The sequence below is a fragment of the Manis pentadactyla genome, chromosome X, assembly GCF_030020395.1.
Source record: "Manis pentadactyla isolate mManPen7 chromosome X, mManPen7.hap1, whole genome shotgun sequence".
NCBI classification, from domain to species: Eukaryota; Metazoa; Chordata; class Mammalia; order Pholidota; family Manidae; genus Manis; species Manis pentadactyla.
In genome coordinates, this window is record NC_080038.1 from 102,990,037 (window position 1) to 103,239,058 (window position 249,022).

Below are 249,022 nucleotides of genomic sequence, written 5' to 3' on the forward strand. Positions count from 1 at the left end.
ATGGCAAAAACTGCAGAGAGATATGATAAGGCCTGAGTAGTGCCCATCGGGTGGCAATGAGTAAGTAACTGGTGATTTTAGTGAGAGTCTTTAGTAGAGTGGCAGGGGAGGTACAGAAGCCAGGCTTCAGTTGGTTGAGAAGTGAATGTAAAGTAAGAATGTGGAAATAGTAAGTGTAGAATACTCTGAGAAAAGTAGCTGAGAAGGAGAGGTAAAAAGACAGAACAGTAGCTATAGGGGACCAAGGACTAAAAAATGTTTGGGGTTTGTTTTTTGTTTTGTTTTGTTTGTATAAGAGAAGCTTGAATGTTTAGGCTGAGAGGAAGAACACAGTTGAGAGGGAGATAAAGAGGTTAAGGGAGAGAGGGGTCATCTGACAGGGAGAGGTCCTGGAGCATGCAGGAGAAGTAGGTCCAAGGCCTAACTAAAGGTGTTGGCCTTAAACCAGAAGAGGGCACCTACCTCATCCTCGGAGACTGGAAGAGAAGAGAGGAAGGATGGGTGTGGGTGAAGAAGAGATAGTTGTCGGTAGGGGTTGGAAACGGGAAAGATCCATGCTCATGGCCTCAATTTTCTCACTGAGGTAGGAAGCAGTTTTCCACCAAGAGTGAGGCAAGCAGGGTTGATAGTAAAGGGCTTGAGGAGTGTCTCGCCTGAGAGTTTCAGCCCCAGGCAAGTTCACTATGGATTTGGTGAGACCAAGAAATGACAATAGAATGTTATTGGGGTAAAAGGGTTTATACCTGGCTTTATTCTCACAGCAGTAGGTCATGTCTGCATCCAGCAGTCTGCAAGTCTGTAACCCACCTCTGCCTCTGCCCAGAGCTCTGTATATAGTGACTCAGTCAATAATGGCTTATTGTCTACAAGTGTGGAAGCAGCAGCCCAGTAGTTGGCCAATTACATCACCAAGTAGTTTAGAGTCAGGTGAGGATCCTGGCCATAGGGACTTCCATTTTCCCCACAAGAGGGTAGTGAAAAGTTAGGAAAAGTCATAGAGAGGAGTGTAAGAGGCATTAGACCAAAGACGAGTGAGAGGGCTGATGAGCGGGGCTGTGGGTCTAGCTGAAGAGATTGGAAATTTGTAGGTGCAATAGTCTCCACTGTTATGGGATTTACCTCTAGTGGTGATTAGTTGTCAAATTGTAGGAGCAGAAAAGGTAGTGTTGTGCTGTTCAAAATGCTTATTCATATTGTATCCCAAATGTTCTGTTTTGTGTGCTGAACTTTCACCAGTGGCAACAAGCCATTGGAGAAGTTAGGTGCTGTGGGGAAGTTGGGGTTCCTATGGCCAGGATCCTCACTGAACTTAACCCACCTGATGATGTAACTGGCCTGTTGCTAGGCTACCACTTCCACACCTTCAGGCAATAAGCTATTATTGTGCTATATAGGGAGCTCCACCCAGTGCTCTGGGCGGAGGCAGGGATGCTAGTGCTCGACCTACCGCAGGGAGAACAAGCCAGGTAATAAACCCTTTCACCCCAAAGAACGTTTTGCTGTCAATTTCTTTGGTCACACTGAATCCATAGTGAACTTGCCCGGGGCTGAAACCCATTGGCAAGACAGGTGCAAATCAAGTTCAACCAGCCACAGGTCCCATTTGAAATGACTGGTCAGAACAAATAAATTATGAGTTAAAGTGGAAAGGGAGTTCTTCCTAATTAGGAAATAGGGCTTTATATATCCTCTTCATCAATGCGTTTTTGTCTTCCTTTTTATATTCTGTCTAGTTGTTATTTGGTTGGATGGGTGTAAGAGAATGACAGAGGTGCCAGCAAAAGGAAGGTAATGTTGAGGGAGGGTTGAGGTGCTCAGCCATGGGGTCTTGCTTGATATGGATCCATGAGACTGAAGGGCTCTGTGAGGTGGTAGAGCAAGTGTTAGAAGGCTGCGACGTGGGAACCAGCCCAGCATGTCCTAGGAACTGTTCAGAGTCCTGTTGGCTGGATCATGGGAAATAGTGGAGACCTGAGGAAATGGGAGGCCTGAGGAGTAAGCAGGACTTGGCAGAGGGAGGCCTCCTGTGTCACTATTTAAGTTAGTTATTGCAGAAGAGGCAGAAGCAGTCAAGCTTACAGAAGTGGGTTTACAACGTGAATTATGGAGAAATAGACCTCTGGAGAAAGCACGTAGTGGATCTGTAGCATCGTGCTGCACTGATGGACAGTGACTGCATTGGGGTATGGGTGGGGACTTGATAATATGGGTAAATATAGTAACCACATTGTTTTTTCATGTGAAACCTTCATAAGAGTGTATATCAAGCATACCTTAATAAAAAAAAGAATTAAATGGATCCATAAAATGTCAGGCATCAGTTAAAAAAAAAAACTTCATGACCATGGATTAGTCAATGGTGTCTTAAAACATGACACCAAAAGCACAAATGATGAAAGAAAAAATAGATAAATTGACCTTCATCAAAATTAAAACCTTTGTGCATTGAAAGACACTATCAAGATAATGAAAAGGCAACCATAGAATGGCAGAAAATATTGCAAACCATATATTTGATCAGGGTCAAGTATCCAGATTTCCTAAGGAACTCTTACAACTAAACAGAAAAATTAACAATCTGGTTTTTTTAAATGGGAATTGTGGTGATGAAAAGTTGGAGAAAGGCAAAACTATGTAGACCAGCAGTTGCCAGGGACTTGGGTGGAGTGGGAGGGGGCAGGGCAAGATGTACAGGCGGAGCAGAGGAATTTTAGGACAGTGAAAATACCATGTGATGGATGATGTGGATTGTGATGGATACATGCCACTATATTACATCTGTCTGAACCTATAGAATAGTACCACATCAAGAGTAACCCTAATGTAAACTATGAACTTTGGATGTTATGATGTGTCAATGGAGGTTCATCAATTACCACAAATGTCCCCTCTGGACAGGGATGTTGATAATGAGGGAGGCTGTGCACGTGTGGGGGCAGGGGATGTATGAGAAATCTCTGTACTTCCCTCTCAAGTTTGTTGTGAACCTAAAACTGCTTTCAAAAAAATACTCTATTTTCAGAAAATTCTGGAAATGGATAGTGGTGATGGTTGCACAACCCTGTGAATATACTTAATACCACTGACCTGTACATTTAAAAATGGTTAAAATGGTAAATTTTATGTTACATATATTTTGCCACCAAAAAGTAAAATGTAGTTAAATTAAAAAAATAAGATAAAATAAAGAAATAGACCTCTGGAGTCCTGCTGGGTCTTACTCTGAATTCTTGCACTCTCTTCTGATAATTTCTAACATTACTTTCTGATTCTAAACTCTGTGGTACAGATCATCCCCTCCTTCTCCCTACAGAAAATCTGGGTGGCAGGAAAGTTAGATTGATTCTGTCCTGCCAATGGGTTTCAGCCCCGGGGAAGTTCACTATGGCTTCAGTGAGACGGAGGAATGATAATGGAACATTCTTGGGGTGAAAGTGTTTATTACCTGGCTTGTTCTCCTGAAGATAGATTGAACACTAGAATTATGTCTGCATCCAACAGTCTGCAGGTCTGTAATCCTCCTTCATCTTTGCATCTTCCCAGAGCACTGGGCCGAGCTCTCTATATAGCACAATAATAGCTAATTGCCTATGGGAGTGAAAGCAGTAGTCCAGCAGCAGGCCAGTTACACGATCAAGTAGTTTAGGTCCAGGTGAGGATCCTGGCCATAGGAATCTTCACTTTATCCACAATTCTTAACCCAAGGAGAGCCAGTCTATTGAAAGAGCCCTGAGTTTGGAGTCTGGAACCCTGAATACTGGTCCCAGCTTTTGCCACCAACTGGCTATCAGTATGCAGCTCCTTTCTCATTACCTATAATGAGAGAGAAACAGAACCTGCCCTATTTGCTGAGGTTGTTGTAAGCATGAATTGAAGTGGTAGATGGCAATCTGCTCTGCAAAGTAAAAAGTGGATGGTGAACACAATGGATGGTTATGACTAGAATCTGGCCAGGTTTGCTTTGTCTTTCCCTTTGATACCAGGATCTAACTCCTGCTTCTTTCCCTCATTCGCAGTCCTCACATGCCTGCAAGATCTCCCAGAGGTCAGGCTGGTGGGAGCCAAAGAAACAGTCTCAGCAGCTCTGCCTGGAATGATGAACCAAGAAATCAAAGGCTCTGTCTTTGCCAAGGAAAGGGTTTTCTTTGCTTTTTCCTCATCTCCAATAAATCTGTCTGACTCTGCCGTTCCACGACAAGGCTGATTGGCCTTGCCCTTGGGACGTGCCAGCTCAGCATGGGAGAGGGAGATGCTGCAAGATTTGATGCCTCCCTTTTTGATACATGTTTAATTCATTGCTTCAAAGACTTGGATAAGTAAAAACACTCAGCTCCCTCCAACTGGGCTACCTGGAGAGAGGGATTCCAACAGCTTTTAAAGGAAATGTCAACCTGTTAAGAGTTCAGACTTCAAGCAGCTTAATGCTTTATAATGTTTTGGAGTGAATGTCTCATGGATTCTTAATGCCTTGGTTATTTAGAATTGAAAATAACTGATCAGTTAGTCAATCTGATAAACAAGGCACCAACTGTATGCTCAGCTCTGTGCAGGGTATGACCATGAAGGTCATACCAAAACAAACACCCCATTTATATATTGAACCCCTAACCCCTAATACCTCAGAATGCAACTAGTAGGGCCTTTAAATAAGTAATTAAGGTAAAAATGGGATCATTAGGGTGAACCCTAATCCAATATGACTGGTGTCCTTACAAGAAGAGATTAGACAGACACCAAACACATGCATGCACAGAGAGATGGCCATGTGAACACAGTAGGAAAGTAGCTATTTGTAAGCCAAGGAGAAATGCCTCAGAAAAAAACAATCCTGAAGACACCTTGATCTTAGACTTCTTGTCTCTAGAACTGTGAGAAAATCCTTTTCTACTATTTAAGCCATCCAGTCTGTGGCATTTTGTTATAGCAGCCTTAGCTGACTAATACATATACTGTTGTGGAGCTTGTAGGAAGATGATAAAAACATGTGTAACTCTTTATTATGCCTCCTCTAACATCTGGGATGGTGTGTAGATACAGTTGTTACCCAGAAAAACTTTTCTATCACCAATCACAATTAAAATATGGAACTCAAAGGATGGCATAAAAAATTTGTTGACTTTTCCAAAGCTTTGGTCCTGTACCAGGCCACACACAGGGCATCTGGAAGAAAAATCTGGGATCCCTTCTCTTTATAGTTTATCTTCCTCATCTTCTCTTTCACAGACCCCTGGGTCTTTTTCTAGCCTGCTTCTCAGCATCAGGTTCCTGGATCAGAGGGATCTTTTAGGTCCTATGGGTTACGTAAAGAGACCTCATGTCAGTAATTCTCAGCGGTGACAAATGAAAATGCAAATTCAAGGACCTCACCATTAGTGATTCTGTTTCAGTAGATCTGAGCAGGGCCTAGAAATATACACTTACATCTTTTCACTTTCAGATATTCACACAAAAGAATATATAGGATACATATATATAATTTAAAGAATCACAATGAAATGAAGACCCATGAACCAACCACTAAGCTTTAAAAATAGAACATTTTTATGTCTACCTGTTTCCAATTGCATTCCTCTCATCCTCCAAGAAGCAAGCACTTCACTGAATTTTATGTTAATTATTTCTTTTCTTTTATTATTGTTTTCCACATATGATTATACCTTTGAACAAGAAAAACCTGTTTGCCTTGCTTGTTTGGGGACTTTATACACTAATGTCATACTATTTATTTTCTTCAGTGACTTGTTTTTATCATTTAACATTGTTTTTGAGATTCGTTCATGTTGATGCACTTAGCTATAGGTTAGTCGTGTTCACTGCTGTGCAATATGCCATTGTATGAATATAGCACAATTTATCTATTTTTCCTGTTCATGGTTATTTGGGTTGTTTCCAGTTTTTATTTTTGTTTTGCTATGACAAATACCACTGCCATAAACATTCTTAGGCATGTCTCTTGACTCACAGAAACCATCATTTTTTAACAAGTCCTCTAGTTTGAGTCTGACATACGTGATCTGAGAAACACTTTCTTTGGTCCTTCATGTTCTTTAGGGTGATACATGTACTACATACACCTCTCTTGGTAGTACTGACTTCATCCTGAAGCATGACTCCAATGGTTCATTTTGGAAGGGGAGAAAACACTGAATTTTACTTATATTGCAAAAAGCCCACTCTTAGTAAGAGGGTAATGTACAAGGAAAGAAGGGGGAGAGTGGAAAGAAACTTCCATGTATCAAGTGTATTTCATTGGAGAAGACCATATGTAACAAGGGTTCAACTATGGGATATATATTATAAGTGCATGGATACTTATGTATGGATATTCAGATACAGCAATCAACTCTAGTCATACACTAGGTGTCAATTTACTCATTCCCTAATTTAAAAATCAAGGTAAATTGGAATAGTTAGAAAGGCCTTCCTGGAGGAAATGGGACAGAACTGGGCTTTGAAGGATGGGCAGGCTGGAAATTGGGATAATAAATGGAGAGGTATCAATTGATGGCTAGAGTTTGCTTAGGAGAGAGAAAGCTAGAGGGACTACAAGGCAAATCAGAGATATAAATGGCCCGACTATGGTGGGGTGAGGTGTGGTGGGGTGTGAAAAACTGCAAATCCAGTCCAAAAAGGGCATGGCAAACCTAATTCAGCTTTAAGAAAGCATTGAAATCTCAGGGGAATCCTAGCTGTAGAACTAAGGAAGAGGGTACGGCTTTGGAAACACATTGTTACACCATCATTTCTTCCCTTTTTGAGGACTTTTGCCTCTCTGTTACACAGTCCTTAAGAACTTGGGTTAGCACTTATTATCCCAAAAATAATTTGGAGAAATAAGAATATCAGAATCAGAGTACTCTGTAGAAAATAAAGCATGAAATAATTATCATAGGGTCAAGAATCCAGGAGAACAGGGATGGTAGAAATGAGGGAAATAAAGCTCTAGTACAGTGTTCCTCAAAGATGTCAAAGCCTTCTCCTTTTCTTCAAGATATTAAGAGTCAACATGATACCATCTCCATTCTCAGCTGAAGACCTCATCTCCCACCTTTTTGAGAAAAGAGAATGAATTAAATGGGAACTTCCTTACCTTCCCACGACATCTACCCCCCTGCCTCCATCTTTATCTTTGCTTTCTGGTAATGTTGGATGAATTTTCTCCTGTTAAAGGCCTTTCCTTCCATTTGTGTACTGAATACTATCCGAATCAGTTAGGAGTAGGTTTATCTGAGGGTGACAGGGGTCCAAAATAATAGCAGCTTAAACAAAAGAGTTTATTTCTATCACAGATAAAAGAATGGAGGGAAGCAGTCCCGAGTTGATATTGTGACTCTGCTCCACAAAATCTTCAGAAACTCAGGCTCCTCTCAACTCACTACATCCCTTGAGTATGACCCCTGTCCTCAAGGTCCAGAATGGTAGCTTGTGTTCTGGCCATCACATCCAAATTTCAGGCAAATTTCAGAAGAAGGGACAAAAAAAATGGGACAAAGGTCATGTGTCAGCTGTCTTTCAAAGAAGGTTCCCAAGAGCTGTCACATGACACTTGTGGTTACATCTTTTTGGCTAGAGATAGTTACATGGCCACGTCTCATAGCAAGGAAGACTGGAAAGTATAATCTTTATTCTAGGAGGTCATACGGCTAGTTATGAATTGGGGATGTTTTTTATTGTGGAAAAAGATGAGACAGATCGGAGGATATTCAGAAGTCATTGCCACACCATCATTTCTTCCCTTTTTAAGGACTTTTGACCTCTCTATTAAATAGTTCTTAAGAACTTGGATGAGCATTTACTATCACAAAAATAAACTCTTCCTTGCCTATTCCTCCAGCTGCTTCCCTGTAATTCTGTATCCATTAACAGTAAGCATTCTTGAAAGAATTATCTACATATGCGATCTCTTCTTTCTTGCCTCCTCCTACTTATTCTTCAGTTCACTCCAGTCTAGCTTCCATACCCATCAATCCATGGAAACCACTCTTGTCAAGATCTCCAGAGACCTCTATGTTGCCAAATCCAATGATCACATTTTTGTCCTGATTTTATTAGCCCTCTCATTAGCATTTGAAATAGATGATCACTCCCTGTTTCTTTGAAACATTTCCTCTTTTGGCTTTGTTAATACCATATTCTTACTAATCTTTATTTCTCAGTGCCCTCTACCTGACCTCTACGTTTTGGAGTTACCCATACTTTGTATTGAGCCCTCCCTTCTCTCCTGAAAATCTCCTTCCAAAACTCCTTCAATGGTTTTATCAGTTCCCATAGCTCTAAAAAAAGCTTTATACTGATGACCCTAAAAAGACTCTAAAGTTCAAATTCATATGTACACCTGCCCATGTAAAACCACTGCTTAGACATCTATTAGACATCTCTAATATGACACATGTAAAATAGAACCCTTGTCTTCACACCTTCCTTCCACCTAGTCTGTTCTTTTCCCATGTTTTCCATCTTAAAAAATGACATTAATGTATGTCAGTAACTAGGGAGTCATCACTGGTTCCTCTTTCTCTCTCACTCCCCAAGTTCAATCTATAAGCAAATCCTGACCATTCTACATGCAATATGAATTTCTAATTCATCCACTTCTCCTGCCTCTACTGTTACTATCCCAGGTCTAAGGGAAACTCATCTCTTGCCCATACTGTAAGGAAGGGTAATATTTTAAAAATGGAAATTAAATCATATCACTCTCTGATCAAAACCCTCTAATGGCTTCCCATCACACTTAAAGTAAAACTCAAATTCCTACTTACTATTGCTCCATGGCTGGGATAACTCTAGGTCCATTTTTATTTCCCCTACTCCTCCCCTCAATTTGGTATGCTCCATCTGTATTGGCCTTCTGATTTGGATTATGCATCAAGCTCTTTCCAGCCCTTTCTTTGTTTCCTCTGCCTAAAATGATTTCCACCGGACTCTTCACACGTCTGGCTCCTTTTCAAGTACTGAGTCAGATTTCACTTCCTCATAGAAGTGTTCCCTGACTACCCTCTCTAAAGTAGTTCCTTCTTACTATTTTCTATCAGGTTTTCTTCAATCATATTATCACAATGTGCATTCCATGAGATCAAAGATCTTGTCTTTCTTATTTACCACTGTATCCCAGCACCTAGCAGAGTTTCTGGCACTGTGCCTCTTGCCAGGCTCAATACTCAGCAACTATTAGTTGAAATAATGAATTAATGAAGTGGAGTTGTCTGAATCCCCTCTTAGAGATTGAGAGGGGAGAAGGAAAGCAATGGGAAAGCAATGAAGTTGGATGGGGCCACCAGGGCTGCCAGTCCAATACTAGAGCCAAAGTTGGGGTCCTGAAAGGACAGCTAGAGAAAATGCTGTGCATACAACATTTGAGCCAAGCGCTTAAGGAAGATTAGAAACCCTAGATGGCAAGCAAGGAGCCAAGATGGTAGCATGAGTAGGGCAGTGAAAATCTCCTCCCAAAACCATATATATTTTTGAAAATACAACAAATACAACTATTCTTAAAAGACAGACCAGTGGATACAGCACAACAGCCAGGCTACATCTACATCAGTGAGAACTCAGCACCTCACGAAGGGGGTAAGATACAAGCCGCAGCCCGGTGGGACCCGAGCGCTCCCCCAACCCCAGCTCCCCAGCAGGAAGAGAGGAATTGGAGAGGGGAGGGAATGGAAGCAGAGGACTGCTAAATAACCAGCCCTAGTAATCTGCACTGAGAGAGCAGACACACATTGCACGGTGTGCTAGATATTAGAGAAACAGAAAAGCAAAATCTGCCAGCAGGTCCCCGCAACCGGCTCCCCAGGGACAAAAGAAAAGTGAGTGCTTTTTGAAAGTCTTAAAGGGACAGAGGCTTAACAGCTGGATGGAAGTGTCCCGGCACACTCAGCCCAGCAGCTGGGAATCCCAGGGAACTCCAGGCGCCCTAACTCCCTGGGCGGCAGCAAAGCTCTGAAGCCCCTCACAGAGATAAGCAGCCTGCCAGTCGTTCCCCTGGCCAGTGCAGCCGCCAACATAGCGGCTGAGCAGCCGGGGAGTGGCCGTGCACGCCCACGGTGGTGGTGGTGCAGCCCAGGAGCAGCTGCGCCCCCAGCAGCTTCCCCGAATCTCCTCCCGGTGTGCAGCTGCCCGGGCCAGACCCAAAGGCCACCGCCGGCACGCAGCTGCCAGGCGCAGGCAGAAGAAACCGGGACGAGGTGCAAAGGAGCGCCGCTCTCTCAGGAGAGAGCAACCAGTGCACCTGCCACTCCCCGCAGGGCTCTGGGCTACCCTGATGGCGACCCTGCCCAAGGCATCTTAGGGGATTAATCCGGAGGCTGCTCCAGGACTGTGGGTAACTGACACAGGCAACGGAGAAGGGCAAGGAGACCAGCAAACAGGAAAGGACTTTGTTCTCCCAGCTGACACACATGCTACCTGCCTACAGCTACCTCTATTGCCATGAAAAGGCAGAAGAATTTGGTCCAGTCCAGAATTACCCAGACAACCCCCAAGAGAGGGCCTGGGGAGATAGATTTAACCAATCTTTATGAAAAATAATTCAAAATAAAGGTCAAAACCATGCTGATGGACCTGCAGATAAATATGCAAGAGCTAAAGGACCAAGTAGGGAGGGAGAATACAGAAATAAAACAATCTCTGGAAGGACTTAAGAGCAGATTGGATGAGGTACAAGAGGCCGTTAATGGAATAAAAATCAGAGAACAGGAATACAGAGAAACTGAGGCAGAGAGAGATAAAAGGATCTCCAGGAATGAAAGAATATTAAGAGAAATGTGTGACCAAGCCAAATGGAACAATATTCGCATTATAGGAGTACGAGAAGAAGAAGAGACAGAAAAAGGGATAGAAAGTGTCTTTGAAAAAATAATTGCTGAAAACTTCCCCAAATTGGGGGAGGAAATAGTCTCTCAGACCATGGAGGCCCACAGAACTCCCAACACAAGGGATCCAAGGAGGACAACACCAAGACATATAATAATTAAAATGGCAAAGATCAAAGACAAGGACAGAGGATTAAAGGCAGCCAGAGAGAGAAAAATGATCAACTACAAAGGAAAACCCATCAGGCTATCATCAGACTTCTCAACAGAAACCTTACAGGCCAGAAGAGAATGGCATGACATATTTAATGCAATGAAAGAGAAGGTCCTTGAACCAAGAATACTGTATCCAGCACGATTATCATTTAAGTATGAAGGAAGGATTAAACAATTCCCAGATAATCAAAAGTTGAAGGAATTTACCTCCCACAAACCACCTCTACAGGACATTTTAAAGGGAATACTCTAGATAGAAGCACTCCTAAGGCTAAATAGATGTCACCAGAGAAAATAAAATCACAGCAAAGATAGCAGACCAACTAAACACTAACTAAAGGCAAAAAATAAAATCAATTACTCACAAAAGCAGTCAAAGGAAACACAAAAGAATACAGAATAAAACACCTAAAATATAAAGAATGGAGGAGGAGGAATAACAAGGGAGAGAAAGAATCATCAGACTGTGTTTATAATACCTTAAAAGGAGAGTTAAGTTAGACAGCTAGATAGTAAAGAAGCTACCCTTGAACCTTTGGTAACCACGAATCTAAAGCCTGCAATGGCAATACGTACATATCTTTCAATTATCACCCTAAATGTAAATGGACTGAATGCACCAATCAAAAGATACAGACTAACAGAATGGATAAAAAAGCAAGACCCATCTATATGCTGCTTACAAGAGACTCACCTCAAACTCAAAGACATACACAGATTAAAAGTCAAGGGATGGAAAAAGATATTTCATGCAAACAATAGGGAGAAAAAAAGCAGGTGTTGCAGTAGTATCAGACAAAATCGACTTCAAAACAAAGAAAGTCACAAGAGATAAAAAAGGACATTGCATAGTGATAAAGGAGTCAGTCCAACAAGAGGATATAACCATTAGAAATATATATGCACCCAATACAGGAGTACAAACATACGTGAAAGAAATACTAACGGAATTAAAGAAGGAAATAAAATGCAATGCATTCGTTCTAGGAGACTTCAACACACGACTCAATCCATAGGTCAGATCCACCAGACAGAAAATAAATAAGGACACAGAGGCACTGAACAACACACTAGAACAGATGGACTTGACAGACATGAACAGAACTCTACACCCAAAAGCAGCAGGATGCACACTCTTCTCAAGTGCACATGGAACATTTTCCAGAATAGACTACATACTAGGCCACAAAAAGAGCCTCAGTAAATTCAAAAACAATGAACTTCTACCAACCAACTTCTCAGACCACAAAGGCATAAAACTAGAAATAAATTGTGCAAAGAAAATGGAAGAGCTCACAAGCACATGGAGGCTTAACAGCATGCTCCTAAATAATCAACAGATCAATGACCAAATTAAAACAGAGATCAATGGAGACAAATGACAATGACAGCATAAAGCCCCAACTTCTGTGGGATGCAGCAAAGGCAGTTCTAAGAGGAAAGTATATAGCAATCCAGGCCTATTTAAAGAAGGAAGAACAATCCCAAATGAATAGTCTAAAGTCACAATTATTGAAACTGGAAAAAGAAGAACAAATGAGGCCCAAAGTCAACAGAAGGAGGGACATAATAGAGATCAGAGAAGAAATAAATAAAATTGAGGAGAATAAAACAATAGAAAAAAATCAATGAAACCAAGAGCTGGTTCTTTGAAAAAATAAACAAAATAGATAAGCCCCTAGCTAGACTTATTAAGAGAAAAAGAGAATCTACACTCATCAACAGAATCAGAAACGAGAAAGGAAAAATTATGACGGACCCCACAGAAATACAAAAAATTGTTAGAGAATACTATGAAAATCTATATGCTAACAAGCTGGAAAACCTAGAAGAAATGGACAACTTCCTAGAAAAATACAACTTTCCAAGACTGACCAAGGAAGAAACAGAAAATGTAAACAGACCAATTACTAGCAAAGAAATTGAATTGGTAATCAAAAAACAACCCAAGAACAAAACCCCTGACCCAGATGGATTCACCGCTGAATTTTATCAGACATATAGAGAAGACATAATACCCATTCTCCTTAAGGTTTTCCAAAAAATAGAAGAGGAGGGAATACTTCCAAACTCATTCTATGAAGCCAGCATCACTCTAATACCAAAACCAGGCAAAGACCCCACCAAAAAAGAAAATTACAGACCAATATCCCTTATGAACATAGATGCAAAAATACTCAACAAAATATTAGCAAACAGAATTCAAAAATACATCAAGAGGATCATTCACCATGATCAAATGGGATTCATTTCAGGTATGCAAGGATTGTACAACATTCGAAAATCCATCAACATCATCCACCACATCAACAAAAAGAAGGACAAAAACCACATGATCATTTCCATAGATGCTGATAAAGCATTTGACAAAATTCAGCATCCATTCATGATAAAAACTCTCAACAAAATGGGTATAGAGGGCAAGTACTTCAACATAATAAAGGCCATATACAACAAACCCACAGCCAACATCATACTTAACAGCGAGAAGCTGAAAGCTTTTCCTCTAAGATCAGGAACAAGACAGGGATGCCCACTCTTCCCACTGTTATTCAACACAGTACTGGAGGTTCTAGCCATGGCAATCAGGCAAAACAAAGAAATACAAGGCATCCAGATTGGTAAAGAAGAAGTCAGACTGTCACTATTTGCAGATGACATGATATTGTACATAAAAAACCCTAAAGACTCCATTCCAAAACTACTAGAACTAATATCGGAATTCAGCAAAGTTGCAGGGTAGAAAATTAATACACAGAAATCTGCGGTTTTCCTATACACTAATGATGAACTAACAGAAAGAGAAATAAGGAAAACAATTCCATTCATAATTGCATCAAAAAGAATAAAATCCCTAGGAATAAACCTAACCAAGGAAGTGAAAAACCTATACCCTGAAAACTACAAGACACTCTTAAGAGAAATTAAAGAGGACACTATCAAATGAAAACTCATCCCATGCTCTTGGCTAGGAAGAATTAATATTGTCAAAATGATCATCCTTCCTAAAGCAGTCTACAGATTCAGTAAAATGCCTATCAAAATACCAACAGCATTCTTCAACAACCTGAAACAAATAGTTTTAAAATTCATATGGAACAACAAAAGACCCTGAATAGCCAAAGCAATCCTGAGAAGGAAGAATAAAGCAGGGGGCATCTCGCTTCCCAACTTCAGGCTCTACTACAAAGCCACAGTAATCAAGCCAATTTTGTACTGGCATAAGAACAGACCCACAGATCAGTGGAACAGAATAGAGAGTCCAGATATTAACCCAACCATATACAGTCAATTAATGTATGATAAAGGAGCCATGCACATACAATGGGGAAATGACAGCCTCTTCAACAGCTGGTGTTGGCAAAACTGTACAGCTACATGTAAGAGGATGAAACTGGATCATTGTCTAATCCCATACACAAAAGTAAATTCAAAATGGATCAAAGACCTGAATGTAAGCCATGAAACCATAAAACTCTTAGAAAAAAACATAGGCAAAAATCTCTTGGACATAAATATGAGTGACTTCTTCATGAACATATCTTCCTGAGCAAGGGAAACAAAAGCAAAAATGAACAACTGTGACTACATCAAACTGAAAAGCTTTTGTACAGCAAAGGACACCACCAACAGAACAAAAAGGCATCCTACAGTATGGGAGAATATATTCATAAATGACAGATCCTATAAAGGGTCAACATCCAAAATATATAAAGAACTCATGCACCTCAACAAACAAAAAACAAATAATCCAATCAAAAAATGGTCAGAGGAACTGAACACACAGTTCTCTAAAGAAGAAATTCAGATGGCCAACAGACACATGAAAAGATGCTCCACGTCACTAGTCATCAGAGAAATGCAAATTAAAACCACAATGAGATATCACCTCACACCAGTAAGGATCGCCACCATCCAAAAGACAAACAACAATAAATGTTGGCGAGGATGTGGAGAAAGGGGAATCCTCCTACATTGCTGGTGGGAATGTAAATTAGTTCAACCATTGTGGAAAGCAGTATGGAGATTCCTCAAAAAACTCAAAATAGAAATACCATTTGACCCAGGAATTCCACTTCTAGGAATTTACCCTAAGAATGCAGCAGCCCAGTTTGAAAAAGACAGATGCACCCCTATGTTTATCACAGCACTATTTACAATAGCCAAGAAATAGAAGCAACCTAAGTGTACATCAGTAGATAAATGGATAAAGAAGATGTGGTACATATACACAATGTAATATTATTCAGCTGTAAGAAGAAAACAAATCCTAACATTTGCAACAACATGGATGGAGCTATAGAGGGTATTATGCTTAGTGAAACAAACCAGGTGGAGAAAGACAAGTATCAAATGACTTCACTCTTCCGTGGAGTATAAGAACAAAGAAAAAACTGAAGGAGCTAGAGGGTATTATGCTTAGTGAAATAAGCCAGGCAGAGAAAGACAAGTATCAGATGATTTCACTCTTCTGTGGAGTATAAGAACAAAGAAAAAACTGAAGGAGCAAAACAGCAGCAGACTCACAGAACCCAAGAATGGACTAACAGTTATGAAAGGGAAAGGGACTGAGGAGAATGGGTGGAAAGGGAGGGATAAGGGGGGGGAATAAAGAAAGGGGGCATTACGATTAGCATGGATAATGTGGGGGAGGCATGGGGAAGGCTGTACAGCATGGAGAGGACAGGTAGTGATTCTACAGCATCTTATTACGCTGATGGACAGTGAATGCAATGGAGTATGTGGGGGGAACTTGGTGATGGGGGGAGTCTAGTAAACATAATGTTCCTCATGTAGTTGTAGATTAATGATACCAAAATAATAATTAAAAAAAGGAACCCTAGATGGCAAAAGGAAGATTGTGAAAGAGGACAGAGCCAAGAGTCAGAGGCAAAAATGGAAATCCAAATGGGAAAGGAGTGAGTGGGCAGAGGCTTATGAGAAGGGCCCTAAATAGCTGTCAAGAACATTACTGTAGAGAAAGAAGTTGCTGCCCAATGATTAGCAAAGGGATTAACTAAAAGCTGAGAGTTCACGTGAGGCCAAAGACCATGTCAAGAATCTGCAAGCTTGCGTGAGCTTCTCCAGCAGTCTTCAGGAGCAGAAAAAGTAGATTACAGGATTGGCTTTGGGGATACAGGAGGCTTATAGGGTAGGTGCAGCAAGGCCCAAGAACTATATTGAAGTAGTAAGAGAGCTGGCAAAGTGGGACCTTATGGTCTAAGCATGGAGTTGGATTTTAGAGTTTCAGAGATAGAGCAGCTCTGGGTGATGATGAGGTCCACAGTGTAGCTCAGGCAATGGCTGAAATAGATTGGAGCTGAAGAAAGCCTAAGGTAGGGGAGTCAAAAAGCCATGAGTTTGGATGGATTCCATATGGGGCCCTCAGGCTAATGACAGAATTTGGGGTAGAGGAGTGTACCAGAATCTTCCATGGGTCTGGGGTAGTAATCAGGGTGCCAATCAATGATAAGTGAGCAGGCATAGAGGGTAAATGGTGTGAGGACCAAAGAAGAAAGGAATGTGGCAGGCAAGAGAGTAAAAGAAGGGCACGAAGAAAATGCTGGTGGTGGCTCTTGCTCTCAGGCTTTGGAAGAAAGAAAAATTTTCACAGGAGAGGGCTCCAGGCAAAATGTTTTAGTTTCGATTGTCCCCAAATCAGACTGTGAGATAGGGATTCCTGCAGAAGTAGTTTGTTTGGAGGTGATAACAGGAATTACACAGGAAGGAGTGGAGAATGAGATAAGGGAGGGAAGGGGAAAAGCCAGAAAAGGGGCATGTTATAAAACAAATCATGCTGGGGATTTGTAGATGTGGTATAAACATGCATCACAGAGTTACTCTGCCTGAGGAATAATCTACTCCTGTCAGTCATTAATTCAGAGCTGTCCTGGGGAGGCTGTTCATCCGCTGGCACTTCTGGCTTCCTCTCTGTGCAGGCAAAGAGGACTCTGGGGGCCAGAGAAAAACCTCCAAGCAAATAGACACAAGGGCTGGCAGTTGGAAGTGAGGCTGGCCAGACAGAAATGGTAAGGGCCCAGGGGATATGGGTGGGGCACCTACTAAATCTGCAACAGGAAGCAGTGTGCAAGGAGAGAGCCAGGACTCAGTCAGGCCAAAGAAGGGTGATAAGAAAAACACTCTGAGATGCCCTAAAATTAAGTCACATAAGGGCCGGAGAATGAGGGGGAGACAAGGGAAGTTAATCAGTCAATAGCCTCAGGCTGTAGCTAACCAGCAGCGCCACATTCCTGAATGAAGTCATTTCAGCAATGATCTAGAAGGCCCCCAGAGGCACTGCATCCCTCTTACACGTGAACAATTCCTGATGATCATCCAACAACCAATCCACAAGCTCCTCTCTGGACTGACCACTATCCCTGGACTTTCCCAGCTTCAAGTTAGTCCACCTTCCTTATCTATAGCTAATGTAAAATTTGAAAACATACATTCCTTGAGACCCCTTATAAATGTTCCTTGTTTCTTGAGTCTGACAGAGCTGTTTCTGTTAACTGGCCTTGCCACTGATGAAGCAGAAACTTCCTGTCCCAGGACTCAGTTCTTTTTCTGGTGAACATCTGTAATGTCTCCATAAACCCTTTTATTTCAGAGATCCCTTTTGAGTTTTGGCTTTCTCAAATGGAGAGACCATTTTGTAAAGAGGGTGAGTAAAAGACTTAATTTACTTTAGAATGGACATTTTAAAAACAATTGTATTTATTCTTTACTTTAGTGTGCAAATTCTTTAACACCTTAAAATGCTCACACAGAGAAGGCACATAGTGGATCTGTGGCATCTTATACACTGATGGACAGTGACTGCATTGTGGGGTGGGGACTTGATAATATGGGTAAATGTAGTAACCACATTGTTTTTTCATGTGAAACCTTCGTAAGAGTGTATACCAATCATACCTTAATTTAAAAAATGCTCAAACCATTTTCAAATCTCCTCCAGTTATTCCAGGAATATCTTTTACAGATTATTTGTCCAAGTCAGGATTTGGTCCAAAATCATACACTCATCTTATAATGTCCCTTACCCTTAAATCTCCTCAACCCAAAACACTTTTTTATTTTATGTTGTATTGACTTATCAAATAGATCAGGCTGGTTGTTCTGAAGGATGTCCTGCTTTTTGAAGTTGTCTGGGTGCTTATTTGTTGTGTTATTTAACTTGTTCCTCAATCCCCTGTATTTTCTGTAAACTGGACATTAGGTCTAAAAGTTTGCTCACATTCAAGTTAAATATCTTTGGCTAGAACACATCGATGTGGCATTGCATCACATGCTGCAGTCCATCAGGAGAGACATGTCTGGTAGTAATGCTATGACTGACCACTGCATCAGCATGCTGGCAGCCACACGGCAGCCATTGTAGAGTTAAATTTGCCACCTGATGCCCAAGAAATAGTCTGTGGACTGTTAGTTTGGTACCATCCAAATGTCCAGCACCCTGTCAAGTAGTCACATAATAGTTTTAATCCCACATGACAATTCTTGTCTGGATCAGTGAATTCATGACAGGATTAAAAAGAATCTTCTAATTCTATCCCTCCATCTATATTTACTAGCTGGCATTCTTCAGGAAAATAGAACTTCGCTTGTTCAAACAGGGCACCCAGAGCAACAGGTAGGAGTATGGACTCTAAAGTCACACTGTCTGGATTCAGATCCCGATCCTACCACTTGCTAGCTGTGTGACTAAATCACTAAACCTCAATTTCCTTATCTGTAAAATGTGGTTGCTGTGAGGTTAATACTAGCAAAGCAATCAGAGTAAGGTCTGGCACATGGTAAGTGCCACGTAAGTGTTAAATAAATAAAAACTAAAACTATGGCTACTTAATTATACTGAAATACAGTTCCTACTGGAAAGACAGGATAAATGCTTAATTCCTTCCCTTTAATTACCAAGTCTCGAAGTAAGGATTTGGTTTAATAGCTGCCACAAGGGGTGACAAATAAGTGGATGAACATTAAAGAGCTCAGGGACAGATTTGGGAGGGAGGGGAGCTGGGAGAAGAGCCCCAAATGAGGACATGTAGAGCAGCATGGAGCTAGGGGGGAAAAAGCCTTGGAAATAGCCTTCCCCACCTTTTTTCTCTATTCTACAGGCCTCAGTCAAAATCACACAGGGCTGGGGCAACTGAAGGAAAGAGGACACTGAGTTCCTGTTTAAAGGACATGTACTTGGCCACTCATGCACATCTGCAAAATACATTCATACTTTCTCTGCATTTGTTGTTATAATATTATTGTATTAATATTATAATTATATAAAATAATAGAAAATTTGAAATTCATAAAACAAAATTTGTAATAAAGCAACACAAAATTTATTCTACCCCTAGTGTCCTGATTTGTTAAATAAAATAATGAACCCACATCTCAGGATCCGCTCAAGAATGTTCCTAGGCAGAGCTGGCTTCCTGGGTGTGGGACCTGTGCAGTCACACGGGGCCCCACAATCAATAGGGCCGTGGACTTGGTTTAATGCTCTGCTGTTACCATCCTGAAATTCTTAACAATTTTTTAACAAAGGACCCCACATTTTCATTCTGCACTGAGCCTTGCTGATTATGTAGCCAGTCCTCTTCCCAGGGTCTTTCTGGGCTCCTGACCTTGACTCCAGGGCAGCGCCCAGCCTGCACCCAGCAGAACAGCTTAGGTAGGCATTTGCATTCCTGAACTCTTTTTTTTAACTCTCGGGCTGCTCTCAGCCTTGCGCTTCCTGCCAGCAGCTTTATTTTGGTTGCCTGCATGGCGTGTTCCAGTCTCCATCTCCCAGGGTTCTTTTTCCCTCTTCAGAACCATTGATGAAATGCTGCTTTCTGTCGGTGGTTCTCTTTCCCTCTCCCAGGAACGTGCTTTCCCCAGAGGCGTGAGGATTGTCTTGTCCTCTTCTCCCTCAGTTTGAGCGTTCTCTGGATTGCTTGTTTGTTGCTAAAATAAGACACATGGCCAAGAAAAGAAACCATCCAGGCTCTACCAGGCAAGCGGACTAGCTCAGCTCTGAGGCTCCAGGACAGTTGAATACAGGTGGAGGCTGGGTTGGAAGCAAAGGGAAGCAAAAAGAAGCAGCTCTGAAAAGGGTAAGATTGTTCAGTTCTTTTCAGTCTCCCCCTAGGAACTAGATCAGGGGCTAATTCTTCAGGAGCTCCAGGGAAGGCCACATCCTGGGGTTTTTAATTGTAAAAGACTTCAGATACTCTGCTGTTGGGGAGGAAATGTTTTTCCTCTACCCTTCAAGGTTCTTCTAGCTGGTTAATCAAATTGACATGAGACAGATTAACCAGAGAAAATCAAACAGAAGTTTAACAAAATGTATACCTACTGTATACATGGGAGAGACTGAAGAAAACTGAGTAATTCCCCGAAATAGCCCAAGCCACCACCTTATACAACCTGGTGATTGTGTTCCATTGTCTCCATTTTACAGACAAGGAAACTGAGGCTTAGAAGTCAAGGGAGCTGTCCAAAGTAGTTACCTTTAAATCACAGAACTGAGATGCTAATGCCATTCTGTTGACACTAATGCTTGGTCACCACACTGCCTTTGTCTCCTCTCTGTTTAGAAGAGAAGCACCATAGCATCCTCTTATGTTTTAACAAGGCTCCATTAGCTGGGTAGCCATAGCACTTCCACTCCTTATTTACACGCACACAACATGTGCTGGGGTGCTCCCTCCCAGCCATGCATACCCTTCTTTTTATCATGTTATATATTAGCTTTCACTAGCTGCTTGTTATGTAAGATGTTCCACATGACATCTCTGCTTTGCCCTCTTTCTTACATTCCCTGAAGCCTCTTAAAGATCTTCTGAATGTCCTCATCCCCTCATCCATCAATTTCTATTTTATGGGACTAGCCCTCCTTTGGTATTTCTCAGTACATCACTTTCCTGGCAATCCCTTTTAGGTCTTCATCCTTCCTGTTTCCTACTACCTCTCCTTTGCCACCCCCTTTCCGCAGGTCACCCTTTCCCAAGACCGTGTATCCTGCGGTCAGGGACATGGGCTCCTCCTCTACCCTTTTCAGTGCTGGCAGAAGGAATGTGTAGCCTGCCCCTGAGTTGTCCTCTTCTGGAATTTTACTTTGAAACACAAAAGCATTAAATTGTAAATCAATTCTGCATTGATAAAGTCTGGCTCCTGTCCCCACTGCCTGGCTGCGACCTCTGAATACTGAAACTCCAGTTTTCTTCTGTGCTTGCTCTATTGTTGCACAAGACCAAGAAAAGGTCCTCATCAACGCACCTGCGCACCCTGTTGGCAGACGTCAGGCAGAAAAGCTGGCAGCCAAAACTTGCTCAGTTCCACCTTTCTTTTCTAATGGTAACTTTAACCTCTCTAATTGCCTTCCTTTTCTTATTTCCCCGCTCCTATTGCATCTTATTCCTCTCCCGAGTGCAGTCAGAGAATTCTTATGCCTCGTATTTACATTTTTTCCCCTTTGCTCTTGTTCTGCTCACTTGTCCCTTTGATCTGACTCTCATCTCAGTGTAGTAGGATTATTCTTTTAATAGGTTTAAATAATTCAACAAGCACTAATTGAGTGCCTACTCTGTGCCAGCTACTAAAGTCAGTGCTGGGTCCTGACCTTGGGGCGTTCAGAAGCTGACCCTTGAACCACATGTGTTGGAACTGCACAGGTCCACTAATATACAGATTTCTTTTCAATAAATACAGTACAGTACTTTAAATGTATTTCCCTTATGATTTTCTTAATAACATTCTTTTCTCTTGCTTCCTTTACTGTAAGAATATAGTATATAATACATGCAACATACAATATATATGTAAATGTGTTGTTTAGGTTATCAGTAAGGCTTCTGGTCAACAGTAGGCTATTAGTAGTTAAGTTTTGGGGGAATCAAAAGTTATACATGAAGATCAGTGTCCTTAATCCCTGCCGTGTTGAAGGGTCAGCTGTTATGTCAATGTTAAAACTTGTGTAACTCCCGGGTGGAAGGGAGAGAGTGATGGAAACAGTCTGTTTGTTGGTCACCCATATACACCGAGATCAGAAGAATGTACATGGCCTTTGCTCCCAGTTTAAACCACATATTCTAACCCATATGAATCAATAGGGCTTGTTGATTTGTGAGTGGCCCCTTCCTTACCCACTCATTCTCAGCTCCTCAGCGGGCACAAGACCTTTGTTCTAGACTCTTTGGAGTACTCCTTCCTCTTGGAGTTGATGGGGAAATCTGCCCTGCTTTTTCTTCCCTTCCCCCATAAACTCTGAGAACTTCCTTTTCTGGTGTGGGTGTCTAGACTGGGCCGTCAGTCATTGTCATGTCCACTGATTTTGGAAATAAAAGTGAGAGAAGCTTAAGCTACAAAAAAGAAAGCTTTATTCAGTGTCTAGGGGATGTCAATCTGGGAGCAGAGATCCAGATACAGGCTGCAAGCATGCTCTGGAGAACAAAGGGGACAGGGGGTGTTACAAGGGCTGAAACTGCCAAGTCTGCACATTCATCTTCTTGAAGAGTAATTGGTTTATTTTTTTGCCTTTGCCAACCCAGAAGGTAGCTACGACAGGTGGTTGCCAGGGATTGAAACCATGATTTTGCAAAATACCAGGCATTCTGTTCAGATGAGGTCATTTGGAGGGCCCAACCTCTAGAGGGAGGCGTAATAAGTAGGATATGTGGCAGAGTCAAAAGTTCAGGCTCTGAGGCTATGCCTATCTGGCCATGACTTCCCTCCCTGGCCTCAAGTAAAATTTCGCTTCCCTCGGCTTCAGGGACTCCATCTTGTCTTGGTGTTTTTTATCTGTCAGGTCACTCCTGGGTTGATATCCATCCACAGTCAGTCATTCTGCTCCACCGAGCTCCAAAGCTGAATGACGATCAGGCAGTCCCTCCAGTCCTGTAGGTGGAGGGAATGGGAGAGAAAAGACCAAAGACTGGTCTCAGGGTGAAGTATCTTTGAGAAACATGAACATTCCACACTGCCAATACTGACCTTCTCTTAGCATGTCTTTGGTGGAGAATTCTAGAAGAGTCTCTGTCCCTTTAGCTACCTTGATTTACAGTAACAAAACCTTTTTCTATCAATATAGGTTGAATTTTTGCCAGCCCTGGTTGGGAGGACAATGAGGAAAGAGAAAATAAATATATTTGGTTTCCTTGAGTTAGTAATTGGTAGTGCGGTGTGCTCTGCATGAGTGTGCTTGGGACTGTCCTTGATTCTCAGGAACCCCCCCTTTCCATTTTAACACTTTGTACCCCTTTGGTTAGCATATATTTTCTTTCTCTGGACTTCATATCTCCAATCAGATGTCTAATAGGCATCTCAAATTTAACAGGTCCCAAAATAAACATGTGATTTCCCTGATCTCCAAATCTGTGCTTCTCCTGTTCTTCCCCATCTCAATAAATGTCATCATGATTCACCTAGTTGCTCACGCCAAAACACTTGAAGTCATGCTTGACCTTCGGTGACACTCCACACCCAACCTATCACCAAATTCTATTAGCATTAAATGGTTTTACCTTTAAAATGCTGAGTCTACCTACCTTTCAATGCCTCCACTGCTGCCACCCCAGTTGATACTGCCATCATCTTTCACTTGGACTAATGCAGTAGTCTGTCTGGTCTCCCTGCTTCCACTCTCACCCCCTCCTCCACTATTCATACCACAGCCAGGGGAATGCATGTAAAAGGTCAGTCTAGTACTGTCACTCCCCAGATCAAAAGACTTTAATTAATGGCTTCCCATAACAGTCAGGAAAAAATACAAGCTCTTACCCCAACCTTCAAGGCCTCTGCAGTTTGGTCCTTGGCTACCTCTTGCCTAATTCCCTACCACTCTTTCTTAAACTTACCTTACCTCATTGGCTCCATTTGCTGTTCTCGAACATGTCAAGCACCTCCAGGCCTTTGTACTTTCTGTCCCGCTAGCCTAAAATACTTTTCTCCCAAATAGCCATATGACTTATATCCTCACTTCATTCAGGACTGTTCATTCTTCGGAGGGCCTCCCCAGACCATACTGCCTAAAATAGCTCCATACCCCCATCACTTCCTCTGTTAATAACCTGCTCCATTTTTCTTCATTATGCTGTTGAGATTATATCATGCATGTGATCATTTGTTTGTCATCTATTTCTCACCAGAATGCAAGGCTCATGAGGGCACATATGTTGTCTGTTTATTCACGTCTATATTGTCAGCTCATAAAACAGTGTTTGGCTCATAGTAAAAGCTCAATAAGTGTTCATTAAATGAGTGAATGGTTATGTGGAAGAGGTGTAACTTGGCAGCCTAAACTGGATTCACCTTAGGATTCACATCTCAATTTTGTCTGGAGTATCTAGGAGGTGGGTCCACTGGGGGACTATTTGTTTAGAAGCCAAGGAACTTCTCAAGAAAGAGCTCATTTGAATGGAAGAAAAAAATGAACACAGAAGGTTCCCCCTGGACCTCAGAGGTAAAAGGGAGGGAACATTTTGAGTGTTACTCTCAGGCTGTAATTAAGTAGGACATTTTAAAATAAGAAATAAAAGAAACCTAACTCAACCCACCTTAAGCAGAATAAAAAGACTATATTGGTTCAAAAGGCTAGGAAGGAGAGTGGGATGCCCAAAGGAACCACGGTTAGGACCTCAACATCGTCAGAACTCTCTATCTATATTTTATGTCTGCTTATTTCTGCTTCACTTTCTCCACCTGCCTCATTCTCTCCTATTGCACACTGGCCTTCTCTGTATTGTAGGAAATGGGGCTGCCAGTGGCCAGCCACAGCCTAGCAAAGAGGACCTATATCTCCCAGATATCAGGGATCTGACCCAGGGAACATTTCTGATTGGCCTTTTTTGATCATGTGCCCATGATGTGGTCCAATCCCTGTTGCCAAGAGAGTGCATATTCTGTGATTGGTCAGGTCTAGTTTACACACTTACCCCTAAGGCCCTGAGTAAAGCTATAACCGGCTGAAGAGGGGCAGGAAAGCTTGCTGGGAAGACCAAAATCCAAAAAACAACAAAACAATACCTACCAGAGACCACTGCCCTGGTCACCTTCTGATCCAGTCCCAGGATGCATACTTGAGTCCTAAGTAGAGAGGGCTTTGTAAGAGTAAGTACCAATTTAAAGGACTGTTTCACTGAAATCTCTGTGGGGCATTGAGTGCACACACCACATTAGAAGCACTGGCTTTAGTAGTTTCAGTTGGATGGGAGGCAGCTTTGTGACAGTGGAGGCAGCAAAAGCAGCCACCTCAGTGCCTCAGTGCCTTTGTTATGGACATCAGAAGCCTTGGCAGCAGATTATCACTGCAGGGAGCTAGAGAAGCAAAGGAAGAAATGATAGAAGCCACTGGGAAGGTGAGAAGATTCTGTTAATGAACCTATGACAGACCTCTGGGAGCCTCACAGAAACAGCTGGGTTGCTGAAAGGCTTTGAAGAGGGGCAAATACAAGCAGGGAGGGGGCAGACGCAGAGAACTTTCATTTTCTGATGATATTATGAACTTGATTTTACTTCCAGCCTGTTTCTCAAGTCAGAAGGATGTCTACTGACAGCAGGAAAAGGGGCAGTAGGTCGCCCAGTGATGCCCCATCCCTCAGAGGCCCTAGCAATATGCTGAAGTCACAAGAATGCGTGAAACTCCACCTCTCCCTGGGAAGCTTCCCAACAGTTCCAGGTTCCCCGGGCACACCCTGGCTGAGCTATAGTGTGGACCCATCTGGCTGTTCTGATTCGGGAGATGCATTTCCCACTCTGATTTTATCTCCACCTATTTATTTCCCTCTTCTTGGCTTGAAGCCCAGCCACAGGCCAACACCATCATTAGACCAGGATTCTCCTGACACTGCCTTCTTTCAAGCTTGGACCTTTGCAGGTTCACTCCTGCCTATCTGTTCAAACTCAGGATTTTGTCTGCATCCTCCAGTTTGGCTTTACACTCTGGATGCAGACCTTGGCTTCACGCTCCTAGGTGTCAGTAACTACCTCCCTGATCACTTGTTCTAGCTTCCCTACCCACCTGCTGGCCCAGCCTTCTGGGAGTCCTGTTTTGCACTGTTTGGCAGCCACCCATGACCTACCATTGATAGTGTTCTTCTGCCTTACTCGTTTGATCACTTCAGTTGCTTTCTCTACCCACCCTTTGACGATAAAGATGCTGCTCACTTTGATACATAATGTCTTCATATTTCAGCAGCTTGTCTGGCTGAAGGAACCTTCATAACCTTCTCTGGCAATCCATTCCACTGTCTAATCACACTGATAGTCAAAAGTCCTTCCTTCTGTCATACCATTTAGTAGAAGCGTAAGTGCTGCTGAACAATAATCATTCTAAATGTCATCCACCTGGGAGAGATGAGCACAGTGATCCTCAGGGTATGCACTATTTGGAACGTGCCCAGAATGTAGAAACACCTGTTTGCAATGGAAACACCAGTCACCTGAACATATGTCATTAATAGGTACAGGGAACTATAATAGTCATTCCCACAGTTTATTATGATAAAATGAGGAACCAATGGGGTGACTTTGTGTCTCTGGGACAATGGAGGTGCTTGAGGAAGAAATCCTCAAGTGGGAGGTGGAGGAAGGTACCCTTTTGTAGCTGGATGGAGGCAGAGAGATTGTCCAACTAATGCAGTTGTAATGTCCAGCCCAGCACCTGGCAAGATAGATCCCCATTCATTCTTTTTTTACTTCTCTCCATTTCAACTGTCACTGTGCAGCCTGCTCAAGTCCAGTCACCCAATTCCTTCTGCTTGGACAGCTGCAGTAGCTCCTATCTGGTTTCTCTGCCATCACTCTTGCTCCCTTCCATTCTATTTTCCTCACAGCAGTGACGAAAGATCACAGAGTGATCTTTTAAAAATGTAAATCAGATCACATCACTCTCCTGCTTAAAACCCTTAAAAATGTTCTCATTTTCCTTAAAATAAAATCCAAAATCTTTCCCATAGCTGCTAAGGTCCTCCAGGATCACACCACTGGCCACCTCTCAGACTTCTGAGGCTATTGTCTCCCTTGCTCATTATGCCCTAGACACGTTGAATTTATTTCATTTTTCCCTATGTGCTGAGCTCTTTCTTCTCTTGAGAGTCTTTACACATGTCGTTCCCTTTGTCTGGAATGCTCCTTCCTAGGCTTTTAAAGCTGGATCTTTCTCAGTTTTTAGTTCTTAGCTAAAATGTCACCTCCTTAGAAGTTCTCGCCCCTGCTGTTAATTTCCTTCTTTAGCACTTGTCAAAATTGCATTTGTTTTATGTGTCCATTTATTCATTTAAACTTGATCTTCCTCTCTAGAATGTGAGCTCCAAGAAGACAACATAATGCAGTCCCCAGCCTGAGCAACATATCTGGCACATAATAGGCATTCAATAAATATATGCTGAACTCATATTTTAATAAGTACTCAATACATAATTTTTTAATGCATGAATGGGTAAAAAGTAGAGGGCATCCCATGTATATTAACAGGAAAACAAAGGAATGCTATCAACAGCTCTATCCCCACCAGTATGATAACTTAAGAATGGAGCAATTCCTTGAAAGATTCAGCTACCAAAACTCACACAAGGAGAAATAGATAATCTGAGAAGGCCTATATCAATTAAATAAATTGGATCAATAAGTAACAACTTTCCAAAAGAGAATACAATAGACCCAGATGGTTTCATTAGGGAATTCTACCAAACACTTAAGGAAGAAACGATATGAATTCTCTATAATGTTTCAGAAAATAGAAGCAGAGGAAACCCTTCCTAACTTGTACTATAAGGCCAAGATTAATATTAAATCCAAAGACATTATAAGAAAAGAAAACCACAGAACAGTATCTCTCATGAACATAGATGCAAAGATCCCAATCTGATCTATAGATTCAACTGAATCCCAATCAAAATCCCAGATAGTTACTTTGTGGATATTGAGAAACTGATTCTAAAGTTTATATGGAAAAGCATAAGATCCAGCATAACCAACACAACATTGAAGAAGAAGAAGAGAAAGAGGTGGCAGAGGAGGAGTAGGAGAAAGAAGAAGAAGGAGAAGAAGAAGAACAACGACAGCAACAAGGTGAGGAGGAAGGCAGCAATGGGGGAAGAAAAGGAGAAGAGAACCAGAAGTCTGACACTATCTAATTTTGAGACTAACAATAATCAAGACACTGTGGTATTGGCAAGACAATAGACAAATAGGTCAGTATATCACAATAGAGCACCCAGGAATAGACTCACACAAATATACTGAAATGATCTTTGACAGAAGATAAAGGCAATTCAATGGAGAAAGGACAGTCTTTTCAACAAATTGTGCTGGAACAACTGAACATCAACAACAACAAAAAAGTGAACCTAGACACTGACCTTATGCTTTTCACAAAAATTAACTAAAAATGGATCTTAGACCTAGTTGTAAAATGTGAAGTAAATCAAACTTCCAGAAGATAACATAAGAGAAAACCTAGGTGACCTTGGGCTTGGTGATGACTTTTTAGATACAACACCCAAAGCATGGTTTATGAAAGAAAAAAATAGTTGGATTTCATTAAAATTTGAAACATCTTTGCTACGAAAGCCACTGGTAAGAGAATGAAAAAACAATCCACAGACAGGGAGAAAGTATTTGCAAATCACATATTAGGTAAAGGACGGTTATCCAAATATAAAAGAACTTTTTGAACTCAACAATAGGATAATAACCCAATTAAAGAATGGATGAAAGATCTGAAAAGACACCTCACCAAAGGAGATATACAGATGGCAAATTAGCATATAAAAAGATGCTCAACATCATATGTCATGAGGGAATTGCAAACTAAAACAACAATGAGCTACCACTCACTATACACCTATTACAATGGCTAAAATCCAAAGCATTAACACCAAATGCTGGCAAGGACAATGCAGAGCAACAGGAACTCTCATTCATTGCTGGTGGGAAGTTGAAATGGTACAGTCACTTCGGAAGACAATTTGGCAGTTTTTCACAAAGCTAAACATTATTCTGACCGTACAGCCCATCAACTACACTCATTTTCCAATTGAGTTGAAAACTCATTCCACACAAACACTTGTACACAATGTTTATTCCTGCTTTACTCATAATTGCCAAAACTTAGAAACCAAGATATCTTTCAATAGGTAAATAGATAAACAAACTGTGGTACATACAGACAGTGGAATATTGTTCAGCAATGAAAAGAAATGAGCACTTAAACCACAAAAAGACATGGATATCACTTAAATGCTTATCTCTAAGTGAAAGAAGCCTAAAAACTGAACTAAAAACTGAACCTAGTCTGAAAAGGATACACACTGCAAAATTTCAACTATATAACATTCTAGAAAAGGCAAAACCATAGAAAGTAGAAATATTAGTGGTCGTCAGGGGCTGGAGGAGTTGGGGTGGGGAGGCTTGAATAGGTGGAACACAGCAGATTTTTAGGACAGTGAAGCTATTCTGTATGATACCATAATGGTGGTGCTGTGTCATGGTACATTTGTCAAAACCCATAGAACTGTACATTCAGAGTGAACCCTGATGTAAACTGTGGACATTAATTAATAATAATGTAACATCAGTTCATCAGTTATAACTAATGTACCACACTAATTCAAGATGTTAATAATAGAGGCAACTGTGTGAGCAGAGACAGGGGGTATTATGGGAACTCTCTGTGCTCTCTGCTCCATTTTTTTGTAAACCTGAAACTGCTCTAAATATAATCTCTTAATTTTAAAAAGTGGAGGGAATGTGTCAGAAACAGTTCTGAAAGGTGCAAGCGAGGAGACAGATGCTCCTGCCATTGCACAGGAGATGGAGGTTGATGGTAAAAGGGACAGTTGGGCTCTAAAAGTGCTACAGAAGCCCTCCCCCCACTAAAACCTGCAGTGTGTGCTGGCTCTACCACTGGCCTTGACCCCACTCGGATTTCAGGCCCCACACAGCAGCTAAATCCCATTGAGACAGTCTTAGACAGGCACAGGAACCCCTCTGCCCCTCATAATTGCTCCTCTTTCTCCCACCAAAGTCCCACTAAACTATTATCTAACAGTTAATTTGGTCTATTGAAGGATTTTCTTCTGTAATAACCTGCCTCTTTAGCTCTCCCCAAAGGAAGAAAGGGAGGTAGGGAAGGAGGGAAGGACGGAGGGAGGGAGGAAGGGAGGAAGGGAGGGAAGAAATTCCGCCTGTCCATGCTCCTCACATTTTACAGCTGCCTTTGGTGGAGTACATTTGTTCCATTAAAGTGTGGGATATGCGCATGTGTCTTGATTCATACGCCGTTCCTTCTCATTGGATAAAGATACGGCGAACACTTTCCCACTGCAGTTTGAGGGACTGGTACTAAGTGTTCTCCCTATCAGAGCTATTTGTAATTACCTAGGGATTCTTGGACTCACACGTTAGGGAGAAATTAGACTGCTGGGAGAATTCCAGGCACTTGTGAGTGGTGGGGCCATGGGGGAATTTTCCCCTACGCTTCTTGCCTAGGGGATAGTCTCATCTTGTGAGCCATAGGAAATTGGGAAGAGGGAGCATCAACAGGCTCAATTTCAAGAGTTTCTGTTCTTGAATTTAATTGGTCATAATTTTAACATGGTTTAGGACAGAGAGAAGTCGCATAGGTCAGATAGGAGAGGATGAGGCCTAGTTCTGGTCCCACAGCCCTCAGAAAACTCTAGGGGGAGGAGGCTGGCTGCTCTTGGCTGTGGAGGCCCCACCAGAATTGAGGAGGTAACTGGAATTGCAAAGCTGGAAGGCTCTGCTAGGAGAAAGGCAGCTGAATGAGCTGTTTATTCAACAGGCACTAAAAATGAAGTTAGGCACCTCGTTTGAGAACTTCCAGCAGCGTGAAGGAAGCTGATTCATTTTTTTCAAATAAACCTTAATCATTGTACTGTTTATTTAATAGTGAGATAATAATATCTTATGTTTATGAACTGTCTTATAGCCTGAGGGAGTCCACACCGCTTTACAGACTTCAAAATCTGTGAGAAACTAGACAGGGACTGTCTTCCTCCACTGAAATCCCCCCTGGGGCTGGGGACAAGGGTGAGGAGGGATGGGTGCAGGCAGTGGCAGCGGCTTTACAGTAAGAGGTGCTTCCTAGATGAGCTTCCACTCTCTTCAGCCCAGGACTCATGTCCCTCACGGGCAGGGTTACCACGTAGGGTTGGGTGTGTTGTTCAATGCCTGACAAGCAGCTGAGGAAGCAATGGGAGCTGAAGCCTGACCCCAGGTGGTCTTACCAAGCGAGCACCCTGTGAGGGTCTGCATCTGCCTTTGGGAAGGGATACACCTTTTTGCATTCACAGAAAGAAGTCTTTATAATTTGGATTAATGAAATTTATGTTAATGTGTGTTGGCTAACTGTGGCCCTGATGAGCGGGTGTCTCAGCCTGTGCTGTTGAGAGCACAGGGTGCCTTTGATAGCCTAAACTCCGCGGCAAGATACTGTGGTAGGGGCCAAGTAGAGAGTCACTGTGACAGGAAATAGCTGTGTGACCCAAGAAGTCCATTCACCCATATCTGCAGGCCTCCATTTCCTCACCTGGAAATGGGGGAGTCACAGCAACTGACTCTTTTGAGGAGGGCTGCTGAGGCGTACAACTCCAGGGGCACCATTCACATTGTCTCTGAAGAACCTTGAGCTCTGAACTGACTCTGTAGACCTGACTGGATGATGGTAGGCTAACCATTCCCCTGTTAGTGTGTTTGAGCCAAATGCCGCCTCTTCCCTCAGATTCTCTCACTTCCGGAGGTGAGTTTGCCCTGCTTCCTGCTTTCTTTGTACACAGCACTCATCCCTTCTATATCCCACCTCTACCATCTATCCTGCTGTGCTGTACATAAACTCATAATAGCTCCTCACTTATGTATGTCCCTTATTAGACTTTGATACCCCCAAGGGCAAGGCAGGCTCTTTCTCTTACTCATCTTTGCATGTTCTCCTTCTGCCCACCCCTCCAGCCCCCCACACAAAGAGTGTATGTGGCTCTTCTAGCTAAGTAGAGACTGTTAAGCCGTTTGGTCCCTTTCTCACTCTCTGAAAACTTCACTTTGATAAAAACGATTGGTGGTGGGGTGGGGGTTAGCTGGGAGACTATTAGGAATCACCCATTTCCCATCTAGTCCCCTCTTTGGCTCCAGGAGGCCCCCTTCTGATGTCCCCTCATTGCACAGGTTGGGGAGGAGGCTGGGGAGATAGAGATGAGCTGATCTCTAAAGTCTCTTCTGTTTCCAGCTTCCGATGAAAACATTCTAGTTGCCCTTAGTAACCAGCTATGCATAAATTTATGAATGTATCTAACCTTTTGAATAGGTATTTATACATACTTTTAGCTTACATTAACTGTTGAGGATAACGAATTCCATACATTTGTTTCATGTTGCATAAAATCACATTAATTTGTGTTTTTCTAAACGCACCTCTCTCACAGCCTCAAGTGGGATCTGATAGAGCCTCCTACATTTTGTGACATCTGCATTCACTATCTCTGTGGGCCTCCCCCAGCTCTGCTGTGTCTCCCTGCATACAGAATTCAGAGGCAGGCGTTCCCTGTGCAAGGCGAGGAACAGGCCTTTCCTGAACAGCCCAGTATTTGATGGCCTGCCTTGACCACAGTGGAAAGTGGCTGTGTGGCTTTTTAAAAAAATTCTCTGTGACACAGTTCTTTTCTCAGCCTTTTCCAGTCATCCTCCTCAACTTCTTCCCTCTCAGCCAGTGTTGAAGTGACTTTTGAAAAGGGGGAAACACACCCCAAGCAGACTAGACAAATCTTATGGTCCTAGAAGGATTTGGGGCTGCATTCCAAGAGCTCCTAACTTTTGGGGAGGTGGTGTTTTTCTCCTGCGATCCCTGAGATGCATGGGACCTGGTGGGTAAAAAGAAGATCATCCACTGTCCACAAAAGATTCCACATTAGAATATGTACAGTTGGCAAAGCTGCTACAAAGCAAAGAGAGTGCTTGAAGGAAAAAGAACCAGGCTGGTGCTCAGAGGGCTTGCGCCTGGTGCTGGCAGTACTGTTGGATTGCTGGGTAACTACTACCTCAGTTTTTCCATCTGTCTTATGGGAAAGTATGAGGATAAATGATACAGCCAAAAAAGAAATAGCTATTTAGAAGCCCAAACTCCTTTTAAAGAGGGTGGCTACAAGTACTTGGCAGAAAGGTCCTTAATTCTGTTGAGGCCTTGATGGATTGACCTGCTAGCTGCTCTGTCTAATAGAGGGGGAAGAAATTGCATGAAAGGTAGGAACACAATCTCCTTAGGAGGAAGGAGGGTAAAAATAGCAGAGAAAGGAGGAGAAGAATGTGAGGGAGCTGGCAGGAAGCTCGGTGCTGTGACCGCTCCCTGGGACCTCCACCGAAATGAGCCAAGTCTACCCAGACTCGCTGATAACTGGAGAGGAGTAGCTTTCTTTTGGAAATCAGAGAAGGGACTGAGGTTGTGCCTGGTGTCCCAAAGGAAACAAAACAGCATATACAAATGCAAAAGCCAGAAGCAGACGGAAGAGCAGGAGAGAAACCCTCCAGAATGGCTGACTCCCCTTCATCTCACCGAGTGCCCCTTTGAAGTCTGCCATCTTCTTTAGCCAGGGCACTGTGGTTAGACGTATCTTCTAGGTCAGATTTCCCTTTCCTGAAGTCTCTGGGAAGGGATCTTGGGGTCCCATCCCCTTTCCTACCAGCAGGCTTCTGCTGCCCCAGACACACTCCTGGAACTCTGCTCAAAGGAGGGGCCTGGAGAGGCATCTGGCAAAAGATCCTGTAACACCCTTTCTCTTGCTCAAAGGTACACACAGACCTTAATTTATTTAACTAAGGGAAACTATTCCAGGGATTTTTTTTTTTTTTTTGCAAAACGAAATCAAAATAAGATAAATGAGAATCTACGAATGGAGGTGACATGGAGATTTGGCTCCAAAAATTTTAAGTTGCCGTTTCACAAGCCCCCAAACCTCTCAAAGAAACCCTCACAGCTTTCCGATTTTGAGGCACTCTTGCTGAGATCCACTTTTTTATTTACAGACTCAGTTCTGGAGGGAGGGATGGGCAGAGGATAGACGGATCAGTATTCATGACAAGACCCCTCTCCTGCTCCCTCGAACAAACAGGCCCCTGAGCAACAGCCCGGATCTGCCGCTGTACCGGGCTTAAAATCTGGCCCAGTGGTCCTGCTAGACTCTCTTTTCTCGGGGGCTGTGAATCAGGTGCACTGGTGCCATTTCTTCCTGCGAATTCTGAAAGCTGCCAGTGATGTAGTGTGGCCATTCCTGTGACAGACATCAAAGGGAAGGACAGCCTCAAGCAGGATGGATGAAGCCACAGCCTCGGAGGCCTGCCCTCCTCCTCCTGCCTTCCATTCTCTATCTGCCTATCCTCCACCTCCACAGGCTTTCTCCAGAATCCTGGACTGAGACGGTGGCTGCCAGCCCTACACCTGGCCTCAGACAACCCAGTGTTTCCCTATCTAGGCTGGCCAGTTGTGGACAAATCCCTCAGTTCTGCAGAGATAAGGTTGGAATTACAAATCAAATGCAAGCACATAGAAACGAAGGGGTTGACAGCATAGGCCTATTCAAGCAAAGCTACAAAAATCTATTCAAAGCGAATAGGCCACCTGGCCCCATTTCCTTCTCACTAAAACATTACTTTGCACAAAGGGTGAATGCTAGGCCCAGGCACTCAGACTTCCAGCCCAAACAATTTCTGAGTTGGTGCAGCAGTCATCACATGGGCAAAAGAGGTCCACAGGGAAAAGAGGTAAGGACACACATATATGACCCCTAGCAAACGAATCAACCACCACCATAAATGAGTCATTGTATCTTGTGATCTTAATGCCATTAGTTGAACTGAAAAATATTTTTCATTCTGACAGTTCAGGGCCCAGTTGACGCAAATGGTTTGACTCTGCCCCCCCATCCTCTGTGCTGTCTCATTCACCCTTTGATTGGCTGACGGAGGAGCATCATCAGAGCTTGCTGGCCAGTTTTGAGTTTTGAGCTTTACCTCTGTGGCAGAAGGTTTAATCTGCTTAGAGAGAGTTTGGTTTTGGCTTTTGAAACAACCATACTCTTCTCCTTTGAGAATTATGGGTTATTTCAAAAATTGGAGCATCAAAGAAAGCTCTCATTGGATCTGGACTTAGGCCACTTCTGGAACTGTTCATCTGGCCCATCACTCTGCTTGCTGCCACCTACACAAACAGGAAACATCAGCTAGAGCTGAAATGTATAGGCCCTTGCCCATCATCCAAAGTGCTAGATCCTATCTTCTGGAAGCTGATGTCTACTGATAATTATAATATTGAGGTACACATAAATGCTAGTTGGCCTAATGAAAATACCAGCCCAGGGCTCTGGGCTGATATGAGCCTGAAGAAGGAATTGGTTGTAACCTGCCTAAACCAAGGAAACCCAACACAGAGCCATGGCTCCAAAAGGAGCCATGCAGAGCTAAAAGCTGTCACCAGATTTTCAGTATATAAACAACCCATGATCATTGAAGAAGAGGGAAACCAAACTAAGTCTTTTTAGTGTGTTTCCTAGGAAACTACCATACAGATGTGTCTCCTGAAATCTCCTTTCTGCCCTTCATGTGAATCAGGCAATGGCATAAATGACCAGCAGGGAGAGAAGCTTAGGCCTGCTATGAGGTTGCTTGGGTCCAAAATCCTCCTAAAGGACTTATCAAGGTTTCTTTTGGAAAGTAAAGAAGGAAGTAAGGTTGTGTCTCTCTCACTTACTTGACTTACTAAAATTATTTGCATCTCTATCTTCTCATTCTTAAAATGGGCATAGTAATGGTACCTGTGGGAAATTTCAAAAAAGAATATTCCTGTAAATATTTAGTATAGTTCCTGGAACACTGTGTGAGTTCAATAAACACTACTTGTTATTGTTTATGGGGTTTAGGGAACCCATGAATCTATAGCAGATTGTGACCCCTGCTTCTCATTTGAAAGGTCTCTTTAGCCCTCCAGAAACCTAATATAAACTAACATCTCCTGCCATGGAAATACAGTGCCCAGTCACTGGGGGATCAGATTTTGAAATCAGATCTGGGAATGTGTTAGTTAGGGTTCTCCAGAGAAACCGAACCAATAGGATATAGATGATACAGATATAAGTATAGATAATTTAGTATAAGGAATTGGCTTGTGCAGTTATGGAAGCTGAGACATCCTGAGGTCTACAGTTGGCAGGCTGGAGGCCCAGGACAGCGGATGGTGTAGTTCCAGTCTGAGTCCAAAGACCTGAAAACTAAGGGAACTAATGATATAAGTTCTAGTCCAAAATACAGCAGGCTTGACACCCAAGAAAAGTCAATGTTTCAGTTTGACTCCAAAGACAGGGAAAGATGAATGTCCTAGTTCAACAGTCAGGAAGTAGGTGTTCCCTCTTACTTAACTTTTTTGTTCTATTTAGGCCCTCAATTGATTGGTTGATGCCCACCCATAGTAGGGAGGGCAATATGCTTTACTCAGTCTAGTAACTCAAATGTTAATCTTGTCCAGAAACAGCTCCACAGACACATCCAGAATAATGTTTGACCAAATGTCTTGGGAACTGGTAGCCCAGTCCTAAAATTAACCATCAGAGGGGACAAATGCTAAAGTCTCACTAGACAAAGTGTAGTCTGTAGACCAACAGCACTGCTACCCTCATGAAGCCTGTTAGAAATGCAGAACCTCAGGTCCCACCCTGGAACTGCTGATCAGATCTGCCTTTTAACAAGACCTTCAGGTGATTCATAAAAGTTTAGAAATACTAAGATAAAGCATGAAAAGCTGTGGTTCTCAAAACAAGGTCCTTGAAGAATGACTAGTGTTGGTATTACCTGTGAGCTTTTCAGAAAGACAGCTTCCTGGGCAGTATTTCAACTTAACTAAATAAAAATCTATGGGATTGAGACCTAAGAAACTGACTTTTAACAATCAAGTTAAAGTTTGAGGACCACTGAGGCACAAGTGGGCTCCCTTATCTATAAAGGTCAAATGTCCTGAGGCCTAAACAATAGGACATTCTTTAAGGCCAATGACTTGTGTCTTGCCAATGGGTTTCAGCCCCAGGCAAGTTCACTATGGATTCAGTGTGACCAAAGAAATTGACAGCAAAATGTTCTTTGGGGTGAAAGGGTTTATTACCTGGCTTGTTCTCCTGTGGTAGGTCGGGCACTAGCATCTCTGCCTCCGCCCAGAGCACTGGGCCGAGCTCTCTATATAGCGCAATAATAGCTTATTGCCTAAAGGTGTGGAAGTGGCAGCCCAGCAACAGGCCAGTTACATCATCAGGTGGTTTAAGTTCAGTGAGGATCCTGGCCATAGGAACCCCAACTTCCCCATACTCCACCCCTCCAGGATTCTTGCCTTACAATCTACACTCTCTCAATCTTCCGCAATGGTCCCTGTGCAAGAAAGCTGGAGCACTGTAACCAGATTCCACAACAGCAACAGAGGATAACAACAACTTAGAGATAATAAAAATTAAGATACAGCAAGATTTTGATACAAAAATTATAATAATCCTCAAGCCAGAGGAGGTTCCAGTCCACAAAGACTTTAGGGGCTGTAAGACACATGTTTTAATGTCACCAACATAGGCAAATCTTGTCCATCAGGTAGGATGCATGCAAGAGAGTGGTCCTGTGACAGGACTGCAGCAGGAAGGGGTTCCCTTCCAGGTCTAGTATACCTTACTTTTACTCCTTTCCCTGTGGGGGTTGCTGAAAGGTCTATATATAGTGCTACTGGAGGTGCATGCACTGGCCACAATGATAAAACAAAACTTCCCAGTAAGATGCTCTTACCTTCTGGCCGTTCAGGATATACTACAGTGACCTTTGGCGGCCACTCTGCTGTTATTCCAGGAATACACAGGAGGCCAGCTTCCAGGCCTTGTCCCCAAGGTGCCAGGAGAGCCAGCCATCATTGGTCCATGTGTCGAAAGGTCCAAGGCCACATCCACTCAATGGAGTCTCCGGGGTTCAGTGCAGTTGGTGCTGGCAGCAAGATGTTATTCTGGTGGCCGAACCTCGGCTTCAGTGATTCTTCCTTGGTTTGTACTTGCAGCTGTATAGGGGAGGCAGCCATATGTGTTAATATGTCTATGGGGCTTAGGGCTCCCTTTTGGGGTCTCTCATTCAAACGCCATAGCACGGTCCATAAGCAGACTGACCATCCCTTCAGACTATTGGTATCTGACTTTAGTCTGGATTTTAACAAGCCATTGTGCCTCTCTATCATGCCTGCTGAGGTAGGATTGTGTGGCACATGAAACTTCCACTTGATTCCCAGCTGTCGTACCCATTCTTGCAGTGTATGTCCAGTAAAGTGGGTGCCCTGATCACTCTCAATCATCTGGGGTCAGCCATAGGCAGCAAAGAGATGCTCCAGGCCTCTTTTGGTCCCCTGCTGGTCTGCACAATGGGTAGGAAAAGCAACCAGAAGTCCAGTAGCTGTGTTCACACAAGTCATCACATACCGATATCCTTCTGACATGGGTAGAGGCCCAATATAGTCTATCTGCCACCTGACGAGGGGTATAGGCCCCTTAGCTACTGTTCCATGTTGCTGTGGAACTCGCTGTAAGTCCCTTTTGGAGCATGACACACTCCTGCCGGGCTCTACTAACTTCTTCAAAGGTCAAAGGCAAGCCCCACTGATGGGCTACAGCCCACATTGTCTTTTGCCCTGCATGCAACAAACACTGATGTAGCCATTGGGCTACATCAGAGGCAGGCTTTCCTTCTAACCAATGTATCTGGGCCAATTAATTTGCCTCATCATTTCCTGGAGATGCCAGTGGCAAATGGACCTGTCACATGGTATACTGTAATTATTTTAGCCTGACCACAGGCCCATAAGTCTTGCCATATTCTTGCCCCCAAAGGGGTCAGTGACCAACCAACCAGTTGGCATGGTACCAGGTTGGTAGCCACAGGGTCAAGCCCCAATGGACAGCCCAGCTGTCAGTGCAGACAACTATAGGGGAGGGCTCCTGGCTGATCACAAGCCACAAGGCCCACAACTCTGCCCATTGGCTGCTCTTCCCCTCACCATCTTCCATCCATATTGTCTCAGTCTTAGGATGGAAAGCTATGGCCCTCCATTTTGGGGGCTGCCTACGGTTGGAGCCATCTGTGTACCATGCATCTTCAGGTATAGGGGTTCTTCCCTCCCGTCAGGGACTCTCTGCTACTAATGGTTTAAAAGCAAGTTCTTCCTGCTTTTCACTAGTATATGTCACCACCCCCAACAAGTGTTGGAGTTCTTCACTCAGGGGGCTACTAGAGAGGGCACTACGCTGCTATAGGTAAGCACCCCACTTGGCTAGTGTGGGTGTTTGTGCCACACCACTCCTTGGCTTTTGGGTCCAGTCTTGTACCCACCCCAAGATGGGATAGGTGGTCATTACCTTTATCAGGGCCATTCCAATGATGGGTTCTGTAGCCAGCAAGGCATGACACACGGCAGCCAGCTGTTTTTCTATCAAAGTGTATCGTACCTCTGCCCCTTTCCAGAGTTGTGACCAGAATCCAACGGGTTGGCGAGTTTGTTCAAGCCACTGCCAGAGACCCCGCCATAACAGTCTTCAGTGACATGAACGTCCAGCTCACAGGGCCCTGATGGGTCTATCATACTCAAGGCCTCTATGGTCTTGACTGCCTGTTTTGCTGCAGTAAAGGCAGATGCACATGCCTCATCCCAGTCCCACCTGACGCCCTTTCGTACCAACCGGTATAAGGGCTTCAGAATTTGTGCCAAGTGTGGTATAAACACTCTCCAGTAGCCTAGAGGACCCAGAAACTCCTGTAGCAATGCTACAGTTGTGGGGGTAGGAAAGGCCTGCACTTTGTCTATAACTGCTTCTGGTATAACCTTGGTCTTACCTGACCAGATGACTCCCAAGAATTTAACAGACAAACCAGGTCCCTGAACCTTGGTGCTGTTCACAGTCCATCCTTTCTCCTGTAAATGTTGCAGCAGTCTAGGTGCTGCACCTTCTAGATCTGAAAGACAATCGGATGTGAGCAAGACATCATCAATATAATGGTACAGCCGCACCATTGGCAGTTTCTCCCATGTGGCCAAGTCCTGGGCTACAAGTCCATGACAGATGGTGGGGCTGTGGAGGTATCCCTGTGGGAGGATGGTGAAAGTCCATTGCCATCCTTCCCACGTGAAGGCAAACTGTTCCTGACTTTCCTGCTCAATGTCAATGGAAAAGAAGGCATTAGCAAGATCTACCACATAATGATATGTTCCTAGTTCATGGCTGAGGGTATCCATCAAGCCTGCAATAGAGGGGACAGCAGCTTGCATAGGGGGTATGACTTTATTCAGTTCTCTGTAATCCAGTCATATGCCAGGAGCCATCTGCCTTTTTTACAGGCCACACTGGGGAATTGAAAGGACTATAGGTGGGCTTTATAATACTCACTTTTTCCAGCTCCTGGAGAGTTTCTCCTATCTCTTTATGCCCTCCAGGCAGTTTGTATTTGGTATTAGTCACCCGCCGAGGCACAGGCAAAGCTATGGGCGGGTGCCTAGCGTGTCCCCTCAGAACTGCCTTCAACACACATACTCTCAGTCTGAACTCACCTGCAGTGGTCTGCAACCATAGACCCTGCAGGATATCAATCCCCCAAATATACTCAGGGATAGGAGATATATACACAGTATACTCTTTTGGGGGTAGATGCCCTAAAAAAAGATTTGGGCTTTTTTTACTCGATAGCCTTCCCCCCATATCCATCTATGATAGTGGGAGTCTCAGGGAACTGCTCAGGGTTACCATGAACCAGTGAACATTCAGCCCCTGTGTCCACCAGAGCCAGGACATGTTGCATGTTCACTGGGGACTAATGGATAGCTATTTCAACATGTGGCCTCCGGTCCCCCCTGGTCCCTCAGGGCAGATACCTTGACCTTTCCCTCAGTCAAACCATGTTCCCCAATCACCTTCCTGTGTGGGGTCAAGTGAGGTTGGCTTGTTCTCCAGCAGGAAGTCTTGCAGACACACAGGCCGGACTTGTGGCTCTGTCTCTGACCTCTGCCTCTTTGGTCTTAGTGGCTGGAACTGCTGCTCTGGTTTCAGCTGTTGGCATAGCTCCAGTAAGATCCTATTGGACTTTCCATTCAATTTCCTTCCATCTGCTCCTGCCCATATTAAATCAACCCACATCTGGGTCTTTGTAACCTTCAGAGGGCCCTGTAAATTCTTCTTGTGAGTAACAGGTCTTATTTCTTTCCAGATTCTTGTTGCTTCTGCCTCTCCTAAGTCTGCTACTGTATGTGTCACCTCAGTTATGGGATGCCCTAAGTGAGGGGAAAGAATGGCCACTAGAGACCCAAAGAGGGATGTAGGAGCCATTTGAAGTACAATCTGGCCAAGAAAGGGTATTAGAAGAAAAGTGTCTGTGTGGGGAAGTTGGGGTTCCTATGGCCAGGATCCTCACTGAACTTAAACCACCTGATGATATAACTGGCCTGTTGCTGGGCTGCCACTTCCACACCTTTAGGCAATAAGCTATTATTGTGCTATATAGGGAGCTCCGCCCAGTGCTCTGGGCAGAGGCAGAGGCACTAGTGCTCAACCTACCACCAGAGAACAAGCCAGGTAATAAACCCTTTCACCCCAAAGAACATTTTGCTGTCAATTTCTTTGGTCACACTGAATCCATAGTGAACTTGCCCGGGGCTGCAACCCATTGGCAAGACAGTCTGGTATGGACATTGGATGGGGGCTGAGAAGATTCTAAAACCCTGTCACCCCACAACTCAAGATAAATGATGTCTCCCCACCCAAACACACACACACACACACACACACACACACACACACGCACACACAGTTATCTGTCCTCTGAATAAAACCAAATGGGTCAGGAGGGTGGGTCGGGAGGGAGGGAGAAGGGGACTGAGGGGTATTATGTTTAGTAGGTGTGGGGGGTCACAGGGAAAACAGTGAACAGTGTAGCACAGAGAAGGCAAACAGTGAATCTGTGGCATCTTACTACACTGATGGACAGTGATGGCATTGGGGTATGGGTGGGGACTTGATAATATGGGTAAATGTAGTAACCACATTGTTTTTTCATGTGAAACCTTCATAAGAGTGTATATCAATAATACCTTAATGAAAATTTTTAAAAAAACGAATGGGTCAATTGTGACCCCAGCCCTTCCCACACATGTCAAGATGTAATTACATTGGCAGATTTCATCCTCTATCCTGCCTCTTTGGAGAATAAGAGACCAATTTCAGTGACCTAAAAATGCCTGGATCTGGGACTACCTCTTTATTCCCCCATAAAAGATACAAGACTTGGCAAGACTGAGAATTTTTCAAGGACTTTATTGTTTTAAGTATATAAAACATTGCTACTGTTTGTGGGGAGTTGCCTAGAAATTGCTCTGGTATATTTTTATTAGCTGGTATATGTAAATGTGTGCATATGTATTTACATGTATATGTTTCTTTAAGAATATTCACAATTTACATTATAAGTTTGTTTTTCCTGTTATGTACTTACTCTCTTTTGATCCTGGCAAATGTGAAAATTGAGTAGTAATCTTATAGACACTGCTAGGCCTATTGGGGTCAATAAATAAAGGGAGGGAGAAAGTGAAGGTGGTAGGTCCCCAAAGTTTGAAATGGATGTACCAGTTTACTGTGGGAAGTTCTCAGTAGCTCCAAGAAGCTGACTAATCCCTTTGCCTATAGGTTTTGACCTGTACTAAAATTCAAATACTCCTGGGATTTTACTCTTTAGTTATTAGTCATTCATATTTTAGAATGAATATATAAATCCATTCATCAACACATATTTTTTGAGCTATGTGCCAGGCACAAGGTTAAAGGGAAGCTGGATGTTCAAGAGGGAGAAGGACTAAGAAAGAATCCCAAAGAGGAACTGGGATAAGAAAAAAGGAGGGCTGATTTCCTAGGCTTTTTCTTGCCTGGAAATCTCATATATTCATTCATTCAACAAATGCTTTTTGAGTACTTACTGTTTGTGAGACATTAGACACCAAGCACTAAGGATAAAGAGATGAGTATGAATGAACCAGGCAAAACTGCCTGCCCTCATGAATCTCACATGATAGTAGAGAGAGGCAAATCAGTAAGGCAAATATACAGCAAATTAGATTGTTATAAACACAATGGAAAAAAATAAAACAGGGAAAGGAAGTAAAGATGGCATGAGTTACAATTTTAAATGGACAGGTCTGGGGCAGAGGACACCCCACTGACAATATGGCATTTGACCTAAGATTTAATGACAGTGAATGAAATCTTGCCATTTGTGACAACACACATGGACCTAAAGGGTATTATGCTAAATGAAATAAGTCAGAGAAAGACAAATATCATGATTTCATTTATATGTGGAACTTAAGAGATAAAACGAATGAGCAAACCAAACAGAAGTGGACTCATAAACACAGAGAGCACACTGGTTGTTGTCACTGGGGCGGGGGCAGAGGCGGGTGGGTGACGTGGGTGAAGGGGATAAAGAGGTACAAACTTACAAGTATAAAATAAATTAGTCATAGGGTTTCAAGTACACCATAGGGAATATAGTCAACGATATAATAACTTTGTAGGGTGACAGATGGTAACTATACTTACGGTGGTGAGCATTTTGTAATGTACGTAATTGTGAAATCACTATGTTCTTCCCCTGAAACTGATATATCATTGTAGTGTATATCAACTATACTTCAATTAAAAACGAGACTTAAAGACAGTAGTAAGGGAGTGAGCCATGTGAATCACTTCAAAGGCAGAGGAAGAAAGCAAGGGCAAATGATCTGAGGCAGGACTCTGACTGGCAGATCTGTGGAACAGCCTAGAAGCCACTGTGACTGGAGCAGAGTGAGCAAAACAGAGCGTGGCAGGAGATGAGGTAGGACAGGTAATGGCAGAGCAAGAGGTCAGATCATGAGGACCTTGTGGGCCATTGGAAGGACTTAGGCTTTTACTCAGAGTGAGGTGGGAAGCTCTTGCAGCGTTGTGAACAGTGATAGAATCTGAGTTTACTGATTATGTCTTTTAAAAAAGGTTATATATATATACACAATGAAAAAAATCAAACAGTACATAAAAGTGCAAAATGAAAAGCAAAACCGTTCCTTCCATCTTCTCATCATTCCCCACCAGACCATTCTCCAAAGAGAAGCACTATTTTCAGTATCTTGAATAACCTTTAAAAAAACAAATATATATATATATATATATATTTGGGAGGGAGAGAGAGAGAGAGATGTGTGTGCAGAGAGAGAGAGGCATATTTCCTTTTTTATTTACACAAATAGAATCCTACATTTTATACAGTTCATGGCTTAGATATTTATCCATATTGGTCCTTATAGATGTATTTCATCTCATTCTTTTTAATGGCTGCATAGCACTACACTGTATATCATAATTCATTAAACCAGTGCCTTATCTGATGGACATTCAGGTTGGTTCTAGGGTGAGGCTTTTTTTGCTATTGTAAACAATACTTTCATATACTAGTGAGTGCATCTTTAGGCACAACAGTAATAATAACAGCAGCTAACATTTATTGAGTGCCTACTGTGTGCTAGGTACTGTGTTATGCACTTTACATGCCTTACCTCATTTTATCTTTACCACACTGTGGGGTAAATATTTGCTACAGATTGAACATTTGTGCCCCCCCTACCCAAATTCATATGTTGAAAACCTATTGCCCTTATGTCCTAAAGACCTAAATCTTAACGTAATGGTATATAGATGTGGGGCCTTTGGGAGACAATCAGGTCATGAGGGCAGAGCCCTCACAAATGGGATTCATACCCTTCTAAAAGAGACCCAAAAGATATCCTTGTGCCTTCTACCATTGAGGACACAGGAAGAAGGTAGGTGGCTGTTTGCAGTCCAGAAGATGGCCCTCACCAGAACACGACCATGCTGGCATCTTGATCTTGGACTTCCCAGCCTCCATAGCAGTGAGAAATAAATTTCTGTTGTTTACAAACTACCTAGTTTGTGGTGTTTTATTATAGCAGCCCAAATAGACTAAGACAGTACTATTATTGTCCCCATTTTGCAAATGAAGAAACTCAGGTTTAAAAAGGTTGAGGAATTTTCCCAAGGTAGCAAAGCTAAATTGTAGAGCTAGACCTTGAACTCAGGCAGTCTGACTTCAGGGTGTGTGTTCTTAGTCACTATGCTGTATAAGTGGAATTGCTAAGTCAGAAGACAGGTACATTAAAAATTACAGTAGCTAAACTGCCTGCTCCCCTATGCCCTCATCAACAGTGGGTATTATCAATATTTTTAAATATTTTCCTGTATGGTACTTTAAAAAAAGACATCTTGCTGTTTTATTTTGCATTCTTTTGTTTAGGACGAAGGTTGAGCATCTCCCTCTGTGTATTTGACATTTGTAATTATTTTTCTCTGAACTGCCTTTTCAAATCATTTGCTCGCTTGTCTTTGGGTTGTTGGTGTTTTTCTTGTTGGTTTGCTTGAACTCTTGAGAAATTAAGGAAACTAGTCCTTTGTCATAAGTGTTTCAAATGTCTTGTGGCAGTTTGTCTTTTGACTTTATGTATTTTTTTGGTGTGCAGAAATTTTTAGTTTTAGTGTAGTCACATTTATCAATTTATTAGTGATTTCTGAATTTGTGTCCTACTTAGAAAGGCCTTCCCCCTTTCCAGGATTGTATGTATTTAAATTCTCCCATACCTTCTTTTGGTACTTTCAAGTTTTCATTTTTCACAGTAAAATCTTTGATTCATCTATAATTAATTTTGATGCAAAGAGTAAGTTAGAGAATTCAGCTAGCCCATTATGAAAATATGATTTTTGAATAATCCATCTTTCCCCCCCATTGATTTGACATGCCATCTTTAAAACGTATTAATTTCCCACATGTACTGAGGATTGTTAATGGGCATTGATTTTTTTTCTAAAGAACCCAACTGTTTTAGTGTGCATCAAAACATGTTTTAATTTCTGATAGGCCTTATTCCTCTCCAGAGGCTCTTCCCTCAGAATTTTCCTGATTTTGTATGTATCCTTTGCCCCTTGAGTTTCAGTTGGTCCTTTTACCATCTCTCCCCTAACAAACTTATCCAGACCATCCGGGTATTGTTAATTCACTCAACAAATAATTACTGAGAATTGCCTATTGACAGACACTGTGTTAGGTACTAGAGATATAACAATAAATAAGGACATGGTCTTGGCCCTCATGAAGTTCACAGTCTACTGGGAGACATAGATAAGTCAATAAGTAATTAGAAGGCAATGTGGCCAGTCCATTTCTGAGATGCATAAGTATTGGGGGTCCCTGGCAGAAAAGCAACCAATCTGGCCTGGGGAGGAGGGAAAAGGTCAGGAAAGACCTGGAGTATGTGACACACAAGCTGACCTTTGAAAGACTAATAGGATTAAAGTAGGTGAAGGGGAAAGAAATGGGAGGGAGTTCCAGGGAGAGCAAGACTCTTGTGCAAAAAACCAGAAACATGATGAGTTCAACAAATCACATGGAGCAGTTAGTTGTGGCTAGGGCATGGGATGTGTGGGAAGCATTGGGTTGGGTGAAAGATGTGACGTATAGCTGGAGATGTAGGAGCTGGGGTCCTGTACAGAAGGTCTTGAAAGCTGTGTTCAGCAGACTGGACTCCACCCAGTGAGCAACAGGAACTCCACTGAACTGTTTTCATCAGAGGAGTGACATGATCACATTCTCATTTGAGAATGGCCACTCTGGCTGCAGGTTGGAGAATGGGTGGGTAAAGGGCAAGAACGGGAGTAGGGAGATGAATTAGGAGGTTTCATGCAGTAAAATCGCTCTGACAAGAAATGCTGGTCATCAGGACTAAGGCAGTGACTATGGAGCTGAAGAGCAGTAGATGGCTTTGAAAGATGTTTAAAGTAAAAATTCACATGAATTAATAATTAGTTGGACTTGAGTGGTCAGAGGGAGGTATCAAGAATGCCTTCCAGGTTTACTGAGTTGGAACATAGAAAAGGGAATAGTTTGGGGAAGAATGTGGAAAGATGGGAGGTTACTGAAGAAGGCCTGTGTTAGGAAACTAGTCCTTCCCCTTCCTGCATCAAAATTGATCTCTCCTTTGTCCTGGTCCCTCAAGAGCTCTGTCCTCCCTTTCTAATTTATGCTAGAGACTCACAAGCTAGTTTTTTTACCATGCATGGGGAACTTTTCATTTGGTGGCTACTTTTAAGGCTTTCATCTATAAAAATGATTCTAATAATGGGAGTTTCAGGCAGGCCAATTGGGGAAGAGATTTCTGGCAGAAAGCTTTCAAATTATACCATAGTCTGCATCCTGCTCCCCAAAGCAGGTCCTGGTCCTGTGTTACCTTAAAGGTGAGTCTGGCTTTACCCCACAGTGTGAACTAGTGTAAGGTAGAGGGAGGAGTGGACCTTTGACTGGTCAGACTGGCCCAAACTGAAATAGGTCATATGCCTAACTGGAACATTCTGTCTGCCCTGGACTAGTCTCCCACATGACAGGCTCCCTCGTCCCCAAAAAGAATGTGACTAAAAGGGTCCAGAACAAACAGTCCTGGGAGATGGGGCATTATTAGGTGAGCCCTCCATTGAGCCCTTGAAACCAAGCACAGAATTTACTACAGAAAGAAAACTGGCATTCTGGATTCCGAAGGAGGGGGCAGGGCATCCTGACATCAGAAGAGAGGGATTCATGTTGTCATGGCAACCATAAGAGTTATACTGTATTGTTTGCACCCAGAATTTAAGAGATTATCCTTGGGCTAAAAAAAAAAGAAAGTGACACCTCTTCCATCTCAACATGACCATCTCAGGACATCCGCCACCTTCCTGTGAGGAATTTTATTTGTTCATTCGTTATATGTCACTTGGGTATTTATTGATTTACTAATCTGCCTTCCTCCATTTTTTTCTCCTTTTCTTCCTTCCCTGCATCTGACCAGCACAGCCAGAAGGGGCCATTTGTCTTCTTGCAGATGGTGCCAGTAAATCAAACTTCTGGCTGGTGGAAAATCGGGCCCTGGAAAACCTCCCAAGTTGGGCGGTGTTCTTCCCACGCCTGAGGGCTGTGTCTACTGTGCCCTCGGAGAGAGCCGTGGGAAGGGAAGGCCTCTCAGAATTGGCTTTTGGTCCAAAAAGTGATAGAATATCAGGTATTTATGGAACTCCACAGAGGTCCTTTCCCCAGCCCAAGTTTGTATGGGTTACTGGGTAACCTTGGCATCTTCCCTCCCGAGATGGCTCAGTCCTGTCTGTACCACTAGGCAGGAAGCCCACTTGGGTTACAGCCTTAAAAGACGCAAGAGCAGAATTGGGGACTTGGTCAACGGTGAGAGACCTTTTTTTGAAACTTAGCCAAGCAAGTAGGCATTTCCTCATCACTATGTGTTTCTTCCCATGTCACAGAAGAGTAAACTGAGACAGTCAAAGTATACCTAGCCAGGGTTTTTACAAAGCGAATCAAAGAAAGCTGTGGAAATGGCACAGTGCTTATTAATTCCCTGACTCCAGTTAACCTCTCCTCCCATCGATAACACTGACATCACCTAGCTTTTTAATCCCAAGGCCTAATTGGCATCCCATTTATTAAGTTGTAAAAATCCTTTTCTTTCTTTACCCTTTCTGGCTCAGTAACTCTCACTTTGGAAATCTCTGGAGATTTTAATTTCCCAAAGAGCCTCCTGTCATCTCTTACAGTAAGTCTTTTCATTTCACCTCGTTTAAGTATATTGGCTGGTTTAAAGGCTTAATAGCGATGAAGGAGATTAAGTCCGAATTTAATAAGCATTAAGAGTAGAACAACATCCTTTATTTCCTCTGGCTTCAATAATCATTGCATTTGGGTTTTTGTTTGTAGTGGAAAAGTTCACATTACCCAAACTGGGGGAAGGAGGTGGGCTAGAGAGAGGGGCATGAAAACGTTTAGCTTTCTCTAAAATCTGTGGTTGTTGCAGCTGCGATGGCAGCAGACAAATAGTTGGAGGGTTCTGGGTCTGGAAGTGAACCGGCAAGAATGCAAGATGAAGCAGGAATCGAGGGAGGAAGGCGTGCCTCCAAGCTCTTCCCTAGTTTTCAAATGGGCTCTTTATTTCACCAGCAAGATTGGCTTCCAGAACACTCTGGGTTCTCCAAGTCTCTTGGCATGGGTGTAGACAAATCTCTTTTCCTGTTAGTACAGCTAAGACCAGATTAGCATTTTTCAAAAAAAAAAAAAACTTGACTAGGATATGAAAGGAAACACAAAACTAAAAAAAGAAATGTAAATGCATAGAAATGAGCACAGAGTCTAAGATAAAGTCTATCCCCAGATTGGCTCAACTGGCATAGACTACCACGCACCCATGTGCACACACTCGCAAATGCACACACACACACCTGGTCCTTTCTTCTCCTCAGTGTTATTTGTGGAACCCTGCTTCAAAAGGCCCCTTTTCAGGCCTTGAGTGTTTCTTTTACGCATTGCAGTCTTGGCTCTCTCCTTTATTATATCCTTTATCCCTCTGTTGTCTGATGCTCTCAATACATATTTGTCTCTTTCTAGTGGACTGTAAAGCTCTACAAAGACGAGGACTAATCATAATCATCTTTGTACCCACAGTGTCTGGCATGTGAAACCATCCATAAATGACTATGGAGCTGAAGTGCACCCGATCACATCCTGGCAACCTAGAATCATGTCTGTGCTTGAAAAGTAGAGCCTTTAAAAGTTAGATTCTTATAGTGGACACTGTTTTATACTCTAAGCCTAAATCTGTTAAACACATTTTGGGCAATTTACAAAAATAGTACCGCCTTATAATTATACAGGATTCTGCTTCTCAAAACATGCTTTGCACAATATCTCATTTGCTTCTCCTAACTACCTCATAAAGAACTAAGGCTTTGAGAGGTTATATAGCTATCCCAAAGTCATGGAGCTGTATAACAGTAGAGTTAAAAATAGATCCAGGGCTTCCGATGCCTAATCCAGTAGTCCTCCCAGTCTGGTATGCTATTTCCTCAAAGAGACCTTTTTTGTGTCAGGTAATCAGCAAACTCAGAGAACAATTCTAAGTCTAGCCTCCCAACATCCTCTCTATCTTCTTCTCCCCCACCAATAAAGACCAATGATCATTTGGGGGTAAGCAAATAGCAGAGCCTTGCTAAATCAGAACTGAATGCTATGAGACACAGCAATGCTATTTATAAGAATAAATCCTAACAAATCATCTAAATTCAAAATAACTTTTTTATTTTAAAAAAGTATGATGTCCAAACACAAAAGATAAGCAGAAATCAGGCAGTGGGTTGGCAATTTGCTACCTCTGAAGTAAGTGGACAAGTGTGTAAAGATGTATGCATAAGGGTGTTGGTGACAGCTATGGGAAAACACTGGAAACTACCTAATGTCTAGCAATAGGGGAAAGGGTAAAAAAAGTAAGGCACAGCCATACCACAGACTGTCATGAAGTCAATAAACCAGTGATGTGATATACATCTGTAGTTACTGACACAGAAGTATATCCATGACACTGTGAAGCTTTTTAGAAAGCAGGACACAAAATCAGCATTATAATATACCACCTTTGTAAAATACTATAGTCAGAAAACATCCTGGAAGGATATTTGTTAAATGTTAAAAGCAGTGGAATGTATGATCTTGAGCTTGGAAGATGGAATGATAGGTGATACTCATTTTTGCTCACACTTTTTTGATATGAACATATATTACTTTTGCCTTTATATGTGTGTGTATATATAATATGCATATATACACACACATATATATAAAACAGTGCTTTTCAAAGAAACATCTGAATGCAAACCTAAAGACTTGTGGTCTCCAAAAAATAGAAGAGGAGGGAACACTTCCAAAGTCATTCTATGAAGCCAGCATCACTCTAATACCAAAACCAGGCAAAGACCCCACCAAAAAAGAAAATTACAGACCAATATCCCTGATGAGCATAGATGCAAAAATACTCAAAAAAATATTAGAAAACTGAATTCAAAAATACATCAAGAGGATCATACACCATGATCAAGTGGGATTCATCCCAGGGATGCAAGGATGATACAACATTCAAAAATCCATCAACATCATCCACCACATTAACAAAAAGAAGGACAAAAACCACATGATCATCTCCATAGATGCTGAAAAAGCGTTCAACAAAATTCAACACCCATTCATGATGAAAACTCTCAACAACATAGGTATACAGGGCAAGAACCTCAACATAATAAAGGCTATATATGACAAACCCAGAACCAACATCATACTTAACAGTGAGAAGCTGAAATCTTTTCCTCTAAGATTGGAACAAGACAGGGATGCCCACTCTCCCTGCTTTTATTCAACATTGTACTGGAGGTCCTAGCCATGGTAATCAGACGACACAAAGAAATAAAAGGCATCCAGACTGGTAAGGAAGAAGTCAAACTGTCACTGTTTGCAGATGACATGGTATTGTACATAAAAAAACCCTAAAGACTCCACTCCAAAACTACTAGAACTAATATCTGAATTCAGCAAAGTTGAAGGATGCAAAATTAATACACAGAAACCTGATGCATTCCTATACACTAACGATGAACTAGCAGAAAGAGAAATCAGGAGGACAATTCCATTCACAATTACATCATAAAGAATAAAATACCTAGGAATAAACCTAACCAAGGAAGTGAAAGAACTACACTCTGAAAATTACAAGACACTCCTAAGAGAAATTAAAGAGGGCACTAATACATGAAAATTCATCCCATGCTCTTGGGTAGGAAGAATTAATATTGTCAAAATGGCCATCCTGCCTAAAGCAATCTACAGATTCAATGTAATCCCTATCAGAATACCGACAGCATTCTTCAATGAATGGGAACAAATAATTCTAAAATTCATATGGAACCACAAAAGACCCAAATAGCCAAAGCAATCCTGAGAATGAAGAACAGAGTGGGAGGAATCTCGCCCCCCAACTTCAAGCTCTACTACAAAGCCACAGTAATCAAGACAATTCGGTACTGGCACAAGAACAGACCCATAGACCAGTAGAACAGAATAGAGAATCCAGATATTAACCCAAGCATATATGGTCAATTAACATATAATAAAGGAGCGATGGATATACAATGGGGAAATGACAGCCTCTTCAACAGCTGGTGTTGGCAAAACTGGACAGCTACATGTAAGAGAATGAAACTGGATCATTGTCTAATCCCATACACAAAAGTAAATTCGAAATGGATCAAAGACCTGAATGTAAGTCATGAAATCATAAAACTCTTAGGGAAAAACATAGGCAAAAATCTCTTGGACATAAACACGAGCAATGTCTTCATGAACATATCTCCCCGGGCAAGGGAAACAAAAGCAAAAATGAACAAGTGGAACTATATCAAACTAAATAGCTTCTGTACAGCAAAGGATACCATCGGTAGAACAAAAATTCATCCTACAGTATGGGAGAATATATTCAGAAATGACATATCCGATAAGGAGTTGACACCCAAAATATTCAAAGAGCTCACACACCTCAACAAACAAAGAGCAAATAATCCAATTAAAAAATGGGCAGAGGAGCTGAACAGACACTTCTCCAAAGAAGAAATTCAGATGGCCAACAGGCACATGAAAAGATGCTCCACATCGCTAATCATCAGAGAAATGCAAATTAAAACCACAATGACATATCACCTCACACCAGTTAGGATGGCAAACATCCAAAAGACAAAAGAACAACAAATGTTGCCAAGGATGTGGAGAAAGGGGAACTCTCCTACACTGCTGGTGGGTATATAAATTAGTTCAACCATTGTGGAAAGCAGTATGGAGGTTCCTCAAAAAACTAAAAATAGAAATACCATTTGACCCAGGAATTCAACTCCTAGGAATTTACTGTAAGAATGCAAAATCCCAGATTCAAAAAGACATATGCACCCTATGTTTATTGCAGCACTATTTACAATAGCAAAGATATGGAAGCAACCTAAGTGTCCATCAGTGGATGAATGGGTAAAGAAGAGGTGGTACATATACACAAAGGAATACTACTCAGCCATAAGAAGAAAACAAATCCTACCATTTGCAACAACATGGATGGAGCTAGAGGGTATTATGCTCAGTGAAATAAGCCAGGCAGAGAAAGACAAGTATCAAATGGTTTCACTCATCTGTGGATATAAGAACAAAGCAAAAACTGAAGGAACAAACAGCAACACCCTCACAGAACCCAAGAATGGACTAACAGTTACCAAAGGGAAAGGGACTGGGGAGGATGTGTGGGAAGGGAGGGATAAGGGGAATAAGGGGCATTATGATTAGCACACATAATGTAGAAGGTGGGCATGGGGAAGGCAGTATAGCACAGAGAAGACAAGTAGTGATTCGATAGCATCTTACTATGATGATGGACAGTGACTGTAATGGGGTATGTGGTGGGGACTTGATAATGGGGGGAATCTAGTAACCACAGTGTTGCTCATGTAAGTGTATGTTAACGATACCAAAAAAAAGACTTATGGTCAATTAATTTTCAGCAAGGGTATCAACACATTTCAGGTTCAAGAGCAGTCTTTTTAACAAATGGTGCTAGAACAAGTGGATATTCACATGCAAAAGAAATGAATTTGGACCCCTACCTCTCACAATAAACAAAAATTAACTCAAAATGAATCTGAATAATCTCAGGGAATTATATAAATAAGTTTTTTAGGCCCTTGTCTGTGGTAAGTAATACTTCATGTGTCTGTGTGTGCATGTCTAGTGGTGATAGAGGTAGACAGAATGAGTGAGCCTCCCCCATCAGCCTTTTCATACTGTGGCCAAGAACAAAGTGACATTTTCTGGGCTTGGTGCTCCAGGAGTTTATTTTCATAAGGAAACAGAAGTGAGGTGTAGCCTAGACTAAATGCAAAAGAAGGGACACAGCTGAAATCTGGTGCTGAGCAGAGGTGAAATCTTTCTTAGATGTTTATTGAAAAGCACAACCGTCCCAGTTCATTCCATGAAATATAGGCATATTGGCTTCCTTGTGGATAGACTTGTTTCATCTCCTCCTCCCACCTTAAGACAAATACTTGTGTCTTTGTATTAAATTGGAGTGTTGCCTCCTCCTGCTTCATGCTTCCAGGTAGGCACATTTTTAGCTTGGTATTAGGTCAAGTTTCCTGGAAACAAACTCTGGTGCGGAGATTTGCACACAGGAAGTACACTTACACTAGGGAGTACACTTGGGACCGAGGCCTGTGTGGGAATAAGGAGAGAACAGGATTGGCAGGAGGTTGAGGTTGAACTGGAAAGCCACAGCTATTCCCACCAGGAGCTCTGAAGCTGGGATGGCCTTTCAGAGTTGTCTAAAACTGAGGCAAGCGGTGTGAACCTTTGTTCCCTCATTGAATACATGTTGCTTACCACACCCTTTTCTGCCTGGAAGGGCATAACCGTGGGTAAAGCCACCTTTGGCTGAGAGCAATACCAAGAAAGGGACACAACTGTGAGCTATCAGCAACCAATACTTCTAGTAGCTGGAGGGGGAGGGATCTAGGTTTTATACCAAAACATCTACTGGAGTTATTTACCTGGCACAGACCTCAGAGAAAGCTCCAGAACAGGTTGTTATGAATGTTTTCACCTTCATCCATCTTCCCATAATCTCTCATGACTAGAATTGACAATTAGGAGAAGAGATATAAGACTCCCAGATTCTGAGTGTGAGTATCTGGGGAATACGAAAAATTTCCATGGTTTGAGCAAATGGATGGATGCTGATATAGTTTATTGAGATGGATAAGGAAAAGGCTTGGGGCAGGGAGAAATTAAGATTTTAGTCTTAGACAAGTGAAATCTGAGATGTTTGTGAAACATTCAAATGGCGATGTAAATTAGGTAACTGAATATATGAGTATGAACTTAGAGAAGTCTGGTATACTTCTGTAACCTGGGAGTTAGGGTATAAAGTGTGTTGAAATTCATGGAAGTAAATGAGATCACTTAAGGGTAGGGTGTAGAAAGAGTAGAGAAAGCCTAGAGCTGAGCCTTCGGGAAACCTTGAACATTTAGTGTCCGGATAGAGGACGATGAGGAGACAGAGATGGAGTAGTCAGAGAGGTAGGAAGAATACTGTGAGATCATTGTGTCACAAAATCCATGGGAAGAGGATGTTTCAAAAAATGAGGAAATGGTCACTAGTGTTAAATACTGCTGGGAAGTGAAGCAAGTTGAAGACAGAAAATTTTCCATTGGATTTAACATGGGAGGCCATTGTGATCTTTGTGAAAGCTGTTTTAGGAGAGTTGTGAGAACAGAAGGCCAAATTGGAGTGGGTTGAGGAATGAGTAGAAAGTGAGGAAATAGAGGCAGTAAGTAGAGAAAACTCCAGAAGTTGGCTGTGATAGAAGGAAAAAAGAGATATAGGGCAGTTAGCTGAAAGGGTATGTAAGTCTGAGGGATTTTGTTTGTTTATTTGTCTTGGATATTTTAATGGGAATATAACATACATACAGAAAAGGACAAATCAGTTACACAGCTTGATGAATTTCCACAATCTGAACACACCCATGTAAGTAGCATCCACATCCAAAAAGAGAAAACTTAAAGGCTATATACTATATAATTTCAATTCTATGACATTCTGGAAAAGGCAAAACTATGGACACAGAACATCAGTGGTTGACAGGGATTAGTGGGGAGGTAGGGATGATGAATAGATGAAGCACAGAGAGGAATTTTAGGACACTGAAATAATTCTGTATGATACTATAATGATGTATACATATCATTACATATTTGTCTAAACCAGTAGAATTTACAGTGCCAAAAGAGAACCCTAACATAAACTATGGAATCTGGATGATTATGACCTTTCAGTGTAAGCTCCTCGATTGTAACAAATGTACCACTCTGGTGGGGAATGTTGATAATGGGAGAGGCTGTGTGTGGGTGGGAGCAGGGGGCATATGGGCTATCTCTGTACCTTCTGCTCAGTACTGCTGTGAACCTAAAACTGCTCTAAAAATGAATTACATTTTTATAAAAGGGAGAGAGAGAACACCCTAGAAGTCCCCTTGTGATCTATTTCAGTAACTAGCCCCTGCAAAGGTAACCATTCTACCAGCTTGTAACACCATGGGGTAATTTTCCTTATTTTTGAACTCTAATGGAATCATCCAGTATGTACTCTTTCATGTCTGGCTTTTATCACTCCACATTGCTCATGAGAAAATTCCATAATGTTGTATGTAGCAGCAGCACATTCAGTCTCATCGTGGTGTATTACCTCATTGTGTTAATGTATCCATTCTATTGTTAAAGGGCATTTAGGGTAATTTCCAGTTTAGGGCTATTACAAATAGTACATTCTTGTGTGTGTTTTTTTAATACTCAAATAATGTTTAATGTGTTTCAAACAAATTGCTTTTCAAAATGCACTCAAACATTTTAAAACATGACTTTGTGAAAAAAATACACATTCTTAAAAAAGCTTTATAAAAGACTATCCTATGTGTTTTGTTGCCCTTGTCTAGCTTGGATTAATACTTAGTCTATAGGCACAGACCTGATCATCTACATTTGCCCTCTTACAGCACTAAATTATGTTTTCTACCTTTATCTTGCATCTACCTACCACTTCAGCATTTTATTAAAATAATAATAATAATAATAAGGGAGAAATGTGGGATTCACATATAAATCAAGTATAAAAATCAAACGAATAATCATATCTGACTTGATCACTTATAGTTTATGATGCATGATCAAAACCAAAAGTTTCTGTGATATGACTGCCCTTGCACTGTTCACCATGTAACTTATTCACTATGTAAGAACTTGTTCACCATGTAAGAACTTGTTCGTTATGCTTCAGAAGATTGGAGACTGTTGAGAAATAGGCTTGGGGTTGATTAATGACTGTGCATTGAGTCCCCTATACAGAATTTTATTGTTGTTAACAACCATTTGATCAATAAATATGAGAGATGCCCTCTCAAAAAAAAAAAAAGACTATCCTATGGACTGATCGTACAAAGTCAACTTCATGAGTTTCTGAGTGATTTCCTAAGATTCTAAATATTAATAAAAACGTTTCTAGTTATATGCCCATAAATTTAATGAAGTTACTGAAAAACTAATGCCCTCTGTCAATCTCCAAATCATTTTCTTACTTTGGATAATCCATGAGCCCATTTATGGCCACATCCCTTAAATGTTTGCTATAAAATAAGCCAGCAGTTAAGTACTATACCGAAACTTTTATTTCCAGGACATATGTAGATAGGAAGCAAGTCAAATTCAAGCATTCTATTTTTTTATTTTATTATGGTGAAATTCACATAACATAAAATTAACCATTTTAAAATGAATAATTCAATGACATTTAGCACAACCACGACTTTGTGCAACAGCCACCTCTATTTTGTTCCAAAACATTTTCATCACCCCAAATGGAATTCCTGTGCTCATTAAGCAGATGCTCCCCATTCCTCCTTCCCTTTCCCTCTGCCCCTAAAAACCACCAAACTGCCTTCAGCCTTTATGGATGTATTCTGGATATTTCTGGATATTTCATGTAAATAAATGGAATCATACAATACGTGACCTTTTGTGTCTGGCTTCTTGTCATTTAGCATAGTGTTATTGAGGCTCATCCACCTGTTGTAGAATGTATCAGTACTTCATTCCTTTTTATGGCTAATATTCCATTGTATGTGTATGCCACAGTTTGTTTATCCATTCATCCACTGATGGACCTTTTGGCTGTTTCTACCTTTTGGCTATTATGAATAGTACTACTACTATGAACATGAGTGTGTACATATTTGCTTGAGAACCTGTTTTCAACTCTTTTGCACATACACTTAGGAGTGAAATTTCTGGGTCATATGATAATTCTATGTTTCATTTTTGGAGAAACCACCAAACTGTTTTGTGCAGTGGCTGAACCATTTTACATTCTCACTAGCAACGTATGAGACTTCCGATTTCTCCACATACTCATCAACATTCATTCTTTTCTTTTCTTTTTCTTTCTTTTTTTTTGTGTGTGTGTAATAGCACCCTGTGAATGTAAAGTGGTTTCTCATTGTGGCTTTGATTTGCATTTCCCTAATGAATGATAATGCTGAGCATCTTCTCATGTGCTTGTTTTCTTTGCATATCTTCTTTGGATAAATGTCTACTCAAATCCTTTGCCCATTTTTGAGTTGTAAGAGTTCTTTATATATTTTGGATACCACACCCTTATTAGGTATATGATGTGCAAATATTTTCTCCCATTCTGTAGGTTGTCTTTGCACTTTCTTAGTAATGTCCTTTGATGCAATTGAGTTGATCATGTGGGTGTTATTTCTTATATTAATGTAGTGTTTTATGTTGATTGGCTTTTTTGTGTTGACCACTCTTGCATTCCTAGGATAAATCCCAGTTGGTCATGGTTATCCTATTAACATGCTGTTGGATTCAGTTGGCAGGATTTTGTTGAGATTTTTGCATATATTCATAAGTGATATTGATCTATAACAATCATTCTATTTTAGGGAGAAAAAGAAGAAAATGTACCAAAACACTTTAGTCAAGAAACAAAATAGGGAAAAGACAAAAATCACACCACAGCAGTTACAACCTTGAACAGTATTTTGTTACATTGAAAAATATAATTGGCCATACATCTTGGGAAGAAATTTTGCTCAAAAATTTTCCTGTTTAATCTATCCAATATAGTAAAAAAAAATAACTAAATCTTAAGCTCATCAAGTCATCTTAGAGATGAGGAGACAGTATCACAGAAGTTAAATGATTTATGTGTGGTTACATTTATGGCAAGCAGGAATCGTCACTTTTATTTTGTAATAAAAAATAAAACCACACTCTATTCTTTACTACCAATTTCTAAGATTTCAGCTTTCTTACCAGGAAACTCATACCACAAAATTTTCCCTTGCTTCTAACTAAGAAAAATGTGCTGCAATTTTAGCCAATTTCTCCCCTGTATTTTCTGTAGACTAGAAAAAAGCCAATCTGTATTTTACTATAAAAACCTTTCACATACTTGAAATACAATGAACCAGGTAGCCAAGTTCTTTAATGTTTTCTTTGTTAGTGTTATTTCCCAAGCCTTTTGGGTTGCTCTAGCCTGGACTGGTACAGGTTCTCTACATCTTTCAAGGCATTGTTTCCAGGCAACTGCATCTGGGGTGATCTCTCTCTCTGCACACCAGGTGAAACCTCTGCCTGGACAGGGGAGAGGGGTCTTGACTCTGAATGAGAAGGAATTCTGGAGCAGGTCGGACAAGTGTAGGTAAGGAAGGAATTCATTAAAGCAAGAGGAGCTGGGAATGGCAGCTGCCTTGCAGGCAGCAGAGAACAAGGAAACTAAAGTAGGACAGAGAGAGTGAAGACCTGTGGTAAAGTCTAGAAAACAGAATGAAATAATTAATGAAGTAACAAAGATGCTTACCAATGGAAGAGCACAGAGACAAAACACAGTAAGTTGTGCAGTGAGAATTTTTTCTTTAAGGCAAAAAGTACACATTCAAGGAAAGAGGAATGTAGGCAACCTCAGAGGGAGGCACACTTAAGGGCTTAAGATTCTGTCTTTTAAGGCTTTCAAGAATGGGGCAAAAGGTGGAGGGATGGGTTGTTGAGAATAGGCTTGACTTGTGGCCTCATGATGTCTCCCTCCAGTGAGGGACACTATACCCTCATCCACAGTCAGTCTTCTAGATAATTCTGTAAGATAAACTTAACACAAGGAATTTATTGTCCTGTTCCTCTCCAAGATAGTGGTTATCCTCAAGCACTGGGAACATATTAGTTAAGACTGTTTGCCCTGCCTTAAGATAGGTTCATGGCTTATTACTAAAGAATGTGTTAGGAATCTTACATCCTACCTCCCTGGTTTTTAAAATGGAATCTTAGTGTTCAGATGGGGTCCCTCCTATTCTTACTATACTGTTTATATCTTGGCATTTTTCACCATAGGCAGGAAAAGTTAATCATGATGCTTGTCCCATGTCGCTGCCCTACCTCACTATGCAGCCCAAAGAAAAATGATATGCTGTCCTAACAGAGGGGAATTCACAGAATAAAGCAACTGTTGATTATGTCAGTGGATGTGATATTTTAAAGTTTGAAAAAGTGACATGGAAATATCAAACCTGTTTGAAATGTTCAGGCTGAAATGCTTAAATTAAGAGTGATGTTGAGATATGAGAGAGTAAAAATTTCAACAATAATGGTTTAATTCCCATGCATGAGTCAACCATATTTAGTAAGTGGGAGGACCTAGAAGTGGGTGGAAATAGGAAGGTAAAAACAATGGAGAAAAATCATCAATAAAAAAGTAAAGGTCAACTCAAAGTTCAGATGAACCGTAGGTGAATCAATTTGGATTCCTGCAAAACAATTTACACACTGATCTGCCATATATCAAGCTTAATATGACATGCTGCTTCTGGTATCCTCATGAGAGGTGCTGAAGGGTCCAACATTTCAGTATTTTTCAGCGGTAATTTCAAGCGCTGTAGCTCCAGCTCTTTGACAGTAGCCCTAGTTCTATTGTATTTTGTCCTTTTGAACTTTTCCCACTTTTCCCTGCTTTTGGTGGTTCTTTCTCCTTCTTGTTTTTATACCCCGTGGCTGGTATGGGCTGCTGCCTCCTCCTGCATTCCCCACTTGACAACCACAATGCCCCCACCCTGGAAAATGTGCCTCCCCAGTGGCAGAGACCACTATTGCTACCACTGTCCAAAGACAGTTGATAGCTCCCACTCCCTTCCCTTTTGCAGGCTGTCAGGATCTGTGGTAGTAGTGGCAGTTACATATATTTTGATGAACATATTTGCACTTCTGTTGGGTATTCCTGACAAATAATTTACACAATGGGCATGAATTGCTGGGTAATAGAATATGGATATATATTTAGCTTTAGAAAATACTGCCAAAGAGTTTGCCAAATGTTATACCAATTTATACTCCCACCAGCTATGAAAGACAATTCAAGTTTTTCTTCATCCATACCAACAGTTGATATTGTCTTTTTTTTCCATTTTAGCTATTTTTTTCCTTTTTTTTTTTTTCCATTTTAGCTATTCTGGTGGATATGTGGTGGTATCTTATTGTGGGTTATTGTTGTTTGTGTCTTTCTTTGAATTATTTTGAAGCAATTTTAGACTTATGAAAAAGTTATTAAAAATAGCAGATTTCCGTATACCTCTCAGCCAGCTTCCCCTAATGTTAACATATTATATATCCATAGTGCCGCTATGGAAACCAAGAAATTAACATTGATACATTATTAACTAATTTATAGACCTTATTTGAATTTTGCCAGATGTTCCACTAATGCCCTTTTTCTGTTCCTGGATACAGTTGCGTTTCATTATCATATCTCCTTAGTCTCCTCTAATCCATGTCAGTCCCTCAGCTTTTGTCTTTCATGACTGTGGTAGGTTGAATTTGTAATAGCCCCCAAAAATGTCCATGTTCTAATCTCTGGAACCCTTGAATATTAACCTATATGTCAAAAAGCATTTTGCAGGTGTGATTAAGTTAAGGGTCTTGAGATGGGGTGATCACCCTGCATTATCCAGCCCAATGTAAACAGAGGTTGTTATAAGGAGGAGGCAGGTAGGAGATTAGAGTCAGAAGCAGGGAGTGTGGCAATGAAAGCAAGATGATGGAATAATGCAAGGAAGTGGTCCAGAACCAAGAAATGCAGGTGGTGTCTAGAAACAAAAGACAAAGAAACAGATTCTCCCCTTACAGCGTACAGAAGGAATGCAGCTCAGCTGACATCTTGACTTTAGACTTCTGATCTCCAGAACTATAAGAGAATAAGTGTTTTGTTGTACACTAAATTTGTGGTAATTTGTTACAGCAGCAATAGGAAACTGATACAATGACCTTGCCACTTTTGAAGAGTAGCTTTGTAGATGTTCCTAATTTGAGTTTGTGTGATGTTTTCTTATTATTAGATTGAGGTTATGCCTTTCTTCTTCTTTGTAATAACACCACAGAGGTGATGCTATGTCCTTCTCAGTGCATATCATGTTGGGGGTACATGATATCGATGTGCTCTATTACTGATAAGTTGCCTTGATCACCTGGTTAACGTGGTGTCTGTTAGGTTTCTCCACTGTAAAGTTTTGTTTCTTCCTTTCTAATTAGTAAATATTTGAAGGGAGATATTTTGAAACTGTAGTAATATCCTGTTTCTCCTTAAACTTTTGTCCACTGATTTTTAGCATCCATCAGTATTTCTCGCTTGCAATAAATATTACTGAGGTTTTTGCCTAATGAGGATTGTTTATTTGCATTATTCTTTCTACATTTATCAATTGGGATTCTTCTGTAAGAAAGTTCCCTCCCTCCCTTTGTTTATTCAGTTATTTACTTACATCAGTATGGACCCATGTATATTTATTTTATTGTATAGATTTTTATCCATTGCTATCATTATTTACTTTGCTGTTTAACTTGCCCTGATTTAGCCACTGAGAGCTCCTTCAAGTTGACTACCTTATGAAGATACTCTCCTAAGTTTTTGTCTGAAAGCTTTATTGTTTTATCTTTCACACTTATCTCTGAAATTCATATGGAATTCATTTCTGCATATGATATAAAGAAGGGATAAATATACATTTTCTCCTGTATGGATGACCAAGTGACCCAGAACCATTCTAAAAAGACTGTCCTTTCCCCCACTGAACTGCCATGTCTTCTTTGACATAAATCTGGTGACTATAAGTGTGGATTCGTTTTTAGGTCCTCTGTATCATTCCATTGGTCTATTTATATATCCTTGTGTCAATACCACATTATCTTCATAACTGTAGCTAGCTATAGCTTGGTTTCTGGTATTATGTCTTGTTCTGTTCTCCTTCAATATTGCCTTGGTTATTCTTATTTTTGTATTTCCATATACATTTTTAAATTGGCTTGTCACATTCCACAAATAAAAAAACCTCCTAGGATTTGATTGGGATTATCTTGAATCTGTAGATCAAAAACAGCAAGAATCGACATTTTTATAATATTGAGATTTACAATCTATTTGCAATCTACCCATTTATTTAGGTCTTATTTACTTTCCCTCAAACATGTTTTAAAACTTTCTGTTTAGAGGTCTTGAACAATTTCCCTAGTTTCACTCTTAGGTACTGAATGTTTTTCAGTGTTGTTATAAATGGTTTAGGGCTTTTTGTTTTTGTTTTGTAGCCAGCTTTTAGCTTTTAATACAGATTTTTGAGAATACAGATTTTTTAAAGAAATTTATTCCCACAATGGCAAATAGAAGAAAGTTGACAAAGGAAAGTGTTTCATAATTATTAGATGAATCATAATGTGAATATAAAGAGGAAGATAACAGCATTCCAGACTCTAATGATGACTGTGAAACTGATTGTCTAAGTGAAATTTAAGACTATGAGTCTTCAGATGAAGATATATAGTAGACAAATTTTCTCAAATTCAAGAATTGATAAGTGAATAATATATTTCTAAAGACAAAGAGAAATGACCTAAAAAAGCCCCCCAAACACAAAACTAAAAAAAAGACAGGTAAAAGGGATTGACAGTCATATAACAGAAAGTACTTTATTATGTAGTATTTTGTGTACATAGACCTGAACCATCTAAGAGACCATGTGACCACATTCTTTATTGTCCATCATGTTTTTGTGCAAAATTTACTTGATACAAAATTATGTTATATTAAAATCCCTCTAAATAATTTTATGAAGTTATTTTTCACTATGTCTTTATTGTTACTTCTGTAAATTATTTGTAAGATGACTTAAAAAATACAAAGATTGGGAGGGGGCGGAAGATGGCGGCGTGAGTAGAGCAGCGGAAATCTCCTCCCAAAACAACATATATCAATGAAAATATAACAAAGACAACCCTTCCTAGAATAAAGACCAGAGGACACAGGGCAATATCCAGACCACATCCGCACCTGAGAGAACCCAGCGCCTCGCGAACGGGGTAAGATACAAGCCCTGGCCCGGCGGGAGCCGAGCGCCCCTCCCCCCAGCTCCCGGCGGGAGAAGAGCAGGCAGAGCGGGAGGGAGACGGAGCCCAGGACTGCGGAACACCCAGCCCCAGCCATCCGGGCCAGAGTGCAGGGCGCTCGATACTAGGAAAACAGGGCAGCAAGAACAGTGAGCAGGCACTGGAGGCTGGGCGCCAGAGGACATAAGAAAAGCCGCAACCATTTTTTTTTTTTTGCTTTTTTGCTGTTTTGTTTTGGCGAGGGCTTTTTGGAAGTCTTAAAGGGATAGGGACCCCAATACTAGGGAAACAGGGCAGAAAGACCGGTGAGCAGAGGCCTGAGGCTGGCACCGGAGAATAAAGAAAAACGAACGACCACCTTTTTTTTTTTTTTAATTAAAAAAAATTTTTTTTTTTTTAATTAAAAACTTTTTTTTTTCTTTTTTTCTTTTTTTTTTTGGTGGTCGTTGTTTTGTTTTGGCGGGTGCTTTTTGGAAGTCTTAAAGGGGCAGGGCGGGTCACTTAATCCAGAGGTAGGGAATCCGGGATCTCTGGGCACCCTAACCCCTGGGCTGCAGGGAGCATGGAGGCCTCTTACAGGAGATAAATAGCCTCCCAGCAGCTCCTGCTCCAACGCGACTCCACCATTTTGGAGTAGCTGCCCGAGCCAGGCCACGCCCACAGCAACAGCGGAGATTAACTCCATAGCAGCTGGGCAGGAAGCAGAAGCCCTGTCTGCGCGCAGCTGCGCAGCACAAGCCACTAGAGGTCGCTGTTCTCCCAGGAGAGGAGGGCCACAAACCAACAAGAAAGGAAGTCCTTCCAGCCGTCACTCATCCCAGTTCTGCAGACTATTCCTATCACCATGAAAAGGCAAAGCTACAGGCAGACAAAGATCACAGAGACAACACCAGAGAAGGAGACAGACCTAACCAGTCTTCCTGAAAAAGAATTCAAAATAAGAATCATAAACATGCTGACAGAGATGCAGAGAAATACGCAAGAGAAATGGGATGAAGTCCGGAAGGAGATGACAGATGCCAGAAAGGAGATTGCAGAAATGAAACAAACTCTGGAAGGGTTTATAAGCAGAATGGATAGAATGCAAGAGGCCATTGATGGAATTGAAATCAGAGAACAGGAACGCATAGAAGCTGACATAGAGAGAGACAAAAGGATCTCCAGGAATGAAACAATATTAAGAGAACTGTGTGACCAATCCAAAAGGAACAATATCCGTATTATAGGGGTCCCAGAAGAAGAAGAGAGAGGAAAAGAGATGGAAAGTATCTTAGAAGAAATAATTGCTGAAAACTTCCCCACACTGGGGGAGGAAGTAATCGAACAGACCACGGAAATACACAGAACCCCCAACAGAAAGGATCCAAGGAGGACAACACCAAGACACATAATAATTAAAATGGCAAAGATCAAGGACAAGGAAAGAGTGTTAAAGGCAGCTAGAGAGAAAAAGGTCACCTATAAAGGGAAACCCATCAGGCTAACGTCAGATTTCTCAACAGAAACCCTATAGGCCAGAAGAGAATGGCATGATATATTTAATACAATGAAACAGAAGGGCCTTGAATCAAGGATACTGTATCCAACACGACTATCATTCAAATATGACGGTGGGATTAAACAATTCCCAGACAAACAAAAGCTGAGGGAATTTGCTTTCCACAAACCACCTCTACAGAACATCTTACAGGGACTGCTCTAGATGGGAGCACTCCTAGAAAGAGCACAGCACAAAACACCCAACATATGAAGAATCGAGGAGGAGGAACAAGAAGGGAGAGAAGAAAAGAATCTCCAGACAGTGTATATAACAGCTCAATAAGCGAGCTAAGTTAGGCAGTAAGATACTAAAGAGGCTAACCTTGAACCTTTGGTAACCACGAATTTAAAGCCTGCAATGGCAATAAGTACATATCTTTCAATAGTCACCCTAAATGTTAATGGGTTGAATGCACCAATCAAAAGACACAGAGTAATAGAATGGATAAAAAAGCAAGACCCATCTATATGCTGCTTACAAGAAACTCACCTCAAACCCAAAGACATGTACAGACTAAAAGTCAAGGGATGGAAAAACATATTTCAAGCAAACAACAGTGAGAAGAAAGCAGGGGTTGCAGTACTAGTATCAGACAAAATAGACTGCAAAACAAAGAAAGTAACAAGAGATAAAGAAGGACACTACATAATGATAAAGGGCTCAGTCAAACAAGAGGATATAACCATTCTAAATATATATGCACCCAACACAGGAGCACCAGCATATGTGAAACAAATACTAACAGAACTAAAGGGGGATATAGACTGCAATGCATTCATTCTAGGAGACTTCAACACACCACTCACCCCAAAGGATAGATCCACTGGGCAGAAAATAAGTAAGGACACGGAAGCACTGAACAACACAGTAGAGTAGATGGACCTAATAGACATCTATAGAACTCTACATCCAAAAGCAGCGGGATATACATTCTTCTCAAGTGCACGTGGAACATTCTCCAGAATAGACCACATACTAGGCCACAAAAAGAGCCTCAGAAAATTCCAAAAGATTGAAATCCTACCAACCAACTTTTCAGACCACAAAGGCATAAAACTAGAAATAAACTGTACAAAGAAAGCAAAGAGGCTCACAAACACATGGAGGCTTAACAACACGCTCCTAAATAATCAATGGATCAATGACCAAATCAAAATGGAGATCCAGCAATATATGGAAACAAATGACAACAACAACACTAAGCACCAACTTCTGTGGGACACAGCAAAAGCAGTCTTAAGAGGAAAGTATATAGCAATCCAAGCATATTTTAAAAAGGAAGAGCAATCCCAAATGAATGGTCTAATGTCACAATTATTGAAATTGGAAAAAGAAGAACAGATGAGGCCTAAGGTCAGCAGAAGGAGGGACATAATAAAGATCAGAGAAGAAATAAATAAAATTGAGAAGAATAAAACAATAGCAAAAATCAATGAAACCAAGAGCTGGTTCTTCGAGAAAATAAACAAAATAGATAAGCCCCTAGCCAGACTTATTAAGAAGAAAAGAGAGTCAACACAAATCAACAGTATCAGAAACGAGAAAGGAAAAATCACTACGGACCCCACGGAAATGCAAAGAATTATTGGAGAATACTATGAAAACCTATATGCTAACAAGCTGGGAAACCTAGGAGAAATGGACAACTTCCTAGAAAAATACAACCTTCCAAGATTGACCCAGGAAGAAACAGAAAATCTAAACAGACCAATTACCAGCAACGAAATTGAAGCGGTAATCCAAAAACTACCAAAGAACAAAACCCCCGGGCCAGATGGATTTACCTCGGAATTTTATCAGACATACAGGGAAGACATAATACCCATTCTCCTTAAAGTTTTCCAAAAAATAGAGGAGGAGGGGATACTCCCAAACTCATTCTATGAAGCTAACATCACCCTAATACCAAAACCAGGCAAAGACCCCACCAAAATAGAAAACTACAGACCAATATCCCTGATGAACGTAGATGCAAAAATACTCAACAAAATATTAGCAAACCGAATTCAAAAATACATCAAAAGGATCATACACCATGACCAAGTGGGATTCATTCCAGGGATGCAAGGATGGTACAACATTCGAAAGTCCATCAACATCATCCACCACATCAACAAAAAGAAAGACAAAAACCACATGATCATCTCCATAGATGCTGAAAAAGCATTTGACAAAGTTCAACATCCATTCATGTTAAAAACTCTCAGCAAAATGGGAATAGAGGGCAAGTACCTCAACATAATAAAGGCCATCTATGATAAACCCACAGCCAACATTATATTGAACAGCGAGAACCTGAAAGCATTTCCTCTGAGATCGGGAACTAGACAGGGATGCCCACTCTCTCCACTGTTATTTAACATAGTACTGGAGGTCCTAGCCACGGCAATCAGACAAAATAAAGAAATACAAGGAATCCAGATTGGTAAAGAAGAAGTTAAACTGTCACTATTTGCAGATGACATGATACTGTACATAAAAAACCCTAAAGACTCCACCCCAAAACTACTAGAACTGATATCGGAATACAGCAAAGTTGCAGGATACAAAATCAACACACAGAAATCTGTGGCTTTCCTATATACTAACAATGAACCAACAGAAAGAGAAATCAGGAAAACAACTCCATTCACAATTGCATCAAAAAAAATAAAATACCTAGGAATAAACCTAACCAAAGAAGTGAAAGACTTATACTCTGAAAACTACAAGTCACTCTTAAGAGAAATTAAAGGGGACACTAACAGATGGAAACTTATCCCATGCTCGTGGCTAGGAAGAATTAATATCGTCAAAATGGCCATCCTGCCCAAAGCAATATACAGATTTGATGCAATCCCTATGAAACTACCAGCAACATTCTTCAATGAACTGGAACAAATAATTCAAAAATTCATATGGAAACACCAAAGACCCCGAATAGCCAAAGCAATCCTGAGAAAGAAGAATAAAGTAGGGGGGATCTCACTCCCCAACTTCAAGCTCTACTATAAAGCCATAGTAATCAAGACAATTTGGTACTGGCACAAGAGCAGAGCCACAGACCAATGGAACAGACTAGAGAATCCAGACATTAACCCAGACATATATGGTCAATTAATATTTGATAAAGGAGCCATGGACATACAATGGCGAAATGACAGTCTCTTCAACAGGTGGTGCTGGCAAAACTGGACAGCTACATGTAGGAGAATGAAACTGGACCATTGTCTAACCCCATATACAAAAGTAAACTCAAAATGGGTCAAAGACCTGAATATAAGCCATGAAACCATTAAACTCTTGGAAGAAAACATAGGCGAAAACCTCTTAGACATAAACATGAGTGACCTCTTCTTGAACATATCTCCCCGGGCAAGGAAAACAACAGCAAAAATGAGTAAGTGGGACTATATTAAGCTGAAAAGCTTCTGTACAGCAAAAGACACCATCAATAGAACAAGAAAGATCCCTACAGTATGGGAGAATATATTTGAAAATGACACATCCGATAAAGGCTTGACGTCCAGAATATATAGAGCTCACACGCCTCAACAAACAAAAAACAAATAACCCAATTAAAAAATGGGCAGAGGAACTGAACAGACAGTTCTCCAAAAAAGAAATACAGATGGCCAACAGACACATGAAAAGATGCTCCACATCGCTAATTATCAGAGAAATGCAAATTAAAACTACAATGAGGTATCACCTCACACCAGTAAGGATGGCTGCCATCCAAAAGACAAACAACAACAAATGTTGGTGAGGCTGTGGAGAAAGGGGAACCCTCCTACACTGCTGGTGGGAATGTAAGTTAGTTCAACCATTGTGGAAAGCAGTATGGAGGTACATCAAAATGCTCAAAACAGACTTACCATTTGACCCAGGAATTCCACTCCTAGGAATTTACCCTAAGAACGCAGCAATCAAGTTTGAGAAAGACAGATGCACCCCTATGTTTATTGCAGCACTATTTACAATAGCCAAGAGTTGGAAGCAACCTAAATGTCCATCAATAGATGAATGGATAAAGAAGATGTGGTACATATACACAATGGAATACTACTCAGCCATAAGAAAAGGGCAAATCCAATCATTTGCAGCAACATGGATGGAGCTGGAGGGTATTATGCTCAGTGAAACAAGCCAAGAGGAGAAAGAGAAATACCAAATGATTTCACTCATCTGTGGAATATAAGAACAAAGGAAAAACTGAAGGAACAAAACAGCACCAGAATCACAGAACTCAAGAATGGACTAACAGGTACCAAAGGGAAAGGGACTGGGGAGGATGGGTGGGCAGGGAGGGATAAGGGGGGAAGAAGTAGGGGGGTATTAAGATTAACATGCATGGGGGGGTAGGAGAAAAGGGAGGGCTGTACAACACAGAGAAGGCAAGTAGTGATTCTACAACATTTTGCTATGCTGATGGACAGTGACTGTAAAGGGGTTTATAGGGGAGACCTGGTATAGGGGAGAGCCTAGTAAACATAATATTCATCATGTAAGTGTAGATTAGTGATACCAAAAACAAAGCAAAAAAAAAAAAAGGGCAGTTCCTGTGTGGTAACCTCCAATGAGTTCTACACAAGGGTATAAAGGGCATATACAAGTGTAGGCAAAGGGTCTGTTTGCGTCTATACAGAAGATCAAAGCCTAATTTGGCTATCCCGAAAATGAACTAAGATATGATATGAAAGAGAACTTCCCACATCAGCACTCTCGGGAAGACTGATGCCAGAAGATGATCATCAAAAAACCCCAACAAAGATCCACGCACTGCTACAGCTGTAGATGCACTCATCCCACCAGTTCCTGGACTTGCCATGGGAATGAGGAAGGAGATATCTAAGCTGGCCTGTGCATACAGTAAAACAACAAATTTGACTGGATCTATACTGTTGGAACTCAACCAAGAATTAGGAGAAGTGCAAATTGTAGCCCTCCAAAATCTTACAACTACAGACTATTTACTGTTAAAAGAACATAAGGGATGTGAACATTCCCCAGGAATGGGTTGTTTTAATTTGTCTGATTTCTCTCAGACTGTTCAAGTTCAGTTGGACAATATCCACCATATCATAGATAAGTTTTCACAAATGCCTAAGGTGCCTAACTGGTTTTCTTGGTTTCACTGGAGATGGCTGGTAATTACAGATATGCTTTGGTTATGTAACTATACTCCCATTATGTTAATGTGTGTGCGCAATTTAAGTAGTAGCTTAAAACCTATGTATGCTGAAGTTACTCTACAAGAAGGTATGTCAAAGAAATAATCAATCTTCCCATGTTTTCTTCCGCCTGCTACTTCTATAGCTTTTCTTCTTCCTTCCTAATTACAACCCTTAAATAGAATTCATGCCTCATATCAAATTTACCGAGTATCATAATTCTTCCAAGTAGTAAAGATACCTCAAGACAAATGCTGGGCATAGAAGACACAGGGCATAAATATGCAAAGAAGTAAAAAGCTAACCTTTTCAAACAATAAGGCTTCCCTCTCACTTACCAACTTCACATTTCCCTGTATGGCCCCGGAAGATGACTGGTTAGCCAGAGACGGGTAAGATTCCTCAAGGGAGGAACAACCTAAGACAGGCACAGTCGCAGGGGGGCCATCAGGTGAGAAATTGGGGATCAACAGAGGTGAGGCTTAGAACCTCACCCCCCCTGTTCTGAGAGAAATCTTCTGCATACGTGGATGTTTTATTGCCCTGGTCTAGCTTGGATTAACACATAGTCTACAGGCACACACTTGATCATCTACATTTGCTCTCTTACAACACTAAACTATGCTTTCTACCTTTATCTTGTATCTACCTACCACTTCAGCATTTTATTAAAAATAATAATAATAAAGAGAGAAATGTGGTATCCACATATAAATCAAGTATAAAAACCAAATGAGTATTCATATTTGAACTGACTGTTTATAGTTCATAATGCATGAGCAAAACCGAAAGTTTCTGTGATGACTGCCCTTGTACTGTTCACTATGTAACTTATTCATTATGTAAGAATTTGTTCTCCATGTAAGAACTTGTTTGTTATGCCTCAGAAGATTGGAGACTGATGAAAATTAGGCTTGGGGTGGATTAATGATTGTGCACTGAGCATTGACCCCCCTATACAGAATTTTATTGTCGTTAACAACCATTTGATCAATAAATATGAGAGATGCCCTCACAAAAAAAAAAAAAAAAAGGACAGACTTCCAATGGTAAAATAAATAAGTAACCGGGATGTAATGTATAGCATAAGGAATATAGTCAAGATATTGTAACAGCTTGGTAGGGTGATAGCTGGAACCTAGAATTATGTATATAAATGTTCTACCACTGTGTTGTACACTTGAAACTAATGTAATGTAATACTGTGCGTCAACTACCCTTCAATAAAAAATAATTATTTAAAAAAAAAATACAAAGATTGAAAAGGGCAGGCACATTGGATCCAGACAGTAAACAGGATGAATATTTTTGCTGAGGGTTAAGTTGTGTTTTTGTTTATTTATTCATAATCATTATTCTTCTTACAGTATATCCCACTGGAGATATCCAATAAAAATTTTTTACGTTTTTTGAATAATTCTATTACTAGATAGATATTTAAGTCAGTTTATTTTATTTTTTATTTTTAATAATTATTTTAAATACACTTTTTATTTTGGACTAAATTTAGATTTCTTGAAAGTTGCAAAGATAGTACAATTTGCTCTACTCTTTGCATCTTATATTTCCATGGTTCTTTTGTCAAAACTGAGAAACTGGCATTGGTACATTACTATTAACTAAACTCCAGACTTTATTTGAATTTCACCAGCTTCTATATTCCTGTCCTTTTTCTGTTCCAAGATCCAATCCAGAGTAATGGTATAGTTTTTAAAATTCTATTTTCAAATTGTTTGTTCTGTATATAGAGGTACAATTGATTTTTGTATATTGACCTCATTGACAATTACCTTGCTAAATTCACGTATTAATTTTCAGAGTTTACCTGTAAATTATTTTTAATTTTCTGGATAACCAACAATATTAGCCACAAATAATGATGGTTTTCATTTTTAATCAACATTATTGAACCATAATTTACATATAATAAAATGCAACCACTTGGAATGAACAGTTGATGAGTTTTGACAAATTAATCCATCTATGCCCTTTCTCAATCTCCACTGCACTTCCTGGGCCCAGACAATCACTACAGATCAGATTTGTCATTTCTGGAGTTTCATATAAATGGAATTACATAATAAGTACTATTTTGTGTCTAGCTTCTTTCGCTTGGTATAATGATTTTGAGATTCATACATGTTTAGTGTATCAGTAGTTGGTTTCTTTTTTTAAAATATTTTTAAACTTTCTTGAGGTGTAATTGAAGTACACTAAAGTACACATATGTAAGGTATACCATTCATTCAGTTTTGACATACGCACACACCTGTGAAACCATTGCCACAATTAAGATAACAACTGTTTCCATTTTCCCCACAAAATTTCTTTGTGCCCCTTTATAATCTGTTGCCCCCTCCATCCTCATCCCCAACCATCTTCTGGTCTGCTTTCTGTCACAACATATTAGTTAGCCTTTTCTACAATTTTATATTAATGGACTCATGCAGTATGTACTTTTTTTGGCCTGGATTCTTTCGCTCAGCATAATGATTTTGAGATTCATTTGTGCTGATGAATATACCAATAATTTATTCCTTTTAATTGATAAGTAGTATTCTGTTATATGAATCTAGGACAATTTGTTTTTCCATTCATCAAATGATGAACATTTGGGTAAGTTCCAGGTTGGGGCTATTACAAATAAGCTGCTATGAACATTTGTGTCCAAGTTTTTGTAAGGACATAGGCTTCTATTTCTCTAAAGTAAATACCTAAAAGTGGAATAGCTAGGTTGTATAGGAGGTGTAAGTTTACCTGTTTAAGTCATTTTCAAACTGTTTTCCAAATTGGTTGTATTATTTTACATTCCCATTAGCACTGTGTGAGAGTCCCAGCTTTTCCATATCCTCATGAATACTTGATATTGTCAATATTTTCAATTTTAGCAATTCTGCTGGAAAATATTGGTTTTAATTTACAATTCCTTGCTGACTAATGATATTAAGTATCTTTTAATGTATTTATTTACCATTTACATATCTTTTTTTGTGAAGCATCTGTTCAGATCCTTTGCCCATTTTTAAAATGGGGTCATCTTCTTATTGTTGAGTCGTAAGTGTTCTTTGTATATTCTGTATACAAGTGCTTTATCTGAGTTACGTATTGTGAATATTTCCTCCCAGTGTGTCACTTGCCTTTTCATTTTCTTAATGATGTTCTTTGAAAAACAAAATTGTAAAAAATTGATGAAGATCAATGTATTAATTTTTCTTTTATGGTTTGTGGGTTTATGTCTTAAGAAGCTTTTGCTTACTCCAAGATCATAAAGACTTTCTTCTATTATTTTTCTTCTAAGGTTTTATAATTTTAGGTTTTATGTTTAGATACATGAACCATTACAACTAAATTTTTATTTCTAGGGTGAGGTAATAGTAGAGGTTCAGTTTCTGCATTAGGATAGCTAGTTGTTCCAGCACTATTTGTTAAAAAGAGTAGATTTTCCCTATTGAATTACTTTGTATCTTTGCCAAAAATAAGTTATATATACAATTTATATATATTGAATTTATGTACATTATATTTTATATGTATTGAATATATATGTGTGTGTGTGTATACTATTCTGTTCCACTGATCTGCATATCTAGTCTTACATGTATACCACACTGTCTAGATTAGTATAGTTTAATAGTAAGACTTGAAATCGGGTAGTGTAAATACTCCAACTTTGTTCTTTTTCAAAAAAGTTTTTTACATTCTAGGCCCTTCAAATTTTCATATGAATTTTAGAATCATCATGTCAGTTCCTGCCAAAAATCTGCTGGAATATCAATTGAGATTACATTGAATCTATAGATCAATTTGAAGAGAATAGACATCTTATAAGAATGCAGTTGATTTTTATGTACTGATGTTGGGCCCTGCAACCTTACCAAACTCACTTGTTTTCAGAGGAAGTAGCTTTTTTTGTAGAGGAAATGGAAGGAGCGAATATAAACTACTCTGTCAAGACATGTGGCCATGATAAGGAGCAGGAGAAAGATAGAGGGCAGTTAGCTGAAGGGCTGTGTGAGTTTGAGTGGTCCTTTTATTGTTTTAGGCTATACGATTTTCTTTTTTTGTTTGTTTTATTTTATTAAAAGGAGAGTTTTAAACATGCTAAAGTGCTGAAAGGCCCAATAGAGAGGGAACATTTTAATACAGAGAAGAAAAAATCATCAATAATTTAAAGAGGGGCTAGAAGTTGCTCTTTAAAACACCACACATATACACACACACTCACAAAAGTCTCTATCCTCCATCCTTCCAGTAGTTACATCACAATTATTGTTAAAACTAATACTCATAATTTACATTACGACTATGTCCATATCTTTCATTGCTGAGCCACGTAGTATACTATAATTATATTTCCTTTCTTCTACATCTCTTTTTCTCCATTGAGTGATTTTTGTCCTTTTTAAAAAATTTTGTTGATTTTCCATTTGTCTATCATCAATATTCTTTTAATTCTGTTTTTCCTAGAATATTGTTTTTTACCTTGTCAAAGACATTTGAGATTCTGTCAACTTTATCTTTTTTTAAATGAAGACATTTGTAACTACAGATCTTCATTCATCATCTTGTTCCAATTTGAACTGATTGCCCTCTAGGCCTGCTGCACAGCTCCCAACTTCGTGCTCCTCTCATTCACCTCCTATGACGAATCTCCTGTTTCCTGGGTCCCCGATGTTCCCATCTCCTGGAGTGCTCCCTCTAGTCCTTTCCTGAGAAAGGGTGCACAGGAGTTAAGTTTTTAAGACCTTGCATGTCTGAAAATTTATTTGTTCTACCCCAAATCTTGATTAATAGATTTACTTATTTAAATTCTTATTTTAAGTTAATATTCTTTTATAATTTTGAAAACATTTTCCCATTATTTTCTAGCTACTTGTGTGGCTGTTGAAAAGTCTGATGCCATCTGATTCTCCGGTCCTTTGTATGTAAACTGTTTTTCCTTTCTGCAAGCTTCTGCTATATTGTACTTATTCCCAGTGTTCTCATGATGGCTTTGTCATAGTCTAGGTCCTTTGCAGTAATTGGCCTGAGCATTTGTTCGACCCCTGCAATCTGGATCCTCACATCCTTCATCCTGGGAAACTTACACTGTTTCTTTTAAACTTTCTTCCTCTCTGTTTTTTGTCTCTTTCCTCTTCCTAGAACTCCAGTGATTAAATTTTGGCTGTCTGTGCCCTTGTACTGTTCACTATGTAACTTATTCATTATGTAAGAATTTGTTCTCCATGTAAGAACTTGTTTGTTATGCCTCAGAAGATTGGAGACTGATGAAAATTAGGCTTGGGGTGGATTAATGATTGTGCATTGAGCATTGACTCCCCTATACAGAATTTTATTGTCGTTAACAACCATTTGATCAATAAATATGAGAGATGCCCTCACAAAAAAAAAAAAAAAAAAAAGGACAGACTTCCAATGGTAAAATAAATAAGTAACCGGGATGTAATGTATAGCATAAGGAATATAGTCAAGATATTGTAACAGCTTGGTAGGGTGATAGCTGGAACCTAGAATTATGTATATAAATGTTCTACCACTGTGTTGTACACTTGAAACTAATGTAATGTAATACTGTGCGTCAACTACCCTTCAATAAAAAATAATTATTTAAAAAAAACAAAACAAAAAAAAATTTTGGCTGTCTGGATTGATTCCCTAATGTTTCTTATCTTTTTTTCTCTGATTTCCCATGACTTTTTCTTTTTGCTTTACTTTCTGGGTATCAGTCTTTATCTTAATCCTTCCAGTGATTTTTTAAAAATACAGTTATACTGTTTTAAATTCCTAATAGCTCTTTCTCATTCTTTATTCCTTTTTCTTTTTAAGGATTCTATTTCTGTTTATTGTATGAACTCTTATCTCTCTATGGATATTAATTATTGGTTTTTAAAAGTGTCTTGCTCTATATATTGTCTCCGCTTCCCTTGTGTCTCTTCTCTCTCTCTCTCTCTCTCTCGCTCTCTTTCTGTGTGTGTGTGTGTGTGTGTGTGCGCATGTGTGTGTGTGTGTGTGTGTTCTTTCTTTCGTGTTAAAGGCTTTCCTCAAATGACTGGTGGTCTTCTGCTGTCTATTTATATTTTAAAATGGAAGTTCTCCTAAGGCTTACTAACAGTAAGCTTCCTTGTAAAAGGTTGGGCAGGAAGCCAGATATTTCACTGGAGGAGTGACAATAGTCAATATAAGCAATCCTCATCTTGCATGATTTCTGTATGAACAAATTTCAGTTACCACCAGTCCCCCAATAGCACAGTTCAAATTTCAATAACAACAGTATATTAAATGTGAGTTCCTGCATAAAGTGCAAATTGTGCTGCTTGCTCTTCAGCCCACAGATCACTATGTAAGCAACAGATGTGCATCCAGACCATGTCACTTCTTTCAAAGTCTATTGGTGATTGGTCACTATGAGTCTGTTATTCAGCTCATGCACAGATGACAAAACAGGTACTGTAGTTGTGTTGCCTCTTTGTCTCCCAGTGATAAACCTACATGACATTTTACAAAAATGGATGATAGAAAGAGGGAGTTGGCTAACAAAGATGAAAGTACAGTAAGGAAGTGAAAAAGTGAAAATGCTGGAAATGAAATTGGGTGTGATTTGAAAATGGCAACAGCAAATAAAAGATAGGATGAGACCTAGGCCTTCCTGAAGCTATGGTATGAAAAACATTGGACGAGTTCGATTAATATTTTCAAAAAGGTAAAGTTTCATAAGCGTCTTTTAGTCTAAAATGCACTAGGAACAGAAAGCTGATGATGATTAAAATGGAGTGCTTACTCCTACTTTGGATTAAAGACTGTAATAAAAAAAAAACCCGATCAACTGGGGAGTGTTCAGGCCAAAGCATTAAAGTTATTGCCAGTAAAGGCTGCTTTAATCATTTCAGAAGTTGGCGTGAATTGATTAATGTTACTCTATTTGGTGAAGCTACTAACACAGATGAAGATTCTGTTATAAAATTTGCACCCAGACTCCAAATATTAGTTACGTCAAGTGCTTATGGTGATCATCAACCATTTAATGATATGAGACAGGGCTTTTCTGAAAGGCAACCCCATGGATAATCTATATGACAAAAGATGGAGGATCATTAAGTGGCAGTAAAGGAGAGATTCTAGATATGCAGGCAGACGAACTTAGCGAAGTTGGTTTTATCAATATAAACAAGGAAAGAAGCTGTGACAAAAAGGATGAAGGTGTCCCAGAGGAAGTGACGTTTGCAATAAACTTCACATTAAAGGAACTATCAGAGATGTTTCACAAGATTGAAAGTGCAAATGATAAAATGCTGGATGCTGATCCAAATTTAGAAAAGAGTATGACAATTTCCATGCCAAGGCATAGAAAAGATGCTTGATTCATATTATAAATTACTACAAGAAGAAGGCAAGCACTGTTCAAACTACTTCTTGGTAAATTTTACCCAGAAAAAAAAACTGTAATTCTCAATGTTCCTAGAGTTTTAAATTGAGGTGTACTAAATAAATATCAATTTTACTATTTCATCATTTCCTTGCAGATTTATGCCTGAGAGTAAGAGAATTTTTAATGTTTTGACAAAAAATTTGAAAGGTCATGGAATAATTGTAATTTTTCCCATTGATTATTAAGATCACTTTGTATGGTTCCAGCTTGCCTGATCACTTGTATGGTCTAACCCTACTGTGAAAACAAGGAGTGCCTGTATCTGTAGATCTCTTCTGTGCAGAACAATCCCCCAATCCCTTGCCTGGTGACTAGATATGTAGCTGCTAATATGCACAACAGGTATGAGGGTCTCACCATTGAGTATGTAGACTTTTGCTTAATCTCGCCATTTTCAAATGGTACCATGCTCTGTGCAAGATATCCCACAAATCAAAATCTCTGCTTCAGTTTCTCCTTGGAATAAATCTCTCTCTTATGAGGATGGGGGAAGTGATTCAAGGGTGTGATTCTTTCTTATACAGGTTTTCAATCAAAGTACTTCTTTTTTTTTCTTTTGGTATCATTAATGTACAATTACGTGAGCAATATTATGGTTACTAGACTACCCCCATCATCAAGCCCCCACCCCATATCCCATTACAGTCACTGTCCATCAATGTAGTAAGATGCTATAGTCACTACTTGTCTTCTCTGTGTTATACTGCCAAGCAAACTCCTTCTTTATAGCTCTACTGATTCTCATTTCCCTCTGCCACTTTACTCATTAACTAGCACCTCAATTCCTGAGCCTCTGGGATTCTGGAGGTGAGTTGGCTTGCTTCTCATCAGCCTCATCCTTTCCATGGACTTGGTATCCACCCTTTTTAGCTCTGCTAACCCCTCTACCTGCCTTCCATCTTCCAAAAATGTGTTCACATCTTTTATCCTCTGTGCTCTCCTTTTCTGCTCCTTGTTCTCATAGGTTCATACTTTAAAAATTGCTTTTCTTTACTTCCATTTTGATGGGGTTTAGTGAAGGAATAGGTGCTCAATGTGCTATGTTTTACTGGAATAATCTCTTTATAAATGTACAGTGATCCAAGTCTGCCTTATTGTGTAACTTCTTTGGCAGTGCTTGGGTTAAAGAATCCAGAAAGTAGATAACAGGGTTCATCCAAAATTAAGGTTTTACCAGGTACCTGCAGCAAAAAGTCAGAGGAACAAGAGAATTTGAGGCAGTGGGAAAATATTGAAATGATGAATCATGTAATATATGCTGAAGAAAAAAGGATGAAAAGAGAGAGTTGATGGATGAGGGGAAAATTAAGGGGTCAATATAATGGAGGTGCTGGTTAGGTCAAAAGATGTTCATAATGCGAATAAATAAATAATCAAGGAGAGGAAGCTGTGGCTATAGAGTGAGATATTTGAGTTACTGACTTCAGAGATCGAACAGTCATGGGTGGCTGAGGTGGAAGAGAAGACAAGGTTCTTGGAATGGGGTACCAAAGAACTGAGAGGCCAATTGAACGAATCATCCACATGGATGCTGAAGTCATACAGGATACTGAGCAGAGGTTATTGTAGTTGAAGTCTCTCAGCAAGTGGACCTTGTGGAGAACCATAACCACCACCAAACAGAAGCAGGACAGGATACAGGGCAGGGAGAGGAAGAAAAGGAAGAGTAGGAGGAGAAAATTCTGTTTCAGTTAGGATTAGGTTCAAGTTCTGCTGACAAAAAACCCCAAAACAACCATGACTTAAACAATATAGTTTATTTCTCCCTCCTCATTGTGACTCTGTCCCATGATGTCTTCAGGGATCTGAGTTACTTCCAGCTTAATGTTCTGCCATCCCTATAGTATTGCCCTTGTCCTCCTAGTCCAAGGTGATGGTCTCGAGCTCCAATCCCCACATTTGCATTCTAGACAGTAGGATGAAGGAAGGTTCAAAGAGGCAAAAGACATGGGCAGCTTTCTTACAGAGGATCCCTAGAAGCTGACACATACCACTTAAGTTTACATCCCACTGGTCTGAAGGTTGCATACCCCTGGCTTATACCCCATGACCACTTCTAGCTAGAAGGGAAGCTAAGAAATAGAATTTTTTTTCTGGGGAGCCGTGTACCCAGCTAAATTTCTATTACTGTGGAAGAAAACGAGAATGGGTATGAGGGAGCAACCAGCCGGCACTGCTACAGACATGGAAATCAAGTTGAGGGGAGAACTGGAATAAAGATTTGTTAACTGAAGAGGAATATTCCCATCATTAAGTGATGAGGAGGACTCCTCCCATCATTACGTGATGTTCAAAAAGAATCTTAAATTTTTTACGCTTCAATGTCGCCTCACCTTCCTTAAAAATATTTGAGTAAGTCGTTGGTATTCCTTAACAGAAAAGTCAGCAGGAACTCAGAGATACATTGAATTAAATAATCAACCCTTTAGAGTTACCAAGGGGTTTGTGAGCTTGTACTCTCTTAAATAATAATCAAGTCTCCTGTGATGGGTTAAAAATGGTCCTCCCTAAAAGATATCCATCTCTCAATCCCTGGAACTTGTGAATGCCAACTTACAGGGCAAAAAAGGGGGGTGGGGTCTTTGCAGATTGATTAAGCACATTGAGATGGGGAGATGTCTTGCCCCCTCCTCTTTACCCTACTGGTGAGAAAGGGAGTCCTCCTCTTGGGTTCTGGAGATTGTCAAATACAGGGCACCCGACACGTGTCAGATGAGATGGGCAGCAGTTTATTAGTCACACCCAGAGCCCTGGAGAGGAAGATGCCACATGCTCTGAAGGGCTGCAGAGAGGTCCCACTAGGGCACAGAGCAAATCAGAAGGGTCTGTGGGAGGCAGGCTGTGTAATAACAGAGGGGTGCAGTAGCCCTCAGTCCCCAGGGGAGGATGTGACTGGCTTATTTGTATAATTTCACAGGCGGTTGGGAGGTAAAACCCTTTAGGTTGAGGACTGGGCTGGGTGGGGTGCAGGTGATCCAGCTGATGGGAGACTAGCCAGGGTGGAGCCTTTCTGGCTGGATGGGAGACATATTTGGCAAAAGCAGGGGAAAGCACAGTTAGGACTTTGAGGTCCTGTGAGACTCAAAGATGTCAAGGCAGCCCATGCAATTTGAGGCCTTACCCTACAAGCACTTACTCCAGATGATCTATGTAAACTCTAAACGCCATCCTGTATAAGCCTATAAGAGGGCTACAGAGGGAAGTAAAACACACAAGAGAAGAAGGTGATGTGATCACAGAGGCAGAGACTGGAGTGAGGCAGCCACAAGAATAGGATGCTGGCAGTTACTAGAAGCTGGAAGAGGCAATAAATAGATTCTCGTCTAGAGCCCCAGAGCAAGGCCCTGCTGACATCTTGATTTCAGCCCAGTGCAACTGATTTTGGACCTCTGGCCTCCAGAGCTATGAGAGAATAAATCTCTGTTGTTTTAAGCCACCAAATTTGTGGTATTTATTACAGCAGTGTTATGGTCTGAATGTTTGTGCCCTCTCAAAGTTCATATGTTGAAATCTTAATGCCAATGTCATGGTTAAGAGGTGGGGCTCCGGGGAGGTGCTTAGGTCATTAGGGTGCTGCCCTCATGATTTTATAAAAAGAAGACTCCACAGAGCTCCCTTGTCCCTTGTTAGGTCATGTTAAGACAAAACCAGAAGGAACCATCTATGAACCAGAGAGTAGGCTTTCACCAGAGCACAACCATGCTGGCACTTTGATCTTGGACTTCCAGCCTCCAGAATGTGAGAAATGATTTTTAGTCATTTATAAGCTAGTCTATAGTGTTTTGATATAGCAGCCACAGGAAATTAATACAGCTACCAACCTCTGACTGTTTACTATGTGCCAGCTACTATGCTAAATCTTTCATGTGCATTATCTCATTTAATCTTTAAAACAGCCCAAAGAGGTAGATATTACTGTTAATCCCATTTTACAGATGGATAAACTGAGGTTTAGAAACAATATAACTTGCTCAATGTCATACACCAGTCAGTGGTTGATTGAGGGTGGTACCCCAAATCTACATGGCCGTAGAGGCCATGCTCTTAATCACTACCCAATGTTCTAATTAGAATATCCAGTTTGGGGACCTTGAGAAATGCCGCTTGAGAGAATGGGAAACAAGATAAGGAAGTTTGGGTGGTAAAAGGGGAAGCCAAAAGGCATAGCAAATACCAGAGAGTAGGTAAGAAGCTCTCTGGGCACACAGACTAACAAAGCAGCTATTGGTTTATTCATTCATCCATCCATTCTACAGGTATTCACTGAGTGTTAGGTACTTGGCACTCTGCTAGATGTGGGGATAGAGGTGATCAATGACTGATCTTCTCTTTTTTGAACCTCTCTTACTTCTGCACCCAGAGTGAAACACAGGCAGCTTTCACTGTCCAGAGACATTGGAGCTTACTCATTCCAAAACCCAGCCATCCAGCCCTTAAATCACTCAAGACTCCCAGTCAAAGAAGGTCAGGATCAAGAACAAACCTCTCTGATCTCTCTGGCATTTCCCTAATGTAGCAATAGTCGTAGGCCTTCCTTAAGCCTCCCTTCCACCTACTGGTCTCAGAGTCCTCCCACTGTAGGGCTCTTCCAGCTTTGGAAGGGGGTTTTCTGAACAGAGTTTGCTTGGAAACTCTAATATCCCAGAAAGACATAGGAACCATTAAGAGGTAAATGCTGTTCTTCATTGCTGGCCCTGCAGCACTGCTTTCTGAACACCTGTACTTCCCCCTTACTGCCTTTGCCCACGTATTCATTAGTTTCTGTTGATGAAACCAGTCACGTTGGAATAGATGACTACAGCCATGTGTATGCATGAGCTTGGTCCATTTCCCAGTATGTAGACTGTCTTATGATAAAGCTTCCATGAATTCATTGCATCACAAAATCAGGAACTGCATACAAATTGACCTTTTATCATTTTAAGAGATCTTCCCTGAGGACTTTCTAAGCATAAATGCAATGGAAGAAGTCACAAAGGAAAAATATAGATAGATTTGACAAAGTCAGAATCAAAAACTTATCTGCATTTAAGAAAAAAACATAGACACTCCTGGTGGGTAAGTAAATAGGTACAACTTTCATGGAGGGCACTCTGGTACATGTGTTACAAGCCTTTCAAATGCACCTATTATGTCACCCAGGAATCCCACTGTCAAGAACAGACCTGAAGAAAATAAACATGTGTGGGCACAAAGATTTTGCTATGAGGATATTTGTTTATTTTATTTTTATCTTTTTATTAAGGTATCATTGATATACATACAATCTTATGAAGGTTTCACATGAGCAACACTGCAGTTACTACATTCACCCAAATTATCAAGTCCACCCACACACCCCATTGCAGTCACTGCCCATCAACATAGTAAGATGCTATAGTCACTATTTGTCTTCTCCGTGCTATACTGCCTTCCCCGTGACACCCCTACATTATGTGTATTCATCATAATGCCCCTTAATCCCCTTCTCTCTCCCTCCCCATTCACCCTCCAACCCCCTTCCCTTTGGCAACCACTAGTCTCTTGGAAGCAACACAGTGTGTTCAATATATAGAGGGCTGAGAAATTGATATGATGGAATACAGTGCAGACATTAAAGATCATATATTTTAAAAATATTTAATGTCATAAGAAGTAGTCAGGTTATAATTAGGCAAAGAAAACAGGATATAAAACTGTACACACAGAATTGTATTTTTTAATTAAAACAAGTAAATGTACTCATTAATTCAACAAACATTTACTGAGGATCTACTATGTGCTGGGTACAGTGGCAGATTCTGGGGATACAGCAGTAGGCCAAACACACACAGTCTTTGCCTTCTTGGAGGAAAAGGGACTCAAAGGAAATACACCGAAACCAAATCCTCAAAGGCACGTACCTCTGGGAGGGATTAAAGATGATTTTAATGTTTTTCTCAATATCTCTCTATATTTTCTATAATTCGATAATGCTTTCATAATCAGAAAATAAGGTATTTTTGAAATTCCTTTAAATTGAGACCAGCAACTATGCCCTTTTGAATTCTAATACATAAAAACATCTTATGTTGAATGAACTCGATCATTTGGACCACTTCCATGGATTCACTGCATTTGACCCTCACAACAAGCTTGTGGGAACAGGTAGGGCAGGGATTACCACACCCATTGTGTGGATAAAGAAACTGAGGCAGAGAAAGCAAGTGATTGCTCTGGAGAATAGAGTGAGTTTGGGCTAGAATCATAGCCCTAACGTCAGGTTCTTGGGTTCTCTTAGCTCTATCGTGTTTCCCTAAAAATGTTTTGAAGGAAAGGGGCTTCCCAGGGCTCTGCCCCAAATTCTTTTCCCAACATTCCACCAGCTCCTTAGGTCTTGTTGTCTTTCTCTTTTTCCCAATTGTCTGGATCCTATGGCATTCCCAAATAAGCAAGAGGATTTGCCACATCGTTTCACCTTCTAGCCTCTCAAAAATTTAGAGTCACGGAAGAGAAGGGATCTTGGGAAGCATTCCAACCTCCCATTCAAGTTGAGAAGATTGCCTAGAGGGTGCCCCTTCTCCTGATCTGCCTTTCCATCTCTCTCTGCTAGCTAAGGTACTTCTTTCCCTCCCCTCCCATCTCTTTTGGGAAGCCTGCTAAGTGGCTGTTTGATTGAGCAAGTGAATTGGACCTAATGTCTTGAATATCAGACTTCCCACGATGTTTGCTTCTCTACTAGGAACTCCAAAGACACCAAACCCAAAGGAACTCTGGGATTTCAAGCATAGCAGGCTAGCAGGGGCAATGTCTTTGGTCAGCACCGTGTTTTGGCACCTCTGCTAAAGATTTTACAAAACCTCGGCAAGCTCCCTCCTCCTACTGCGTGTAAGATCAGCCCCATCCTCAGGGAGCCGGCTGAAGATTCAGCCTACAGCAGCAAGTCCTCAGGCCTCCGTCAGGGGTTAGCGCATGCAGCCAGGCACAGTGCCCACATTCACTCAGGAGGAGGCAAGGGAGCCTGGTAATAGGAAAAGGAATGAGTTGTTCCAATCCTCTGGAGAGAAAAACAACCCACTTCCTATTCGTTTGCCTCCTGGTTCCAGCTTCCATCCCTGCTGGCTTCCCTGGGTCAGTGGCAAATCTGAGCCCTTTGTTGTCAGCGTCTTTGCCTGCTCTGGTTTCTCTGTGAGCTTGCTGCTGCTCTCACCCACCGCCGCCACCAAGGACCAGCCTCCATCCATCAGCACAGCTGGCCCCCAGTTTGCTGCAAGGGAAAATTGAGATTGTATCACTCTAGTTCTGCTTCGATGCTTCCATTTCAGGGCTTGCCCCTGAGGCATGCAGCAATTCCTTCCACTACCCCTCTACCCCACGGCTTCTCCCCAAACCTAAAGCTGTTTCCCAAAGCTTGGTTTTTGGAACTGAAAGCACTGAAACTTGGACTTAGACCAGGCCTGACTCAGTGTTGGCTGCAGTGGTCACCTGCACCTGTGGTTTTCAATGGCATCAGAAAAACATTCCCTGTCCAGAACTCTATTCCCCAATTGCTTGTCTAGGCAATAATAACAATAATAACTAATATTTATAAATAATCAAATATGTGCTGGGCACTGTGCTAAGCAATTCATATGCATAAATCCTTTAATCCTCAAAAAGCCTATGTAATAGGCACCATTATTATCCCCATTGTACATTTCTTAGTTCAAGACGGTAGGCTGAGAACAAACATTTAAGTCATCTTTCTCCAGAGACTTAATTAAAATAATAGTACAGAAATTTTAAAATGCATAAACCCACCACAATAAAGAGAACAGGAGGGGAGCCATCAGTGAATGAGAAATTTAAATAAATTTCTGAAGTCAGAAAGCATCTGGAGGAGTGCTAACCGATAAAGCAGAATGGAGCAAACAATCAGTTTCAACCATGTGCGCAAGTGTTGCAGCTAAAGACGCAGCCCACTGACCTTACAAACCTTAGCAAGGTCTGGCCTCAGAGATGACAAGTATGACAGAGTAAGAGTGAGGAGTGAGACTGACAACAAGGCCTCACAACTGGAGGTCTGGACACAGGAGACTTGACCCCCAGGCCCTACATGGAGACAGCCTGAAAGCCAAGTATTTACTTGCCAGCCTAAAATCAAAGGGTTTCCTCTTGATGGAAACTGAAGAAATTACCAAGAAAGAATTAAGGCAGCTAGTCTGGGTGTTAGTGCCTCACAGTTAAGCCTTCTGTAGTCTGATATTTGGACCCTGCTTCCCCTCCCCCATGGCCCCACAAAAGATTCATAACCAGCTCCCTTCCCATTGTCCTTAAGAAAAATCTGCCCATTGACAAGGTCTAGTCATACATCCAGCTCCCAGTCAGACCCCCTATTGTCTCATTTTAAAAGATGTACAAGAAAGAAAGTAGCAGTGTACCTATGAGGAAAAGCTGGAATGCTAAACAGAAATCACAAGATAAATGGAATAAGCAGAGCTAGTTCAGGGAACTAAAAGCAGCTTTAAATAAAACTCCAGTAGTAGCCATAGAGAAATCTGAGAATATACTACATCTGTAAAACAAGAAGAGAAAGGTATAAAAAATAAGAACTTGGAATATAACTGAGCTCTTTGCAAAACTTTTCAATGGAAACCTTTGTATACTGCTTTGATTTTTGAACCACTGGAGGGTATTACTTGAATCAATAAAATTTTTTGATTTTTTAAAATGATGGGCTCTTGCAAATAAAAAATATGATTCACAAAATAAAAAGTCGTAGAAGGTGCCTTAGTTTTCTATTGCTACATAACAAATTACCACAAGCTTAGAGCTGAAAACAACACATATTTATTATCTCACAGTTTCTGTATGGCAGAAGTCCAGGCATAGCACAGCAGGGTTTCCCACTCAGGATCTCACTAGGCTGTAGTCAAGGTGTCCCCAAGAAGGGTTCTCATCTAGATCTCAGTGTCCTTTTTCCAAGCTCATTCAGGTTGTGGGCAGAATTCAATTCCTTAAAGTTGTAAGGAGACCCTTAGCTTTTGGAAGCCATCCCTCTCCTTTGACAGTTCACAACATGGTTGTTTTCTTCTTGAAGGACAGCAGAAGACTCTCTCTGACTTCTGTCTCTGACTCCTGAACACCCTTTAAAGAGCACACCTGATTAAACCAGGCCCACCCAGGATAATCTCCTTTTTGATTAACTAAAGAAACTGATTTGGGAGCCTGGAGTGGAGGCAGTGCCTAAAGCAGAGGCTGGAGCAGAGGCAGAGGCAGAGATGGAGATGGATGGGATTCTAGTGCTTGACCTGCCACTATGAGAATAAAGCTTGGTATAAACCCTTTAAAAAAAAAAAAAGAAACTGATTTGGGACTTGAACTACAACTGCAAAACCCCTTCACCTTTGCCATATAACCTAATTATGTTAGTGACATCTCATCATATTCATAGGTCCTATCCACAGTTAAGGGAAGGGATGATACAGGGGGCAGAAATCTTGGAGGCCATCTTAGAATTCTACCTACTACAGATGATTGCAAGGTAAAGATAAGAATATCTCCCACATAGATAACTTTTGAATTACTATGTTGTACATCTGAAATCAATATAATATTGTACATCAACTGTATTTCAATAAAATGAAGCCAGACACAGACCCACACACATACACAAAAGAACGTTGTCCACAATGAAGAAAAAAAGATGAGAATTAAAGAAGGAAGGAAAAACAGTAAAGAAGAAAAAGTTAAGAGGTTTGATGTCTAACATCCAGCTATTAGAAATTCCAAAAAGAAGGAAAATAGGAAATTATCAAAGGAGTGCTATATATTTCCCAAAGTTGATGGAAGACATGAGTTTTCTAAATGAAACAGCCAACTGAATGTCATGCAGAATTAATTATTTGAAAGCCACAGCTCCCAGCCATCTGCAGGGTTTGTATGCTGAATACTATAAAATGCTGATCAAAGAAATCACACCTAAGTAAATGGGGAGACGTACTGTGTTCATGGACTGGAAGACTAAACATGGTTAAAATGTCAATTCTCCCAAATTGATCAATAGCTTTAAGGTAATATCTATCAAAATCCTAGTAGGTTTCTTGTAGATATAGACAAGTTTATTCTAAAATTTATATGGAAAGGTAAAGGAATTGGAGAAGCCAAGATAATATCTGAAAAAAAAATAGATTTAGAGGAATCACATTGAATTATTTTAAGATTTATGTAAAGCTAGGTAATAAGGACAATGTGGTATATAGATCAGTTTGGCAGAAGAGAAAGTCCAAACAGAGACTTACTAAAAAGACAAAGGTGCAAAGCAATTCAATGGAGAAAATAGTATTTTCAACAAATAATGCTGAAACAATTGGATATCTGTGTATCAAAGAAAAACCAGAACATTGATCTAAATCTCATACCTTCTATAAAAATGAGTTAAAATGGATATTGAATCTAAATGTAAAACCTTAAACTTTAAAACTTTTAGAAGGCAAAGGAGAAAAACTTTATGACCTTGGGTTAGGAAAGAGTTCTTAGACATGGCTCCAAAAGCTTGATCCATAAAAGAAAATAATTGCTAAAGTGGATGTCATCAAATTGAAAACTTTTGCTCTGTGAAAAGAGTGAAAAGACAACGTACAGAGAGAGAATATTTGCAAATTGCATACCTGACAAAGGACTTGTAGCCAGAATATATACAGAACTCTTATGATGCAATAATAAGACTTACTGAAATAAACTGATTTTTCAAAATGAGCAAAATATTTGAAGTGTCACTTTACAAAAGAAGACATAAAAATGGTTCATAAACACACTGAAATGGTCATTCAGGAAATGAGAATTAAAACTGCAAGCACTAAGGTACCTCTACACAGCCACCAGAAATTACAATAAATAAGTATCAATACCAAGTTTTGGCAAGGATTTAGAGCAACTGGGACTCTGATGGATGGTTGGTGGGATTTTAAAATGATCCAAGCATTTTGGAAAACACTTTGGTGATGTGTTATAAAGTTAGACATGAACCTACAATAGGATCTAGCCATTAGACTCCTAGAGAGAAAGGAATACATATGGCCACACAAAAACTTGTACACAAATGTTCTTAGAAGATTTATTCACAGTTGTCAAAAGCTGGAAATTATTCAAATGTCCCATAAAACTGAAAGAACAAATTGTGGTATATTACACCATGGAGTGCTTCTCAGCAATAAAAAAAGAAATTGACCATCGATTCACACACAACATGGATGAATCTCACAAATATGATATGTGAAAAAAAGTCATATACAAAACTATACATATTGCATGATTCCAGTTATACAAAATTCTAATCTACAGTGACAGAAAGCAAGCCAGTAATTGCCTGCCGATGGGGGACTGAATTGTAAAGGAGCTCAAGGAAACTTGCGGGGAGTTGGTTATGTTCAATATCTTGATTGTGGTGATAGTTTCACAGATATGTGTGTGTGTGTGTGTGTGTGTGTCAAACTTATAGAATTGCGCACTTCCAACGTGTGCAATTAACTGTAGGTCACCTATTCTTCAATAAAGTTGTTTTAAAAGATTATAAAAAGCACAGTAACTTAATTTAAAAAGCCACACATGAAAAGATACACATGTATTATTCCATTATATGAAGTTCAAGACCATTAAAATGTTTTGTTTATTTTAAAACCAGAAATAAAATAGAACTTGTAGGTCAAGAAAATGCTTTAATATATAATAGTAATACATTTTTCTTTACACTAATACAGCCATAAAGTATCTTTTTTATCTTTTTTTTTTTAATGAAGGAAAGGCCCACCAAAGCAAAAGTGCCTAGGGCCAATGAAAGTCATAATATATCCCTGTCTACCATGAATTATATTTGCAAAGTCACAATAATATGAACATTATTTATTGGCTGTCAGCTTCTATAATCAACCTATAAACCAAGCATGAGAGATGTAATCATAGTTATAGAAGAGAAAGTCAATGTTATCAACCTTGACAATGTAAAAGTAATTATACATTTGACAGAAACTGGAGGTAGAAGGAGGTAAAACAGGAGGTAGAGGGCAGGGTGCAGTCTTGAATAGTTCTGCATTTTAAAACTGGGGACTCAAGACATGCTGTGTACAGTGGATGGAACAATATATAAGGGTTTATGTATATTATTTAATGTTACAAAGGTAATTAGTAATAGAACTACAATATTCTATACCAATATTGGGAAGCATGGAGAAATGGAAGTGGGTGTGTTGTTGAGCATTGCACTCCCATCTATCACAGTAGAAATCCAATAGATGAATGGCTCAAATTGATCAAGAAAAAGAGGACAGAAGCATATTATTTAGAGAAATAGAGGTTTAACATCAGAAGAATTAAGAGAAAGGTTAAAAGAGGCAGCTTTGTGGGACTAAAGGTGGGGAGACTGGAGCAAAGAAGTCTGCTTTTTTATTATGTTTTTCAGTACTGTTCGATTTTTTTAACCAGGTGGACATGTTAAAATTGAAGTCAACTTCTGTTACCCCTGTCGTTGTCTACTTGAGCACCATTTGTACCCTTCACTGCACTTATCCCAACTTGTAACTACTTTAGTTGTGTGTGTGATGGTTCAGGTAATGTCTTTCTTCCCACTAGACGGTAAGCTCCACGAGGACAAGAACAGTCTGTCTATTTCACCACCTGTCCCCAGTGCCTGGCACAGATTGTGGTCCAGGAATCAGGGTGGTACCACACAAAACACCTGGGAACTCCCATTTAAAGGCTTCTCCAAACCTCCCTTGCAGAACCAACTGGCAGTTGAGGTGGAAAACATCCTGTGGTGGAAAGGCAGTGTCCGCCCAACAAGTAAAAGCAGGGCTGGGCATTAGTGGAGAAAAGATCTGGTACCCCAGAAAGGGCTCTAAACCACCCTAGTCGTCAGTGGGTGAGGGGGTGAGGTGGGGCAAATTGGGTATGTGCTTATCCCTCTAGTACTGAAATCCTCTTCTTCGAGAGAACATCAAAGAGCGCCTTGAAGGAGAAAAGAAATTCTAAATGGGCCTCCTGCTGGGAGTGTAAGGGAGAAGAGCAGAGGCACCTCTTAGCTTAGGTGATATCAGCCTCCAGCATTCTGACACCTGCTGGGGAGATGGCCTCCTCTCAGCAGCCTGGGACTGTGCCTGCCAACAAGCAGAGACATGTCCAGTTGGATGCAGCTGACATCCAGACAGCCCTGAAGAGGAGCCTGGAAACTGCTTGGTGGCTGAGCTGTAGATTTTCTTGGGGTCAGAACAAGAGAGCCTGGGACAGGGAGCAGGGGAGGCGGCTGTCATAATCTTATGAGCCACCTGTTCCAAAGCCTGGAGTGTGCTGAGGGGAATGCTTTGTGCAGACCTGTTTACTTCCTGATTAGAAGAGGAAAGGTGACAGGTGAGGCCCCTCCCTCCTGACCTTAGCCCCACACCTGGCCCCTGGAAAGCCATAGGTAGAGAGATTTTGAGAGTCAGACAACCCACGGCACCCACCTAGGTTGTCTGGCCTTTCCTGGAGAAAAAGCTCCTCTAATGAGGGGAATCCAAAAGAATGGAGAATGGGAAAGAGCCAGTGACAAATTATGGGTGCTGCTGCTGGAAGAGGTGGGCAGGAAGCAAGATGGCTCACAGGGAGAAGGTCTCTGCTTAGCAAGCCTAGAAACCCAGCATCTGAAATTGTTCCTCCCCCTTTCCAGGGAGGCAACACATGGTTTCAGGGGTTCAGCTTTGTCTCTGGGGTGCCTGGAACCTCCCTCTGGCCAGATTCCCTGGTCCATTTCTCATAAGTGGGAAGGGCCTGGAGTGGGAAGCATGAGAAATGCCCCTCCTGCTCTGGACCTAGGGCAAAGGTAGGACATAATGTTTCTGCTCTCACAGTGATGGAAAAAGCCAGTGGCAGCACACAGCTTGCTGCTGGACTGGTAGCTTGTCCTCACTACTGCCCCCAATGGCTCTGGGACAGGGGAGTCTCAGCCCTTAGAAAGCAGCTCCCCTGAATTCCTCAGTCTCACACATTCGGACATCAGCCATGGTTACTTCCTCTGGACTGCGAACCGTCTTCAAGCTGACAGGCTTCGTCTATGCAAGCAATTCAGAGCCAAACTTTGGTTTCTTCTTAATGTCTAACTGGTTTCATCCCAGCTCCTGCACTTGACCTGGCTTCCTTTTTCCCGACCTGGTCACCGAATACCCAAATGGACCTCCACATTCATTATAAGCTTCCGGTCTGGTCTCTGGAGGCAGTAGAGAAGTTGAACCAGACTACCAGTGGGGCAGCCCAGCTCTGCCACTTGCCAGATATGCAGCCATGCACCATTTATTTACCTTTTTTTATGCCAGTTTTTCACCTTTATGCCAGTTTATACATTTGACAGAAACTGGAGGTAGAAGGAGGTAAAACAGGAGGTAGAGGGCAGGGTGCAGTCTTGAATAGTTCTGCATTATAAAACTGGGGACTCAAGATATGCTGTGTACAGTGATGATGGCACTTAACTTGTGGAGTTTTGAAGATTAAATGAGACAGGTAACGGGCCTGGCATCTAGGTTGGGTTCACTGTTGTTAGCTATTATTATTTGGAATGCAAATTCCCTTTTTTCCTTTCGCACTTCCCTACTCCTCTCATTCCGGATACCACCTCTTCCCTCTCCCCAACTAATTTCCCCATTCTTCTCCAGACATTGCACCCCTTTTAGTGCTACATTTCCTGAAAGAGATTCCCTTTGATCCTTTCCATCTCCTATAGACCCCAGCCCCAGATAACTGTGGACTACCAGAATTGAAAAGCCCTTTTATAAATCATCTGGTTTAATTTGTTCCTTTTGCAGATGTCAAAAGTCAGAGCCAGAAAGATAAAGTGACTTAATAAAAATCACACTGAACTAGAACACCAATCTAGCCCTATGGATATTAGTAACATCAGATGTCAAGACCTACCACATTTAATTGTAGTAGATTTGACATATACCTGGTAAGGACCTACTGTGTGTGTGTGTGTGTGCATGTGTGTGTGTGTGTGACAGTAGACCAAATGCTAAGAGGATTACAAAAATGGTTTCAAGTCACTTGTCCTGCTGCTAAGTTGACTCACTGGAGGTTCTGAGTCACTGTATGTCTTGGGAAGTGGGGAGGCTCTCCATTCTTTTGTTTTATATATAGACATTGATTTATAAATAGATCCAGACTTAGGTATATATTACTTTATATACAGTTTTGCACATGTATTATACATGTGAGTGAATATTCATATATATAATATACACGTATGTATCACTGAAATTAATTTCAGCTGAAGAATTTAGTGAGGCCCTCCCCAACCTTTCTAAATGCCATCCTTCTGCCTTAGCACAATGGGCATATCAGTGCTAAGTGATGGGGTTGTATACCCTCAAAAATGGAGCTACAGCATCATTGGTCTTGGGGACAGGTCTCTCTGGCCCTGAATGTAACCAGCAGCTCCCCCCCTTGAAAGCAGATGAAAGACAGGTCCCACTATTCTTGGTGGGAGCTAAGTAAAGGACAATTAAAGGAAGAAAAAAAAACCAGTGTAGTCTCTGTGAGGCTTGGAAGGTAGAGGAGACCTATTGACTCCTCAAGGAAGAAGGTTCAGCAGGGACCAGAGGTAGAAGATGCTCCTAGAAAAAAAGAAGGCTTTTCTGAGAGCTGGATGGTGACCAGGAATACACTGGAGTGAACTAATAGTCCTGAATCAGGGAATCTCTGACAAGACAAAACTGGACTCTGGGTGTTCACTGTAAAAAATGATGTATAGAGTGTATTTGTACCCCTGGAAAGTCTTCATGTGTTGAGAAAGGCGTGGTGGTAGTTGTTAATGGCTTCCTGTGAAGAGGTATCCAGCAGATTCAAAGATTCCATGTTCCTGAGTCTGTGTGCTCAGGAAGGCAGGAAGGAAGCCCAAACTACTGACTTTGGTGCCAATTTCCATACCTTCTGCAAGTTGGCCATCCCCCAAGGCCGCCTTGTCCCACTGGGAGCCTTCTTCAAGTCAAGCATGACTGAATTCTGTCCTGCACCCTGAGACTGACTCTGAAACCCCTTAAACAGGATACAGGGAGATTCCAGGTCTGAATCCTTCAGACAGTTTCTCTAGATTCTGGTACCTTCGTGTACTGCAGCACATTCAAATGGAGGAAGGAGGTGAGGTGGAAAGGAAGGAAGGGGAGGGAGCGAAGCACAGTGCATTACACAAGTCTGGCTTGCACACAGTAGGAAACTAGCCTTCCTTCTCTTCAACACCTAACAAGGTGGTTACTTCTCTTTCCCAATGTACCAGCCCTCTCAGCAGCACTGGACACAGTCAGCCGAGACACTGTTCTTTCTAGGCTCTCGTGATGTCACACCTTCCTGACTTGCCTCCTACTTTCCACTCTGTCTGCTCAGCTGACCCTTTTCTTCCACTCTACCTCTAAATGTTCGAGATTGTCCAGGGCTCAACCCTAAACCACTTTTTCACTTTCTTCCAAGATCACATCATTTGGTCCCATGGCCCTAGATAGCATTAATAAGATGACACCCCATCCTTCTGTGTCTAGTCCTCACCTCCTAGTTGAGCTCCAGGTATAATGACACAAGGTCTGGAGTCAGACAACCTGAGTTCGAATCCTAGCTCTACCACTTCCTATGTGACCTTGAGCAAGTTGTTTAGCCTTTTTTTGCCTCCATTTCCTCTTCTATAAAGTGCAATGATAATCGTGCCTGACCTTACAGGGCTGTTGTGACCATTAAATGATCAGTTATGTGTAAAGGAGCTGAGACAGTACTTGGCACATAGTAAGCATAAATAAATGTTACTTGTCATTATTATTATTATTATTACTCTTATTACTATTTCTGACAGCCAACTTGGCACCTCCTCTTGGGTGTCTTGTAGGCATCTCAGACTTAACACAGCCCAAATAGAACTCTTGATTTCTACCCCCAAAATCACTGCTCCCCAGTGTTTCCTTATTGTTAGTACATGACACTACCAATCATCCAGTTGCTCAGGAAAAATCCAATCATCCTTTTTGTCATCCTTTAACCTCATCTCTTGCACCCAATCCTTCAATAGAGCTTTTCAAGCTCCCACATATATCCAGAATCTGCCCACTTCTCTCTATCTCCACTGCTGTCATCTTAGCCCAAGCCAGCATAATCTCTGACCTGGATCCATCCTCCACACAGATGCCAATAATCTATTTAAGGCAGTTACTCAGATCATGTGCCTCTCCTGCTTAAAACTGTTTAAAGGTTTTCTATTGAATTTATACTAGAATCCAAACCCTAAGCATGGCCTGTAAGGCCCTCCAGGATCTGGCTTCTGCCATTCTCTCCAAACTCATCTTCACATTCATGGTCTTTAGTTTCACACTAAGCTAGTTCAAGCCTCAGGGCCTTTGCACTAGCTGTATCTTCTACCTAAAATGTTCTTCCTCCAGATCCTCATATGCCTGGCTCCTTCTATCGTTCAGAATTCAGGTTAAATGTTGCAATCTCACTTCCTCAGGGAAGCATTTCTGGACTACTTAATCTAAAGTAGATTCCCACATCACTATTTCATTTTCTTCATAGCACTTAATCACTATCGGAGAATCTTTTTCATCCATTTGTTGACTGGAATTTGTCTTTTTTTTCCCTCTAGAATGTAAATATCACTGGGGCAGGAATCTTGTCTGTCCTGTTCATGCTTGCCTCCTCAGCACCTAAGAGCATCAAAGGGTTAAGGAATTTATTTATTTATTTTTAATCATGGTGATTTTTTGGCATCATTAATATACACTTACATGAGCAACATTGTGGTTACTAGATTCCCCCCATTATAAAGTCCCCACCACATACCCCATTACAGTCACTGTCCATCAGCACAGTAAGATGCTATAGAATCACTACTTACCTTCTCTGTGTTGTACTGACTTCCCCATGCACCCCCCCTACATTATGTGTGCTGATCGTAATGCCCCTTATTTCCCTTGTCCCTCCCTTCCCACCCATCCTCCCCAGTCCCTTTCCCTTTGGTAACTGTTAGTCCATTCTTGGGTTCTGTGAGTCTGCTGCTGTTTTGTTCCTTCAGCTTTTGCTTTGTTCTTATACTCCACGCATGAGTGAAATCATTTGGTACTTGTCTTTCTCTGCCTGGCTTATTTCACTGAGCATAATACCCTCTAGCTCTATCCATGTTGTTGCAAATGGTAGGATTTGTTTTCTTCTCATGGCTGAATAATATTCCATTCTGCATATGTACCACATTTCTTTATCCATTCATCTACTGATGGACACTTAGGTTGCTTCCATTTCTTGGCTATTGTAAATAGTGCTGTGATAAACATAGGAGTGCTTATGTCTTTTTCAAACTGGGCTGCTGCATTCTTAGGGTAAATTCCTAGGAGTGGAATTCCTGGGTCAAATGGTATTTCTATGTTTAATTTTTTGAGGAACCTCCATACTGCTTTCCACAATGGTTGAACTAATGTACATACCCACCAGCAGTGTAGGAGGGTTCCCCTTTCTCCACATCCTCACCAACATTTGTTGTTGTTTGTCTTTTGGATGGCAGCCATCTTAACTGGTGTGATGTGATATCTCATTGTGGTTTTAATTTGCATTTCTCTGATGATTAGCGATGTGGAGCATCTTTTCATGTGTCTGTTGACCACCTGAATTTCTTCTTTGGAGAAGTGTCTGTTCAGCTCCTCTGCCCATTTTTTAATTGGATTATTTGCTTTTTGTTTGTTGATGTGTGTGAGCTCTTTGTATATTTTGGATGTCATCCCCTTATCGGATATGTCATTTCTGAATATATTCTCCCATACTGTAGGATGACTTTTTGTTCTACTGATGGTGTCCTTTGCTGTACAGAAGCTTTTTAGTTTGATATAGTCCCACTTGTTCATTTTTGCTTTTGTTTCCCTTGCCTGGGGAGATATGTTCATGATGAAGTTGTTCATGTTTATTTTCAAGAGAGTTTTGCCTATGTTTTCTTCTAAGAGTTTTATGGTTTCATGACTTACATTCAGGTCTTTGATCAATTTTGAGTTTACTTTTGTGTATGGAGTTAGACAGGAATCCAATTTCATTCTCTTACATGTAGCTGTCCAGTTTTGCCAACACCAGCTGTTAAAGAGGCTGTCATTTCCCCATTGTATATCCATGGCTCCTTTATCGTATATTAATTGACCATATATGCTTAGGTTAATATCTGGATTCTCTATTCTGTTCCACTGGTCTATAGGTCTGTTCTTGTGACAGTACCAAAATTATCTTGATTAGTGTGGCTTTGTAGTAGAGCTTGAAGTTGGGAAGCGAGATCCCCCCCTGCTTTAGTCTTCCTTCTCAGGATTGCTTTGGCTATTCAGGGTCTTTTGTGGTTCCATGTGAATTGTAGAACTATTTGTTCCAGTTTGGTGAAGAATCCTGTTGGTATTTTGATAGGGATTGCATTGAATCTGTAGATTGCTTTAGGCAGGATGGCCATTTTGACAATATTAATTCTTCCTAGCAAGAGCATGGGATGAGTTTCCATTTGTTAGTGTCCTCTTTAATTTCACTCATGAGTGTCTTGTAGTTTTCAGGGTATAGGTCTTTCATGTCCTTGGTTAGGTTTATTCCTAGGTATTTTATTATTTTGGATGCAATTGTGAATGGAATTGTTTTCCTGATTTCTCTTTCTGCTAGTTCATCATTAGTGTATAGGAATGCAACAGATTTCTGTGTATTAATTTTGTATCCCACAACTTTGCTGAATTCAGATATTAGTTCTAGTAGTTTTGGAGTGGATTCTTTAGGAGTTTTTCTGTACAGTATCATGTCTTCTGCAAACAGTGACAGTTTGACTTCTTCCTTACTGATCTGGATGCCTTTTATTTCTTTGTGCTGTCTGATTGTTGTGGCTAGGACTTCCAGTACTATATTGAATAAAAGCAGGGAGAGTGAGCATCCTTGTCTTGTTCCTGAGGGAATTTATTTTAAAATGGATTGCTTTTTAAAATGGTGGTACAATATATATAACATAAAATTTACTATTTAAGTCATTTTTAGGTTTACAGTTCAGTGGCATTAAGTATATTCACATTGTTCTGCAGCCATGACTGCCATTCACCTCTGGAGCTTTTTTGATCTTCCAAGTCTGAAACTCTGTACCCAAAAAAGAATAACTTTCCATTCTCTCTTTTCCTCAGTCCCTGAAAACCACCATTCTACTTTCTGTCTCTATGAACTCAACTACTCTAGGTACCTCATATAAGTGAAATCATATATTTGTCTTTTTGTGCCTGGCTTTTTTCAGTTAGCATAATATCTTCAAGGTTCATCCATGTTGCAGTATATGTCACAATTACCTTCCTTTTTAAGGCTGAATAATATTCCTTCATATGTATATACCACATTTGTTTATGCTTTCGTTTGTTGATAGACATTTGGGTTTTTTCCACCTCTTGGCTACTGTGAATAACACTTCTATGAACATGTGTGTGCAAATATGTGTTTGAGTCCCTGTTTTCAATTGTTTGGGGTATATATGCAGAAATGGAATTGCTACATCATATGGTAATTCTATGTTTAATTTTTTGAGGAATGACCATACCATTTTCAACAGCAGCTGCACCATTATACCTTTTTACCAGCAGTACATATGAAGGTTCCAATTTCCCATACCCTAGCCAACACTTGGTATTTTCTGTTGTTGTTTATAATAGCCACTTTAATGTATTTGAAGTGGTATCTCATTATTGCTTTGATTCGCATTTCTCTAATGACTTGTGATCTTGAGCGTCTTTTCATATACTCATTGGCCATTTGTATATCTTCTCTGGAGATATGTCTGTTCAAGTCCTTTGCCCATTTTTAAATGAGGCTGTTTGATTTTTTGTCTTTGAGTAATAGGAGCTCTTTATATATTCTGGATACTGATCCCTTACCAGATGTAAGATTTACAAATATTTCCTCCCACTATGTGGGTTGTCTTTTCACTCTGTTAATAGTATCCTTTTATGCACAAAAATTTTAATTTTGATGTAGATAAGATTGCTTTCTAAGGTCTAACAATTAGGGGAGAGACTGGGACTCAACATGAGGTTTTGGGTGGGAAGGCTAATGTTCAGAGCTGCTCAGTACACCAGCAGGTCTGAAAGGGTGCCATGGAGGGGAATCCTTGGTAATCTGAGGATGGCATAAAGTCCCTGGAAACCCTGGGTAGGTAGGGGCAAAAGGGGGAGGTAATGACAGATAGCATTTGCTGTGAATTTTCCATGCAACAGCACTGTGCTGAGCACCATACATCCATTACCTCATTCCATTCCCCAGCAATTCTGTGAGGTAAGTATTATGTTAGCTCTAATTTATAGATGAGGAAAAGGAGGCACAGAGAAATTAAGCAACTTACCCAAATTCCTGCAGCTAAAAAGTGACAAAGCTTGGATTTGAACCCAGGCAGTGTGGCTCCAGAGCCTGTGCTCTCACGTGCTGGCCTCCTGTTTGAGACAGAGGAGATAGAGGCAAGGTATGGAGCACACTGTGGCTCTTAAGACTATGATGAAAAAGAAGTCACAGGTGGCAGCTCAAAAGCATGCCTTGAGGAGTATAGAGAAAGTTGTCAAGGGTGGCCCTTTTTTATACTTTGGCTCCACAAAAGCAGCTGTTATTGTCAGAGCTGAATAGAGTGGTGGTGAACTTCACAGGCTTTGGCATCAGAGACCTGGGCTTGAGTCCAACCCAGTGCTTGCACTAATTAGCTAATGGCCTTAGATGAATTGAGTTGTTTCTCTGTGCCTCAGTTTCCTCATCTATAATCAAGGATAAGAGCACTTACCTCATAGAGTCATGAGGATTTAACAAGATTATTGATGTAACCTGCATGGCACCATGCATGGCATCTGGTAAAGGCTCAGTAAATATAGACTCTTGCTCCTCAACCAATCAGTGCTGTGGGCCACTCCCCCAGTTAGTCCACTCCTATATTCTGATTAAATAAATTTCTCAGGCCAGGTGGAAGTAGTTGTACTCAAATGAGCTATCAAGGCCCATGAGCAGTTAGATAGCCAGCTAAAAATGATCCCTCCCAGAACAGAGAAAGGTTCTTCTTTCCCTTAGGACACATTCCCATTGCCCTTCTTTGAGCCCAGGAAATGCATTTCTGACCACCTTAGAACAACCACTTTGTCCCAGCTTACAGCTACAGGGATCAGGAATTCAGACAGTCTTGCTAGGCAATCAAGATTTTTTTTATTATTATGGAAAGGACACTTACATGCCTTTTTCAGTAGAGTTTGTTCTCAGGGAAGAAGAAGTAAAAACAAGGGCTGTCTGGCTCAACTGGCAGACACTGAACAGCCAAAGGAGGAAGAATCATATGAAAAACAAATTTCCCCAATTTCCCATTTTTTTCTTGGCTGCCTCCGGATTGATTAATTTCAGAGAAACTGAAGAGGGTCTGAGGAAGAACCATCAACATTATTCATAAAAGGAAGAAGCTACTGAATGGTGCTAGGAGCTTCCGGTGAAGGATGAAAGGCGATAGGAAGGGGAGGACCTGAAGGTTGCAAGCAAAAGAGCCAGCAGAGACTGCAGAGCTGCAGGGAGTGATGGGACAAAAGGGCAGGCAGGCAACCTGCGCCCAGAGACCTCTATGACCCAGCATCAGGCCAGACACTCTGGACGATCAAGAGGAGTAGAAGGCTTGGCCTATGCCCACAAAGATAGGGAGACAGAGCTAAGTCCACAAAAGGACAAATTACAGTCCAAGCCAAGAATATAAGCACTGAGAAAAGGTGTTCAGTCTCTGATAATGTGCCAAATGACTGGTGCAGTTAAGAGTGCTCAGCATTCCTGGGAAGAGGGGGCCTTCTCTGGTGTTGGGATGGGGGCCTTGTGGGAGGAACAGAATGTGGCTAGGCAGAGAGGAAAGCAATACAGGCCCTGGGAACTGCAAGAGCAGAATGCAGGAGGCAGGACAGGGGCAAGGAAGAGTCAGGAGCCATACCTGGCAGAGTGAGCAGGTCTCAGAATGGACTAGTGGGAAATGGACACTAGGAGTTTGGATTTTATGCTACAGGCACAGCGCAGCCACTGAGAGTGTCCGAGCAGGAGAGTGTCATGGAGCCAGCCATGCTTTGGGTTAAATGGAGAGGCCAAACCCAAGAGTAGCCCTTCACAAACTTCCTATGGCTGTAGCCACTGAAAATGTGCTGAAGCACTGGCTGGAAGCAGGCCTCAGTTGACAAAGCCAGCTGTAGCCCAAGCATCTCTCCAAAAGATGCAGTCTGGACTCCATGGCCTGAGACCCCAGCCTCAGTTCCCTCAGGCCCAGCAAGGCCATGGAGTTGGTCACCATTGAAAACACATCTCAGCAAGCTTAGGCCCGAACCAAGGACAGGTTTCCGGGTAGATGATATCTCTATTATAAATGGAGAATTTGACTCCAGGTAGGAAATCCAATTTGTGGGAGCAGATGAAATTTTCTGAAATCGAGATCTGATTTCCAGAGCAAATGTCCTTTGGTCTTAATGAATAAGAGGAGATAAGGAAAAGAAGAAGCTATAATTAGGCCTTACCCCTAAATAGGAGACTTCTTAGATTATGAGGGAACTGCCTGCAGTACCTTAACAAATGCCTCCCATTTCTGAGCCATGGCTTTTGAGGCAGAGAGTGCCATTAGGCATTAGTGCATCATTTAGGAATGGTAGCACAGTGCTCTTCAGTTCTTGTTTTTCATTAGCTCTCTCCGTCTCCTGCCCCTCCACTCCCCCTCCTTCCCTGAGGCACACCCCACCATGAGCCCTGAGAGGTTTATGCAAGTTGAAAAGGTGAGAACTCACAGATGAAAGGTTAATCAATTGAGTCCAGGTCAAACACAGCAAGTTACTGCCAGTCCAGCAGTAAGAATGTTCTAGTCCGACCTTTCTGGAGGTTATTGCTTTAGCCACCAAGACATATAAAGCAATACCTGCTTTTCCTTGTAAAGCTAATTTTTTTTTCTTCCCTGTCTGGTGAACAGCAGCCAGAAGAACAGAAAATAGGGTACAGAAAAGACAGAGTGAAGAAAAGAGAAATTAGTGACAGACAGAGAAAGTGAACAAAAGAAATGGCTGATCCAGGCCTGGTATTCCTGAGCCCTGTGCTCTGCTCAGGTGGAGTCAGCCTGAGAAAGGGTGAAGAATCAATTGCTTCCCAACTGTGTGGCCCTGGAAGGTGATTCAGTCAATCTGACCTCAATTTCCTCATCTATAAAATGGGGATTATAGCAGCCATGCATATCTCACAGTGTCATTGTGAAGATCAAGTAAAAGACAACTGTGAAGCCTAGTGCACACGTAAGAGATTTCCTGAGGGTGAAACAGGAAAGGTCCCCCATACCCTCAAACTTCCCAGCCACCTGCCTCTATGTCAAATATTCCCACTACTGATCACATCTTTGAAGAAAGGCATTGAAAGTTTATGTCTGGTCAAAATGCACACTGTTGGGAGGGGAACTCATGGGCCCACTGGCACTCCCTCGCACATTAGCAAGAATTCATTTATCGGATTAGCAGTTGCCCCCCAAAGCCTTGGGGTGGAGTGGATTTAAACACCTTTTCTTCCCTAGAGTCATTCAAGCAATATTTGTCTTTGTGTGGTGTTTTCCTTCTAAAAAGCTCCAGGTGATTCCTTCATAAATCTGCACCCTGTGAAAAGCATCGGGCAGGTGTTGGATTCTCCTTTGGGGTTTTTTTTCCAGGGGGACATTAGGCACAGAGAGGTTAAATAAAGTATCCATGACCACACAGCGGCCTAACCAGGATAGAGAGCCTATCTGAGGCACCCCATAGTCTGCTCACCAGCCTAGAGACATTTTCTGTTGCCCATCCAGTTTCTGCTTTCCAAATTTCATCCCACCACACCCCCATCCAGAAAGAGGGAAGTAGGGGGAAGGTCTGCTAGCTCCTGGGAGCAGTGTCCCAAGCACATGTCTGGTCTGCCTCATGGGGAATAGCTGTACTGGTGGCAACAGCGGCAGCACTTGGCATCTGACAGGCTCCGTCAGCATCAATTTAAATTGGTGTTTTGCTTCCTAACTCCAGGAAAGCAAACATGCCTAAGACGCCAGCAGGGGGGAGAGAAAGAAGGCAACACAAGGAGCATGGGCGGTTCCCCAGGGTTTGTCAATTCAGCTCCCACTCCTAGGCCTTCCAGAGCCACTGGCCCTCTCCCTGTAGGGATCCTCTGCATGAGGGAGGTGAGCAAGGAGGAGGCAGCAAAGCAGAAGCTCTCTCTCTAGAGACAGACAAAAAAAGCAAGAGAGGGAAGAATGAAAAAAGGAAGCTACAGAGGAGGGCCAGGGAAATGCAAAGCTGGTGAGGAGGTCTTTTCAGCCCTGGCCTACCATGCTGCTCCTCTGGCCTTGGCCCCCCAACCTCCAACCCCCTCACAAGCAGAAGTCCTTTCCCAGGGCCTGCTTTGGCTGTGCTTGGCTTACAGGCTTGACCCAGGGCACTTGTTAAATAGGGGTCCAGGTGGGGCTACCTGCATGATTCTGAGACAACAGGGTCAGATGTGCTAGAGCTCCCCCACCCCACAGAAAGTTTCCTGGTCACTGTCTCATCCCTTCACAGCTCTGCCCTCTGAGAGGTGACAGGCAATCTGATAGATTTATTCAGGCAACTGCATTAATGGACGCTAATGACTTAATGTGCTGTCCATTCCAGATAACATGTGCAATTTACTGGGACCTTCTGGAGACTGGGCCTTAACCCAAAGGAGAATTTCCGGCACTTGCAGCTTGGGGGCCGGTGAATTGGAGTAAGGGGAAGACTTGCATCACACCAAGTAGGAGGCTGCCAGCAGCACCCTCTGGGACCTAAGGGTGTGGCTGGTTCTGCCGCAGGTCCTGTGGGGGAAACTCAGCTTTACACAAAAACAGGCTCCCCCTGTACACCGCTGTACCACTACACTCCAGACTGTTCCAGTTACCCTTTCTGCTCACCACCATCTTCAATAGGGATAGTGCATCAAAAGCAAGCGGGTTTGGGGTGGAATAATGTGTCCATTCAGCGCTTCCTGAGTGGGGGGTCTCTATTCTTCCCACAGTGTCCACAGAGGCACAAGATGAACAAAGTGTGTCTTTTTGGAGCTTCGGTTTGTGCGAGGGCTTTAGAGCTATGTGATATTTCCGTGGTAAATCAAACACCAGTATACCATGGAGTACATGTAAAAATTCACATTTTTGAAATAAAGCGTAAAACTTTGAAGACATTTGACACTTCGGGCCACTTTGGCCTTCTCCTCCACAGTCTCCCTTTATTCTATGGTTAGGGATTCTGTGTGTGGGTGCTTTGAGAAGCAGTGCCAGTTAAGATCTGTGTTTACCTAAGTACAGAGGAGTTTATTGGATAACCTAGGACTAGGACAAGGAATGGATACATTTTGATGGGGGTCAGAAATTGCATTCAGGAAACACCCAGAGCCTGAGCAACTGTCTGGTGGAGGGCACTCATAGAGGACCTAGGAAGAGAGGGGAGGTACGGACAGGTTGGATACTGAAAGGAAATCTTATTAAGCCAATAATTGTAAGGTATGTGAGGTGAGCAGGAGGGAAGGCTAAGGAACCAGCCACACCAGAGGCCTGGGCTATATTGATGCAAAGAGCATGCCTCTGACCCCAAGCCTCAGAGAAGAGGCAAGAACTGAGTGACCCCATTCCAGTCACAGGACACCACTGTAGAATGAACCCCTGTTCTGACCCGGGGATCCCCCTGCCATGACTGGGCATGTCTCCCAGCGAGTTCTGTAGGGGAGGGGCATGAATATACACAGGGAAGCTGGGAGCCCGGTGGGACCCAAGGAACTAGCAGGCAGGGGGCCTTCCTCAGCATCTATGTTTGAGGGGAGAAGGCACCAGCCAGCCAAGGCTGGGGAAAAGGCTGGCTGGCGGGCAGTTTGTAGCTCATGGGCCTGCAGTTGTTCACTTCAGGTCTCCCAGCCCACACTGGGTGGGCAAGCTCAGCTACCACACAAAGGGCCACTGAAAAAACCTCATAGCATAATGGCCCAGCCTTTTGTCCTCCCTCCTCCTAGTGACAAATCCTTCAGATGGCCCTTTCCTTCTCCATCTTTCTCTTGTGCTCTCTCTGTTACCCAGCTTCCCTGCTAGCTCTAAGTTTCTCCAGTAACTCAGGAGGTCCAGAGTTTCTTCTCCTTTTTGTACCCACCCTGTCCCAAACCAGAGCCCTGGTTGGCCCCAGATGCTTTAGGATGCATGGGTGTCTTGCTGAAAGGCAAGATGGAGAATAAAGGGCTGGAGATTGAAATTTGTAAAGTGGCTTTCCTCCTTGCACTTTCTGATCATGCCATCCCTCCTTCTACCATCCCGGAGTCTGCCTTGCCACCCAGGGATTCCTCTTGCTGCCTTAGGCAGCTGCACTTCATCAGTGATGCCCTGTTCTTTGCTTATTCATCTTTTCCTGGGTGCTAGTAGATGGCTGGGTTGCCGCAACAGAGGCAGGCAGTTTAGAATGTCTCTGGAAAAGGCTAGCAACCTGTCTCAGCTGTGTAACCCCAGTTGTAGGCCTGCAGTCACAGTCTTTTTTGGAGACACTCAAACTATTGCAATCAAATTGGCATGGGTTCAAATTCTGGATCAGGCCCCCTAGCTATGTGACCTTGTGGAGATTACTTAACTTTTCAGAGCCTTTGTTTTCCTTTAAAATCGTCATGATCACAGTACTTACCCTCTCCCATTTATTGTGAAGATTAAATGTGACAGGGCATACAAAATGCTAGCACAGTGTCTGGCCCAAAATAAGTGCTCAATAAACATTAGCAATCATAATTATTATTACTATTCATTATCATTACATAGTTAGAAATCCAGGTTCTGTTACTTACTGCTACATGAATCTTGGCTTCCTCCTCTCTAAAATAAAGACAATGATGTGCCCTAAGTAAGGTTATGGTGATCATGAAATGAGTTAATGCATGTAAAGCTCTCAGGGCTGGCTAGAGGTCCTACCAAGGGAGTAGAACTAATTGTATCCCTTGGGATGAAAAACTAACCTCCTTTTCCTAGGATCATTAGCTGAGTGCCCAGCTTGCAGTGAGCGATGGGTCGATAAATGGTAATCAGTATTACTATTACTACAGGAGGCCAAGAGAGTCTCTGTCCACTTATCCCTGGATTCTCAGTTAATGGTGAGTTGGGTGCTTGGTTGTTAATTGCTGATTACAGCCCAAGGTGCCAATGAGGCTGAGCTGCCTTCATCTACTCTTGGTGTACAGGGGAGAAAAATAGTGTCACTTATTAGCTTCATCTCAATGTATTGATTTCGATAGGAAATGGGCTTCTGGCTGGAAGATCATTCATCATCCAATTGTTACAAGATTTGAAGAGACTGAGCTCTTATCCCGAGGGGATCCACCTCACCAACTTTCAATGAAACTGGATCAAGGGGCCTGGTTTTACACTCAAGCTTTCATTTTGCTGCATTTTTGGCATGGGGTTAAGAATGATGAAGAGCCCTCTCTGTACCTTGCTTCCTGCCTTCCCTCCTCCCTCATGTCTGTTGCGCAGAGGGAGTACAGTACACACAGTGGTCAAACAACAGAAACAAAAAAACAAAAAAATCCGACCTATATGATTCTCTGAGGGGCAGGAGCAGGGGCAGGGAAAGGGGGCTGGGGGCGTTCTCCCTTTGGAAGTGAAATCAACCAAAGTGTACACAAGCTTGAGAACTCACTTTGACCAAGAGCAAGAAACAATGCAAATGCCACATCACTTCAGACAGAAGTTAGGTGAATAAGAACAAAATAGGGAGCGTTTTAGTAGATGACTAGGAGGCAGATTGGTCTTGAGAAAGACTGACAAGAGACCATTTGCTGAGATCTTTCACATCCATTATTTCATTTACTACTCCCAGAAACTCTTTGAGGTAAGTTCTGTCATCATCTCCATTGCACAGGTAAGGCTCAGAGAGGGTAAGTGACCTACCAAAGGTCACACCTCTAATAAGAAGCAGACTCCAAAAACTGTGCATATAATTACTATTCCAAACCGGACAGTACCCCACTGGTCACCCAGGAGCCCTCACTTTCACATTTGTCCAGTGACACAGTCCTTCCCAATACTCTCTCCTCTGTCACCGCACAACAGATTGTTTACAGCTCAGCAGATTGACTGGAGCCCAAGCATATGCTTCCAGTGAGCCCAGTGAGCAGCAGAAGACGGCTAATCAGAATTGTAAAATGCACTTGTTTTCCTTATTAACCCATTGAGTTTTATTGTAAGAACTGATACAGACCAACTTGTTGGTATCTGTGTTACTAATATAAATGTTAATAAGGAACAAACTGGGTAAGGATCAGGGGACTCCGGAGGGGATTCTTCTCCCCCCACCTCACCCCCAGACACCACCCCAAGGAAACCAGCCAGGGACTGTCTGGATGCAAATAGCATTATTCATACTGGACAGCTGGTTCCCGGCTCCCTCCAATCCCTGGAGACCGGAGGCCAACTCTTCCCTGCTTGTCTTCACCTCTCTCTTCCAGAAGGATTAGAAATCAAGTCTGAGTCACTTCTCTGGCTAGACTTTTTCTTTTTTTTTGGACTAGCTCAGTATGTCTGTGTTCCCATGTGTAACTGCATGTGTGTCCCTGTGTGTGTGTTGTGTTCCTCAGAGCAGCTTCTTCTGTGTGGGTCTGCTTGCGCGTTTATCAGGAATGTTGCATGTTTTTTCCCTGTGTGTCTTTACTTTCACTCACCATTCGTTTTTAATAATTCCATCAACTTGTTTTCCCAGCCTAGGCTACTACCCCCATCCAGATGCAGGGAATTTCCATCCTTTTTTTTCAAGGGAGGAAGTGCCAGGAAGGAAGCAAAAAGTGTGTTCAGTGGACGAATGACCAAATCTGCTAGTCAGCTACACCACTGCTGATCCTAGCTACAGGGACCCAGGAAGCCCCACACCCAGAGCTCTTCTCCGTATCATGGAAATGCCACACAGCTTACAAGACCATCCCCTTGCCCATGATTGCCCCTCAGTAGCCCTCCAGTCTCTTCTGAGGTTCTACCGAGATGTTTAAATAGAACTGGAGGTGAGGTAGGGAGTCCAGCTGGACTGGGTCCTTCTTTACCAAAAGGCTCCCTTCCAAAGTCCAAGCACACAAGAGAGATTGAGGAGAGCTCACTGTTCACCTCAGAACTGCTGAGGCCCACATGTGCCAGTGTTAGCTGTCTCTCCGAGGAGCCTCTGACACTTGGAAATTCACCGTGATTTGGCATCACCAGAGGCTCTTCAACTCAATCACTTCCTTCTGCTTTTCTCCTCCCTAGCCTCAATTTCACCCCTCTGTCACCCTGTCTAGCTTCCCAGTCCCTCTGAGTACCCAGTGAGGCTGCCCTTTGGGGAAGACGGAGAGTGGCCTTTCTTCTTGGTCCTCAAAACTCCTCTAAATGGTTCCACAGCCAGCTAGGAGACCAAGAGCCTTTCTTGAATCTCGCCTGCTACTTGCTTAGTATTCACAGCGTGTCTCTCAAAAATGTCCTGAGATCATTCATCAGGCACTGTGCTGTGTGCTACTCTCCTTTGAGGAGGGGGGTGCGCGGGCAGGACCCTCCCACTCCCTGCTGGTTAACACAATCGCACACACACCTTAACCTCCTTCCCTTCTCATCAAGCCTACCGCATGCTCTAAGCGGACCTCTGCCAGCTGGCAGATCGCTCCCTTCCTGAGGTGGGCTCCCGGGCTGGGCCTGGACTCAGAACAGCTAGCACTCCAGTGCTGGGGAGAGGCGCTGCGAGCAGGAGCCGGAGCCGAAACTCAAGGTGCTTATGGATGTTGGTTGTGGCGACCAAGAGGGGAGCTGCAGGGAGGGCGACCCCAGCTGAAGGCAAGCAAACAGGGGGCGAGGGGGAGCTCGGGGAAACAAGGTCAGCGGCCAGCGACTGGAGTCCCGAAGCGAGTGTTCCAGCTGCCCTTTCTCCTCAATTACTCCCCCACCCCGCACCCCCACCCCACTTTCCCGGGTTCACTTTGGAAATCGGCTTGCCCTCTTAGCTGCCGGCAGTTCCCGGCAGAGCCCAGCCGAACCTTCAGGTTCACGTAGTGAGGCAACGCGGGGCTGGGTGGCTGGGTTTCTGGGTTGTATCTTGGGAGAGTCTCCCCAATTGCCAATTTTGTGTTTATTTTTAGTTGCGACCCGAGTCGGGAGCTGTGCCTTTAAGCCGCGTTCCGATTCGGGGAAACTGACGCCAGCACTCGAGGGTCGCGAGGCGCCGGAGAGGCCCCTCATTCTGCACTCCCCTCTTTCCTTCCCCTCCCCTCCCCCACTCCTCCCCTTCCCCCCGCCCCTTCTCCCCTCCCCTCCTCGGCTGTCCGGCCGCCTCGCCGCCATCCGTCACCTCGCCGCCTGCCGCACTCCTGGAGCGAGAGAGCGGCGAGCGAGCCAGGGCGATGGTGCCGCCCGCGGCGCAGCCATGGAGCCCGCCCGAGGAGCCCGCGCGCGCCGCTGCCAGCCTGCCCGCAGCCCGCCGCCTGCGCGCCAGCTCCCCGCGACCCGGGCCGGCTGCTGCCGCCCCGCCAGCCTCTGTCCGCCCCGCCGCTCGGCGCCACTGAGCCCCACGCCCGTGCCGGGCTCGGGGACGCGGGCGCCCTAGTCCCGCCGCCGTCGCCGCCGCTGCTGCTCCTCCACCGGAGCTGCCGCGCCGCCGAAGAGGGGGAAGAGAAGGCGGAGGAGGAAGGTAAGAGTCGCGCTGCCTTCGGGGGGGGCGCGCCCGCAGTCTTCAGCCCGGCCCGGGGTGGGTCGCGGCGGGAGCGTGCCGCCCCGGGCCGGCTCGGAGGCGACGGGCGCTTGGGCACCCTCCAGGAGCCGCGGCCAGGGCGGGGTGCCGAGCGTCGGGTCGGCAGGAGTTTGGGCGGGCGGGGGGAACGGCCGGTTGCGTGCCTACTGCCCCGGTGAGTCGCCGGCTTGGCGGGCTTGCGTAGCCGCCGGGGTGCAGGGTGAGAAGCCGAGCGCAGGGGAGAGCGCGCGTTCATTATGGAGGCTTTGTGTGTGCGCCGGGGCCGTGGGCACAGTTGGGAGACCTGGGGAGACAAGGGGCCCGGCTGCTGGGAGGTGGCCCCTTAGCCGGGGTGCCCAGAGAAGCCCGAGACCCAGGGCTGCCAAAAACAGCTGTTTGAAGCATGTGCGTGGTTCCCGGGGCCATGTTCACACGCGGACACGGACGCGCACACACAGCCGCACCATAAACCCAGCACTCAGCTACACAGTCACCGCCATCCAAAGAGGACACACACACACACACACGCACGCGCGCGCGCACACACACATACACACACACACACACAGAGCTACATTTGCCCCCTGCCACCAGGTTGCTAATCAGGCACTCACCCAAACACATACTTACAAGCACCCGCTCCCCGGCACCGCTAAAACGTGTGGGCGCACGCGCGCGCGCGCGCGCGCGCGCACACACACACACACACTCACATTCACACTGTTTCTACTTCTTGGAGAGTGTGTATGTGAGTGTGTGTGTGTTGTCTCAGTGTCCCTGAGAAACTACCGCAGATCCAGTACCTGCTGCCCCCCAGTGCTAAACACACAGCCAACCCCCAGGCCAAGCTACTGTAGACACCTCCACCAGGGCCCTTAAGAACTCCATTCTGGAAAAAAACGTTCCCAACTGTGGTAGTCGTGCCCATCCACACCTGAGTTCCTGGGCCTCCAGCGCACACACACTCAAACCAGTGCAGGGGCAAATGCTTGACACCTTTCCCCAGAAACAGGTGGCACCCATGTAGCTGCCACCAAAATCTCTTGAAATCACAGTGTACTCTGAATTCTGCCAGAATTGCCCCCTCCTCTTGGCATCTTAGTCCAGCTGCAGAACCCTGGAGTCCACCTGGTGGTCTCAGCATCCTGCAGCTCTTGCAGAGGGCGAGGCAGTCTCTGGACTCCTGTCCATTGGAGAAATTGCTATGAGACCAAGACTCCCTTGGGGGCACCCTTCTCAGGTGGAGGGTGGCGGATCTATGCTGACTCAGAGAGAAGCCCCAAGTGAGTTTTCCCCACTGGAGTGAAGGCTGGGGTAAAGGATGCACACATTGACCTGAAAGGCCCGAGAGTGTGGTATTTCAGCCACCAGGGCTCTCAGCTGGGGGACCCTTGCCTCTCTGTACCCTTCCCTGCCTGTCAAACTCACTGCAGGAGAATCAGGGGAACCCAGTTTCCAACTTCCCAGGAAGCCTTTGCTGTTGTCACTGTGCAAAAGCTCTCAGCTCTCCCGAGGGAGACCTCAACAAGACTTGCCATGTCCAGGCAGACATGCCAGCTTCTACCCAATTTCGTGGCTTCTTTTTCTCATGTGAGAAAAGCAATTCAGCCTCAGCAACTTGGCATGAGGGTACCCCTGAAGTGAAATAAGACTGTGTGTGTGTGTGTGTGTGTGTGTGTGTGTGTGTGTGTGTGTGTGTGTGTGTGTGTGTGTGTGTGTGTAGGAAAGGCAAGACTGGGTGCAAGGAGGATTAGTGGGTTTGACGGGTTTAAGTAGAGACACCGAGTCAGACTGGAGCCCTAGGTAAAGTTGTGACAGAGATGGCTTCAACATCAGAGCACCCCTCGCAGTGGCTGCTCCTGGTTCCTCTGTGTCCCCTCCCCCACCCCTTAAACCCTTGAGGCAAATCTGATGACAGACTCCCTGCCTGGCCAGGGTGTTAGGAGCTGATTGTGGTTTACTGCCTTCAGGTCTCAGGTAACATTTGCATTTTGACAGGAGGCAGAGGAGGGCTCCCTTGCTCAGTCACCTGTGGCAGGACCGGGCTGGAGCATTTGTGGACGGTGACGGCTCCTGTCTGTGCCTGGCCTGGAGTTGTGCATTATGCGTGTGTGGGAGTGGGGTTGTGGGAAGGTGGGACGTAATTATGGAGGGCTTTGAGGCTCACAGGCAGAAGGTTTAAATTGACATGAGAGGCAATTGGGAGCCACTGCAGGTTTCTGAGAAGGCAAGAGAGATGCTCCAAGCAGGAGAGAAACAGTCGTTCCTGCTGTGTGTGGAGAGATCTTCCCCTCTGCCCCACCAACGCCCACTACCACAACTGTCTTGCAAATGTGGGCTGATAGCCATCAGGGAAGGGCTGATAGCCATCAGGGAGGAGGCCAGTTTAGTACTTTCGAATTTTTGTTTTATTATTCCCTTAGGGTACTTTTTCTATAGTGCCAGTTAAAATTTCTATCTGGGTACGGTTGGGTGGTAGGAGCCCTAGGCTGCTGGCTCTGAGCATCTTCGAGACCTGAGGCGTCCTGCAGAAGGGTGGGGCTAGCTGCCCCCACCAGCAAATATCTCCGGAAACACAGGCTGGTGATGCTCTTGGTTGTGTGGCTTCAGACAGGGCCATGGAGCCTCTGCCTCCCTGGGTAAGGTGTCTGTGGACTCCTGGAGGCTGCGGGGGAGTCAGCCAACCTCTCCCTCTGGGGAGTGCTGTAGTCCCAGGGTCTTGGGAAGTGACTCATGGCTCCATTGGCAGATTTTGCCACCAACAAGATCCTTTGGGAGCAATAGTAGGTTGAAAAAGTGCAACAGGAAAGCCCCGGGATTGCTGGCAAGAGCAACCTGCAGGGCTAGGCATGGGGGTTGGGAGGCGGAGTGAGGCAGCTGCAGTCCTGGGGTGTGGGGGTAAGTTCAGGGGGGCATGGATGGAAGAGAGGCATTGGTCTGGCACTGCCCCACTGCAGTAGTGCCCCTGTCAGCCCTTTGAGGGAGCACAGGTAGATGCAGGACGGAAGTCCCCTGACACCCACCCACCCCCACTCTGCAGAAATGACTGGGCTCCAGGGCCAGCACCAGACAAGCCACCCTGACAAGGTGGCACCAAAGCAATAAAAGAAGGATCCCAGTTCTTTTGGAGCCTCTAGCCTAGCTGCAGCCATAAAAGACACATGCTAATCACACACACATACACCTATATATGCTTATTCACACACACCTAGAGCCAATGTGGGAAGTTAAGACTCTTGCAGGTAAGCTTGGCTTCTGGGGGTTCATGCCTTCACAGAGGCCCTAGCAATGCTTCTAGGGGACTGGGACCATCCCCATTGATTCTGGATGAAGACCCTGTGCTTGGTTGGGCCCCTGGGAGGAAGCCACACCCATTAGCTTCAGCTTCGGGCCAGCCTTCAGGCTATTAGCATTCGCAGCAGAAAATTCTGTTCTGGCTCTTCTCTCAAGGACTTGTTTTTCTTCTTACCATAAATTCAAAAAGAAAAACATTCTCTTGTGTTATCAGCAGCCAAAATGAAAGATTGTCAAAATGGGCTGGACCTTACATCTTTGTTGAGAAATCTGAGGGCTAGAGGCAGAGGGGGAGGGGAGGGAACAAGGGGAGGGGCCTGCTATCTTCCATCCTTTCCAGCTGAGCTAGGAGAGTAAGGAGAGGGCAGGGACTTGGGGTACTGTACTCTTTCCCACCCACGATAGGCAGCATCTCCTTTTCTGAGGGCACCATCCTTACAGGCACCATCCTTACAGTGGAATATTAGAGGCCCAGGGGCATGCTAGCACCTACTCCCCTGAGCAATCAGAAAGTGAGCTTAGAAATCAGAGTGTGTGTGTGTGCGTGTGTGTGCGTGTGTGCGTGCGTGTGTGTGTGTGCGTGCGTGCGTGTGTGTGTGTGCGTGTGTGTGTGTGTGTGTGTGTGTGTGTGTGATGGCAGCAGGGGAAAGAGAGTGAGAGAAAGAGAGAGAGTTGAAGGGGGGTCTGCCTGTTATATGTAGGAGCCAGTGTGCCTGCTCGGAAGTGTGATGAACATGAGATGAGCAGGTTTCTCTGTATGCATGATAGCTAGTGACCTTTTCTGAGCCTCAGCTTCACTTTGGCATTAGCCACGCTGCGAGCCATTCCTATCTTTTTGAAGAGCTCTCTGCCTGGTTGTACTGTCTGGGTCTACTTCCACCCCAGTGACTCTTCCTTATTTCTGTTTTGCTAGCTTCTCCTCCTACCCCTCAAATCTGAGTGTTCTCTGGCTCCTCTTGCCTTTCACTTCCTCTGTAGGCAAGAACATGTGGCCATGTCAGGGCTTCCCCTCTCACCCCTCTCCTGGCTATTGCCACTTCTCCAGCCCAAACTTAACCCCTTTCTAATATTTCAGTCCTGTAATTCCAGCTACTTGCTGAACATTTCCCCTTGGATGGTCGGCCATCACATCAGACTCAACATTCGCAGACTCATCTCATTATCTCTCAAAGATGGCTTGTGTTACACAGGCTTTCTAGTCTCCCAGACGAGAAACCTCAGAACCATCTCTGACTCTACCCTGGTCCACCGCACCCCCTGCCACCAACTCATGTCTACACTGCACTAGTCTCTTTCCTTTCCAGTTCATAATACATACACCTGCCAGATTAATATTCCTAAATATCCTTTATTCATGACATTTCTGATCAACATCTTTGAGGGGTGACACCTGATGGCCTATAAGTTTCAGCTTCCTTAGTTTGGAATTCATGGCTGTCTTTGAGTGGGCCTAACATTATGCCGTGTATTCTTCCAACTTAATTTCCCACTCTGCTCACATCACGGATTTGCAAATTTTAGTGTATCTCAAAATCACTTCAGGGAACTTGTGAAAATGTAGATTCCTGGGTACCACCACCTTAGCTTCTGCTTCTGGGAGCTGGAGTCTAGGAATATGCATTTTAACTAGCTCCCTCAAGTGACACTGATATACTTGGTCTACTTGAGAAACACAGCCTATGTGGACCCTATATCCCAGCCACATTTCTTTTCACAGGGTTTCCTAAACATGTCTCTCGTACATTTTGTACATTTTTTGTATCTCACCAGGAATGCCCTCTCCTCTCTGCTTGTACTCCTGACCTGTCCAGTACCACTATACCTGTCCTTCAACTATGCATTCAAATTCAACTCCTCTGTGAAGTCTTCTCTGATCATTCTAGACTGAAGTGAACTCTCTCCCTCCTCCAAATTTCTCCTGCATTTACTGTCTCTAAAATACATTTGGCAATTACATCACTGATACACCCCATTATCATCACTGGAATCATGAATTCATATATTCTTCCCATACAGATAGAACTTCTCATATGTGTATGTCTTAGCTACATTATAAGTTCAATGAAGAGTCTGGTGCTTTTCATCTCTTTTTTTTTTATCCCCATAGCACACAATGCCTTACGCATGGTAGGTGTTCAATAAGCATTTGTTGCGTTGGATCGAATCCTTGTTGGTTCATATTAGACAGGGATTTTACCACACCACCCCCTGCATAGCAGTCGATAAACTTTTATTGAGCACTTACTATGTGCAGGGTGCCATGCTAGTTGCTGGGAATGGAATTGAGATGAAGGAGGCCCCTTGTCTTCCTCTCTCTCAGTCCTCTTTGCATTTGCAGCATCTGGTGCATATAAGAGGTCCTTAAGAGATACTTGTTGAATAAACAACTGAATTAATGAGTGAATGAAGGAATGAAGTTCAGACAAGAATCACTTGAGCAAGGACATGGGGCAGCTGTGCCATAGAGAGTTGTGGAAGGAGTGGAAGATAAAGCTAGGAAGGTAGACTGGGGCATAGTGGGTGACTATTGTTTTTGTTCTTTATTATGAACTTTTCTAAAAAAAAAAGAGAGAAAATAGTACAATAACCCTATATACCCATTATCCACATTAAGTAATTATCAGGACTTTGCTATATTTGCTTAATTTATCTTTTTTTCTTTGCTAAAATATTTTAAAATAAATTTTAAACATTGATCATGTCATTTCACCCCCTAATACTTCTTATATGTCTCTAAAAAAATGGACATTTCCTCATATAACCACAGTACCATTAACACATCTAACAAAAGTAACATTAATACTTTTGTATTATCCATTACCCAGTCCATAATCTCGTGTCTTCAGTCATCTCAAAACACTTTTTACAGTTGACTTGTTGGACTCAAGATCCTAAAAAGCTCCACACATGACATTTGGTCATTATTTCTCTTAAGTCCTTTCAATAGTCCTCTCTGTTTGACTTGTTAGAGAAGTCAGGTTAGTTGTTCTGTACACTGTCCCACATTAGGGTCTGTCTTGCTTCCTCTTGTTGTCATTTACCTTGTTCTACTATCCCCAGTATCTCTCATAAGCAGATGGTAACTCTAGCCTTGATTAGATTCAAACTCATTTTTCTTTTTTCTTTTCTTTTTTTCCTCTTTGGCAGATTGATTAAAAGGGAGCCATCCTGGAGGTATGAAGACCAGTTAGGAGGCTGTTAGAATATAGAATAGCTGGATGGGAATAGAAAGGAGATAGATGGATGGACAGATATTGGAAGTAGAAGAAACCTGATTTACCTACCAATTTGATGAGTTGGATGAGGAAGGAAAAGAGTCAAAGATGATTGTACGGCTTTGAGCCTAATAATAGGGAGAGTAATAATATATGTGAAGGATGGGTTTTCAGTGAGAAAAACAGGAATCAATAGATTAACGGAGGAACTTTCTCACAATAATACACCATCTGCTCTGTTTTTTCCAGATAACATTGTCTTTCCCAGAAAAATTTTGATTAGTGGTATAGCTGGAAATTTGGGCCAATGAGAAAAAGTTTAGAAAGGACCTCCTTATTTGTTGTTAAATGCCAAATAATTAAATCTTTAGCCCCAGAGCCTCAGAAGGAAGTTTAGTGTGGATACCAATGGACAGAGAGAAGGTAATGCTGATATCATCCTTGCAGATTGGCTACCTGTCCCATATCATCACGGATATCAGTCACCGGCTTGGGTGGAGAACTGAGGGATGCCAGAGTTTGGGATTTCTATGGATTCAGCCAATGAGCACAGCTTAAGGCCCAAGCCTTTTCTTAGGGGCCCCTGGAGTCTCCATCCCACACCCATTTCTTCATCCAATATGGAGCCTGCAGCCCCTTAGGTCCTCAGTGGACCATTGCAATAGTGATCCTGCCAAGGTCAAAGAGTGCCCAGCAGCCCTGGGATATTTACCAGGCTCTGAAAAAGACTATGTAGTTGCCTCAGGAAGTACTTACTTCAGTTGTTGAATCAGATCAGTAAAGAGCTACCCTGCTCCATATCATATCCTCGTTCATAAAACCTCCCTCTACCTTGCCGCAGCTCATCTTCCTTCCTGCTTTTTCTTCTGCCCCTCCCTCCCTGCTCTGTCTCTAGCATACATTTATTCTCTCCAGTTAATCAAAGGCTGGCCCCTGCAGCCCATTGTGTCTCAGATTGATCACTTAAGCAGTGTTATTGATCACTAGGAAAGCCTTAGGAGGTGGGACTGCACTGAAACTAGATATCCAACGGCTGATTGGCTGGCTAGGCCTCTCTGGGTAGCCTCAGCTCCTCAAATGCCTGGAACATCTTTTGAGAAAGGGGAGGGAACAGACAAAGATCCTCAGAGGGCCTTCATTCATCTCATCCTTTCTTCATTTTGGAGTTAAGGCAAGGGAACAGGTGTCTTGAGAGCTCCTGGGTCTAGCCCAATGCCAATGTTACAGTGTGAAGGGGAGAGCAAAGGGCCTGATCCTTAGAAATTTCATAATTTAACAGAAAAATCATGCTTATTCATATGAAACAACTAAGAATAATACAAGTTGGGGGAAAAATTACATACCACATTATGTGCTCTAAATAGTAAGCACCATAAGGGTTCAGGGTACAGAGATAGCAAGCAGCATGGGCTAGAATGGAGGGAGAAGGCTCCCCAGAAGAGGTTGAACGTGAGTTAGTTTTTGAATAATGTATGAGCTTGAGATTGTTAACTAGAAATGGAGCAGGCCTCCAAGGGGGAGGCGGAGGTAGGGAAAAGGCCAGAGGTGGAGATGGTCACGATATGATCAAGGAAGACTGAGAGGTCTCCTCTGACTGAGAGGAGAGGATGTGTGGAGGCACAGTTGTGGGGGACATGGCTTGCAAGGTATGGGGGTACCTGTGTTTGGAGGACCTGTGATGTCAGCTAGAGGAGTTTGGGCTTGAGGAGAGCCTGAAGGGCTGTTGGACAGTTAGCATGAAGTGTGTTAGGATGGTTAGCTGTGTGATTGAAAGCTGACTTGATTGGAATAAGGAGGGATTGAGATCAGTTTGTAAAATACTACAGCAATCCATGTGGGAGGTAAGTAAGGGTGGTGGCAGCACGCATAAAGAGGAGGGTCAGATCCAAAAGGCACTTATGGCATCAGTGGGGCTGGTGAACCACAAAATAGAGTTTCGGGATTCATTTTTGTCTCAGCCATTTCCTGCTCTTAGCCTCAGTACTCACACTTTCTTTGCCCCATGCCTGCAGGGCCTTGATGGGGCAGAATTTCACTGGAGCTAAGACCACAATGAGTTAATCAGTTAACCATACCAAGTAAAGTAGATTTGCACCTTCTGTGCCAAGATCTGAAGGAGGGAGCAATGGGGAATCTAGCTGCAGCATGGGGTTGGGATGACAGCCGAGCTGGGGTGCTGAGTACTGTACCCCCAACAGGAATGCTGGAGGTAGGGACTGTCTGCTTCAAGCTCCCAAGAGCCTTGAGAGCTGCCGAGAGCAAGGAGAGAATCTTTCCAGTTCTCTGGCAGAATCAGTTTGAAAACACCTCTCAGCACTTGGGATCATCCCAGTGGAGGTCACAGCTGTGCCAGGACACTGCGAGAGCTACCACAGCACTTCAGTGCCAGCTGGAGCCCTGTTGTTACAGCTGGTATGAGAGAAATAAGCAAGGACTCCACAGGTGGATGGATGGGAGGGTGATGGCAGAGGCCTCAGCCTGCTCATTTGCTTCCCCTACCAGCTCTACCCTCCCTGCCCAGCCCACTGAATTTCAACCCTGGGCAGGGGTTGGGCATGAGACCCCCATCCTTGGGTTGGAAGCTAATCGAGTACTGCAGCTATGCGGAAAGGATATCTGTGAGATGTTAGCTCTCTCCTTCTTCTAGGTTCTTGTGGGAGGGAATGATGCCTCCTAAAGCTGAATGAGTGGAGAGTAAGTCTGCCCAGGCTCTGGGCTCTTAACTGCCAAGGGAGCTCAGTTCTGGGGGCAGGACCACCCAAACAGGCCTTCCTTTGCTCTGATCCAAACCCACTGGGAAAACAGGAACAGATGGCTAGACTGGTGGATGAACACTCGCACGCACACGTGCACACCAGCGTGCATGTGCGCGCGCACACACGCACACTGCATAGTCGACCCGCGGTCTCCAGCATTTCCCTGCTGAAGATTTTTGTTGTGATTTCTGATCAGTCTTCTGGATGCTGGTTTGCGGTGGCGTGATGATTGGAAGGAGGGTGGCTGAGATGTGGGCAGGTGTCCTGTGTGGAAGATGCTTATGGAGGTGGGGAATTGAGAAGAGAGAATGCAAGTCCATGAGTAGGGCAGTTGCCCTATTTATGATCTTTCACATGGAAAGAAGAGGGCATGGTGGTGACAAATGGCTTAGGAGTCAACCAGGTAAGTGTCAAGACCTCTCAGGTTGGAAATTCTGCTACAATCTGCATTCACTGTTTCTCTCCCAAGTTTTGTCTTTCATCTCTACGTTTTTCCCTTTGGTAACTGTTCCCTCTCTCTTCCCACTTCTAACCCAGACCCAGGCAGGTCAGTTACAGATGCTTTTCCAGTTGACACAGGAGGAAACTGAGATACCAGATAAATTTTTAACAGAGCTTGTCTCCAATCCTGTATCAGGATGGCTGGAAGTCTGGATCTTGCGTCTGTAGGCTGGGACTCTGAAAACCAGCCCACTCATAGGGCTGGTGAAGGCGCTGTGTGTCGCACTGGCTCTGTTGCCATCATCAGTAAAATCACAGAGAATGCAGATATGATTAATAAAGCAAGTGTTGTTCCATATTCATCTCGTCACCTACGGTCGAGCTGTAATCTTTCTAATATGTAGGGAAATCGTTCACTGACAGAGAAAAAGGAGGGGGATTTTTAAACAGACCCATCAGCCTGCTGTTAACACAGAGTCTGTCACCTGCAAAATTCAAATCAGAATTGGCTGTTGGGTCTGCTTTTTCACTCACCACCATCGCCGTCCATCCCCCGCCCTTTCTAGAGGTTTCTACACTCAGTATAAATACAGCTTGTCCTGCTTTGGAATTCTGGGTGATTGCTGGAAATGATAAAGTCTGGCTTTTAACCTGAGTTCCAGTTCCATTTCATTTTTACCTATAAGGACATTTTCTCTTTGGAGTTTACCATCACTTTAAATTCGCCACAGCTAAAACCAAACTCAGGATCTCCCCTGCAACCTTACCCTCCACGCAGCTCCCCAGCCCTGAGCCCTTCCCTGGATCTCTGTCTGTATGAGTGACACCATCACTCAGCAGCCCAGGGGCTGGGCCTTGGAATCAGTCACATCCTCCCCGCTCCCATCAATCACCACTGTGTCTTGGCTGTTCATCTCTCACAAATGCCTGATGAATCCATGCCTTCTTGACCATTCCCGCTGCTGCCATCATAGCTGGCACTCCTTACCTCACAGCCAGATCACTGCAGCAGCCTCCTGACTGGAAGTACTCCTGCCTGCTGCCTCCCCCTCCCCGCCAACTGATCCTTCAGTGCTGCTGCCAAAGGAATTCCTTAAAACATCTTTCATCATGTCACTTCCCTGCTCAAGAGCCTATAATAGCTCCCTTTTGCTTACGATATCAAATAGAAACTCTTCTCCCTGGTATCAGAGACCTGCTGTCCCCAGCAGCTGAGCTTCACCAGATATACAGCCCTCTGACCTGATTCTTCCCCACCCCCAAGCTCCACCAGTCTCCTTATTCTCCCTGCCCCACTGTTCCCCACTCAGAGCTTATTCCTCTCTCTGTGCTCATCCTGCTGTTACCCCAGTCTGCGGTGGCCCCTTTTCACCACTTCTGCAGATCCTCCCTTTGCATTATCTAACTAACAAGCTCATCAGGCCTCTGCTGTGAAACTTTTCCTGATCATTCTAACCTTCATTGGCTGCCCTCCTTTTTTAAAAATTCAATTTTCCCTGATTATGAAGGTAATGCCTATACATAGTGGAAAACTTTGAGAATACAGAAAAATGTAAAAACAAATAGTCACCCACACTTCTTTCTGCTCTGTTTTGGAATCCAGATCATTTTCCTACCACAATTTAGCACTCGATAGCACCATCGCACATTGCCTTGACTTCCTGTGTGTTCACCTTTCTCCTCAGGCAGTGAGCTCTTCAGAGAGTGGCCTCTTGGATCCATGTGGCATGCAGGGCTGTGATGAACACCTTGAGCACATCATAGCGACTCAACAAACCCTTGTTAGTGGACAGGAGGGAGATATTACATCATCCAGGCTGTATCCCTACCCTCTGCCGTTACCAAGGGGAGAAGGGTGCATGAATAGCGGCCATGACTCTGCTACTTTCTCTTCCAGGTGGGGAATGCACCCAGAAAGAGGGGACTGCATATCAAGGGAGAGCTGAGAGTTCAGGGTTCTTAATACCCTGGAACTCTGTTGCCTTTGATGACATGACCCTCTTGAGCAGCACTTGTTTTTAACCCCCGCCTCCCTGGAAACCTCTAGCTGTGAGGTGAGAGCTCTCATTCATCCTGGTGGCCAGAATGCGCTTCTCCTAATATGTTGGCATTAACTTGTGAGAATCAGTAATTGCCCCTTTACCTATCATATCAAATCAAAATCTCTCATCCTGGCCTTTGAAGACCATCTGCCAGTTCACTTTCCTTCCCTTTCCCATCTCATCAAGCAATCTCATGTTTCCCTAGTGAACCCCTTCACTTGAGCCAAGCCCACCAGTGTGCCATACCCTCTAACTTCCCTGCTGTAAGGGTGCCTGACAGTGCCTACCACCCCCCCACCTCAGCCCCAGGCCCTGTGCAGCCTAGTTCCTCTACTACCTGGAATCCTATCCCTGTTTTCTCTCCACCACTGAGGTTCGTGACCCCATTGACATTTGCTGTGCAACCTTATCAGTCCTGGTGTAATTATTTTGTATTAAAATATTAATATGTGCTTGCTCTAATATTATCGCATCAGAGAGCATTCCCCAGCCAGTTCCCACCTGGGTTCCGTGCACAGCATTAGGCGGAGCGTGTACTCGAGCTGGCTTTGCCACTTCCTGTATTTCATGGTTCCGAAGATACAATTTTAATATTTCTGAAACTGAAATGCTTCTTACAATCTATGGGGCACTGTAGTTCGGTTGGCAGCCCCTTTTTCAAGAAAATGTTGCCTCTGACATCTAGAGTCACTGAGATACGGTACTAAGTTACTTAACCCCTCTGAGGCCCAGCTCCTTTATCTGCAAAATACTTATTACATCAGAAGCTGGTGGTTGTGGGGATTCAAAGGTAATATGTCTGTAGCACTTAGCACAGGGCCCCACACTTTGGTGGGGGCTCAATAAAGGTCAGCCATTGTAATCCCCCAACCTTACAAAATATAAACTCCTCAAGGGCAGAGACATGTTTTTTCATCTTCTAGCACACGGTATGATATGAAGGGTGGAAAAAGATTCCCTTTCCAAAAATATCTCCTTTACTACACTGCCCAACAGCCGAAATTTCAACATTAATCGCTCCTTTGAGTTAAGGCATTATCTCCTGAAGACCTCTGTTAAAATGCAAATATGTCACTTGGGAAGGGAACACATTAATTCATTAGCATTCATGATCCCATTAGTGCAGATGAGGTTATCAGATTAACTAGCTGGTGCCCTGCAAACCCTGAGAGCCCTAGTAAGGGGGCTAGTAAGATACAGTTATGAAGGTGGGCGGGGCAGAGGGAGGGGACAGGCAGTTGGGAGCTTGAGGCCACCTCCATCTGCTCTGGCCTCTTGGGGGTTGTTTGTTGGCAAGATTGTGACTCTGGTCTGAGATAAACTAGGAAGGATCTTAGTGACAGACAGAAATACATGGGTGCGAAGAAATGTGAGGTTCAGCCTTCAAATTTTTAACTCTCACTGTCTCCTAAGGGAGCCCATGCCATTGTCTGATTAGAAACTTCTCTGAAACAGAGCCGAAAGCAATCTTTCAGTAACTTTTTTCCTTCCTCTTCCTCTTGGCAACCACTTTAAGATATCTGAAAATAGCTACCACATTTCTTCAAGGTGATCTGTCTTTGACTTTGATTTTCTTTTACGTTTTTGGCTAAATCCACCCAATTTGCTCACATTCCTTTTGTGGTGTGATTCCACAATTGAGCTTCTTAATCTAGGGTGTGTGTGTGGGCAGTCCGTGAACTTCCTGGAATTGTATGTAAAATGTTAAGTGTACCTACATGTCTTTCCCCTGGGTGTACAGTTTTCACAGTGGTCCAGGACCTAGAAAAGGCCTTAGCCTAGTGACTGTCCAGCATCTCAGTCACTTTCCTTTGGTAACACTCTGATTTGTGAGAAGGCCTCCTAGGGGTCCTGTCCAGAACTGAATACAGGGGTGCTCTAACCAGCACAGAGTACAGGGGACACTACACTTTCATGAACAGCTTGGTATTACACAGTTCTTACCTTTGAAGCATTTGGATTAATGAATGAGAACATCTTACTCTCAAAAAACTGGCTCTCACCAGGCCTAAATCAAAAGAACAGCTTGCTGCCCACCCTTCCTCACTACACTAAGGAGAATCCCAGTTCTTGTGACATGAGGTGGTGGAGGTCGCTGGTGGGGCCTGTCTGGTCAGGCCACTTAGTGGTCTAGCAGAGGAGCAGTGTGGCAAGGCACAGCCCTCCAGTTCTCCCCAGTGCCCCATCTTCACAGTTCTGTACACTGTAAAGAAGTGCTTGGTTCATCCACGCATATGAGAAAGCCCAGAGACAGGACTGGGGCTCACAGCAAGCTCTTCTTGAGGCTGCAGGTCCAGGGGCCTTCAGAGGATAGAGTTTGGGGGACTGGTGGTTTCAGTGGAGAACAAGGTCACAAGTGTCAAATGCTTCAGGAAGGACCACCTCTTAAACATGAGTGTGTCAGCATGAGAAATAGACATGTCCCTCCATACTAGTCACCCAGACACAGCACAAAAAAGCAAAATATTAAAAGTACTTGGGACTGTCTGGGTAAGAGCAGACCAACAGCCTTACCTCCAGGGCCGTCTGGTCAAAAATATCACCCTTATAGCCTGGTGGTCAATCTAGTGTAACCATGGCTGCCTCCACTAACTATAAGAGTACCTAGGTTCTCGCCATCACAGTCGCTATTTTAGGTGTAGGTAGTTAAGCCAGTTGTGAAAATGCACAAGTTATCTGAGAGGGGAAATACATCAAATGAAACACTAGTCCTGTAACACTGCTCTACAAAAATAAGAGAAAAAGATTCTGTGACCAAACATGTTTGAAAAATGCTATATCCCCCTCTTTGATTTTATCGATGCACATTAGCATATTAAAGGTTCTGAGAAGTCCTGCGGGAGAGAAATCTGCTAATATTGTGTACAGTTTCCAGGATGTATTCCATCACAGATCACCATCCTTCTCTTTTCCTACTCGAATACAATCTATTTACAGCCACACACAGCTTTGGAGAATTTAGCCTTATGGCCACGGCCCACCATTTCTCACCTGGATGCACAAGTGAGTCTGGGAAAGGAGACCTCAAAATGAGGAGGAAAACTAGTCAGGGGATGCTAGAGACCAGCTCCCACCACCTCACAGTTTTGCCACTGGCCAGCCCTGAAAGATGCCATGCTCTCGGCTTGGAGCCAACAGTGAGCAGAGCAGGGCAGCTTTGGCCAGGCCGGCCCCTGAAGGGCCATTTGTGGTCATTGGCTTCTCAGCTGGGGCCCTTCCCCTTTCATTCCCTGCCTGCTGCTCTCCATTTCCTCCCTGGGCCACTGGCGCAGTTTCAAGTTCTCAGTCTACTAGTTGATCCATTTCATGTGGGTCTTATTCTTTCCTCTGCCCTTCAGCAGAACTGAGGAGGCTCTTGAGTTTTCTGCTGCCAAAGGGAAGAACAGGAGAATGTGGTGGGGGGAAAGGCAAGGGAAAAAACTGGCCTCTTCTACAGGACCTGGGGCAAGTCTGTATTTTCCTTGCACTCTCAGGGCAGGAACGGGCACTTCTATAGCCATCGCTGGGCCTTGGGGAGGTACTAAACATACCTCTGGAAGCAGAGAAAGTGCCTACCTTTCGTCAAGAGAAGCTAGGAGGAGGGGGGGTCGGACAGGTAAGAGGTGCCCTCTGGGAACCAGAGAGACATAAGGATGAAGGAGTCCAGCTGCTATCTGTTGAAACTGGCTCTGGTTAGAGGAGAGAGGAAATGTGTGTAAAGAAAATACACAGACTACATGTGTATACGTGCACATGCCTGTGTGCGTGAAGGTAAATTTGCAAGGTTGTTGAATCTGTCCTGACTCAGGAGGCTTGGAACATTTAGACACTTGTTGGCAGTGGCACATAAGGATTATAGAAGTGACTGGTCAGTAGGGAGGGATAAAATCCTGTAGTGCAATAGCCCTTTCATCATCAATGAGACAGACAAGATGGATCAGGGTCACTTCCATCTATTCAGGGTGCAAGAGTGTGAGTACGTATGTGTGAGGGCACAGAAGTGTGGTTGCCTCTGAGGACTGGCCCTGCAAAAGGTCTCTGTGGATCCATTGCACTCCTGCCACTTCCCTACTGCCTGCAGCCAGGAAGGGTTTGCTGGTACCAATAACCCCCCCACTAGGATCTGATCTCGCCTAGTTTGAGTGCCTTTAATGCCTGTGAGTCAACCTCCTTGCCAGACAGTTTATTCCACTGCCTAACTGCATTAAGGTTAGGAAATGGGCTTTTTCCCTCTCACTCGATTCTATTTTTAGATGTGAAGACCCCAGGCTTTCTCTCTCTCTCTCTCCTTTTCCTCTCCCACACCAGCTCGCTGAGGCCTGAAATAATAGTCCCCACTCCTACTCACACAGAGACCCCTAGACTTTGCTTTGAAGCCTCAAAATGTCCTAACTACCCTGCAGTTTGGATACCGAATGCCCCTTCCTGCTCCAGGACCAAGATTTCCTTTCCCCTGACAGATGTAGGCTTCAGCATTTGCCTGTCAGGATAGCCCCTTCCATCTTTCCTTTTGACTTCATTGTACTTGCTCCCCTGCAATGACTCCCTCCACTACCCAGACATGCAGAAAACCTGCCAAACTCCCTACTCCCACCTCACTCCCGACTCCCACCCCCCACCAGATCACCCCTTTGGAACATTCAAGGCTAGAACACCATGCAGTAAAAACGCCCATGCCATAGCCCAGACTATGACAAAGGCTTTGTCCTTAGGACACTTTTTCTCTACCCAGGGAAAAATCACACAAAGGAACTGCCAGGTGAAACATCTTTTCCATTCAGCCAACAAATATCCAATGAGCACCTCCTGTATGCCCAGCCCCGTTATAGCTGTTGGGGGCACAATGGTGAACAAAACAGACAAAATCTCAGGCCTTGTAGAGCATACATCTCAATGGGAACGCAGATTTAAAAAGCAAATAAATATATCATCACCACTTATATTGGTAAGTGCCAAGCAGGAAAGAAAGAAGGGGCTGGGATGGAGGGTTATAGGGAAGTGCTTCAGCCAGGGCAGTCAGGAAAGGCTTCTCTGCAGAGGTAACTCTGAGGTGAGAATTGAATGCCTGTGGACAGTTTACCCTGTGTGCCTCAGACAGAGAAATCACCTGGGCAGAAGGAAACGGGCAAGGCTTTCAGTAGGAGATAGGGTTTGGCTGGGTAAAGTGCACTGCACAGAGCTTTGACCGCTGCCTTTGTGGCATTGGTCTTACTATTGCAAAACTGAGAGATGCACTTCCACTTGGCTAGAGAATTCATAGTCTCCTCCTTGGAGTCCAAGATGACCTCTGTAAGCAGAAGGGTCTTCAGGATTTCTCCAGATGACCTCACTATAAAATCCTTTCTATGTCATTCCTAGTATTTTCTAAGTAGAAGCATTGAGGCTTTTTAGGTAGGACAAAATCAGGAAGAGAGTTTATGGGTGGGTGAAATCAGGGGATTATTGTAGTTAGAAGTAGAAGTTACTTGGTGGAGAATAGAGAATGACTTGTTAAGGGTTTTGGCAAGAACAAGTTAAGGTAAGGTTTATGAAAAGGACTTTGGACTTGATCCCATAGGCAGTGGGAAGCTGCTGTCAGTTTTTGAGCAAGGAATGAAGGAAGACAGAAGAAAGGAAAGGTCCTGACAACTTTTGGTAACCAGAATCCCTCCATCTGCCCAGTACACGTAGGCTCCCGTAAAGGAACATGGTTAAGATCATGGGCTCAAATCCAGCTCTGCTACTTGTTGACTCTGAATTTGGACAAGTTACTTAACTCCTCTGTGTCTCAGTTTTCTCCTCTGTAGAATGGGGTTATGGTGAGGATTAAATGAGTTAAGCATTGTAAAGTGCTTAGAATAGTGTCTTCTATTTAGTTAGTACTCAATAAACTTGAGCTATAATTATCTAAGGAGGAAACTGGTATGAGAGGGTATAGTCAGGATTCCATCATAACCCTTGAGTTATTTTGGTCACAATTTAATCAGCTGGAGGTTCTAAGAAACTGTGAGCATTGCCTGGGCTCAGGGCCCAATGTATTCAAAGTAAGTGTGGGCCCTCTGCCTAAATGATCTTTTCTATCAGCTTTCTACCAGCATCTAAAATCCCTACTGTCCTTTAGTGGCAATCAAAGACTCAAGCATTTCTAACTGAATTAAGGTATCCTCTTATCTGGCTGCTAAAAGACATTTGAACATTAGGCCATTCACCATTATTACCTGGGATAGAGTAGAGCTTTGGGGAAATGGGCCACAGGATGGTATATTAGTTACCTATTGCTGTATAACAAATGATCCCAAAACACAGACAATTTAAACAACAAACACTTATCACCTTCTGATTTCTGTGGGTCAGGAGTCTGGGTGCACCCTGGCTGGGTGGTTCTGACCCAAGGCCACTCAAGAGGTTGTGGTCAAGCTGTGGGTCAGGACTGTAGTATCTGAGGACTCAACTGGGGCCATCAGATCTGCCCCCAGACTCACTCATGTTGTTGGCAGGCTTTGAGAGTTTCCATTCCTTGCCATGCCATGTGGACCTCTCCACTAGGCTATCACAACACAGTAGCTTGCTTCTTCCAGTATGGCTGACCAGAGAGAGAGAGAGACAGCATGTGACCAAGGGCAGGCCAGCCCAAGGCAGAAGCTGTAATCTTTATAACCTTATCTCAGAAGTTATATCCCATCACTTCTGCCATATTCTGTTCATTAGAAATGAGCCATTAGGTTCTAGCTCAAGCCAGTGGGAGGGGATACACAAGGGTATGAGTATCAGGAGGTGGAGATTATTGGGCCCATTTTAGAGGCTGCCTACCACAGATGGATACAGATTGATGGTAGTGGCAAAAATGCCCTAGTGACGTGGAAACTTGGAAGACTCTGGCTAACTGGGGGTCAGCCTAAATAGTTACTGCACTTAGTGGTAGCCAAAGATATTGGGTACCAAAGGGGCAAAGAGAAGAACCAGAGGTAGGGTGGATGGTAACGGGGAGATGTTTGACCCACATTTGGGGTTACCAAATGTCCTGGCCTGCTCCTCTAATGCAGGTCCACATTTGCGCAGAGGTGTTAGCCTCCTCTGCCCTGGGCCCCCAAGGAGCAGCCCTACGAGCCTGGCGAGGGAGAGAGAAGGGAGCCCAGGGAGCCCAGTGGCAGCAGAAGTGGGAGAGGGGAATGCAGGTTCAGCAACTGCATTTGTTTGCAGTTGGGAAAGTTGTTAATTTTAGCTTCCCACGAGGGGCTGAAGCAGAAGGGTTTGCCATTTCTGCTGAACTAGCCTTGGCTGCCTCCCACAGGCCACTGCCGCCGTGTCAGCTCCGTGCCGCCATTCGCAGGGTGCTGAGCTCAGTCAGCTAAGGGTAAAGGAAGGCTGTGGGCTCTGAGCAGCCTGGTGGGTCTGAGGCCTTGGGTAGGGGGCCCAGCCAGCCCTGAGCAAAACAGTGCTGTGGGCTCGTAGCTATCTGTTGGCACCTCCTCTTCCCTTTGCTTATTCCTGGGTTCCCATCCTGGCTCTACCACTTGCTGATTTTGTGACCCAGGGCAAAATCTCTTTATTTATAAGCATCTCCACTTTTCTCCTCTGGAAAATGGAGATAAACAGTCCCTAGCTTACAGGGTTGTTGTGAGGAATCGTGAGCTCATGTAGGTGAAGCACCAACACATGGTAGCTGCTATTACTTGTATATGAAGCTCTGACTCAGGGCACCCAGCCCAAATGAGACAGGTCTCTTCTCACGCAGGACCCACTTCCCAACCAATCAGAAAACCTCTCTGAGTGTGTCTTATTTTGCCTAGGGCTTTTCGTGGATTTATGTGGGTTGGGCACCCTAATGATCTCCAGTTTACTAAGAAGAAACAAGCCCAGAGAGGTGAAGTGACTTGCACAGGATCACACAACTACTAATAAGTGGCAAAGTTGAGACCATAACCCACATCTGTCCCATTCCCAGATCTGCCCTTTTTCTCTCCTACCAACTGTCTGCCAGTTGGCCCTGAGAATGATTTCAGGATGTGATGGGGGTAGACAGTGCAGTCAGAGGTTGGCTACAAAGGTAGAAGGCTCTGGGTACAGATTAGACAACCTTTTGGAGCCCCACAAACTTGACTTTGTGGTGCAGTTTCTGCTCCATCTTCACCACCTGGCTTAGCCAGAGTAAACATTCTATTCTGTGTAACAACATTCCCACCCTCACCCCCGACACACACACAAACACACACATGCACTTTTCTGCCAAATGGCCAGTTTCCTTGCAAACATATTTCTGAGATCAAGTAATAGGGAAGCAGGTACGGGTGTGAAATGTTTGAAAACCTGCTCAAAATGTGAAGCTCCAAGGTGTAGATACCCTCTCCTCATTACCAAGGGAAACTTCGGGCCTTGCAGTTGGGAGGTGGGTACCTGGGCTGGCCACCGCTTGCTCTGGCCTTGCAGCTTAGGGTACACTCACCCTCTCCTTGATCTACAATAGCTGCAGAGAGGGGAGAGGTTGAAACCCTTGGAGCTTGAGGCAAGGAATTCGGAATGGAGAAGATGACAGACTTCAGGCGTGGTCCGGAGAGAGGTGACTGAGGAATATGCAGATCCAAGAAGTCAAAAGAGGATAAAGAGAAAGTACAAGAATTGAGAGGAAGGGAGGGGAAATTAAGGAAGAGAAGAATTTGAGAGGTATGAAGGAAGGGATGAAAGATAAGGAGGGCAAACTCAGATTGCAAAATGCAGAGAAATACTAAAAGAATGGCCTCCAGAATTGTCATGCAGGAAGAACGGTGGGGCAACAGTCTCCCTGATAGAGGGCTGTCTTGCCAATGGGTTTCAGCCCCAGGCAAGTTCACTAGGATTCAGTGTGACCAAAGAAATGACAGTAGAATGTTCTTGGGGTGAAAGAGTTATACCCAACTTTATTTCCATGGTGGCAGGTCAATCACTAAAATTCCATCCACTCAGAGCGAGTCTGCATGCAGCAAGCCCACCTCTGCTTCTAGGCCTCTGTCCTCGGTGCTGCCACCCTCCAGCCTCTGCTCTTCTGCAGCCTTGCAGCCGTGCCACCCTGTCACCCAGAGCACTGGGCGGAGCTCTTTATATAGAGTCAGTAGCAGCGTATTGCCCACACGTGTGTACTGAGCTAGCCATCCAGGCCCAGGTAAGAATCCTGGCCACAGGAACTTTAATTTTATTCACAAGGGCTTAGGAGACTTGTCTGTAAACTGCCTTTGCACATGGCCTTTACTTAGGCTGCACATTTCTTGGCGGTAGCTTGCATGGGGCAGGTGTTTATTAGCCATTAATGGGGAAGGGTGGTTCCTCGCCCAGCCACTCCTTTGTACCTGTGCCACTAATGAGCAACATTTATAAAGCATGCGTACTGTGTGCCAGAGAAGATGAGAGTGAGGAAAATCAAACAGCAGGAAGCAAAGAAAAGGAGAAAAGCAAAAAGAAGGCTCCCACAGGTTAGACTGCCCTAAGGGGGTAGGAGGACAGAGGGGCTGAGACTTTCTGCTCAGCAGCCCAATTAGGGCAAATCAACTAATGAAGGCCTGGAATGGGAGACTCCCAAAAGAGAATGGGTGTATATTCTAGAATCTTATTTTAGACAACTATGAGGCCCACCTCCACCACCAGCAGGACTAGCTCTGAATTTAGAGTAAGGACACCAAATGCGTCTGAATATATGTATGTATTTCTGCGTGTGTGTTTCCAGAGAGGAACATTTTCTCTCCTGGTACACAGATGCACTGCACACCCATGGAGAGCACACAGAATGTGCGTGAGAGGAATTATGCTGTCTGCTGTCCAGGTGTCAGTGGGTCTTTCTTGGCATGTGAAGCCCTTCCCTCCCTGAGTTCCCTTCAAGGGTCTGCTCTATGGAAGAGGGGCCCTGGCTGGGAATATGTTTTTGTTTTCTGTGCTTCCTTTTTCCTCTGCCCCAACCTTAGCCAGAGCTGCTATTTCCTCAACAACATCCAAAGGGGGAAGCAATCATTGGTTTGAGAAGAATCTCTGAGCCAATGAAATGTCAGCTCAGCTATTGTTTCCAGATGCCTTAAAGAGAATTATCCATAGATGGAGCAAAACCTCTGTTGACCAGAGTATTTGGGAATGGGCAAATAATAATACAGTTTTCTGGCAGATTGAAGGTTTTCATTTTGATTCACTGTTGAAATTCTGTATAAAGTCAGAGGCCTCTTTCTCGCCTTAGGATGTAAAGTGCAGTGAAATGGATTCTGTGTTCAATGACTAAGGACCTTGCTTTCTGAATAACAGCCCTGATATTTAGAATCACAGGAAGATGGTATGGTTTAACAGTCAGAACACTGAACTCTAGAAGTCAGAAAATGTGGGGTCTACTTTAGCATTGCCACATACTAGCAGTGTGATTTGGGGCAGTGGCTTATCCTCTTTGAACCTGGATTTCCTCATCTGTAAAATGGAGTTGTTATTTTTATAGGATAGAGGAAGTATAGGTGAAAATGTGTACTGAACCCAGACCATCCCCTGGAAATTTCTTACTTGAATTATTCTCTCATACATGCTTATTTCATTATCCTTCGCTGCTTTCTCCTAACAGCTTAGTGAAGAAAACATGTGATCAATTGATGGATTGGCAGATAGGCTGAATTTCACCATTTGTCCGGTTCATCAGAATGTTAACACCTGAGGACACATGCTGTGTACCTCAGAGCATTCAAACCCCTTAGCACTAGTTTAGTTGCAATCACCTCACCTGTGCTTAGTCATGTCCAGCAGTGGTGACAGTGTCATGCCTCCATTGCTCCACTGTTGGGCCAGACTGCAGGTTCAGACAGGATCCCCTTTTTCAGACCTCTGAACACCTAGGGCCTGGTGTTCCACGAGTGCTTAATACATGGTGTCATCCTGGTATCATCATTCTCTGGGGGGCTACCTAGAAACTGGGGAAGACGGGTGGAATGCACACAGGGTTTCCAATTCCACTGTGACTGCTGGAGTCATTTGCACAATCACAGCAAGGGGAATCTCAGAGCTGGAAAAGACCTTATCGATGAGGAAGCAAAGGTCAGAGGCTCTTAATCGGGTAGTACACCAGACACAAGTCTAATCACTCTCTCTTTGGAGCAAATAGGGCAAAGGGAGGGAGGAGAGCAAAAGAAGTTTGTGATCTGGGCTCAACCCCCACCCCAGCCCTTTCCCACCTGCCCCTTAAGTGGGATTACTTCACCTGGTTAGGTGGAGGGTTTGGGATAGAAGAGGGACTGGCCTCTGGGGTAGGAGTCCAGGCCAAGGTGACTTGGAGGAACTTGGGCTCTTGCGAGAGAAGAGCAGGGATGAGTGGGGCACCATGCTGGAGGGATAGCCAGAGGGCATGTAGCTGGGGACTGGGGCAGCGGGTGGTAGCAGTGTCTTACATGTCTCTCCTTAAAGACATCCAACCTACTCCCCAGTTTTGCCCAAGTATACTAGAGGTATAGGGTGCTGGCCTTGCCCCAGGGAATCCCTTTGGGGCCCCAGGAAAGAGGAAGAGCCAGCCAGCTGACTGCCCCAGGGTAGTTGGCACCCTGGCTCGTTGATTCTGAAGATGGAACTGAGCTTATGGTGATGGTGAGGAGAGAGGCCAGGCAAGCAGCTCACCCAGACCAGGACTGTCATATAGAAATATTCCCATCTGGATAGTTCTAGAGAAGCAAGTCTGGGTAATGATAAACTATGAATTTTATGCATGAGCTGAACATTGAAAGACTTCAGCCCCAAGCTCCCAGCTAGCATCTGAGCCAAATCCCACTCGCATAGCATTTAATCAGCTTCCTGACAGACCCCAGTAAAAGGGAGATGAATTTGCGAGATTGATTAGTTAATACCCAAGTGTTATGCTTACTCCATGATACAAGAGCACCAGACTGGGGCCTCTAGACTTTCTGCTGCTCAGATCCTGCAGCTGCTGCAATGGCAGGTGGGCCTGGGAGCTGCCCCCTGGGGAGCAGACTAAGCTGAGCTGTTCAGGTTCTCACGCTCCCTCACCAGCTAGGGATGCCCCCCTGCTCCAACCTGGGATGCATCTGGGGCTTGGGAAAGTGTTAGTCTCTTTGCCCTCCACCCCCTATTAGGGCCTCAGCTGTTTATTGTCCATCTCCACCTCTACCAATCCAAAGTATGCTAATCCTTCAAGACTTGCCTGGAGTCTCACCTCCTCTAGAAAGCCTTCCCTGACCATCAGTGCCCTCAGGGAGCTTTCCCTTCAAAGGCTCAGTATTGTCTGAACCACAGATAATCACGGGCCATGGTTAGAGCTAAATCAGAATTTAGCTTGTTCCATCCATCCTCACTTGTAAATGCTAGATTTATTTAACTACAGCAGTAATACATGCTCATTATAACAAGTCAAAAAAATAGAGAGGCTTAAAGAAAAAAAAATTATCTCCCTTTCAAGCCCTTCTGATCCTGTCCCATCCGAAAACCAGTATTACCAGTCTCTCCAGTCTGTCTCTGTGCTCAGACAGACCTATACACACAGCCCCTCCACTGAATCTGTAAGAAGGCTGAGACCCAGAGAGGTGAGTGACTTTTCCAAGATCACAAAGCTCACTAGTGGTTGAGCTGGGAGTAAGAACCCAGGGGTCTAGGCTCCCAGTTCCCAGGCCAGTGCTGTTGTGGTTTAGTTGCTTCATAAGAGAGTCTTATCTCCCCAAGTGAATTGTAAACTCAACTGAGGGGGAAAAAAAGATATGTTCTCTCTTGCATTTCCCACAACACCTCGCACAGTTTTGAGCATCTGGTCCAGGGTGTTTACTAAATGTTTGTCTCCTCGTTTTAAATCCTTTCTGAAACAAGAAACAGTATAAATAAAGAAAAAGAAAATGTTTGACTCAGTGCCTGGTGTGCTAGACTGCAAAGCCGAGCCATGCAATCATACAGAAATTGATTGTTAAGATGGCTGGGGAAAAAAAGCAGCCGAAAACTCAAGTGATTGGTGACTGTGTGCAGCTATCTGAAGGCAGAGACGAATTTGGAGAGCAAGGAGCTCAAATGTTTGAGGGCCATGCTCTCTTGAGCTGAGCTAATGAAGCTGAGAACCTGGTTTGAGGGTGAGTGGGAGCTGTGCTGGAGATGGGAAGTGAGGCCCCTCAACGCCTGACTTCCACTGGCACCTGTTGCTCCCCATACCCATGGCCATGTTGGCTGCTGCCAACCTCTGAATGCTGACGAAGGCCCCCTTGGCTGTGGCCAGGTATGTAAAGCTCCTTTCATGTTTCAAGGCTCATGAGCCAACCTACATGTGACCTCTTTTCTCCTTTGTGTGTCAGTATTGGGATTTGTGCCGACTTATTTGATATACTTGTTTATTGCTGATGGGGTGTGAGCATAGGAAAAGCCAGGTCCCCTACCCATAGGAGTATCTCCTTGCCTTGAGGAGCTGGGGAGATGTTGAGAGCAGCCTCTGGCACATCACCTGATCGGAGAACTTTGGAAAATCATAAGCACTAATTGAATTTTAGAGCTGAACCAAAATTTCAAGATCATCTAATAAGGTTTTTAATGCCTCACATTTATATAGCACTTCATAGTTTATGAAATGACTAGATGTGACTCATGCTTCTCATTTTATATGTAGAAACCTTTGTTTATTTAAGGAGACCCTGACAATGGGGTGATGGGGTGTTGTCCATTGTCTTCGGTGTGAGAATATGGCATTGTGATTATGTGGGAATGTTCTGATTTTTAGGAGAGGAGTAATGAAGTATTTAGGGGCCAAGTGTCATGATGTTTGAAACTGTAAAATGGGACAGCATTTAAGAAGATACAGCTAGGGGTTGGGGAAGGTGAGGAGTTGTTGTTTAGTGGCTACAGAGCTTCAGTTTGGGATGAGAGAGTTATGTAGATGGATGGTGGTGATGAATGCACAGCAGTGTGCAGATACTTAATGCCACTGAACTGTACCCTGAAAAAATCATTCAAAAGGTAACTTTCACATTGTGATGCTTTTCCACAATAAAAAATATGTAAATAGGTACACTGAGATAGATAAAGCAAGAATGGCAAAAATATTAATAAATGTTGATTCTAAGTAATGAATAGAAAGGTGATTATTGTTTTTAAGGCTACTTTAGTAGCTCTGTGTATTTGAGACTATGCGGAACATATGGGAACATAAGGAACATACGGAATAAAAGAAACTCCTAATGTGAGCAGGCCTATGGAGAAATGAACACATGGCTTTCTTTATCAGCCAAAGATTGTACCAGATATGAGTCATGGGCGCCAAAGGCATGTAGAAGATTGAGACACATGATGGAGAGCAGACAACAGATATGGGTTGCTGTGTGCTTGGTTATTATTGGTCAGTTGACAGGTAAGATGGCAAAGCTGTACCAATTGTCTACTCCAAGTGGTAGGAAAATTGTCACATTGGAAGGTCCTTAGGTTGCAACATAAGACAGCTCATAGTTAAGGGTATCACAAGAGCTCTGAGTGACTCAGAGGCTGATGGTCCGTTTTCTGCCTTACACCTCCTCCAGGCCATGGCCATGCTCATGATTGAATGAAATAGATATAGAAGTTGCTGAAACTCTCATCAGTTCAATTTGGTTGGCTTTGTGCCATGCAGCCCCACTCTTGAAATCTCATCAAACTGTATATCTTCTAGGTGGGGGTCAGAACGGTCCTCTGAAAGGTGACCCCTAATGGCTTGGTTGTCCAAGGTTTGGTGAAAGTAGAACTCAAAAGGCAGGACCTGTGATCTAGTCACTCAGCCCTACCTGTCCTGTGCTCTGTTGGTCATTTGAGCCTTTCCTGGTGAGAGGAAAGAGGAGGCTCTGGCCCAGTGCTGGGGCCCTCCAAATGTTCTTGACTGGAGTATGAAGGTGCCATCCATCTCACTGCTGGCAGGGCTGGAGTTAAGTTCAGAACTCAGCAAGCAGAGCCATTAATGTGGGGTCTGCCCCCCACACCACCACCACATGATGAGCTGTAATTTGCCAGGATCACTTTGTCCCCACTGTTGCTTTGCTAGACCTTCCCAGCTTCAGCCCCTCCAGGCTCTCATCCCTCCTTAGCAGACAGAAGGGCTGACTGACCCTCCCAGTGCACAAGGGAAAGGGACAGGGATTCAATTTGCATGTTCCTTTGGCGAGCATTTGCCTGGTGTCTACATTAATCACCATAAAGAATAAATGCCACCAAGAGAATGGAGCAAGCCAGAGAGAGAGAGAATGTGTGTGCCTGAGCCAGCAGTGGGGCCTAATGGGAGGAGAGCAAGCCGGTCCAGAAAAAAAGCTGACAAGAATGAATTCTTGGTGAGCCCTCACTCATCTCCTGAGTCTCTGGGACTTCAGTCTCTTGAAAATTGGATCTTCTTTCAAGCTCTGCTTGATAGCCATATTCCAAAATAATGGAGTCTGGGGCTAAGAGAAACCAGGCTTTGAGAAGGCCTGATGCAATGTCATCATAACAAATGAGTGCCGGTGAGAGATTGGACAGACTAGGAGAGGATAGAATGTTAGAAATTATTTACTAGTTCCATTTCCTTCCTAATTTTATACAGAAGGAAACTGAGATTGGCAAGGGGAAGGGGCGTAATCAAGGCCACCCAGAGAATTAGTCCAGGGAGAGCCCCTGAATCCTAGTCTGATCCCTTTTTGTAACTCGTAACACATTGTGCTGGCAAACAAAAACCCCATGAGCCGAAAATTCTTTTTCTCTCAAGCATCTTCACAAGGTGGTGCTGACAGAAACCCAGTCTCAGAAGAGGCTTGCCCCTCCTCCCTCCCTGTCTTACCTAGCAAGGTGGTCATGCTCTAGAGTCAGGCCAAGCTCCAGTAGGTCCTCACTCTGCCTCCAGCCTGCCTCCCCTCCCTCTCCTTTGTCAGCAGAGGCTTACTGGAAAAGCCATTCTCAAATGAAGATAATGTCAGGGAAGTGCTTGTTAGTAGGTAGCCGCTAGCTGACTACAGGCTCGGCCATCTCCCTTGGTCCCAGTCCGAGGCCCTGGATCTTTGCTGCACCTGGCCCAACTCATCTTACCTTCTACTCTGAGCATAGGGGTGGCCAGATTCTACCCTAGGGCCTATGTTTTCCCTCACTGCAGCTTCCAGGGCCATATGACCCTCTGTTGGGTTGCTGGGGAGGTGGAATCAGGGAGAAAACCTTGGGGCAGGAGTAGTACAGGCTTTTCAGGGTTATAGAACCTCAGAACAGGAAAGGACCTTGATATGCTCCCAATGTGTAGATAGGAAAACTGAGAATTACTGTCACAATAATATAGCCTAGTCCTCGCTTTAGAGCAGAGCATGAGGAAACAGGGTCCCCACAGAGTGTGCTCCATAGGGGTACCAACACTATTGGGCAAAGCAGTTGAATAGGTGGTTGAGTGCAGGCTCTTGGGGAAAGGAGTGGGGAGGGCCTGGGGGTTACAAAAGACACGAGAATTGCTTTCTTGACAGACTCAAACACAGTAAAAACAAAAAGTTGCAATGTTCTGGATGGGCAGAAGGACCTGGAGAATAACTCCCTCTGAAAGAAAAAGGCATCTCCATCTGGACTCACAATACAGCTCCCACAGGTCTGGTGCCCCAGCCTGGTTCACCCTTGTCCCTGTCCAGAGACCCAGCCCTTCCCTTGCTTGTAAACCAGTGAAGATGGGATGCTGGCAAGGCTTTCAGCAGCTCTGTTTCCTTGTGCCTCGTTATGGAGAAGGAGGGGAGTGATTTGCTGCAGTTAGGGCTACCATGTACGGTTGTGCAGGTTGTGAACTGAATAAAGGTACTTAGCCTAGCCAAGGAGGTAAGTAGGGGTGGAAATCTAGTCCATGGTTTGCTGACTTTTTGCAGAGCATTTGCCCTTTTGCAGGACTGAATCCACCTGGGTGAAGGGGTACGTGTTTCATCTGACAGAGCCATAACCGTTCATGGGGCTGCATTCACCCAGATGAGTAGCTTTTTTTATGCTTTTTACACAAAGGCCCTGAAGAGATGACTTCTGGCTTTGGCTGCCATCAGCCATGGGCTCCATGCTCCCATGGTGACCCATCCTTAGGCTCCTAAGTTCCCCACCAAATTCTCCTCTCCGTACCTCCCCGTGTACCTCATCACCCCAGGCTTTTTGTTCTTGCCAACCACATTCAGAGCATGAGAGCAGGAAATCCAGTGAAGCAGGTCTCCTGGACCCTGGGGCCCACCTCATGACGACTCCCAGATTTCTGAGCTCTCTCAGCCCTGCATTTTCTGCCCCTGTGCTCTGCCCACCTGCTTGGCTCAGCCACCACATCTTGGATGCCTGTTCCTATCTTGGTAGTCTGGTGCCAACTGTTTGTCTGAATCGTGACTCTGACTCTTGTGCCCCCTGTTTTCTGTGCCCTGCCCTCCCAGCTGCCCCTCTGTAGTCTGCTATTGCAGCCAGAATGCATGCCCTGGGCCCGTAGGGCCCTGATGTGGGAGCAGGGTGGGGGCGCTCTCCTGGAGCACATCAGTTTGCTCTTGTGCCCTGCCTGTGATCTGGATGGAGGCCTCCTGTTGGTGCTTTTCACTGCGACAGAATGGACCTTGCTGAGTGGGGAGGGGGTGGTGACAGTGGCCAGAGGTTCTTGGCTGGAGTACTTTGTTGTGTCTCTGTAGTATTTAGTCAAGACCCCACCAGGTACTCAGCCTGTCCTCCCTGGGCTGCCAGGGAGGAGCTGTGGCAGGACCAGGATCTGGCTGTGGTATGAAGGGGAGGAGGACAGGTTGGTCCTTGGGATTAGAGTAGCTCCTTCTGGCCATGCTTAAAGCACCCCTTCCCCCACTTCCTGACAGCAGAGGCCCATGTCTTCCAAATGAGCTCACGGGGCCTCCCAGAGGCCAGTGGATTATGATGCCAGATGGGCCTGAAGCAAACCACCCAGCTGAGTGCTGCTGCAGAAGAAAGGAGCCTCAGGTCAGGACCAGCACTGGGCCATCCAGAGGAGAGGCGACCGGGAGGGAGCCGGGTTCCTTAAACCTCTCCCCTCTGACAGGTAGGCCAGCATTCTCAGTTGAGCCCCTTCAAGTGAGGACTAGCAAAAGCCCTTGGATCAAGAAGAATGTGAAGGGAACAGCTGAGCATTTTCCCTCCCTGCCTTTTCCCTCCTCTCCAAATCCCAGAGCTGGAAGGAGCCCAGGAGTGGGAGAATGGGCGGGGAAAGAAAGCAGAGGGCCTGCCATCAGTCTCCTGCCCTGACAAGCTGGTCATCGCTGGCTCCAGCTGGCTCCCCTGGGATGGGGGGGAGCTGGGAGTGGGTCCTGGTCAGTGGGAGCAGGGGATTGAGATGGGATGCAGTCACAGTTGGGAACTGCATCTTAGACCCAGGACAAGGCCAGGGCAGAAGGCTGGGGTGCCCATTGAGGGGTACAGAAAGGCCCAGCGGGCCAAGGTCCTTTAGGGAGTGTTAGGGAGTGTACAGACCAGAGTTAAGTCCAACTCCAAATGGATACTGGAAAAGGAGCCAAGCTTCATAGAGTCCAACAACAATAGCCCCTCTGCTGCCTCTCAGGTAATAGAAGCTTCTGGTTTCCCCGGGTGCCTGCTTCACCACCACCCTCTACCTCCAGGATCTCTCACAGCTCAGTCCCCTCACCAGAGGTGGCTGCAAATCCTGAAGGATATGGTTAGCTAATTCGGAAGGCCAAGAATCTGGTCATGCCAAGATATGAGGATTAAAAAGGGGAGTAAACCCCAGATCAGTTTGCTTTCAGTCAGAAATATCTGTTCCCGGTTCTTTGAACTCTCTTGGAAAGAACCACACACCCTGGAAGAATGTTCCAGTTTAGTCACGCCAGTGGGCTAAGCCAACCAAGTAAGTCGGTGAGGGGGAAGGAAAGGGGAAGGCGCCCTGGGATGGAAGAGTTTGTTGCGCCATGGAACTTGGGTTCCTCTGCTGGGGAGGCAGTTCTTCGGGAAGCTGGCTGATCTTTGCAGGGGCCCCACTGCAGGAATTTGTCAGTTGGGGTTTTGGAGGTGGTGGGGGGAGGAGGGAAGATGGGGGAAGGCAGGGGAAAAGGTTGAGGCAGAGGAGAGAGTTCCCCAGCAAGCATCTCTGAGCTTTGGAGAAGGATCCCAGGACAAATTAAATGTGTAGATGTTGTGGCTCAGATGTCGTGGCTGTTTTTTTGTTCAATAACATTAGAAAATAGGCAGCTTCTTTCCTAGGTTTAATTGGTTCGCTAGGTTTTAAAAAGCACCCAAGTTCTATGTTCAATGAGAAAGAAATCTGAGTTCTGTGAGGGAAGGGGTTCAGCGAATGAACAGGTTTCATTCAGATTTAGAGTTTGCAGTCTGCTCAGTTCAAGCTCCTGCCCCTGAGTAAGTTATCCAGTGAAATGGGAGCTGTGACCATGGCCCACTGGTAGCCTCTGGGCCCTCAGGCTCTTGGAGGGCAGGAACAAGGGGCGGAGGAGTACAGGGGAAAGAGAACTGTTCCTCCTTGGTTCCATCCTGCCTAATGGTTTTCCCACTGAAGAGCACTCATTTGTCACATTTAGCTTCAGGAGGTATGACAGGATGATCCATCCCTCAGGCCGGGGCCTATAAAAACCAGGAAATTGGCACCTGCAATCTGCCATTCTCTGCTTTTGCCTTCTCTGGCTGCAGCTAAACTGCTGCTAAAATGCTGACTCCTGCCTTGCTGTGATGGAGAGAGCTTTTAACAGGGTAGCTTGGCCTGTGAAGCTTCTTTGATTCAGAGCCACATAAAATGCTGGAGGGGTGAAGAGCTTAGAAGGGCCAGTAGATGACTGGGGAAGAAGACCCTGGTGGCAGGATGTGAGGAGAGCTCCATGAGGCTGGGGTGTGCCTGGACCTTCCCTGGGTGCTACCTCCAGTCACACCCAAAGAATTGGCCCAGCTGTTCCAGACATTTCTCAGACATGAATCTCCAGTAACTGGCTTCATGGGCAGCCATCTCCGCCCATGGTGTGCTTTGAGAACCTCCGCAGGTCCATTCCTACCACAAAATATGCTCTCTGTGCTTTTGCCACCCCTGAAAATTATTGCTGTGGGGTAAGGCATTGTCCTTTGAAGACCCTTGTTAAAATGTGCATTTTTTTTTTGTCTGAGATAAGTCTCATATATCAGATGTGTGGGCTTTTACCTGTTAAAAGCAGGTACACAAAGAAATGGGATCTAGGGCAAGTGATGCTCAATGGGGGAGAGAGGATATGTTTGCAGCGAGGTGAAGCATAATGGGCTAGCTGAGTTGGGAGTCATAACTCCCTGGGCAGAGAAGGAGGACTGGACAGACAAAGGGGATTCAGACAACTGGCATCAGTTGTCCCTATAATCCTGGTGTCCATGTGTGCTCCCCTACCCTGCAGATGGAGATAAGATTCCTTCAAAATCAATGCCCCCCACCAGATTGCTGCATGCCCAGGGATGACCCTCCCTTCCTGGTCCCCGACCCCAGGCTACAGGCACCTGGTTCTCCTGAAAGAGTTCATCTACACCAGTGGTGTGAAACCTTGGCTGCTTCTTCAGAATCACTTGGGGAGCTTTTAGAAACATTAATACCAGACCCCACCCCAGACTAATTACATTAGAATCTCTGAGGGGATTCTAATCCCCTGGGGGCACCTCAGCGTTTAAAAGCTCCCTCAGGTGATCCTAATATGCAGAGACATCAAGAAGCGCCCAAGGGCTGATTTAGACATTCTGCATGTTGCAACTTTTCGTGTCAATCCAAATGTGGAGCTTGGCCCTCTTCATTAATTCCAACCAAATAACCAGTCTCCCAAGGAATTGTGTGTAGGAGGCTTTGGGGCGAAAGAAGAATTTAGCACTCAGCAACACAAACAACTTAAAATGGAAAGTTAGGAATCCTGAGTCATTTCCCCAGTCTGGCTCTGGCCTCCCATGGTGTTCCCCAGTTCCTCTCTGGCCTCCATCTACTGCCCTCTCTGTGTTCCCCAACAACTCCAAAGTTCTGTTTGTTTTCACCACCCAGCCTTATGCGCTTTCCTCCATTGCCGTGGCTTCTGCCTACCCATGCTGTCAAGGCAAGCATCTTATCAAAATCTTTTCCCAAAGACAGACCTAGTTCTCTCCTTAAAAGGGATTCTGGTGCCAGTCGGTAAGATGATTGAAACTTCACCCCAGATCCATATGGTTTTGACAAGGACCCTGGATGGCCTCGTTGTCATATCTCCATTGGCTCTGAGAACCATCACAGACGCAGGCCCTGCTATTTCCATCCAAAGAAGTAGGGCCGACATCTTGCAGGGGAGGCCCAAAGCTGGCAAAGCATTTGAAGACTGACTGTCTGTGTATCCACTTGAGGGAGTCTTTGTGTACTTGTGGGTGTATAGCCCTTATGGCTAATATGCAAATTTGGCCTGTTTGCAGACTGACAGGACTTTCCCAAGTGCAGAAAAAAATGTCCTTGATTCATGACCTAAAATAATACAGACTGTTGCTACAAAACCGCTTTGAGATGAAAACATGACATTTTATTCGCTGGGTGTTTATTGGGGATGTTAGATGCCAGCCACTGGGCTATGTGCTTTGGATTTGATGGTGACCCAACCTGCATGCCGGCTACTTACAGCCTAGTGGGTTTTAGTAAGCTCCTTTTGGAGCTCCTCTTCTTGAACTAAAAAGCACTATTTTTATTTAAAAAAAAAACACTAAGCTCTGAGTCAGGAATTCCTGTGCACTGGAAATTCTCTTAAGCACACAGGTGGGTTTCTATATATGGGCCTGAACACATGATTTCCTTTTTTATGTGTATGAAGTGGCAATGTTTAAAAGGCATGCGGTGTATGTGTAAGCCTTTTATTGGCCTGTCTGTGATTCTGTTGGGGGAGCGTTGTGTATTTTCCTCGGTCCTTGTCTTGCCACAACAAAGAATTGAAGGGCAGAGACACAGTAGTGAAGCCGAGTAAAAGTTTTATTATTTAAAGTGATTTAAAGAGAGAAAAAGTAAAGACCACCTCAGTGAGGTGAGGAGAGGTGCCCTGAAAAGTTGGAGAGAGAAAGTTTAAGATTAAAAGGTTACGCACTGAAGGGTTGGGAAAAGTTAAAGTTTCCCACTCAGAAAGTGCAGGTGTCCTCAGAGAGAGGAGTGCCCCGAAAGGTTGGAGGTTCCCCCTTTTAAGGATTCTTCAGAAATGTGATTAAGGCCTGGGGGTACAGACCTGTTAAGTGGTCTTTGAATACTTAGAATTAACTTAACACAGGAACTTCCTGCTCTGATTTCTCAGGAGTGTTGGTTCCGCAGCATATCAAACATGGCTGCCTGCCTAGCCCCCAAGTGGAATTATCATCCGCATTTTACAACTGGGACAACTGCTCACCTGCTATTTGGTAGCAGAGCCGGCCGGATTCAACCCCAGGGCTGTCTGACTCCGGAGCCTTTCAAAGCTCACCACCTCCTGATGCCAGATGCCAAAGCAGGGCTGAGGGAAAGCAAGCTCCTTCATCATCAGTAACATCATCATCACTGTCGTCACGTGGTCGTTGTCATCCTCTTATCATATCAGCAGTCATTTGTCAGCCACTTTCTTTGTGCCAAGCACAGCATTAAAATGCTTTTAATAATAATAAAGAGAATAATACTAATAAGTTAACAGTTATTGCATTCTTATGTGTCAGGCACTCCCCTAACCATCTCACAAGGATCACCCTGATCATTCCGTACCATGTTGCTATGAGATAGATCCTATTCTTAGCCTTGCTTTAGAGAAGAGAAGATGAAAGTTTAGGCAGGCTAATTTACCCACCATGACCTCACAGCTAGCACGTAGTAGAGCTGGGGTGTGGCCTCCAACAGCCTCCAGACTGCTGCCTCCCAGGTCAGGGGTTCCCATCTCTCCCTCTTTTCCAGTTTGGGAGCACTGTCTGCCACTGGCTTCTGGTGACTGGAGAGCTCTCTTGGGCCCATCTGCTAACTGTGCTAGTTGCTGGAGTGGCAGGCCACTGTGGCCGTGAGCAGATGCCCTCCTACGTGAACTGGCAACCCCTTTCCATATTGCAGCCAATGCCATGAGAATGAGAAATCTGCCCAGAGGGCCTCCTGGCTAAACAATTTGTATAGCAGAACTTAGGGAAATATATAGCCGAGACCTGTATAGGCAGATCCCAGGTAAATAAGATGACTCTTCTCTTCATGTTTTCTTCCTTCTCTTTCTTTAGGGTCAGATTTAGAGTCTATATTTACTCCTCATTGTACTTTCAGGACACCTTGCCCACTAATATCTCTTGCTGATGCCTCCTTTTTCCTCCTCAACCCATGAGTCTCTTACCTCCTGCCTACTTTCAGTGTGATTTGCTCATCATTTTGTTTCAATCCTCTTTCAAAAATGCCTGCTCATCTCTGCTCCAAATCATCCGTTTTCCCTGCTTTCATTTCAGCTCAAGCCACACTAAAGTTGTAAAGCACTTCAGAAAGTAGTGACTGTGGCAGGATGGTAAATAGAGTTTTATGGTATTTTGCTGTCATTGAGCTTGGAATCTGAAAACCAATGGCAATTCATAGTCCTGTCGTACCTTTGTCTCTGCAGAGCTATTAACTAGCCCTCAATGAGGTCTGTGGCCATGACCCAAAACATATACTTCTCAGATAGTGCAAAGTCACTCCAGGTAGTGTAGTGTTAGTTTGAGCAGCACTTCCCAAATTGGCTTCCATGTACCCTGAGTGTGAGGGATTAATAGGTACCATGGGGGAGAAAAAGGTTTCTGGGTGTAAATGAGTCTGACAAATGCTGGGGTAAATAAGCTAAACTTTACTACAGGGTTTTGCAGCGCCCTTAACATACTAATAAGAATCATGAATCTCCAAGAGGACATTTAGAGCCTTTCCACTTGCCACCTGAAGTGTGGTCTGAGGATTGGCAGCATAGGCATGACCCGGGAGCTTGCTGAAAATGCAGAATCTCAGGCCTTCACCCCAGACTTTCCAAGTCCAAGTTGGCATTATAACAAATATCTTTAGGTGATTTGTATGCACATTAAATTTTGAGAAGTGCTGATTTAGGGTACCCAGCATTTCTCAGACTTTTTTGTCCATAGAACCTCTTTATGGGGCCTCTTCTGGAACTAGTTTTCCCTACAACGTATCAGTAAATACTAAGGCTAGAAAGCGCTTTACAGGAACTTTTCATTGTCCAGAAACTCCATAGAAAGACATCAGCCAAAACAACATTTAGAAATTGGGGGGGCTGATTCATTATATCAGTACCCAAAGACTTTGGGAAAGTAGGCAGGAGGTAAGAGACTCATGGTACCCAAAGACTCACTTTACCGAAGTTACAAGTCTTCTGAGTCTTGTGTTACCATCAAGTCTTCCCCATGCCTCCAATGATCTCATTTCCTGGGGCATTTTCAGCAGTGCCGCAGCTGTGCTGCTTTGTCTGTTTTCTGGCCCAGATCAACCTGTTCATGTCTTAAACCCAGCAGCTTCCCCAGAGTACTAGAGCTCAGGATCTGAGTCTCTAAGGAGTATGGCATGGTCTCCTGCTGTAGGAACATTAGAAAGACAATTTTTTTTAGAAGCTGGGCAACTTTTCAGTCCGGTGTGTTCTGTTCAGTTAAGCTGTCGTTGTTTTTCTTTTAATCCTTTAAGCTACTGTGCCAAACATCAAAATAACACTAGCTATTTTGTATTCAGATCTTGAAACTCATTTGGGGGCATTGTTAATATTTATAAGAAAATTGTCATTTTTTCCATTCACATCTGTGATTTTCATGTGTGTTGCTACACTGCATTCATAAACATTTTTATTAAGTCTCAGGGTCCTATTTTTTTCTCTTCGGAGAGACACATCTCCAATTTTTTGTTAAAAGTTAAGTGGAAAATAGGCTTTGATATGTGAAAATTTGATTTGCAAGAAACTTGTTCAGGATGCAACCATTGTATACATGAAGGTGCTGCCACGCTCAAGCTCTGGTTAGGACCTGGGCAAAGCTCTCACAACGTTTCTTGGACGCTGTCACCAAGCACCTTCTCAGTGGCCACTTCTGTGGCTGGCAAATACGGTCTGCTCAGAGTTCAGGAAAAGAAGGTGATATGAGCAGTGGGATGATACCTAGAGATGTGTGAAAGTGGAGACAACATATACCATTAGGTGCCTCAGCCTGGAGGGCCTGCCAGCCCCAGAGGTTGCCTGCTCTGGGTTTGGAACCATGATTCTGACCTCTCCCACACTCCCATCGGAGCAGAAGCAACCAAGGAAAGAGGGAAATGGACTGTGGAAATACCTCCTCACACTGGATTAGAAGATGCAAGGCTTCATTTGAATTTCCCACCTGCTCAATGATGCTGTGAACACTACTGTTCAGACCCCCATCAGTTTAAAGCTAAATACAAACCCACCTGGAAAAGGTAACCATTGATGCCAGTGGTTCCTAACCTTTCTAAGCATCAATACCCATATGTAATGTTAAAAATTTAGGATACTACCCAAGATAGTGATTCTACTTAAATATTTTTTTTCTCTCTACTGTCAATCTACAAGTAGTATATTCAAGAATTTTCCTTGCAAGAAATCCACAGGCCTTTCAGGAGACCTGAGGCATACGGGATGTTCCCTATAGTTTATACCTGGGTATAAGTAAACAATAGCAGCTACCATTTCTTGAGCCTTTACTATGTGCCAGGTACTGAGCTCAGTATTTTATATGCTTTATTTCATTGAATCCTCACAATACCTTACTGTCTCCATTTTAAAAATAAGGAAATGGAGGCTCAGAGAAGTAGGTAACTCACCCAAAGAAATTACACAGCTGGTAAGAGGTGGAACTGAGGCAAGCCCAGATCTGTGGGACTCCCAAGTTGTGCTCTGTGTTCCCCTATCTGGGGACTGGCTTTGATGGCAGAGAACACTGAAGAAGCTCTGCATTCTGAGGGGGCAGGTGGGCTCCTGAGGAAGCAAAGGAAGGACTAGGAGGTTGAGGAGGGGCAGACATGTGTTTTTACCTCATAATTTTGCCTAGAGGTAGCCCTGCAAGCCAGCCAAGGTTAAGGTGGCCACCACAGACCACTTGGAGATCTAATGACAGAGCCCACTCTTGAGTTCACCTCTACTCACACAACTGTTAATATACATGCTTATAGGCAAACTGTTCGAGCAACACTGGCCTCCTTCACAGTCCTTGGTCACTCCAGGCATACTTCTTCCATGGGCCTTTGCATGTGCTATTCTTTGTGCCCAGCAGGCTCTTCCCCCAGATGGCTATAGGGCTCACTCCCTCCCCTCCTTCAGGACTTTGCTCAGTTGTCTCCTTCTCACTAAGGCCTTCCCTGACCATGCTACTTAAAAGTTGCAAGCAAACCTGGATCGCCTTCCTTGCTTCATTTTTCTCCAAAGCACTTATCATTCTCTAAAATATCACATAATTTTACCTATTTATTTGTTTATTGTCCCTATAATGCAAGCTCCATGAGGTTAAATTTTAATCTGCTTTGTTCACGGCAGTATCCCCAGTGTCTAGAACAGTGTCTGGCACATAGTAGGGTCTCAATAAATATTCGTTGAATGAATGATTGAATATGCAGTTACCTTTAGACATGGCTTCCCACCCTTGTCATACCTACAGAGACACATAGATCCTTTGAGATAAAACAGAAGATGAACAGATAATGGAATGAGTGCCTTTTGTGGGTGAGAAGACATGGGGTTGGGAGTGCTCTGTGCACAAATGCCCATATTTCTCAATCTGGCTAAAGCCCAGGACCCATCTTCTGGACCCCTCTTGATTTCAGTTTTACTCTAGTATCCATTGACTGAGAAGCAATGGCCGCAAACTAATATGAATGTGTGACATTTTAAAATGAATCTTATTAATCATGACATCTGCCTAACATCTGGAAAGTAGTGGTACGTACATGTTTGAGATGTTTCAGTATAGCACTTAAATGCCTACTCTGGCATCTGTCAGCCAGAGTTTGATTTCTCGCATTGCCTCTTATTGCCTGTGTGATCTTGAGCAAGTTGCTTAAACCTTTGCCTCAGTGTCCTTGCAAAACTGGGCTATTGATACTACCAAGCTCACAAGATTGTTATGAATATTCAGTGAGATACTGCATGTCAAGTTCATGTAAAGTGTCTGGCATGTAGCAAATGCTCCCCAAATGGGAGCTATTCTCATTCATCATTATCATGGGTAACTAACTGCCTGATATAGCCACAGGCAATGCTTCACAGTGCACAGATGTGCATCCCTCTTGCAGTTCTCTGCAGCCCTCAGGGTCCTGAGCCCACAGTTCTGGGGGCCAGTACGGTGTGCACTAAGTGTTGGTGGCAGTCAAAGAAGAGGGGTTGGTAGCTGTGTGAAAAGGGGCATGAGCATGGTGAGAGTGGGAAGGTAGACAAGAGGGAGAGGAGCCACAGGCATCATCTTGGAATGGTGGCTGCATGCACACATGCACAGAGGAAGCCAGCAACTACACAGGCCTGTCAGCACTTCTGAAATCCTGACTTAGGTAAAAGTTGCCCAGGAAGACAGATAAAGATAGTTATTACTGAATGGCCCTGGTAGAAGTTTAAAGTGTTTTATCACTTCTGAGTGTTAGCTCTTTGAGAGTAGTGAGACTGCTCTGATCAAGTTGTTTGGCCTTATATTGGAGAATTCTGAATTCCAGATGGTAGCGCATTAGTGGCAGGTTGGGTCTGAGTGACCTGGACAGTTTCTCTGTAGTATTTCCCTGCTTCCCCCTTCCCCCAAATGGGAGCTCCAGAAAGCTGTTTCTGGGACATTCTGTGGGACTGTAGCACCAAGATCCACCAGCTGAGGTCTGGGGACAGCTCAGCTGGGAGCAGCAGTGGGTAGCCAGTGGGCAAGTACACTCTCCTCCAGGCACTTCATTACTGTGCCCTGCAGAGCAGGAAGCACATGGCAGATTAACCAGGGGGTTCACTGAGCCCTGGTGATTCAAGACATCAAACAAGGAGGTCAAGGATGGAGCTGAATGTGGGGGTTGGGGAGTGAGAAAGGTGGCCGCCCCCCGTGGCTATACGTTATTAGATAGGAAGCAGTCCACCCGTGGAGAGAGCACACACGCTGGGCCCATAGGCTGACTGATTTGATGAGGGAGTTGAGTACGTTCTGTGATTTTTTTTTTTTGCTCAAAATGGGCAGTAGAGCCAATTAAACCTTCCCAGGGAAGAAACAGGGAACCCCAGCTTTCGGTTTTATTTTAGGAAGCTGATCTTTCTGGAAAGACAAAGAACACCGATGGTACTTGGCAACGTGCCACGTGGAGACTTCTTCCTGACCTTCAGGTGGAAAACTCAAACTTGCGCATCAGGAATTTTTGTCCTCAAACCAAGGATCTGAAAAAGATAGGTTTGCCAGTCCTGTGCAAATCAGCTGAGGCCCCCTCCCCATTTCTCCTGGAAGCCTTGACTTGTCACCACAAAAGTGGATCATGTGTAACTAACTGTCCAGTCCCTTTCTGAGCCTGATGGGGAGTTCTGCTCTGGGGCCTCATTTGCATAGACAAATGCAAACTGGCATCTGTCAGTTTAGCACCTCAAGCCAAGGAGCTGGAGCAGCAACCGGCAACCTTCTGGGCAAGTAACTTGGATACTGGATTCAAAAATGACAGTGTCAAATTGGGGCTAATTTGCATAGGCTTATCAGGTTAATTACTACAATGTCTCCAGGAACTTGAAAATCCTTGAATTCTTATGCAACCAGAATGCTCAAAGTCTGTTGCTATGAAACTTGGAGTGTAAATTACCATGAATACCATTAATCTGTTCACTAGGAGGTTAATTTGCAATTTGTTGGCAAATCACATGTGGGTCTTATAGCAAGAGTGTGGGTGGTGTTTTTGTGCCAACGTGTGGCTGTGCCTGCTTCTCTGGGTGTGTGTGTGTGTGTGTATACACATGCATGTGGCATTGGGATTGGCCCTCTATGGGAGTTCACATCCTGGGTTTTCTCAGGATCTCATCTGGTTCATCTGGCTCATCTTGGGTCCTAGGGCATGTGTTCTCAGTGTGGGAGGAGCAGTCCTTGGCTCAGTGCCAGCTGACAAGACATTAGCTCCTCCTGAGACAGGATTGCAAAGGTGTCCGTTAATGCTTTAGAATCATCTGGGTTTTCTGAAAAATGCTCTTTCCTGTTAATGGCTGTAAAGTCATTCCTCCATGGAGGCAGATTGCTCCTGTCAAAGGAACTCAGATGGTCTAGAAGAAACTGGGCAGGGAAGTTCCATCGGGGTAGGAGATGGTGACAGGGACCACGCTGGGTGGGGCTGGGAGGAGGATTGCTGAGCAGGGCTGGGGGCTTCCACAGCTGCCCTGTTATTGTTAATGGAAGGGGTGTCAGATTCAATGATACAAATCTCACCCCAGCTTATTAGCCTGCTCTCCCACAAAAGATGGGTGCTTACAACGAAGTGAGGAAGACCCTCTCCTTGGTTAGGGGACAGGTTGTGGTGTATGACTGAAGGGGTACTGAAACCCTACTTCCCCAGAAACAGCTCCCAAGCTATCTCCCAGGGCTGAAAATCCTTTTTGGATGGAGGCATCAGAGATGCAAATACATTGTCTGGGAAGGAAGACCTAATGGGAGAGCAGGGCTGAAGGGAATGGGGACATGCACCATCTCAGCACTGATTTCCCTTCCAGGAAATGCTCAGTGCTTTGGGGACACCCTGAACAGCCTGGAGATGGAAGCATGTGGGTCCATCACAGTGAGGGGCTGTAAAATGGAGCAAGGGCATACTGAAAATTGGGAAAGGCTCCAAAAAGAGCACCTACCTTACAGGTGAGCCTTAGAACAGGTCTGGAGGGGCACAGAGAATTTGTGATGTTACTTTGAAGAACTTGGAGGGCCACATAGAAGCCGACTTAGGAGGTGTGCTGGGAGCCAGAGAGCCTCAGAAAATGTGGCTTGTAGGATGTCCTCTTGAACCTTTCTGTTCCCCCCATTCCCTTCCTCCCATTTCATTCACCCAGCATTAACTGAGTACCTGTCTTGTGCTGGGACTGGGGATAGAGTGGACAAGACACATGCCCTACCCTGCCCTCAACCAGCTCATGTTCCACTGGGAGCTAAATTTTTTAATTAACTCCACCTCTCCACCTGAGGAAGCACGTAAGGCTCAGAGAGGGTGTTCCAGAGAAGGTGACTTGAGCTGAGTCCAAAACAATGTGTTGACAGGGTGGCAGAGAGCATTCTGGGTAAAGAAAGAGCAAATGTAAAGGTATGGAAATGTAAGAGCTTGGTGTGGCCCCAAGGGGCAAGGCAAGACTGCCTTCTCCCTAGACTAAAAATGCCATCTTCCTTAATAAAATGCCAACCAAAACCTCCACGATTGGCCCCAGAGGAAGACTGTTGTGGTGGGAAGAAGCATCTGTAAGATTCACCTTTGCCTGTATCATTGACCCATCACAGGAGTCCTTTAATACTCCACAGAATTGTTTAGATCACTGAAACTTGCAAACAAAAGGGAAACTAACATGGAGAATAATAATTATCAAAAGAGCTAACATTTGTTTAGCACTTACTCTGAGCCAGGCACTATTCTAAATGTGTATGTGTACATATACCCATTTAATCTTCATAATAACCCCATGAGGTAGACATGGTACTAGTATTATTACTATGCCTGTTTCACATGTAGGGCTAGGAGTTACACTAGACAGTCAACCTTAGAAGGTACCAGAAAGTCACCTTTCACTGCCAGGGTCCTCTGGGGACTCATTCCTCTTTCCTAACTCCCAGTCTCCCTCCATGGGCTAGAGGCCACCTGTAATTTCAACCACCTGTAATTCCCCTCCCAAATGAGTGCTCAGCTTTCCCTCTCCCCACATGGAAAGGAATGGGGTGGTGGGATCATAAGGTTAGATGCCTACAGGGCCAGACCGGAAGGAGTAAATGTATTCACTAGGGTAGGATCAGATGTGTCTAGGAAATGTTTCATTCCCCTCTTTATTATTCCTTTAATAAACACAACAATAGAACGGTACAAGAACAGTATTCAAATAGAAACTGACACTTGGCCCCATGATGAGGGCACTGAAAGAGTGGTGGGGACCTCTAGAAAGCCCATCCCCATCCAAAGGGGCCATGGCTACTTAGGCCCAGCTGATTGTTGTTGCCAGATAGGATTTTTCAAGAAAATCCAGAAATCCCAGTTCTTATATGAAATCTGAGGATTTTTAAGTGTTAGCCATGAATTTAAAAAACTTTTGAAAACACTGCAGGCCAAACAAAACACACTCGCTTACTAGCTGTGTGACATTTGGGCAAGTAATTTCACCTCTTGAGCCTCAGTTTCCTAATACATCAAATAGGGCTAATAATTAATACCCACTTCAGAAGGTGAGTCTGAGGACCAAATGAGGTGATATAAGTGAAATACCTGTCACACAGTAAGTGATGAATACGTGAGAGCTATTAAGGTGATCATTATTTCTAGGAGTTCTAGCCTGTTACCTGGGAGCATCTCTTTCTAGGTGATGGACATGCAAGTCTCTACCCTTCACCACCACAGAGACCCCATGGCTTGCTCAGGGGAATTCAGCTCTGTCCTTGCTGCCAGAAGTTGCTAAGGATACACTTACATAGCAACTGGCCAGCACTTACATATGGGGAGAAAGGGGTGGGTTTCCTTCTTTGTACTGCTTCACACAGCTGACTCAGTGCTGACTGATTTATAAAGCTGTCCCAGGGCTGGGGTGGGGCCGAGAAGGCCTGCACAATAATTTCCTTCAGGCAGAAAAGAGGAAACTGAGGCAGGGAAGCTAGGCCATTGCTCACGTCCCAGTCTACTTTCAGTTCTTACTAGGGACATCCAGGTTTTTAAGAAAGCTCTTGGCTGCTAGAATTTTTATGCTCTTATCTTTTACTTTTACATCTTCCTTTCAAGCAGTGGTTCCCACCTCTGGCTGCATGTTAAAATCACCTGGGCACCTTTTAAAAAATACAGATGCAGGGTTCTGCGACCTTAGAGGTTCTGCAGCCCTGCACACAGTTGAAAACAAAATGGTGTACGGGTATGTGTGCATACCTGCACCTTTCTGGGGACTTGGTTGGGGCCTCAAAGGGTGGTGCTGAAGGTGAAGGACATAAGCCTGTGGGGGGCTATGGGCAGAGCTGAGTTCTAGGCCCACTGAGTCATCGCACAGGAGCTATCCACACAGACAGGCCTCCTCACCTCTCAGCCCCGGTTTCCTCACAGGTTCCCCAGGGATCAGTAATCATGCCTGCTTTGTTTCCTCGGGTGGCTGGGACATACTGACTATAGTGACTACTAAAGCATGTACATGACAGGGCCTTGGAAAAACCAGCCCCCTCTCCACAGGGGAGGGCCTGTTATTACAAGGTTAAGGAGGGGGTGGGTGGGGAGGTAGCAGAGGCAGCAGGGAGCAGCACTACATGTCGGGAAAAGGCCACTTGTGTTAACAAAGCAGCTCACAAATGAGAGCAAATTAATACAGGGCCCGGTGAGAACAGAACATTCGCACCGCAGGGGCAAAGCACCCATTGGACAGCTACTCCTTGGCAGGGAAAAGGAAGTAGAACAGCAGAGGGAGGGGAAACGGGGGCCAAGTGAGGGGGGTTTCAGTGCTAGGGAGGCTTGTTCTGGCTAAGAGCAGAAGCGAAGGGGTCAGCGGTGAAGGAGGGAAAGAAAACAGTAGCAAGTACCCCAGGTGGGCCTGGGGAGCAGTCAGGAGTGCCTGACAACCCTGAGTGGGGTGGGGGGTCCAGCGGAGGTTACAGAATCAGTGCCCCATTCAGGTAACAGCTGGAAGGAGTGTCCCTCCAACTTCAACACATTTGGCTTCATCCTCTGACAACTGGATCCAGACCACAGGGCAGAGGATCCCCAGGGCAGCTGCTACTAATTGCAGAGCCACTACCCCCTACCCAACCCCTGCTGCCTTTTTTTCCTTCCTTCTCTGAGACAACCAGGGCCCACCTGACTCAGAGGCAGGGTATGGGTTATACCTCAACTCAAAAAACCCTTGACAAATCTTCACAGGAAATGGCCTGGGAGTGGGGAGGGTCATTGAACGTGAGTAGAACCCCAGACTAGGGTGGTACTAAACTACTGTATTGCCTGTATGGCTTGGGCACTGACCAGATGAATAGCCCTTAGAACTAGAGCAGTGTTCTGAAAGGCCCCTACTGGCTAGGAATTCATCCTTTAGTTGCTGGATTGGAAGGAGGTAGGGACAGTTGGAGGGCTGCCCCAAGTGGGGGAGTTGGGACAGCAGCTGTTTACCAATCATTACTAAGTGAGGAAAGTAAGAGCTGAGTATGAGGTATTCGCTGGTGGAGTGTCAGCCCTAATTCTGGGGCAGCTGGAATCAGTCCTGGAGGAGGCTAGGGTATTTATAGGCAGAGAGCTACCTCTAGGAACCTGAGGGGTCCTGTCAGCAAGGTAGGGTGGGGGCAGTGAACAAATTCTCCCTTTGTTCCAAAGGGAGGGTCAGACATTGGCTACATTGTTGAATAGCAGCACCAGGCTCATGCCCATAGTGCCAACCCTTCATACCCCTCTTAACTCCAGTGCATACACAGTGTCAATGCCCAGTGTCCCAGCAGGACGGCCTCTTCTGGAGGGAATATCAGTCTACTTCAGTGACATATAGCCAAGAATCTGAGCCTGCTAGAACCTGCAAATTACTTAATCCAGTGCTCTCTTTTGACATATGGGGAGACTGAGGCCTAGAAAGGGGAAGTATAGGGCCAGATATCTAATTAGTGCCAGAGCTGGGATGAGCAGCAAGATGTCCTTGCTCCTAGTGTGGTGAATTTTTTCTTTCTTTCCTTTTTTTTTTTTTTTTTTTTTTTAGGAGAGCAAGGCAGAGGCTTTTATTTAGAGATAAAGCGAGAGGACAGAGCTTCTGGGACAAGAAAGCCCTGGGGTGGTGTGTTGTCTAGGGATTTTATAGGCAGTTGAGAGACTAAGGGCTAGGGATGTACACCTGCTAAGTGGTCCCAAAATGTTCATCTTATTAGTCTTCCTGGTTATTTACAAGAAATTTACTGCTCTGATTTCTTCCCAGGATAGCAACTTCCTGGTCTGGGAGCATATTGCTCAAGATTGCCTGCTTTGCTCCCAAAGTGGGCTGAGTTATTGTCTGTTTGTTAAAGAGTATCTTAAGAAAAAGTACTGTTTAACAAATTGGGTTTTAAAATGCAATCTTAGTTTCAGGATGGAATACTTCCTGTCTGTTTTGGGCTTGTTAAATTGCCCAGGTGGCAAATCACACAACTAGGGCTGGAGGAAGAAAAGCAGCACCTGGGTAAAGTCAGAAAAATATGCTGGGCCCCCCAGCAGGCCAAAGCAAATCCCACAATGGATTATTTTGCTTTGTTTTTCCTGGAGGCCCTCACCATACTCTGTCTAAGTCCATGGTCCCTGTCTCATTCCCCACTCTACAGATGGAGACCCTAGATGCTGCTAGGGAAAGGGGGTGACAACTGCTCTGTCTGCTTCATGCTGAAAGGGGGTGCAGTAAGGGGTGCAGTTAGGTCTCCAACACTGGTCAGTTGAGAGGGCCTCAGAAGATGGGCACTTCCATCCTGGGTTCCATTTCTATCACCATTTGCAGTTTTATGGCTTCAAAAGGATTTAGAAAACCAGCTCCATATCATAGTAGTCCATGGGACTTCTGGGCCTGACATAGCTTTGACTTGCTTTCAGAGGTCCTTATTATATTGTATACTTCTCTCAGGGGCCAAGCCTCTCCAATTAGAGTTTGTATTGAGGCCAGGCTTGTGTGCAGAAGAAGATGAGACACTTCTTTTTCAGGTTTTGGGGATCAAATTGCTCCCAATTCTTCAGACTGCATGCCAGAGGTGTATCTGGCTTTAAACTTGAAGAGAATGCTCCCATCTCTGAAGTTATCCCGGATGAGTCCCAAAAAATGATGCCAGGGTTCTTGTTTACAGAGTTGAAGAATGCACTTTGCAAACACTCAAGGTAGGAGAGCAAGGCAGAGGCTTTTATTTACAGATAAAGCGAGAGGACAGAGCTCCTGGCTCACGCCAGGAGGGGACAAGAGAGCCCTAGCGTTGCGTATTTTCTATTGCTTTCTTTGCTGTCATTCTGAGTCTTCATTATAGTTGAGAGAAAATGCCAGAATATCCTCAGGGCCAGTCTTACACATAGGTAAACATGATGTGATCAAATATGTCTCCTCAATTGCCTGTCATCATGTCTGAAATTTCACCGTTGGTGATTCATTCCTTTGGAGCTTGAAGCTTTCTGGTCTTTCAGGGTGATAGAGATGGGGGTTTATTGACACTCACCAAGAGAAAGGCTTTGCAAATTGGACTCAGGTTATATAGTTGGGGGAGAGCAGCAGCAGCTGGCCCAGGGAAGAAATTCAGGCTGAGGTAGACAGGGAAACTCTGAGCAACAACCCAAATCCAGGGCCCAGGTCAGCGTGAGGGCTCAAAGAAGGAGGATCTGCTATGCTCACCCAAGGCTTCCATCACACCCTGGCTTGGGTGCTCAGGAAGCATTTCCTCAGGAGACTCTACTGTAACCTGGGAGGCCTGGATCACTGCTGTGTGGCCCAGCTGGGGAGAAGGGCTGGAGAGTGAAGGATAACATCAGACTGTCTAGCGTGGCCATGGGGGCATTTTATTAAGAGGAACAGCCTGGGTGAGATGGATGTGACAAGGGAATCTATGAAGACATGGAGAGGAGCCCCTGCCGCATGAGGGGTGGGCTCTGAGATTGCCAAGGGAGGCCGATGAGGAGTCTGTTCCACTCCTCCCCCAGGGACTGGCTGGCTGAAGGTGCCCTGGCCTAAGGCCGGGCTCCTTTCTGTCACTGCCTCTGACTTCCCTTTTAGTTCGGCTCCAAAGCTGTGCAGAGTAGCTCTGGGCTGGGCCGGCATGGGACCCAGGCTCCCAAGCCCTCCCTGTTCCGTGTCATTTTATTTATGTCGAAGGGGCTTCAGGGTGACAATCCAGTGGGAAGGAGGAGAATGAAGAAGGCTAGCGGATTTGTCTGGAAACTGCTTGGCAAGACCCCATGTTTCCTCAGAGTGTGTGTTTACTTGGGGTAGCAGTGGGTATGGGAAAATACTTCTGCAGCTTTGGGAATTTGTCTTGAAGCTGCGTTTGCATAGCAAGCGTAGTATCATAATTTAGTATTGTAATTTGTAGGTCTGTTTGCAGTGCTTGCAGGGGTGAGCTGAGCAAGCTGAAGACCCTCACAGAGCCTCCACTAGTTCTGTTGTGGATTTCAGCTGGCCAGGCTGAACCCAGCACTCTGGCTTCCCCCCAGAGTACCCACCCTCAAGGCCACCTCCGTTTTTTGATATGAGCCCTGTGCTTGAAAGGGTGTCTCTGGGGGCCTCAAGTGGTTTCTACCCAGACACGTACATTCCTGGGCTTGGGTGGACTCCAGTGGGCTTGTGGGGCCGGGGTGCGGAGGGTGCGGGGGCAGTGTGCTGCTGTTGCCAGGAATTAGAGACCCAGAGCCAAGACTGTCCCTCTGGTTCCACTCAAGTCCCCCAAACAATCTCTCTGGCTTAAGGACAGGCCATCACTAAACCCAGGCATCATGGGCACTGCCGAGGAAGGATGGTATTTCAGAGAGCTGAGACTCATGCTCAGGTACAGGACCAGTGATTCAGGGAAGATGGAATAAAGTGTAATCAATTTGGGAGAGTCAGCCAGGATTGTTTTAAGCTTTACTTCCCAGCAGCCCCCTCCCACCTTTGGAGACAGACTAATCCCTGACATTTGTCTAGTGGCTTTATAGTTTTCAGAGCTCCTTCACATCCATTATCTCCACTGAGCCTCACAAACCCCCCCATGAAGTAGGACGGAAAGGTGTTATTAGCCCTGTTTGACCAACAAGAAAACTGAGGTCCCCAAAGGATACGTGACTCACAGAGGGTAACGTGGTGATTTAGTCAAAGAACTAGGACTTAAGAGATGTTTCCTAACTTCCAACCCTGTGTGCTTTCCACCTCCCATGTGGACGCCCCCACAGAACCATGGAGGTGCTCAGCACCTAGCAAAGTGCCTGCCAAATGGTAGATGTTAATAAATATTTGCTAAATGAATGACTGAATGGATAAGCAAGGACAAGGAAGGGAGGAATACAAGTTCTAAAATTGTTCTTTTTTTTATTAGAATATGTCAGGAACACTGTTACTACTTCATCATTTTGACCAGGAAGGACGAAGTATGAGATCTTACCCATTTCACAGATGTCATTGTCAAGGCAGGGAGCTAGGGTAGCTCCCACAGAAAGGCCACGGGCTTAATCTCCCCCACAAGGCTGTCTTCTACTCATCCTTTAAAGAACTATGGGTGGTGTGGGCTCTCACTCCAGTACCAGGAAGGAATCAGAATCAGCCCTCTTCATATTGTCTCTGCAAGCCACTTCTCTCCCCCTTGTCCCTGCCAGTGGCTCCCTGAGGTTCTGCCTGGGAAATGGTGTCTGAGAACACTGGCCACCTGCTCCTTTAGGGCCTCTGTGCCCCCCGCCCTTTGACCCTTCTGGCATAACCCAGACCTCACAGGCTCATGCCTGTCTCCGCGATAGAACCTGGACCATAACTACCTCTTAGACCTTTTTAACGACCTCTTATACCTTTTTCTGTCTCCTGCAAGGCCTGGCACATAGTAGGTGAGTTTCCTGAAGTAAAGGCCACTCCCTGGCACAAGACACTGCAGTCAGTATGCTGTCTCCTGGGGCCCCCACCTCCACTGCCACCAACCAGCTGACCTGGAGATGCCACTTGCCCCTAGTCCTGTCAGAAAAATGGGGTATTCAAATGTTGCTTTGCAGTAGCACAGAGTGGCTTTCGAGGCAGGCCGCGGGCTAACTGAGATCTCTCTGATTTTGAATCTTGGCCCCACCACTTATTACTAGCTGTGTCTTGGGTGCTATTCGCTTCTCTATCTTGGGCCTCGGTTTTAATTTCTGTAAAATGGGGAGGATGCCGGGATGAGGAAATAACTGTAAAGCCCAGTGCCCTCACTTAGCCTGCGCTCACCCAGCGCAGCTGGACCCCCCGCAGGCCCCCAGACTCAGAGTCTCGCACCCGGCTCCGCGGCGGGGAGGCCGTCCACGCTGGGGGGAGGATGGCTCCTCCGCGGGCGCGGATTGCGGGCGGCCGAGAGGCGGCAGACGCCGCGTTTACCAGCTGCCTCGCTAGGTCGCCACCTCAGCCGCGGCTCTGGGGCCGAGCCATTCGCCTCCTCCTTTAAGATTCCGGTCACAGCAGGCGCTGGGTTGCTGAGGTAGGCGTGATCTTCCTCTTCCACAGACGCCGCTGCCGCTCCGCTTGGCGCCGGGCAGAGCGGGGGCCAGCGTGAGGGGTGTCCGCGGCGACACGGCGCCCGAGCCGGGCAGCCGCCCAGCCCTGACTCGGAGGGGGCCCCGACAGTAAGTAGCGCGTTCCGAGCAGCCGGTTGGGGCCCGCCTGGGAAAGGGTCGGAAAGCGAGGAGTCTAGCCGTTGAAGCAGGGGTTTGTGGGGTTGGCGGGCGGCCGCCGAGTGCCACGGTCCTTGCCGACCCCTCCAAGTGACTCCGGGCGGCGCTGACATGGGCCCCTGGTTCTGGGTGCGCACCCGCTCAGCGCCCGCAGTCCATGGACGGAATTGGTGCGTCGGTAGCCGACATCCTCCCACCCGACCCCGAGCCCTCAAGGAGCCGTTCCGGACGTCACGCTGCCCGCGGGCCCTTTCTCCGCGCGGCCCGCAAGGAAAGTGGGAGGAAGCGCCGGGCTGGGGTTCTGGACGCCCGTGGAAAAGTGGCGGCGTGAGCGGGAAGTTTTCCGCTGGAGGGGAGAGCACAGGAGGAGGGAGAGACAGCAGAGCGAGAAGCTGGGAGGGAAGCTGCCCGCAGAGGGCAGGGGCACCCCTCCAGGGGCTCAGCCCGCCCTCCCCATCGGTCACCCCACCCCGAGGTTCCGCACCCCCTCCGCGGCTCTTTCTACCCCCACCCCTCGGGTCACCCTGGCCGGCGGCCCTCGCGGGGCGTCAACGTTCAGGAAGCATCAAGGGGCCGAGGAACAAGATCCTCCTGTGAGATGGTGCATTACTTATAGAAACCTTGTCAAGTGGGAATGTGTACGCACATACCTGTCACTTTTCTTGAGCTGTGTAAAATTCAAGGGGCAGGGAGTCTGAGATTACAAAGGTAAGTTTATCCTAAGGATAAAGGATAGTCCCCATATCAGAAAAGACCCAGATCTCTCTGCACCTCTGCCCCCAGTTACTCAGTGTCACTGGTAGTACTGACGGTCATAGCAGCTACTATCACTTTGTGCCGAGCATTGTGCCAAGTAAGCTCTTTAGGTAGTAATAAGAATTCGTGTACAATAAGAACACCAGCTGGCATTCACTCAACACTTTCTGTGTGCCAAGCACAGTTTTAACTGCTTTAGATGTATTACTATATTTAATATTCGCAACAACCCTATGAGGTAGATCCTGGTATTATCCCCATTTTACAGGTGAGGAAATTGAGGTGGTAGAAACTGGGAGGTGGACAAGTCTAAGGTCCCACAGGTAGTGAGAAGCAGAGTTCATATTGCCTCTGTCTTACTTCAGCAGCCCCATGGTTAACTACTGCAAGTATGAGAATTATTAGTAAAACAGTTCATTTTTCCTGTAGCGAAGCTTATTTATTCTGTAGATCTGAAGTCAGGGCCCAAGGTCTAAAGAGATTGGAACCAATTTTCAAATCACCCCCATTTCTTTCTGTGGAGAAGGGCAAATGGCGTGGGCTATAACAGGACCGCAGATCCTATTCGTATGTGTCTGAACATAACAATGATAATAATTGTGGATCGCCATTATTGCTTGAGCACTTACTTTGTGTATTTAATCTTCATATAGATCCTTTGAAATAGGTACTGTCGTGAGCCCCATTTTATAGATGAGGGAACTGAGTCTCATACGATTCAGTAACTTGCCACAGAGTAAAGATTACAGCCCAGATTCACTGCCTCCAAAGCCGGGGCTGGAACTAACCTTTGGCAGATTTGTGCAAGAAACAGATTTGCCTTAGCAAACTCAGAGACTCCAAGAATGAACTAGTGGTTACCAAAGGGGAGGGGTGTGGGAGGGTGGGTGGGGAGGGAGGGAGAAGGGGACTGAGGAGTATTATGTTTAGTACACATGGTGTTGGGGATCACGGGGAGAACAGTTTATCACAGAGAAAGGACATAGTGGATCTCTGGCAACTTGCTGCACTGATGGACAGTGACTGCATTGGGGTATGGGTGGGGACTTGATGATATGGGTAAATGTAGTAACCACATTGTTTTTTCATGTGAAACCTTCATAAGAGTGTATATCAATCATACCTTAATAAAAAAATTTTTTTTAATAAGTAGAAAAAGTAAGTAAGTAAGTAAATAAATAAATAAATAAACAGGTTTGCCTTCCCAAGCCAGCCTCCCTGAGCTCTCCCTCCCGAGCCAGTTGCTTAGAGCTCTGCACTGTTGGTTCCCTCCTTTCCCCAGCCCCGTTTTCATTAAAGAAGAGATCTTACAGGTTGTAGGGGAACAGGCTTCCTGGAGAACATGGTGTGTTCTTCATGGATTCGGGTTTTGTTGTCTACTGAGTGCTGTGCCTATAACGTCAATAAGTTCTGCTTTATACGTTTTATTAATTAGACAACTGTCTGGTCTGCTGGCTTGGAGCTGTTAATCTAACTTTATGGCTCTATCTGAGTATCTCTGTTTGGAATTATTTTCTAAAAAGTTTTTAGAGCCTTACTTGCAATGCTGGGCAAAGCTATCTTCCCACTTCCTGGGGAGGGAGAGGGGGTTTGTTCCTGGGCCGGGAGGTCAGTAGCAGGAACTGTAGCCCACACTTGAGTAATCACACTGCTATGCCTATTGATATTCCTCCCTCTTCTCCCAGGATAGCCCCTGTGAGCTGAACAGAATGTGGCCAAGTCTAGAGGGGCTCTTCTTGTGTCCCATCTGGCCCTGCAGTGGGGTTGTTTGTAACTTCCCACCGTTGGCCCTGACCCATTCATAAAGCTGGCTTCCCGGGACCCTCTTCACTGTGGGCAAAATGGGGCACGTGAGCTTCGGGACCTTGGTCTCCATTACTACAATGGCTGGATCTCGATGCATCCGCTGGCAGTCTACCCTTGCTACATCCTTCTGTGATGTGAGAGGGGGGCCTTCTCTATGGAGCTTGTGGGTGGTACATAGGATCTGTGTCTGGTAACCCTAGTGCTGGGTTGCATCCCTAGTTATCTCTGTGACCTTTCCTGAGTGCACTGCATCATGTCACAAGGTCACATGAAAGGGGCCAGTGGGTAACACAAGTCCTCTGCCCTCATTCCTGCAACCAGAAATTAAAGATTCCTTTCAGCTTTGCCTGAATTTGTTCTGTGGTTTCTTCTTTTAATTGCAGTGGTTTGAATACCTAAAAGTTCCCTTTTTTACTGAATCTTCCTTATTATCCATTTGCCATCATGTTTGACATTCCATTCCTGGAATGTCCTCTGCCGTGTCCATCTGTTGGGACTCCTGTTCACCCTCACCACTCAGCTGAGGGCAGGGAGCTGCTGGGAGTCATGGGGGGCCCCCTCCTCTATGCTCCCACACTCTGCTGCCCCTTGTGGTGCCAGGCGACTCACAGCTTTCTGTTTATATACCTGTCCCCACCTGGGATGGTAACCTCCCTGAAAGGAGAGACTAGGCCTATTTTACTTCCGTATCTCCAGTACCCAGCACAGTTCGGCACATAATAGATGCTCAGTAAATTTTTGTTGCATGTATGAATGAATGCATGAATGATTGCTGTCTAAAAGCTGGGGCTCACATAATATCTCTTTTGTGGAGTTGCTTCTTGGCCTGATTTCTGCTCTGCCCCATCCCAGTACTCCTGGATGGACAGCTTGGAGATAGTGCACAGGGGGGAAGCCGGGGTTGCTGCTGTTTGCTCCCTCACAGGAGGTCAGCCTGGTGCCTGCTGGGCATGGTGCCTGGGCTTCGGATACCACCTGCACCAGCTCAGGCAGGGAGGGGCCAGATGGGCCTCCAGGCGAAGCAGCAGGATGTGTGCCTTTCTCTCTCCAGCTCTGCCTACGTTGACCTGCTGTCTCCTCATAAGCTCCCCTGAGGGGGCCTTGGGGAGAGGGAGCAAGGAAAAGGTGTACTTGCTGTCTCCCTGGGACGGCTCCAGCTTGCTTCCCAGCTAACCTCTCCCCAGCATCCCCTCCCTGACTCAGGCTGTCATCTTCATGCATCCTGCTGTAGGCCCCCTGCTCCCTTCTTTCTCTGGGCGTGTTCTCAGGGGCCTCCTTCCCCACTTACCTCAGTCTGGCCCTTCCTGTAGTACCCAGCTGCAGCTCTCCTTTAGACAGCTTTCCTCCCCTGCTACTCCTGGAAGTCAGCAGAGGGTGGATAAGGGTGAAATAAATAACTTCCAAGGTCCTTGCCAACTCTGAGATTCTCCAGCTGTTTGGCCAGAGTCAGGGACTGGGGGCCCGCAGGCTGGTGGCTGGCAGTCTCACAGAGAGGAGGGAGACTGCACAGCCAGCCAACCCAGTAAGCCCTCCTTTGGCTTCAGGAGGCTTTGCTGGGAGCCCTCTGCAGCCAGTGCCACCAAGCAGCCCCCAGAGGGGCACTATTTGAGCTCTGGGTCTTTGGCTGCTGGAGGCAGCTACTTGTTGGGATGTTTCCAGCAGCTACTGCCCACAGCTGCTCCCCCTATCCAGATTCCAAGCCTTGTTTACATTTCATCCCATGGCAGATTAGAGGCTAGGATCCAAGAGGAAAGAGAGATCTGGGTGGCCAGAGCCCCTCTCCTGGCTTAGCTTTCTGTGCCAGAGCTCTGCGGCCCAGCCTGGCCTCAGAGGGATGTGTTCTTTGAGGGGGAGAATTCAGGCCTGCTGCTCCCTTACCTGCCAACTCCACTTTTCCCATAATGACCATTCCCCTCCCACCTTCTGGAATTCTCTCCCCTTCCTATTTTTATCCTCTTGATCTCGTTCTCTTTTACAAGAAAAATATAGCCTCTGGTGGCTGGGAAAAGGGTGTCTTGGGTCTTCTCCTCAGGCTGTTTGAGATGTGCCCCTTGTTTACTGTATCCCCATCTGTGAAATGGGGAGGGTGCCATCATGCCATCAGTAAGGCATAATCATAGTGCCCCTTCTCAAAGAGCTTGATCACCCGAAGCCTTAGACCAGGCAGCTTTCACTACCATGCAGCCCTTTCACAGCAGCGGGAGCCTGAGGGCAGAGCTGGTGGGGGCAGCTCAGGAGCATTCAGAGAGCAGGTGAGGCACTGGAGTGGGCTTCTGAAAACCTAACACCAAGCGGAGTTGGCAGGCACAGGTTCTCTGTGGCACTTGCCTTCCCCAAGCCTGTCCTGTCTCCCTCACTGCCTCTGAGGCCCTACTCTTGTCTCAGTTCTCCACTCCTGTCTGGTTTTCTCTGTCTCTCCCCATCCCTCCCTCTCAGCTCTGTCTGATGCCCTTTCCTGATCAGCTGTCTTCCCCTCCATCCCTCATCCCTGCCCCTCTGGTCTGTCTCTGCCTTCCTCAGAAATACTTGGTGTGGCACGTGGAGGGGAGGGGCTGGGGTGCCCAGGACTCTTCGGAGGGACATGACAACTCCTTCAAGCTCCTGTGACTATTTCATTGCTCCAGTTCCTCCTCACTGCGTCTGCCAGCGACAGGCAAGTGGGGGCTAAACTGAGAGCATCTCCCCACTAACTCCACCATGGCTTAGTGGAAACAACAGACCTTGTGACCCATGGTGCCATATGGCATCAGCCTCACATCTGGCACAGTCCTCACATCTGTCACCAGGCTGGCAGCCCTAGCGGGGAGGGTTTAGGAGCATGTCTGGGCCTATCAGACAACATGTCTGAGTCTATTGGATGTGTAGTCCCTGAGTGGAGAAGTAAGGAGGGGAGGGGGGTGGCTGCTGAGAGGGTCCTCTGCAGCATCCTCTGAGATGCATCATGGGGTTGGCTTTTAGCGAGATGACTCCAGTCTTCCAGGTATTTGGGGGAGGACAAATGGCCTTAACCTCTCTACCTGCTCTCTCCTGATCTGCTAGAACAGGTGACAAGTGTCTCCATTCCAGGCCACCAGGGAAAAGCAGCCGTTTGGACAACCAGAAAATGAATCCAGACACCAGCAGGTTTTCCAGAAGATGCCTCTCTGAGCTCAGCTGAGGAGGAAGTGGCAGGTCCATGAAGCCCTGGAGGGAAAGAGAGAGGCAGCCCTAGGAATTAACTGGATCATCTACCCAGAGACTCTCAGGAGTGGGAAGGACTAATTAAGGTCATCCTGCCCACCCCCTGGGCCTCTGGAAATTCTGAAAGAAGAGCCGTTTGCCTTTTAGAAAACATTCCTGCCCTGGGAAGGAATAGCTGTTAGATTTCCCACCCTCAAACCCCTAAAAGGCCTGGAGCCATGCCAGCTCCTATTTTTTCTTAGATTGCAGCCCTCCTTGTACTCTTGATGTTACTCCATTCTCCTCCTCCTCTTTTTTCACTCCATTGTCTTGGTCAAAGAGGTTGAAGGGTTTCTCCTCAGAACTGGTAGGCATTTGATGAGGAATTGCACAGAATAGCCAGAGAATCCTAATCTGTATGCCTCAAAATCACTCCTATCCACATGTCCATCGATACACTTAGAAAACATTGATTAAGCACCTTCTATGTGCCAGGTACCAAACTAGATGGTGGAGATACATCATTGAACTAGAGAGACTTAGTCGATACTCTTACAGGCTTTACAGCCAAATAATCACATAATGAATATGTAATGACAGCCCGTGTGCATCTCCTAAAGGAAATGTGCAGGTTGCAGTAATAGGGATTACCAGGGCTGAGTTCTCTGGGAGGGCCTCTGAGCAGATGGTACTCAAGTGAAGATGTAAAGGATGAAACAGCAGCCCTCTGAAGAATAGGGCAAGAGGTTTCCAGGAAAAAAGGAATACCAGGTGGGAAGGCCCTGAGGTGACCAAGAACTTGATTGGTTCAGAAATGGAAAGGAAGCCAGTGGGGCCAGATTGTACTGGGCAGGAATAAGAGTAGCCTAAGAGGGATTTGGCAAGGAGGAAGGAGGAGACCACATGGGGCCTTATAGGCCATGGAAAAGGAGTTTGGATGTTATTCACTCGTAGTGGGGAACATCTGCAGGGTATTAAATGGGCGAGTGACAGGATCTGATTTGGACTTTTGCAATATCTGTAGAGACCAGCAGTGGCTACCGAGAGACTAGGAAGGAGGCAGCAGCAGCAGTCTGGGGGAGAGACGATCCTTGTTGGAACTGGGTGATAGCCATGGAGATGGAGGGCACTGGGCAGATTCTGAAGGAACAGCTGCCAAGACTTATGGAGGGATTAGATGTCGGGGATCAGAGAAAGAGGTGGGACTCTGAGGTTTCTGGTTTGAGTCTCTGAAGGGAAGATGGTGGTGCCAGGTACTGCAATGAGGAAGGCTGAGGGGGACCTAGGCTTGAGGGGGAAAAGAAAATCAAGAGTTCCATTTTGGGCATGTTAAATTTGAGACTCCTGTGAGACATAAAATCAGAGATGTCAGAATTGATACTTGAAATAGAGGAGTTTGGGAACTCACAGAAGGGGTGTAGGTAGAATGCAAATTTGGGGGTCATCTGCTTATAGATTGTGTTTAAAGCCAAGGGACTGATGAGATTACCTGGAGAAAGAACAGAAAGAGAAGGGAAGGCCTGGGATTAATTGGGAAGAACTGCAGTATCTAGTGATTAAGTAGTGGAGAAGGAGCCCACAAAGGAGACTAAGAAAAAAGTGGGCAGAGGGGTCATTGGAGACTCAAGAGACAGTCACAGAAGCCAAGAGAGGAGAGCATTTCAAGAAAGAGGGAATAGTCAACTCTTTCCAAAGCCAGTGAGAGGTTGTGTAAGGTGAGGACTGAGAAATAACCTGAAGGCCATTAGTGACCCTAACAAGAGTGACTGACTCTGCAAAGTGATAGATGTGGAAGCCAGATTATAGTGGAATGAGGAGCAAATAGGAGATGAAGAAGTGGAGACAATATATGTAAAAAACTCTCGAGCAGCTTTGCTACAGAGGGAAGCAGGACTGTGGGACCATGTAAGGGGACTGTAGAGTGGAGGGAGGTGGTTTCTGTTTGTTTTTTTAAGGACAGATGATTTCCATCAGCATGCTAGCACAGTTCTGGAGAGGTGAAGTGACTGATGATTTAGGAAGAGAGTGAATGCCTGAAGGAGCAAAATCCTTGGGGATGAGAAGGGATGGTACCAGAGCCTAAATGGAGAGAGCTGCCATTGAGAGAAGAAAAGAGACATCCTCCAATTTAATAAGAGGGGAAAAGGAAGCATGGGTACAGATGTAGGCAGGGTGATGTGTAGACTTGGTGGTGGTAACATGAGGGGACTCTCATTTGGTGGCTTGTGTTTTAGCACTCACATGTGAGATAAGGTCATCAGCTGAGGTTTGTTGGGGCAAATGGGGAGGTGAGGTCTGTCGAGGAGAGAGGAAGAGATATGAGATAGTCATCTTAGAGAGTGAGGTAGTGGTGGCCAGACAGCATTGAGAGCACATACCAGGTTTGAGATGGTGAATATAAAGTGAAAGCCACCCACCCAACTGTGGTTATTCTCCAGCTGCCTTCAGCCACTCAGATGCAGGCGTAGAGAATGCACATGGTTGAGTTCAAGGAGTGAGGTTTTGCAACACAAGTACAGCAGAAGGAGAGGAAGCAAGGGAGTTAAAGGTGTGTGCAAGAGAACGATAATGATAAACCAGAAGTTATAATCTGGACCTGAAGGGGGATAGGAAGATAAGATGGAGCTTGAAGGAGAGTAAATAATTAGAGGAAAGGCTTAGGGAAAGCTTCTCTGAGGAGGTGATATTTCAGCCAAGACCTGAAGGATGAAGGGTCGGCTCTGCAAGGAATGGAGGAAGAGATTTCCAGGAAAAGGGAATCCCAAATGGGAAGTGAATAGGTGGTCATATGCATTCCATTTCCTGCAGCAGGAATCCTTGGGGAGGTAAACGGGCAGGATAGATGAGGTAGCAGAGAGCAGGATGTTGGCGAGGGAGACTGTGGAGGTGATGGAGGTGATGCAATATCTGATAGTGACCCAAAGTCCAGGTGTGACAGCGGAGTGAGTGGCTGAGTGAAATGGAGGAAGCAGCTGTCAGAGGCCTCCTCATCGCCATGGGGATGTTGAATTTGCCAGGGATGGTATCAAGAGTTGGAGTGGACACAGCCATTAAGATGGCTGTTATCAAGAAATACAGAAAATAATAATAAGTGTTGGCAAGGATGTGAAGAAATCAGAATCCTTGTGCATTGTGGTCAAGAACGTAAAATGGTACAGTCACTGTGGAAAATGGTAGACTGATCCCCATCCCCAAATTAAACAGAGAAGGTACCATATGAGCAACCAATTCCACTCCTGGGTATGTACCCAAAGGAAGTGAAAGCAGGGACTCAGATATTTGTACACTAATGTTCATAGCAGCGTTATTCACAGTAGCCAAAGGGTGGAAACTACCCAAGTGTCCATTGACAGATAAATAAAATGTGGTAAATATATACAAATGAAATCATATCCAAACTTGATAGGAAGGGAATTCTGACACAGGCTACAACATGGATGGACCTTGATGACATTATGCAAAGTGATGGAAGCCAGTTAGAAAAGGACCAGTACTGTATGATTACACTTATATGAGGTTCCTAGAATAGTCAAATTCATAGAGACAGAAAAATGGTTGTTTCCAGGGACTAGGGGGAGAGAGGAAGGGGAAGGTAGTGTTTAATTTCACCTTCCATAATTTCAGTTTGGGAAGATGGAAATGTTCTGGAGATCGATGGTGGTGATGTTCACACAGCAATTGTTAATGTACTCAATGCCAGTGGGATGTACACTTGAAAGCAACTAAAAATGCTAAGTTTTTGTGTACATTTTACCACGATAAAAAGAGTTGGATTAGAGGGGAAGATCACATGTGACTGGCAACTGGAGTCCTCAGTGAAAGTGGGGACTACCCAGGAAGTCGCAGGAAGCAGCAAGGAGGTAAACAGTGGCAGAGGTGGGCCGCAGGCCTGTTCCTCACAAGTTCAGGATCTTTTGCAGAACGAAGGAGCAGTACTGGCCTGGAGGTGGCATTGGCAAGCAAGAATGGCACCTACCCAACCTGTAAGTCCTGACGTTCTTGAGATTTGAGAGGGAAAAGGAAAAAAAAACAGCTTCCATTTGAGAAGGCTGGTGGGTAAGTGATGTCCTCAAGGAATAAACAAGGCTGCCATTGGGAAAGAAGGTGAAGGGCACTTTCAGAGAATAAATTAAGGATATAGGAGAGTTCGCTGTTGATTGGAAGTTCCAGAGGGCACAGAGGGAGGATTGGAAGGAAGGAGAATGTTGGCATTAGGGTATGAACAGACCTGGTGATGAGAGTCCAGTTTCTGAGGGATGACTAGAGGTGAGTAGACTCTTAGGTGACTAAAGTTAACAAGCATGTGAGGCCTTAGGGGCTGAGTCCCCCATATGGGAGGGTGGACTTGGAGGCATATAGTAAGTCAGTTCTGGGCTGAGGTCTCCCAACATGTCCCCTCTGGTGAGGTGACTCAGGGAGGCCGCTCTGACAGCACTGTGGCAGCCCTCAGTTCACTTGTGGAGGAGCAGTCTGCTGAATCCTCTCACCCAGTCTGCTCATAACTTGCTGGGCAATTGCTTAGTCCGCATGTTCTTGGCAAAAATCATGTGAGAAAATTGGCTGTGGAGTCGGGCAGACCTGGTTAACATTGCAGTCCCACCGCAGTGTATCCAAGTGTGTGTCCTGGAGCAAGATACTTCATCTCCCTTCCCAAATCTCAGTTTTCCTTATCTGTAAAATGGCAATAGTATTGCCTACTCATGGGGTGGCTGGGAGGCTGGAGTGAGGGAGTATGTGACAGTGCCTGATGCATAGTGAGTTCTCAGTAACTGGCAGCTGTTTTTGTTTTCTGCACTGTCCTCTCTTTCATCAGCTTCCTCACCTTACTCCAGGATGTCACGAGTCCTCAGGCTGTTCTTTTGCTGACCAAACTCTTCAGGAAGACTAAGTAGTACCTAATCCATCCAGATCTTTCTCTCCTTTTCCCTAATGCAACCTTACCTGTCTTGTTTCATATTCGTTTAGAGTCCCCCCTATTCTCTCCTGGGGTAAATCTGATTCAGACAGTGAGTCCTTTGTTTTGCATGACTTCATGTGTCCTTTCTCCAAAATAGCATCTGTGTTTTAACGAGGGCCGTCGATGCTATATATAACCCAGTGGAATAAAAGCACCTCAGTCCTTCCACCTGATTGTGGCCCTACCAGTGTCTAGAGAAAAGTGTTCATTTAGATCCTTGCCTCTCACGTGTGGTCTGTGGACCAGCAGCTTGGGAACCACCCTGGTACTTGCTAGAATCTCAGACTTTACTCCAAACCTTCGCATCACAATTAGTCCAGCAATACCCCCAGGTATTCATATGCACATTCAAGATTGAGCAACACTGCTACAATAAGGAGCAGCTAGGGAAAAGTGAGGGCTCCATTTACAGGAAAAAAGATTTGTGTCCATGCTCCTTAAAAGAGGGCACCCAGAGCAGCTGTTTCAGAGCCCCTTAGATGGGGCTCCCACCGCCACCACCGAGAGAAGATGGCATCTCCTGGGGCTCCAGCTGCCATGCTGGATCTCTGGAGCTCCCGGCAGAGTCAGGCTCCTGTGATTGGAATCAGAGGGCTAATTGGCCCCACATGGCTCCAAATCCTGCCAGTTGCGAGGGGAGTGACAAGACTCCCCAAGGAGCTAACCAAATGTAAAGAAAAAGGAGCCAAAGGCAAGGAAGGATGGAGAACTACATGCTAATGCCTGGGAGTCTAGCTGTTAAATTTCTATCTTCCTGCCCAAAAGTGCAAGGGAGAGAGCATCAGCCCAGAAGCCATCCATCTTCTCCATCCACCTGGTAGCCACATCCTGCCTAGCAACAGGTGTCAGCATGGGCTCCAGCTACCAGCTCCTCTTTGGACAGCCAGGGGCTATCAGTGTAGCCCACAGAGGAACTAAAGTCAGGGCGTCTGCAGGGAGCCAGGTCATCTGATATTTGAGCCAAGGAAAGAACTGTCTGGAAAACATGGGGACAGAGTACACTGTAGGGCTGTCTCTTAGAGGCAAGGAGTAGAGGGGGAAGAGCCTAGGTTGTGTGAAAGTGGTGAAGTTTATCTTCCCTTTCTCTGTTCCTCTAACCACCCTGAATAATGTTATCAGCAATATCACCACCTCTTCATTTGTGTGATACGTTTAACTTTCCAAAGTGCTTCTGCAGCCATGATCTCATTTCGTTCTCCCAATGATGCAGAGTGAGCAGGATCAGAGACAGGGTAATTAGGCTGGCTGTGCAGACTCGGCCGGATTATGTAGGGCTGAGGACCACCGTGTCGGGCCAGCCCTGTGATGAAGACTGAAAAGCCAGGGAGGCCCGGACCTGGAGTGGGCGTAGATGGGGCTGCCAGTACTGTGGGCCCTGCCGGAGACTTGGCTGCTGCTAATACGCCTCAGCCGCTGTAGGTCGCTTCTTCATCACCCACCTTGGAGGCTGGGATGGAGGAAGAGCAATTACCTCGCCTATTTGGCAGGACAGTTAGACACTGTGAGGAGAGAATGGATGTGAAAGCACCTTTTGTCAGATGAGGTAATGGGTGTAAAAATGAAAAGAACTACATGGCTATAAAGTGTTGTTATCCTTAGGCAGAAAAGAAAGGCTAGGCCTTTCCCTGGGTCACTGACTAGAGCGGACAAGCCTGGTGCAGGGTGAGGGGACACTTTGGAGGTCTTGAGTAGAAGGGGCCAGAGTGAAGGCATTGCATGCTTTGCGGCAAATGACAGAAGAAAATAGCAGGTCTCACAAACAAAGCTGGGGATGGGGGAGGTCCTAAGCTTTGGGTGTTTCATAATTTTCTTCAAGGCTGCCCTGTTTGAAGGGACTGGAAGCCAAACATCTTTCAGAGTCAAATTGCCTATTTCCCCTAGGAGGGCTGTCACGTGACCTGTGGACTGCTGAGCTCCTGTCATCCGTCACTACTAGCCTTCAGTGTCACTCCCAAGTCTCCAGACACTTAGCAAATTTCAGAAGGACTGAAGGGCAGTCACTGAAAGATGCAGAGGCCAGGATGGAAGGGACAACTTCATCTGCATTGTAAAATAGCCATCTGGTCTGTTAATGGAGGTGTTTCTTCCCCCGCTCTAGATACCTGAGAAGTCCCAAGCAGTGTGAGGAAAAGGCTGCTTGCAGAACTGGGGGAGAATCTAGTTAGGGACTGTTAGTCCAGCTCAGTTGGAGACCACCCAGGAATGAATGTGCTCCAGTCACACCTGGAGACATGTCTGTGGCTGTGGGAGAAACAGCTGGGTTCCCTGCGGGAACATGGGGACCACCAGTGACAGAGCTCAGCTTCTTGTCTCCCTTCCCATCACCACTGCCTTTTCCTGGCCATAGAGCAGTTCTCACCTCCTCCATGGAGCTCTGTCCAGCTCTTCTACCCTCCTCTTTGAACACACAGTTTGGGACTTAATTATGAACTTAATATCCTATTTTCAGTTAACACTCTGATTCTCGTGTTCTGTGTACACTTGTCTTTCTTCCTCTGCTAGACTGGAAGCTTATCGAGGGCAGAAATCTGCAACTTCTGTGTCCCCTGAAGCTCTGACATTCTGAGTAGGCACTCGATAAATACTTGTTGATGGATTAACATGCAGTGAAACACTTGTGTCACCAAAGGCTCTTAGCTCATTGGTTCCTCTGGCTCCAGGAGTGTCTGTTTTCATCATTATTGGTGGTGCCTGCAGTCCAGTGGAGACTGAAACATCTCCACCTTCAGAAAAAGAAAAAGGTGGCAAAACTGAGGCTGCAGGGGCTGGGGAACCCTGAGTGCAGGACAGCGTACTGAGCGCTTCCATGTACACCTGGGTCTTCCTTGCTCGTGTCCCTGTTCCCCTTGCCACAGGCGGCTCAGCCTGACAGGCTCTCATGTAGTCCAGCTGCCCTGGCTGGGGCCCATGTCAGAAATGAGCTGGGGTCATCCCAAGAAGAGGCCCTTTTAGCTTCTTTGAGGTTGGATGACGAGAGGCAAAGGGTTCGTTTGGGAAGCAGCCCTGGGGTGGGCAAGATGGGAGCTGCAGGAAGATGTTCTCTGGTTCCCTTCAAGGCCAAGCTCCTGCCTGCCACCAGCAGAAATGAGAGAGGTGCCAGCCTGAGGCCACCCTCGCCAAGCCCCTGTCCTGGAAGGGTGCCTATCTAGGACAGCAGCCAACTGTGTTCCAGCTTCTGAGTGACTTTCCACTGAAAAGCAACCATTTATCTTACCAGTATGGGAGGGAAGCAGCCAGTTTCTGAATTTGCCTCAGGAGGCCTGACCTCACCCTAGCAGTGCCTTTGCCTCCATAAGGGGTAACAGACCCCAAGCCAGCTTGGGTAAAGCCAGAGTTGAAGTGGCTGGACTCAGATCAGCCACAGTCTATCTTCCTTCCCGAGTTCTTCTATGACACAGACAAGCCCAGGACTATGAATTCCTCTTTTATACAATTACTCTAAATCTCCCCCAGCCACCACCATAAATAGTCCTGAAGTGTCTCTCTAATTACTGAATTTGTGTCCTGATAAACCACCTAATTGCTTGAAATCATTTGCTACTGAGGAATTTGGTATTCTTAGCTAGTTAACGATCACCCTTTTGGTGTCAGAAACTCCCACTTCTTTTACAAACCTACTAGTTTGATGAATTAACTCCTGGTCCTCTGTATCTTGTTTAGAAGGACCCTGCCCTGGAACCTTAATTTTCGAGAATATATATATATACACACACTGAAGCTAGGAAACTCATCCACTTTACTCTGCCAGAAAGCCGAGGAGAGTAGAGTGGTGCCAAGTCAGAGAGCTAAGGCTCTGGTCCCCTCCCTTCCACCTCTACCTGCCCTGTCCCACCTGCTGGCCTTTGATTCCCCTCTTTACCTCCTTCCCTGCTTCTGGCCCCCCGGGGCCTTCACAAGCCCCAGTGTCCCCACGCCCTCACACCTCAGGGCTCTTCATTTGAATTCTGCACTCAGACCTATCCTTGCCTGCAGTACGCCTCACCCTGGCCCTTGCTGCAGAACCTCTATAAAGTCCTTGTGTAATTCCTAAGCTTCAGTAACAGGTTGTGGGCACCAGGAAAGCCATCTGTAATCTCTCCCAGATTTGGGGACAATGATTTATCTTCTCCCAGCTCATCTGGAGTTCAGGTCTGCTGGCAGCCATGGGACACAGCTCCCCTTCTTGCCCACAGGAACCATTTTCCAGTTGGCACTAAGTACAATAGTGTGAGGTAATGGTCCTCAACATTAGCACATTTGTCTATATATGCCATATAAGTAGTTTATTGTTATATATAACCTAAGGGATAGTGCAGTTTAGAATTGCACAAGGACTTCATGAAGGTGCTCCACATTCTAAAACGGCTTCACATTCCCTCCCCACTTACTTGCCTGTTTTGTGATCCCTTCCCTCAAGGTTTTGGTTTCTCTTAGTTAATAGCCAATTCAGTGGGCCATACTAGTTGACCTTCAGAATAACATATTTGCATTTAGGCTCCTTCTAGAGTCCCAATATCTTGGAGGAAACGACTGGCTCTAATGTCAGGCTCTGTGGCACCAGTTTTCTCTGTTGGTTCTGGCCCTGTAGACAAGTAGCTCCCCCTTTCTGGACTCATCTGTCTCCAGTCTGGAACATGAGGCTGTCTGTCATTTGCCTCTGCTCGTTCCAAGGGATGTAGGAAGCTAAGCATGTGAACTCCCGGTTGTCACGGCCAGCACCCTCATTGGTGTCCCTCCCAGCTGGTTCTGAGGCTTAGTTGCCTTTGCATCTTGTTTTGCTCCCATCTTCCCCTTCCCTCAGTCATGTGATGCAGGAAGAGAGTGCAAATGATATGGAATGTGAGCAGCTGCCAGCAGAGACGCTGCGACAAGTGACCATTCACCGAGACCCCATATGTGGCTTTGGCTTCGTGGCTGGCAGTGAGAGGCCTGTGGTGGTGCGATCTGTGAGGCCAGGTAGGTGTCCTTCAGAGTGTCCCCCTGGCCCTGCCTCCTGTCCCCCAACACCTGCACACTTGGCCAAAGAAAAGAGCTCTTGAGTTCACTATGTTGACGAGGAATTCATGAAGAGTGGGTAAAGACTTGCCAACCAGTAACTGTGAGGGCTGGCCTTTTAAGAGTGATCAACACAAATCATTGGGCTGCATGGGGCCTAGACAGGGGTTTAGTAGGGTCTGGGCCTTAATAAAGCTTTCCTTTGCATAAAACCTTCATTAAAGAGCCATACTGCCTTGGATGAGAAATATCTGTTCAGTTCAGTTCAACAAGTATTTACAGATTGCCTACACTAGGCCCTGCTGGTTGCAGGGAAGTACAAGGCATAGTTCCTGCCCCCAGAATCTAACCATCAGGCCAGGCAGGCTGGTACATACTCGTGAAAAAGGTCAACCACTAAAGACTGGAATCAGGATACAGACCAGAGGTGGGAGAGGAGGGGAGAGGAGAGTGCAATCTCTGAATGGCACAGTGGCAATAACAACAGCTACCATGGATTGAGCACCTACTGTGTGTTTTACATCATCTTATTTAATCCTACAGCCAAGCCTGCAAGGCAAGTAATATCATTCCCATTTTACAAATGAGGAAACTGAGGCATAGCAGAAGAGAAATGTCCTGTCCAAGGTCACTCAGGTAAAAAGCAGAAGAACCAGGATTTGCACCTGGGCCTGTCTGATGCCACAGAGGGGAAGCAGGGCTTGAATGGGACCACGTGGGATGGAACAAGCCGAGGACCCTCCTGAACTGTGAAATACTGCCATCATGAATGGAACAGGAAAGGGCCTAAGCACTGTTTTGTTCCAGATCTGCTAGGCACTGACAGACAAGACAGACATAAAGGATCTTTATTCCTGACTTGCTAAGCCTGAGGCTTTAGATGTTTACAACAGTTTCTCGGTCAGTCAAGAGGAGCAGCTAGGGTACAAACTGGTCTAGCAGAAATTTGATGAATTTTGCAATCCTCGAAGGAAAAGAGAAAGATTTTTGTAAGGTCTCTCCTCAACTAGAGGGCACAGAGAAGAAAACAATTCAGCACAGGAGTTTGTGGCTGACCTAAGGCTCCCAAGTCAGCCATGCAGTTTGGCAAAAGGTCTGTGAGTCTCTGATCAGATATCAAAGGTCCTGGGCAAGAGGAACCAGATAAAACTTAGAAACAGACCACCAGGAACCCCTGCTTTAACTTCAAAGAAGACAGAATTCACAGGGACAAAAAACCCCCAGGCCTAGGCTAGGGAGTCAGCTTCAAGTGGAATGAGAGTGAAGAGAGAGAGTTGGAAGACTGGAGAGAAGGAAAGCCACAGGAGAGAGCCATGGGAAGCCAGGTGACTGTTAGGCACAGCCCTGTGAAGATGGGCTCATCCGCAGAGCTGTTTCCAGCCCAGGTGGCTCACAAATGTAGAGGACATGTTTGGGTTAGTATCTGAGACCACAGGGGAAGAGGAGAGGTACCCTATAGAGGAACACTTATGGTTGAGCAACCCAGCCAAGCATTCCTTCAAAGCCGTAGTAGGTTGTCACTAACTACTGCCAGCAGAGAGTTGAGATCCATGAGGACCTCATCCGTTTAAAAGGGAGGAAAGGAAAAAGAGAGGGAAGAGATAGAGTGGCCTCTACCTAGAAGACTGGCACTTTGGCAGAAGTAGGTAGAAGGGATGAAATAAGCTGAAGGAATTATCCCTTGTAGGATATAATAACTGCTGGTTATCGAATTCTTACCAACAGCAGTCAACTGTTGTAAGTGCTGAACATTCATCATCTCATTTATCCTCCCAACATTCTTATGTTGTGTGGGTACTGTTATTTTCCCATTTTACAGTTGAGGAGAGACCTAGAGTGATTTGATGTCTCATCCAAGGTCACACAACTCCCAAATTACGGATTTGGGATTATAGTCCAGGTCCCGCTGCCTGTGAAGAGTGAACTGTTCACCATGTCCTCTGCTCCTAGTCATCGTGCTGTTGGGAGACTTGGCCAAGAGGGTTGAGGGCCATTGCAGCTGAGTGGTGAATCCACTGGCTGAGCTGGCAGAGTCACCCTCAGCACACAGGTTGCACACTGCCAAGCCACTGAGCTGTGCTCAAGTGACATAGTTGCTTTGTGTGGTCATGTCTTTGGAATTTGCATAGCACACTTCTTTGTAGAGACAGGGAGCAGTTGGGATCTAGCCCTTTAAAATGGACACAAACAAGAGTCAAGGCTGCTTTGCACGTGGGACATGTCATTAAACATTTCAGACCCTCAGATCTGCTTTCTTAACCTTAACAGTAGACAGAAGAAGAAGAGAAAGCCAGTTTCCTACTGCCTGTGATTTAGGGGCTGTGCTTGTTCCCCCTCATTTATGAGATAGTAGCATCTCTCAGAATTGAAAGAAAATAAACCCTTTGGGTCTTTTAATCCATCCCTGTGTCTCCAGGCAACTGAATACCTAAATTACTGTGCACCAGAGAGTATGAATAATGGTCAAGTAAGGAGATACCTCATCTTCCTCCCATCACCTCTACCACCTCCACTAGTCTGGAAGTCATTCCTTGTGCCTAAATGGATCCCTCCTGGTGAAATGAATGTCCATGTTCCTCTTTAGGACCAAGCCAGGAAAGCACTTAACCTTGTCAGAGGACAAGGCCAGGCTTGGGACCGTTTGCTACACACCCCTCCCAGCCAAAGGAGGTCCACTCCATATCATTTCTTCGGTCTTGTGCTCTCTTCTTGGCACAGTTTGAACAGTCCTGCACAGCCTATGCCACCTCCTGCAGGCGTCAGTACCCTCTTCAGCTCCCTCAGGCACTGGTGACTCCTTGGCCAGACTCCTGTTTTCCCAGCAGTGGCCCCAAGCCCTCACGCCTCTCTCCTCTCCTCTGCAGGAGGCCCCTCTGAGGACAAGCTCCTGGCTGGTGACCAGATTGTGGCTATTAATGAGGAGGACGTGAGTGAAGCCCCCAGGGAGAGGTTCATAGAGCTTATCAGGTAACAGCAGCCACTTGGGCCTTGGCAAGAGCTGAGCACTACGCCTTCCCCTATCGCACCAGCGGCATAGGGCTACCACGGTCCTCCCTGACCCTGAGAGAGGAGTCCCCCAGGCAGAGCAGCCGCCACCAGAGCTCCTGGCTACCTAGGACCACAGGAGCCAGCCTTTCTGGGGCCCCAGGGGCCATCATGAGCTCTTGCTTAGCCTCCTCCAGTGATGTAAAGAGACACACACCAGCTTGCTGCAAGAGCTCACCTCCCTCTGCCCAGCTACCCCCTTGGCCAAACTGCTTGCTTTTTGACTTACTGTGCAGTGGGACAGACTGAGTGCCGGTGAGAACCAAACAAGCCATTAAAAGAATGCTGAGACCAGTACAGTGCGCAAAACATTGTTTCCCACCTCTCCAACCCCACAAAAAGCCCCATGGAGAAGAAAATCCAAATTCCTGGCCAGGGGTTGAGGAAGGGAACCTGCCATGGTAGATTTTGCTCATGGTGTATGTGGCCCCTGAATGCCTCCACAGATGGCAGCAGGTGAGAGAGACAAAGGAGTGTCGGGGGACCACACCATCTGTACATGGGAGTGAGCACATGGACTCTTCCCCTCCATTTCCTCTACACCCCCCCCACATAAACACACACTGTGCGTACCCCCACCAAGCAGACGTACACCACACGCACGTACCACCCTTGCATGGATTTATAGATAAAGAATGCGGGGATAGAGGTGAAGGCTCTAAATTCCATGGGTGATCTTCAGTTTGGAGGACCTTGGCTCTCTCCCTGCAAATGGAACCATGTGTTCTCTCATTCTCTAGCTCTCTGCTTGCATAGTCTGTTCCATCTCTGCCTCCATCTCCCTCAACCGCTTTTGGTTTGGAGTGTTTCCATCCCACTCATCTTTCTTGTTCTCCCAGGTCCCACCTGCCCCCAGAGCCCCTCTCTCCCCTTCAAAGGCAAATAGCACTCTGTAGGGAGCAGCAGTCTCTCACCAGCTCTGGAGGGATTTGGAAAGCTCCCTCCTGAAGTCCAGAGCAGATCTTCCCTGACATATTCCCCCTCCAGCTCAACATCTTGGAATGTGTCTGGTCCCTAAGGTCCTTTAGTTTGTTTCTTCGTCAAGTTCAGTTGTCAATTTTATTCCCCCACCCGCCACCACCAGACCAATATGGGGTGAGTCCTTTCAATGTCATCAGGACATGTTGGAGTTCTTTCAGCCTGGATCCCTCAGAAGTCTCTTGCTTTGCTTCTAATGGGTATATTTGCACCCTAGAACAAGGAAGCTGAATTTTGTGAGGGAGTCCAGAGCTCATCCAAGATCAAGACAGGGCTCACTAATTTGATAACTGCAGGCCCTAGTAGATCATTCATTCGTTCGTTCAGTGAATATTTATTATTGAGTATCTACTGTGCACCAGGCACTATTCCAGGCACTGAATATACAGCAGTGAATAAGACAGACAGAAATCCCTGCCCATTGGGGTTTACTAGTGGAAAGAGACACACGATAAATGATAAACACGATAACCAAGTAAGTGTACAGTATACAAGAAGTTGATGAATGTTATTCAAGGATAGAAAGTGAATTGGGATAAATAGAATCAGGAGAGCTGGGCTTAGGGTGTGGAGTGTAACTTTAAATAGCATGGCAGTGTTGGCCTCACTGAGAAAGTGACATCTGGAGAAAGACTTGAAGGAGGTGACGGTGTTGGGGAAAGAAGAGCCAGTGCAAAGGCCCTAAGGCAGGAGTGTGTCTGGTAAGTTTGGGGAACAGGGGAGAAGCCAGCATGTGGAGTGGGGTAAGGAAGTGGAGAGCTGTAGCCACTGGAAGGACTTTGGCTTTGTTCTACGCGAAATGGGGCGATGCGGCAGGGGCTGGGGCAGGCAAGTCACATAAGCCGACCTGGAATGCAACTCCTTCCTTCTCCCAGCAGCTTTCCAGACCCGGAAGCTGGTTCGTTCCTAGACTTTGCCTCATGAATATGGGAAATGTTCCAAGTCCTTGAGCACGGGGCCTTGGCCTGTCTTGAATACCCAGAGCCAAGGGCATCCATCTTGACTCTGCTTCTTGAATACCTTTGTTCCCAGAAACATTTGAAAAAGGTCAGCAAAGAGAGAGGAAGCTCCTTCAAGTCAAACTCTTTCCATTTCTTTCAGTTCTTTTAAAGGATCATGTATTCCTGGGAGACAATTTTTGTACCTCACAGCCTGTTTGATCATTGGCATAATTCTTGCCAGAAGAGTTTCAAATTCTTCATCCTTTTGAATATTTGCTATCTGGAGAGTCCTGGCTTCCGTCTGTTGCTCCCTGGCTCTCATTTTTTGGTCCTTCAGTTAAAACAAATCTGCTGAGCATGAGTCATGATAACCAAATGACCTCCTTTGGGTTTTTCCTTTGAATTTCTCCTCTTGCTTAAATATCAAATTGCCAATAATCATGGTACATGGTTCCCAGGACTCTGACTGTGTGCCCTTTGAGTTTCATAATTCAGGCCTTCAGTTTTCCTTGAGAATTTTCTAGTCTACAGATAAAATTGCTCCTAAGGTTTGGGGACTCCTACAAGAGAATGTGAGAAGAAATATAAAAAGAAGACCTGAAAAATGATAGCTCCAGAGATAATGGTGACACCATCTTCAGATGCCTGTGTGAACCTGTGAAGATGGTTTATGTCAGCCGCCATAACTGATGGGAGGCAAGGCAGCCATGCAGATACTCGGATTGCCCTCTGTCCTAATCCATATACCTGAATGCAGCCCAGGGGAAAATCTTGTCCTAGATGAATACCTAGTGCATGATACACTACTCTCCTGTTCCCTCTTCTCTCTGTAGGAGCGCTAAGGAATTCATCGTTCTTACAGTTCTGCACACTCATCAGGTGAGTGAGCCTCTTTGCCATCCATCCACCCTTCCTCCTACTGAGACAAGAGGATCCTATATTGGAAGACTACAGTGAAGGCGGGTGGGAGACTCGGACCCACATGTTGTGAGCCAAAGATCTAGGAGTGCACTTAAAACATAGTTCTGAACATCTTGTCGACTCTCGCGTTGAAGGCTTGAGGATTCTGAAGGGCTGTACAGGGCTGTGTTCTGCCCTGTCCCCTCTGCTTTATCCCACTGCCCCAGTTCCAGACATTTTCTGCCTCTTTTTTGCTGTTTCCCACCGAAATGTACCTGTCCCGTGTCCAACTCCCATAAAGTCATTGTGGATGGTGGGTGCTAGTCTTACTCATTCACTCATACAGGTATTTACTAAATGGCCTACAATACATGATGCCCAGCACTGTATATAATATAAAGTTGCTAGGGAGGTACAGTTGGACAAGCAGGTTCACCTCATCTCTGTCCTGGTGCAACAACTAACTGGCTGTGTGACCTTGGGTGAGTCAGTTCCCTTTTCTGAATCTGTTTCCTCATCTGTAAATTGAAGGGTTTACACTGGAACAGTGTTTGCCAAACTTACCTGATGATGATAATCACAGGACTATTTATTAAAAGTAAAAATCCCCAGGCCCCTCTCCTCAAGGGTTGGATTCAGAAGGCCCAGTGTCCATTACTAGGTTACATCCTCAGAGTGTTCTTAAATGCACAAACGCAGGTGCAAAACTTCCATGTGCAAAACTCAGAGCCCTCCTTCCTCCTCTGGCCTGGTGGTCTCTTCCCAGTGTTCCTAACACTCCCGTGCACCCCAGCACTGATGTCCCACTCCCATCCCATAGCCACAAGAGAGGTCACATCTTCTGGGGATGGGGGACATGATATCAGGGGAGGCTTCATGGAGGCGGATGCACCTGAGCTGAACCTTAAGGGATAGAGCAGGATTTTCCAGGCAGACATGGAAGAATTTTCCAGAGAGAGACAATGTTTTTGTGCAAAGCCAAGAACAGTGCACAGGTGCAAAGCATGGGCTTACACACACACACCTACATCTCCCTGGCAAACAGACTTTTCTCAATTGCAGTTCTCCTCTATCTCTGGGCAGGCAAGCCCCATCCTTCAGTGGGTGTTACCAATAGGCCTCTCCCTCCCCACCTTCCTGCACATGTGCAGTTGCCTAGTGGGCAGTGGGTAGTCAGTCCCCACACCCCAATCTCCTGTCATGAAAATGGCCACCAGGAGTCCCCTAAAAACATGCTGGTTGTGTGGTTATATTTTACCACTCTGATCAGAGACCCATCGTGGGTTACTCTGTTAGTCAGGTCTCTTCAAATGTTACCTCCTTGTAGAAGCCTTCCTTGACTACCCTTTCTAAGAAAGCATCCACCTGTCACTATCTCATGATACTGCTTAATATTTCCATCAGAGCTGAAGTATTGTGTTTTTTAAAGTTTTTATTTGGAAATAATTGTGGCTTCATAGGAAGTTACAAAACTAGTGCAGACATCTCTGTGTACCCTTGACCCAGTTTCTCCCAATGGTTACATCACTATAATACCAGTCAAAACCAGGGCATTGACATCAATACAGTGTGTGTGTATGGCTCAGTGTCCATCTGGCACATGTGTGGGTTTGTGTATCCACCAACACAGGCAAGATACTGAACAGTCCTGTCACTAAAAGGACCCCTCATGTTGCCCTTGTATAGCCACACCCACCTCCTCCCAACCCCAGATGCTGTCAACCACTAATCTGTTCTCCATTTTTATAATGTTATCATGTCAAGAAGATCACATAAATGAAATAACACAGCGTGTAACCTTTGGGGCTGGCTTCTTTCACACAGCATAATGTCCTTGAGTGCCATCTGAGTTGTTGCCTGTACCAGTAACTTCCTTGTTACGGCTGAGTTAGTAGTCCGCGGTAGTCCATGCTCTGGAGGAGCCGCAGGTTGTGTAGTCATCCACTCAATAAAAGACAGCTGGGTTGTTTCCAGTTTGGGGCTAGTATGAATGAAGCATGTAAACATTCATGTGCAGGTGTTTTGTGAGCACAAGTTTTCGTTTATCTAGGACATATGCCCACAGTGCTGTTGCTGGGTTATATATTGGGTATATGTTTAGTTTATTAAGAAACTGCCAGACTGTTTTCCAGAGTGGTTGTATCATTTTACATTCCCATGAAATATTACGTTCCTATATATTTGTTATCTGTCTTCCTCATTAGAATGTCAACACTGCGAGGGTAGAGGCTGGGTTTTGTTCACTGCTCTATCCCCAGGACTTGGCATCCACGTGGCATAGCATAGGCCCTCCGTAAATACTTGGAGAAGAAATGAAGGAAACCCCAGGTTCTAGCCATCACAGCAACCTCAACTAAACTCAACTCCAGTGGGCAGCATGAAGAGCCTAACACTCCCTCCATCCCTAAACAGTCATCCCAGTGCCCCCAACACTCCTTTGCTCCCTAGTTCCAATCCCATCCTATGGCCTCTTTGCTATGGCCAGGCTGCTTTCCTTCTCCTCCTTGTATATATATCTTAGTTGTTGCTGCCCTGAGGACTTCTGTCCTTGTACTAGTCCACATGTCTTTTAATACATGTCTGTTCCCCTTAAGACCTGGCTTGAGACTCGTGTCTTCCAAACACCTTTGCCTAACTGACCTCAATGACAGTTTCTAATTCATTCATTCATTTAACATTTATTGAATACTTACTATTCTAGGTGCCCTTCTAGGCTGGGAATATAGCACCACATGGGACACACATGGTTCCTACCTTCACAGAGCTTAAATTCTAGTTCTTGGGCCTTGTGTTTTCTAAACCCATGCAGCATGGAAGTGGGTTAGCACATGCACACAGGGGTGACAGGCAAAATTACTAACAACCTGTACAGTAGGGGTCATCCGATCAGAATGTAAGCCAGCCTTAGGTACTGGAGCAGTCTTGGAGGCTTCCTAACTGTGCCAGGCATTAATCCTTCAGTTGATCACTTGTAAAGAGGTCCCAGGGGAGAGGTCAGTGGCACCCAGGAAGCTGAGGGCAGTGGCTACTTACCAATCACTGTGAAAGAATCCCTCTGTTTTACAACAGGTATGGCCATACCAGTGTATCCCAACTGAATGTCAGCCTTGCATACATGTACAGTCAATCCTAATTATTATCAGATTCTATATTTGCAAATTCACCTAATCTCTAAAATTTATCTGTAGCCCTAAACTCAATACTCAAAGCGCCTTGCCACTCGTGGACATGTGCAGAGTATGAAAATTTTGAGTCTCCCAGTGCACATGTTTCCAGTTGAGGTCCAACTAGGCAACACTCTGCCTTCTCACTTCAGCTGTCACACAGGGAAGTCCAGAGGATGGAGACAGTAGCGGGCAGTGAAGTGGAGTGTAAGACGCTCCAGCTCTGGGGACAGTTGGATGGGGTTTCAGTCCCAACTCTGTAATCTGTTAGTGGGGTGGCCTCTGGCAAGTCACTTAGCACTTCAGAACCTCATTTTCTCCTGGTGAAATGAAGTAGACTCTACCAGGATGAGTTGTTTGTAGAATTTAAGATTATAATCTATGTGAGACACGTATTTCCCCCAGGAGCAACTGTTCAGTATTCATTAATTCTGTGGTGTTGGAGGTGACTTTCTAGAACATAACTACCGTGATTAACTAGAATCCACTGACAAAGAGAATTTTCTCTTTCAAGCTATAGTGAAAGCTTCTTGATGACCCCCCACCCCCAGCATATGTTCAGTGTTATAGCCCCTACATCACAGAACATAGTATACTGTGCCCATAGCAAGCACTTGGCATCTCACAGTTACATGGGGACTACTGCCTCTTACCAAGCTCTTGTTATGTTCAGGCTTGATTACCACTTCTTCCAGAAGACAATTTCCTGATAGGTCCACGATGTGGCCCAGGAAATTTTATTTTTAGTAAGAGTCACAGGTGATTCTGATGGTCAGTAAGATTTGGGAAACACTGAACCAGACCATCTCTATTGCTCCTTCCAGCCTCTGCATTCCGTGGCTGACAATGGTCTAATGCAGTGGTTCTCAACCCTAGCCATACATTAGAGCTACCTGAGAAGCTGTTAGAAATATTGATACTCAGGCTCTAGCCCTGACCAGTTGAATTAGAACCTCTGGGGATGGCGCCCAGGTATCTGTCTTTTGAAAAGGCTCCCCAAATGATTCTTTTGTAGCCAACATACCTATCAAGAACTATAGGTCTGATATGCAGTCTCTTTCAGATGACACTTCCCTTTTATTGGAGTAACTCTTACCATGGCAGACCGTTGGGGTTATTTTGGGGGTATCACAGGGGTCCTTTTCTAGAGCAGACCACTGGGGTTATTTGGGGGTATCATAGGGGCCCTTTCCTAGAGCCCTTCAAACCATACTGCACAGTTATTTATTAAGCCTATATATACTTAAGGGTGTTCCTTAATCTTTGAGTGACTATTCCCTGTGATTGACTGAATATATTAATCTTGGTATCATCCTTAGACGTTGGCACATAGTATGTCCTCGATAAATATTTTAAAATAAAGTACTTGGTTGTGACCTAAAATGGTCCTGATAAAGCAAGCAGTCTTCAAATGAAACAGTAATTTTCTGGTTCTGAAAACTTAGCCTGTACTCAACCTGAATCCCCTCTGCTTGGAGCCACTTGCACAGAAAAAAAGCCAAAATAATGGGAACCACTGCAGAAGAACTGGTTTTCCACAGAGCTTCTTGAGGTACAGTGCTTGGCAGATGGTACGTACTCAAACCATATTTGCTAAATTGATGAACTAATTCGTTATTAATCTTAGCAATCAACTGCTATCTTTTATTCTGTGCCAACTCTGTGCTTGGTGCTAGGGGGAGACATAGTCATATAAAATGTCATTTCTTTGACAGTCTGGTTGGGGAGATGAGTGATGGCAATGTAGATGAACAAGGAGTACTATAGACAGTCCAGGGAGGAGAATGGAGGAATTTGGGGAAGAGTTCAGGACCCAAGGTGGAATTTAGGCTGAGTTTTAGAGATGGCATCTAGCTGAGCAAAAGGGACCCTGGGGGCCCTGGGGATGGTGAAGAGATAGTATGAGGTGGGCACAGAAGTAGGAAGAACCCAGTGTGTCCAGGGAACTATAGGCAGAACCACTCAATGGGCCACAGATGGAGAATGAGGGCCATGTGTGGCTTGCACAGACCCTTGAAGACTGGGGAGAGGCCATGTTCACCTCTAGGCAGTCCTGAGTGCAGGAAGAATGGCCCCCTGGGTCCCTTATCAATGGTCTGGGGAAACCAGCAAGGCGATCCATGGTCCTAGGTTTCCACAGTGGTGGCTGTGGGAATTGCATATAAATAGGCTCAGGTGTCAGAGACAGTGAGCCAGCAGAAAGAAGCATCAGGAGGCCCTGAGAGCTTCAGGAACCTGGGCTCTGTCCTCTGAAAATCCCTTCAGAGTAATCAAAGTGGGCCCCTATCTTGCACTAAAATGTTTAGCCATATACCTGACTTTGGCCAAGATGCAGGTGAACACAACTCTAGAATCTGTACTAATAAAGCCACCAAATTAAAAAATGGTCAAAGAATCACCAGCTGCTGGATTCAGTCCCAAGGGAGAGACAGACTATCTCTTCTATTGCTTATTCCACTGAGCTATTGGCTTCATATTTGCTTCAAGGGGCTTGTGTTGGCCCCGGAGGTACTTAGCAATTCTAGTCCAGTGTTTCAAACCAAAATTCATTTTAGCCAGCAAGGGTGCCTGTTGCAAAATAAGACTTAGAGCTGCTTACAGTCAGTGAAGAGTTCAGATGTTGCAGCAGATTAGTCTATGCTTAATGGGTTAGAGCATTTCAATTCCTGGGCCCTACCCTCCCAGAGATTCTGACTTTTTAAGCCTGGTGCGGGCCTAGAATTCTGTGTTTTAACAAGCACTCCCCAGTGATTCTTATCAACAGGGAAGTTTTAGAAACAGTGCATGAGTGCATGTTGATGAGCTAGTGCAGGAGTCTGCAAACTTTTTCTCTAAAGCACTATTTGGTAAATATTTTAAGCTCTGTAAGCTATACGTGACACTGCAAAGCAACCATAGATAATACATAACTGAAGATCATGGCTGTGTTCCAATAAAGCTTTATTTACAAAAACAGGTGGTAAGCAGGATTTGGCCCATGCAGGCCTGTAGTCTGCTGACCCCTAAATTGTGTTCATTACTCCTCCTTGGTACCACATTCTTATTTAACCAGGGCCTTCCCAATTCTCAGTATTTTAATTCACATGAGTGGCCCTAGTACTAAGAAGTTCAGGCCCCATAGCAGAGCTTTAAAGACGCTTTGGTACTGAACAGCGTTTGGGAGCCCTTTGTCTCACACTGCAAGGCAGGCGTCACCTGCATCAAAGCCTAAGGCTAGACGTGACTCTGTGACATGTAGCAAAGAGTGATGTCAGTGAGTGAGTCCCCATTAGCAGTCCAGGCTGAAGACAAGAATAGGATAGAATCTTAGCGACCAATGGGACAGGGGTCAAAGAGTAATGAGGTACAAACAAGCTATTTTAGTCCCTGAAAATATTGGCAATTCCACTTTCTCCTTCATAGTTTTGCTTCTATAAATATCAGAATCTTTTGTTTGTAATGGTATCTCTAGCACAGGATCTAATCTTGGACCGTTGGTAGGGATAGCAAGGAGGCTGCCACTCCCTATAGGTGAAAACATAAAAGGATACTAGTTGGGGTTCTTCATATGTTCAAATCCATTTGAACCAGAACCAGTGGAAGATCAGGAGTACGCTTCCAGCTTCAGCCTGCTGTGGGGCACAATCACCAATTTAAGACTCAAGAAGTCTGGGTTCTAGGTTCAGCTTTGGTACCAAATTATTCTGATACTCGGAGTAAATCATATCCTCTTCCTGGGCCTCTGTTTCACATGTAAAAATGAAGGGTAGACTGCATGGCCCATTCAGGTCTCTAGAAATGCCTCATGTCATACTGTGCATGGGGGCCTCAAATGACAGATGATCACAGAGAAAGAAGAGAGTGACTGTCAGGTAGAATGAAGATTTCACCTGTCTCAGGTCTGTGGCACCTCAGATGGAAATTTGGACCACTGTGGGGATGGAGTCAAGCCTGAATGTAGCTATAGATCTTTCTGTCCTGCCCTTTCATTTTGCTCCTGCTGCAGCCTGCAGCCCCTGCCCACGATCTGTGCACCAAGTTATGCAATACACAAAGGCATTTCTACTCCCATGAACAATCAATACTGTAATCACTTTTTGCAACGATCTCCAACCCTGGATTTTGTTGTGCTATGTCATCTGCTGCCAACAAACTGTCCCCATGGCACAGGATGAGACATCTATAGTTCCTATAACTCAGTGGTTCCCAATCTTAGCTGCATTTGGAAATCATCAGAAGCTTAAGGAAATACTGATACCTGGGTCCCATCCCCAGAAATTCAATGAAATTGGTCTGGGGTGGGACCTGGGTACTGGAATCTTTAAGAGTAACTCCAGTGTTTCTGCCATGCAGCCAGGACCGACACCTGCTGCCTGAAGTTCTGCTAGACTCGGGTTAAGCAGGTGGCTTTCTGCCATCTGCTTTCGTTTGGGGAATGAGATTGCTGGCTATGGAAGAGAACACAGCTGGGACAGGGGCCCAAGACCTGATGAGGACGTTTGTTTCTGCTGTGGCCTGATCTTAGGGCCCTGCCCTCCTGTGGCTGATCTAGTAAATGAATCTCAACTGCAGCGTTAATGGCAGAAAACAGCTTAATGCATTGCCTTCCCAGCTGGCAGAGACCTTCAGGTCCTTAACACAAAGGAATTCTTGATTGTCAGACTCGCATGCTCCACGGGAAGATGGGTGAGGGTGGTGGCTTGAAGGAGTTCTAAACCTGATTTTGGTGAGGCAGTGTCCAAGTCTTTCTCATCTCAGTAAATGGCAATTCCCTTCTTCCTCTCTTGACTCCTCTCTTTTTCTCACCTCCCACATCCAATCCTTCAACATACCGTCTTGGTTCTATCTTCAGAATATACCCAGAATTCACTCACTTCTCATCGTCTCCATTATTACCATCCTAGCCCCAGGCTCTATCATAGTTTAACTGTATTACTGCAGTAGACTCTGAACTGGGCTCCCTGCTTTGGCCGTCACCCTCCTTCACTTTTTTTTTTTTTGAGAGGACATCTCTCATATTTATTGATCATATGGTTGTTAACAACAATAAAATTCTGTATAGGGGACTCAATGCACAATCATTAATCAACCCCAAGCCTAATTCTCAACAGTCTCCAATCTTCTAAAGCATAACAAACAAGTTCTTACATGGTGAACAAGTTCTTACATAGTGAATAAGTTCTTACATGGTGAACAGTGCAAGGGCAGTCATATCACAGAAACTTTTGGTTTTGATCATGCATCATGAACTATAAACAATCAGGTCAAATATGATTATTCATTTGATTTTTATACTTGATTTATATGTGAATCCCACATTTCTCCCTTATTATTATTATTATTTTTATTTTTAATAAAATGCTGAAGTGGTAGGTAGATGCAAGATAAAGGTAGAAAACATAGTTTAGTGCTGTAAGAGGGCAAATGTAGATGATCAGGTCTGTGCCTGTAGACTAAGTGTTAATCCGAGCTAGACAAGGGCAACAAAACATCCATGGATGCAGAAGATTTCTCTCAAAACAGCGGGGGGGTGAGGTTCTAAGCCTCACCTCTGTTGATCCCCAATTTCTCACCTGATGGCCCCCCTACGACTGTGCCTGTCTTAGGTTGTTCCTCCCTTGCCCATCTCTGGCTAACCAGTCATCTTCCGGGGCCATACAGGGAAATGTAAAGTTGGTAAGTGAGAGAAAAGCAATATTGTTTGAAAAAGTTAGCTTTTCTTTGCAGATTTATGCCCTGTGGCTTCTATGCCCAGCATTCGTCTTGAGGTATCTTTACCACTTGGAAGAATTATCATCCTCCTTCACTTTTTTCCACCAAGCAGCCAGAGACATCCTTTTAAAATGCAAGTCATACCTTGTCTGTTCAACATTCCCCAGTGGAGTACAATTCAAAGTTTACAAGACCCTATGTGACCCAGCCCCCAGCTTTGAACATGACCACTCGAACTCCTCCTCAAACTCTCTGTTCTGGCCATATTGGGCTTCTTTACTGTTCCTCATGCACTCGATCTTATCCCACCTCAGAGCCTCTTGTTCTTTCTGCCTGGGAGGCTCTTTCTCCAGATACCATCATGGCTGTCTCTCTCACTTCCTTCAGGCCTCTGCTTAAATGCCACCTCCTCAGAGAGGTCTTCCCTGATCATCCTAAGATAATGCCCCTATCATTCCCAACCTTGCTCACTCGTTCTCTTGCGTCCCCTTACCCTATTCAATTTGTCTTCCTAGTCCTCATTTGCTACCTAAAATATACTTGTTTATTATCTGTCTGTCCCTGCTAGAATGTGCACTCCTTGAAGCCAGGGAGTGTCATCTGTCTTGTTCACTGCCAAGTCCCTCATCACCTAGAACAATGCCTGGCACATAGTGGGCCCTCCCTGAATTTGTCATATGAATGAACAAATGCCCCTGAAGACATGAGGGTGTCCCTCACCAGGACTCCTGCATTTCTTCAAATTCAAGGAGCACCCAGGAAAGACTTAGTTGCCAGCATTTGGTAATCATGCATCCTGCTGAATTTGTAGGGGAGTTTTCAAGAACTAGAGAGCCTAACTAATTCTCTGGGCATTTCTTATAGAACTGGAGGAACAAAGTAGGGAGCCCAGGACTGTCCTAGGAAGCTAGGACACCTGGGTGAAATCCCCAGTGTCTCTGTTCCCAAGTAGTGTAGAAACTGTGGGTAAATCATTTTGGAGTGCTAGGCCTCCTTTCTCCCACACATAAAATAATATTTTCTATGAGCCTCCTTCCTAGGGGTGGGGCATATCTGTGAGATGAATAAGATAATTTCCATAAATCCTTTGAGATGATCATATTCAGATATAATGAAAACCACTGTTTAGGTTTATCTCACATTAAGAAAACCAAATATATAAAAATTCAGTGTATGATATTACTAACAAATTTTTGCAGACTCCCCTAGACCTAAAGCATTAGTAATGGGATTCAATTTACCCAAATTCGATTCATGCCCAGCTTTTTCAGAATACACCGATCATGCAAGGAAGTGCTTAGCACATTGCCTTGCACCTAGTAGGGAATCAATATTTATTGACTTACTGGTCAGTAAGGCAAAGTGTACCTGAACTGAGACATCTTAACTCTGACGTGGCTAAGGTCAGGTTTTTACCCAGGGATGGAGAACTCACCAGCCCTCTGTTCTTTTTCCAGTCCCCCAAATCTGCCTTCATCAGCGCTGCAAAGAAGGCCAAGCTGAGATCCAATCCTGTGAAGGTCCGATTTTCTGAGCAGGTGGCAGTTGGAAAAACAGACGCAGTAAGTGCAGCTTCAGCTCCCTCTCCTCTGTCCGGGGCCAGAATCGGCCTGGCCAGCGACATCTCCCTCTGGAGCCCTTGCTCATCTGCTGCTCTGCAGAATGCATGGCTTTCAGAAGGAGTTGGACGAGGAGGACCTCAGGGCGCTGGGTGGGTGGTGAGTGAAGAGTGTGTGGCATCCAGAGAAACCCAGTGCGTCACGGGGAGAAGGAATATGTATCAGTTCACTTGGGCTCCTCGTGGTGCTCAGAGAAATTTCTGTCCCTAGCATAGTATCTTACACTCAGAAAAAGCACTCCATGAACATCTTTTGACTACTTGATAGAAGCAGGAAGGAAGTAGTGGTTTTCTGAAGATTAGAGAAAGCGGCTGGTGAAGCAGCTCTCTTCACATTGAAGTGGTCCTCCAGCTGCACGTCTCCACTGGAGAAGACTGTGCAGTGATGGATGAAGCAGCCCAGGGGAATCATACAGACTCACATTATGTCAGAACACTTTTATTAGGCACCTGCTGTGTTCCCAGCACCACAAGGGATGCAAAATAAACACCTGGTCCCTGCTACTGGATACCTCTTAATGATGTTGGGGGTGGGGGCACAAGTGGTTCAGATTGAGACAATGTAGAATCCCCCGCTGGGTGGATGGTTTTGAGGAGCAGGTGATGCTTGATAGTCCATGACATGTAGCCACCAATTTGTGGGGGTAGGGGGTCATGGCCAGCCTGCAGTCTTTCTCCCTGTTCTGTGGTGTCTTGCTGATGAGTTTCAGCCCTGGACAAGTTCACTATGGATTCAGTGTAACCAAAGAAATGACAGTAGAACATTCTTGGGGTGAAGGGTTATACCCAACTTTATTTCCATGGTGACAGGTCAATCACTAAAATCCCACCCACTCAGAGTGAGTCTGCATGCAGCAAGCTGGTTTCTGCCTCTGGGCCTCTGTTCTCGGTGCTGCCACCACTCCAGCCTCTGCTTTGCTCTCCTGCAGCCTTGCAGCCATGCCACTGTATCACCCAGAGCACTGGGCCGAGCTCTTTATATGGAGTCAATAACAACGTATTTCCCATACATGTGTAGCGAGCTAGCCAACCAGGTCCAGGTGAGAATCCTGGCCACAGGAACCTTCAATTTATCCACATGTAGGTTTACATGAGCTGAGCTGTCTGCTCCAGATAAGTAAATGAGAAGAGGCGAGTGGACTGCAGAACCATGTGTGTTAAGCAGTCATGGATTATGGCCAGAGTCCCACAGGAATCTGCAGAAGTTGGTGACAAACCAGTGGGGATGGGAGCGGGGTGGGGTGGGGCCAGCTGAAGCTAACAGGTACTTGTGTGCTTTTGCAGGCTGCTGGTGGCTGGTCTCTTAAGAGGCCCATAGCATGTTTGCATTGAGGTACAGCTGCAGTTGAGAGAAGCTAGCAAGCCCAGCCTGAGTGGGGAAATCAGCAGGGTGCCAGGAGCTTCTGTAGTTATTTGAGGCAGAGCCACCCAGAAGAAGGGATAGAGAAGACAGGTGTCTTCCATCTCCATTTCCCTGACTCTAATCCCCAAACTCAGCCCAGGCTCTCCATCCCTGTTCGAGAAAGGCTGAGAAGTCCAGGGGACTACAGGTTCCCACTGGGTAAGCCACTGGAGCAATTGGTAGTTGGGATCCATGTCGGTCCTGGCAGAAGAGGTTGAAGAGAAGTGGGGTTTGGTGAGCAGAGAGGAAAGGGACCAGGATGGAGTCCCTGCAGATTATGGTGACGCAGATCCTGAGGTCTGAGTCACTAAGCAGACGTTTGTGTCCTGAGCCCTGGAAAACCCAGAGGAAATGTGACTTGAATTTGGGAAGTACAGATACAACTTATCCCATCTCAGCATTACAGACTAATCATCCAAGGCCAGGCCACCCAGGGAAGACCTCCCTCCCTTCCACCCCTCCCCTTCCCCTCCTGTTTCAACTCTCCTATCCCTCCCCCACTCCCCTTCCTCTGTCATGACTCTCCACTCCACATGTCTCAGGTAGCCACAGGCAGAGTCAGGCCTTCACTCCAGACCAATCAACGCAAGTGCCCTGGAATAGCTAGGACCCACCCAGGGTTACTTGTGTCACTCCTGGAGAGAACACCAGCCATGGTGTGAGGCTCTTGTCTGGGAGAGACAGACATCGATCTTCCCACTCAAGCTGTGCTCAGAAAACTACCTGATATCACAACACCCCCGCCCCCGACTACCACCCTCACCACCAGTGTGGACCATCACAGCCTCACCATTGGTTGGGACCTGGGAAGTCCAGGCCCAGGTGAGTCCGGGCTGTCCTATAATCCCTTTCCTTTTGTGTTCCAGGGCTTCATTAAGCAGCCAGAGCAAAAATAAATCCTGTGGGCGTTCTTTGCCAGCTCTATTTTTAAGCAAAATCAATTAAGTAATTATCTGAGTCCAACCCAGTGTGCTAAATAAAACCTGCTACCACTGAGCATCATCAGCCCGGGGATCTGGGGCCTCTGGGCTTGGCAGGAGTAAGGTGTCTTGGGATCAGGTACACAACCGGGCAATCACAGTTTTCCAACTTTATATCCCATCACTTCCCAACATGGCTTGACTCCTGGCTCCCTACCACCACCAACCACACCCTGACCCAGGATGACTTGCTTGTTAATGTTTTCATGCCCTCCACGACTGTCTCTAGATCTGGACTGTTCTCTTCTGGCCTCCGTCATAGTCCACACCCACAATCTCCTTCCAAGTCAAAATCTAATTCACCTCACTTACAAAACCTTAACTATCTTATACCTGTCATTTTGTTTTGGTTTTAGAATTGTTCTCTACATTTCTGTGGGTGTGCCAGGTCACTACAAGAGGATTAAGACCAAAACAGGAGCCTCTAATTGTGCCTGGCCTTCATGGGGCTTAGCGTAGCACTGGGCATATAGTTGAGGCTCAGTGAATATCCCTGAATTAAGGGATCTGGCCATCTTGTACAGCTTTTCAGTTACTGCAGAACTGATGAGGTTGGCCCAAGAAAATGGTTGGATTCTTTGATGAGTCTAATCATTCAGGTGAGCACATATGAAGCACCTACTGCTCATACATTTGGCAGCCATTTATTGAACACCAACTGTGTGCCAGGAACTCTACTCAATGTCAGAACTGCAAAGATTGAACAAGATATGGTCATTGTGTTCTGAGTTCACCATTTCATTGTAAAAGATGAACATTCTTCAAAAATACAATAGCACCAAGACAGGTGTTTATAAATTGCTGTAAGAACACATGGGAACACCAGGTCCAAGTACCTCATGAGACTGGATGAGGCTTTACAGAATTCATATTTATGCTAGGTTTTGAAGGATGAGTAAGAGTTTACCAAGGAGGGAAAGAGGAAGGCAGAGGGAACAGCCCTTATTTAACAAATATTTAGTGGGACTTAACATGTACCACTCTATAAATAAACACCTGGGCTAGGAAAACTTTTGCTAAGGAATGATCAGGTGTTCAAAAATGGGCTTTGCCAGCAGATCTCAATCAGGGTCAGTACTGCTCCCTCTCTGAGAGCATTTAGAAATGTCTGAGGGTGTTTTGGGTCATCCCAGCAGTTTGGTGTGCTGTTAGCATTTAGTGTCTCAGGGTCAGAGATGCTAAGTGTCCTTTAGGGAGTGAGGCAGTCCCTGAATAAATTATCAAAGGTATGGGGGCATGAAAGGGAAGCATGGGTACCTGGATTGGCAAGACATGACTGGAGAAGTAGGCAGGGCCAGGTCGGAAAGGATCTAGAATGCCACGAGGGAGGAGGAATGGTGGAACAAAGGCATAGATGTGGACGTCATCTCGATGTGTGAAGGGCCTCGTACAAAGGGGGATGTCAGGAGGTAAGAGCAGGGGAGAGAGGTGGGCTCCTAAGGAAGCCTTCCATCAGCCCTGCAGTGTGAGGCAGTCTCCGTGAGCCAGGCACTGCTCTAAGTTGTACAGCTTTGAGCCACAGTAGAATGTGGGTATGCTGTGACATCCAGTGAAGGGTGAACTTTTTTATATGGCTTAATGTGTTCTTGGAGGATTTGGTTCTGGTAACTGCATGTAACGTTGTTCTCCATCTGCTCTTTCCTGTCTCTTTGTCCTTCCATACCTTCGGCTGCCTGTCTCCTCTACTCCTTTCCCTTTCTGTACCCCTCCTCTGGCTTCCCTCCTGCTTCTAAATGAGCCCCTCCTTGTCCTTTACCTGCCTGTTCACAGAAAATGATGAAGAAAGAAGCTCTTCTCCTCATTCCCAACGTTTTGAAGGTTTTCTTAGAAAATGGGCAAATCAAGTCGTTCACATTTGATGGCCGGACCACTGTCAAGGTACATACAGAGTCTCCCCTCTGGCGGCAGCCTTGCCCTCTCTGGAGCACACACAGCTGAGCTCCTTGGAGTCTACACGGAGCTGTTTGCTGCTGGAGCAATTGTGGCCTTTGAGCTCCTGCTGCTGTGAGCCCCAGGCTGCAAAAAAATACCCAGTCTTCAAATGAAGTTGGTAGGGGAAATCTGTGCCCAACTGTGTGCTAGTGATTGTAAAAGTGGTGTGTGCAGACACGTGCATACGCATGCACATGCACCCACATGTACTTGTAAACTGCCTTGTGTCCATGTTCCTTCTTCTAGACTTTCAGGTCCTAAGGAGTGTGAAGATCATTAAACCATTTATAAGGCAAAAGTGATTTATATTGCTACAATAACACCTACATAAGTTTACTCACAGAAATCAACAAACACAATCTCTTGGGAGATTAGCTTAGCCATGCCTTGCTTTTTAAATAACAGCTAGATCTTAAGCACTGAACCAAGATTTGAAACGTCCAGCAACAGTCCCTTTGGCTGTGCCTTTCACAGGAAGAGCAATTACTGGGCTATGATTCTTAACTGCTCAGCCAGGTGTCTACAAGTTGTGATCCTGAGGAGGCAATGATACGATTAACCCCCAAGTTCAGCTCTGCTCTGGGACCAAACTATCTGCTCCTGCTCTTGCCTTCTCCAGAAGGAATGTTGCCATGCAATCAATGCTGCTGACTGGCAGCTACAGCACCTGCCCAGTAAACCCACGTTGGCCCGCAGGTGCACCCATGCTGAGGTACCCACGCGGGGGCCCAAACAACTCTATAAATAAAGAAACCCCTGGGCCAGGAAACTTGCCCTAAGAACAATTATCAGGTGTTCAGAATTGGCTTTGCCAATGGTTCCTAGCCAGGGTGGGCACTGCCCCCTCCCACATGGCTTTTGGGAATATCTGATGGTATTTTGGGTCATCCCAACTGTTTGGCATGCTACTGACATTTAGCTCTTGGTCAGAGATATTATGTGTCTGCAGGGAGTGGGACAGTCCCTGAATCATGAAGAATCATCCTATCCAAAGTGCTGGTAGCACTCAATGTGCAAAACACTGGGACTAACACATTTTGATCAAAATGAAAGGCCTGGGTGGGTCCCCCAGGGGACCTAGGACCAAAATATGCTGCTTAGGGTGCCCTGGGATGGTCTCTTGGCTGTTGACAGTCTCAGTCTGTCGGAGGAGCATTAAAATGGAACTGGGCCACCCAGAGGTATCCTAAAGCCCCTCTTCCCAGTGTAGACCTCTCTCTGTCAGAAGCCGCCTGGCGTCAGTATGTCCATTGTAGATCTGTCTCTGCAGCATTTTCTCTCTTCCCCCTCGGAGGCTTTTTTCTCCAAGTGTTCTCCCACCTCAGTGTCACTTCCTCTATTGCTTCTAGGTAGCCCCAGCCTTCCAGGGTAGCAGTGTCTCTGTCCTGTGGCACCCTGACTTCAGAGAGGGTACACTGGCTTTTATTCATTGGAACTTGGACAGGCTGCCAAGCCACTTGTCCCAGAGAGGTACCTGGGTGAATTGACAGGCTGGCACAAGGGCTGTTACACTTGTAACACCAGTTGGCAATCACCGGCTTGGCTGTCCACAATTTCAGTGCAGCTGAACTGCAAAGAAAACCTCATTTGTCCCTGCCAGAACTCCAGCAACACTAGCGCCTCTGTGACTACTTGAATAATACAAAGCGATACTTCCAAGTACCCAGCAGTTTCCAGCCTAACATTTCAATGGCTAAGCACCTTTTAATGTTCACTGAGGGGCTCATTGGGCAACCCTGGCTGTAAGGGCACTTCGTGTTCCCAAGCCTTCTTCCTGGCCTTCGGAGAATGAGCAATGCTGTGTCTAAGAACACATGCAGGGGAGCCTCATATATGCCGAAGTCACAGCAAATAGATGGCAGAGGTCTCAAAACTGACATCTGGGCAGCTCCCAAGGATATGTTTCCAGACACCCTAATATTAAAAGTAGGGCAGCAGAGCAGACGGAGCCCAGAAGTAGTGAGCTTTATGACTGTACACAAGACATGTGACATAGTTCCTCTGCGTAGACACATTTTTCAAGTTGCTAAATTGATCATCTCTAAAAGACAGCTTTGATTTAAAAAAATGAACATTTTGCCAGTAACTCAAGTCATTCAATTTAGAGTATGAATCCAGAAATAGTCTACTTTTAATCATGTAATTGTGGCTTTTGCTTTTGTTAATCTAAGACAAGAGCTGACAGACAAACCACAGTGCACACTCTGACTTAGGGGAGAAGGTGAGGGAAGAGCCAGTATACTGTAGGACTGGCCAGGCCAAGTTCAGAAACTCCGCCCTCTACCCCCTGCCCCTGTGGTGTTCTCCAGGGCCCAGGCCTTTAAACAGCACTCACAGGTCACTGTCCTCATCCTGGAGTACAGTGTGGGGGCCACCATGAAGGCCGGTGTCTCTGTCTGGCCCACGTTCCCAGTCTCAAGCCTCTCCCCAGGGCTGTCTTTCTTGGTGTTCTCTCTCCGTCTCCCATGTTTGGTGCTTAGCGTAGCTGAGAGCTGGAATGGATCTCCCTCTGAAGGCCCTTTCTCTTCCCCAGGATGTTATGGTGACATTACAGGACCGTCTTTCCCTGAGGTACATTGAGCACTTTGCTCTTGTCCTTGAGTATGCTGGACCAGAGCAGAACCACAAGTTCCTGCTTCTCCAAGACAAGCAGCCCCTGGCTTATGTAAGTAACTTCTTTGCCCTGGCTTGAGAGTCTTGTGTGTGGCCTCTGCTAGAGAAGTGGACTCCAGGTACTTTCTCTCCAGAAAATTCATAATGATTTGCTCAGCCAGCTCCCACAAGTCATAGTTCTCAGTTGGGGTCTGTGCTGCCCACCTCTACAGGGCTTTTGGCAATGTCCCTTGTGACCTAAAAAGGGCACGAAGATTGTTAGTCTTGACCTCTAGTGGGAAAAGTGTGGGGTGTGATTCACTGTGTGCCTCCTGGGATGCTGAGTTGAAGAGCAGTGTCAGCTCTCCTGTGCCCCAGAAGCCCTGCCTACTAGACTTTTCTGCCTCTGAGAGGAAACTCAGACTTCAGATGAAGGCTGTAATATGGAAGGGTCAGGAAGTGGAGTCTTATGAGACCAGTGAGGCTAGGACAAGTGTGGGCTGGGAATGGGCTGAGTGGAGCCAAAAATGGGCAGCGTGTCACCCACATCAACTTCCGAGATAGAATAGAAGACAGTGTCCCTTTGCCATTTGTTAAAAGTCTGGGGGAATCCAAGAATCCTGGACAATATTTCACCAACAGTGAAACACCAGGAAGAGCCAGAGAGGCAACCACGGCCAAGCAGTATTCCCAGAGATGGAGGGTAGGAGTTGGAGAGGGATGGATGGAAAGAAATGCCTACATGGAAGTGAAATAAAAACCAAAATGAGACACAAAAAAATGAAAGGATTTTAGAAAGAAAAATTCTTCAGGCTTAGCTCTCAGCCAAATGCAATCCAGAGATTCAAGGTTTCCACCTCTGAAGGGAGGGTTGTGGGTGTCCTACTTGGAGGAAGGCCTAAGTTCCCCCAAGAGGCCTTTTGAATCCAATTGGTCTCATGTTCCAAATGGATTTTAAACTTTTTTATTACAAAAAAACTCAAATGTGCATAAAAGTGGAAGGAATTGTATAATGAATCCTCACTACCCATGCCAACTTTATTAGTTACTGATACATAGCCAACTTGTTTCATCTATACCTCCAAATGGGAGTGTAAATCTTTGATCTGGCTTCTTATCGACAGTGTATTCTGCTTGAGGCTGAGCCCCTCTGCAAGGTAAAGTCATTAGCCCCACAACAAGAAACAAGTCAGAGGAGTTCCCAGGAGCCCTCTCTTTCTACCTAGTATCATGGGCCTTAGACCCAGTCATTGATAAAGGCCATGTCCTAGCTAAGTGATTCAAAAATTCTAGTCACTTCGGGTCAGAAAGGTGTGAAAGATCTGGCTCCTTATCACTTTCCTCTAAGGGTGATTGGAACTGGCCAGGTAAGAGACAAAGTGGTAAACCGCACCCTAGCTCTTTTCCTCTCGCTTCTCATCCCCGGGATTCAGGTGGTGCAGCGGACACACTATCAAGGAATGAAATGCCTCTTCCGAATAAGCTTCTTTCCCAAAGACCCTGTGGAGCTGCTGCGTCGAGATCCTGCTGCTTTTGAGTACCTGTACATCCAGGTAGAGTCTGATTGGGGACACACAGACAGACAGACCAATGGACAAACAAGCAGGCAGGCTGTTCTGCCATCACAATGAAGTCACTATGTAAGTTTTTCCAACCTCCAGGTAGCTCTGAAGGCCCTTTCCTTTTGTGCTACCATTGTAGTCCATGGCCAAGTTGGTTGGCCTGGTGACCTGAGCTGCCTGTGGCTCTGAGTCCTTCCTCTTTGTCTAGATAGATCTCATCAGTTTTCAGAAGCAAGCAACACCAGTAACTCTGACACCATCACAGGATCCCAAGGTTTAACAAGCTCATTTGGATAACAGGCGGTCCCAACTCCTGATGCCTTGTTTCAGGAAGAAGATGGTCCCTAATTCAGTTCATCCAGAAACATTTGCTAAGCACCTTGGGCCAGGCCTACACAAGGTGCTGGCCATCTAGGTGAACAAAATCTGTCCCAGCTCACTAGAGCTCATAGACAGATATGTACACACATAAATATAAGGCAGTGTGACAGGCACTATGATGATGGCAGGGGGCAATGTTAGTAGGGGCACCCAGGAAGTAGTTTTCCAACTCTCCATGGGAAGGGGATAGTGAAGGCTTCACAGAGGAAGTGATATGTGCATGCTCAACCTTGAAAGATGAGCGAATGTCTGCTGTGTGCAGAGATGGAGGGGAGGAAGCACTTTCTATACAAAAGGACTTGTCTCTACAAAGTCTTGGTAGCATGAAACACTACAGTAAGATGAGAGAACTGTGGGTAATTTATTATGGTGGGAGTGCAGGATGTCAAATAAGGAACAATAGGAAATTAAACAGGAGAGACAGGAAACAGGTGGTGAAGGGCTTGCTTGACAGGTCATGGCTAGCATAGGCTTTAAAATGATTTAGGCCAGGGAGTGGTTCTCAAAGTGTTTCCCTGGACCAGCAGCAGCAGCATCAAGCCAGAACTTAACAATGCAAACTCTTGAGCCCCAGCCTAGTCCTACTAGAAACTCCAGAGGTGGGGCCCAGCAATCTGTGTTTTAATAAGCCCTCTAGGGGATTCTGATGCCCGAAGGAGTTTGAGAACCACCGCGTTAGGGCAGTGGAGTCTTAACCCTAGCCACGTATTAGAATTATCTGGGAAGCTTTGAGAAAAACTGTTCTGTACCACTGAAGACCAAACCAATCTAAATCTATGAGAATGGGGTCCAAACATTGCTTTTTCTAAATCACACAGGTGATTCAAACACATACAGCCAAGATAAAGAAATCCTGCTGTAGGGTTGGGGCACACAAATGTAGAAAGGAGAATAGCCTGGTCAGATGAATGATTTTGGAAGATCTCACAGTGCCCAGGAAGCACAGCAGCCATGGAGCTATTGCAGTTGTCCAGAGGAGAGGTGACAGAACCAGGGCAGTGATGGATGGGGAGGGGCGATTCCAGAAATTTCAAAGGTAGAACCAATGGGTTTTGACTCTGAGTATGTGGTAGACGTGGTATCATTCCCTGAGTTAAGGAATACAGGTGGTGGAAGGGGTTGAAAGAAAAGATGAGATTATTTGGGGCTATGTTGAATTTTAGGTGCTTGATGAGAGGGAAAAAAACCTGAATTCATTTCTGATGGTGTTTCTGATGGTAACACCTGGGGAGGTGCTAAACAGCCTCAGGTTCCTTTACCAGTGCTCAAGGGGGCACTGAACTGTGGTTCCTCTATGAATTTCTTTGAATTGTATAAATTTAGTTCTCATTTTGTTTGCCCTAAATTTCTTCATTCAAGCTTCCAGGGATCATTTTGGTTCAAATATTTTGGGATTTGGTGATAAGACCATGTCCACGCTCTCTCTTCCCCTCTAGATGTTATGGACTTCAGCTGTATTCTTTCTTTTTTATATTGAACAGCTCTTTCAAGGTCTAGTTGACATGTAACAAACTGCACATATTTAAAATGACATTTAATAAGTTTTGAATGTTTATACCCATGAAACCATCATCACAAACAAGACATCAAACATATCCAGTGCCCACAAAAGTTTCCTCAGGCTCCTTTGTAATTCATCCCCCAAATCCCCAGGCAACCACTGACCTGCTTTCTGTCACTATAGAAACTATAGTTTGCCTTTTCCAGAGATTTATATAAATTAAATCATACAGTCTGTACATTTATTTTAGTCTAGTGTCTTTCACTCAGCATAATGATTTTGAGGTCCATCCATGTTGTTGTGTGTATCAGTAGTTAATTTCTTATTATCATTGAATGGTATTCCATGGTATAGATGTGCCAAAACTTTATCAGTCCAACTGCTGAACATCTGGATTATTTCCAGGTTTTGGCTACTACAAATAAAGCTTCTATGAACATTCATGTACAAGTCTTTGTGTGACATGTGCTTTCTTTTCTCTCGGGTAAATACCTAACAATGAAATGGTTTGATCATATGGTAAATCTTTAATTTTTTAAAGAAACCCCAATACTATTTTCTAAAGTGGCTGTACCATTTTACATTCCCACCAGCCAGTGGTTGAGAGTTCCAGTTTCTCTACATTCTTATCAGCACTTGGTATTTGTCAGTATTGTTTTTTTGTCATTTTAATAGTGTGTCATGGTATCTTACTGTGTTTTTCATTTGCATTTCCCAGTGCCTAATGATGTTAAATTTTTTTCATGTGCTTGTTTGCCAACATGCCTCTTTTTCAGTGAAGTATCTTTTCAAATTTTCTGCCTACTTTTTAATTGTGTTGGCTGTTTTCTTACTGAGTTTTGAGAGTTCTTTATATATCCTGGAAACGAGTTATTGGTTGGATATGTTATTTGCAGTTATTTCTCCAAGTCTGTAGCTTGTCTTTTCAGTCTCCAAACAGTATCTTTCACAGAGAAAAAGTTTGAATTTTGATGAAGTCCAGTTTGTCAATTTGTTCTCTTACGGATTCTACTTGTGGTGTCGTATCTAAGAAATATTTGCCTAACCCAAGGTCACAAAGATTTTCTCCAATTTGTTCCTAGAAGTCTATCATTTTAGGCTTTATATTTAGGTCTTTGATCCATTTTGAGTTAATTTTTATATGAGATACAAGGTAACGGTCAAAGTTGTTGTTTTTGCATATGAATATCCAGTTGTCCCAGCACTATTTATTGAAAAGACTGTCCTTTCTCCACTGAATTGCCTTTGCACCTTTGTCAAAAATCAGTTGTCCATGTATATATATATGGGCCTATTTTCAAACTTCTGTTCTATTACACAGGTCTACCTTTATGCCAACATCACACTCTTTTGACTACTATAGCTATAATAAGTTAAGATCAAGTAGTGTTTGTCCTCCAGCTTTGTTTCTCAAAGTTGTTTGGCCATTCTAGGCCCTTTGCATTTCCATGTGAGTTTTAAAATTCGCTTGTCAATTTCTATCAAAAACCTCCTGTGATTATGATTGGGATTGTGCTGAATCTATAGATTGATTTGGGGATAATTGACAACTTAATAATATTGAGTCTTCCAATCCATGAACACAGTATGTTTCTACATTTATTTAGGTCTTTTAAATTTTTTCTCAGCAGTGTTTTCTAGTTTTCAGTGTATAGGTCTTTCACCTATTTTGAGAGATTTATTCTTAATTATTTCATATTTTCTGATGCTATTAAGTGGTTTTAATTTTTCATCTCAATTTCCAGTTGTTTGTTAAAAGCATTTAGAAATACAATTGGGTTTTGTATGTTGACATATCTTGTAAACTCACTAACTCATTAGTTCTAGTAGGTTTTTTTTTTAGATTCCATTGGATTTTCTACATATATGATTATTGATGAATCATTCCTTTTCCACTGTCCCGTATGCTGTAGTGATATCACCATGGCTCCCTAGTTCCCTAGTTCATCCTGGTTCCACTGCAACAAAATGGGCAACTGGTCTAACCAAGGCTGAATCATCGATAGCTTGGACTCTGTCCCTCAGGGTTTGGGGCCTGTCATACCCTTGGACAGTAGTTCCTAAAGGGACCCCCTTTAGGATGGCATCAGGAAGACTAAATCATCACTGCTTTTGACCTTCAGACCCCAAGGAAAAGTATATCTGTCCCATCCTTGCAAACCATCTGTCACCCTGAGCTTCTGGGCCAGAGCCCTATGGAGAGCCCCTCTCAATATCTCTCTTCCTTCATTCCCATCTGAGCTAGTAGAAGAGGCCTGTATGGCTGGGGGGTGAGGATAGGCCCCCAAGAAAAAGTGGGAGGGCCTTCTGTAACAGGAGGAAAGAAAGAGTGCAGTGCCATGTCTCACTTTTACAGCAGCCTAGGTGCCTCGCCCACCCATGTCTTGCCATCGCAGGCACCTGCCCCGGAGAAGAACACTGCCAGGATCTGAGAGAAGTGAATAGTGTCTCTGAGACCTGAGAGTCCTCTGCTGCCTCTTCCCCAAGGGCAGAACTTTCCTCCTTTCCCTTGATCTAGGATGTCTTAATGACACTATGGTTCTTTTCTGGGACGTAAAGGAGTAGACCAGGGGGTGGGGAGGGAATATCTCCTTTAACTGACACTTTTGGACTGTCCTCCCTCGCAGAGCCGGAACGATGTTATCAGAGAACGCTTTGGAATGGACCCCAAGCCAGAGATGCTTTTGGGCCTTGCTGCCCTTCACATCTATATCACTGTCTCAGCCACTCGACCTAGTCAGAAGATCTCGCTCAAGAATGTGGAGTAAGTTGTGTGGTGGGGCCCTTTGGGAAGAAGATGCAATGGTTGAGCTATGCTCTGCTATTCAGGAATGCAAGGCCTGGGCTGGGAGTGAGAACTGGAGTCCCTCACACCTAGACCATGGTGCCCTTGAGCCACAGCTTCTACTAGGGAGCTGTGTCCTATGTTATTCCCTTTCCCCCATCCCTCTTTCTTTCTCTCCCAGGCTCTAGTCTGCCATCTCTACCTCTTGCATGGAGGTCATTCCTGCCTTAACATCATCCTTTCTCTGGCCTGCTTTGCCTCTCTCACTGATTTCCTACTTTTCTTCTGCTTTTAGGAAGGAGTGGGGCCTGGAGCCCTTTCTTCCCCCCTCTCTCCTGCAGGGCATCAAGGAGAAGAATCTCCGGAAATCTCTCTCTCAGCAACTGAAGGCCCACCAAACACACCCTTCCAGCAGCACGAAGGTACTAAGAGTAGGCCACTGGGCAGCCCGCTTGGGGGCTGGTGGCCCTGGGGGGCTCCTGCATGGTGTCCCAACAAGGCTGGTCTCCTGAGGACCCTCCTCACTGTTTCTGACTTGGGTACACATCCAGCTTGGCCAGATATGGGGAATGATTGTGGAGAGGGTTTTTCCTCAAGCTTGAGCCTCTCCCCAGAGACAGTTCAGTGGCAAGTCGCTGAGAGAGCCCAGGGTCATCAAAGCAGAGGAGCCAGGATGTAGGAGGGAAAAACTCTCAGTTCGTTTCACCCATTTAGTCAGTGCTGATTGAGCCACCTGCTGTGTGGCCAGCACTGCTCCCTGGGGAGGCACATGTTTTCCCTGGGGAGTGACTGCTCTGTCCCTCAGTAGCTTTCTAATTCATCAGTCCTTGGATAGGGAATTCTGGGAGATAAAGTCCAGCCCTGTGGGACAAGTCCTGGCCTGGGTTGTATGTTGGGGGTACAGGTTGCTGCCGTGCTGCCCTGCTCAGGCTCAGGTGCCCTCTGAGGGATGACCACTCCATGGCGTCCCAGCCCTCAGGCCCTTCTCAGGCTTGTAAGGATTCAGTCTGCTGGCACTTTGGACCCAGGAGGCAGGAGAGTGGTGAGAGGCCCAGGAATCCACCTGCAGAGGTAGACACAGGACTTGGTTGACCCCATATATTCCACCCATTCCAGATTCCTTGCCTTACCAACTAGCTTTTCTTTTAAGATGTAAATTTCCCCAGAGAGTTAAACCATTCCTACCTTGCTGTGCATATTTAATCAGACTGTTTTCTTCCCAGTGGAGAGCATCAATGCTCCCAACCATCTCCTCAGCAAACATATTTTTTGAGGCTCCCAGCCCTCGAGCTGGAGACACAAAGATGAAGAAGGCCTGGTGTCAACCCTCAAGCAGGGGCAAACTAGTGGGGAAACTCGGCAGTCAGTCCCAACATGTGCGACTGGCGTGGTGGATGCTCTGAAAGCACGGAGGAGGAGCCCCCAGCGCAGCCTTAGGGAGGTGAAAGGGGCCAGGAATTGGTGCCTTTCATGCAAGAGCTGGGTTTTGACAGATAGGAAGGAGTTTCTCCAAATGAGTTGGGGGAGGTGCGGGAGGAAGATGTTCCCAGGCAGGGAGATCCATTGGTACAAAGGCCCAGGGGTCTGAGGGAACACTGTGCATGGGAACAAATGCAAATAGTTCAGCATAAGCACATGCAGAGAGGGCAACAGGCATGTCTGGGGTGGGGTGAGGGCAAGAGAAAAGGCTGGAGAGGTTGACAGGAGCCAGTTCATGGAACACCTTGTGTACCATGGTAAGGGGCTCTACTCACCCTGCAGACATCCTGAGCCATTGAGGGGTTTAAGCAGGTAGCTGATGTGATTAACCTTATGTTTTAGGATGCTTCCTCTAATAGCAATGTGGAGGGGTGGAGGGAAAGGAGTGTCAGTACTGACAGTAACCTGGCTGCTGTCCTGAGACAGCTGAGGTTACATCAAGGCAGTGACTGCAGGACTAGAGAAGAGGGATGGATAGGTTGGAGAGGAAATTAGAAGGTAGAATCAAGATGATTTGGTAACTGGTGGCCCTTAGGTGAGAGAATGAGGGAGGAGTCCTGTGTGACTCAACAGGCTTCTGACTCAAACCCAGGGGATGCTGGTACCGCTGAAGGAGACTTTTCTATGAGGGAATGCCAGAGGAAGAGCAGGCTTGGGACTTAGAGCTGCTCAGGATTAAAAGTATTGAGTGGGACTCCAGGCTAGGGATGGCCAATACTAGGTGGCCATAGGGGGGTCTCAGGAAAGATATAATATAGATGAGGTAGGGTGTCAGAGTTGGGGAAAGGGTCTCTGTACATGTGCAGTGTGGCTTGCTGAGAACAGGGGTTTGCTTTTCCTGTCCGACTCTGGCTTCTCATATTTTCGGGTGGATTGTTTCCACAGGGCTCTGCAATTCAGGCAAAGCTCCAGTATCTTCGAATTCTGAATGAACTTCCAACCTTCACAGGCGTTTTGTTCAACACTGTGGGCCTGGTCAGTGAGGGCAGTGGTGGGGAGGGAGCCCTTTGGGTGCACTTGTCCTGGGGTGGAGGACAGGCAGGCGGGACCCCATTAGGACTTTAGGGTAGCATTCCCTGTCAGCAAAGGCCTTCATAATTTCCTCTTTCTCCTCCTCCTCCCTCTTGCCTGCTTGATGTTCTGGTCCCACCTCTGGTAGAGCACTGCAGGAGGAAGCACACTTGTTTCCAGTATCCCTCCATGACCCTTTTGCGTCCCCCTTCTTCGATTTCAGGGGTCATCAAACTTTTTCCGTAAAGGGCCAGAGAATAAATATTTCAGGCTTTGTAGGTGGGCCATGCAGGTCTCTGTCACAACCATTCAGTGCTGCCATTGCAGCACAAAAGCAGCTGTAGACAATGTATAAACACGAGCGTTGCTATGTTCCAATATCTCTATCGACACTGAAATTTGAATTTCATGTGACTTTCACATGTCATGAAATATGGTGCTTTTGAATTTTTCCCAACCATTTAAAAATGTAAAAACCATTCTTAGTCCATGGGCTGAACAAAAACTGGTGGCGGACCAGATTTGGCCCATGGGTCAGAGTTTGCCAACCCCTGCTCTGTTTCATTGCCCTTCCTGAGTCTGCACACTTCCCCCTGCCCACCCAGGGCCTTCACTGTGACACCCTTCTTGGGTGTTGGTCCCCCTGAGACTGTGCCCCAAGCTAGTTTACCCTAGTGAGCTGTAGTGAAAGGAAATTCAAATCATTTTGCTGACTGGATCCAGGTGCTTGGCATGCTCTGGGGAACATGCTGTCATGCTTGTGGGACACACCAATGGAAAATTGCCTATCAAAATATCTACAGCAGATGGAAGAGGTTTCTTGGGGTGATGCTATTGCCAGGGAATGGGCTGCCAGAGAGCTCAGGCTTGATGGCACAGAGGAGCCTGTCCAGAACACTTAAGGGAATCCAGCCTATCAGGCGCAAGGGCAACCATTTACATACTGGTATTTGAGGATCACCGAAAGCCCACTGCTCTCTCCCTCCACCCTGCACACCCTCCTGCCAGTGCTGAAATTCCTATAGGCCATTCTTCTGGGTTAAGACTACTATAGTGCCTATGAAAGGGCAAATATCTTCGTAGGGAGAGAGACAACACCCTCCCACGCACCTGCGCCATTAAGTGCCCAATCATCTCCTAACACCTCAGGCGCTTACTTTGTCAGTTTAACGTTTGGCACTGGATGAGAAGTGTAACTTTGATTGGCTTTGGTGTGGGCTGGTAAAGACCAAGCCCTGGATGCCACCTCTTCGGGCAGAGCCCTGGGTGGGGGCCCCAAGCGGCCTGTGGCAACAAATGAAAATTCTCTGTGGCTTAGGAAGAGAGTGCCACAAAGACACCAAATCAGACCTCACCTACTTCACGATTTTGCTAGAGCCAGCCCTGCTGCTGCCTGCCTCACTCGACCTGCTGCGGAGGCTAGGGTAACCATTCAGACAGATGACCCGGGGCCCTGCCCTGGGAACAGGGGTGTCCCTGATCATTTTCCCCTCAAGGTTGTCCTGCTGTGGCACTGAGCCCCAAATGTTTAACTGGCCCAATGCCCATTTTCTGTTTGTTCCTGCCTCCTTTCTCCACCCCCTCTGCTCTTTTTTTCTGTGAATATTGCCCACCACGCTTGGTCACCAGGATGAGAAGCAGTCAGCCACCACTCTCCTGGTGGGACCCCGTCACGGCATCAGCCATGTTATTGACCTCAAAACCAACCTCACCACTGTGCTGTCCGAGTTCAGCAAGATCAGCAAGATCCAGCTGTTCCGGGAGAACCAGGGCGTGGCCCGGGTGGAGACCAGCATCATGGATGCCAAGGTAAGCCTGGCTTTGACGGACTGCATCTCTCCAGGGACAAGCCTTAGCAACACAGGAAGTAAACTTGAGAAAGCATTTGAGCCTATTACATGAGGTTCAGTGATTCTGAAGTGGTTCAGACTCTGGGCCCCTTTGGACTCATCTTTCTTCCCTTCTCGGCCCTGTGGGACAAGCTGACTTGACCACATATTAAGGTCAGTCCATGCTGGAGAGGCTAGGAAGTGTCAGATCAACCGTCAATGGGTCCCTCAGCAGATGGCAAGGGAATTGGAGAACTTGGAGCTACCCCAAGGCCATGGCTTCTCAGTCTTTCTCATGTCACAACATACAGAAGATTACAGTCCTGTGAACACTGGGGCTGCCCCAGAGGCCGAGGGCTGTGTGCATACCAGTCAGAGAGCCCTGCCATAGGCACACGCTCTTGGACTCCCAAAGGAGGACGTATCTGAGGATGTGGACGGAACTCAGAGCCGGTAGAGCCTTGTCCCCATTTCACCTCCCAGAGTCCAGCTCTTCCAGAACCTTAGAGTCTTTCACATAAACCAGATCCCTCAGACTGGCAAGCAGCTGTCGTCTGTGCAGAAACTGGCAGCCGTGGTTTGAACACCTAGTGACCAGTGGGAGGTGGGAGGCAGGCCTGCCTGCCAGCTGACGGAAGTGGTTAGGAGGGGTGCAACTTTCCTTCTTAAAGTATTTCTAGGGGGGAAGGGAAGGAGGGAAGTGGTTAGCAGATTAAGAGATGGAGTGATTGCTGTTTCTAAAAGAGCAAATTATTCATTTTTCTCTTTGTAAAACCCAGAAAGCTTTAATATGTTAATTTTTCCACCTGTGAGTCACAGGATTCCCATTGGTTTAGAAACCTTCCTGGAGCTGATATCTAATTGGGTTGTGGCCACTTCCTCAACCAATGATTGCTGCCCTCGGCCTCTGGGGCAGCCCCAGTGTTTACAGGAATGTAATCTTCTGTATGTTGGGACATGAGAAAGACTGGGAAGCCATGGCCTTGGGGTAGCTCCAAGTTCTCCAATTCCCTTGCCATCTGCTGAGGGACCCACTGACAGTTGATTTGACACTTCCTAGCCTCTCCAGCATGGACTGACCTTAATAGGTGGTGAAGTCAGCTTGTCCCACAGGGCTGAGAAGGAAAGAAAGATGAGTCGGGAAGTTGGGCAAAGTTGTTGGGCAAAAAGCCAAAAGAACAGGTAGGGAAGTGGGAGGAAAGACAAGATATGCAGGGTAGATGTGGCTTCCTGAGAAATAAAACAGGGTTTAAAACAGAGGAACAGCTTTCTAGCTGCCTCCTTCTATGTTCTACAAGTGATTCTCAACATTGGCTGCATAATAGAATTTTCTTGAGAGCTTTAAAAAAATACAGATACCTGGGTTGCAATTTAGCCTGGGCAGCAGGATTTATTTATTCCTCAGTTCCCCAAGTGATGCTGTAGTACAGCCAGGTTTGAGAACTACTGACCTCTGAGTCCAGAGCACTAGGAGGAACCAGGGTCAGTGGGTGCTGCAATCTAGCAGCAATGTAGCCACAGTTATGGGCATGAATAATGGCCTGGAGGGGCCGCACTCTTATTGGAGAGACTAGGCTCACAAAGACACATGACCTACCTTCGTAACACATCAGAATATGTATGGAGCTCTGGAATCAGATAAACCAGATTCAAATCTAGTTCTATCGTTTCCTAGCTATGTGATCTTGAAAAATTGTCTTACTCTCTCGGAATACTGAGTTCCTCAACTGCAAATGGATTGCCTGTCTCAAAAAGTTGTCATTCAGAATTAAATAAGAAAATGTAGATAAAATGTGTTAGGACACTGCCTGACACAGAGTAAGTACTCAGCAATGAGACCTGGTATTTTTTCAAAAGCAAAACAGCAATGAAGAAAAGTTAATATGAAGTAGATGTGTTAGATAAGTATGATATGGAACATGGAGCAAAAGAACAGGAAGGGGTTAACCAGAACTGGCTTCCTACCAGAGAGTGTTTTAGGTTGGCTCCTGAAGTGATAGGCTGGGTCAGCAGAGAGAAGTGGGATGTGTTCACAGGCAGAGGGCAAGCACTGAAATAAGCCAGCCATACGTGCAGGTCAGTAAGCACAGTTAGCTTGGCTAGAGAGAAGAATAACAAGAAAGGAGATGAAAGAGATTGAGAGTGAGCAGAACAAGCTGGTTAAAAGCTTCAAAGGCCAGTCCAAGGAATTTAGATTTAATGTTTTAGAATAGTGGGAATCCACTGTAGGTCCTAGAGCAGAGGAGTAGCAGAGTGAAAGCTGACTTGGACCAGTTTGCCAGATGGACAGAAGCAAGGCTAGTGTGAAGCCAGGGAGGCAAGGAGGAGAACAGGGTACTAGTGCAGGAGTACAGTGATAAGGGCAGGGCCTGGGCTGGAGGACTAGTGGTGGTAATGAAAAAGAAGAGTGAATGTGAAATATATAGAATCACTAAGAGTGTGTATGCATACTCCACACACACATGCCTCTCTTGCACACACAACGCATGTGTCTTATTACACCTAACCCTTACTGCCCGCTGCCTGTATCCCGAGTGTACTGAAAACGAGGGAAGAGAAAGGCCAAGAGAAGGTCGGAGTGACGCAGTATGAGAAGGACTCAACCCAAACTTGCTGGCCTTGAAGATGGAGGAAGGGGCCATGAGCCAAAGAATGTGGGTGGCCACTAGAAGCTAGAAAAGACAAGGAAACCCATTCTCCCATAGAGCCTCCGGAAGGTACATAGCCCTGTCTACCCTTGATTTTAGCCCAGTGAGACGCCTGTCAGACCTCTGACCTCTAGAAATACAAGAGAATAGATACAGACTGTTTAGGCCACTAAGTTTGTGTTCATTTGTTACAGAAGCAACAGGAAAGTAATATACAGTGAGATTCCTTCAAGAAGGATGCTTTCATATGCTACATTAAAGATATGATTTGGCTGATAAACGTTCTGTTCACACCCAGCTTTTGTTATAGAAAATCAAATGCGCTTGTAATGATGTCTGCTCTGTGCTTCACTTGGTACAAGTCAGTGCCCTGTGAAATGAACAGAGCAGTATTTAGACCTTTCTGAGATAAATCAGCAGAGGAAGGATCATTGATATAGTAGTTGGAGAAAAACAGGAAGATTGAGTGAGAAAGAGAATCCAGGTTTCCATTTGACAGTCATTAATATGAACTTACTGTAACTGGGAAGCATGGTAAACCCAGTGGGAGATACAAAGATGAAGAAAAAGTAGAAAATATGGCTCCCAGTCCTCAAGAAGCTTACTGTCTTGTAGAAGAGAAACAAGTGTGCCGATCCATGGCATGCCAAAGGAGGAGCCACAGAAGAGGCACCCAGAGTGTGTTAGAGTACAAAGGGCAAGAGGAATTCTAGAAGGGGGATAAAGGAAGCTTCCTGGAGGCACTTTACATCAGCAATGTCTGTGCCTGCTGAGCAGTGCCTCTCCGTGCCTGTGCACAACAGGAAGGATTTGGGAGGATGGGGTCTGGGAAGCCCGTACTGCAGAATGGCTTCCCTGGGCTTAGTGGGAGTCTACCCTTAGGGTCAGTGTAATGTAGAAGAGCCAGCCGGGCATGTCTCTCCCAATTCTGTGTGCAGCGACATTACATTGATAACTTGAAAGCGGCCATAGTGGGAGTATGTACACCAGGGAAATATTGGCAAATGCTACAAATCAGGACTTCATAGGGACTGGTTGTTAAACGTTTACCAGCACACCACCATGTAGGGCACATTGAAGAAAGACTGAATTTCCTTACCAGGAAACATGGAAGTCAGAAATCAGGCTTGGCCCATTGCCCCCTAGATATGTCGCTCTGGTCTGGGAATATTCTGGAAGGGCCTGGTGAAACTAAGATTATTCTCTCAAAGCAGTAGTTCTCAACTCTGAGTGCACATTAGAATCATATTTGGAGATTTAAAAACCACTGGCTGCCTGGGCCCTTGCTGTCAGACCATTTAAACCAGAATGTCTGGGGTGAGGGTGGAGCATGTAGGTTTTTAAAGCTTACCAGGTGATTCTAATGTGCATATGGCTTGATAACCACGGCCTTAAAGGGGTACTCTGCCTTGCCTCCAAATTAGCCGTCTATGCCCAGATGGCTCTTCCCAGTGCTGTGGAGGTAAGAACCCAAATGTACTCCTGGGACTCAAGGACCATCATTTTGTACCCTTTCCCCTCTGAACCCCTGGATTTCCATCCTTTCCCTGTTTTCAGGGATGCTTGAATGAACTGAGGCTACCCCAGGGCCGGTCTCCTCCCTAGTTGGCATCCTGAAGTGCTGCATGCCTTTGAGCTCCCAGAGCACCCCAGGAAGGAGATGGGGCTAGAGCATGTCAAATTAATCCCTTCTGTACGTTCTCATGGCTGGCCATGCCTCCAACCTTATTCCCCTTTTCTCCCTTACCGTTTGAAGATGGCCTAGGCATATTTTGTTCCAGCTTTTACCCAGCTTACTTGGTCTTAGTGGAGTGAACGTGAGCTAGTATGCAAATATCTTTCTCCAAGAGACAGCATCCTGGGACTGAGACACCGCTGGGCCATTACCATACCCCATTACCACAGAAGCACATAAGGGGGTGGTGGGGGGTGCAGAAACCATTAAAGGAATGTCCCAAGGGATTTCTTTGTGGTCTAGTGTGTCTCCTATTCTCATGTTTGAGCTTTATTGCTCTAGTGCTTTCAGCAGAGACAAGCATTATGTTAGACATCATGATCATTAAGATTCTATTTAAAATAAATTGTTGTTTTTGAAGGTTTCTAAGAAAACCTGTTCAACCTCTTTGCTTGCCTCTGTTTGATTTGATTTTACCCCCTGCTGGCAAAAAGCACGTCTGTGTTCCTTTTTCAAGCTGCTTTTGGCCCCTGCTGGGGCCCAGTTGGCTGTGTGGGCATGCAGAGGAGAAGCTCCTGATGTGCTGTGCTGAGCCAGCTGGGGATGCACTTGGCCCTCTCTGTGCACAGGGTTTTGCCTTCATGCTGTTTTATTACTGACATAAAGCTCTGTTTAGGGTAAGAAATAAGAGGGAAAACTGAAGTCAGACAGTTAAGTCAGTCAGTGAGCTAGGTTCTTCAGCCTCCAACCTGTACATTAGGCAGCTGACCAGCCAGCCAGACAGCTAACCTGTCAGGCTGTCAGGCTCTTTGGCATTCTGCCTGCCCTGCGGCCAGCTTGTCAGCCAGAGCATCAGTGAGTCTGACTGCCCTGCAGCCAGCTAGTCCATCAGGCAGTCAGCCAGGCAGCCTTTACTTCGGTCAAATGGTCCCTCGTTCAATTTGTCAGCCAGTGCCACTTCATCATAGAAGCTCTCTCCAGGTTCTGGAATCAAATTAGTCACACATGTACACATTCACACCCAGACACCAATCCAGGACAGTCTATGTTCTGATAGCTCTCTGTACTTTTCCTTCATAGTGTTTATCACACCTTGCAGTCCTATTCATTTGTGTGATTATTTCGTCTATGTCTTATATCTTGCTAGATTTCAAGCTCCGTGAGGGCAGGACCTGTGTTGACCCTGTTCTGGGATGAATGGCTGTGTCTCAGTGGGTCATATCATCCATAAGCCATCTTGCCAGGGTGCAGCAGCTCTCTGGGTGAACAGAGTGGGGCACGGGAGCATTTCAGCTAGATGGAACAGCACAGGTTAAGGTAGGAAAGAGTAAAAGAACGTGGCATCTCTGGCAAACTGTAAATGGTGTATTGTTGCTGGAGCATAAGGTAAGAGATAGTGATGGGAGGCGGGCACAGACAGAGTTAGTGGGAGACATGTACGGAACTACAGGTTGGTTCCAGGTCCTAAAGGGCTTTGTGTGTCATCAGAAGGCAATAGGTTTTAGGCGATAAGCTAGTGAAGATTTTAAGTGAGTGGGAGTCTGTTTTAGAAAGATGCTCAGGTAGTAATATGGAGGTGAAGTGGAGTGGAGTGAGTAGAGACTGGAGGCGGGAGACCAATCAGGCTACTGGAGGTCCTGAGGTTAGTGTTTACTCACCTTTGCCATATCATGAAAAATGCCACATTGTGTATGGTGCATGGGAATAAACAGATGAGGCATCTTGTAGCCAGCAGCAATAGAACCCAGAGGCTGAGGGACTCAGGATCTCAGCACACTTGTTACCCAGTCACACTTTCCTCAAGAAGCTGTGGTCTTGGAGGAATACGCTGAGGACGTGACATAAAGCAGTGGCCGCAGGGGCGGCCATGATGTCTGTGAATGCTCCTGAGGCAAGCCAAGCCAGCCTGGCTCTCTTAGTAACAGTGGTAGCAGCTGGCCACACCCAAACCCTTGCAGAGCCCTCTGCCATTAGTGGCAGGAGGTGAGGCAAAAACGGGTATCACACTCTCCTCCAACAATGCTGTTCCCTTTCTGTCTCTATTTTCTTGCAAGTAAGGTTGACCATTCTGTTGTGACTGAGAAGCATCCATTAACTAGAGGGTCAAACATCCCTTCTACCCCTCCCTAGTAATGACCCAAAGGTAACACTTCATCCCTGCTCTCTTTTTCACTGGAGAAAGGAGCCATTGCTCCCTGGGGTACAGATGGTTCTTCTTCTTCCTGATGGTATTGCGGGAGCTCCATCTCTAACTGTGGAGCAGAATGTAAATGCCTCACTGTGACATGCAGTATAATTGGATGTACAATCACTATGAATCACTTGAAGATAAGATTCGGTCCAGCACAAGCCTGTGTGGTATAGACACAGCCCTGTATGAGTTCCGAGATAGGAAGAAAGTTCCAGAGGGAGATGGTGATTTTGGAACTCCCAGCTCAGCGGTGAAAGATGATGCCCTGGTGGAGAAGAGCTGAGGGTTGAGGACTGAGCCTGGGACACTAATTGGGTGGCGAGGTTACTCAAGAAGAGCGAGTCAACAAGAAACATGGAGATGGGCAGAGCTCACAGAACCAGAACCCAGTGTCACCTCATGGAAACAGAAGCCAAAAGAAGAATTTCCAAAGAAGGGAATCACTGTTGGCAAATGAAACAAGCTGAGTGGTGTGAAAATAGATACAATTGTGTCTAGCTGGAAAGAAGCTTCAGGTGGCAAACTATGGCCCATGAACCAAACCTAACCCACCACCTGTTTCTATAAGCAAAATTTTCTTAGGATGACATCACACCTATTTGTTTAGCTTATGGCTGGATAATCTATGGCTGTCTCATACTACAAAGGCAGAGTTGTTGCAGCAGAATCTGTATAACCCACAAGGCCTAAAATATATACTATCTAGCCCTTTACAGAAAAAGTTTGCCAGCCTGGTCTATATGAACTACAAAATATTCAACTCAAGCTATGTGTCGGGACCCTGGGAGAAAGCAAAGAAAACTGGTGCAACTTTACTTAGAAGCTGAGCTGATCTGGATCCAGAATTGTTCCCAAGGTAATGATCCATCCAAAGAAGACTAGTCTAGTTGGTGGCCAAGTTCAGTCAAGTCTTCCATGATGTCCCTTCTTACTGCTACTACCCTAGTGGAGGCCCTAATCACCCCTCACCTGGACTGGCACAGTGGCCTCCTCACTGTTCAGAGAAGGGGCTCATTCCCTCCTCTTAATGCCTGGTCTGGGAACCCCAAAAAGTCAAGGTGACCCATGGCTCCATGGCACCTTCTTCAACCAGTCTTCGGGCCGCTGCTCTATCCCAGGGAGAATGCTACCATGGCTGACTTCAATCTGACCCAAACTTATTTTCAAGCCATACTTTTAAAATTATAATACACAGATATTGGGAAGGTTTCTTGAAAAGGTGCTGTTTTTTTTGTTATATCATTTTATTTTGTATATCAGTGCCAGGTCTCCAAAAGCAATCCACCAGCTAATACCAGGATTACTTTGACCGATTTAGGGTCAGGAATAGAAGTCAATACAGTATGCTAGTGTTCCCAAAGCAGGTTTAAAAAAAATCCTACTACCACAAGATGCTCTATGAAAATAGATTTTTTTAGTCAAATAACTTGGAAAAGTTGGAATACTTAAGCTTCCCTATTAAAGTCTCACAGTGCATATTAATATATTCAAGGATCTGAAAATTCCCATAACTACAACTCTCCATAGCTTTGTTTAATCCAGTGTTTCACACACGGATTTGACCAAGGAACTCTTTTAAGGAGCACCAGTTAACATCTTGAGGACACTTTGGGAATTAGAAAAAAGGGGGGAGAGCATGGAAGTCTGAGCAGGGCTGCAGACCAGAAAGATTTTGGCCCAGAAGGTACAGCAAGGACTCGATTACACGGGGTGTCCATGTCTGGGGAGCTGTTCTGAGTATAGGCAGGGGGTGGGAGGGAGGTCAGAGATGAGCAAGAGATAGTTTATGTATTCAAGGGACTTCCCATCAAGGATAGTCCCCAGTCTAGCCTAGACACCTGGTTCAGCCCTGCTCTCCCAGCTGGCCCACACATCTGCTAAGCTCTGATGGGCAAATACACCCACAGAGCAGTCACGTCATGTTAGATAATTTCAGGCTTTTTCAGTAAAGGTGATTCATTAAATGTGTAATAAAGGTAAATAAAGTTTGGATACCTGGGTGAGAGTTTAGTATAAATAAATTCTCAAATCAGAACAAAGTATTTGTCAGGCCATGTGCCTCAAATTTTGGTTCAGAAAGCATGGTTCCTATAACTCTACAAGTCATCTTTTCTTTGCTACCATCTTCCTGGACATGCACCTGCCCCTCCTTTCCTCATGTTTCTTCTTGTCTCTCTCCCAGCCTCTGGTGCTGTTGATGGAGTGGCCTGAAGCCACCAACTTTGCCTGCCTGATTGCGGGGTACTGCCGTCTCCTGCTGGATTCCAGGAAGATGGTCTTTTCCAGGCCTGCCAGCCAGCCTCTTCCACCTCCAATGATCAAGGCAGGTAGGGCTCAGCCTCAGTTTTCGGTGTTCCAGAGGCCGTCTGGACCCTGGACACATGCAGGGAGGAGCTCTGTTGCCTTAGTGGTCACCGTCTTACACCAGTGCCTGGGTTGCTAGGAGCCAGCGCTGTACCATTGTGTCCTACCTGGCACAATCCGGAGGGAAAGACACCTGGCCTTCAGATGGGCCTGTCCCACAAAGGATGCCTGTGACAATACATTGTGATTGAGTCAGTGAATGAACGTAAGATAAAAATAGCAAACAATCAATAAATAGAACCAATTAAAGAATCATACTGGATCTAAGGCAAAGCTTTAGAGTTACAGTGATCTAGGAGAGATGTGTGGCTGTTCTGGCTTAGTTGAAGTGAAGTGAAGATTGAAAATGAAGATAAAACCTTTCTTTTGTCCATCTAGCGGGGATTGACAGAGTTGCATGAAGGAAGAGGCCACAGAAGGCTGGGGGAGGAAAGACTATAGACCCAGAGTGCAGGCCAGCAGGGAGCTTAAAGATATGAGGGGATAACCACTAATCTGAAGGTCAAGCGCAGCTCCCAAACAGAAGCAGCCACCCCTTGGAGCTGTCCTGGTGATAGCATGAACAGGGGGGGCCTTAGGAAAAATCAGCCCAGTCCAGGTACTGCTGACCCAAACTGAAGTGGGAAGAGAAGGAGGAAACCCAAAGGACAGGTACCCACATATTAGACCTACGGTTCAAACGTGCAGTAAGTGCTCCCCCACCCCAGCACCCAAACTTCATGGGCAGAAGCTGAGACTTCCCACCCTGTAGTCACCCTCCTCACATGCTGAAGCCTTTCCATCCCCTTGCCTTGCAGCTCGATTATTTCTTCTCTCTTCAAGGCTGCCTTGGTTTGTAGCGTGGTCATGTCTGATCTAGATTGAAGAGTTTGAGAGTAAAACACACTCCTGATGGGGCCATGTACCCCCACGCACCCTCTCCTCTCATTGTCGCTTTATCATGAACATCACAACAAGCCCATGTGTACATCTCACAACAGCATCCATGGGAATTACAAGGCAGTCCGCCAAACACAGGACTGGGGAAAGGATAGGTGGCCCCAAGGCGTGTGATGGAGGTGCCACAGAGAGAAGCAAAGGAACTGATGAGGAGCAGGAAGCAGCCACGGGGCCGAGTGGCTGCACGGGTCCAGGGGAATAGCACTGATGTGGGCACCACGCATGTGACCAAGCCTGTGGATGGCCAGGTGAGGGCAAAGCCAGCATTAGCACTGTCAGTGTCTCCTGTGATCCTCCCTGTCATCACACCCAAGTAAATACAACCTTTTACTGAGCAAGATAAGAGAGTGAGAAAGGGGAGAGGGAAGGCAGAAGGAAGAGCCTGGAGCCCAGCCAAGGACCAAATGTGGAAGTGAGGGTTGTATGTTGTGGGGTGGAGGGGTCCACTTTCAGAAGGCCCCAGAGGTGGCTCTGTAACCCTCCTCTGCCTCCTAAAGGGTTTCTGTCACCCCAGCACACCCTAGCCACTGCTGTCCTTAAGTATTCCCCTTTCTATGGGGATAGTGGCACCAAGTGAGGGACACGGCCTTCAGTGTCCCTTCAGCCTCACTGAACACATTCCACATTGTGTCTCTGTTGCTTTCCCAATGGCAAATCAGTTTCATCGGATTCTCTGAAGGGTGTTGCAGCCTGGAAAGGCTTCTGTAACTGCTAGGCATGGCTTTAGAGCCCCCCCGCCCCGATTCCTGATAGGCACCCCCTTGGGCCTGCAGAGTGACAGGGGCTCAGGTTGCCTCTAAGATGGGTCTCTCTGTCCATGCTGGAGCCAGATGGACACCAACTATGGTATCCCCACTACAGTGCCGCATCTCCCTAGAGGTTTGGGTCCATGCCTGGGTGCAGTACTTGGCCTTTTGGACTGCTAGATGCTGGGTCGTCAGCAGCCGTTGAGTGCTCTTGGTGAGTAGGGTGGGATAAGCCTCACAGCTCTGCCTGTTGGTAGCTGGTGTGTACATCTTATCCCATGGCCCCAAGAAAGGGAAAGGGGGACCATAAGGGGCAGCACTGAGGAGACCTCCACCTAGGTTACAGTGCAGGGCCATCAATTTCTGGTGCAGAGTTGAGATTGGTTTCCTCTGTTGGCTCCCCCTTTCATCCCAGAACAGAAGCCCCAGTGTCCACTGTTTAGCAAAGGCCTACCAGGAACAGGTATCCTGCCAGCCTCATCTGGGCTTTTTCCTTGAGGTCTGGTCTCTCTGGCTGGCCCTATATTCTTGTCCAACTCAGTGCTGGCTGCTAGCTAGCCCAACTCAGTGCTTAGCCAACTGGGCCTAAAAGATGCGTTAAACCAGCAAGTGGGAAAGAGAAAGCATCACCTCTCATCCAAGACCCAGAAAGACATGGAAAGGAAGGTGTTGCCTCTTGGGCTTTATCAGTAGTTTCCCCCAAGTAGGTATTTCACTTACTCAACAACTATTTCTCAAGTACTCATTATGTGCCAGGCACTGCGGATAGAACCAGGAACAACAGATACGGTCCTTGCCCTCACAGAGCTCACAATCTAGTGGCTGAATACAGACAATTAAAGGGATAATGTCAATGCAGTAAATGCCTTTGCATTTATATAGGGGAAATTCAACCTCCACAACACATCTGGGCCTGAGGAAACAGCTTAGAGAAAGGCTCAAATACCACTTCTTCACCCATACATGGGGCGGTAGGAAATCCAGAGGCAGCTGCCACCTCTCTCCAAGTTTAATCTCCATGTATCCTGGGGCAGTCCAGGAAAATAAGGCTTTTGGGGCCTCAGTGGGGGCCACACTTGAAGGAACTCACTGAGTATTTTCTCCCATGGTTAGAAAATAGTTCGATCTGGTGAATTGAATATTCTGGCCAACGGGTACTATGTATCCCAGGCATGGCGTACCAATTTTTATGTAGTTCAAACCCAGCAACATACACAGAATACTAAAGCTAGATTGAACATAACAGACTCTTTTTTTGATGATTCAAAAAGAACCTGAGATTCTCACAGGGACTCTAGGTCATCATTATTCTTCACCATCGGACTGCAGAATACAGCAAGGCCAAGTCATAAAAAGCTGGTTGAGTCAATGCTACACTGACTATATATATAAGCTGCATATATTTTTGAACATAGCTCCGGTTGGATCACCATCCTGTTCTATACAAGCATATTTTTTTAAAGTGAATCTTCTGAGTGGCTGAGTGTGGAGGGGTAGACTAAGGGCATCCCCCTTGGAGAATGCTGATGAGCAATTTACAGCAGATTTGCAACCTGGGAAGCACGCTGTCCCAGCCATCAGCCGACTGCACCTGGCTTTACTTGCATTTCTAACCCACTGTCTGGAGATTTGGGCTGCTCCAGCCACATTTTTCTCCTCTGCACAGACCCATTCTGCTTCTCAAATCTGGAAGTCACAGTACCAAGTGGTGGGCTGTGCATCACCTGGCCTTGACAGCCTGATGTTGGGGAGGCATTTTTTCCATCTTGCAGGAAGAAAAAACCATCCTTAGACCTGCAGCCCTTGTCTGAGAAGAGTCACCATGTGCTTATAGAGCATGCCTCTGGGATCCACCTCTGTGGCCGCTTATTGCCAGGCTAGCTACGATGACTGTTCAGCTGTCTCTTAGGCAGTTAGAACCTAGTGCATGGCCAGGACCTGTGGACAATGCCTGAGGGCAGAGACCTCCTGAACTAATAGTTCATGCTCCTAAGGCACTTCTTCCCAAAGGCTCAGAGGGTCATTATGTACTTTCCCCCAGCTGACCCAGAGTTCCCTAGATACAGCCACTAAAGCCTAAATTGAACCAACCTAATGGCTCCATATTTAGTGGGGCAACATGGTCTATGGAAAACAGCAAGAGCTCATAATATAAAATCATAGGAACATGGGTTCCAGTCCCTGCCTCTGTATCTTAGTTTTGCCATCATGAACAAGTTCCATAAACCTAGTCTCAGTTTTCCTCATCTGCAAACTGAGGATAGTAATAGTACCTACCTCTTGAGGGATTTGACAGGATTATGTGAGGTAAACCCCATAAAGTCCTTTCAAGTGCAGAGTACATTTTTGCTCTTTTTAAAATGATTCGAAGTTCATCATGTGCCCAGTGCTGGGCTTCTTTTGTTAACAAATAGCTTTATTTAGATATAATTTCCAAGCCAGAAAATTCACCCATTTAAAGTTCACAACTGAATGTTTTTGAGTATACTGAATATATTCACAGGGCTGTGTAATCATAACCACAATTTCATGTTAGAACATTTTCACCATTCCTGAAACAAACTGTACCTATTAGCATTCGTTTCCTATTCCTCTTCTAATCACCATTCAGCCCTAACCAACCACTAATTGAGTTCCCGCCGCTATAGCTTTGCCTATTCTGGACATTTTGGATAAATGGAATCATATATAGATATGGTATTTTTGTGGCTTGCTTTGGTCACTTAGCATAATGTTTCAAGGGTTATCCATGTTGTAGCTTCATTTCTTTTAATGGCCAAATAGTAGTCTATCATATGACTAGACCACATGTTGTTTATCCATTCATCAGTTGTTGGACCTTTGGGTTGTTTCCACATTTTGGCTATTATGAATAATAGTGTTATAAATATTAATGCACAAGTTTTTGTGGCAACATATGTTTTCATTTCCCTTCAGTATACACCTAGGAGTGGAATTGCTGGTCAAATGGTAACTCTGTGTTTAACTTTGAGAAATTGCCAAACTGTTTTGTATGACTGCACCATTTTACATTCCCTCCAGCAATGTTAGAGGGTACAATTTCAACATATCTTCATCAACGCTTGTTAATTGCCCATTTTTTAAATTACATCCATTATAGTGGATGTGAAGTGTTATCTCTTTATGGTTTTCATTTGCATCATCATAGCTGATGATGTTGAGCATCTTTTCATGTGCTTATTGGCCATTTGTAGATCTTCTTTGATGAAATATCTATTCAAATCCTTTACCCATTTATAAATTGGGCCATTTGACTATCACAGATTTATTTCTGGACTCTCAATTCTATCCCATGGATCTATGTCTGTCCTTATTCGAGTGCCACACTGTCTTGATTATCATTGCTTTGTAGTAAGTTTTGAGATCAGGAAGTATGAATCTTCCTATTTTGTTTTTGTGTTTTAAGATTGTTTTGGTTGTTCTATATCCCTTGTGATTCCATATGAATTTTTGAATCAGCTTGTCAATTTCTACAAAGTCAGCTGAGATTCTGAATGGAACTGTGCTGAATCTGTAGATCAATTTGGAAAGTATTGCCCTTGCAGTGATATTAAGTCTTCCAATCCATTTATTTAAATCTTTAATTCCTTTCACAAATGTTTTGTAGTCTTCAGGGTACAAGTCTTGTGCTTCACTCATTAAATTTATACCTAGGTATTTTATTATTTTTGGTGCTATTATAAATAGAATTGTTTCCTAATTTCATTATCATATTGTTCATTGCTAGTGTATAAAAATACAATTGATTTTTGTATATTAAGCTCTTATCCTGCATCTTTGCCGAGCCTGTTTACTAGTTCTAATAGTTTATTAGTGGATTCCGTGGGATTTCCTATATGCAAGACCATGTCATCTGCAAATAGTTTTACTTTTTCCTTCCAATCTGGAAACCTTATATTTCATTTTATTGTCTAAGTGTCATGGCTAGACTGTCCAGTACAGTGTTGAATAGAAGTGGTGGAAACAGAAACCCTGGACTTTTTCCTGACCTTAGGGGGAAATCTTTCAGTCTTTCATCAAGTATGATGTTAGCCTTGGGTTTTTCATGGGTAAACTTTATCATGTTGAGGAAGTTCCCTTTAATTTCTAGCTTTTTTAATATTACTGTGAATGGGTGATAGATTTTGTCAAATGATTATTCTGTGTCTATTGAGATGCTTGTGCAGTTTTTATCCTCTCTCCTGTTAACATGGTGTATTACATTAGTTTATTTTGTGATGTTAAACCAACATCACATTCCTGCAATAAATCCCCTATGGTCATGGTGTATAGTTCTTTTTATAGGTTGCTGGATCCAGACTGCTAGTGTTTTGTTGAGGAACCTTGTGTCTATATTCATAAGAAATATTGCTTTGTAGTTTTTTTGTGTTGTCTTTGTCTGGTTTTGTTATCAGAGTAAAATTGCCCCATAGAATAAAGTGAGAAGCATTCTCTCTTTTTCTATTTTTTTAGAAGGGTTTGTGAAGATTTAATATAAATGCCTCTGGCATTTGACAGAATTCACCAGTAAAGCCATCTCAGCCTGAGATTTTTTTTAGGGGGGAGAAGGGATATTTCTAATTACTAATTCAACTTCTTTTCCTGTTATTGGCCTATTCTGATTTTCCATCCTCTTGAGTTTGGTAGTTTGTGTGTTTCTAGGAGTTTATCCATTTCATCTAGGTCATCTAATTTTTTGGCATGAACTCATTCATAGTATTTCCTTCTACTCAATTCCATATCTGTAGAGTCAGTAGTGATGGCCCTTCTTTTGTTCCTGATTTTAAGAATTTGAATCTTCTCCTTTTTTAGTTTGGTGTGTATAGCTAAATGTTTGTCCATTCTATTGATCTTTTACAAAGAACCAACTTATAGTTTCATGGATTTTCTCTATTGTTTTTCTGTCCTCTATACTTTCCTTCTGCATGTTTTGGCTTTAGTTTGCTCTTCAAGTCTCCTGAGGTGGAAGTTTAGCTTATTGATGTGAAACCTTTCTTCTTTTATAATGTAGGTATTTACCACTGCAAATTTGTTTCTAAATACTAATTTAAGCAGATCCCATAAGTTTTGGCGTGTTGTATCTTCATTTTGATTCATCTCAAATTATTTTCCACTTTCCTTGTGATTCTTCTTGACATATTGGTATTTAGGAATCTTTTATTTAATTTCCACATATTTATAAATTTCCCAGATTTCTTTCTGCCATTGATTTCTAATTTAATTCACTTGTGCTCAAAAAACATTCTTTGTGTGATTTCATTCCTTTTAAATTTATTAAGGCTCATTTTATGAGCTAACATATGGTCTATCCTGGAGAATATCAGGTGTGCTTGAGAAGAATGTTTATTCAGCTGCTGGTAGGTGGCATGTTCTCTAGATTTGTTAGGTCTAGTTAGTTTATAGTATTGCTCAGGTCCCCTGTTTCCTTGTTGATCTTCTACCTCATTGTTCTATCCATTATTGAAAGCAGGGTGTTGATGTCCCCAACTATTGCTGTTGAATTGTGTGTTTCTCCTTTCAGTTCAGTCAGTTTTTGCTTTATGTACTTTGGAGCTCTGTTGTTAAGTGCCAGCACTGTGCTTTTGTGATGGCTGTAAGCTTTAGTGAAAAGCAACACAACTGGACTTTGAAAGGCATTTTGAAGTTTTGTTTTCCAGCACCTTGACCATAGGTCATAGGTGAACTATAGAGTAATGGTTAAAAATATGGGGCTTTATAGTCCTTCAGACCTGGGCTCAAATCCAGACTGCCATTTATCACTCATGTGACCTTGGTAAGTCACATAACCAAGCTGGATCAGTTTCTTCCTCTGTAAAATGGGAATGATAGCACCTATCTCATTGGGTTGTTATGGAGACTAAATAGGATCACGTGTGATGACGACCTTAGCCTAAGCTAATGCTTGCTTGCCATCTATCTGCTGATAGCAAAATGAGTTGGCACTGTCTGAGTATATTCTCACAGATAACATGGGGATGGTCCCCCAAAACAGATTAAGAGAGAGAAGCCATTCAGAGATCAAGCGTTTGCTATGGATTCACAGATGCACACACTTACCATCATTAAAAGCTATTGACTAAAACATTTTACCATATGTATGTATAGCAGGCAGGCTGGCCCTGCATGAATACAGAGAAGAAATGCAATTTGAGGAATTGTAAGAATGCTCCTCCCACCTTCTTCCCACATATGCATATTCCATAATATCTGTCATACACTTTATATATTCAGATGCCCAGAATTCTACTAGTAGAGCTTTATTCTTTCAGGGTCTCTCCAGCAACAGTTCTCTTTGAAATAAGAATTCTCAGGCATCGTACATGTCCTGTTTTATTTTATACTTTCCCACGAAGGCACAAGTAACTTGTCAGATTTATTTCCTTCCACTGAAAGAAATCCAACACAACATAAGAGCAGCAGAGCACTGGGGGTTGGAAAGGCTCTGAAAGGATGGGGCAGGGACAGGGACAGGGACAGTTTCATGGGGGACATAAAACAAATCTCATTTATTTCAATATGCATACAGCACTTTCAGACCAGACATTCCCATGTAAGAATCCAGCTGTGCCCAGATACCAAGGTGATCACCCCCACCCCATCTCACCCCATGCCTTTTTCCATGTCAGAGGTGATGGGGCTATTAGCAGCTCAGGCCACTCGATTCTACTCACTCTACTTTCAGGGTTGGCGGTGACATGGCTGCCCCTTCTAATCTCTAGCAGCCAGGCAATGTTCTCTTTCATGGTACCTGCCACCCAACTGTGCACCAGAAACCCAAGCCAGAGACGCCAAGGGAGCTCAGCGACAGTGCTCAGCACCAGGGCTCATCTGTTGATTCTCTTTCTGGGTTTAGATTACATGCACAGCGCCCACCGCCCTGTCACTGGGGGCCACCTGGGGAAAAAGGAGAGTAGTTATGTGGGCAGCATGGGCACCAGCCCCAGGAAGTCGAGCCGCTGCACACCCCCGCCTGCCGACTCTGAGCTTGTCAGCTTTTGCTACCTCCACATGCGGGAACAAAGGAAGGAGCAGGAAAGCCGGACAGATGTCAATGAGAACTTAATCTTCTTTGAGGAGACCAGGCCCCGGACCAAGTCTGATCCCACGTCCAAAAGCTCTGGCCAAGGTTACGATGTAGTCCCCGATGACTTTGATGCAGCCAGCCTAGACCATGAGCCCTGTGCAAGCAGGGTCCGGTCCTACACCTTGGACAGGTCCTCTGGGGCTGAAGCCCTGAATTTCTACTGTGATTCTTGCAAAGCCAAACTCCAGGAGCAGCTGGGCCCTCGCAAAGTCGGGAGGCCTGGCTCTTCTCGTGACAATATGGTAGACTTGATGTCCCTCCCGCCCCCAGGGAGTGAGGAGGAGGAGGAAGAGGAAGATGAGAGCACTTCACTGTTGCCTGCCATTGCCGCCCCACCTCCGGGTTTCCGAGACAACAGTTCTGATGAGGATGACCCCAAGCGCCGGGCTGTCCAGAGCCAGGAGCAAGGACGCCACCTGCGTGGGCTCCTGTACGATGAGATTCCAGTGACATTGATTGACAGTGTGCAGACCCGTACAGTTCGAGATCATGCCCAGGAGCTAGATGATGCCCTGGTGTCCACTCTGCAGGCTCTGGAAGCCCTGGCAGCCTCAGAGGATGGGCCACACCCCCCACCCCCACAGACTGCAGGTAACAGCCCATTCCTCCTCCCTCTTGCCTCCCTCTCTTTCTCCCGGCCAGGCAGGGCCAGCAGGTGGCACTACTTCTGAAGTCAAGTGGAGGGGAAAGTCTCCGTGGTGTGTCAGGGCATTGGACAAGCAGAGGTAGCTCAGATAGGGTCAGGGGAGCAACAGCACCGCACCAGGGACCGGCTGCACAGCTCCAGCTGGAGCTCTGGCTCTTGCCATTCCATGTCTGGAAATGTCTTGCAGATGGACCCCAGGGATTGGGGCTGTGACAGCTACGGAGCCAGGCCAGGATGGAGGATCAGAGCAAAGTTGTGAAAGATTTAGAAGACAGGCAAAGAACAGCCAACATGCACATGACTGGAAGAAAAACAAAACGACCAACTAACCACCTAGTGACCTGAGATCAGGGGAGCTAGGAGCCTTCATTGCTCAGGGCTGAGGTCTTTATCCTGCCTAAGAGCCCAGACTCTCAGCAGATGCACCCAAATCCTGGCTTCTTCACTCCCTTTCATTGTGACCTTTGGCAAGGTAGTTACCCTCTCTGAACGTCCTTTGTCATCTTAAATAGGTTTGATAACAACAGTCATATCACACAGGGTTATTGTGAGGACTAAATGAGACCATGCAAAGCACTTAAGCACTGCCTGGCACAAAGTAAGGACCCAGGAAATGGTAGTTATTCTTATTAGTTATTATTTGGTGGGTGAACCATACCACATGAATGCTATTACCCTGTTATAGATACACGTATGTCCATCTTGTAGACAAACACGTGTCAGCCATGTACCCAGATTCACACATACATACATTCATACACATATACCTTAAAAAGAAGAGGTAAATGATAAAGCAACAGAAAATAAATAGGAAGGAATAAGGCATCTGGATAACCATGGGAGGCAGGGGGAAGTGGACAGACAGGGTGAAGAGGTCAGGGTCAGCGGAGGCCTGGCTGACCAGGGAGTGTACCAGCCCCTGCCATTTCTGTATGTGAGGGCATCCTTGGTGTTGGGCAGCCCCCATGTGATCGCCTACCACCCCCCAACCCTGGGCCAGCATTTCTCTTGGCTCAGAGTCTGGACCTCTAAGCACTAGCTGCTCCCAAGCTAGAGGCCCATTTGGTAGCCAGAAAGAGGAGCAGCTCAGCTAAGTGGCCTCAGATACAAGGACTGTAGTAGGCCTGGCCAGACAGAGAGGGACCTGTCTTTGCCAGTCGTCTTCAGGACAATTAACAAAACCTTCCTAGCTATTGAAGCTAAAAATAGTGATGATTAGCATGTTGTTTTGCATGTGATTTGCATGGTAATTTGTCATCAAACTGCCCAGATCTTCCCTGTGCCTCTTTTGTTTCTCTTTCGGATTCTGTCCCCTGGCTTCCCTCTTTGTCCCCACCCCTCGTCTCCTCCCACATTGCACCCTGCAGTGCCCCCACTCCTGACTGGTTTTCCCTAGCTTGAAACACTGCTGGCTAACCTTGGGTCCCATAATCTCTTCATGTACCGTTGGAAAAGGCAGTGATCTGAGTAAGTGCAGCAAGCCTTGTCCCTGTTCCCGCAGGTCTGATTGTGCTGGCCACAATCACCCCAGAATCATCGTTGGACTCCGGCCATGAAACCAACTCCTCAGAGCTCACGGACATGTCAGAGATGATGTCTGCCATGAAGCAGCACCAGAACACCACCTACTTCCTAGCCCAGCACCTCAACAAGGACAGCCTCCTAGCCCGCAAGGACCTGCCCTTCCGGATTCAAAGCTGCGCAGCCCAGGCTGTTCTCACAGCCCCTTATTCTCTTGGGCGCCCAGATCCCAACCCATCCCTGCAGCCAGCTATCACAGGCCAGAGTCCTGGCCCCCCTGGCGCTCGGAAGAAGCTGCCCCCGTCAGAATCCCAGCCACAGCGAGAGCGAACATACGCATTGGCAGTGCACTCAGCACTGTCCCCACAGCTTAGTGACCAGAAAAATCTGAGCCTGCTGTCCCCTGCTCCTGAGGACAAAGGGTCTGTCCACACTAGGGAAGGTCTAGAGATGTCACTGAGGGCAGCCACACCATCCCTCAGTGAAGAGCAGGTCTCCGAGCTAAGGGAGAACCTGCCCAAGGAGGTCAGGTTGAGCCCCAAGCTTATCCTGGACCCAAAGGGCAGTGTGACCCCAGCCATCATCTCGGCCGCCCTACAGCAGGTGGTTTCCACCAAGAGCCTACCTGCCCCTGGTGGGGCCTTGGGGAACGCCCCCAGCAGTGGGGAGAGAAGGCTGGAGGCCTGCATGGGGAGGCCAGAAGTTAGCATGATGAGCAGTAGTGCCAATAAGAATCTTAAGTTCAAAGTGAGTCCCAGTGCTCCAGAGACCTCGCACAGTTCGCAGCAGCAGCTGAGCCCAGAGGTCTCTTCTAGCTCCAGAGCACCCACGGGCAGCCGGACTGACAGCCTGCACCTCATCCCACAAGATGACAGGCTGCCTGTTGAAAGCTTACCTCCCAAAAGCTATCTTTTACGAGCAAGTCGAGAGACAGTAGGCAAGCAAGCTACAGGGGAGGTGGCAGGCAAGGGTGGGTCAGAGGGTACTAAGCCTTCTCTACACAAGCAGGGCACCGTCTCTGGCCAGGTGGAGAAGGGGCAGCTGGAGAGCACACCCCAAAGCAGCAAGCTTGAGGAGATGAGCCTGGTCCCCAGAGCTGGCTACCCTGTGGCTCTGCAGAGCCCGAGCTGCCAGCCTCGAGGCCAGAGCCCCAGCAGCCAGTCCCGAGGCCAGAGCCCCAGCTGCCAACCTCGAGGTCAGAGCCCACTGAAGCCCCAGGCTGCAATCCGGCAGGTGAGCACCATGCCCTCCAGGAAGCTTGAAACGACCCTGGATAGAGCCCACTCGGCCTCTGAAGGCCCAACAAAGCCAAAGTCATCCCGAGGTCCTTTCCGGCTACGCAATTTATTCTCTGCCACCTTTCCAACCCGCCAGAAGAAGGAGACAGATGAGCGGCAGGCCCAGCTGCAGAAGGTAAAGCAATATGAGCTGGAGTTCCTTGAGGAACTTCTAAAGCCACCAAGCCAGGGAGAGCTGCCAAGCACCGAGTACCTGCAACCTCCAGCCCCAGGCCGCTGCAGCTGCCAGCTACGCAGCAGCCCCGTGCAACAGGGGCCCGGCATGTCCCGTGAGCAGAGGCGCAGCTGCGATTGCAAGCGCATCTGCCGGGGGGGCCGACCTCAGGCCCCACAGACGCCGGTGCCCAGCCTCCAGGGAAGGGAGAGGGATAGGGTCCCCCCTACCCTGAGGCAGCCAGAAGCAGGCCCAGGCTTGAGCCTCAGCAGCCCCACTAATGTCCAACGTATCCGCTCCACCAGCCTGGAATCCCAAGAGTGCCGCTCAGACCCTGAGAGTGGTGTTTCCTGCCTGACCACGTGTGCCTCGGGGGGTGAGTGCCTGGGAGCTCCCAACTACAGGAAGCTGATGCGCCGCTACAGTATCAGTGAGCTGGACCAGGGCGACAGGGCCTCACTGACCTCGGACGTCTACCCGCACCCACCCCTGGGCATGCTACCCAGGGAGGCCAAGGAGGTGGAGGAAGGCCTTCCCCTTGGCTTGGGCCCCAAAACCAAGTCGCCGGAGTCCCCAGCATTGGGAGACCCCTCATACGTCCAGGTCGCCCCTGAGACCAAAGGCTCCAGACAGATGGCTGTGTTCTCCCTGCCAGAAGAGGTGTACCGGAAGCCTGCCGAGCTGGACGAGGACAGTGAGAGCAGCAAGTGCTGCTCCATCCGCTACTGCTTCTATTACCGCAAGTGCGACATGGCAGATGATGCCAGTGATGGCAAGGATGAGCTGTCCTACTCCATCCCCATGAAGATTCTGCCCGGCATGAAGCTGGGCGAGCAGGTGGTGCCTGTGGTTAGCAGGACCCTGCAGGTGCTGGATGCCGCCACCTGCAGCAGCAGTCCCGAGGCCTCCCACACCCAGGAGATTGACCTGCGGGTGTCCACCTTTGAGGGGAGCCTGGCCAAGATCAATGCCCTTCGGGCCCATGCCTATGGCCTGCCTGATGGCTTTCTGGCTGCCCGGCTGGACACCAATGAGCTGCTGACAGTCCTGCGGCAGTGCGTGGCCAGCCCTGAGGCCCGCGCCCCCAAGCCCTATGTGTCCCAGATCTCTGAGTACAAGCTCGAGCTGGCTGTCAAGTTTAAGGAGCTTCGGGCCTCCTGCCGCCGCGTGGCCAATGTGGACAAGAGCCCAACTCACATGCTGGCAGCCATCACAGGCAGCTTCCAGGTGCTGAGCAGCCTCATTGAAACGTTCGTGCGGCTGGTGTTCATTGTGCGCTCCGAGGCCCAGCGCCAAGAGCTGCTGGCCAAGGTAGAAGAGGTGGTGAGGAACTACACTTTCCTGCTGCGTGCAGCTGAGGAATCCACCACCCGGAACCTTAACCAGCAGCAGCAGCAGCAGGAGGCAGCAGCAGCTATAGGGGCCGCCACGGGGCACCCTCCAGCCTCCCCAACTTCTGCGACTGTTATGAGCACATTCACCCACTCCTTAAAAACCCTCATTAAGTAGGCCATCTGCCCAGGCCTGCCCCCCTTCCCCAGCCACAGCCCCAGGTTTGAGCTTTGTGGTCCTTGCATCTTGTGGTGAGTGTGTTTGTCTGCTGGGCCAGTCAGGGTCTGTGAGCCTCCAGTCTGCAGGGAGTGGAAACTGCCTGGATTGAGGCTGTCCCTTAGGGCTCCAGGCAGCTGCCACCCTGGATGTCCTCACCCCTACCCTGGCCTCTGGGCGTCACTGTGAGGGCCAAGGCCCCCATCACTACACCCACCGCAGAGCTGTATTTTCTCTCTTCTCCAGAGCTGACAGGTGACATCAGTCTCACTTCTGCTCTATCTGGGGGACCACAGCAGCTGGGGCCTGAAGCAGGCAGGCCCACAGGCCAGAGTCTGCTCCCCTCCAAAGGTGCAGTGGCAGTAGCAGCAGGCCACAGCAACAGCATAGCGAGCAGAGCGGAGACGGCCCTCAGCCCAGATGTGCCCACCCACCCTGGGCTCACACTTACTCGGCAGGAGCGCCCCCAGAGGGCCTGTGCCCAGGTGGCAGGTCTGCAGAAAACAGCCCTGAGGAGCTGTTTGCAGCCAGCCCAGCTGGCTAGCAGCCTTGGGAGCTCTAGCCCCCAGGGCCCAGTAGCTCCACACCAGCCATCCCCAAACTGCCCTGTCCCTTTGGCGGACAGGGCGGCTCAGTCCACTAGGGAGCAAGCATCTGGGATTACCCCACTCATTCTGGGTAATGTACCTGGTGAAAATGTCTGCTCTGGGGAGACCCAGTCCAGGCCTCAGAGCCTGCCCAGTCCGGCCCAGCCCAGCACACAGGCTGTCGCTGCAGGTGTGCGGCTCTTCTCTCAACATCTACCAGACAGACTGTCCTTAGGAGCTCGACTTAGCTACGGACTGGGGGTGGGGGGTGGGGGGAGGGGGGAAGGGGTCAGGGGATGGGGGTGTTGATGACTATATCTTAAACTTCTGGAAGCTACCATGATATGTTAATCCTGAGTATATGCTTTTGGCTGTGTATTGACCCTGTGGATTTGTCTCTCTAAGAAAAGAAGCTGAGCGCCTTACCCGGTGCAGTCCTGCACCTCTCTCTCTCTCCAGTCATCTGGAAGGGAATTCACACTGTTTAGCATCCTCCTTGACACACATCTACTGCTGCCACCGCCGTCCCCCACAACCTTCCTGGGAGTGAAGACACGGAGTCCCTACCAATTGTCCCACTGTAGGGAACAAGGAAAGCCAATGTTTCTTCTAATAGATTGCTTCTTGTCCACCTCTCCATAACCCCTGTCGCCCACACACCCATGCCCTGTGTCTGCCTCTCTTTCAACATTACGTGAGAGGCCCATGTGAACCCCCCATTCTTACATGAGTTTTATAAAGATGAACACTGTGCTTAACCCTGCCCATCCTTGGCACCCCCTACTGCAATAAAGCTCCTGCTCTACAGCGGCAGTTTTCTCCCGGTGAGGATTAGGGGAGCTCCTTCTGCAGAAGCCAGCACCCCCTTCCTTGCTTCTCCCACAGGACCAAGTTGGCTGATGGGCCAGAGATGCAGACAGCAGAGAGCCCTTCCGCCTTGACCATCGCAAATTGCGGCTCTGCCTGCCCTGATCCTCCTCTTCCCCCAACCTGTTGATCCTGCGCCTGCACTCCTCCGGCCCCACCTGTATCATTCCACTGCCATCCTTCACCTCTCCTTCAGCCTCACGGAGAGGACACATTTTCTAATGTCTGTATATAGTATATATACTACATAAAATATATAAATTATATATATATACTAATTTATGTCTTGTTTTTCAACAAGAATGATTAAATCTATTCATCTTACTATCCCAGTAAGCCTTTGCTGTGCCTCTTTGTGGGGGTCCTTGAAGGGTCCTTGAACTGTGGGTTTGGCAGCCCTGTGAGTGCCCTCCCTGGGCCTCTGCTGCCATCTCCCCCAGACCCCAGTGGGTGATGACTGCTGAGGACTCTGCTCCTCCCTGTTGAGCATCCTCCTTGACACACATCTACTGCTGCAACCACCCCCCTCCCCAACCTTTGCTCCTCTTAGGAGCCTCCTGTTGGTCACAGGAGTTGGATACTTTCTACTCCTTTATCCTGATTCTGGGGCCTCTAGATCACTCAACCGTCATGGCTCTGATCGCAGAGCTGAAGGGGGGCAGGGAGGCAGAAACACAATGTGCACCATGCCTGTGTTCCAGATGGCCTAGGAGTTGGGAGACAGGGTTTTAGGCCAGCTCTTGGCTTGCAGTTGGGAAATCGGGCCTCTCCCTCTGAAATGTGCCCTGTCACCCCAGGGTGTAGCCTGACTGCCTTGTAGTTTAGGCTACCAAATCCCTTGAAATGACCTCTGGCAGTTTACTGGGAGAAAGGGGAAGAAGTTTCAATAGGATAGAAGCAGCAGGACCCAAAGCAAGGCTGACCTCTCTGGCTTTTGAAGTACCTACTGGTGAGAAATGATTTTGTTTCTCCTGTTGTCTTACTTCCTTCTGATAATCACAGGTTCCCACTAGCCCATGAGGTGCCTTTGTGCCACCCACCCCCTCAAAATGAGTTTGAAAAAAAACAACCATCTGGGTGATGCTAGCCGGGCGAGCACAGGGCTTGGTAATTTCAGCCCCTTCCATCCCCACTGGCCTCGTTGGCCAGGTGCACAAACTACACAACCATGTTCAGGTGGCCCTGATCAATCACTTCCTCCCAAAGGTTGAGTAGACTTTCTCATATCTGCAAAGGTCGTGGCTAAAGTAGTTTGGAAGCAAAGCAGAGGAAGAGCCAGAGAGCACAGTCAGGCCGGGCTGCTCTGCAAGTTCCCCACCACCAGAGACTCACTCCACATGCTGGAGGCCATCAGGGGTGACAGGCCTAGGCCTGCTGGCAGAGCTCTTCTGGGAGCTGCCTGCCAGGGATACCACCCCACAGCCCCAAGGGTGGGGCTCCGTGGAAGGCAGTGCCAGTGTAAAGTGAGGCCCACCGCCACTCAAAACAATCCAACTGGACCCTGGCAACTTGGGCTCCTCGGGCCATGCACTACACTAGTAGCTAGACAGTTAGGGTCAGAAAGCTTTCTTATGTGGTTCTATACCCTAGGTACTTACTCACACAGTACCCAGCATATGGTAAGCCTTCAATAAGTATATGTTAAATGAGATAACTGTCACAAGCTAGCCCTCCTAGACCTCTGCCTCCTGACAAGGGCCCTCTCTGCAGGTGCCTAATCCAGGTCAGTGCAGCTGGACAAGGCCAGGCAGCCTGGCCACCTCCTATCAAAGGATGAAGAGTTCGGCCTGTCATCCAGTGTCTCACTCACTCAGCTGAGTTTCACCAACCACTTTCCAAAAGCATTGGAAACTCCCCTGAGGTGACCGATGGTCTCCTTTCCTGGGGACCCAGGGCCATTCCCTGCAGTGGCCGGGAGCACTGGGGGAGGCCATCTTCCCAACCAGCATCTTCCCTACCATCTTGGGCTTGAGCCGCAGCCTGAAGCTGATGCGCTTCAGCCACCTCATGCCATACCCAAGTCCCCAGAACGTGGCTCCTGTGCCTTTCTGACTCTAGCCACTTCAAGGAAAATGGGTTCATGCTTTTGGCACGGGCCCAGGATGCTCATGGTGTGGGCACAGTCACATATTTTTCAAGCTGTTGTCAAGGCACTGCAGATAACAGGCAATTTCATCAGCCATGAAATGAAAGGATCTGCCTCAGCCAGAACTTTTCCTGCCAAGGGCCAGCAGAGTATCAGCTGCCAGCACTGGGAAGGGGCATGAACATATGTGTCAGGATCAAATTCCTCCCAACAGCCCCTAAGATGATAGTAATAACTGCAGCCCATTCCCCATCCCGTAGGCTGGAAGCCAGACTGTGGGTGTACATCTGGAACAAGGAGGGGATCCTCCATGGAGTGGGAGGAAATGACCTCCAAAGGGTCAGTCCTGGGTGCTGGCAGAATGCCCAGGGTTCTGGGCAGGTCTCTTGGTTCCAGTGCCGAGACCTGCAAGAAGCCACCATCCAGTGGAGATTCTGGAGGCTGGCCTCACAGACAGAGCTGCTTGCTTCCCTTTGGTGTTCCCATGCATCCACATACCAAGTCCTGGGGTACCGCCCCTGCTCCCAGCATCCTAGGACATGCTCCCCGTGCCCTCGCTGACATTGCCAGCTGCAGGTTCTGGACCTGCCACTTGGGAATGGGATCAATTTTAGCTCCCCTGCCCTCCTGCCTGTGATGTCTGTCCTTCCTTCTGGGTGTTGACTCCTCATTATTATTTTCACAGCTTTGGCTAAAATGAATATGCATCTGTACTATGCTGGGAGCTTTCCACAACACAGAAGAAGCTGATCTACTGCCCTTAAATATGTAAAAACAATGGTGGATGACCACTTGCCATATGCCAGGCACTGTGCCAAATACTTTACATGCATGATCTCATCTAATCTTCCTAACAATCTTTTGAGAGGGATACTGTGATCATATCCATTTTTCAGAGGAGAAAACTGAAGACCAGAGAGGTTACATCACTAGCTGAGGTCACACAGCAGCAAAGTTGTAAGCCAGATTTCAAGCAAACTCCCCAGTTTTCAAACCCAGTCTAGGCTTTCAGCTGCTACCCTACAGTCCTCAGCCCACCTTCCCTTTGAAGCACTTCCCCTGGAAACAGTAAAGTGAAACATCTTCACTCATCAGAAGATGCCCTGTAACTGTTGCTTGGGGTTCAGGCGGCATGTGTGTAACAGGTCATTGATAGCATTGGGTTATAGCTGTACAAGCTCACCTGCCCCTCACCCCCCACCTCTCTTCACCAGGCTGCCCTAGTGCCACATGCCTCTCAGATCCAAGAGGTGGAGTGGTATATATACATGGAATTTTGTAGGTAGAGCATCATCAAAATTATAGGAATCACCCCTGTCAATTCTCCTCAAACTGGGGCCCAAGTCTCCCAGAGATGTGGCTCATAATCCTTATACATTTGCATTTTTTCAAACGTCTGGAAGGAAAAGATATGAATGATACAATAAATATTTTTATGTATAAAAATAACACAGAGAGGAATGCAGAAGTTGCATACCTTGTAAAGAATACATATCATTCCAGATAAAAATGATGAGGAGTGGGTCCAAGATCGCAGCACAGAAAAAGCCTGAACTCAGCTCCTCCCACTTTCACACCAAATCTATACCTGCACACAGAGCACTTCATACTAAGAATACACATCCTCTCTTTCAAAACCACTTGAGACTCGTGTCTGATACTTCTGGCTACCTTCCCATAGCCACCTACCCAGCGTCCAGGTTCGCTCTCCTTTACCTCTAGGCACACTTTGTGGGAATGGTGGACGTGCTCAGGGGCCACCAGATGAGCTAACTGGCAGTGTGGGCCCCAAGGGGAGGACATCTAGAACTGGCCCCTTTCTGCGGATTTGGGCACAGGGTGCGGGGGTCAGGCACTTCTTCAGGGATAAGAGACCTGGTGTGACATGACAGGGAGCCAGGAAGGGACATCGGGAGGAGATGGGGCAGCGTGAACAAACCTCCTTCCCTTGCCTGGCCTACTCCCAGTGTTGCCTGTCACACACTTCAGCAGGCGGGCAGCCCGCAGCACAGACTGAGGGGAGGCAGAATCCCTGCAAGCCCGAGATTTCTGCACCTGCAATGAGCAAGCAAAGCAGGAAGGCCATGTGGGCTAAGACGAGCGGTTCCCCCCAGAGTCAGGGCTCAGTTCTATTTTCAGCCCAGCTGCTGACTTGCCATCTGATGGGGTACAAGTCATTTCACCTCTTTGGGCCTCTTCTCTAGAATGAAGATGACTGTCTTCAGCCTCCCTCTGTAGCTCAGAGGATTAATGAGGCGGTGCTGAAAAAGCAGCTATAAAAATCCTGCTTCCTAGCTGTATGCACTTAACAAGTGCAAATGGAACGGCCCTGTTTGCAGCTGGTCCACAGAAACTAATTAAGCTTGCACCAAGAGCCTGGAACTGGAAACGTGGGCACCTGTTTCCTTCAAATATTCATTCTCCTCAGACCATCTTTCGGTCAGTTCCCATCAGAGTTCATAAGGTCTCACCGCCTTGGGCTTTTCTTTAGAAATTGGGGAGCCCGCCTGCTGCTTCAGTGGAGCACCCCCATCCTGGGGTGGGCACAGTGAGGCAGACCCAAGGCTCTTTCTGGCCTTTGGCCAATATCCTGGCTTGTTTCTCTGACACACTCCTATCCTCTCTTCATTCTTTTCCTCCTTGCTAGCAGCAGCTATAATTGAAGGAGGCTTGAACTAATTTTTCTTCAGCATTTAGGCTCAGCTCATAGGAAGGGACTTTCAACTCCAGACCCTTAGCCAGCTTCCCAGTAGCAGCTTTGAGTTCTATCTCTTGTGCTCAGTATTTAGTTCCTGCGTGTCCTACTCCCACTCTAGCAATTTGCCTGTTTATGACAGTGTGCCAAGGGCAGCAGGAGAAATGATTTTCAAAGACCCATGGGGGAGGGGGCGGTTCAGTTCCCCAGATCATGGCAAAACGGCCTAGAAGGCAAACTTGGCTTTGGTTCCCACCTGCTGGTGGCCTTCCTGACCCCTTTCTTGCTAGGACATCCTGGGTCTTCATGAATGACTCTGGTTTCCCACTGCCCTACACGGTGACAGCCCTCCAGGCCTGTCCTCTTTTCACAATGACCTCTTCTTCCTCTTCCTCTCCCCAAGCAAAAACTGGTATTATGAGCTTCTGTTGGGTTTTGAGCCATCTGATTAACAAACAAAGCAATTGTGCTGTGCCTAAGGGCTTCCTGCAAAGTCGGATATAGAATGCAGTGAATCTGATCTTTTGATTGGGATGAATGCTGTGTGACCTTGCTAAACGTGGCTGTTGGGAATCCCTTCTCTAGATTTTGAGATTAGGGCAGTGGGGAGTGTCGGAGCCACCGAGGTAACATGTTCTCTTTGCCTTCTTAGAACCCTAATCACTCAATCCCTCAGCCTGCCCACTTCTAAACTAAGAAGCCCATCTGCCCCTCTCTACCTCACACAAATTTGAGGATAAATCTGCAGTATGGGCAAGCTGTTCGCAGTTTCTTGGGTGTAACTACAATTCCTGTTTCCTAGTATGATTTATGAACACAAAAAAATAAAACAAAACAAAACAATGCCACATGGCAGTGGCAGGGCTCTAGACCTCCCCAAACAGAATTAACAGGAAAGCAAAAGCTAGGACAAGCATTGCTGCCCCTTTTCTAACCTGGCACAGCAGGAATGTACAATGCCTCCAGGAAACTGAAAAAATTCAAAGAACCAAGTAGCAAATGGACAGATTTTCTCCTTGCTGAACAATGGAAGAGAGTTTGATTTGACTTGCAGTTTCTGCATTCTGAGCCCATGCTGGCTTGGCTCTGTACCAGCTGCGAGCAAGAGCCCTATACCAGGAGCCGAAAGACTTTGGTTCTACTTGCAGCCCTCCCAAGGACTAAGCCGTGTGACCTTGGGCATTCACTTACTCTCTCTGAGGATCAGTTTCTTACTATATAAAATAAGCGTGTTGAACTAGAGGCCCTATTAGCTTAAAAAAAAAGGCACAAGTTCTCCAAATTCTTTCACTGAAGCATTTTTTAAACAAAGGCAAGTACTTCTAGCATCACCCAAACATTCCCTAGGCAAGTAATTAAACTGGGAGAACTCCACAGCTCATAAAAATTAAGCACCAGAACAAACCACAGAGCCCACTTGGCCCTGCCATTTTCATCTAATCCTCTTCTGTCAAGGGGGTGCTGAAATCTCCCATCTCCTTAATCCCTGGATGATTCTAGCTCCCTGGGATACTGACCTTGGGCAATAAAGCCTACATTCACAGGAACCCAACTCACAGGAACTCTAGGAGAATAAAACACATTTAAAGGGTCCAGCCAAATCCTACCCAAGGCAAAACAGCAAACTTTGCTTTATGTGATTAATCTTCTGGAACAGGACTCATGTTAAGATAGACCTTTGTTTTTAAAAAAAACCCCCATGATTTACATATGTGCCCACTGTACTTTCAAAGTACTCCTATAATGAATCCTTTTGAAGAACCATTAATACTCACCTCCTAATATGTCTTCAGTGTCAACCTAGACTTTCAATTCAAATCCTTAGCCATTTAAAATGCACTCACTCCGAGAGTCAATGCTCAGAGCTGTGGGAGATACCTGGTCTCTGCACTCAAAGAGTGTGCGTGCTCACTGAAGACACAGAGAACGTGAGATTTGGGAGTTCAGGGCCCAATGGAAACACTGACTCCTGAGAGCTCGGGAGCCCAGTGTAGGCTGCAGCACATCGGGCAGTCTACAGATGGGATGCGCCTTGCGGTGGCCTGTGAAAGCTCTCTGATGTGTTTACAAAAGTGAGACCCATCTGTCATCATTTTGGCATTGAATTAAAGTGAAGGCAGGCGGGAACATTTACAATGAGTACAGGTCACACTAGCCATGAGAGGGAAAAATAAAAACATAGGGAGGAGATTGGCAAATGAAAATACCATGAAAGAAACGCTAATACACAGAAGCAGCAGGAGAGTTTGCTTGGAGATGACGAGGAAGCCCAGCTAGTCAAAGCTTGTTTTGGAAGAAGCCCTGGGCCCCTGGACCGGAGTGGCAGACCCAGAAAAGGAAGATTTTGCCACAGCCACTTCCTTCTAGACCTTCTGTTAACATAGTCATTTACAAAGTGGCAAGGCTTCTTGAGAACAAGGGCTGTGTTTTATTCATGTCTGTAATCCCAAGGCTGAGAACTGTACTTCGCCTACAGTTGCTGCTCAAGAAATGCCTGCAGAAGAAATGACTAGCTGAAAAAATAGAAGAATTTAGTCTCTCTTATAATGCCTGGGATCTCAGAGGGAGGCAAAAACAGACTTGCCCTACATAGGAAGGGGAGGAGGAGGGGGAGGGAGATTCCAATGAGATTCCAATGAGGAGGTGTTTACAAAATTCCCCCAGTGGCCCTGAGCTTTGGAGTTTGCTGGAAATGTGAAATAATGGGCAGGAGGGCATTCCTCAGATTTTTCGAGAACAAAATAATTTGTGCCCTTCCCCTTCCCTTTCTCTTCAGCTCGGGCATCAGATTTCCCCTCCTCAATGCTCCAGCCCTTCCCCTCAGTACCCTGAAACTGACATTCAAAGCCCTCCATAATCTGGTTTTGTAGGGTCAGAGTCAGGCAGAGAAACAGATCCAGTAGAAGGTGGATATTAAGAGATTGATCGTAAGGAGCTGGTTTACACCATCGTGGAGGCTGGCTAGGCAAGTCTGAAATCCATGGCTCAGGCCAACAGGAAGGGCAGGCTGGGATTCTTAGGCAATTGCTGAAACTGCAGCCCCCAAGCAGAATTCCTTTTTCCTCAGAAAAATATCAGTTCTGCTCTTAAGACCTTCCAACTGGTTGAATCAGACCCACCAAAACTGTCTAGGAAAATCTCCACTTAAAAGACAACCACTTGAACATTAATCACATCTATAAAATACCTTCACAGCAATGCCTAGTTTAGAGTTTGATTTAATAACTGGCAACATAGCCCAGCCAAGCTGACACATAGAACTGACCATCAAGTGACCCCCTATCCCCAGGTTGCAATCCTTGGTCTTAAGTCCATTTCTTGCAAGACTCTTTCCAAAGCCTCTCAATTTTACTGCATTTCTCAGGCCGCCAAACTTAACCTTACTTCTGTATCTGTCTTGCCTGCCAGGGGGGAAGAATTATGTTCTGTTCATTCTCTGTATGTCCACCCCCCCAGAGGCCCTGGCATATGGAAGGATCTCAGCACATTTACTTTGAATCATAACAAACTTACAGAACCTACCACCATTTACACACAAGCACACTTTTCAAAACCTCACCTCTAAGAGTCCTTATGCCAGCCCCAGATACATTGTCCCTATTCTGATGGCCTGATTTGTCCATGTTCATCCATCCCTAAAGGTCTGAGGACATGTTTTTTACATGACTTTAATTCGAGTCTCCTTTAAACTTTCTCTTCAGGGCTACCTTACTGTAGGTATTTACTAAGAAGGCCCAACTGCCCCTAAAGAGTAAGCCCCTCCCTATGTCCTGACACAGATTACCTTTCTAGAGATAAAAAAGGAACAGAGATAACAGCACGATTTCCACACAGATTTACATTCTGGAATTCGCTGATCAGATCACTTAGCTTTTGCCCTAATGGAACTTTTCGTTTTAATCTAATGAGTCCAGGGTTCTATTATCATTTACCTGGAGAGAGGATCCATAGTGTTCAGAAAATTCTCAGAGGGGTCCATGATTTCCAAAAGGTTGACTTTTGGAAAGGTCACAAACAACATCCCTCCCATCCCTCTTCTTAAACCCTACAACTGCTGGCCCAGGTCAGGACATTACCAACTTACCCTCCCAAGCTGGCTGGCCTGTCTCCAATCGCTATTATTCACCATACACAAATTATTTACCTAAAGCACAAGTACAATCGTGTCATCTCCTTACTCCAGAACAATGGTGTCCCAACACATGCAGAGTGCCTTCTCAGTGTGGCACCTGATACTCCAACCAAAGCAGATTACTTCCCAGTGGTTAAAATTGCAATATATCCAGAATCTCTCTCCTGGGCTTAATGTATCTCCATGTCAGTAGGTGTTTCCAAGGGCTGGAGAGAGAAGTTCATCTCCATCTCTGAATGCAAGTGTGCGGGGAGCGAGGGTATATCTGGACCAGAGAGGTTTGGTGGGGTCCCTTTTTACAGTCAGGTCATGAGGGACATGGGCGAGCAGAAGTGGATGACTGCTTATAAACAATAAACGGGTTTCTCCCACTTTATTTCTCCCTTTGATTTGGCATCAAAGGCAATTTGCCCCAGTCTGGGAACTTATTTTCCCCCTGGAGTTACATTCCCTCTCCTCAGAACCTCTCTCTACTTCCTCACCTTTTCTCCCTGTCTAGGGAGATCCTCCTCCTCCCAATCATTTCCTGTCAAAACCCTACCCATGTTGAGGATTAAAGATGGTGGCAAGATAAGTGAGACAGAGGCTTCCTCCTAAAACCTCATATAATACAAAAATATAATTAATACAACTAATCCTGAAAGAGCAATAGAAAAGAGGTCTGCACCAAACTGCATACACCTGGAGAAAAGAATAAACCTCACGGAACAGGGTAACTTACCAAAGCCATGGACTGGCAGGGCAAAGCACTTCCCCCACCCCAGCTCACCCAGGGGGAGGAAGAGAAACAGAGCAGGAAGGGAATGGAGGCCTGGGACTGCTGAATACCTAACTCTGGAGATCTGCTCTGGGAACACAAACACCTACATTTCACAGTGCTTGCATGGTACTCTTGTGATTAGGGGGTTGGAAAGCTAAGATAGGCAGAATTCCTAGAGAGACTGAGATTCCAGCTGCTTGTGGAAAGCAGGATCCATATCCGGCTGCTCTGGGACAAAAGAAAGGCGGGCAGTCTGAGAGACTTCCTAACAGCAAGAGGGCTGCTAAAGGAGCAAGGATTGCACAGAGCTTACTGCTCAGGAGAAAAGACAGGTAGACAGAATGGTCTGGGTGCACTCTGCCCAGCAGGTAGTGAGCTTTCACGATCTTCAGGCACTTCAGCTCCCTGGCTGGCTACATAGCTCCAAGGACCCCCCTCTGTGATAAACAGCCTACTGTGCCTTTCTCCCGGCCAGCCCCACCTGGCTTGGAAACCGGCAAACCCTACCCTGGCATCAGGCCAACCAGAGGGAATGCCGCCTATAGCAACTACAAACACAAAGCACAGAGGCTTACACCTGTGTGCTCGGTCCACTGGTTCAGGCAGTGGAGACAGGTATAGCAGCCGGGAAGCAGGAAACAGATCTTTCCTCCCTCCAGGCAACAATACCACTCCCCTGCGACCCCTGACATTGCTTCAGGGGCTGAGTAGCTCCAGAGAGTAGAGCTTCTGGGCACTAGAGGGTGCCATATACAAATATGAAATGCCAAAGTAACCTGGTTCAAAGTAAAATTATGAATACAACTCTTAGAAAGATTTAAATGATATCGACTTCTTGAATCTTTCTGAAAGGGATTTCAAAATAAAAATCATTAACATGCTCATGGAGGTACATAAAAAGTTTCAAGAACTCAGGAATTAATTCTGGTCAGAGATCCAATCATTGAAGAGCACAATGGACGGTAGTAAAAACAGATTAGATATGGTGGAAGAGACAATAAATGAAGTAGAAACTAGAGAAGAGGAATACAAAGAAGCTGAGGCACAGAGAGAAAAAAGGATCTCTAAGAATGAAAGAATATTGAGAGAACTGTGTAACCAATCCAAATGCAGCAATATTTGCATTATAGGGGTACCAGAAGAGGAAGAGAGAGAGAAAGGGATAGAAAGTGTCTTTGAGGAGGTAATTGCTGAAAATTTCCCCAATCTGGGGAAGGAGATAGTCTCTCAGACCATAGAGGTGCACAGATCTTCCAATACAAGGGACCCAAGGAAGACAACACCAAGACATATAGTAAGTAAAATGGAAAAATCAAGGGTAAGGATGGACTATTAAAAGCATCTAGAGAGAGAAATAAGATCACATACAAAGGAAAGTCCATTAGGCTAACATCAGACTTCTCAGCAGAAACCTTACAGGCCAGAAGGGAGTGGCATGATGTATTTAATGCCATGAAGCAGAAGGGCCTCGAACCAAGAATACTTTATCCAGCAAGATTATCATTTAAATAAGAAGGAGGGATTAAACAATTTCCAGATTAGGAAAAGCTGAGAGATGAGAGAATTTACCTCCCACAAACGGTCTCTATAGTGTACTTTGGAGGGACTGCTATAGATGGAAGTGTTCCTAAGGTTTAATAGCTGTCACCAGAGGTAATAAAACCACAGTAAAGAAAGTAGAACAGCTAATTAATAAGCAAATGCAAAATTAAATTAACTATCCCCAAAGTCAATCAAGGGATAGACAGAGTACAGAATATGATTCCTAATATATAAAGAATGGAGGAGGAAGAAAAAGGAGGAGAAAAAAAAAGAACCTTTACATTGTGTTTATAATAGCATATTAAGTGAGTTAAGTTAGACTCTTAGATAGTAAGGAAGTTAACCTTGAACCTTTGGTAACCACGAATCTAAAGCCTGCAATGGCAATAAGTAAATACCTATCATTAATCACCCTAAATGTAAATGGACTGAATGCACCAATCAGAAGACATAGTCACTGAATGGATAAAAAAACAAGACCCATCCATATGCTGCTTAAAAGAGACTCACCTCAAACCCAAAGACATACACAGATTAAAAGTGAAGGGATGGAAAAAGATATTTCATGCAAACAATAGGGAGAAAAAAGCAGGAGTTGCAGTACTTGTATCAGACAAAATAGACTTCAAATAAAAGAAAGTCACAACAGACAAGGACATTACATAATGATAAAGGGATCAATCCAACAAGAAGATATAACCATTATAAATATCTATGCACCCAACACAGGAGCACCTACATATGTAAAACAAATACTAACAGAATTAAAAGGGGAAATAGAATGCAATGCATTCTTTCTAGGAGACTTCAACACTCCACTCACTCTGAAGGACAGATCAACCAGACAGAAAATAAGTAAGGAGACAGAGACATCGAACAACACATTAGAACAGATGGACCTAACAGACATCTACAGAACTCTACATCCAAAAGCAGCAGAATACACATTCTTCTCAAGTGCACATGGAACATTTTCAAGAATAGATCATATACTAGGCCACAAAAAGAGCCTTGGTAAATTCAAAAAGATTGAGATTGTACCAACCAGTTTCTCAGATCACAAAGGTATGCAACCAGAAACAAATTACGCAAAGATAATGAAAAAGCCCACAAACAAATGGAGGCCTCACAACATGCTCCTAAATAACCAATGGATCAATGACCAAAGAAAAAAAGAGATCAAGGAATATATGGAGACAAATGACAACAATAATTCAAAACTGCAAAATCTGTCAGACACAGCAAAGGCCATGCTAAGAGGAAAGTATATTGCAATACAGGCCTACCTCAGGAAAGAAGAACAATCCCATATGAGCAGTCTAAACTCACAATTAATGAAAGTAGAAAAATAAGAAGAAATGATGCACTAAGTCAGTAGAAGGAGGGACATAATAAAGATTAGAGCATAAATAAATAAAATCGAGAAGAATAAAACAATAGAAAGAATCAATGAAAACAAGAGCTGGTTCTTTGAGAAAATAAACAAAATAGATAAACCCCTAGCCAGACTTTTCAAGAAAAAAAAAATCTATACACATAAACAGAATCAGAAATGAAAAGGAAAAATACTATGGACACCACAGAAATACAAAGAATTATGAGAGAATATTATGAAAAATTATACGCCAACAAATTGGATAACCTAGAAGAAATGGACAACTTTCTAGAAAAATACAACCTTCCAAGGCTGACCCAAGAGGAAACAGAAAATCTGAATAGACCAATTAACAGTAACGAAATGAAATTGAATTGGTAAACCAAAAACTACCTAAGAACAAAACTCCTGTACCAGATGGCTTCACCACTGAATTTTATTAAACATTTAGTGAAGACCTAATACTCATCTTCCTTAAAGTTTTCCAAAAAGTAGAAGAGGAGGGAATACTCCCAAACTCATTCTACAGGGTCAACATCACTCTAATACCAAAACCAGGCAAAGACACCACAAAAAAAGCAAATTACAGACCAATATCCCTGATGAACATAGATAGAAAAATACTCAAGAAAATATTAGCAAACCTATTTCAAAAATACATCAAAAAGATCATCCCTCATGATCAAGTGGGATTCATCCCAGGGATGCAAGGATGGTACAACATTCGAAAATCCATCAACATCATCCATTACTACATCAACAAAAAGAAGGACAAAATCCACATGATCATCTCCATAGATGCTGAAAAAGCATTTGACAAAATTCAACATCCATTCATGATAAAAACTCTCAACAAAATGGGTATAGAAGGCAAGTAACTCAACATAATAAAGGCCATATATGACAAACCCACAGCCAACATTATACTTAATAGCGAGAAGCTGAAACCTTTTTCTTTAAGATTGGGGACAAGACAAGGATGCTCACTTTCCCCACTTTCATTCAACATAGTTGTAGAGGCCCTAGTCATGGCAATCAGACAACACAAAGAAATAGAAGGCATCCAAATTGGCAAGGAAGAAGTTAAACTGTCCCTGTTTGCAGATGACGTGATATTGTATATAAAAAACCCTAAAGAATCCACTACAAAACTACTAGATCTAATATCTGAATTCAGCAAAGTTGCAGGATACCAAATTAATACACAGAAATCTGTGGCATTCCTATACACTAACAATGAACTAGCAGTGAGAGAAATCAGGAAAACAATTCCATTCACAATTGCATCAAAAGGAATAAAATACCTAGGAATAAACCTAACCAAGGAAGTGAAAGACCCATACTCTGGAAACTACAAGATACTCATGAGAGAAATTAAAGAAGATACCAATAAATGGAAACACATTCCGTGCTCATGGATAGGAAGAATTAATATTGTGAAAATGGCCATCTTGCCTAAAGCAATCTATAGATGCAAAGCAATTCCTATCAAAATACCAACAGCATTCTTCAATGAACTAGAGAAAATCGTTCTAAAATTCATATGGAACCACAAAAGACTCCAAATAGCCAAAGGAATCCTGAGAAGGAAGAATAAAGCAGGGGGGATTATGCTCCCCAACTTCAAGCTCTACTACAAAGCCACAGTAATCAAGACAATTTGGTACTGGCGCAAGAACAGAACCATAGACCAATGAAACAGACTACAGAGTCCTGATATAAACCCAATCATATATGGTCAATTAATATATGATAAAGGAGACATGGACATACAATGGGGAAATGACAGCATCTTCAACAGCTGATGTTGGAAAAACTGGACAGCTACATCTAAGAAAATGAAACTGCATTATTGTTTAACCCCATACACAAAAGTAAACTCGAAATGGATCAAAGACCTGAATATAAGTCTTGAAACCATAAAACTCTTAGAAGGCAACATAGGCAAAAATCTCCTGAATATAAGCATGAGCAACTTCTTCCTGAACGCATCTCCTCAAGCAAGGGAAACAAAAGCAAAAATGAACTCATGGGACTACATCAAACTAAAAAGTTTCTGTATAGCAAAGGAGACCATCAACAGAACAAAAATGCATTCTACAGTATGGAAGAATATAGTTGCAAACGACATATCCGACAAGGGATTAACAACCAAAATATATAAAGAGCTCACACACCTCAACACCCAAAAAGCAAGTAATCCGTTCAAAAAATGGGCAGAGGATATGAAGAGACAGTTCTCCGAAGAAGAAATTCAGATGGCCAACAGACACATGAAAAGATGCTCCACATCACTAATCATCAGGGAAATGCAAATTAAAACTACAATGAGATATCACCTCACACCAGTAAGGATGACCAGCATTGAAAAGACTAAGAACAACAAACGGTGGTGAGGATGCAGAGAAAGGGGAACCCTCCTACACTGCTGGTGGGAATGTAAGCTGGTTCACCCATTGTGGAAAGCAATATGGAGGTTCCTCAAAAAACTAAAAATAGAAATACCATTTGACCCAGGATTCCCACTCCTTGGAATTTACCCAAAGAATACAACTTCTCAGATTCAAAAAGACATATGCACCCCTGTGTTTATCGCAGCACTATTTACAATAGCCAAGATATGGAAGTAACCTAAGTGCCCATCAGTAGATGAATAGATAAAGAAGCTGTGGTACATATACACAATGGAATACTATTCAGCCATAAGAAAGAAACAAATCATACCCTTTGCAACAACATGGATGGAGCTGGAGGATATTATGCTCAATGAAATAAGTCACATGGAGAAAGACAAGTGCCAAATGATTTCCCTCATTTGTGGAGTATAACAACGAAGCAAAACTGAAGGAACAATATAGCA

The 249,022-nt window shown here is 45.0% G+C and overlaps 1 protein-coding gene across 10 annotated transcripts; it reads left to right on the forward strand.

The window, feature by feature from the left end:
- Nucleotides 1-108,562: 108,562 nt before the first annotated feature.
- Nucleotides 108,563-232,961, forward strand: FRMPD3 (FERM and PDZ domain containing 3). 10 transcript variants are annotated; one of them, XM_036924969.2, is made up of 17 exons: nt 108,563-108,863; nt 109,231-109,778; nt 139,277-139,476; nt 175,320-175,474; nt 178,378-178,480; nt 181,311-181,356; nt 191,690-191,794; nt 196,003-196,110; nt 198,698-198,829; nt 200,190-200,309; nt 204,828-204,964; nt 205,281-205,407; nt 207,350-207,439; nt 209,105-209,284; nt 218,001-218,145; nt 226,721-227,542; nt 229,099-232,961. In XM_036924969.2, the coding sequence occupies exons 4-17, from the start codon at nt 175,327-175,329 to the stop codon at nt 232,077-232,079; spliced, it is 5,244 nt and encodes a 1,747-aa protein (XP_036780864.2). In that variant the 5' UTR covers nt 108,563-108,863; nt 109,231-109,778; nt 139,277-139,476; nt 175,320-175,326; the 3' UTR covers nt 232,080-232,961. The 10 variants fall into 10 exon arrangements, with proteins under 10 accessions (XP_036780864.2, XP_057351305.1, XP_036780869.2 ...); XM_057495322.1 differs by lacking the exon at nt 139,277-139,476 and having other exon boundaries at nt 108,564-108,863; XM_057495324.1 differs by lacking the exons at nt 139,277-139,476; nt 226,721-227,542 and having other exon boundaries at nt 108,566-108,863.
- Nucleotides 232,962-249,022: the final 16,061 nt, after the last annotated feature.

Coding starts and splice junctions, on each gene's coding strand:
- FRMPD3 (XM_036924969.2), top strand. CDS start 175,327: ATGCAGGAAGAGAGTGCAAATGATATGGAATGTGAGCAGCTGCCAGCA. Junction 178,481..181,310: donor AGGTTCATAGAGCTTATCAG/GTAACAGCAGCC, acceptor TTCTCTCTGTAG/GAGCGCTAAGGAATTCATCG. Junction 196,111..198,697: donor ATGGCCGGACCACTGTCAAG/GTACATACAGAG, acceptor TCTCTTCCCCAG/GATGTTATGGTGACATTACA.